This window comes from Gorilla gorilla, chromosome 4 (genome assembly GCF_029281585.2).
Source record: "Gorilla gorilla gorilla isolate KB3781 chromosome 4, NHGRI_mGorGor1-v2.1_pri, whole genome shotgun sequence".
NCBI lineage: Eukaryota > Metazoa > Chordata > Mammalia > Primates > Hominidae > Gorilla > Gorilla gorilla.
This window is the reverse complement of record NC_073228.2, coordinates 92,842,245-93,130,602: the sequence shown is the minus strand read 5'-3', so window position 1 is coordinate 93,130,602 and position 288,358 is coordinate 92,842,245. Positions and strand designations below refer to the sequence as shown.

The 288,358-nt window shown below is 36.1% G+C and overlaps 1 protein-coding gene and 1 long non-coding RNA gene across 35 annotated transcripts; one reads left to right on the top strand and one right to left on the bottom strand.

Annotated features, from left to right (window-relative positions):
• Window positions 1-57,062: 57,062 nt before the first annotated feature.
• LOC109026991 (uncharacterized) lies at window positions 57,063-116,714 on the bottom strand. 2 transcript variants are annotated; one of them, XR_008680010.2, is made up of 3 exons: window positions 116,593-116,714; window positions 94,805-94,866; window positions 57,063-59,227 (listed from the first exon to the last, which is right to left on the bottom strand). It is a non-coding gene; the product is annotated as an uncharacterized lncRNA (long non-coding RNA). The 2 variants fall into 2 exon arrangements; XR_008680009.2 differs by lacking the exon at window positions 116,593-116,714 and adding an exon at window positions 110,605-110,700.
• Window positions 110,616-281,138, top strand: MEF2C (myocyte enhancer factor 2C). 33 transcript variants are annotated; one of them, XM_031010715.3, is made up of 12 exons: window positions 110,715-111,039; window positions 112,487-112,583; window positions 176,147-176,339; window positions 195,282-195,485; window positions 238,710-238,853; window positions 248,004-248,190; window positions 250,943-250,990; window positions 267,510-267,682; window positions 269,174-269,197; window positions 270,055-270,184; window positions 270,766-270,901; window positions 276,555-281,138. In XM_031010715.3, exons 3-12 carry the CDS (start codon window positions 176,286-176,288, stop codon window positions 276,778-276,780), a joined length of 1,326 nt encoding a protein of 441 aa, XP_030866575.1. In that variant the 5' UTR covers window positions 110,715-111,039; window positions 112,487-112,583; window positions 176,147-176,285; the 3' UTR covers window positions 276,781-281,138. The 33 variants fall into 33 exon arrangements, with proteins under 33 accessions (XP_055243469.1, XP_055243478.1, XP_055243476.1 ...); XM_019027813.4 differs by having other exon boundaries at window positions 276,459-281,138; XM_019027812.4 differs by having other exon boundaries at window positions 176,144-176,339; window positions 276,459-281,138.
• Window positions 281,139-288,358: the final 7,220 nt, after the last annotated feature.

Here is a 288,358-nt window from a genome sequence, read left to right as displayed (position 1 = left end):
AAAATAATCTATATTCATTAAAGATATTTCTAAAATAATAAAAATGTAGAACAAAAAGTAAAATAAAAATACCATAGTCCCATCAATCCAAACACAATTGCACATTTCCATCCAGGATTTGAACCACACTTGTATTTGATAATTTTTAAATCAGTGTAGTCATATTACATATACATTCATACTCCTGTCTTTAACCTTACAACTGTACTGTCCACATAAAAGCTTCATTCTCACCTATGTTCATTTTCCTATTGCTATGTAAAAGATTACCAGAAACTTCATAGCCTAAAACAATACAAGACTCATCATCTCAAAGTGTTCTTGCTTGAAAGTCTGGACACGAATTAGCTGGGTCCTCTGCTCAGCATGTCACTAGGCTGACCTCAAGGTACTGGCAGGAGCTACAGTCACACCTTCAACACCAGGGTCCTCTTCCGAGCTCACTAGTTGCTTGCAGTTTAAATGATCAATAACCCTATTCTCTTGCTAGCTATTCGCTAGGGACTACACTCAGCTGCTAGAACCCGCCTTCAGGTCTTTGTCCTGCAACCTCTTGCATAGACCCTCTCACCACACAGAAACTTACTTCTTCCAGGACAGCAACCTACTTCTTCCAGGAGTATTTCTCTAGTGCTTCCAATCTTTCTGATCTCTATTAAGGGCTCACCTGACTAGTCAGTTTCACCCAGATTTATCTCTCTCTGATTCAGTCAAAGTGAAATGATTAGGGACCTTAACTACATCTGCAAAATCCCTTCTGCCATATAATATAACAAAATCACCAGAGTGATATTTCATCATATTCACTAGACCTGCTCATACTCAAGAAGGGGTTATGCACTGGAAGGAGGGAATCTTAGGGGCACCTTAGAATTCCGTCTACCAGAGCACCTTTTCTCAGGCTTCCCACAGAAGTGTTGCACTCTTGTAAAAAAAAAAAAAAAGTGAGTTGCTGAATAGCCGTGAGTACTTTCTTAATTCCTTTCATTTGCCACAACTGCTTTGACCTGTTAGCACTGTCTTATCACATTATCTGATTGGTCCAGTGCCATCTACATTCAGTGCCTGTCACTATTTTTAAAACTTCAGTGTTGGAGCCTTTTTCCTGCCACTTAAGTATAATAAATAGTTGTCACAAATGAAATTTGCACAAAAGCTGACTGTGTGATGTCAATAATAGGTATGGTTTTTGTAACAGTATTGTAGATTGATTCCTGAAATCTTAAATTTATCATTAGTGCACTCTATTCAGAGGGACTTAACTCTCTTGATATACATAGAAAATTTAAGCTTCAAAGCATTTTAGAAAATGACAGGCATCTGAAAGTCCCATTTTTATTCCGATGAAAATACTTTTTACCAAGAAGTTAAAATTTCCCACAAAATGTAAAGTGACAAAAAAAAAAGGTAAAAAGTGCTATTATTCTCAGTAAGACAACTCATAAGCATGTTGATTTAGGAAAATCTTCGAGCATTTACTCCAGCAATTTTAAGGTAAATTCGGTTTCCATAATGAAAGGAAAATACTTTGAGGAGTTTTCTGGGGTTTCTTTCAACTTGTTTGCTTCTTTGCCTATACAAATACTTTATGCCACTTTAAAGGGCAAACTATAAGAAATATTTATGTTTAGAGAAGAAATTCATCTGTAGAATTCGAATTTAATTTTAAAATCAGGTATACTATCCTATAAACAAAATCAATGATTACTCTAGGTACTTTTTGAAAATGAAAACAAATCAGTTCTGGTTTTCTCATCTGTTGCTTGAACACTGAAGCACAATTCATTGCGATTTTAAAGAGAAGTTGTATTATTTTAGATTTTATAAATCATAGTACAATAATTTATGGTTTAGAAAAGAACTATAGAGCTATGTAGCTATTTTCTTTTAAGAGTAGCAGTTGAAACAAACAATCAACTCACTTCATGCATGGAAGAAAATTCTCCAAACTATTCTCCTTAAACAAATCTTCAATCATCAGATAAATGACGTTTGTTTAAAGAGAAGTATTTCATACTTCCCCAATTCTTACTGATGAGTCTCTCATTCACAATTTAAAAATTTCTTGTGTCAACTAAATGCCTATAAATGGATTGACTTATTATAGTACATGGATTTACTGGATCAATTCAACCAAATGCCAATATTTCATTCCATCTGATTTTCAACACAGCATTTGATAAATACTTACAGAAAAATGCTCCTGTAGATAACATTTGTGGATTGATAAAGGTTGATTGATTAAGGGTATAAAAATGTAATCCTAACTTGGAAGTTTAATGTGCTAAGCAATCATTTCTAGACACTTTTTCGTTGTTCCAAGGGTGATTTCTAAAAAACATGTAATAAGTTTATTCTGGTCATTTGATAAAAATAATAATTTCAAAAAACTAGAGAGAAGGTAGAATTAGTAATAGAAAAGAAAGTTAATATTTAAACGTCCTTGCTCATTTTGTTTTATATTTTTTTAAATTAAAGTGAAGTTAACTTTAGTTCTGTATCTATCACTTTTGCTCCTGTTGGACAAAAACAGTTCTTCATGGTGTAATTTGAGAAGCACTGAGCACCTTCAACTGACCTTGCCTTGTTTCCTGGTAATTAAGACTTCAAGACTTTAGTTTAAAGGCCTTGACAACCACCATTTAAAAACAGAAGTTATCAGGCAGGGGTAATACATAAAGTCATCATTATATCAGATTAGTTATAAAAGATCAGTTGTGGCTTTCTAATGGGTCCATAGCAGAATAGGAGTTAGAGAAGTTGTGTTTGAAGTGGGTAAGGAAAAGACAAGTCATCTCCCCAAACACCCTGGGCATAATAATCATCCAGTGAATATCTGTTAAAATGAACTAACTTGAACAGACAGCACAAGACTTTAAGGCCAGGACACTGTCAGGGTAGAATGCTTGATAGCTGAATGTCAAAGGAAAGTTTTAGGCCCAGGAGAAAGGAGATGAACAGCTGGCAGAAACTGCAAAAATGGGTAAGGAGAGCACCCTTACCCATGTCTGAATATTTAAACGTAAGTAAGTGTGAGGAAATAGGAGATGTTGAAGAAGTTTCTCATATATCTAAGTAGCTTGTAAGTGTAATTTTCATGTCATTTAAGTACAGCAGAATAACAGGACTTCCTGGGTTTGTATCTTAAATTCAGGGAACAATGTAGCTATGATGGAAAATATAGCTTTTGGTTAGTAATTTGAACAACCAATAGCAAGTATAAGACCAAGTCAAATTTGTACTTTTAAGATTTACAATGTTATTTCCACACTGGCCAGAATTTGAATTCAAATCTGTAATAAGGTTCTTGTGTCAGAATGTATCTTTAATTTCACTTTTTGGTCAGTTAATCCAAGATTATGTAGATTCCAAAGTTTAATTTCATACTTATAACTATTATTATTTAATTTCTCTCAACAATGTAGCAATAAGTTTCTGCCAGTGAATTGGCAAAATCACAATTTTTCTTAATTTGTTGTGGGTTTTCTTTATTGTGGGGGGGATTTTTTGCTTCTCAAAAACTTTTCAACCCGGCTCTGTTTCTAAGAGCTCTGTGTCTTACTTTTTGTGGGAGGGAAGCAGCTTATTTACACAATGCAATAAGATCTGGGGATTTGTAACATGGGAAACTGAGTGATTGTTTTAATATTTCCACCAGCAGTTTTCAGAGGGTATGATAGTGCAACTGCATTTAATCAGAGGAACTTATCAAAGCAGCTCAAGATACAAATGCAGAGATGCTGCACATGAGGCACTGCTGCCTGTTGGTATCCAGGATATCCCAGAGTTCAATGGGAAGGTTCAGCAGAAGAGCTTCCCAGGAGAATCAGGGAATTCGGGATAATATCACAAGTATGCCTACCCCCTACTTCAGTGATTGATCATATTTCCTTGACTCAAGACATTTATTTTTCACAATTATGAATTCCAAAGTCAGGAAGCAGTTTTTAATCAACGTATACTTTTAATACGTCAATATTTCTTTTTCCCTTTTGAAAACTTATTATTTACTTGTAATTTGATTATTATTTAATCAATGGTGATTCTTAAACAATGAGCAGTCTTTTCAAATTGAGTAAATGAGCAAAATATTTCAATTGAAAATATAAGGCCGAACATAATAAAAGTAAAATCTGTTTTTTTACTGGTCCTTAAAGTGAACGAGTGTCTACCCTGGTATTGTAAAACCTTATCAAAGGAGAAAAAATAGAAAAAAAAACTGCATTATGATAGAGTAATCTTATCTATTAGACATATTAGACACTAGATCTATGTTTAAAAGCATGCGGAATGCTTCCCCAGCCTAAATTTAGTGTCCTTGTTGGGAAGAGAATTTACTTGTTATTTATAAGATCACGATGTGTGTGTGTGTATGTGTGTGTGTGTGTATGTGTTTGGTTTCTAACTAATTCAAAACACATTAGAGACCTTAAGTCCATATCTACAATATAACAATTACTCTTTTCATGAAAGATAAATGATTACATGTGGTTAAGACTAGAGATAGCAACAGGATTTTTTTCATTGAAAATTTGTAATTTGACCTGCTTTGACATATTAAGGAGAGCATTCCAATCTAAACTTTTTAAACTCATGAATCTATTAGATGTTCATAACTAGGACTGTAATTGGGTTGTTTGGTAATAGAAGAATTCAAAGATTTTCTAGAATATCTGGCTCATTCTACAGACAAGAAAAATGATGTCCAAAGAAGAGAGTCATTTCCTTTGCCCATAGTTGTCTAATCAGTGATAAAACCATGGGTAGATCCCAGTACTTCTGTTTTCTAATGCAGTGCTCTTCAGTAGAGAAGAAAAGACTACCTCCCTCCCAAAACATGATAGAACACTGTGGTTCTTGACTTTGCCAGAACCTACAAATCGAGCCCAGGTCTCAGAGGAGTTTTAAGAAAGGAGAGCTCAATTCTACCTCAATATTTCAAATTGAACTCCTCTGACCACTGTACATAGATAAAATGTCTGTATGGTCTTTGTAACAGATCTGGAAATACTGACATTAAAATATTATACTTTAACTAGTCAAGGATGTTTTAATAACTTAGAATCACATATCATTTTAAGAACTGTAAGAGTCCTATGCATTAACTTTATTTCATTCTCTAAGTTTAGTGGGGGGGAAGATGATGTCTAAGAAAGTAAAATGGCATATCACATGCTGGTCAGTGCAAGGCCAAGACTGGAACACCAATGTTCCAACTCTCAGTCCACTGCTTTTTCAAGACATTGCATAGCTACATCATAAATTATGTCCAAAAAAATGGAAAGATCCAAAGATAACATAAACTAAGACAGCTTTCTTATGAGAGATTTCTCTTTTTTTTCCAGTTTCTGTTGTTGTTGTTGATGTTGTATTATACTTTAAGTTCTAGGGTACATGTGCACAATGTGCAGGTTTGTTACATATGTATAGATGTGCCATGTTGGTGTGCTGCACCTGTTAACTCATCATTTACATTAGGTATATCTCCTAATGCTATCCCTCCCCTTCACCCCACCCCATAACAGGCCCCAGTGTGTGATGTTCCCCACCCTGTGTCCAAGTGTTCTCATTGTTCAATTCCCACCCATGAGTGAGAACATATGGTGTTTGATTTTCTGTCCTTGCAGTAGTTTGCTCAGAAGGATGGTTTCCAGCTTCATCCATGTCCCTACAAAGGACATGAACTCATCCTTTTTTATGGTGGCATAGTATTCCATGGTGTATATGTGCCACATTTTCTTAATCCAGTCTATCATTGGTGGACATTTGGGTTGGTTCCAAGTCTTTGCTATTGTGAATAGTGCCGCAATAAACATACGTGTGCATGTGTCTTTATAGCAGCATGATTTATGATCCTTTGGGTATATTCCCAGTAATGGGATGGCTTGGTCAAATGATATTTCTAGCTCTAGATCCTTGAGGAATTGCCACACTGTCTTCCACAATGGTTGAACTAGTTTACAGTCCCACAAACAGTGTAAAAGTGTTCTTATTTCTCCACATCCTCTCCAGCACCTGTTGTTTCCTGACTTTTTAATGACTGCCATTCTAACTGGTATGAGATGGTATCTCACTGTGGTTTTGATTTGCATTTCTCTGATGGCCAGTGATGATGAGCATTTTTTCATGTGTTTTTTGGCTGCATAAATGTCTTGAGAAGTGTCTGTTCATGTCCTTTGCCCACTTTTTGATGGGGTTGTTTGTTTTTTTTCTTGTAAATTTGTTTGAGTTCATTGTAGATTCTGGATATTAGCCCTTTGTCAGATGGGTAGATTGTAAAAATTTTCTCCCATTCTGTAGGTTGCCTGTTAATTCTGATGGTAGTTTCTTTTGCTGTGCAGAAGCTATTTAGTTTAATTAGATCCCATTTGTCAATTTTGGCTTTTATTGCCATTGCTTTTGGTGTTTTAGTCATGAAGTCCTTGCCCATGCCTATGGTCTGAATGGTATTGTCTAGCAGACCTCCAGCAAACTCCAACAGACCTGCAGCTGAGGGTCCTGACTGTTGGAAGGAAAACTAACAAACAGAAAGGACATCCACACTAATACCCCATCTGTACGTCACCATCATCAAAACCAAAGGTAGATAAAACCACAAAGATGGGGAGAAACCAGAGCAGAAAAGCTGAAAATCCTAAAAATCAGAGCACCTCTTCTCCTCCAAAGGAATACAGCTCCTCATCAGCAACCGAACAAAGCTGGACGGAAAATGACTTTGACGAGTTGAGAGAAGGCTTCAGAAGATCGGTAATAACAAACTTCTCTGAGCTAAAGGAGGATGTTTGAATCCATCACAAAGAAGCTAAAAACCTTGAAAAAAGATGAGACGAACGGCTAACTAGAATAAACAGTGTAGAGAAGTCCTTAAATGACCTGATGGAGCTGAAAACCATGGCACAAGAACTATGTGATGCATGCACAAGCTTCAGTAGCCGATTTGATCAAGTGGAAGAAAGGGTTATCAGTGATTGAAGATCCAATGAATGAAATGAAGCGAGAAGAGAAGTTTAGAGAAAAAAGAGTAAAAAGAAATGAACAAATCCTCCAAGAAATATGGGACTATGTGAAAAGACCAAATCTATGTCTGATTGGTGTACCTGAAAGTGACAGGGAGAATGGAACCAAGTTGGACAACACTCTTCAGGATATTATCCAGGAGAACTTCCCCAACCTAGCAAGGCAGGCCAACATTAAAATTCAGGAAATACAGAGAACATCACAAAGATACTCCTCCAGAAGAGCAACTCCAAGACACATAATTGTCAGATTTACCAAAGTAGAAATGAAGGAAAAAATGTTAAGGGCAGCCAGAGAGAAACGTCAGGTTACCCACAAAGGGAAGCCCATCAGACTAACAGCTGATCTCTCAGCAGAAACTCTACAAGCCAGAAGAGAGTGGGGGCCAATATTCAACATTCTTAAAGGAAAGAATTTTCAACCCATAATTTCATATCCAGCCAAACTAAGCTTCATAAGTGAAGGAGAAATAACATCTTTTACAGACAAACAAATGCTGAGAGATTTTGTCACCACCAGGCCTGCTTTACAAGAGCTCCTGAAGGAAGCACTAAACATGGAAAGGAACAACTGGTACCAGCCACTGCAAAAACATGCCAAATTGTAAAGACCATCAATGCTAGGAAGTAACTGCATCAACTAATGAGCAAAATAACCAACTAACATCATAATGACAGGAGCAAATTCACACATAACAATATTAACCTTAAGTGTAAATGGACTAAATGTTCCAATTAAAAGACACAGACTGGCAAATTGGATAAATAGTCAAGACTCATCAGTGTGCTGTATTCAGGAGACCTATCTTACATTCCAAGACACAAATAGGCTAAGAATAAAGGGATGGAGGAAGATCTACCAAGCAAATGGAAAACAAAAAAAAGCAGGTTTTGCAATCCTAGTCTCTCATAAAAAAGACTTTAAACCAACAAAGATCAAAAGAGACAAAGAAGGCCCTTACATAATTGTAAAGGGATCAATTCAACAAAAAGAGGTAACTATCCTGAATATATAGCACCCAATACAGGAGCAACCAAATTCATAAAGCAAGTCCTTAGAGACCTACAAAGAGACTTAGACTCCCACACAATAATAATGGTAGACTTTAACACCCCACTGCCAACATTAGACAGATCAACAAGACAGAAAGCTAACAAGGATATCCAGGAATTGAACTCAGCTCTGCACCAAGTGGACCTAATAGACATCTACAGAACTCTCCACCCCAAATCAATAGAATATACATTCTTCTCAGCACCACATCACACTAATTCCAAAATTGACCACATAGTTGGAAGTAAAATAGCACTCCTGAACAAATGTAAAAGAACAGAAATTATAACAAACTGTCTCTCAGACCACAGTGCAAACAAACTAGCACTCAGGATTAAGAAACTCACTCAAAACCACTCAACTACATGGAAACTGAACAACCTGCTCCTGAATGACTACTGGGTACATAACAAAATGAAGGCAGAAATAAAGATGTTCTTTGAAACCAATGAGAACAAAGCCACAACATACCAGAATCTCTGGGACACATTTAAAGCAGTATGTAGAGGGAAATTTATAGCACTAAATGCCTATAAGAGAAAGCAGGAAAGGTCTAAAATTGATATCCTAACATCACAAATAAAAGAACTAGAGAAGCAAGAGCAAGCACATTCAAAAGCTAGCAGAAGGCAAGAAATAATTAAAATCAGAGAAGAACTGAAGGAGATAGAGACACAAAAAAAACTTAAAAAAAATCAATGAATCCAGGAGCTGGATTTTTGAAAAGATTAACAAAATTGATAGACTTCTAGCAAGACTAATAAAGAAGAAAAGAGAGAAGAATCAAATAGATACAATAAAAAATGATAAAGGGGATATCATCACCAATCCCACAGAAATACAAACTACCATCAGAGAATCCTATAAACACCTCTACGCAAATAAACTAGAAAATCTAGAAGAAACGGATAAATTCCTCGACACATACACTCTCCCAAGACTAAACCAGGAAGAATTTAAATCCCTGACCAATAGACCAATAACAGGTTCTGAAATTGAGGCAATAATTAATAGCCTACCAACCGAAAAAGTCCAGGACCAGACAGATTCACAGCCTAATTTTACCAGAGGTACAAAAAGCAGCTGGTACCATTGTTTCTGAAACTATTCCAATCAATAGAAAAAGAGGGAATCCTCCCTAATTCATTTTATGAGGCCAACATCATCCTGATACCAAACCCTGGCAGAGACACAACAAAAAAAAGAGAATTTTAGACCAATATCCCTGATGAATATCGATGCAAAAATCCTCAGTAAAATACCGGCAAACCAAATCCAGCAGCATATCATAAAGCTTATCCACCACGATCAAGTTGGCATCATCCCTGGGACGCAAGGCTGGTTCAACATACGCAAAACAATAAACATAATCCATCATATAAACAGAACCAAAGACAAAAACCACATGATTATCTCAATAGATGCAGAAAAGTCCTTTGACAAAATTCAACAGCGCTTCATGCTAAAAACTCTCAATAAACTAGGTATTGATGGGATGTATCTCAAAATAATAAGAGCTATTTATGACAAACCCACAGCCAATATCATACTGAATGGGCAAAAACTGGAAGCATTCCCTTTGAAAACCGGCACAAGACAGGAGTGTCCTCTCTCACCACTCCCATTCAACATAGTGTTGGAAGTTCTGGCCAGAGCAATCAGGCAAGAGAAGGAAATAAAGGATATTCAATTGGGAAAAGAGGAAGTCAAATTGTCCTGTTTGCAGATGACATGATTGTATATTTAGAAAACCCCATCATCTCAGCCCAAAATCTCCTTAAGCTGATAAGCAACTTCAGCAAAGTCTTAGGATACAATATCAATGTGCAAAAATCACAAGCATTCCTATACACCAATAACAGACAAACAGAGAGCCAAATCGTGAGTGAACTCCCATTCACAATTGCTTCAAAGAGAATAAAATACCTAAGAATCCAACTTAGAAGGAATGTGAAGGACCTCTTCAAGGAGAACTACAAACCACTGCTCAACAAAATAAAAGAGGACACAAACAAATGGAAGAACATTCCATGCTCATGGATAGGAAGAATCAATATCATGAAAATGGCCATACTGTCCAAGGTAATTTATAGATTCAATGCCATCCCCAACAAGCTACCAAAGACTTTCTTAACAGAATTGGAAAAAATTACTTTAAAGTTCATGTGGAACCACAAAAGAGCCTGCATTGCCAAGACAATCCTAAGCCAAAATAACAAAGCTGGAGGCATCACACTACCTGACTTCAAACTATACTACAAGGCTGCAGTAACCAAAACAGCATGGTACTGGTACCAAAACAGAGATATAGGCCAATGGTACAGAATACAGCCCTCAGAAATAATACCACACATCTACAACCATCTCATCTTTGACAAACCTGACAAAAATAAGAAATGGAGAAGGGATTCCCTATTTAATAAATGGTGCTGGGGAAACTGGCTAGCCATATGTAGAAAACTGAAATTGGATCCCTTCCTTACACCTTATACAAAAATTAATTCAAGATGGATTAAAGACTTAAATGTTAGACCTAAACCATAAAAACCTCTATGAGAGATTTTTCAAGCAACATGACGACATAGGTGATCCTTGTCTTCAGCGCTGTCTAATTCTCTCTCCTCACCCCGTCAATAGTCCGTGTCCTCCCTCATGGCGTCACCCTTCTTGCCCTGCCAAAACACAGTTGCTCCTTGATTTACAATGAGGTTACACCCCGTAATCCCATGCTAAGTTGAAAATATCCTAAGTTACAAATGCATTTAATACATGTAAGCTAGCTCAGCCTAGCCCACGTTAAACGTGCTCAGAACACTTTCATTATCCTACCCTCGGCCAAAATCATCTAATGCAAAGCCTAGTTTATAACAAAGTGCCAAATAGGTCATGTAAGAGTATTGTAATGCATATTGCTAGCCTGGGAAAAGATCAAAATTCAAAATCCTAAGTATGGTTTCTACTAAATGCACATTGCTTTTGCACCATGGTAAAGTAAAAAACTTCTAAGTTGAACCATCCAAAGTTGGAGACCATCTGTATGCTCTTGGGAAGGCTTTTACGAGCTATCTTGTTTTTTATCCTTTATAGCAACTCTATTAGGTAGTCTTTAGTATTATTATAATAAATTTAGAGATGCAAAAGTGAAAAGTGCTGAAGGATTGAGTTACTTCACTACAGGTATACAGTTTATAAGTGGTAAGCACAGGTCCAATCCCACAGCTGTCTTGATTCAAGCACCTTTCTTTAAAGAGTGCTAATTCAGCATTGTGTTTAAATAATTATAGGTATATAATAAATGTGGTCTGCAGGAACATAAAAAAAGAAAGAATTAGAAGGGAGAGAAGGAGAAAAGTAAGAAAGGAGGAAGAAAGGAAAGGAGGGAGGGAGAGAGGGAAGGGAGAATTCCCTTTAGAAAAAAAAGTTTAAAAGAGTAGAAGATTATATGTAAGCATTATCTACCATATAACCATACAATATACAAGGTAGGGCAAAGATTAAGTAAAAAGGACATTTAGATAACAAATGAATCTGTTTTATCTGCATGTATGTATTCTTTACATTGTCTTTACACTTAACATATTTAATTTAAAGTTAATAAATGTTCGACTTAGGATATTTTCAACTTACCATGGGTTTATGGGATATAACCTCATTGTAAATCAAGATGCATCTGTATTTTTGTAGAGCAAGAAGGGCAAGTCCACGAGGCAGGACACTGACCATTAACATGGGTGAGGAGAGAGAATTAGACAGCCCTGAGAACAAGTATCACCTAAGACTGTAAGGTAGAAACCAGAAGTTCTTTTTAATTGTTAGCTGTTACACAACGCCTAGAAAACAGACTACAAAGGAAAAGCACAAAAATTCTTCAATATTTCAGAAAGAACATTATAATAATAATGGGTAGATTAAGAAGCAAATAGTTGAAAACTGGAAATCTCATGTTGTGTTACTGTTTTAAGCTTTTTCTATAAAAGTCAATTATGGCATACCAGTGAAGTTAAAGAGAGAGGGAAGTTGAAGCATTTCAATGTTCTAAACACGTAGCTAAATGTAACATATATGTATACACATAAGTTGTCCGAAAGTAACATCATTTCTGCCTGAGAATTTTCTCCAATGTCTCTGTGTATTTCCATCACAGTACAATACTACACGATAGTTTCTACAGAAAAATGCATGACACCACTTTCTCACTAGATTCCCCTTAAGTAATAAAACTAATGGACAAACTCTGTGTGGTATTAGGGGTGAGAAATGATGCCTAGTTATTAGTAGCCTAGAGCCTGACAGGACCCAAGGTTACCTAACACAGCTAGGCCAGAGGGAAGGGACAGGAAAAGTAGATGGTAGAGTTATGGTTCTAAAAGGTAGACAAAATGCTACTGGGGTGCACATGAGGAGGTAAACCATAAAAATCAAAGGAGGAAAGGAGCTAGAAGGATAACGACTAGAAGGCTTGGTGAAAATGGCATCGACGCCACACAACTGAGTCACAGCTGTCCTTCTATATAGGTCCAAGTGTGGAGTGCCTGATAGCTTAAAGAAATGACAATTTCCACATCATATTTCTCATTGAACATACTGTGGAGTCTAAGATGGCCCTCTCTACTGCATAGTCAGTGAGGCAACTCTTGGTGGCAAGCCCTGCCATACATCTGTGTTCAGCTTCAATTATCTTCTTGCTACTATTCATTTGTATCCAAACTCCATTCTTCGAAAACTTAACCATTTATTTGTTAGGATAAACATTGGGATTTCTAGAATTCTGAAATGAGGACGTATATTGTGTGCATTATAAGAATGAAGATATTTCAAAGAAAATATTTAAAGCATTATAATAAACTTCCACCTTAAAATCTCTAGTAACTTATTTTAACAATGGCTTTCATATCTTTTTCAGTTGTTATTTTGTTTAGTTAAAAAAACTATAACATTTTTCTTCTAATAAAATCAGGAAGTTTCTACTACTGCTGAAAATAAAAATATTTTACTCGAGCCTAATTTCCCTTTTCAATACACACCATAGACACAAAAAAAGCCACAAAGATCATTATTTTCTTGATGGCATCAATCCTATTTCAAAAAGGAAAGGAGATAAAGGGTGAAACTACTTCTCAGTATTCCCAAACCAGTTTGCTTTCAGATTTTGCATATTCAAGCAACGGTTGGCTGTTTTACTGATTTGAATAACCCAGCCAGGTACAAGAAGCTCTAACTTCTATGTTAGAATCCACATCTGCTTATGCTAGAATGAAAACCCATCTGAGAATCAATGAAGCACATGGAGAGGGTCTAATTAAATCCCTATGCCATTTCCTTTAAAACTGTCAAATTGAAATTGTAATCGTGTATTCATTCACCCCCAATGGTGCAGTGGTAATTTTAGAAGTGGGAATATTTAAGCAATAAGACCCAACAGGGTGTGTTTTGCTAGCATATCAACAAGACTGGATAGTTCTTAGGTAAGCAGCCAATAGTCTGAAAACAAAACCTTTCCTAATAACGGATAAATCACAAGACCCTTCTACAAGTGTACAACCACGCTAATGAAAAGACTGAATTCTGTATTGGGAATGAGTATTTGCAATAGATATAGTTATTAAATTATACCACAAAATTATCCTGAATACTCCATGAAAATAATATAAAGCTTTAGCACATTATATCAAAGTGACGATATGTTCAACAAATCAATAATCAAATTTCCAAGATTTGGCTTTCGGAGTCACCACAAAATTCCAAAAAACTTGTTATATCTGCAATTCTTTGTCATTTGCTTAATTTTGCTGTTGTCCTAAATGTTTCCCAACTACAATCAAATTGAAAAAGTGTGAGAGGAATATATGAACTGGTATTAGTCTGTTCTCATGCTGCTAATAAAGACATATTCGAGACTGAGTAATTTATAAAGGAAAAAAGTTTAATGTATTCACAGTTCCATGTGGCTGGGAGGCCTCACACTCATGGTGGAAGGCAAAGGAGAAGGGAAGCAAAGGCACGTCTTACATGGCAGAAGTCAAGAAGGCATGCACAGGGGAACTTCAATTTATTAAACCATCACCTCTCGTGAGACTTATTCATTATCACTGGAACAGCATGGGAAAAACCGCCCTCATGATTCAGTTACTTCCCACGAGGCCCTCCCATGACATGTGGGGATTATTACAATTCAAGGTAAGATTTGGGTGGGAACACAGGGGCAAACCATATCAGCGCTTCAATTTGATATTGGGCTACCCTTTTGCCTCATTTTAAAGGACAACATTACATTTGAGGATGAGTCTGTTTGGAACATGGATTGAAATATCTACATGCTCTTTATATATACTAAAAAGATATACGGCTAAGATACAATTGCCCTGGTTGCTTTTCCAGTATGTTTAAATAACAAATAGTGAAGAAAGGTAACCAAATAATATAGCTAATTCATTAGCTTCATGTGGACACATCCTGAGCTAGGATATCATGAGGGTATCTCCAGTCCTCAGGAGAAATATCTTTATGTTCTTGCTTCTGGGCTACAGTGTGGTTTATTCAATCTAAAGGCAATGTCAAAACAAAAACAAAAACAAAAACAAACAAACTTTTCTAGATTACATTGTTAAGGTTTTCCTTGATATACTTACTGATTGGACAATTCAGCAAAGCCAAGTAAAGAAGGCTAGCATGATAGCATTTTAATCACTTACATATTTTAAAAAACCTCTTTTTACTCACTTCCTCTCATTGTATATGCTCTCATCCTTCCCTACACCCAATTCCAAACATAAACACAAAACTGGCACTCTTTATGCCAGTTCCCTCTCTACACAAAAGCCTCTTAAAAAGCTCTCCTCAGTCAAACTAGGCCATAGTCCAAGGTCACGGTGTGCAAACACAGCAACCTCAGAGAAAATTAAGGGAGGTTCCATTGTCCTGTGTGTCCAGGGTGTTTTTTTGGGGAAGAGTTAAGACAAGCAAGGTTGACCATAAAAACAAATAAAACAAAACAATATTATTTCTGTATAAAGAACTATGGAAATCTGAGTAGAACTAGAGTTCACACAATGGAGAAAAATAACTTGATAATGGGAGGGCACTCTTGCTACCCTCCTCTCCCCTTTGCTTATACCCATTCAACTTTTGGTGCCTGGGGATGGGAAGTAGGGAGGGAGTAGACACTTGAGAGAATGGAAGAAGTTTACTGTTTTCATCAAATAAATTTACCTTCTCTGATCTCTATTTCATAAGATATGAAAAACACTCACACCATCAGTATAGAGAAGCATAATGCCAACTCACACATTATATTTTCTACCCTACATTAGCAACATATCCATATGCACAGCAAATAAGAGAGTTTAAAGATAAGTCAAAGAAAGATGAAACTCAAAAATTATTGGTAACTATTGGAAACCATCAGAATACCAGGAGAATCCATAAATTGCATATCTCCACAAGAAGTTAGATCTCTAACATCAGGATCTGTCACAGGGAGAACATACACAAAGTTATAACAAAATTCCAACATTAAACTCTTGTAAGAAGGAGCAGGAAATGTAAATGTCCTGGGACTTTTTAAGTGAAGGTCAACATTTGAATTACAGGGGATTGCTCTTCCGGCTCTTATTTTAACATATAAACACACACTTTCATACATACATAGTAGCACACACTAACACTTGTTTTTAAATATAATATGAATGTTTATCTTAAATCTGGACTTTTCAATAGTCCAAAGTTACTGCTGACCACAAAGTCTTCTCACAATAGGAAAACTCATAAATCATAGTTAAAATTAGGAAAACTACATTAAGTTTATGATCTTTCACATTCAACATGTTGTTTAAAATGTACATAAAATGATGTTCTTATTTAGAGCATTTCAGGCTTCTACTTCATCACAGATTGTGAAAATGAATGGGAAAACAGTAGAGCTGTGGAATAATCAGTGCGAATGTGCACATTTCCTAATCCAGTTTTCCTAAGTCTAAGCTCTTTATATCTTGACACCAAAGGTAAGCTTTGAACTTCTCCAGTTGAAATATTTCTTAAATTCTAATATAGAAAGATTTACATATACTCCCCATTGTTTCATTTGCTTAGAAAACAGATTGAAAGAACAATGATGCTGGATTTCAGATGTCTGCAGGAAATATTGCATGCATGACATATGTTTTCCCTGGGGATTTGACACACATTTGCTTTAATGTACTGGTGTGTTCCTCATTACCTTAGATGCTATATGCTAAAAAGAAGAGTGTTCCAGTTTTCAAGGAAAAGATAAAAAAATGATAAATTCCAAAGCTTTTCTCTCTAAAGGGCAATAATTTAGGGGTTAAACTTTCAAAGAAGAAAAATGCAAATGATCATGTTTCTAAATGCCCAACTCTTTAAAGATTATGTGTAAGCCTTCCATACATGTAAGTCTTTTTTGTTATTGAAGAATTTATCCAAAAAGAGAAAGAATATGCCTTTGAAAGTCAACAACTAAAAAAATAAGATCTGCATCTCTAAATAATGGAAGTCACCAATTTAAGATGTTTGAGGTATTAATCCTCTGGAAAACTATCTGGTCTCCAGAAGCAGTGGATTGTTAAACATTTTTTGATGGATGCCTTGGGGTTTTACCACAAACTGACACATAAAGTTCCACACTGAACACAGAATGCCACCATTCCACAGTACACCAGCTGCCTTATAACAATGTCTACATCTCTGTGTAATTGTCCTTAACTAAAAACATACAGAATATCCAAAACACTCTCATGATTCTCATTCAGTATCTGTTCAACCAATATGCAAATAAAGAAAATTGTCCCCCCAGGTCACTGAAATTAAAAAGCTATTGTAAAAGATACAAGACTCTCTGAAGAACACAATTCAGTACGATATCATGAGGAATAAAATATTTTACAAGTTGAAGATAATACATCATATGGGCATATGGGATAGAATCTTCTTTCCCACTTAATTGTCCTTTGCCTGAGATGACCACATCAAATGATCAGATGTTACTCTGTACCATGAGAACTTGATAGAGTTCTGAAATCAAATATCTCAAATCATTTCCTAAGTCCAGACAATGATAATAAACATTTCTGCAAGAGTTTAAGCCAGACTCATTAGTGAACATGAGTTGCCTCACATCAGCTGAAGGGAAAACTGTCTCCTGAAATTAAAGAGCAATTGATATCAACATTTGCTTCCTCCTGGCACAATCTTTAGTATCTTGGAATCTTGGACTCGTATATCCTGATGCACTTCAGTAAAACTGACTTTAAAATCCCCCACTCAGTGAATTGAAATAAATAAGTGTATCAATTGAGTAAATTGCAATCCATACATTTAATTAAACACCTTTCGCAATTTAAAGAATTTGAATTAATTTTGTATTTATTACAATGGCTTTTCTTATTAAAAATGAAAACACCAAGAGGGACAGAGTGAGCTAGGGATTGATGTTAGAAAGTCTACCAAAAAGATTAATAACTAATTTAAATGTCACCATCTCCCTGACAAATTGTGTGCTATTTTCAGGTTGACTTGAGAACTCCAACCTTGTTTGTTGGTGTTTAATTCTGAACATGAATTCTACAGTTTTATGAAAGACATAATATGTATGTATTTTACAGCTGAAACACCAACAGGATTGAAAACCAAAATCTTCTGTTTATCCCAAGGTTAGGTACAGTGCATTCAGCTACAGTACAAATGTAGAGTACATAAATGAGCTTGCCAATGACAGTCTTTATTACAGAATAATAATTCAATGTCCACCTTAGCTAGATACCAAGTAACAGAGATGGCTGACCCAATCTAGCTATTTGAAGCAAGTTATTATTAGCAAATATTTCTTCTGAAGCTGAAATTTAGTAATTTTTATGGTGTAGGCCACTTTTGGTTTAAATTTTGTAAAGTCCAGGAAACTACAAAAAAACTATTAAAGTGAGAGTTCTCTATTTATTAAATGAATAAAACAATAAATTGAAAAACAGATGGATAACTGAATGTATAGATGGATGGATAGAGGAATCTTTGCAAGACTGCAATTTACAAAATAGTTTTTGAACAAAAGATCAAAGTGACTTTCTTCTTTATCATAGCTGGTTTGAAAATGTACCAGTAGGTTGAAGACAGTGAGGGAGCAACTGGGAAAATTTTTCCTTAAGAGGCTGTAATGACACAACGTTTCATTTTCTGCATATCATAGCTATTACCGTGGAAGACAAACTGAAGAGGTTCCAAGAAAGAAAAAGTTGTCATGATTCTAGGTGTTAATTCTTCAGTCAAGAAGTTTACCCTCACAAGACTCCATATATATATATATAAATATATATATATATATAAATATATATATATATATATGTATGTATGTATGTATGTATATGTGTGTGTATATATATATGTGTGTGTGTGTGTGTATATATATATAGGTTTTTACAAAATGATTATTGTAAACTCCTCAGCTGCATATATGCATTGCATAAGAACAAGTAACTAGATCATGATAAGCTTGATTCTCCATACACCAGGATCGTTTCCTGTTGTAAATTAAGTACCAGTGGAAGTCAAATCAGCAGAGTATAATTTATTAAGCTACTGCTGTGTTAATGCAACTTCCAAAGGTGGCTGACTTACTACCTGGGATTTGATGAGCCACTAGAACCAGGTTCATTTTATTCAGATAAGGCTATTTCAAACCCAAAACTTCACAGCTGACTCTCAGAGAAAAAAAGTATCCACGAATTTAATTATGTTGGAAATCTATAAAATTCTAATTCATTCATTCGCCATTCATATTGACACATTGCTAGTGGTACAGGAAGTTATAGGATATATAATCCTGCTGTTTTTCAAAGATGTGTATGGCAGTATCGTGGGGAGGCATATTTTACTCAGGAATCCTTTCACCATTATGACACTACCCAATATGTTATGGCAATTGTAATACTTTGTAGACCAGTGGAAAATATATCTAAAAATAACTGTGCCATTTCTGAGCAAAAGCAGAAGTAATTGATGTTTCCTAGAAAAATGATCCCACCTGGCTTTGTAGAAGAGCAGCATGAGCATTTCAGTGACAGGTAGATCCAGAACAGAGCTTTGTCCTCAATATCATTCCGATTCTCTGAAACCCCAAAGCAAGGTTCATAGAGGTTCTTTAGAATGCTCTACTTGAAAGCCAGATTACACTATTTAAGTGGCCTATGGAGTTCTGTATTAAAGGCTCCCTGCTGCTCAGGCATTTTTCCCCATTATAATATATTGCTATAGATTTGACACTGGAAATGTTCTATCATTTAACTAATATGGCTCAAAAGGTTGTCATCAGGGACACCTCTAAATTATATCACTGCAAATAAACCTTGCTATGGAAGGATCGCTTATTTAGCAAAGACATTTTATGGCACATTAGCATGAAAATACTACTTCTGTCTTTCAAGTTCATCTGTAACATTGCTGCTGAGTAGAAAAAGCATTAGATGTGTACAAATACAAGTGACTTTGGCAGTAAGCTAATTTGTAAATGCATATTTGCAAACTTTAAGTGCACTGCTACGTCCTAACTTATACACTACATAACTCATAGATTTTTGCATAATAGAAAAAGACAAAAAAAAAACCCTTATTACTCAGCTTTTCCATTTAGCTCACAGGAAATTGGTAATCAACCACTAAATGTTCATCCCCTGCTGAATGTGGCCTGCAAAGCGGGTGAATGAAGCAATTCAAAGTAAGGCAGCATCCAGAGGAGAATGAAGCATTGGCTGCATGGGAAGAATGTTTGAAGGGATTATTTTTTACCCTTCCTCTGAAACCAACCAGCAGTGAACATGACGGTAAACACTAAAGCTGACATGAGAATGAAAGCATTTGCCAAGTATTTTCATATCTTCTTCATCTCAGTTGATTGTTCTTGCTTGCTGGATGCTGCAAAACATGTTAATAGCTTAGGTTTTAGTATCAGAGAAGCCTGGATTCAACATTGGTCTTAACATTATGTACTATGTCATCTTAGACAAGTTGTTTGACCTAAGACTCAATTTCCTCATATTTTAATTTTGTAAATTACTTATTTTTAATTATCATGGGTATACAATAGTTATACATTTATGGGGTACAGATAATGTTTTGATACAGGCATAAAATGTGCAATGATCAAACAGGGTAACTGGGGTATCCATCACCTTAAGCATTTATCATTTCCTTGTGTTAGGAACATTCTAATCCTACTCTTTTAGTTACTTTAAAATATACAAACAATGATTCTTACCTGTAGTCACCCTACTGTGCTACCAAATGCTAGCTCTTATGCATTCTATCTAACTGTATTCCTCATATATCTTCAGATGTGCATAACATACTGATCTTTCTAGTTAAAAGAAGTTAACAGCCTTTTGAGCTAGACAATACAGTTATTTTTACCCACATTCTGAACATAGGGAAATTAAGGTTGAATGAATGTAAGAGATTTATACAAGTTACATATGTAGACAATAGCAGCCTTGAGTATGTATTCCAAGATTTCTGGCTCCTAGCTTAAAGCTATTTTTATTCCAAAATACAGGATTCTCAATTTGCCTAGTTTTTGCTGTGTGTTCTGGCCTCAGTATTGTACATATGAGTTATTTTCATTTTTAACTCAAACAAATTTTTATTTGATCCAGGTATGTTAAAAAGTAAAGAAGAAAAAAAAAAAGTCAAACAGCTAGTTAGGTCAACCACGCCTCACATCTGTTATTTTGAAAGTCTGTTCCTGATTCTCCTAAAGTGTTTCCACTTTCCACAGATTCTTCCTCTGTTTTACTTCTGAACTCAAAACAAATGATCAGGCTTCTGCTTCTCTTTGGAATTCCAGCAGTGTTCTATGATGTTAGTAAATACATAATGAAGGAGGCCATTTGTAAATTTAAGTCATTCATGGATTGAATGTTGATTGGGCACTGGTTTAGTCACCATATGCTTACCATAAACTTTTTTTTCTATTTAATTAACATAATTATCTCAAAAAATATATTACAATAATAATGAGAGCAAAATGTATGTCTACAAATTAATTTATTCACTTTAAGTTAGAATTTATCCATGTTACCTAGCACAATATGCCATATTATTTAAATTATGCATTTATTTTCTTTATTCTTGGTCACCCCTCATTAGAAATAAACTGCAGGAATTTATAACTATTGTGGTCCCTACTGTATCCTCAATACCTAGAAAAATCACCTAGTATATTAACACTTAATAAGCACTTGTTAGATAAATGAATGAATGAATAATTCCTTCAACCAAATATATCCCTCTACCTTCTGGTACTCTTGTACTCTGATTTCCATCCATACCCCAGAAACCCCAGATGGAAGTATAAATTCCCATCTAATACCAGCCTAACAAGTTTGCACCATATCTTTTTTTTTTTTAAGTGAGATAGGGTCTCTCTCTGTCACCCAGGCTGTAGTGCAGTGTAACGAACACAGCTTGCTGAAGCCTCTACCTCCCAGGCTCACGTGATCCTCCTGCCTCAGGCTTCCATATAGCTGGGACCACAGGCAGGCACCACCACACCTGGCTAATTTTAAAATTTTTTGTAGAGACTGGATCTCACGGTGTTGCCCAGGCTGTTCCTTTCTCACCTATTTAAGTGAGATTCTCACCTATGTAAAGTACAATTTTCCCTTCTGTTTCCTGTATCATCAACTTATTATACTATCTACTAAATCCTTCCCATTCCCCTATGATAATGCATTAATATCTATCAACTTGAAAAAAAAAGTACTTTGACCTCATAGCACCCACCAAACATATCATGATTGTCTGCTTTCTTGACTTAAATCTCTTCTGAAAGAGTTGTCTCTACTTCCTGAATCCACTCCCTCCCTTACATACACCTCTAAAACTATAATTGCTCTTGTTAATGTAATCAGTGAGCTCCATGTTGTCAAAGCCAGTGGCCAACGTGATTTTGAAATATGTTCTTTACTTGACTCTTGAAATATCATTTACTGTCATTCTCCTCCTTTCAACTGTCACCTACTCATCTTGTAAACTTGAATCACTGGAATGCCCCACTCCTCAGATGTTAATGCTCTTTGCTTCCATTCTCTACTGACACCATCTAGGTAATTTCATCCAATACTACGGCTTTAAATACCATTTAAATGCTAAGGATTCAAATTTAATCATTATCACTAATGTACCTCTTTGACTCCAGGCTAATATATCCAATTGCATACTTAACATGTTTACCTGGATATCTGAAAGGCATTTCAAACTTAATATGCCCAAATCCAAACTTATGATTACTCCTTCACCACCCAAAACCAACACTTCCTCCAATCTACTTTGTTTGAGTAAATGGTATCTCCACAATTTCAGTTGTTTATGCCGGAAAACTCAGTATCCTCATAGGCTCCTCTCTCTTTCTGCTGTGGTTTAAATGTTTGTGTTCATGTTGAAACTGAATCCCCAATGCAAAAGTATTAGGAGGTAAGGTCTTTAGGAGATAATTAGACCACTAGAGCTCTGCTCTCATGAATGGAATTAGCAACCTTATAAAAGGGCTGGAGAGAACTAGCTAGGCCCTCTTTTGCCCTTCTGTCTTCCACTTGTGAAGACACAGCATTCACCCCTTCTACCATGTGAGAATGCAGCAAGTAGAACCTCACCAGACATGAATGTCAGCACCTTAATCTTATACTTCCCAGCCTCCAGAATTGTAAGAAATAAATTTCTGTTATTTGTAAATTGCTCAGTCTCAGGTATTTTGTCATAGCACCACAAATGGTCTAAGAGACTCTCATACCTCCAATTTAATTCACTGATAAATCCCATAAAGCTCTATCTTCAACATATATTCCTAACCAACTACTTCTTAACACTTCTAACACCCTAACTGAAAGCTTGATCATCTGTCACTATACTACTGCAATGCACTGCTAAACTAGTCTCCCTGTTTCTAACCATGCCCCTTTTACAGGTAACAGTATTTACACAGTATCTAGTAATCCTTATAAAACAGAAATAAAATCATGTCAAAATTTTGTTGACAGACATTCCTTGGCTTCCCATCACTCATAATGAAATCCAAAGCCTAACCACAGCATGCAGGACCCTAAATTACCTCCTTATGACCCACCCCACAGATTCTCTGATTTCATCTCCTATTATTCTCCTACAAATGCTGATGCAATAACAATGGATTCCTGGATATTCCTCAAGTATTCCAAGTACCCTCCTGCCTCTTGGCAATCATATTTTCCTCTGCCTAGAAGGGAGTCCCTCAAAATGTCCACATGGCTTGCTTTGTCACTTCTGTTCTCAAATGAGACACTAGGTGAGAAGCCTTCACTGAAGATGAAGGCTTCTCAGGTATATAGGTATACAGAGTGATGGGGGTAGTGTCTTATATTATATAGAGTGATATATAATATTTATATAATCATTCTATATGAAATAAGGCACTAGCCCCATCACTTTGTATACCCTTATTCTTCCTTCAGAACATTCATCACTAATTGATGTATATGATTTGTTCATTGTCTTTTTTCCTACCTTACAACATAAGTTCCAATAGAGCAGAAACATTATCTGTTGTGTTAATTGCTATATCCCAGTCCTAAGACAGTTTCTGGTACATGGTTGACACAGTAAATATCTAGTAAGTCAGTGAATGACCCCTCTTAATTATGAAAATTAAGAGTAGGAATAAACGACGGTCCCAGGAAATGTTATACTAGGTTCTATTAATAGGTCTGACTTAATGAGTCTGATTCTCACTGAATTCCTATAGCATTCAGGGTTCTACAGAGTGGTTCAACCAATTTGAATCAGGAGATGAGGGGCCTTCAGTGAGGAAAGCTACAAAGACTCCACCCTCTATTCCCCAAGATTTCAGGTTACAGAAACTGATCAGATAGACTAGGGTGACTCTGTACATCATCTCCTGGTCCAAAAGAACAGCAAGCCTGCAAGAGGGAACTCACCAGGAGGGCAAAGGGAGTCTGAGCTGGCAGCCCAGACTCAACATGAGAGTCTATGTGGTTAGGAAGCAAGGCTGATTCTGAAGCCAGACCCTCCGGACTGTGTTGTTCTTTGGGGAGCAGTGAATGCACAATGACTATACAATGACACTCTAATATCACTGCCCCAGTATGAGGCACCATGTTCAATGTCAAGGCTAGCAAAGAGAGGCATCTGGACCAGCTTTCGTTGAACTATGCAACACTAGCCTCTGGTAGAAGGAAATTAGGCTTTCAGTTTATTCTCTGCTTTGTGTTTGAAAGCAGAAAAAAACATTTTGGATTGAGTAACAAATATCAGAATTCTTAGACAACTCAAGAGAATAGTGTAGGGTAGAAAATGATGAACATGGTGGCCAAACACAGTAAGTTCCTGCTAATAATGGCAAATCAAGCCTTCACATTTTTTTCATCAAAAGAAGTATGACTATATTTGCATGCTGGGTTGCTGGAACAAATCAGATCACTTATATGAACATTTCACAAAATGTATTCCATGCACTATAAATAGAAATAACCTAAAAAAATTTCCACGGCCAAATGAAATAGGAAAACATAGACTTAAACAAATTTAAGCAGCTATACTGACTGGAAGACTTTTCAGAGAGGTAACGAGATAAAGTACAGCATTTTCCAAATTTATGAGATTAGGAAAACCTTCTTTACAAGGGAATTTCATGAGAGTAACACTCTGGGAAGCACACTTGAGAAAGGCTGTTAAGTCTAAACTATGTGGAATAAATGTATTTTGCAAGAAGTTTGATTAATGACTTGATTGAATACTAGTGTTTGGGCCAGTGAGATATGGTACCAGAATTCAGGCAAAATAATTTATTCAATGAAAAATATTTCATTTTAATTCTATACTTTTGAAAAAAAATATTTTTAAACTCCTAAAGATGGGAAATTTGGACGGGAATGAGCTACTACATGTGGCAGGCATAAGTTATTCGATTTATAGAGTCCCTCATTTCATTTTCACAAGAACTCTATCAGATATGTATTGTTCTCTCTACTTTTCATATGAAGGAAACAAAAACTCGAGCTATTTAAGTGACTTACCCAAAAAACTAATGGTAGAACTTCTTCTTCCTCTCAGACTTTTGGCTAAGATCAAATGTAAAAAAAACTAATGGTAAGGCCAGAGTTTGAGACCAGGCCATTCCAGTGCCAAAATCACAGGGACCCATCCTCCCTTCCTTTCTTCCTTCCTCCCTTTCTTCCTTTCTCCCTCCCTCCCTCCCATCCCACCTCCCTGTCTCTCTTTTTCCCTCTCTCCCTCTCTCCCTCCATCCTTCCTTTTCTCTTTCTTTCCTTCCTTCCATTCATTAATTCTTTTTTTTTTTCTTTTTTTGAGACAGAGTCTCGCTCTGTTGCCAGGCTGGAGCACAGCGGTGCGATCTTGGCTCACTGCAACCTCTGCCTCCTGGGTTCAAGCGATTCTCCTGCCTCAGCCTCCTGAGTAGCTGGGATTACAGGCACACACCATCACATCCAGCTAATTTGTTGTTGCTGTTGCTGTTGTTGTTAGTAGAGACGGGTTTTTGCCATGTTGGCCAGGATGGCCTCGATCTCCTGACTTCATGATCCGCCCGCCTCAGCCTCCCAAAGATCTGGGATTACAGGCTTGAGTCACCGCTCCCTTCCCTCCCCTCCCCTCCCCTCCCTTCCCCTTCCCCCTTCCTTTCTTTCTTTCATTCATTCTGGATTCTTTCTTTCTTTTTCATGATGCTTCCCTAAGATCCAAAATCAATCAAAAATCAGCATTCCCCCACCAAGGTTTAGTTTTCCGTTATGAAAGAAATACTCGAATTTGGAAATCAGCAACAATTTTGTGGGGCTCATGAAAAATGGGTTCCATTTAGAATTATAGTGATCCATTATTTTATATGGACCACCCTGCACTTCCTATATTCTCCCCAGGCTCTTTTTATTTCTTGAGAGAAAAAAAAATTGTTCTCTTAGAACAAAAGTTTCATTTAAGAGAATAATTAATTATTATTTAAAGGGCACTTCAAATGCCATTTCAAATCATACCCTATTTCCTTTCGTCCACAGCACTCCGCATGAATGTGAACTGATTCAATGGGAGACTTACTATTTTTACAATGGTCAATTTTTTTGCAGTCTATGTTTCAGTTAGTTGTGTGGTAAGAAAAAAAGCAAAGATTTTGTGTAGGTGTGCCCAGTTACCACTTGAGACCAGTATTTTGCATTCTCGTTTCTCCTTCACAACCACATAAAGAGTTATTCAAATTTGGGTGGTATCAAATAGCTTAATATACAAATTCAAACAAATCATTCAAAAGAAAAAAAGCAATTAATCTATTTTTGTCTTTACTTTCTCTCAATTGCCATTCAAACTGATTATGATTTTGTTATTTCATAATCAAATAGTCTTCTGCCTTAAATATAATTTTTCTCCCCCAAGTTGAGCTCTGAAGTACCATTGTTATAATAAATTACAACTGTAAGAGTTTGACTTCCTAATACTTACACTGTCTAGCAAATTGGGAAATTTAAATGTTTTGGAGATAAATGGTGGAATACCAATTTTGTGGATTCATTCTCTGGTAAATTCCAATTCTCACTTTATCATACAGCATTAATTCAGATCAAAGTTTCTACTGGGATTTTATACACAGAAAAAAATATGCATATATAAATCCACATATATATTCATTTGCAATCAGAAAAACACAATTTAAAACCCTGTTTGTCATAATCATGATAAAGACAACATGACCTCTTCCAGCCTTCTGCCCCCAGGTAACATTTTGAACCTCAATCTGGCAAGTAATTTTTAAACACAATTTAAACAATAATGAGACACCCTTCTTATCCATCTTATTACTGAATAACAATGTCAAATAATAGGTATCCTAAAAAACAAGAGTGTAAGTTGGCACAGCCACTTTGAAGAGTAACTTGGCAACATATAGTTAAATTTCAAATGGGAAACAGGCATATGCTATGATCTGGTGATTCCACTTCCTGGCAGTCTTAACTTGGGTTTCCGTAACAAAACACCATAGACTGGATGGGTTAAACAATAGACATTTATTTCTAATAGATCTGGAGACTAGGAAGTCCAAGATAAAGGTGCTGACGGATTAGGTTCTTAGTGAAAGCCTTCTTCCTGGTTTGGAGATGGCTGCCATCTCACTGTCTATTCATATAACCTCTTTGTGCAGAGACAGAAAAAAAGAGGGAGAAAAATTTTCATGTCTCCTCTTCTTCTTATAAGGGCACTAATAATATCACGGGGGGCCCACTCTCATGACCTCATCCAAACCTGATTACTTCCCAAAGACCCTACCTCCTAATACAGTCATGTTGGGGGTGAGGACTTCAACATGTGAATTTTTTTTTTTTTTTTTTTTGAGGCGGAGTTTTTCTCTTGTTGCCCAGGCTGGAGTGCAATGGTGCACTCTCGGCTCACTGCAACCTCCACCTCCCAGGTTCAAGTAATTCTCCTGCCTCAACCTCCCAAATAGCTGGGATTACAGGCATGCACCACCACACCTGGCTAATTTTGTATTTTTAGTAGAGACGGATTTCTCCATGTTGGTCAGGCTGGTCTCAAACTCCAGGCCTCAGGTGATCTGGCTGCCTAGGCCTCCCAAAGTGCTGGGATTATAGGCATGAGCCACCACGCCCAGCCTCAACGTGTGAATTTTAAGAGGACAAATTCGTTCAGCCCCTAACATTGATGGTGGACAGCTTTTGAGTGTGTGCGCATAGAAACACAAATATACAAATATGCATAATCCTTGAAATACTGTTGGTCCTACTAAAATAGGTTTAGTTATATATGGTTGAGTTCTTAGAAAATGATACTGAGGAGAAAGGAAGGTGAAAATGATAAATGTAGTAATGTAACTACTATAAACATTTTAAAACCGAAAGGTATAAAATATTTATGATACTTACGTGTATAAAAAATAAACATGAACAAGAAAGATGCACACCAAATTCATCATAGAGATTATATAGGTAAGGAAGTGTAGATTAGGATTAACATTGGTGGTTAACGGGAAATAAGTAAGACAAAATGTTAACAATTATTAGTTCTGGCCATAGATGTTCTATTATTCTATGTATTTTTCTGAAATATTTACATTTTTAAAATTAATTTTTAAAACAATTAAATTCTTAGAATCCTAGGTGCTTTATGATTAGTAACAAATTACTGGGCTGGGCACAATAGCTCACATCTGTAATCCCAGCATTTTGGGAGATCAGAGCAAGCTGAGCCCAGGAGTTGGAAACCACACTGGGCAATAAAGTGAGACCTTGTCTCCGCAAAAATCTTTTTAAAAACTAGCCAGGCATTGTGACACTCACCTGTGGTTTCAGCTCCTTGGGAGGCAAAGGCAGGAGGATCGCTTGAGCCCAGGAGTTCAAGGCTGTAGCGAGCTATGATGATGATGCCACTGCACTCCAGCCTGGGTGACAGAGAGAGACTCCAACTCAAAGACAAAACAAAACAAAACAAAATTACTGGCTAGACTGAGTTTGAAAATGGGGCAGAAGGTTGGAAAGGTCATGTTATCTTTATCATGATTATGACAAGAGGGGTTTTATTCGCAGAATAACCAGACTTGTTTAACAGGACTGATAATGATATACTGGATGTTCCAATGAAATATTTACCCAGTTTGGATGTTGAAAAGGCATTTATAAATATAGAAAACTTGTGAAAATTTATACTATAATATGCTAAGACCACTAGCTGGCATTAGTAATGTGTTACATGATTGCATTAATTGCAATCTGGATAACAAGTAGTATAATCACATCCAATACTGAGCAACCTAAAGAAGGATTATAGTATTACTGGAAGATGGAAAATATTGCTGTTATTCAAAGACAATGTAGATATGAATTCTAAACTAAACCATCAGTGGATTTAGTCATTGAGTTTCAAAACTAGTTTGAGATTAGGGATATTTTGCAGGAAAATATGCAGAATGAAGGAGGAAGTAGAGAAATAAATATGGATATATATGGAAGAGTTAAAGCACCTTTTCTCAAAACTCCAGCTAAGCTAATGGTAAATATTTTGAACCTATGCTTCTCAAGCAGCATATTTAGAGCATCTAATATAAGTTTTAGACACAGATGATGGTGGGCATTGGCATTTTATTGAGATGCATTATATAGTAAATCATTTTTTATTTGAGACTTGTATGTGCTAAGGACATGTCCTTGCCAAAACTGTGACTGCATTGGCTAAAGCCCCCATCATTTTTCACTTGATTAATGTCTCAGTTTATCTCCTTCCTCCAGTTTCTATCCCCTTTTAAACTCATTGTCCACTCTAACATCATATCTCAGATATAAAATTCTGATTATGTCATTTAACAGCCTGCAATGAGCTAGCCCTGTTGACTCGGAGACATTTCCTCTAAGAATAGTCAAGTAAAAAAAAGCAAGATGCAGAAAAATATGCAAAGTATTCTTTTGTAAAGCAAACAATGGCCAAAAAAACCCTATGTATATGGATATTGAATATATACATATACTGTATGCTGGAATATAATTATATAGCCAAGGAGAAAACAAAGAAAGGATATGAAATAAATGTTAACATGAGTTGGGGAAGGAAAGATGTGGGTAGAGAAGGGGGATAAGACAGGAAGGAGAGAGAAAAGTGGGAGGCAGGAGCCAATTAAAAAATGAAGAGGAAAAACAGTATGTATGATCATCTTTATATATTGATGTAAAATGTGTGTGATATTTTTATGTAAACACTTGAAAAGTAAAAAATAGTAATAATTATAATTTCCTATTGTCTGTAGGAAGTTTAAACTTTTTGGCTCTAAACAGTCGTTGCAGTTTCCCAATTATCTTGTAACTGCTGCAGCCTTATATACCAGCTACACTTTCTTCACAGTTCCCACACCACACCATCCTAACCTTCCCTATCCAACCCTTACACATCCCATTGTGCATCTGGGATGCCCTTTCCTCCTTTCTTCCTAGAGAAGTCCTATATCTTCATTCAAGAGCCTGTTCAAATGTCCTTTGCAAAGACTTTCTTAAACTCAGATACTCCATCTTCCATGTGCCCTGAGGTGTTTGCAGAACTTTCCATTGTGATGTTAAGTTGTATTGTGATTACTTTTGAAGATATTTCAGCATTTTATTCTCTCGCTAGATAGCTAGCTCCATGAGGAAAGGAATCATATGCTTAATTTTTGCACATGAAGCACCTGGAATAAACCAGCATTTAGGAGATGGTAAGGAATTTTTGTTGATTTTACTGATTTCTGTTTGATTTTACATTTTAAAATGATGCTCAGTATTGTTGTACATCAATATTGTGCTTATTGTACACCAAGGTTAAGCATTTACATCTCCAATAAACCAACTCATTTTATTCTAGTTTATGGCCATGATTTACAGATATCTTACACTTGTCTCTGTAACAAGGTATTAAGGAAAGATTCTTTCTATCTAAGTTTTGGGGGAGGTCCCCAAAATCAAAACTGAAACAATAGGTAGCAAGTTCTCCCACATTCTAAAATGAGGCAATGGACCTCCTAAACAAGACCTGAAAGGAAGTGGACTGAACTGCTTAGTGATTCAACATCTACTCAAGGGTCTGAAACAGTTGATATTGAGGAAACTGAAAGACATAAGAATTTCTCTGTAGAATGTTGTTGGAGGCTGTTGCTACTTTTCATCTCCCTCATCTGTAAGAGAGGCATCAAGAACACCTCACAGAGAGCTTAATGTTGATTCCCTAAAGCTTGGAGGACAGAGGAGACACGTGTTTAGTCTACCTTTGAGAAATTTCAGGCAAAAGACTCTATATCTGGAGTTGCCTACTTAGAGGCAATGCAAAGAGATACAGCTGTCCTTGGAGCCAGCTGCACTTCTACAGATAATAAAGCAGAGGTTGGTGTTTCCATGACCCAGTGTGGGCTCTTTAGATGACATCTGGGTAAGAGTTTCTTTTAAAAGGATTTTTTTTCTGAGGATGAGGCAACCTTGGCATAAAGAAGCTATGGGGTTCTAACTGATGTAGAAGCTGAGGAGCTATTGAAGCAAACAAACAAGAGAGAAAGAGACTAGATGGCTCTAGTGAGGGAATTTCTGCAGAACCCACAAGAGTGTCCCACATCAGCTGAGAGCATATTAGGTTGGTGCAAAAGTAATTGCGGTTTTTGACTTTAGTGACAAAAACTGCAATTCCTTTTGCACCAGCCTAATGCAACAAGGCAATGCAGACCACTGGCATCCCTGCCCTTGCCTCTCCTCCCTCTTTCTCCACCAAGGAACAGTGAAAAACCCAGAGCCAGTGGTTAGGGGAATGGCAGTGGAACCAACATGGGAAATGAAAGCTTTTAAATTTACAGGAACCTGAGATTACTGATTATTGCATGGACTAGTCATTTTAATTACCTAAATGGGGTTCTGACTATAAGTGACTAGAGTACTTCTTTTATCGTCCAAAAGGCAATGAAAAAGATATAGAACTTACCTAATATTTCAACTGTGGTAGGGAAAGAGTGAATCCATAAAGAGTTTGAGTTTATTATGCTCTAGCTGTTCATACTAGTTATGTATGCTATTTTATACAAGAATGGAATGAGAAATATATGTTAATTTGTATACATCTATTGCTACTACTGGAGGAAAAAATTCAAGTATATCCCTGGCTCAGAAAGAAATAATGAATCATTTTTATATTTAAGACTTACAGAGTAAATTGTCTATTTCATCACATATATGAAAACATAAAACAAATGTGAACAATAAGTCTTATTTATAAATCTCACAATTAAATTATTGTAGCATTTCCAACACAAAAAATATTATCTTCGTAAATAATTTTAAATAGCCATACAATAAGTTGCTCTCATCATGGTCCAACAGAGTAATAAAGAGTACACGTTTAAGAGATTTTTTGTCTTGCTATGGTAATTTACTGCATGTCAGGTATGATAGTAGGCAACAAGTGTGAAGAAACAAGTGTGAGGAAGACCACACCCTCGTTATAAGAAATTCACAGACTAGAAGAAAGACTAAGGCATAAAAAATGTCCACCACTGGGCTAGTAAAGGCCTCTGTCAGGTGACATCTAGACTGCTACTACCAACTATGCTTATTGCCTCCAGACTCACCCCCTCTCATCCATCTTCTACACTGATTACTAAACTAAAACTAATATGACCACGGCACCTGCTTGCATTGAAGGTGCTGCTGGCTTCTAGTAAACTTCAATACTAATTTCTAATACTTTAACCTGATAATCTGCTCTCTGCCTACTTCTCCATCCTTCCTTCTAAATATTCTCCCCTTGTTAACTTCATACTCCAGTACCTCAAACTATATCACATTGTTCCCCACCTCCTGAGCCCTTGCCCATGCTTTCCTTTCTCTCTGGCACCCTTCCTATCTCATCTGCCTGCAAAACTCCAGTCCATTCTTTGAAATCCTGCCAAGTTATTCGCTAAGATATTCATCTCTTCTGTAAGGTCTTTCTTGCCCATCCCTGTTTAGTGAACAACTCACATGCTTATTTATATAAATTCCATTTTCAGCCGTACTTCTATAATGGCGCATATGACATTGGTCTAAAATTACTTACTTTGAATCTTGTCTCTAACACCACACTCTGAGCACCTGGTACTGTGACTGGAACATTGTGGACAATGAACAAATGAAATAACTGAACCAACTCAAATTTGGATCAGTCGTATAATGATATGTACTGACCTTGATTAGGGGCCAGCACGGTGGCTTTATTGCCTAATGAACTAGGCTTTTCTTAGGACTCAAATGCAAAGTTGTTAAAAGGCCCTTCTAATTAACTCAAAAACAGATAAGGCAGTTTGAAGGAGAGCTGGCTGTGAATTTGGCTCCGAGTTTATGTACTAGAATCTAAGGGGTCCTGAGAGGTTCAAAGTGTCCAGGTCCTATGAGGAATTGGGGATTGGAAGACAAAATTAGCTAACACTACTGAGAAGACAAACAAGAAATCCCTGCAGCATGGCCGACAATCATCTGCACTTTGTTTATACCTTAGGATCCGTTTTTTTTTTCACATGGCTTCCATGTTCTTCTGTCTTCCCCCAAAGGCATACTCATGTTTAGAGAACCTGTAATAAAAATATTAGATAAACAATAACAAGGACTGCTTTTCACTTACTGGAAATTCACACAATTTATATAAATATATAAACATCCAGGAAGAATATTAACCAAATACTTTCCCCACTGAAATGAAATTACTTTCTTACTTGATTTTTTTTTTTTTTTCTGAGACAGGGTCTTGCTTTCTCACCCAGGCTGGAGTGCAGTGGCGCGATCTCTGGTCATTGCAACCTTTGCCTCCCAGACTACAGGTGCATGCCAGCATGCCCAGCTAATTTTTGTATTTGTAGTAGAGATGGGGTTTCACCATGTTGCCCAGGTTGGTCTCGAACTCCTGAGTTCAAGCAATTCACCTGCCTTGGCCTCCCAAAGTGCTGTGATAACAGGCCTGAGCCACCGCACCCAGCCTCAAACTTGATCATTTTTTTAAAAGCAAAAACTTAGACTATTTTCAGAATTTTTATTATTCCTAAATATAATTGAATGGAAAATATTTAAATTAATTTCTCCTTAGCACCACAATCACATCTTGATTCTTATATCCTAGTAATTAATGGTTCTTCACCTCCACCACTGTTACTACCACTAGTAGTTGGACACTCTTAGGATCTGCTTATCTATCCCAGAGATCAATTTTAGTTGGTTTATGTACACTAGACTCTCAGTTTTCAAGGCTTACATACACAACAAGAAATCTAGTCCAACTGGATATACTTTGTGATCTTGATTCTACATGCACCAAGAGACAAACTACTGAACAGCCCATTCCAAGCCAAGTCGTATGGTTTCTGACCATCCATTCACTCATTCAGCAAATATTTATTTAGTGAGTTTCTACTAAGGGTCAAGCACTGAACTACACATTGTAAACACTTAGATACAAAGAGCACCCATTGCATTCAGAGATGTCCCTGGTGAATTCACAATTACAAATCCCCAAGGTAAATGCTATGTTAAAAGATGCTGGAGGATGAGAGGGCTCCAGGGAAGATTCCCAAGGAAACTTCCCAGAAAAGGTCATGCTGAAATAAGTTTTCAAAGATGAGTAACTGGCCAAATAATGGAGAAGGGAATTCCAAGCAGCAGGAACCACAGATGCTACAGCATGAAAGCATCGGCCTGAAGGTGCTTTTAGAAAACTCCAGGCTTTAGATGCAGTTGGAGCCTGGGTGTACACAGGGGTAAACAGAGAAATGAAGCTGGACTAAAAGACAGGCCCTGATGGTCAACAGCCTCTTACGCCATGTCTAGATTTTTAAGCTAAAATTGATCGAGAGCCACTTTAGACATTTCAGCGAGTGGCTTCATCAGATTGGTGTTTCAGAAAAATCATTCTGGCCAAAGTGTAAATGACTCAGGGGAGCCAGAGGGTTACTACAGTAATTCAGGTGAGATAGGGAATACTAAAAAATGAATCTGTTGAGGAGAGAATATGATGAGGTCAGTGTTGGGGTAACCTGGGATAGCTGCTAGAAAATTGACTAGAGCACACTTCTTGGTTTATATGGTATACAGTTTACCCTTGCAGCCCTCAAAACAGCATGCATTTCAGTCTGGGCCACACACTCTCACTGCACGGTCTGCAGACGTAGTAAACTAGTCAACAGCACTCACTGTGAGCTGCTGCTAACTCTAGACTTGTAGTTTTGTAGTTTTGAAATTGTTGGCTATACTTGAATTTTCCACATTGCAAAATTTGCTTTTTGAATTTTACTCATTTTGATTTAGCCTTGAATCACAGCAAAACAAAACAAAAACAAACAAACAAACAAACAAAAAACCAACTGTGTTCTAGTTGTCTTGCTTACTGGGAAATCTAGTGGGAGAAAGAAAAAAAGCCAGAGAAATCCTTCCCCTTGTCTATGTTTATCGGCCAGCGCTCCACAGGGCATACCAAGAAGGTAAGAACAGGATGAGTGGTTGTCAATCTTCTCTTCTAGGGGTGCCCAAGAGTGGAGGACTGTGGTCCTTGGTGTTTTGGTTCAGTCTATTAACATATAGAAAATTAACAGGAAGCCACACAGCTTTGAAAAGTATGTTACAAAGTCCTTTGCCATAATTTCTTATAGGAAAATTATTTTGATAAGTGAATTTTTGGATTATTCATGTTTCCCTAATAATTATTCCATTTCATATGTCAAGGAGTTACTATATATGTGTGTGTCTGGAAATAAGGGAAAAGATCTAAGCTAGAGATATTCAATTACAACTCAATTTAAAAAAAAAAAGTAACGGACTTTTTTTCTTATTTTATTTTTTACTTTAAGTTCTAGGGTACATGTGCACAATGTGCAGGTTTGTTACATATGTATACATGTGCCATGTTGGTTTGCTGCACCCATTAACTCATCATTTACATTAGGTATTTCTCCTAATGCTATCCCTTCCCCCCTCCCCCCACCTCAAGACAGGCCCCCGTGTGTGATGTTCCCCACCCTGTGTCCAAGTTTTCTCATGGTTCAATTCCCACCTATGAGTGAGAACATGCGGTGTTTGGTTTTCTGTCCTTGTGATAGTTTGCTCAGGATGATGGTTTCTAGCTTCATGCATGCCCCTACAAAGGACATGAACTCACAGTAAAGGACATTTTTTATCCCATACTCTTTTCGCATGTGAAAGAAGAATTGTCTCTAACTCTATCTTAAAGGTGAACGACCAAAATAAATATATGGATGTGAGTATCAAATATTCCACATAATACACTTCAATAACTAAACAAGTATTTGTTTTTTTTTTAATTTAGTGATCAAAAGCCAGACTGTCAGTCTGACACATTTTCTGATGTGAACGGATATAAGAAGTTCAGCAATTCATACACTTTATAAATTTCATTATGTTTAAAATATGATTAACTCCAAAACTTCGATCTCCAACCAAAAGAAAATACTTCATGGAATCTTGAATTAACAGGCAACATTAAAGTGATAAGATTTTATAAGTCTAAGATTCTATTCAGAATAGTAAAAAATAAACTAATGAAACTATGTGAACTACTAGCTCATTAAAATTTTTATTTTAACTTATAAACATGTAGTATGCAAAAATTAAAGGTTATTTTTGATGATTTCAATTGGTACATTAAGAAAATGCTGAGTTATTGAGTATTATTCTATGTTCATAAAACCCCAAAGTGTAAATACATTTTATATCTTCATAAAAACACCTTATATAAAAGACCAATATGAAGTAACACAAGAAATCAGCACATTTTCTACCTCTTGATAGCAGTGACTAGAAATAGAATTCTTGAAAAAAAATACATAAAATAAAACTAGCTTCTTAGTTAGCAACTTTGGAGTTTTCTGGTCTGTTATGTGGTTGGACTACTGCTGGAGTGTCTGGGTTGGGTTTACCACCCATCTAGCGCTCAATCCACATGCCCAGTTTTGTGGGTGTCTTTCTGCTCTTATGTTTTTAAAGTCATGTTTGATTTTTCACTGACCTCCTGTTATGATGACCTTTGAAGCGAAAACATTACTATTCTCCCCATGAGCTATGTGTGATGTTGTAAATGTGATTTAAGTATTGGGCAGAGGGTTAAAAAAAAAAATCCGTGTAGGAAACCAAACAAATTTTGGGGAAAATGCAAAAATTTAAACCTCTGAGAATTTCCCAGGAGCCACACACTATTTCCACAGTTTGAAAAGAATGTAGTAAGAAGTTTTACAAAATGGAGACTATTGAAAATGAGTAACAGAAAGAAAAGGGAAATGTAATTCATTTGTTGAACAAAATAAAAGACAGTGTTTTGAAAACTACATTTAATAATGCCTAGACGTACTCCAAGTGGTACCACATGGCTTCTTAGGGCAACTAGGGTTTGGTCTCGCCTTAATGATGACATGTGGAATATTAAAGTCAGGAAAAGGCTCAGAAACCATGTAGGATTTCTTTGTTGTTGCTGTTGTTGTTGTTTGAGACAGTCTCACTCTGTCATCCAGGCTGGAGTGCAGTGGTGCGATCTTGGCTCACTAGAACCTCTGCCTCCCGGGTTCAAGCGATTCTCTTGCCTCAACCTCCTGAGTAGCTAGGATTACCAGTGTGAGCCACCACACCTGGCTAATTTTTCTATTTTTGTAGAGAGGGGGTTTCACCTGTTGGCCAGGGCTGGTCTCGAACTCCTGACCTCAAGTGATCTACCCACCTCGGCCTCTCAAAGTGCTAGGATTACAGGCATGAGCCACTGCGCCCAGCCAACCAAGTAGGATTTCTGATCTACTATCACCACATCCAACTTCAACCCAAGTAGTGCTGGGTATTTTACAGGTGGCCTCTGTTTGAACAAAGTGTTTCATTGCTTTAAGAAAAATTTGAAAATCATTAATTCAGTCTGGAATTCAGAAAGATAAATTCACTGCAAGTAACAATGCAGCAGATTTGAGAGTGGAACCTCCTTCGCCTGACTACTGGTCCAGGTTTTATTTCTCTACCTCATGGTAGCTCAAATGAATTCAGCCAACAAATATGGAAGAAACTGCCACAATCTAGCACGGTTAGGAAATAAGCCTAACTTTTCTCTTAGACACTACATTCTTTTGACCACTTAGAGTTTTGTTTTTATTTAAAACTCTGAGCCACATTTCTATTTTTTGTCTGTTTTTTTGTTTTTGTTTGCTTTGCTTGTTTTTTACTTTTTCTCTCTATTTTTTTTTTTCCTTTTTTTGAGACAAGGTTTTACTCTTTTGCACAGGCTGGAGTACAGCACTACAATCATAGTTCATCATAGCCTCAAACACCCGAGCTCAAAGTAACCTCTTGCCTCAACCCCCCAAGTACCTGGGACTACAGGCACGCACCACAGTATCCAGCTAATTTTTAATTTTTTTGTAGAGACAGGGTCTCACTCACTGTGTTGCCCAGGCTGGTCTCAAACTCCTGTGCTTGAGTGATCCTTCCAACTTGGGCTGTCTAAATATTAGGATTACAGGTGTGAGCCACCATGTCTGGCCCAGATTGCTATTTTTTATTTTGAGACTTAAAGCGGAGATGATTAGTTGCCAACATGATATTCTTCTTCTTTCTTCTTTATAAACAATTTACTCTTTCTTCTTTATGAACAGAACACGATGTAGCTAAGGGTTGCAGTATAATTAGCTAAAGACTATATTTCCCAGCCTCCCTTAAAGGTAGGGAGCCTATGACTAAGTTCTACCAATAAATGTAAGCAGAAGCTGTTGAGTGAGACTCATTCAGCTGGCACATGTATGTGCCCTTTTTCCCTCCCTTTTCTTTCTGCCTAAAATGGTCACATTTTGTACAGAACTTCCTTCGTCACAACTGTGGAGCAGAAATGTTGAAGGATCCTAAGGCACATTGAAGACAAGGAATAACACACCAGCGCTGGAACTTTAGGCTTTCCTTGGTTGGTTGCTGTTAATCAAATTCCTACTTGGTACACTTTGGGGCAAAGCCATATAGTGAAAATTCTTCAGTTACTACCATAGTTTAAAAGTAGCATAGTAACGATAGCCTAAATGTGTAAAGTCATTTCAAATGAAATTTATCATTCACTAGTAGTAACATAAGTTTGAATCTTCTATTACTGTTTTTAAAAGGATCTCAAATTCTGAATGTGACAGTAGGACCATAGTTTGATGTGTGGAAAAAAGGCTTTCCTGGGAAATTCCTCTGAAAACAAATCTTTGTGCAGTAAAACTGATTTTAATCAGAGTACATAAAGGGAATAGAACTGTACTATTCTCATGTTTTGATTTACAAATTATGTCTAGAAATAAAGTGTTATTGTTTCCCTGAAGATAATATCCATATATTAATACAAACAGTGTAAGGGTCTGTTATCTCAGGTTAATTAAATACGTAGTGGGGAAGACAAAGAGAAATGGGTTAAAGAGTAAAAATATACAATTAGATAGAAGAAATAAACTCAATGTTTGATATTAGAGTGATTATAGTTAAACAAAAATGTCTTGTACTCAGGAGACAGACACCCTAAATTCCTTAACTTGATCACTATGCATTACATACATGTAACAAAATTTCACATATGCCTTATAAATTTGTACAAATACAAATCACATAATATCAGAGCTCTGAAGAAACCTTGATGATGATGTAGCTCATCCTCTCATTTTTCTATGGAAAAGACAAAAAAAAATTAAAAGAGACTAGGGCTATATTTCTTAATGTTTCACTATTCACTGGGTTCTTTCTTAAATGAAGGAACTTAGTAGTGGAAGAAGAAAGTATTTCTTGTACTTATTTAAGAGTTCTCCCTGACTGACTTTTTATCTTGACATCCCTATCAACTAGCATGCCCTTCCTCCCCCTACTTTTAACTCCTCCTTTCCCTGACCTGGTAACTCAGCCTTTAAGATTCAGGCATACTTGTGTCTGTCCTAGCTACCCAAGAGGCTAAGGAGACAGGATCATATGAGCCCAGGAGTTTGAGGTTACAGTGAATTATGATCTCACCACTGCACTCCAAGATGGACAGCAGAGTGAGACGCTGTCTCTAAACAAACAAACAAACAGAAGACCCAGGCATGATCTCAACCAGAAAACTGTAAGCTGTCCCTGACTGCCCACCCCACAACACACCCATCCCCTAGCCAGGTGAGGAGCTTTTCCTCTTCATTGTCTGCACACTGTGCGTACACCATCTCACACTCCCTTCAGATCCTAACGATCTGGGTACACGTTTTCTTTCCCAAAAGAAAAGTGAACGCTCCAAGGGCAAGGACCAAACCTGTATCTCCCAGCATGCAGCATGGGATCTGACCACATATACTTTCCCTAATATTTATTTTTTAGAAAATGTATGCTAGTGAACCCTAGGGCAGTGAGGACAGATGCTGAATCAGTGGAATCTTACTCAGCTCTTTGGTGTAGTTTGAAACCCCTGCTCCTATTGACTTCCCTCTGACAGCCAAACATAATCTCAGGAGAACTGGCTCCAAAAAGCCATAAAGAGGTTTAGAAATACTAGAAAGCTGTCAACAACCCATTTTAATGTATGGTACAATTCAAAGTACAAGGTTTTGTCTTTTGGGAGGGTGTAAGAATTCAATTATAAGGATCAAATAAGAGCAGTTAAATAAACAGAACAGGCTCAATAAACTCATTTGTGCAAGTCTCTGGTCACTCAGGCTTGGTTTCCTAGAACACTGTAAAAGGTCCAGGTTTTTAAAGTAACAGGTTAATCTAGGTTTAAGAAAGGAACAACAGTGGAAAAAGCACTGATGTAAAGTGCAGTAGGAAATCCACTATTGGAGGAAGCATATTTCCTAGAGCAGAGAGGAGACAAACTAAAACATTCCAAATGATATTCTTTAGGTAACATATTAAATTTCTTCTTTACCACATCAACTATAATTCAGTCATTTTAGTTGAAGATATTTCTAAATGAGAGCTCTCTGGTAATCCCCCCCAGCCTTTTTAATGAATGCTCGTTTCCCATTCATCATATTTTAAATGATTCTATAAATAATGTTATGTTAAAAAACAGTTTTCTCTTCATAGCAGAGTACTAAATGAGGGTCCTATATAGAAGATCCTACAGAGTGAAATATTAGGAAATAACCGAATAATTGATATAGTCATTTTAATTGCTACCTTGTTATCTGTGACCTAGTTTGCTTAGCAGTTTTTATGGAGCCTGATTCTCTGATATACTGGAGAATGTCAGATTCAGAATGGATGTAAGAATATTTTGATTTCTCTTTCAGTTCTATTCGGTTGATAGTATTTCTGTAAAAACAAATCAGGCTAGTAAAACTCATTTTTAGTATTTTTCTAAACAGCAAGTTTATATTAAATTAGATTTAATAAAGAAGAAGAACTTTTTTTCTATAATTATGATTCCCTACAGAGTATATATATCAAGGCAAACAAGAGGGAAAGTAATCTTACATTTTCTTGGAACACTATTGCACCCAATCAAATAAAATGAACTTGAAGCCTACTCTTTTTTTTTTTTTTTTTAACAAACTAAAAGCAAGTGTGAGAACTTGTGGAGCCAGCATCAGGTTCCTTAGTTTTCTACTTTGTCTAGCAGATCTTCAGTCTTCAAACTCTTCTTTACAAACCTCATCTTTACAAGTCATCCCACTTAACCAATGCACAAAAAGGCATTCATTTACGATTACAAATGTTCTCGATGGCACAGACTCCATTCTCAGAACATGTAAAGGTCTAGATGAAAACGGTATAGAGTTGTGAAATAACTGTCATTTGAAGGTATGTAGAAAGGCTTCTTCATGAGTAACAATGAGAATAATAAATAGATGGCAAAGTAAGACAAAGACATATGACAGGGTGTTGTAAGACACATGCACAGGCACACTAAGATGCACATACATGACCATGGCATGACTACTGTGTAAGGATTCTCTATAGTCTGCTAGATCAGCCCCCTTACTCGACAGTTACTTCTTAATGATGACAGCTTATCTCTCCAGTGAGGATTAATATAGCCTGAGGTGTGGACTTGTTCCTCAACATTTTATTTCTTTGTGCCAAGGAGTCCATGTGTGCACCATGCATAAAAATGTATGAGATTATAATGATAAAATGAGAAATTGAGCTAGACCATCAGAGAGCTATACCAAACATCATAGACAAAGGGCATCATAAGAAACAAGCCATATAAAACTGTAATGTTGTTGTTTTGGGGTAATTCTGAGTAACTCATTTGTATATTGTTCACTTTTGTTTCTTTGGCTTGCCTGCTAAGAAAATGAGAGTCATCTTTGTCATTAAATTCACATCCAGCCTCATGGTGTGTTCTTTCTTCTCTGGTCTTCATTTTGGCTAAGTAACATCTTTTTAATAAATTTAAGTCATTTTTACTTACTTTATTGTATTTCTTTTGAGAACCATTTTTACACATTTTGATATAACACTAGCAGGAGAATAAAGAAAAGAAAGCAGGGGATGAGGTGGAAAGAGTGTGAGCCTGTATTCTGAGCTTTGGTGACCAGTTAGACCTAGATTAGGATCCCACTATCTTCTGGATTTTTCACTTTGGGCCTACATTTATTTAATTTGTGCAATTAAATTATTTATTTATTTAATTTATTTAACTTCTCTGAGCCTCAAATTCATCTAAAATGGAGGGATATTAGAACCAATCTCAATGGAGAAAATATGGTAAGAGATCAGCTAATCTTTCTTTCTTCCTTCCTGATATTCCCATCAATATATATTGTGAATGTGCATGTGTGTGTAAATATGTGTTATATATGAAACTGTGCATATATATAGATATACATATATTATATATAGATTATATGTACATACATACATACACACAACCTCTCCCTGCTCTCCACCCACAAAGTTCTGGGATCACAATCTTATTCAAAAAGTCTTCACTCACCAATTTCCAAAGAACTTCAAGGTAAGCAAAAACTAATCTATTCTTCACTACAAATGCTGTTTTGTTTTTTGTTAAAATTGTGATCTATGGAAGATATTGGAAACTAGTCTGTGAAATGAGCCATTTTATGAAAGCAGAGTTTCAGTAATCTCTATGTGTTAAATAGGAGGCTAAAAGAAATTCCTCCCTTTGGGTCCCCCACCCATCTCTGTGATTTACTCTGCCTGTCTGCTGCAACAATCATCGCCACGGTACACAGTGCTCACCACTGACCTATTGCAGACAGTTAATCAACAGCAGAGAGAGTAGCTTTCACAGTACAAGTAGTTACTTGTTCTCAACTTTTTAAAGTTCATAATTCAGTCTTACTGTCATTTCTTTCCTCTTGCCGGTGCTTTATGAAAGGTAAAGCTGAACAGAAAGAAAACCAGAGGCATTAACTGTTTGAAAGTTTAATGTGCTACCAAACCAGAATTAGACGTGATAATGAAATTTCCACAGTTGAAAGCAGACTTTGCTAACTGATGTATGTAGTGAGAAGGTGGTCACATAACCAATGAAAATAAAAACCGTGCTCATTTTTTATATTTCTCATTCATTTTTTTGTTTAAACTGGCCAAATGCCAAATTAGACTTCAGTTGGGATACTTTAAAAAGTGGATTTAGTAAAATTACACTTGTTTTGCTTAAGAAATATACATTCAATATTGACAGTAGAGATGTTGATCAAGTAACTTTATATCTAAAGACGTTCCAGAACAATGGTTTAGGATTTATGGAATAACTTTGCTAGCCTGTATTCAGCCATCGTGACTGGTCAGAAGAGCCATCCAAGTCACCAGAATCCTTTCCACGGAGCCACAGGATGGCTCACGCTACTCATGCCACTCCCCAGCCTGGTATTCAAGGCATGTCTAAATAGGATTCTGACTTACCCTTTCTAACTACTTCAATTTCTGCCTTGTGTGGTCAATATAATCAACATGGGTCATTTGTTCCCCAAATACAGCACATTCTTGTCTACCCCTTTGCCATTGCACATGCTTTTCTCTCCTCCTAACATTCTCAGCCATGGGGTCTCTTTGCCTCCCCTCGTCCAGGCATCCCCACCCACTGTGTCCCTCTTCCCAACACTTCCTCTCAGGGACCTCTTACTTACCTCCATCTTTTGAAATTCTATCCATTTAAAGTTCAGTTAAACTGCCCTTTTTTCAAGAAAGTATTCCTTTTTGTCCACCCCAAACTAAACTGATCTCTTTCTCTTCTCGATCCAGAATCACTTACTTTAACTCTTGTATATCACTTTCATAGTCTTTGGCATGCAGTAGGAGTTCATTTGCACTATGATAAGTGAATCAATGACTTATAGGCTATATTGCATTTTAATTTACCCCATAATCTTCTCCTCCTCCTTAGCTTATAACTTCCTAATGGTAAAGATGGGGTTAGTGGGAGGAGGTACTTATTAATATTTACAACCTTTACATTATCTAATAGTTCAATTGTACATAATCAAGACTTGATAAATATGTCTTGAATTGTATGATTAAACTGGGTCGGTCGGCTGGGCTTGGTTAGAAGCACCTCAGGATCGTGCCTGGATTTATCAGAAGCAGTGCTAGTGATGCAAAAGGTAATTTTCTTTGCTGAATCATAGCTGAATTTATATGACACTAAGCTTTGGAAGGTACCATTTTTCAAATTAAATATAAAAACAATAACCTTTCTGTGTGGAATGTTTTAAGTTCTCCTGGCTCCTTTTAGGCATGGGGACATCTCTGTAAGGTGTTGACCTAAATTTCTTCTGACCTAATTTCCTTGTTGCAAAAGGAATTCGGTGCAGCCAGCCCCCACTGCGGAAAGGTTTTGTTCTACATCACTGTCACATTTCAATGACAAATGGAATGAACTTTGTTAGTCCTTTTGAGATTTCAGAATAGCTCACGATATTCCCCTCTAATATCTAAGAGGATTTCAGTGATTTGTCCTGCCGGCTACAGAGTATAAAAGGGCCTCCCTCTGTCCCATGCATTCCCCCTGAGCAGCCGGGCATACCTCATGGAAGCACCAGACACTACTTGCAAACATTTTTTACTGCATAGTAGCTGAAGAGAAGGTTGCTGATGAAATAAAAAAGAATGAAAGTGGCAAAAATGATGCACTGGGCTCTTGATTCAAGCAAGAGAAATGTTTCTCGGCACTAACAAACTCAACTTTGGTTCTAGTTCTAAGTATTTTGAAATGAAACAAACCTCTACTCCTATGATCCGAAAAAATAATTTTCCTCCTAATGATACAGAGCAACAAAAAAGCCTGTTTTGCCCACTATATTGTGAGCATGTGTGTATAGTTGTAAGTACATGTGTTTGAGAAAGAAGAGGCTAATAAAAAGAAGTGGATTTAGTTCAAATAATTCAATAGCTATAAAAGTCGTAAGACAATAGACAGGAATATAATAAAAATTCTTTCCTTTCCATTTCTTAAGAAAAGACAAAACAGTCTTCTACAGAGAATAGCTTTGGTGCATTACTTTCTGGAAGAAGAGGGGTTCCCTACTAGATGGCTCCCAGGGCTTCCTTCTGTTGCTGTTATTAACCAATGACCACTATCTGAATCAGGTATTCTACAAGCAGTTTCAATGTGAGATCAACTGCTTTTCAGATTCAGAATTTTAATAATCATTTGAGCAATATGCTGTACCTTAAAATGCTTAAAATTACTGGAATTCTCTCATGTTTTATCATACAACATGTTACTCCATTATTTCCATTTGGAAGCAAGTCTCTTGGAAGGTCTTAAGGCACCACACCCTGCCAGTTGGTGATGTGGTCAGCAAAGTCGAGAGGAGGTCAAAGAAAGCAGCTGTCCCAGCAATTTAGCATGAACCTAAATGGTAGCATAAAGGAGAGTAAGAGGAGAGAAAAAGCTGACAAAAGAGAGCAAAACGGTCTGTTTCAAAAGAGTAAATAAAGATATAAGAAGATAGGCAATAGATAATTAAAAAGTACACGGTGAAAAAAGTTATTTCTAACAACAACAAAAAAAGAAGAAAAATAATCTGAAGAGGAAAGGGAATTTTAATCACCTTCCCCCAACCAAATGCTGAACATCTCTTGGGAAACTCCCCCAAAAGTCAAAAATCACAAGCAGAGTGAAAGATGCACCTAGATAAATAGTTTATATAAAAAGAAAGCAAGTCAAATTAGAGTCCTCAGCCAGCATATAGTCACTAAGCAATTACTAAGGACAGACACTGCCCGTATGCCAAGATAAATGATTACCCAAATGGGCAAACCCACTACTAATGTATTATTGCACTAAGATTGTGTTGTCCAAAGGCCAGAAGAACTGATTATTTAGAATTGCATTTCTTATAGCCCAGTGTGCAGTATTAACCCAAGTGCAGATAGATGACAGCAGACAGCACAGAGGAGGGAGGGAGGGAGAGACAGAGAGAGAGAGAGAGAGAGAGAGAGAGGATGTATATAAATGATGGGACTATAGTATTTGATTGGCTGGCTTGTGAGCAGAGGGGTTGATATATTACCTGGATGAAACAGAATACATTTTCTCTTGAGAGCACTTGCCGGCATCCCTAGATAGATCATCTACTGAAGGACAAAGAAAAAAATATATTTTGTGAAATCAAAGAAAATTATTATTTCCAGGAAGTTAGTTTTGGTGAAGGAATTTATTGTCATATTTCTGTGAGTTGCACAGGATCACAAGGATTTCTGAATGTGAAGCAAAATTTGAAAAGTTAAATGATCCAGTAAGACGTGGTCTCAGCAGATGCCATTACAAAATGGCCTAGGACAAGCTGTATATAAAGTAGAGACCTTGCCTGGGTGTTCTGCATCTCTTCCATTAGCTTCTCCTTCTGAGTAAGGACTTGGCATGACCCCTCCACTTTGATTCGTATATGATGCAGTAAAGCTTTTAATAACCAAGTAAATTGGTGACCTGAAAATGCATGTCAACACATATGTAAGCTCTGCGGTGAACTTTAAAGTCACTGCCTCTCATGCGGACTAACTTTTCATGATTGTGTAGTACAGGATCTATTCCAGGAACAAAGGAGACCCAGCTGTTGGGTTCTATTTACTTAGCATGGTGCTCTGGCACCATGACTCTCAGATCCTGCTGCAACACACACCTGCTGCTGCGGGAGGATCTTCCCTCTGTCAGACACATGGAAAGGAGAACAACTTCTAAAACCCATTTTTACATTACCAAGAACAAAGATGACAATGTAATGCAAAAGCCAGGTCAAATTTAGCTACTCATAAAATTGGTTGTGCCTGCCTCTGCTCAGGGGAAAGCCTTGCTGAATCTCCACCTTCAGAAGCTGCACTAGATTGAACAATCAGACTGAAAAACCCATCGTCCCACAAGGATTTGTGAAGTGTTGAGCGTCTAGCATATGGGTGTTCTGAATAAAAGGATTTTGCCAGGAGTTTTGAGATCAGAGATCCATGATTAATTTTGACTACTTGGATCAATAAAGATTGTTTTCCTTTGAAACAGAGCACCTATAAAATTATGTAACTTGAGGTATAGGAAAATCATTGCCGAATGAGCAGAGTACTTTGCTGCCCACAGAATCCATTTGGTAATAATTTCAGCATGAAGAGTAAGACCATTATTTTGATAGAACAAACACATTTAAAAGTCATGAAAGATTATATCAGTTAAAAATTATTTGCATAAAATACGTTTCAGCACAAACTCACTCAGGTGTAGTACCATTCACACTAGAAATGCAATTCAGTGTGAGCTGTTTCCTAAAGGAAAAGTACATGTGAGAATTTAGATTATTTTGTCTAGCACAGCTGCTGCTTGTACTGCAAAAGCAGAGATGCAGCTGATGACAAGGTAGAATGGAACTTGACACCTCCACTGGCATCCAGCCAAGAATACAGAATGTTTTAGCCAGTCTATGGCATGTGATCCATTTCTTAATTGTTGATAACATATAATTAGGACAATCTAAGCCTAGTTTAATGAATGCAATAAGTTAAACTGCAGTGCTTGACTATACTTGGATAGACTTTGTTAGTCTTGGAGCACAGAACTGCAGAGTAACATTTTATAAACAGTACAAAATGGAATCTTCCCTTTACAAACTATCAGCCTAGAATTATGGCCGACATCCTAACCCACAGTATAAATTCTATGCGCTGTATAAATGTCAACTGATATTCATGGCCAATGTGCCCAAAATAAATTTTCCCCTTGAAGATTTTAAAGGTAAGATTTATGTGAAGAAATTGGGCACATATTTAAAAATGACAGACTACACGTTCTGCTAATCAGTTATCAACCTGATTTATTTTGACAGACTTCTTTTTAAGATGATCAGAGCTCAGTCTAGTGTACTACATAGTTTTTTTAAAGGCAATGATTTTCTTGAAAATAATGAATTATTAACTTTTTATTAAAATAGATTCATTGCATTCATCTTTCCACACCCATATTACTTACCTGTAGGTTTTGTAAAAATATTGTCATTGTAGAGCATGAAAAGACCTTTACCAGGGCCATAAATAAATTCAGCTGAATTTTTCATATCTCTGGTAAGAGATTTATTTTTTCCAAAGGCAAGAAAAATCCTACCTAGGTATAAAAATAATACAAGAAATAAAAAAGTTTTGAGAAAAGGCATTTTAGATTTTTGACTGAAAAAAGAATTTTTAAGGGAAGCTCTATTTATCCACAACATGCATGCTTTCTCTGATTTTCTTTTTTTTTTCTTTTTTTTCTCGGCCTTTAAATTTGTTCCAATGTTATCAGAATTGATTTTTAGTCTCAGTCATCCCAGAGGAACTGTCTTGAGTGAAGCTCTTATCGGGGAACTGTAATGAAGAATCAGCTCGCAAAGCTGTTACTATGGTGCTCACATATCTGAAGAAATTTTTAGTGGAAATAAAATTCCAAAGCACTAAATTTAGAGGTATTTCGTTTCCTAGTAAGAGGTATAAAAATAGTACTACTAGATACAATTTAAATTCCAAGGGGGAGATATTTATTTCTGTACGATACTCAACCATGTACATTCTAGAAAGCCAGTTTCTTTCCACAAGCCTTGAGACAAATTAAAAATCATGTTAACTAATTCCCTCTTAGCCCCCCATCCCACCAAAGAATAATAGCTTTAAAAAAGGAGTTCTTTTCCATTTCCACATTTTCATTTTTGTGTTGCTTTTAAGAAGAAACTTTACAAAGTGAAGGCATAATTATTTGAAAAATGTATTCTTTTTCATATATTTAAGAAAAAAATTTTGACAATGATGTATTATAGTTTTAGATACTAAATTGTATATTATCTCCAGAGGGCAAAGGAGAGTTAAAGAACATCATTGGTGTCCTGGTATAGTTACTAGAAAGATCAGGTTTAAGCCATATTTTACATTAAAAGCAATAATTACTGTGGTGTGCATAAGTCAGCAAAATTCCCTTTTCCAAAAATGAAAATTTCCAGAAATCATGACAAAGTATAGTCCTGAAATTAAAATATTTCTAAGTATCATTTCATATCATATGTAAATATAATTTTAATAAGCCTCTGCCCACTATACAAATATGTACCAAATTCCTCAAGTCAAATTACACTTCAGAAGTGTTGCCTAAATTACTACTTGAAGAAGAAATTTTTAAATCATCTTAAAAATTTCACTTTTGCCATTAAGCCACCAGAAACAACAGAAAAAAAACCCTGTAATAATATTACATGGATGAGAATATTATACTACATCTACACTTCTAGGTTCATAAGAAAGAAGAGAGGAACTGGTATCTCTCAAGAAACAAAACTAAAGAAGTTACTGATGTATACTTTTGTATGAGTGATAAATACTCATATAATGATTGAAGGGGGGAAATAAAGAGTACAGCTACAAGCATTCCATCCATTATGTATAATTTTTATTGATATAAATATATATTTGAATTTTAAGACTTTTAAACATTAAGATTTGACAAGTGCAGTAAAGAGCAAGCTTCTCTATTTATGCTGTTCCATGCATACAGGAGAGAAGAGTTCATGTCATAATTGGCTTTGGTTTTATCTGTTCTTACAAAGTCAAACTGTCCTTAAATGAAATTATTCGCAAAAGCAATCCACAGCGCCATCCTCTACATTAAAATGCAAACCTCATGTTAACATGAATAAATGTGCCCATAATTTCGGAGAATATTTTAGGAGTTGTGGCCATTATATGTGTTTTATTTGTAATGTAAACTTGAAATTTGGGAGAAATTTTACCTTGTAATTAGAATAGAATACCAAGACTAAGATATATAATGCAATGCAACAGTTGATAATTCACTATTCTTTTACAAATATTTAATTCAATACTTCTGATTTTCAGTCTGTACCACGAAGGAAATATTTCTTCAAGTAAAGTAAATGCAGAACCTTCGTTAAAGAATTCACATGATTTTCTAGGTATACTCTTCATGTTACTGTAACTTAATTTTCACCTCTATCTGACCAGGCCCACTACAGATGGTGAAATAGAATGAGAAAAAATAAAGTAAAACAGAAGTGAATTTATTTTGCTATCACATAAAACAAAACTCTACACTGTAGCGTTCAAAAAATAAAAATTATTAAAGCTTTTTCTTCTGACAAAACACTTAGAAAACAATCTCTAAAACTGGCAGTTTAAAAACTCCTCAGGAACATTACACTGTAAAAGTCATGTTTTTTGTTAATTCGTTATTTGTTGATAAAAGAAGTGTTTGCCTGTTTTTGTCACTATGGCTGTAATTATTTCTCTTTTTTATAGGCTGTATACTAAATATAATCTACTAAGTTCTTATCAACCTTTTGCTTACAATAAAACTAGCTCTCCACCTTTTCTACTTGCTAGACAAAATTGATTAGAAAGTGATTGTCATGTTAATTTTACCAGAAGCTAGAAAGTGCAAACCGCACATTCAGCTACATAGATTTCTGGACTTTTAACTGTGTTTATGTAACTGTACCAGGAACAGTATTTTGCAAATAATAACCAGTGTATTTCATGACATTCCCTAAATCACATTTCTTTTTGGTCTAATCTTCAAGGCCAAGCCAGAAAACTTACTGCTTTAGGTCAGGAAAGAATAAGAATTTAGCTTGAAAGCAAGGCTTTGGGGAGAGTAAATGGATTTGCTAAATTCTTTCAGTACCTACTTAACATTTCAAAACTAAGCTAGAGGACTCAATCAGAATTCTCATTATAAAGAGAGGATGCCATCCACCTATGAACTCTCTAGGTCATGAGGCTTGCTGCTGTATATACAAGGGCTTGGTATAAAGTTAAAGGAGAACTAAGCCCATCCCTTCTGTTTCTGGGAGCTGAGAATGGTAGAGGATGGAAAGCAATCTGAGACTGCATTTCAATTTCCCTTTCTGGCTTTCTCTTTTCTTAGTAGTTGTGTGCTGGGAAGCTCAAGGGAAAAGCAGTCCCAAATTCCATACCTGACTCTAGAATGCAACCTTCTGGAGCTGCCCCTGCTGAGAACTCATCTCTTAACCTTGAGGAATGGCTTTCTAGACTCCTCTGAGTTTCAGTGTGGCCTGGATAGAAACTAGGAATTTCTACAAAACCCTGCATCTAAGCCCCAGGGGAACTGATGAGGCAGCTGAGGTGAGAACTGGCAGGCAAGGTGCTTCCATGGCAGAGGCTCAGTTTGGGCTTTCCACCAGGGAGCCACTTGAGAATAAAGCAGAGACAGATGTTCTGTAGCATCAACCAAAGCCAAGGGGAGGGAGAGTTGATCAACTTAACATAAAAGGTGCCTAGATCAGCTATGAGTCCCTGCAAGACAATAGACAAGGACAGCACCCCAAAAGCCAGAGGATCAACAGGTCTCTGCACCAAAGAATACCAGCTCTTCCCTACCACTCCTAGACTGTGAAAGCACCCAGACACCAACTTGAAGGGGTGCCTGGAAGTGGACAGAAGGCTGAGAAATCTGGGATACTAGGCACGTTTTCCAAAAGAGACAGCATTACCTAAAGGGATGCTTTTAATTATTGGATTGGACTGAATTTTAAAATGCATAGGACTCTATATTTATAAGAGAACCAGAATAGTTATAGACAAAATAATGGAGCTATTTTCCAGGCACATCCAAGTTGCTATATGAGTGAAGTTAATGTTACATAACCAACACAAAGAAGAAACTTTCTGCAGTAAAAATAATTCCTTCTCCAAACACATATTCTTATACACATGCAAGATCACAACATGATATCTGATGAGGAAAGAGGAGTAATTGTTTTTTACCTGAATTATCCATACTGGGCGACTTCATTAATTAAGGGAGCCAAATAGCTGCTTGGGTTTCCTTTTGGAGTTTGTCATCATGTCTGTATAAGTCAGAATTACCAGTTCAAAAAACAACAACAACAAAAACCCTGCTCTTTTAAAATTTACTCATCTGCAAAGAGGAATACTAATATCTCAAATGCTTATTTGGGGAATTAAATAAGACTATTCACGTAAAGTTAAGGGCTTTCTGTAAATTGGCTCGCACTATGTCTGGCACTTTATCTCTGTCCCCTGCTCCACCCCATCTTCATACCTTTTCTGAGATCAGTGAGGTTTGAATGTTCAGCATCAATGATATTCCACTTTCCATCACCATCATTTCCAATCCCTGATCACTGAGTTTCCAAGTCTTCTTTGTTGTTCACCTGAAAAAGTTCTTAAGCTTATCCCCTGATCTCCTTTCTCACTGTCATGACCTTCAGTCCAGATCTTATTTCTTCTCTCTTTGGCACCTGTAAGTGCCTTCTCACCAACCATCTGTCTCCAATCGATTCCTTCTTGTTTGCAAGCCACTGCTTGGCTCAGTTTGTCATTCCTTCTCCAACACCCTCTCTACTCTTTCCTTTCTCCTGTCTTTTTTCCCTCCCTTCATATCTTTCTTTTTCCTTTTTGTAATTTCCATAAAGAATATGAAGCTACTCAGAATGTTGAAATACATAGATAGCATGAATCAGTTGAAAGTAAATAAGAATAAAGATGAATAAAACAAAGCAAAGAGATAGCTATTAGAAGAATCTAAAATAGAACTTTCCCCAGCTAAGGTCTGAATTCAACTGAGTTTTAAGGCAGTTCAAATGGAAAGGGAGGTATTGTTTTTCATGTTCATTAACTCAAAACTGTAAAACAATTAACTTTACACTTAACATCCGTGTTTCAAAAATTAGAAATTAGTTATGGAATAAAAAGTTTTTCTTAGGATGTGCTGATAATTCTAATTATTTTTTAAGGTTCATGTATTAGTAATACTATAACATCTATAAATAAAAAATATTTCACAAATAATTTTCTTAGCATGATATTTAAGAAAATTAATGACTGATACACTGTAAAATCTATAAATGTAGATCTGAAAGTAACTCCTAATGAAGATCAATCTTCTGATTTCATTTGAAAAAGCAATAATAATAATGCCTGGCCTTTGGAGAATGCAGAAGTTATTGGTGTGGTTTTGCAAATATCTCATTTGATCTTAACAAGAAAACTAGGTTTCTGAAACGGTAGATGAATTGACCAGGATTACACATCTGGTAAACAGTAAGGTCGGAGCTTGAACACAGCTTCACTCAACTATTTTCACAGCCCAATCGGTGTCAATTGATCGATTAATTGAGAGTGATTAATTGCAAGCAGCTGAAGTCCGTGTCACTGGAAGTATATATATATATATATATATATATATATATATATATATAGAGAGAGAGAGAGAGAGAGAGAGAGAGAGAGAGAGAGAGAGAGAGAGAGAGAGATTGAGTCTCACACTGTCACCTGGGCTGGAGTGCAAACTGGAGGTATATTCTTCATTGCAGTCTCATTCAGGCCCATTTTGATATGTTATAGTGTCCTCATTCCCTTTTATCTACTACCCAAAGAGATAGCAGAAGTGATAAATGATAAAGAAGGAGAAGAGTGACTCATTGCATGCGTATAACATGTGTTTCAAAATTGGGCAGGTAAGATTTAAGCATATATTTCCAGGCCAGGCATGGTGGTTCACACCTGTAATCCTAGCACTTTTGGGGGGCCAAGGCAGGTGGATCGCTTGAGGCTAGGACTTCGAGTCCAGCCTGAGGAACATGACGAAACCGAGTCTGTAATAAAAATACAAAAATATGCCAGGCTTGGTGGCACGTGCCTGTAATCACAGCCACTAGGGAGGCAGAGGCAAGAGAATCCTTTGAACTCAGGAGACGCAGGTTGCAGTGAGCCGAGATGGTGCCACTGCAGTCCAGCCTGGGCAACACAGCAAGACTCTGTCTCAAAAAAACATATATATGTGTAGATATACACACACACACACACACACAAATATATATTATATATATTAAAAATATATATATATATAAGTATATATATACATATTTCCAGAGGGCTCTGAGAAAGAAGGTCCCTTAGTAGTTACCATGTGTCTATAGGATACGAACAAAAAGAAATAGGTAATCCTTGTGTCAGCTGCTGGAAGTCATCTTGCGACTGTGAAGGAGGCTCTGGAAGTCAGCGTGGAGAGACAGAAAACAACCATGTTTTCTTGACACAACAGAGCCACCTACACCACACCACCTTCCAGTTACGAGGCCCCTACATTCCCGTTAAGTCAGTTTGAATTGGGTTTTCTGCTACTTGCAACAAGCAGTATATGAACTGATATATGAGAGAAGAGTGGAGGTAAAAAGGAGGGTACTTTACACTTTCTTACATATTTCAGATTTATGTGTAAGGTCATGAACAAGATATTGGCATTTATTAACATTTGAATGTGTATGAGAACCTTTTGGATGACACAAGTTTGACTTACAAGATGTGGACACTGAAGTCTAAATGGTGCATCAGGGAAATGGCAAGTGCCTTTACAAGAGCTGAAGGAGGAAACAGAATAGTCCCCCTCGTTCCACACAACACAGTATACCAGTGGATATCCCCTCTGGTTTATAGGTGACAGAAAGAGGAAATACTGAGCAAAAATTACACTAGAAGGGAATGAATAAGTGGAACATCCTCTGAATCGGTCTCCTCTACTCACGAAGGAAAGAGGAAGTATTCCACCCGCACACTGGGCATTCTGTTTCTGTTTTGTAGGCTGTACCCTATCCCTCTCCCCACTGGAAGGCGATGGGGGAAAAGACTTTACCAAAGCACAAGACAGAATGACCCAGAGTGCAGTTTTGGAAGACCGCCAGCTCCCTAGCATTAATGTGGTCCCACTTAATTCCTCTGGGGTGGACACATGTAGATGTTTAGTGACAGCAAGCTATCACAGCAGCTGGCATACAAGGAACTGAAGTGGAGTCACTGCAAGTAGGATGGACAGAAGAAATGCTCTAGAAAATGCTCAAGTGTAACTGCAAGCAACGTTGCATTGCTTTGGAATGCGGGAAACCACAGGAGTAAACAGGCCAAGCTGGCATGCAACAGGCACAAATAAAGCAGGACTCCTTTTTTTTTCTTTTTTTTCCTGACCCAACAGAGAAGCCAGATCAAAGCTCTGGAGTGGTTGGCAATACTCTACAAAGTATTGATTCATTCTGTTAACAGCTGTTTATTGCATACCTACTATATATGTTGCACAATCTCCAATACCAGAGTATGACAATGAGGAAGACACAATTCCTTCCTTTGATGCACAGAAACCTGAAGCCACCAAGCTACGATGTGCAAAATATATATATAATTTCACTTTTTCCATAACATTTTATCTTCAATTTGAAGCTCCCATTCACATTGTAACAGAAAGAAGGTCTGCTTCTATCCCCCTTTCTCCTAGATTGCCTCTAATTTCCAAGGAGCTTAAAAAGTGCCAGGGACTGTGAAGGGAAGGTGAGAATGAGCAGTCCAGTCTTCATGTCGTCATCCGTCCTCACTGCTCTACGGCGAAGCTGCCATCACTTCTGCCCTGGTCTTGGTCCATCTTCTTCAGTGGAGAAGCAAGACTTCCCCAGGTCCTGCTCCATCTTAGAGACTGTTCCCTTCCTCCCTGGAAGTTCTCTGCTTCTTTATTATTCCAGGCATTGTCTGGGCCTTTTTGCAGACACCCACCAGCATCTAAGCCCTCTTCTTTCTTTCTCAACTTTCTTCTTCAGAGGCACAACAGAAATTGACCCGTTATGCTTTCAAATCTATTTTCTAAATTTGGACTTTAACTTTGAGTCACAAAACAAAGACATCAATTCCTTTATTGTCTTTTGTTTTCCTTTGCTGTCTCCTCCCTAATGTATTCTGGTTTCCTGAATGCAGAGGCGGGATAGAGGTTGTAAGAATATTAGGAGGACAGAAGCATTGGTTCATACCTCAAAAAACTTATTCCACTATAGTGGAGTTCTGTTCTCCTTTGGGAAGATGGGAAAATTTTCCTTGATGAGATAACATATAAGTGGGTCTTAGAAACGGATAGGTGTTTACCAAAAGAAGAAAGTAAAAGAGAATCAAAGGTCTGATAAATACTTCACTTGTAAACAAAGTTAACCCAACACTCATTTTAAATCACAAAATAGTATCAGATTTAAGAACAACATGCAGATTTCATAGAAAATGAGGTTTAAATATCATTACCTGAATAAAGTGTCTACCCTGACTAGAAAAATGAACCATCTGCCACTATATTTTATGTGGTTAAATGTCCATTTAAAGTTAACATCCCGTCATTCACTTTAAAAAACAGAAAAGCTTTATTTAAGAAAAATGTAACTTAAAGTAAGGCCCCAAAGCAGAGGTCAGATACAAAATTAAGAATTTTTCCCCCTTTCTTTCTGTGGCAAAAGCGTATTTTACTAATGACTTCCATTAAAATAATGGAGCAATGTAATATTTCTTTGTGTATGAAAAGAAATCTTTAACAACATTGACACTTTTGGATTAGAAGTTTTTAGATGCATTTTGCATAACTAATTTGACCAACTATATTGGCAAAGAAATGTGGAAACACAATAGGCAAAAGCAGTCTTTTAAAACCACCCATCAATGTTCAATTTCCTACCAGCAGTAATACAAATGTTATCAACACATGTGTAACCTCCCTTTACTACAGTGAGAGTTGTTTGGGTGTCCATGCACGGGAGAAAAGAATCCCAAGAACATACATCCCTCTTCCCAATTTACATTTTCAGTATCCTGAATTAAGCTTGCTCAATGAATCTGACAGGGAGTGCTACTGAAGTCTCAACTCCAAATAAATAGTTTAAAATAAAAAGTTGTATAAATATTAGTCTGTGCCAATGGTGCGGTTTGAGAGGGAGTGCTATAAACACAAAGTAAATTAAATGGGATCTACTTTTGTGGGGTAAAAGGCTACTTAGACTGGTTATTATAGAGAAAATTTTGTTGTGTGGTGCGACAGCACGTACCCATGTGGCTAACCTACAACTGGTAGAAGAAACAAATCCCACCCATACCTATGAGCGGTGCCACAGCCAGACCACAATTCCTATGAGGGATGATCTTAATTTGCTGAAAATGAAGGCCAGGCTCTGTTGCAGCTCATTAGCTGGTTACAGACACACTGCAAGAGAAGAAAGTGGAATTTAGTCGATGTTCCAACTTCTACATGTGCTGTGAATAAAACAGACTATTGTTTTTTTGATAAAGAAGTATTGTTTTGAATGTGCAGATTGGCTAAGTAAAGCCAGCAGAATTTTTTGGCCAAATATAGTCTCTTGCTCACTCCTAAAAATCCTAGCTTTCAAATTAGGAGCTGAAGTCATTGAAAAAAAAAAAAAGTTTACATTCCTGCAGCCTGCTGCAGCAAAGCCAAACAAATGTTTGGCTTAAAGCTCAGTTACATCTCTTTCATGAGCCTTTTTTTTAACATGGAAGTCTGAAAAATACCATTTCTTTTATCGAGTCATTTAATGCCAAGTGGGGTGTGTGTGTGTGTGTGTGTCTGTGTTTATGTGAGGACACGCACACTCAGCAACAGTACTATAGGGTCAGTGTAGTGGTTTTAAAGCATGTGGGTCATATTTGAACTTAAAGAAACCATGGTTTTACGGCTTCTGGCATAATTTAGGTCACAGTCACAAACTGTGATTTTTTTTTAAGCATCATTAACCACTGAATGGACAAGGAATGTGTTATTTTCAAGGAGTTTCTTTGGTGCCAGTTCAGGCAATAAAAACTTAAGGACAGGGTCAAACTGGGAGGGTAACTTTGTATGTAGTTGCCCTCCTGATGCACTTTTTTACCATAAAAATTGGATGCTTTTTGGCCTTCAGTCTCTAAGCCCAAAGTGGATAACATGAAATAACAGCATCAATTTGTTGGAGGCAGGCATCTTGATGGCCAATTTTTGTATAGTCAGTAGGACTAGTGATTTGGCACTCTGAAGAGTCCATTAAAGTGACAAAATTGCAGAACTGAATAAGCAGTGGTCTAGTATTTTTGGGTTCACAGATTCTCCTTCCAATATTCTTCATAGATCAGCCAAATTTTTGCTAGAATACAGTTGAGTTTTGTTATAATGATGACATTCATATTAAATAAATTCCCAGTCTGAGAGCAGAAAATGAAATGGTTTAAATCAAACCTCTTTCTGAGTCAGGGGCCACTGACTGACAGTGTGTGCCCAGACCTGGGGAAAGGGAAACAGAGGGAGCCATGTGAACACCACTCTCATCGCCCTCTCCCAGCTCACTACCAGTTTCGCATGCTGATTGGGTTATTTTGTTGGCAGGAGTAATTTGCTAGTGAGGGTTGATTTCCCAAATGCAAATGATCGGTGTGTTTGAGGCACGTCAAGAGGAGGAGAGCAGAGAGTAAGTCCTCCTGGCCATACTGTCACATGATGGGTGGCTGAGGGCCTCCTTAGGCCAATTCTAGTTCCCTTCTCAACCTTTAGACACTAAACAAACAAGTAAGTATTTTCATTACAGAAGACAGTTGTTATATGGAAGGAATAAAATGAAGCATTTACTCTAAAATATTATTTACACACTAAATTACTTTTCAGTGTATTATTAAAAACATTTTTATCACATTCCTGGAATTCTCAAGCTCTTCAGATGCCATTTGGGGTTTGTTGTTGTTGTTGTTTTGTAGTGGGATTGGCTTTAGCAGAATTTTACCTGCATAGGTTTACATACATAGCTTACATCATCAGTATAATAGTGAACACATTACCATCAGAGGAAGACCAGAAGAGATGTCTTTATTGTACATTTTCCCAGATATTCCAGATATCAATGCTTACACTTTTGAAGAGTGTTTTCATACAATACAATCAACCAAAGAATGTTTTTAATTTATATCAAAACCTCTGAAAATTAAATGTGGTGAGGCTATAAGAAGAACAAAGAAGGTCACCTTTTGAGAGAATGGATGAAGACTGCCTTCAGTTCTAAACACAGGATCACCTCATTAACGAGATGTGCCCCCAGACATGCATTTTCCAAATAAATATTTGTTGGGTACATAAACAAACACTTTAATTTTACCATTTTTATTTTAGTTTCTAAAATGTTTTATAAATGCCCTTGCCTCCTTAAAAATTGGTTTTAGAATGAAAATGTAATTATTTTGTCTTGTGTCATCACTGTGAATACCCACTGCTGTGTTATATAACCATGTGTCTTGTCTGCCCTTTAAGTTGGTTGCTTTCTCTTTCAGTTCCCGGTTCTCAGTTAAGATGTTTCTACTGCTATGCTGTGCCTGTGTCTAATAACATTTCGCATTCTTCCAATCTGTTCAAAAATAGAAAAAGATCTTTGTTAACAATTTATGCTAAATAATCATCAATATGACTGTGGATGAAAGGATATATAATTACAATTAGATAGGAGAAATAAGTTCAAGAGATCTATTGTACAGCATGGTGACTATAGTTAATGACGATAGATTACATTATTTAAAAATGAAAAGATGGTGAATGTTAAGTGTTCTCAGTACAAAAATGATAACTATGTGAGGTAACACATTTGTTAATTAGCTAGACTTAACTATCCCACAGTGTATGTATACTTCAAAACATCATGTTGTGGGCTGGGCACGGTGGCTCATGCCTGTAATCCCAGCACTTTGGGAGGCTGAGGCGGGTGGATCACAGGGTAAAGAGTTCAAGACCAGCCTGGGCAAGATAGTGAAACTCCATCTCTACTAAAAATACAAAAATTAGCCTGACGTGGTGGCAGGCACCTGTAATCCCAGCTACTCAGGAGGCTGAGGCAGAGAATTGCTTGAACCCAGGAGGTGGAGGTTGCAGTGAGCTGAGATCGCGCCACTGCACTTCAGCCTGGGTGACAGAGCAAGACTCCGTCTCAAAACAAACAAACAAACAAACAAACACACCCATCATGTTGTGCACAATAAATACATAATAAAAATTTTAAAAATAATAAATTTTCTAGAAGTTTTATAAGAGCACTTTCTGCCAAAGAGTTTAAATTGTCAGTATTCAGTATTCAGTACTACCAGATCAATATTCAAGTAAGTAAAGGACTATTGTAATCTACAAGTCCTGACCACCTCTAGGCTACTTCAAAAAGTCAAGGATTACATATTGCAACTAAAATTCTAGTTAATCACCAAATAAATTTCCCCTTGAAAAGCATTTAAGTTTTGAGACTAACTTATATCCTAAGCTTCTCAGATCTTACCTCATATTTGAACATAATCTGACAGTTTACAAATAACTTTCACATAATGTACCATTCCATTTTACCTGTATAACATGAGTATGTTTGACTTTTTCAGGTAACAAGGAATAGAAACATATTCTGGTTACTTTAAGTTACTGCAAGGCCTTACAGGAAAGTAAGGAAAACAAGCATCTGTAACACAAGCCTAATGAACATTAGAGATCATTCAGGGATGCAAAGATTGTTCAGAGGGCTGAGTCCTCATAGCCTGCTTACCCTGTTGTCACTTTTGCAGAAAGGACATGTCTCTGCCTTTGCTATGGCTTCACCATCATTCTCACCCATTTTCTTATTTTAGTACATTCTTAGTAATATTAAAAACTATCAAATAAAATTTTAAAAATATTTTTAAACATTTTGTTATTAAAACATATTTTTTAAAATGTAATTAAAATACTGCATTAAATATTAAAGTATCTTTAAACTAGAAAACTGTTACGAATATTTTCAGTACTGTATGAAAGATTAAATAGTGTATCCTTTAAATAACCCAAAACAAAGATGTCACCTGATTATTCCTACCTCTCACATACACACACAAAATGATTCACAGGTGAAAGTATTGAGCCTTTGAGTGTGAAACACTTCTGGCAAACCAAAGATAACTTTACCTATTCTCCCTAATGTTCCATGTATGATTGCTGTCCGATTAAAGATACATACATGAGATGATAAGACTTTTATTTGGTCTAGAGAAAGAGGAGCTGTTTAGTCATGGAGCTCAACTCTCACAACAGAATGTCAGTGTCTAGTCACCTTGCAGTCTTGACTGCAAACTGAGCACTCTCTTATTATTAAGTACTTTCACTTAGAAGAAACCACCTTTCATAGAAGACAGACTCAAAAAATCTCAACCAAAAAACAAAAACAAAATGAAAGACAGGGACATAAAAGTCAGCAAGAAACACTGAATATTCTTCGGGGGATGAGGAAATGTATAGCCTTCGTTTTACGATTCCCAGACCAAGTCTACTTTTGTAAAGCAATAGTCTTGGGATCTTGAGAAAACGAGCAACTCAAAAGGAAGTGTGGTGGAAATTTCCAAAACACAGAGAGTCTGTCTGGATAAAAACAGTGAAGACAGGCTTCTATATTTAATGACAGGGCCTGGGTTGCCTGTCTTCTGTGATCACTGGCTCTGTGTGGTACACTTTGGTAAGTTTATGATGGTGTAATCCCCTGATGAATGAAGCACTCCCTTCCCTTCAGTGCTGTTTATTCTTAGCTTATGCACACAAAGAGCAAAAAAAGTTGTCAACAACGTATCCAGTTTATACACTGAACACCCTACTAACAGCCAGCTGACTCAAGTGAACCAAGAAGTTCTTGTATCCTGAACGTCCTTCCTTCATTCATTCACACACACACAAATATTTACTCTGCACCTACTATGTGCCAGGCACAACAACAGAAGAGGTTAGTTGGGGAAAAGTGTAGAACAGGAACATGACAGTGGTAGAGAGAGGAGGAAAGAGGAAAAAATAGTTTGTTTGTATTAATAAAGGGGGAGACTGTTTTCCTGACATCCTGTAAAAATCTGTGACTCTCAGTCATATTTAAAAAGTGTTCATTTCTGATTTGAACCATAATATGCAGGGAGATGTCCCTGTGTTGGTTCGCCCTTTATTACTGCTCCTGAAATTCTCATAGGAGGTGAAAAATACATCTATACTAGTTCTCTAAAACAATTCAAAACTTAAGAATATGCAACTCCATATATTTCAAAAGCAGAGAATGAAGACAATAAAAAGACTTATTGTTTAAAAATTAGCCATTTGATAATTATAAAAATCTCTTGTGTCCATTTTACAATTGGAAAATAAACATATTAAAGTAAATATGATCATAGCACCTAAATTCTAATACCTCTGATGTAATAGCTTGGGAGAATAATTGGAGGAGAATGGAAGAAAAGAAATTTTAGCTGGAATTTGGAGTTGTGGATCATTCTATATCTTTAAAAATGAAGTTCTGCCCTTAGGGAAAAAAATTAGTGGTTCTGGCCTATAGCAGGCTGTTTCAATATCATTCTGTGCATTGGGACAACTGAAATAGCACTTTTTCAGAAATGTTTCAAGTCATGATTTCTAGAAGTCACCCCACTTATCATTATGTCAGAATATTTTTCTTCAGTCCATTAGAAGCAGGCTCTGCCTTTATGCTGCTTTCAAGGATTCCGAAAGTTCACTCAGAATTCCAGACTACAATAAAATTCAGCGCAATGTGAACCACTCAATGATATTGCCTTTCCTTATTGCCTTTCAGTTACACCATTCTAAATGCAATAAAGAAAAAGTTGTTCTGTATGGAACAGATAGAGAAATGAGTATCATTCCCCGAGTTGAAAAGTCACAGGCTGTAATACACTAACAGCTTAAAGGAGAATTTCTCATATCGATGGTTGGTTACGTGTGTTTGAACATCCGAGTAACCTGAAAAGCATATAAGATTGCCAATTTCAAATCACGATGGTTTTTATTTGGCATGCATTCCACAATAGGCAATAAAGCAGTGCCCCCGCCAGCTGCAAATGTATCTACCTGTTCTTCTGGAGAGCAAACCCAAACAGCACTGGGGTCATAGGAAAAGAGAGCTAGTGGCCACTCACACTGCGGAGCAGCCCTGGGAAAGTGCAGCGATTCTTTCTACATCGTGGCTTGACTCTCAACAACAGGTTGGAGCTATTCAGGAGACTGTAAACCCAGCAATGCCTTTCAGTGCTGCCAGTGGGGCCCCAAGTGATCTTGGGCAGTTTGCATAGAACCTTGACACAATCTGACCTGTCCCTCTGCGTGCATTAGCCTGAGGTAAGTTTCTTGACAGGAAGGCAGGTGCACAGGATGCAGCCTAGTTTTCTGCGTCTTTTGTGGACTCTCAAGCAAAGCAGGAGCTTGAGGATAGCAGCGCTGATCTTTGTAGGTGATATTAGATGCATTCCAAACATAAAAGCCAGATTTAAAATACTCATACTATATAATGGTTATTTTACATATGGTCATCTGTTTATTTGAAGATGAAAAGAGGCATTGTAGGACAACTCTGGCGTATAAATACCAGTAACCCCAGTCATTATTTTAAGTGTTTCCTTTACCTTCAAAGAAAAAAAAAAAAAGCTAAGCGAAAAATAAAAATAAAAAATAAAGCAACTCAAAGTGACATTTTAGGAGTAATTATACTCATATTTTGAAGTAACTTATCTTAAGATATGAATGATTCTTGTCCAGCTCACATCTTGTGTAGTTTTGTGTAGAATTCCCACTAACAATCCCTTTGCCCCCGTACTTAAAATAAACCCATCTATTCCTTCTCCCAGAAAGAAAATAACAAAATTCTCAATGGTTGCAGTGAAATTATCCCCTGTAACATGAGTGAGTCATCTCAGCCACTGCAGGCAAACTTGAAAACGTGTTCGTTGCTTTCTTTCTAGAGGACCTGCATTACTGCCATCAGACTGGAAAACATGCAGCTTTACTTCACTTTATGCACCAGACACTCTGAAGAAGTTTTCTTTAAAGTTAATGCTTGCATATAATTGACTTTCACCAAAGAGTTAAAGCTGCAGATGCACAGAAAGGAGTTTGTCTTAAAAACATTTTTAATTTCAGTTAAGAGTTTTAATATTTGCCTCAATGGGCATTTCTTGTGACTGTTTTTTCCTACAAAACTATTAACTCTGCAAAATAGCAAGCCTGATTCTGTGCACTTATTTAAAGCATACATATTATTAAAAAAAAGCACCCACATTTTCTCACATCTTTGCCAGTTGATCTTTAATATTTAAGAAGTCATACTGACTACCCCAATTTTACAGGTATTTAGTAAATGTTCATTTGTTGAAAAATCATTGTGAAGATTTTATTAATTAGAATTTACCAGTCTTACCAGTAATTTTACACAATATATTCATTTGTTAACAGTTTCTTTTTCTTTTCCATTCTACTCTATTACATTTTTAAGAGATGCAAGCTCCATAATTTCTATGTATGAGGTACCTATTTGGCGGATTGATTCCTTAAACTATATCCTTTTTATTTAAATCAATAAAAAGGTATAACAGAGTACCTATTATTTATGACACATTTTACTTCATGCCAGTGAAATGAATGATTTTTTATAAAGTTAATCCATTTTTGCTGAATTATTTTCAAAAACTTTTTCCAAAAATACATCTTAAATACTGATTTTTCATTTTTCTGAATGTATATTAGATGTCACATGCATTAGAGAAATTTTGAGTTACTCTAACATGAAAAAAATACCTACCAATATTAATGGAGTTCTTTAAAATTAAGAATCTCACATCTTTCCAGTTCGAGACAGTACATTTTCTGACACAGGTTTTCAGAAACACAACAGGAAACATTAGCGAGTGTATTACACATCCCTCTTAAAGGTGTCAGTGCTTCCCATTGTCTGTAAAAATCTAGAAATACAATAAAAAGAAAGCCAAGGAAATCTATGTACAATGCCATATGCTCAGCCAAAAATAATTAAATCTTAGACTCAGGCCAAAAAAAAAATTACCAAATGGTTATCTTGGTGGGATCAGCTCCCCCCATAAAGACTGCAACCAAACTGATGACCTCAGAGAGATAAGCTATCCCTTTGGCACCACTGCTCAAATGAGAAGCAGAACCAAACATCCTGAGACTTGTTTTAAACAAAAAAAAATATAAAATAAAGAATCAGAGGAACTGAAAGAAACTTTAGAGCTCATTGGTGATAAAATCACCTATTTTCATGGAATAAAATAAGAGCTGGAGAAATCATAACATTTAGGTATTATTTAGGTATTTTCATTGAAGACTACAAGCTCTGAAGACTCCAAAGAGCAAAAAGAATAATTTCAAACAGTTGACAAATAATGAAAATAATGTTTAATTCTCAAAGGGCCTTAAATTGGTCCTCAGTGATGGCCATATAGTCAGCATAGTTGCAACAGCCCTGGCAGTGGAAATTACTGGATCTTGGAGATGATGTTTGCCACCAAGATGAATGGCAGAGTTTTGTCAGTTACCCAATTCACTGAGACGGAGGAGAGAGATGGTGGGAAGCAGGCCTTCCCTCATGAACCTACACATCTTACTTATGAAGCCATGTGTTGTAATTTTATCTAAGCAAGAAGGAATGCACATAAAAGTGCTTGAATTGTACCATAAGAGCTTGATCTAAAACACAAGCATGGAATAGAGTAATAAATTATCACAAAGTGGAAAGCGGTAACACTAGTAGTTCAAAATTCATAGTCAGGAAAGCAATGCTATACACACTAAAGCCGCAGGAGCCCCAGACATACTCTTATCTTGGATAGCAGAGCAGTACAGAGACACACGCTCAACCCTGAAGAATTTTGTCTGTGGAAGGTAATGACAACCTGTGACAAAAGTAAAGAAAGTCACAATATGGCATTTTAGGGGAGAATCATTCACTGGGTAAGGGAAATTGTCTCCATTGCAGTTCATGGCCTAAAGGACAATGCTTCTGTGAAAATTCTACAGCTTTTGTGGTAATCTTTCCTGTTCCTCGAGCTTCCAAAGCCATTGTCAGTCTGGGAATTTCTTTGAAGATTTCTAATAATCCAGCTACAAAATCCAGAGTTTCTAAAAGTTATCACCTCAAATTTCCATAGTCAGGTTGTCAGAATTTGTCAGCAGTGGAAGATGCCAGATAGGAATGACTATGCCCTGAGACCTGGCACATCCAGCGGCCTGGCAGGGCAAGTATTGGAGGTGCCTACATTGCAGGTGAAGACTGGGCTTGTCTGGGAGCTCCACAGTGAACTAGTGAGAGCTCCAGGGATTCAGAAGCAGGAGTTTTTATATATATGTATAATGTACGTGTGTGTATGTGTGCGGGGAGATATTAGTGATGTCCCCAAATGCTAAATTCATATTTTTACCCTGTGTTTGGATCTTCATGTATGCTCACCTCTAAAGGTCACACTAAGAGTTTGAGAAATAGGATGGTATGTATTTAACAGAACAGATTCCAGGAAAAGAATCTTGAGAGAAGAAAGACAAAAGGGTCTCTCTTCAGACAAATAGTCTGATGGGGTAAAGAAAGAGGCAAGAAATGTCTGAAAGAATTTGGAGGTAAGGCCAGACGAGGTAGAAGTATACTGAAATAATCCCACAGTCTAAGCCTTTTGATCATTTTTAATAGTATTTTCTTGGACTTTCCAAAATTATATTATCAGCTATCATGTCTTGTTTCTTTCATTTGCCTGAATCTGTAATCTGTGATTGCAAATTTGAGTAATTTGCCCCTTTAATCTTCTAAAAACATAGAAACAAACAAACAAAAGCCTGTTAGAACTACATGTAGAATAAGAATAGGCTCTGTCTGGGTAGAAGAATAAAGGGCTCTTTTACCATTATTGATATTGTGAACTATTTTTCCTTTGCATTTTTAGGCTATTCTCATTACTTCTTGATTCCTAGCTATAGTGTCATGTTTGAAATTGACCACTTGTTATATGAGGTATTAGTATTTTAGGCTTTGTTGATAATTTTCTCTACAAACTTTAGTTCTGAATTGCATGGAATACTTTTAAATAAAAATGGTGGGCATATGGTTCTGCTACTTCTTTATAAATTGCAATGTACCCAAATTAGCTTTTCTATATGAAGTGTGATGCTAAAAGCAATGATTCTAGCCCCACAAACTAAACTGCACAAGAAGATAAATACATCATTTAAGGTAAATGAACCTTGTAAGGGCTATTGAATGTCAATGATATGCATGAAGAGCATTTCATTTGTAAATAGATTTCTCAACATGCCTGATACGAGAGATTCTGATGACAGGTGGACTCTCCATAATGATTGAAGCTGGGGCACAGATATTCTACAAAGTTACATCTCCTTTAACAAACATTTACATAGCACCCTATCATAAACCAGGCACTATGCAAGGTCCAAGGAATACACAAATGGATTCGATATAATCCCTATACTCAAAAGGCTCACAGCCTAGCTTGGAAGATAAGCATATCTTTAAATACTATACAGTGTAACACAGTATGCATAAATGCCAAAAACAGGGATAAAGTGAAAGATCTACTAATGTCCTTGGATGTTCAGGGAGTATTTCATCAAAGATATGTCATTTGAACCCTATCTTGAAAGATTTAGTACATGTTTCTAAGGCAGATAAAACTGAGATGATTTTCTGATGGAAGACATTCCAGCTATGGTCATAACATGATTAGTAGGTGGTAATTCATAACTTGGTACAGCTATGAAGAAATAGTATGGAAGAGTCTGAAAAGTAGGCAGTGCAAGAAGTCTTTATGTGCCACATTGAGAAATCTAGACTTTATCCTGTAGGTGACATCAGGCCCTTGTAGCTTCTTAATCATAACTGATAACCTTGTCAAAAGGATAAAATATTCAATTTTTCAATCTTCTGTTGTACTTGGTTACTTTCTACCTGCACTTCTTGTACAAGTCCTTACACATTACCATTTCCCAAAAATGCAGTCAGAGCAGAATGGCCCTGAACTTATTCTAGGAGATTCGGTCACTGGAGAGAAAGACTCTCCTGTCCACAGATTATTTATTTTAAACCTGATTTCATTGCCATACCCCGACTAGTACTTTGCAGCATAGCCAATTGATATAGAAACCAACCAACCAGTAAAATATTTCCCAACTCTAGGAATATTCAGTAAAAGAGATTTCATCTTGCACATCCCAGGAATATACAATAAAACTTTCATATAAGTATTTTTTGTAAGATTGATAACATCACTTTTGTCTCAGGAAATTCTCAGTATCATGAGAAAGTTCAAAAGCAAATGAGAAGCCTTCACACTCTCCAGTAAATTCAGTCACCTTGCAAATTGGAGTTTTACCATTTTGCAGAATAATAGGATAAAGAGAAGTACATTTATTTGAGCTATTAGATTGGTGCAAACGTAATTGCAGTTTTTACCATGGAAAGTAATGGCAAAAATAGCAATTACATTTGTACCAAACTAATAGTTACATAATGTATTTCTGATATTTCCTGGGAGTCCACGAAGAACAACCTATCCTCACTTCTTGAAAACTACTGTGTCAGGAGGTAAACTCAAAATGTTTATTAAAAAACATGATTATTGGGTATACTCAAGAAAAGAAATTTCTTTTTAAACTGTATACCCAAATAGTGGTTTTATTTTCCCCACACTCTTTGCCTTTGTCTATCAACTGATTAAACCAAAACCTTGGGAAGATATTGGTAGTGAGAAGATCTGAGCTCTAGACAGATTACAAACTTTTGGAATTAAAAACAAAATTAAAATTAAAAATAGGGCTAAGACCAGAACTTCACAAATGTCCTAAGTGGTACATTATTATCTTATTTCCAGTCTATAAGCTGTTATCAAGAGCAAAATGTCATTATCAATATAACCCTAAGGAAAGTTTACAAAATAAAAATTTGTGAAAATGAAAACTGGCAGCTAAAAAACAAAGCATATCCATGTTTTTCCCGTCTGCATGCTCTTATCTATTGATATACATTTTGATTTTCTGTATTTACTCTGACTCTTTTTTTATAAACCACTTATTTTTTTAATCAGTTGCTTAATAAGAGAGTCTAAACACTCTATGGGAAATTTTTCCTTTCTTCTCCCTTGGCTATGTAAAAATAAAGAAGCTAGCTGTGGCAAATGTTTCACAAGAATTTTTGTTTCCCAAAATGTTAAATGGAACGATGTTAATAAGACAGGAGTTAAAGGTTATCACAATTATATAGATTTTCATTTTTTATACTAGCAACGTTTTGCTAACTTTTCAAATTATGCGTTGTTACCTTGACCCATTTTTTAGATGCCTCAATGGATCTGAAAGGCAGTAATTTGAGACTTAAAATTTGAACATTCAATTGCAGTATTTTTAGTACAACATAAAGGTGTTCACAGGAAAATGTGAATCTAGATTAGACAATAAAGAGTTGTTTTATAAAAGCAACCACCTTTTCTAGTTCAATTCTCTTTTCATTCTGAACTTTTCCTAAAAGAATTTTTTATCTAATATTTTAAGATAATTACATGCTCATGGCCATTGGATTAATTTTTTTATTAGTAGGTTTTCAAATTGTGTTCTTCTGCTAGTTACAAAAATGAAAATATTTTAAAATTACATAAGCCAAATTAACTTTACTGTATAAATGTATACTTTAAAAATTATAATTTAAAGCACAAAGGCTTCTGACACCTTACATGGCATTCCAATTCCTACAAGAAATTGTTGAGATTCAGGAATCATGAACCATGCCTAAGTTCTTGGAAACTATGTGTCTGCTATGGTGGCTGTTGGCTCCTGTGAATGGAAAAAAGTGCCACAGAGAATTTCAACCAACTTGAAGCAACTGTTCCCAAGAATGTGGCTTAAGATTTTCAAAGACAAGTCAGACACTTAATGCATGCAGCTGTACTAGAAGGTGACCAAGAATAAGAATAGATGAATCAAATAACAAATGCATTACCACGAGGCTGGTTTGAATTGCCAGAACTAGCTTAAGTTTTGTATTTTTACCTGAAGAGCATCATATTTCAAAAGAAACAATTAAAAACTGATATAGACAGACGACAAATTTCTAAAATGAAAAATGGTCATTAAGATGGTAAATAAACTGATGTCCAAAAAAAAAAAAAGGAATCCGAGGTTATCAAAAGTTACCTTGACTATAGGAAATACCTAAATCTTGTATGTTCTTTTGAGGATAGCACATATGACAATTTTAAATCACACTGAAATTTAACTACAAAATTCTTCCAGAATAAATTAGCTTCCAAAAATCAAACATTTTTCAAAGAGCCTATAAAAAAAAAGATAAGTGTGAAGTGTAGGCCTTCTGTGGAATCATCAAAATCTCTTAGCTCTTTATTCTTTTTTCTAAAAAGTTTCTCTGCTGAAATATAATTTAGAGAACATGCAGAAAATAAATTTAGGATAGTCCAAACAAGTATGATGCCTGAAGCTCCAATAACAATTTAGAGACTATAAATGTTATTAAATTTCAACCCATCTTTTCCTGGTGAATGCAATTCATTATTTCCTAAGGAAATAAGTCTTGACCAATACCATTGTGAATTACTTCTATAAATTAAATACGCCACTTCTATAGAAAACTTTAGGTCAGCAGCAGATGTTGGTAAATTCCTACAGAAATGCATGCCCAGAGAATGTTTTTTTTTTTAAATGGCAGAAATCTGCTAGCTATTCCTGCCTTATCTGCAACAGCTGAGCAATCTTTCAGTGCCACGCGGAGACGGAAAACTTGGCTCAGATATAGCGTGGACAAGCTTGCCTTAATCACATTGCTCTTTTACATGTGCACAAGGACATCAACATTGACAGTACAGAGTAAAGCAGCCATTTGCTGAAAACAACTGTCAACGTTGTCAAGTTTTTGGAACCTCTTATAATGTGATTTGTATGACAAATCTTGTGGCATTTTGTTTGTCAGCAACAGTAGTGAATTTCCATGTATCTGGGAAGGCAGGAGAACAGTTCAGAAGTGAATTGGGATTCTTTACACAGACTGTATTAAAGGAAAACAGTGATTAATTTTAAAATCACAGATTTCAAATAGATCTAGAATTTTCAAAGTGGAATTTCATTTCAGATATCGCATAAATGTGTTTTACTCCTTGGGCTCAAACCTTGAAGAATTGCTAGAGTCGTTCAATTTTCCTTTGTTGATCTCTAAGTTTAGAAAACTGTTGTAAAAATATTAATATTTTCAGAGACTCGAATCTGTAGCAGTAATTAGTAGAGGGTGTTCTAAGAGACAACAGTAGGTTCATTCCTTTCTTTAAGAACTAGATGCTCATTGGCCATAAAGCTCATGAAATCAGTTGTAGTCAGTTATAACTAACCTAGTGCACATCAGTGTTATTGAACAATACATCTATTAGAAGACCATTATAGAGATCTCATGGTTCATTACTTTTTCAACATCATTCCTACTTATCCTTACTTCACGCTGTGTTTTTCATATAGCTACTCCTTAATGTGTTTCATTCATCTGTCCTCAGCCAAGGTCCTCCTTCATGTGGGTGGGATTAGCTTGGACATGCTTATATAATGGACCGTGAATGATCCCTCCTTGCACATGCCAAATTACCCTTGGATGCCTGACACCAGTATCCTAGCCCAGCCAAGAAAGTCTCAGGTTCTTCACATCTACACTAATTATTGTTCCTTTAAAAGAGATCCTTCAAAGTCTAATGAGAGAATATTTCTTTTTTATGCTTCCTTCCAAGTAAATATGTGTCAAGAACCCCAGAAAAGATATTCTCTCCTTCTGTTAGGATCCTTTTCCCCTCTGATCAAAGCTATGCTCAACATAATGTTTAGGACCACCCTTATAAATATTAGGTACTAAAAGATTTTTTTATGGAATGGAATTTTTAAAATGATAGATAAAACTGAGACACACTCTAATTGAAGGATTAATATTTTGTTTCAAACTCCATAATAACCAGTTCTCCCTCCTTTTTTTCTTCATTTTTCTGGAAAAATACTGAATGAGGTGCCTATAGTAGCAATAGAAGTATGATGTAAGCTACATAAGTAATTTCAACTTTTCTAGTAGCCATATTAAAAAGTAAATAGAGGCCGGGCACGGTGGCTCACACCTGTAATCCCCGCACTTGGGGAGGCCAAGGTGGGCAGATCTGCTGAGGTCAGGAGTTTGAGACCAGCCTGGTTAACATGATGAAACCCCATTTCTACTAAAAATACAAAAAATTAGCCGGGAATGGTGGCCCGTGCCTGTAATCCTGGCTACTCGGGAGGCTGAGGCAGGAGAATCGCTTGAACCCGGGAGGCAGAGGTTGCAGTGAGCTGAGAGCATGCCATTGCACTCCAGCTTGAGTAACAAGAGTGAAACTCCATCTCAAAAAAAAAAAATTAAATATAAAAAGAAACTAATTTCAGTAATACTTAACCCAATATATCCATAATATAATGTAATCAATATAAAAACTATTTATTAGATATTTTATATTCCTTTTTCTTTGTACTAAATATTTGAAATCTAGTGCATATATTACACTTACAAGACATCTCAGAACTAGGCACATTTCAAGTGCTCAATAGCACCATGGGGCTAGTGACTACCATATTGGACAGCAGAGTTCTAGAGACCTCAGTTCTAATACTACTTGGTCCACTAGGTTATGTGACTTTAGCTAAGTCTCTTTTTTACTGAGTCTTATTTTCCCCATCTATTAAAAAGACTTTAATAATTCCTGTCCTGGTTTATCTTTGAGTAATTTGTGAAGAGCACATAGAAAACTACACTTAAAAGTAGTTTAAAAATTAGTAAGTTTTCTGCAGTTTTTAATTTTTGTTGCTATTTCCTCTTTCCCAGAATTTCCTCACTTTCCTTAAAAAAAACCTCTGACTGCTATTTAAAATCATACATGGTAAGGTGTGCTGTGTTTTATGGTTTAAAAATCTACTGTCAAATGCTTCTAGTGCCAAATTTTTGCTCCTCTCAATAGCAACTTGCCTTCATAAAATCCTAAGCTTAGGATAATATCAATAGCCTGCCTTTTCTGTGATGGTCACTGTTTCTAAAAGACACTCACATTCTATAGTTTTGTTCTTTTCTCATCTTCCAGTTGTGTTTTGATAATTCTAGACTAGAGCTTAGCTGTGTGTCAAAGATATGTAGAGCTCTCTGTACCTACATTTATTTTAAACATCCAGTGTATTTCCTACTTATAAAAATACTAAGAATGGAAAACTATGTACAGTCATGAGCCACATAATAACGGTGGCCTCGTAAGATTATAATGGAGCTGAAAATTCTTATCACCTAGTGATATCGTAGCTATCGTAATGTTAGCACAACACATCACTCACGTGTTTGTGGTGATGCTGGTGTAAACACACCTACTGCACTGCCAGTCATATAAAAGTCTAGCACATGCAGTTATGTACAGTACATAATACTTGATAACGATAATGAATATGTTACTGGTTTATATATTTACTATACTATATTTTTATTGCTATTTTAGAGTGTACCCTTTCTATTTATATATAAAAAAGAAGTTAACTATAAAGCAGCCTCTGACAGGTTCATCAGGAGGTATTCCAAAAGAAGGCACTGTTATCGTAGGAGATGACAGCTCTGTACGTGTTACTGCCCCTGAAGACCTTCCAGTGGGACAGATGTGGAGATGAAAGACAGTGATATTGATGATCCTGACCCTGTGTAAGCCTAGGCTAATGTGAGTGTTTGTGTCTTAGTTTTTAACACAAGAATTTTAAAAGTAAAAATACAAATTTTAATAGGCAAAAAGTAGAGAATAAGGATATAAAGAAAAATATTTTTGCATAGCTGTACAATGTGCTTGTTTTAAGCTAAGTCTATCACAAGAGTCAAAAATTAAAAAATAAAAAGTTTATAAAGCAAAAAAATTATTGTTAAGCTAAGGTTAATTTATTATTAAGAAAAATATTTTTTATAAATGTAGAGTGGCCTAAGTTTACAGTGTTTCTAAAGTCTACAGTAGTGTACAGTAATGACCTAGATCTTCACATTCACTCACCACTCACTCACTGACTCACCCAGAGCAACTTCCAGTCCTGCAAGCTCTGTTTATGGTTAAGTGCCCTGCACATTAGAGTGGAAGCACAGCTTCTACTATAATTAAATTCTAATTGTTTCTAAAGTTTAGGAAGGATAAAATGGTTAATCTCCATGGTGACAAAAGGAAGCCAGGAAAATAAAGTGCACACTTGTATGAACTGTAAGGAAATAAAGTACCTTTTTAAAATCTTTTATACTGTATTTTTACTGTGTCTTTTCCATGTTTAGATATGTTTAGATACACAAATATTTACCGTTATGTTACAATTACCTACAGTACTCAGTACAGTCACTTGCTGTACAGGCTTATAGCCTAGGAGCAACAGGCTGTACCACACAGCCTGGGTGTGTAGTAGGCTGTACCATCAAGGTGTGTGTAAGTCCACTTTATGATGTTTGCACAGCATCAAAATACCTAATACTGCATTTCTTGGAATGTAACCCTGTTGTTAAGTGACAAATGACTATATAATTGTTGAACTTTCAATCGATTTATTTTCAGTACAACTTAAAGGTATTGACAGGAAAATGGATCTAGATTAGAAAATAGTTTTATGAACGCAACCACCTTTTCTTGTTCAAGCCTCTTTTCATTCTTAGTTTTTTCTGAAAGAACTTTTTAGCTAGTATTTTTAGTTAATCACTTGCTCATGAGTAGGAAACCCTGCCTTATACACTCACTGTCCTATTTCTTTAAATTCTGAAAACATCCTTGACATACAATAATTCTTACTGGCTTTTCTCCTCCTGATCATTTTAAACTCGTTACCATTCCTTTCCTCCTTTTCTCTTCCCCCCTCCGACAGTCTCTCTGTCACTCTCTCTCTCTTCTCTCTGCCTTCTCAATCTCTTCACCAACTGTGTTCTCAACAGTCACCACACTGTTTTTCGTTTTTGACCTTTTCTTGTGTATTCGCTTATATTCAGTATCTGGCAGGCTGGTAAGTTGGCTGCATCAAAGGAGCTTTGAACTTTTTGCTTGTTTGTTTACCAACAATAACTGTCCTATAAACTATAAGTATATAATTAAAATATATTGTAAATTCAACACATAAAATAGATTGTTATTTAAAAATCTTATAAATTAATCTAGCAGCATCTAGTAGTATCACTGGCTTCCCAAATCATCTACTATCCCAGCAAAACAGCAATCTATCTGAACAGTGATCTAAACGTTTTGAGGTTTTTCTTTAATGCTTTTGAATATGATCTTAATCACCATTTCCAGTGGTGTGTCTACATACCAGCTGCAGCCCTGCTGATTAGAGCATCAATACCAATTGATTTTCTAGCACATACTTGCAATATCTATTGTATCTCATTGAATACTATTGGTATTTAGCTGAAGCTAAGAGGGAAGAAAAAGATTTTGTGTACAGAACACATGGGTCCCAGAGAGTTTCATAATTCCCAGGAGAATATAAGAATCAGGTACTCGATGTCAGACTAAATGGTTTCTTATGGTTAATGTGTTTGGTGACCACAGCCTCAAATAATTCTCTTGCCCAGAGCCAGGGTTACTCAGCTGTATAATAACCTCTAAAGTCTCTCCTTTGAAAAAAGACTCAGGATTCATGACTTTAATTTTGCCACTGATAATATGAAAAGTATACTCTATATAGTACTGAGCAAGCATTCACTCTCAGCTTCCACTGTAATGAAATTCTAATTGTTTCTAAAGTTTAGGAAGGATAAAATGGTTAATCTCCATGATGACAAAAGGAAGCCAGGAAAATAAAGTGACACACTTGAATGAACTGTGAGGAAATAAAGTGCACAACATGCGATAATGCCATGACTCCGTGTTATTGCGCATTTCTGGGCTGAAAAGATATGACTTGATGGGTAATTTGTCATGCTGTGCAATAGAGAACAACAGTAAAGAGACTTCAGACAGAAGAAAATTACACAAATAGTAGGGTGGAAAGGTATAATTGAAGATGGCAAAAGATTGAAAGAAAGACATTTAAAATTACTGTACTGACCTACTAAATGCACTTGGGCGTGGAATCCTGGCCTCACAAGAAGAGGCATTACATGACTGCGGGCTGTGACACTACTGCAGAGTAATGCCAATCTCCCGAGCGCTCGGAGAAGAAAAACACAATGCACAGCCTGATGGAACAGTCTCAACCTGCTTTCTTAATGAGAGGAGCATGGGTTTCTGATGAACTTAGATATATAAGTTTCCTAAACTAATTCGTTTGCTTAAATTATGAATACATTTAATTTATTAAAAATATTTTGGGAGCTTAACTAATTCCTTAATTTTCTGAAGTCAATAAATCTGCATGTTATAAAACTGCAAAACAAATGGAATATCTTTTTAAATGGATTCACACAAAAAGAATGTGCTTTTCACATCCGGTTAAGTTTCTTCAGGATTGAAGAGTCCAAGAGATCAGTATGACATTGTGCAAAGCACGTTCATAACTCTGAGAAGCAGAAGACACAAGCGGTATCCCCACCTCTTCTGCAGGCTCATTAATCATGTACAGCTGTGGGCAAGTCCCTAAACCTCATGAAGCTCAAGTCCCCTTCTCTGCATAAGGAGAAACATGGACCAGATATTTTCTAACGATCTTTTCCAGTCCGTAATTCTATTTCAAACAGCAGATGCTCAAAAAAACCTTCTCCATAAATATTATTGCCATTTCCTTCCCAGGGATGTCCCAACCACGCATACTTTGTAATGGCTGAGGTCAATCACCTACTTTGTTCCCTTAAATTAAAGAAATGTGCCTCCTACCTATCATGTAAGATGATTGCATGGAAAACATAAAATTCTTTGAGATGCCAGTTAATTATAAAGTTCTTCCCATTTCTAACATATAATGAATAATCACAACTTATCTTTAAACATTTAATTCTTAATGACAATAAAGAACTTAGTATAGGAATATGACATTTCTTTATATAAAGGAAAATGCTATCCCTGATGATTATACTACATTAAAAAATGAAGTGGGAGTATTTTTGCAATTCTTATTACAGCTCTCATGACTCTATTGCCCCATAATTTCTTCCACAAAGCAGAAATCTTAGGTTATAATCTGTGTAATCCTCCATGAATTGCTCAAAAACTGTTTTCCAATGGGAAATATCTTGTGTATATTACTGGTAAGGTAAAAAATGGAAAATAATATATTTATAATAAATGAAAGAGTGATTTACATTTTTAAAAATAATCTTTAACTTGAGGAAAGTTAAGTGAGCTAAAAATAAAGTATTGATCAATATAACTCTTCTGTCTAGATGACACTGTAAGAAATACATTCAATTAAGAGGCTTCAAACTTGTAAGGGTAAAACAATTTTAAAAGATTAGAAAGACTGCTTAACATGGGCTTGTGATATACTGTGGGGAAATATTTAGATATGCCTTAGAGATTTTTAAAGGCCCAATAGGCAACCATGCTGTACTTAAACAAAAATCGGTACTTAAAATCAAAAAAGGTACTTAAAATCACAAAACTTACTTAAAATCTCAAAAGGTACTTAAAATCACAAAAGATACAAAGCGTACTTAAAATCACAAATAGAATTCTGTACTTAAAATCACAAATAGAATTCTGACTGAATTTCATCATGTGACATCATTATACTTTCTTTCACTATTATATTCTTTTTCTTCAAGTTAAACATTTTAGACTTTCAATATTTGTTATGTTTTATATTTGCAAATTATAATACTGATGATAATGAGCAGCAGGTACTATTATACAACTCTATCCAAAAATATCTTTTCATTAATTCATTTCAATATATGATGCTTAATTTAAAATTTCAAGTGGAAAATGCATGGTAGTGGAACCTAGCAAAATCTTGTCCCAACTCCCAGGGTCTGGTTATATTGGTACATCACATATAACAGAATAGACATAAAGTTAATTTCTGACTAATGTCAATAAAATAATCTATTATTTAATTTAAATTTACAAAAATCATAAAACTAGAAGAAATACCAGAAAGTCACCTAACCTGGGGCTTTATGCATATGAGATTAATCTTTCAAAGGATGTGGTGAGCAAACACTCAGTCCTTTAAGACACAAAGATTCATCCAACAAATAAGAGTTTTGATGACTGTTAAGGTCTCTTCCAGCTCTGGGATTGCAGATTGTATGAAAACACATAATTACGTTAAAGAAAATTCTATTCAAAACATTTGGTCATATCAGAGTCAAAAACTTCTCAGAATCCAGAATCCACAAGACTCAGTTTTAATGCCCACACTTTATGACTATTTTATGAGACATCTAATCAGGGCCATGAAAGCTATTATTCTTACCAGTGTAGGAATGAACAGATCCAAATGCCGTCAACTATTAAAATAATAATAAACCACTCACTCACTTACACATTTCATGAACACTTACTATCATCTACTATGTTCCAGGCACCGGGCCAGGCACCAGGTACAGAGGACAATTACACAGACATGACCCCTTTCAGGGTCTAGTAGAGAACAGAGAGTTGAATGAATAACAATGGAGTGTGGTGAGATGGGATAAGTCACATGAGCCCAGGAGTTCAAGTCTGCAGTGTGCTATGATCACATCACTGTGCTCTCATCTCTTAAAAAAAAAACTGGGATAAGTACAGGGAACTGTGAGACCATATAAAGGCTCTGTTAAACCTAAGGCAGATAAGGTGTAGCTGAGACCTAAAGAATGTGAGCAAGGGTAGCTGCTTTTACGCACCGTTGCCCTCTCATTTCTGCATCTTTGCATATAATGCCCTCTCTCCCTACAATGCCCTTCCAACCTCTGTCTTGATCATCCTCTTGGATTCAGTGTGGACAGAACCTCTTCAAGGAATCCTTCCCTTAATCTCCCACATGCACTAACTAGTCTGCAGTGAATGTCCTTCCCTCTTCTATGCTCACTGAACCAACACATAGCTGCATCCACCATTTCTGTAATTGCCTGTATAATCCTGATCTCTTGGGCTAATAAAATCCAAGAAGAGGTTTCTTTGAAGCTTCTGGGGAAGCTTTTGTAGCTCTTCTATAAAAGTCCCTTTCACTTGATAGCTTTCTTGCTATTAGCCACTGATGAAGCTGGTCCACAGAGAGGGCAAACAATGGAAGGAAAATGAAGCCCAAACTACTGGATTCAAATGACCCTGGATTCCACCACATCTCTGAACTTTCAGTGAAGTGAGCCAACATATATCTTTATTATTGAGGCCATTTGGATTTGTGTTTTCTGTTACCTGCAGGCAATGGCATAGTGACTGATAAAACAGTATGGATGGGAAGCACGCCTTTTTCCTCAGCATCTAACACACTATTTACCCCAAATAATGATTCAATAAATGTTTCACGAATAAATGAACTAGGGAATTTAATTAAAATATCAGATAACAATGAAACTATAAATTTTATTTCCAAATATAACTGAAACCAAATTGTTTTCAACCACAATTTTTAAAGGTGGATTAAAACTCTATTCAGAAAGCCTGACATTTTTAGAGGGTTTTGCATGTTGTAAAGAAAATAAAGCTTGACTATTTACAATAGCAAAGACTTGAAACTAACCCAAATGCCCATTAATGATAGACTGGATAAAGAAAATGTGGCACATATACACCATGGAATACTATGCAGTCATAAAAAAGAACGAGTTCATGTCCTTTGCAGGGACATGGATGAACCTGGAAGCCATCATTCTCAGCAAACTAAATCAGGAACAGAAAACCAAACACTGCATGTTCTCACTCATAAGTGGGAATTGAACAATGAGAACACATGGACACAGGTTGGGAAACATCACACACCAAGGCTTGTCAAGGGGTGAGGGGCAAGGGAAGGGAGAGCATTAGGACAAATACCTAATGCATGCAGGGCTTAAAACCTAGATGATGGGTTGATGGGTGAAGCAAACCACCATGGCATATATATACCTATGTAACAAACCTGCACGCTCTGCACATGTATCCCAGAACTTAAAGTAAATTAAAAAGAAAACTAAAAAAAGAAGTAAAACTTGTCCTGTGCTGTTCCAAACCTCCTCATTCACTGTCTTTCATCATGTCCCCACTACCTCCCTCATGCCAACAAGGAAGTCCCTCTCACTCTCTAGTGACTCAGTGTCTTCACATTTCTCTGCCCCTTCACTCTCAAAATCTGTTCTCCAGAAAGAGCTAGTCCACCTATTTACACTGAGTTCTAATGACCTGACTTAATCAAAGTATTGTCATTTCTAGGGATGTTTGAAAAATCCAAGCATTGTAATCTCTAATTATGCAACTATAGGTATCGGTAAGCGGTAATAAGGACACTTGTGGAGCTGATAGCCAATTGTGGCCATGAAACAGCAGAAAGAGATGGCTGGTTTCCCTGTACACAAGGGCAAAAACAGATAGTCTCATTAATGGTCAGACCAAGAATTTGACAAAGATTCATTCTTGTTGCATTCTATTAAGAGTAAATATTATACATCCAGTAATCAGTGAACCATGTCCACCAAGTGATAAGAAGTTCTGGCTGTAGACTTTAGCCCTAGGATAGGATTTAACACCATCTGTTCTGTATAACATTTAGAACTAACTTCATAATTATAATAAACATCTACATTAGAAATTCCTCTACCACCAAGCGCTATGAGCAAATTATAAATAAGATTTGATTTGCTCCAAAGATGAGCAACTCAGGATTCTTTGTTATAGACCCTAAACCCAGATAAAAATTAAGATCTCAAAAAAAAAAGAAAAAAAAAACAGATGTCCCTAGATAAATGTTCCAGTATACAACCAGTACAAACTGTCTGGCTAACTTTTTTTTTTTTTATGAAATCAGATATTCCAGAGCCACCTTTATCACCAAACATAAAAGCATCCCACTGCATACCTCAACAGAATTGCCTGCATATCCTTAATGTCTTTCCAAGCAATTTTATGCAGTCAGCACCCTATACATTAGGGAAGGAATGGATGTGTGCTCTACGGGTTCTTATAATAGCAATGAACCTTCATAATCAGACTCATTCCTTAATTTTGCTTACTTTTTCATGCAGCTGCATTAATACTACATTGTCAAAGACAAAGACGAACATGAGACATGAGATATGAGTTTTTAAAAAAAAAAGAGAGAAGAGCAGAAAAACAATACAGCTATCCAAGGAGCAAGTGCTGAGCTTGTGAAAAAACAGCTCCTATTTTATTAAATAATAGTGTTCCTGCAGGGATGTCTGAAGTACTCTGCAAGGCTAATTAGGACAGATCAATGTACACTTACCTCTCCAGAAGGCTGAAAGGTGTGTAGTGACTATGTGTCATTAAAAATTTACTTGACCATGGGCATCAGATGTCCATGAAAGAATGACCCTGGTGAGTGCTCTAAGTTTTCATTTTACTCATGTCATCCTCAGTGCATCATAAATGCCGTAGACACCATTACTATCACTGAGGTTCATAGCAGCTGATGTGCTGTATATGCTTGAGAGGGTGGTATCAATTAACTATATTATCTATAAAGCCATACTTGCAATTACTACCACTTCACAATTTATCATTAACGCATTTGGCAGATTTTTTTTCTCCAAAGTAACATTTATTTAAAGGTTAATCAAAATTCTTAGAACATCATTTATTATAATGTGATTTTTGATAATTGACTAAATCAATGGCTCTTAAGAACACCCTTGTCTCAGTCCCGCTCAGTATACACCACAGTGCCATTTGGGGAAAAGAAATACATATTAGAAATGTTCATTTCAGACCTCGTCATGGAAGATCATATATTAATGTAATCAGGTGGTACATTTACATGCTCATTAGTAATCCATCATTAGTCCAAATGCTCACTATTAGGAATAAATGTACAACGAGTTATTCAGAATACCCAGAAATAGTATTTCTTATTTAAACATTCAGGATAAGCTGACTGAAATAAGTGCACACCTTGAATTTGAACTTTCAAGGCACATCACTAAAGTCAATCAGTTATGTCAGGACACTCTTCTATAATAATCTCAATTATAAAATTCCTGCCTCTCCCTAACACAGGAGTTGGAGGGAGTTCCAATATCTGAATCTTTCTAATTCACTGTAACTGCAAAAAAATCTTGATGAAGTGTGTATTTAAATTTCATGCCTTAATACATAGCATGCCACTAAAACCACATTAGTTATGCTTTATGCTGCTTAATCATATGTCAAAATCTGTAAAATCTGTTCTTGCATACTAAGGTAATTTAACTGCAATTAATCAATTAAGAAAATAAATAAAATGTAATAAATGCCAAATAATGTAACTTCTTTTAAACAGACCACTATCTACACATTTATTCCCCAAATACTTATTAGCCGACACCATATAAGGAAAACATAATAAAAAGTAGACTTCACTGAGCCTTTCTCCCATTAGTAGCTTGCTCTAAACTTACAAATGTTTTAGAGAATTCTTTGGCATGATCTGACTTTCCAACTAAAATGTGAGCAACTTGAGGGTCAAACTTATCTTTTTTTGTCCCCTGTGCCCAACACAATGTGTTAATCATAATAGGTGTTCAGTTTGTTGAATGAAAGAATTGAATGATTCAAATATCATGAACTAAATTATTTTATCGTAATGTTTATGAACTACAACAATACTTATATTTTTTCTTCTGACAACTATATATTATACTTCATTGGCATTTAACTAAAAGTAGTAGTACACTCTTAGTTAACTTTTTCATTTTTTTCATAGAGTCAGTTAGGTTTCATAGAACCAGCAAGGTAGGTTGGTAGATATATTTGTTTGTATTTGTTCCTCTAAATGAAAATGGTGATTTTTTTTCAAATATGTAATTTAACAACTTGATGAACATAGTTGCGGACTAAGACTTGGGAGGCTAATTGTAAGTTATGAGTCCAGCTGGCAAGAATTTATTAAGCACCAACTGAATAAACCAAACTATGCTAGCAGCTAAAAATGTATGAAAGGATATATTAAAAAAGAAACCATGTCCTGCCTTCCAGACCTTAAATCAGAGAAGGTACATACATGTGCATTCAACAAACGTTACTGACTACGCTTTACACCATGCAAGGCACTAAAAGGGAGGAGGACAGCCAAGAAGTCTCAGTTCTCAACAAGAAGCTAAAAAAGAAATTAACAAGTAACTGCATGGCAAGCACAAAGTCATGACTATCACTGAAAAATTACAAACTGATTCCCTTTGAAGCCTCAGGAAAGAAAGCAGGTGAAATCATGGAAGTCTTAAGGAAGTAGGTGCCATTAAAAATAGTTCAAGAGAATTTCCCTGATTACATAAATTAGTGAATTCACTAGTGATGAGGGCATTGAAAGTAAAGGTCCAGAGGTTTTCAGAGTAAGTTACTCGCTTTCTTAAAAACAGCAATCTGTTTGTTCATCTCATCAAGTTAGTTTGGTGACATAAAAAAATTATAACTTCTGAATTAATGGCCATTCAGTATGAAGAACACTGAAGAAATTTCCTTTTAAGTTTCCTGATGGTAATTGTAGCTGAGGAATCTCAAGACTGCAAGTATCACAAGAATATTTTAACAATCAGGAGGTGCCCTCCTACCGTTGCACCACTTGCCCCATTGTGGAAGGCCACACTGCAATACAGTAGCCCCTGACCACATGTGGCTATTGAGTACTTGAAATGCAACTTTCTCAAACTGAGTTGTGCCATTGGTGTAAAATACACACTGCACTTCAAAGATTTATTTTATTTTTATTGAGACAGAGTCTCGCTCTGTTGCCCAGGCTGGAGTGCAGTGGCGCAATCTCGGCTCACTGCAACCTCCGCCTCCCAGGTTCAGGCGATCCCCCTGCCTCAGCCTCCTGACTAGCTGGGACTACAGGCACGTGCCACCACGCCTGGCTAATTTTTTTTTTTTTTTTGTATTTTTAGTAGAGACGGGGTTTCACTGTATTAGCCAGGATGGTCTTGGTCTCCTGACCTCGTGATCCTCCCGCCTTGGCCTCCCAAAGTGCTAGGATTACAGGCGTGAGCCACCGTGCCCAGCCCAAAGGCTTATTTTTTAAATAATGTAAAATACGTCCATAGTTTTATATCGATCACCTGTTGATATAATAAGATTTGGGGGTATACTGACTAGAATGCATATATTATTAAATTATTTTCACATGTATCTTTTTACTTTTTACTGTGGATACTAGGAAATTTAAAATTATATATGTGGCTCACATCATATTTCTCTTGGATTAGTGCATGTCTAAAGGCATTGTGAAGAAGAATAATTTTTTGAAGTGTATCATGCTAGAAAGGAAGGATGCACTGGCATTTTAATATGATTATTTGATATAAAAATAATGAGCTACTCAACACATGCTTCCCCATAGCTAGGAAAAACATAAACATTTCTCCTGATGAACTGGAATCTCCTGCCCCACTCTGATCTGATAGTAGGTGGCATCATTTCTATGCCTCTCTTTTTCCCCAACTGGCAGAAAGGTGAGCCTAAAATTCAAGTTATTCAACTGCAGGATCTTTGAGGGAGGTCCTGGTTTTCTGGTTTAGTTTTATCCTACGCCCTTTTATTACGTGCCTTTGTTTTAATCCTTATTTTAATGGTTTTATTATCATAAGTTACCAAGATAGCGTTTTGGAACCAAGAAGAGCTATGGAGAAACAAGAGAATGAATGAGACTCATACTATGGTGCAATCAGTGAGATGCCACCCTTCAGAGCTTGGAAAGACTCATTATGTCTGAGGCCCATCTCTCTGATACAGGTGTGAAGCACAAGCGATGTTTAGCAATACCAGCCAGGACACACATTTGGGATCACAAATATACAGCAGAAACTATTCACAGCTGACAACCACAGATCCATAAGACAGAAAGGCACCATATTCAAAGGGCAGAAAGAGCACTGAAGTCATGCAAGCAGCTGTAAGTAATAGGGTATCATATCAGGCAGAAGTAGCAGAGACTATTAGGAATACTTAGAAATCGGGCAGATGGTGGCCATCATCAGATCTGATTCTATTTCATGAAACACCACGGAGTGGAATTAGGGCATGGTGACAGCATCCAAAGATCCAAGGAAACTTAGCAGAGGCCTAGTCCCGTGTAGACAGAAGGGGACAATTTCCATATCTATAGAGCCACACTGGCCCCTAGGATATAATTCGGAATCATGGCTTCCCAGATCTAGTGAACTGCACAGATTCCAGCTCAGAATGAGCAATAATACGGGAGCCCAGCAGTAGTAGCAGGGCCACTATATGTACCCAATGAGGAAAAGAGAGTCAAAGGCTCCAAATATGCTTCCTATTGTTGTTGAGTTTGGTCCAGGGACTGATAGGTTTGCTGCAGGTGGGAGTAGATTCAGCACACTTTTGTTCAGGCAGAAGCAGAGCAGGGAAGGAAGATGTGGCAAATGCCTTCTCTTTATAAACTGGAGGGATTATAGTGGTGCCTATGCAACTCTTGTTCCAAAATCAACGCTTTAAGAATATTTAGGCAACTTTAAAAGAAATATTTCTTCTGAGCCTGGCCAACATAGTGAAACCCCGTCTCTACTAAAAATGCAAAAAAAAATTAGCCGGGCATGGTAGCGGGTGCCTGTAATCCCAGCTACTAGGGAGGCTGAGGCAAGGAGAATTGCTTGAACCTGGGAGGCGGAGGTTGCAGTGAGCCAAGATGATGCCATTGCACTCCAGCCCGGGTGACAGTGCGAGACTCTGTCCAAAAAAAAAAAAAAATTCCTCTTTGGTGGCTTTCCAAATCTATGGAAACCGTACTGCTTCCTGTTAATTCCTATTCCTCTCCAAAAATGCTTGTAATATTTTTAATATGGTTGTGTATATCCATTTTAGCACTGGTGCAATCTTAATTAAGGTTGTAGAAGAAGTATAGAATTTGTGGAACGTTGTGTAACTTTGAGAATCCTTATGACTACATTTTAAAGAAATAATTAACAACAAGGAATAACTAATAATTTTTTCAGCTATAGAGAGAGATATGAGAAGACGAGGACACAGGAAAGATCATGGCCATATAAAAATCAGGACCACAGAGTCACCACAAATTATCAGAAATATTCTAAGTCAAGTATACATAAACTTGACTATTTTCTTAGAGTGATTTTAAAAGATTTAGCACAAAAATGGGTTTCACTTCAGAGAATCAAAATCAATAAACATTTTAAATGAAAAGTAGTACACAACTGACTACAACAAAAAATGAGGAAAAGTCTTGGGATTGAATCAACCATAAATGACCTGTTAAATGTAAAGTACATTATGACTATATAAGCAAAATTAAAAAAAAAAGGCCCAAGACCCAATGAATTCATCAATTTTTTAAAAAGAAGCATGAGATCAAAGGTAGAAGTAAGTGGTGAATTTCACAAAGTAGACCTAGGCAATTTCAAATTGGCTGCTATACTCTTCAAGGTAAAGGACACAAACCAAAGGTACCTATATATACTTTTCATGATATTTATTTCAAGGAGACAGATCAAATTAAAAACTTCAAGAATGTTTTCTGCCTGGTAAATATTCCAGCAACCCACATAGGCACAGACTCAGACACTTAGTCCAATAGAACTCCAAAGAGGTTTTCCTGACACTGAGAAGAGGGGGTGAGTTTTGGGGGAAAAATTTTTAAAAATAAAGTACTTCCAGTCTATATATTGTAAACTCACCTATTCATGGATTTGTGAAATTTAGAAACAGCCTAATAAAAATTCTAGGACAACTGAGTTGTCACAATGTCACAAGAGCACAAATTCATATTGAGTGACTTTTCTAGTAATATGAACAAAACCAATATAAATTTCCCTCAACATATCAGAAATAATATATATTCTATTTAGTTCCAAGAAAGAAAAAAAACTTTTATAACTTGAGAAAACTCAAAATATATGACAATCTGTCACTAAATTAAAATAAGCTATAGTAATAAGTGACCATGTAAAAAACCCACTACAACTATGCGTTCATCTTCACGTACGAAGGCTATTTCTAAATGGGTCAGAGTAAAGCTTTGGCTGATACATGCTGATGGCAGAATAGGGCCAGAAATGAGCCAAAGCTGTGTGTATTCCAAAACTCATTGATATTTAAATCTGGAGTGGGTCTTTGTGCTTACATTTGAACATGTTGTGAGAACATGAGCCTCCTGTTGCTTTGTAGTAATACATGCTCATTCTTACAAAATGTTTGCCTTGTATGGTTAAGGTATTTTACTGAGGCTATAAAAGGAGGGCACATTACTTTGGTGGGGGGTAGAGGAGAATCAACACAACTATTTTGCTAGTGCACTACTGCTAATACATGTCCTGCAAATAGAAGCATGACCTGATGGGGAAGCTTTAAGAGACAAGAGTAGTAGAGACGTTGTCTTATGACTTGGGAGTGGGAACAAGGTATTCCCCCATAGGTATGTATTACTTCCCCTTTGCTGAAATAAGCGCAAGAAATAACTAATGGTTTTCTCTGCTATAGAGACAGAGATAGGAAAGGATACAAAAAAGACCATGGCCATAATAAAAATCAGGACTACACAGTCACCACAAATTACCAGAAGATGAGAGAAAAATACTCTGTCAACTATACTACTGACATACACTGGAATGTCTTCTTAGAAGAAATTTTAAAGGATTTAGTGAACAACCAGTTATTATTTCAGAAAATAAAAATTAATAAAAATTTTCAGTGAAAGGTAGTATACAATTGGCTATTATAATTGGCTGTTTAGTTCTTTGTACCCTCCACAAAATTGCAAGATATTTTTTAACTTTTTATTTTAAAGTAATTAAAATTTCACAAAAAACATGCAAAGAAATGGACGGGAAGGTCATGTGCACCCTTCATCCAGTCCTCATTCTCAATGTTAACATCTTGCAAAACTGCAATATTAAAACCAGGAAACTGACAATAGTACAATCCATGGAGCTTTTCATAGAATCCATAGATATTTCACCAGCTATACAAACAGTTATTTTTGTTTGTGTATGTGTGTATAGCTCTATGTCATTGTTATCACATGTGTAGCTTCAAGTAACCACTAGCACAATCAAGACACTTAACTGTACCATCACCATAAGACTCCCTAGTGCTACCACTTTATGCACACCCCACCCTCTCCCCTTCCCCTCCCTAACCCCTGGCTACCACTAATCTTTCTCCATAATGATCTTATTTCATGAAGGTTGTATAAATGAAATCATTCAGTAATGTATCTTTTTAAGACAGGTTTTTTTTTTTTCACTCAGCACAATTTCCTTGAGGTTCATCCAGGTTGTTACTCATAATAACAGTTTGTTAGTCTTTATTGCTGTAGTCTATAGCATGCTTATATCACAGTTTGTCCAACCATTCACCCATTGATGGGCATATGGGCATTTCCAGTTTGGTGCTATTACAGATAAAGTTGCTGTGAACATTCATGTTCAAATTTCTGTGTGAAAATTAAATTGCAACATTTTTAAGGGAATGAGTGGTGTTTTATTCACCATTGTATTCTCAGCACTTCATATGACACATAATAGGTAATCAAAAATGTCTGTTAAAGAAATGAATGAGTGAACCAAAAAATTGCCTCTAAGTGGCAGAAAATAAAAAAGGACTCATCTGTTGGGGGAAACCTAGTCGGGAGGAAATAGGCCAAGAAGAGGTCTTGAAGTGGCACTGGTAGTTTTAAGACTACAGCAGTGTTTCAGAAAGATTTCCGACACACGAACAAACACACATCAATCAGAATATTTTAAAATTTAATTTAAATATTGAGCTTCATATTAAGAAACTGTTTGGATTAACAAGCTATAGCTGACCTTTTTAAGAAACAACTGGGGAGACTTCCATTTCTAGCCAAGATGGACTGAAAGGGACTGGATGTGCCCTGCTTCCTGAAACAACCAAAAATAAACCCCGACAAAATATATGAAACAATGGTTGTCAAGACATGAGCTATCAGACCACAAAGGACGTTGATCCCTGAGGGAGGTGAATCCTATGCCGGCTCTGGCTTAAGCCCGTGAAGGTTTCTTAGCAGTGGCACAGGAAGGGCAACTAACTCAAGGGAGGCAAACTCCGTGAATCGAGGAAACAGAGCTAAAGATATGGGATAATAAAGTAGCTAGAGCTTACAGGACAGAGTTCAGGAGAGAGCAGATGCACAGACAACAATCTCTTGAAATCTGCAGAGAGTCTCAGAGATCTGGATATGTGCATGAGGAAGCTACCCAAGGCTGAGGAAAGAAGCATCGGAAATAATTATACGGGGAACAGTACCTGGCACCTTCCTAGGGCTGGAAATAGGCCTTTTCTCACCAGTCAGAATGGAAAATCTCTTAATTCATATGCAATTAGGTAGAACCTCAGTAGTGAGAAATGAGGTAGACTATGCACTGCTCTGGTCTCTCCTAGCTAACATTTTAATCCCAAAAAATTGAAAGCAAAAAGAGCCAAGTGAATCTATCTATATCTAGCTGGTGGCATAATCACACCAAAAGAAACAATTTTACATGACTTAAAACCTCAGTAATACATACATCTTTAAAGAGAAGAAGGGGGCTGTACACAGGGTGTACACAGGATGTGTACATCACTACTGATGGTAGTAGTCTTGGTATTATTATTCTGAGCCTGTTGTAAGTGTATTTGTAGCATAAGCAAATAAGTACGCTACTATCATTAAGAATTAAGATTGTAGGATGGTCAGCTGGGAAGAAAGGACATTGATATGATACAAGATTTATGTGACTAAATTAAAATCCTGTTGGCCTGTATATTAATAGGAAGTATTAGTGTGAGCTCCTGATGTATTTAATCTTAAAATTAAACACACACACGCACACTCTCACACACACACATACACACACTTTTTCTAGCTCTTTCCTTTGAAAGGGCCTAGATTAAGGACAAAGTCAGTAGCAATGAGCTCACTAATTTTAAGATTACGGTTTTCAAGTACTAGTTCCAAGACAAAAAAAAAAAAAAAAGAACTAAAATTTCTTGGATAATTGCCTGATTCCAGGTTTGGAAAGGAAATATTAAAGATGAGCCTGTTATATTTCGTCACACCAATTATCCTGGAAGCTCTCAAAAACTTGAGGTTCTTTCAAAAACACAGAGGAACCAACTGAGATAAACTTTGAGTAATCAGAGATGTGACAAACTGGGCATTCATAAGTATGATAACTGCAATAGCTTGAAGTGCATTAATGTTCATAATGAAATTTTTTAAACCATTGGTAAACTTTAGAGGATGTTAAGGAACCACACATTATATTAAGAACTGATAAAGGGAGAGAATAAAGCATCCATCCTGATTTTCTTATATAAATTGAAACTCTAACAAACTAGTTTATCTTTATAGAAGCATTCCACCCAATAAATAAACCAGAAATGACAATTATATTGCCATTTTTCAAGCTCTAAGGAATAAATAGATGTAGGCAATGATCAACAACACCTGTTAATGTCACAAAAACAGAAAGAGCCAGTAGTCTTGCCCCCCATCCCCTAAATGAATTTCATCCAGTTTCTAGAGTCTTCACTACCCATTAACAGGTAAGAAACAGGGCTGAGGAGCTCATTAAATGACTCTGCAGGAAAGCATCAGCAAATGCAGACTATGGAAAGCTCTACAGCACAAACAAGGAAACAAGAAACAAGGAAAAATAAACATAAACCTATAGATTAAGAGGAGACATATTAACCAATTACAATGTATGGACCTTATTTGTATCCTGCTTCAAACAGTAAAGAATACAAAACTTTAGGAGACAACCAGAAAATTTTGAATATTGGTTTTGTATATTTGAGAATAGTAAGAAAATGTTGACTTTTTAAGTGTGGTTAATTTTCTAGATGTGGTTCATTTTTAAGTTAAAAAAATCTTATCTTTTAAAGATACAGACTGAAATGTTACCAGATAAAATGATGTCATGTCTGGGATTCGCTTCAAAATAATTTAAGGTGGAAGTGGAAAGTGGAAACAACAATTATGAAACAACCTGGCCCATGAGATGATAGCTGTTGAAGGTAGGTATAGTTATACAAAATTTCATTACACTTTTCCCTCTACTTTTCTAATATATTCTGAATTTTCATAACAAAAAGTTAAATACACTTAAAAGTAGACAAATACATACTAATTTGAGGTGGTGGTTAAGGACTCAGAAGTTACAGTCCATGTGTCTGAATGAAAGTAGTTTCTCAAACATGCAGATATCAGAGATTTGTAGGATTCCTTCAATGGAGAACCATGTTTTCTCCACACAGAACACTGGTTTCTGAGCAAAAGTAGGCCCTCTTTCCGAAAACAGATCTGACAATATGAAAGTGGTTGGCTACTTAACTGAAGATACCAAAAGGAAAAAAAAAAAAAAAGGACACCAAAAAACTGGGCCTACAAGTGTGGTTGTTGGTTCTCCTTGTTTTTTTTTTTTTTTCAAATAAGGCTCGGTTTAGGAGCAGTCTAATAGAGCATGTGACTGCTATACTTCCAACAGTATCTTTGCAAATAAATACAACCCATACAATTCAATTGTCCATCCCACTTTTCCTGTTTGTTTATTGCTCTTCAACAGCAGTTTCACCTCATGCTTTTTAATTTTTTCATTCTGAGGCAAGGAAGAAGGATCTTTAGAGATGTTAAAAAAGTTTCCTGAAGTCAAGTAATTCATTAGAAAGTATGTTTTATCCAGAATCCTATTGTTTCTCTGCAGAAGGAACACTCAGTAGCTTGTCCAAGGTTCTGCCAAAGGAAGTCTCCTCTCTCTCGCTTATCTGAATCCTATCCTTCCAAAAGAACATGCCCAGGTCCAATAAATGGAGTTCCTAAAAGGACGGATGTCTCCCATTTAAAAAAATATTTCCCAGAGTCTCTAGGTTCAATGTCCTACAAATAATCAGCATTCAAGATATGAATTTACTAACTTTTAAAATCTATACAAATTTAAAATTTTCAATATTATTTTATACACAATTATCCTATCTATAATATTACTGTCTAGCATTATTATAAAAGTATCATCACAAATCCTAATGATCATTTCCACTAAACGTCTGAAAAGGTCATGGGAGATTTAAACTCTGATGTGTGCTTTGGAAGCAGAATCAGCTTTTGGAGAAACAAGGCTAGGGAGCACTTTTTGAGGCCGATTACATTTTTGGAATTATTTGCCAAGTTGTATTGCCAAGTTGCATTGCAGAACTTGTAAGAAAACTTTTTCCTTTTTTTATTTTTATTTTATTTATTTATTTATTTATTTTTTCAGATGGAGTTTCACTCTTGTTGCCCAGGCTGGAGTGCAATGGTGTGGTCTCAGCTCACTGGAACCTCCACCTCCCGGGTTCAAGCGATTCTCTTGCCTCAGCCTCCCAAGTAGCTAGGATTACAGGCGCCTGCCACCACGCCCGGCTAATTTTGTATTTTTAGTAGAGACAGGGTTTCACCATGTTGGTCAGGCTGGTCTTGAATCCTGACCTCAGATGATCCACTCACCTTGGCCTCCCAAAGTTCTGGGTTTACAGTCATGAGCCACAACACCCAGCCAATTATAACTAAACTTTTAAAAATATTTGTCCCCATAGTTAGAATTTTCATTAGTGTATTTATCTTTTTCATGTAGTCTTGTTTACAAAGGCCATTTTAAAAGTTGCTGTCCCAGGCTTATAAAGTAATTTTATAACGTCTTCCTATCGACCATATGAAAAGCATTCATCTCTGAGAAAGTATCATAAAGAAATTCTACTGTAATAATTCAAATATTAAAGTAAACATAAAAAATTATACTGTATGACAGAATACCAAAAGAAATAGAAAATCTCTGCAAGAGGGTATTTAATTTCTGATGAAAACAAAATAGTACTCTTTACAATTTGGCCTATCACAGGACAGTATTTCTCAAAATCCTGCTAAATTAATGTTGGAGCACACTTCTTCAGGCATTAATGATTTCAGTAATGGTCAATGGTAGTTGATACAGATAAGAAATAACTGATAGTGATATCAAATCTATACATATTTGACTCTCCCCACATTTCTAAGTGATCTAGAACAGAGCTAGGTTGTTTATATGGTAGCCACTAGTTACATGTGGGCTATTTATATTTAAATTAATTAAATGTAAATAAAATTCCAAATTAAGTTTCTCTGTTGCACTAGCCATGTTTCAAGTACTCAATAGCCACATATGGCTAGTGAGTACCATATTGGATGGTGCAGCTATGGAACATGTCCATTATCACAGAAAGTTCTACTAAACAAGGTTGGTCTACATTAGAGAGGTTACTACTGATGAATGGAAAATCTCAAATATATACATAAATGTGTGTGTGTGTGTATATATATATATATATATATACACATTTATTTCTATAGCAATTTTCCTTTTGTTATAGCAGGTTTCATTAAATATGTCAAATTTAAATTTTTTTCTGGAAAAATTTATATTTTAATGTAAACAGTTAAAATTGTGCCATGAGCATTGTACTATAGATTTTCATTTCCCTTGTATTACAAGGAGAATGAATTCAAAAGATTCCATTTTCTCAAAATAGTGAATTATAACATTACCTGGTCTTCCCCTTCAATTAGCATTTTCTTTCTTTATAAACATCTATTCTAAGCCCTCTCTGCTTCCAATTTTACTCAGCCAAAGCCCACTTTTATTATGCAGCAAGGAAATCCCACTTCTGGCCTCAAACTCCACTTTCAGTGGAGTTTGGTAGCACTTCCGGTCTCAAACTCCACACTTGTGAAGTTTGTGAGTTACATAAAAAATTAAATTCCTAGCCAGGTCTTCCTATTGGGTGAGGAGGCCCTTCCAAAGTTCCAGCGAATTCCTTAGTCTGACAACTTTTCTCAATTCAGAAAGATGTGTTTGGTAACATATATTAAAAGGCAGAAATATGCAAATGCATAAACAATAGAATTTGACATAATTATGTGATAAAGTGAAATGCTCCTGCAGTTAGTTATTGAACATGAAGGACCTCTCTAATTCTTCAGAGAAACTGTGAGATAATCTCTACCATTTATGCTTAGCAAGGAGCCATGCTGCAGAGGAAAAGTAGAAATACACACGAGTGACAAAAGCAAAAAAATATATATATGAAAAACTCTGAAACCACCCTCGATGAAAAGTAATATGTCTGTATTTAAAGAGTAGGTAAATCATATAGTGAATTTAGAAGGTAAAAAACGAGGTCTATAATTACATGAGTATATAGAAAATGTTAAGTGTTTTCATGAAAAGGTATATAAACAATAATGAATAATCATTTCACATTGAAAACAATTTAATTTTAAAAGGAGGTAGTACAAATAACAAAAAAAAAAGTCGAAGTATGGAAATAGTAGAAATTTCAAATATTTTAGGAATGTCTTTCTCCAGAGTAGCATGTTGTTTAGAAACTAAATTTCCACAGTAGATTTCATAGCTCCTGAACATGAATTAAAACTTTGATATTAGCTGCAGAAATGTACATTAGTTTGTGCGGAGGGGATAAAGAAAAAAATGTGCCAACCTCCCAACAATTTCCCCAAACAGATTTTTGCATCTTGGTCATTACACTTACTTTCAAGATTCTTTTCTTGGTTTAAACATGTAATCTTGTCTCTTTGCTCACCTGCTCACTCTTCAAGCAAGTCTACAGCCAAATAAATTGCCATACATGTTTACCAATAAACCATTATTTTCCAAGGAATTTTTTCTTAATTTTTAAAATTTAACAAGTTTAACTACAATTAATAAAGTACTCCCGGCACAAGGACTCTGAAACATTGTTTGGGTCTTGGAAGAGTTTGAAACTTCCAATTCATTAGGACTTTGAGTAGCTATTTTGTACCTAAGAATGAGAATTGATGGAGAGAGTGGTACTAAGCACATAATTTTATGAAATATGATGAAAACATGAGAGTTTTGTTATGACGCACGTAACAATAAAGAACCTGTTTCTTTTTAGCAGGCTCCTAAAAAGTACCTCCCTTATAATTATTAAATAAAAACACTCACTTATTCAGTACTCAGCTAGCTTTTAAGATCTGAATAACAGAAGTACACAGTGAGAGAGGTACTTACATGGTTTCCTTGGATACTGGATGATGCCATTCAGGTCTATGTTTTTATCTGAAAGTGGTGCCCTGTGGAGAAACGAGGCTTGGTGAGTGGCTGTTTATACATAGTAAGTAAATAGGAACTTTGTTTATTTTACAAAGCATTTTTTATTTTGACCCAGCTTTCCTTTTCTCATCACACCCAACTCCTGTAAACAGCAATAATATGGTGGAACAGGTACTCTGTACAACTCTTTTTAACTCCACTTAAGAAATCATAATTATTAAGGCAGAAGCTCAGAATGCTTTGGCTAAGGATGTTACTCCTTGGGCTGCTTTATATATCTTGACTATTTTATTTATGTCAGACATATTAATGAATATTGCCTGCCTCTCTATTTTCCTCAATAGGAATATTGCTCAAACCACTAATAAAGAAATTAGTCTAAAACATTCACATAAATGATAAATGTCCTTACCTTAACCAAAAGATAAGAGAACTCAAGCTTTAGCCAGTTTCTAAACATGAAGGGTTTCCATAGACCTTAGCTGCCATTTTACATGTTCCAGTGGCATCCTAGATTCCCAATAGTTTTAGTGCTATGAGCATACAATTTTGACATTCAGTCCCTCAGAACTACACACATTCTAATTTTGGTAGTATGAATAATCTCTCCTATGTGATAAGTTATTTAACCTTCTAATATTTCTTAGAATCGAAAAGAACAAATGAGCTGCAGCAAAGAATGGCAAATAACTTTTATGCTTAACACAATTCAATAACCTGAAATGAAGTAAGTATGTGCTATGTTTCCATTAAAAAGTTTCCAGCCACAATTAATTGAACGAAAACTTGTCTTGTTCCAAGATTATTCTTGGAAATGTAATTTTAAAATCTGCTTGAAATGAGGAAACTTACTTTTTTATACCATATGAAAGCAATTTCATTTTTTAGGAATGATTTTTGGATAGACTTCCGATTGGATATTTTCCATTGGAACTAGCAGCATAGGGGGTCGGGAGGGGGGAGGGGAGGGAAGCAATTCTGTGTTCTTTTGCCAGCACTGACAAAGGTCTGGTTGTCAGTGATACCTTTACAGCTAAATTTACTCCAGAGTGACAGAAACAGGTGCACCTCGGCCTGCCAGACACTTGTGCAGAGAGATCACGCATCTCACGGCTTGACGATCAAGGGGGCAAAGCCTCGGTCTTCATAGAAAAGGAGAGGAGGCAAACGCAGCCCAAACTGGGGGGTTTCTCTTCAAAGCCAGCTGGTCTGGCTTTATTCTACAGGAATTTTTTTACCTGTCAGGGTTTGGACAACAAAGCCCTCAGCAGGTGCTGACGGGTACAACTTCCTGGAGAAGCAGAAAGGCACTGGTGAGTTTCAATTGCCAAAATATATTTTTTAATCTCTAAAAGTTAATTTTGTTGTCTTGAAAGAGGCACCACTGAGGTACCTGTGTTCACAAAGTTGATGAGACCATTGGAATCAGAGCCAACTCACTCAACAGTGGGTTTGCCTTGTGTGAAAGTAAAGCTGTTACCATGTAACAATTCTTTAGTTTTTTTTTTTAGGTTTAAAAAAAGATTCTATTTTTAAATATTGGTCTCTTTCATTACTGTTTTCAATATTTGGAAGATGAAGAGTTAATTACATTTATAATATTACACGATTTAACACACATTTTAGTCTCCTTTTTATCTAATTCTGTCATAATCTTTTCTGAATGAAAAGTTATTTTCTAATAAATCTCCCAAATAAAAAGGTGTAATGGTACATACTATTTTCAAAAATTACATGTACTGGGTTTTTTAAAATGTGTGCATGCTACAAGAACATGATTAGAGAGAACATGCAATTAACTTTATTTTAATACATTTTTAAAACATACATTGCATGTATAATTAAATAATTTAAAATATATTGCATGTTTAATAATTAAATAAAAGTAAATTGTATTGTAGTAAATATTATTTAATAATTAAAAGTGGCAGTATTTTCTCATTACTTTACAAAGAGTGTCTTTTGAGAAAAATCTTTGAAATTAACAACCAAGAAGGTATTAAAGCATGTTTTTACATCACTGATTTCCAAAATTCGTATATTTATATATTTTTTATTTTTATTTTGTTAATTCAAAAGTTTAGGCAAAAATATTTTTTTCAGAATAGGACTTTAATTAATGCAAAACATGAAAAAATGAGACCACATGTTAGGACATATTTTTAAAAAGTGATTCTATTTCAGGGATTCATTCTTTTAACTATGCTTCACAGCATTTCTCTACAAACTGTTGTATTATAGTAAATTGAAAACATTTATTTAAGCAAGTAAGCAGCTCAAAGCTAGAGCCTATACATAGTAAACATATGAAACCATTTTAATAACCAAATTCCATATTCACAAGCAACATGGGCTAATGAATTTAAAAGAAACAACAGTATACATTGATGAAGAATGCTATAAATTATTATGGATAAAATCAATTTTCTGGGCTGTGGGGGGTAGAATTGGTGCTTAAGAAAGAAAAGACTCCTACCAATATAAATTACTAATACTATGAGGCAATTGTTTTATTCTGATGACCCCAGAAATAACTTTAAATCTACATCCTTAACACATGATTGTATAATGGAAAAAAAATAAGGTCTGACTTTTTTAATGACCACTGTACCTGAAATGATTTTTAAATCAGTGACGACATGGATATGCCACAAATGTATAACTAACATACTCTTTTAAACTGTTGTAATTACTGTTGAAAATTATGAAACATTTGTGGTTTAAAAAATTATCAGAAATACTCCACCCAAACAAAATAGCTAATATTTTAAAAACATAACGTTACCCACAAACATTTTAATGAACCCCTATTTTAAAACATTAAAACCCAAATATACTTTTTATTATAAATTGTTACATATATATTTCAAATGATTAAAACATTTAAAAATATATATGTATTTATTGCGATTTCAAGCTGCTACTTTCATATATATTTTGTCATGCTTCATTATGTTTCATTATATTGATTCAGACACCTGAGTAACTATAGTCGCTAAATTTTTAGAATAACTTCATTAGTCTCTTAAAGAATTAGTATGTATTTCATGCACTTGAAAATTTTACTTGTATTTTTCTAGTCTGTTAAATACTATATTCCTAAACAATCACAATATTTACTTTTAAAGATGATAGTTACTGCAAAACTGAACAACATGTGTTCTTATGTCAACTTCAGAATTGTATTTGTTAAGTTTTCACATGCATTACCATTGGCTATAATTATTACATTGTCATTAAGTATAAGCAAACCAAAAGCTTCTGCCAAACTATTGTTTATGACTCTGTCAATTATTTAAGTATAAATGAAGCTATTGGAAATAATATTAAATATAGCTCAAATATTTCAAAATAACTAAAATTTATCATTTTAGCTGTGCCTGAATTGTAGACTTAATCTAAAATCCCATTTTTTAAAATTTTCATTATGAGAGGCTGTAAATTCTTGTCCACCACGCAGCTATGTTTGTCCTTTCTAATAAATCTTCAACATTGTGTCACAAAAAAACCTATGCCAACTCCCTCAATGTATGGGAATGGTTTATTTTAATAAAATATTGGAGTTTAAAGTAGCATTGATTTACACCTGCTCTAAATATTTAACATTAAAACATATGCATTTTAAACATTATTTGCAAGTTATCTTCCTATCTTACAGATAGCTTATTTACAGTGGAGAAAAATTGTTTTCCTGTTTCAGAAAGACACTTGGAAAAACATGTTATTTAACCTTATATATTAATAGGGAAAATCTTGATTCTCCCAGTAGTTAACTTCAATTAATTATATTTTAAATATCAGCCTATTTAATTTCAGTGCAACAAAATTTCCAGCTAAAATGGTTTACTTGTAAGTATTTAAAGCAACAAAAATATTTTGGCAGCTTTATATGTATCTCCTCATTGACCAGCCACCTGACTGACAGCTGTCAACTGTCCATGTGCCAAATGTAACCCAGTAAAGATAAAAATTACATATTACTCATCCCTGTTGATAATACCTGGTGCCAGTAGGTTTTCAAATAGGAATAACTAGACTATAGATAAAAAACAAGTAAGTGGGGAATCATTTCTACTGCCTACCATTCCTCCTTTGTCATTAACTCATTTCCCTTTCTTTTTCTTATTGATCCCTTTTCCGTTGCTGGCCATATCTACAGAGTTATTTTCCTTAAAGGAACTTTCAGAATATGTTACAAGTCTGTGTCCATGAAAATACTGGGCAGCCAGGTAATGATGCCCACACATTTCTTTTAGTCATATTTTCTTTTGAGCTCATAAACTATTTCGGAGTTATGGGAAGAAAGCTTCAAAGCTTTCAGCTTCTCATTTTCAAAGAAGATGAAATCAAAGAACAAAAATGAAATTTACCAAAGGTCACCAAGGTGGTGACCTTTATGTAGATACAGACTTGGGTCTGTTTCCCAACTTAATATCCAGGGATTTTTTTTCTAATTAGACTTTAAGCATGTTGACTAGTAAACTATAAGTAACAATGATCACATGGAAAGTTAATGTGAATTATATTCCTTTGAAGAACCCTTTTCAGTCACCAAATTTAATACCTTGTTAGAGAAATACACATTTTTATCACAGCATATTAAAATGTAGTTCTAAAAAATACAAACACTATAAATGTACTAAAACATCTATGGTACAAAAGTTTTTTATTTGTCTTACCATTTAAATGGATTTCCAAACTGGAAATATTTATGAATGTATATGAAATAGCAGAAATAAAAAAAATTATCAAAGGTAATACATATATTTAGAAGATAAATGTAGAAATCAAAAATATAAGTTGGAATATAGGGTTTTTTTTAAGATTGGGAGTAATTAAAAATACAAAATATACTATCACATAAGTATATGTATGTATCAAGTGCATAATACATTATATAGTTCATATAACTGACTTAACAACTGACTAGCTTGTGTGTGTGTATATATAACTATCTTATATTAATTCCAAAATTATTAATTATGTTAGTAAATATGGTCTATTTATATAATTTGTTGATAATATTTGTGCAATATATTGATCTGGTCAAGGTCATAAAAATATTAATATTCAAGCCAAATATTTGTCTTCTGGATCTCCAGAAAAGAAACCGTTTAGTTGAAATCTACCACATTCTGAATTTATAAGAATTTATCTTAGTCCTGGGCTTTGGAACAGTACTTGCTTATAAGAAGTGTTAGCTTTAAAACCCAGACATGTAAATTAATAAGAAAAAGAGATGCGGTAAAGCTTAAAATATTGAGAAAAAATATGGAAGGAAATTGTGGCTAGGGTTCCCCTGCAAGGGATTGATCTAAAATAATCAACATTTTTATGACTAACAACACCATTTAGCAACTAAATTGTATATCTAAATTTGAAAATATATTTGCTTATTCCATTACATTTAGTCCAAATCAACATTAGTCATTAATCAACAAACCATTTAACAATATGTAATAACAGTATGCAAATCAATTGCAAGCAAAATAGTAAGTAGCATCCATTTCTAGCAATTTGAAAGATAGGCAAGTTTAATCATTGCCCTACATCCCAAAGGGGTTTTAGTGAAAATAAGTGACTTGTCCCGTATCTGCTTTTGAAGGATCATAAAGGCTTCCTCATTAGAGTTAAAGAGTGTTCTTCAAAGAGCACCAGAGCAGAAGTAGGAAGATTTGAGTTAGACTCTCTGTTTCACTGCAAAGTCATTTTGTGACTGGAAACAAGTCACTTAACCTCTGTGAGGCTAATGAATGGATGGGCCTTTTTGGCCATTTTGTACAAATCATAGGAAAGGAAGTTTTAGTTATCCAATGAAAGATATTTCCTCTGTTTCGTGTGAGGAAGTCTCAAAAGGAATCTGGAATATTATTGGTGGGTTCCTGTCTGCAATGACTGGGCCCCACCCTATCCCTATTGCTATAAGTAGCCCACCATGTAAGCATGCCAAGTAATTAAAATTGACACAGTATCTAGCCTGTGAAGTCAGTGGGGAAAACAAAATCACTTTGCAATATACTCCAGAGCAGCAGGCCTTATTTTTTCCACTTGGGGACCCTAGTAACATACAAAAAGTCTCATTCTCAAAATTATATTATGACACGAAGCTTTGAACTTTTCAGTATGCACTATAAGGCTGAATTGACAAAAAAGTACTGAATGGTCATTTAATATTTTTAATTTTATAGAATGAGAGGACAATTTTTAAACTTAGAAAGACATTCTCCACACACACTGCTGTAAGCCAGCATGATAATATATTTGTTTATGTCAAGAAAATGTTGGAACAAGAAACAGTGTTAAAAATATCTGAATCCTAGTACAATATGTCTGCTACATATAGGTATTTAGGTTATGTATGATGAATAAATGGATTGAAAGAATGGATAAATACAGCTGGGGAGTTCAATATTTTTAAGGAAAACTTGTAAACTAAAGCAATACTTTTGCAATAGTAATAATCATTTATTATTGCTATTTTTATGTTCATGAGGACAGAATTAAAACACGATTAATGTATTTTTTAAAAAATCTTAATACAAAAGAGGTTAAAGACCTAAGATATGGATCACTCTGTTGACAAGGTTGGCAAAGATGTGCAGGCCCTTTATGACTGCTTGGCAGATGGAGGTGATTACTGAGGTCACAAGGAACATCTGCATTGACCGAAAATCTCTTTACAGAGAAGCCACATTCCTCAAGTGACTATGACCAGTGCCAGTCCTATTTTCATGGAGTCTAGGCTCACAGCACCTGGCAGTCACTGAGGGATGAAAATGTTTGGGAGTCACTTATCACCAATGGTAGAGGTACCTGGATCTGAAGCCCATTTTACAGGTTTTGCAGAAGTATCAGGACCCAATGAACCGATTCCATCCAAGAAAAGATAATGGCTATCCCCTCAGTTAAGTAAAGATGAAGAATTGTACAGAAATTTGAGATAATTAGGTTTCCATATTGCTTAACTGGTTTTCTAATTTCAACAGGCAGAATATTTGTGGCATGTCTTTTTTCTTGTTTACAATTTTGAATCAAGATTCATCTTACTATCTTGAAAGGTTCTCATGACTTTAAAAGTTCCACAAAATTTGTTAACATTAGTGGAGAGAACAGGAGTGAATAACAAACGGAGAGAAAAAAAAATTATGGCATTAGAGGGACCTGTGGATCTTATGCTTCCCCTCACCTTAAGAGAGTAGCATGCAAATAAGTGCTATGGAAGAACCACCTGAGGAGCCTGTTACAATGCAGATTCCTGAGATTGCAGCTAAGTGGGCCTGAGGTGGGGCCCATGAATCTGCATTTTAACATGCACCTGGGTGATTCTGAGGCACTTTGGTTCTTTGAGCTAGACTGTTAACATCCTCACAAGGAGCCCTCTTTTGTGAGGAGGATCAGTTCTCCTGCTCTACAGTAACAAGAAAACTAACATTTAGTGATCCCAAGTCCCAAAAGATGAATGGGAGCATATGCACACAAGTATAGACTTTACCTTTTAAAATGTATTGTCTGCTATAATTAAACACTACTGTGTTGAGTAGTTCATTTATTTTAATTATCTTATGTAGACTGGAAAATAAGTGTCATCAAATACTAGTGAAAAGCCAGAAAAAAAATCATTCTCAAGTTTTTCTTAAGTTTAAGATGCTAAACAATACAGCTTGAAATGTGATAAAACGGCTTGAGCGAACTCTTCAGGGCAGTCATTCAAACAATACAGACAGTGCTTATTATGGAAAGTATGCGAGCATAGAGCATACACATTCACCAAGTTTTAGAATGCTCAATTAATCATCACTGACCTGCGGAGTTTAAGAGGTTATAGCCCACTGATAATGTGAGAGAAACCATAGGCTTTATTCTCCTGTGGGTAAGTTTATTTTGTGGCCACAGGCTACACAGACTAGAATCTCACGGCTACATAAGGATGAGATGAGACTGTGTGGATGCATGAACATAAATCCTTCACAAATAATATATAACCAACACAAGCACAGACCTTATTCATTGTAAGTTAATCATCATTGCAATCAAAGAGTAATTACAGTGATTAATAACAAAAAATAATCATAGAAGTTATTCTGACCATATTATCTATAACATGCATCATCAATTGTTTAGAAATAAGCTCCTTTAGTGAAGATATTTTATTTTTAAGTGATTCTGATAAATCAAAAAAGAATAATACCCTATGGTTCTGAAACAGAAAATGTAATTTTCCAACGCAAAGGAAAAATCCTGTTAATAACCAGTTGTGCGTGTGTGTGTGTGTATGTGCATAGCTTTACTGAGTTCACAACTGATACTAAAGAATTTACAACTGAAAATGAAGAGAGGAAGCAGAAAAGACGAAGGAAGGAAGGAAAGAATGAATGAACGAATGACAGATGGAAGGAAGAAAGGAAGTTAAATGGAATAGTTGGGAGGAAATCTGTTGGCTAGCTATTTAGCCTTTGCTAAAGGGGTCAAAAGGAATAAGAAAGTTGTAGAATGTTTCTTACTTTAGTAGTGTTCAAAATCTTTTACTTAGAATCTTATTTCTTCCTTTTGAATCTTGAGTGATGATTTTTAATACAAAATTGCATTCCATTTGATATGGATACTCTTTATTTAAGGATTTAAGACTACACTAAGTTGGGAAATATTTGTTTATGTACCCCATCTTTGCACATAGGAAGATGCTTTATCTGTGATTTAATAGAGGAGATAGAAGGCAGAATGAAATTTGCCCTCTGTCCCTAAACCTCTCCCCAACCCTTTCAAATTCTCTCTTTCATCCAACAAGCAGTACATATTCTCTTCAAAGAGTTCTTAAACCCTGTTCAAGACATTTCTGGATAAATAATCACTAATTACACCTCTGGTGGCTTTGGTGGGGCAGAAAGGAGAGCACACAGGGTAAGTCTGAGTGACAACATAGTCACTATGGTACAAGGGACACGCAGTGGCTGCCTGCCTCATATTGCAAAGAGGGAATAGAAAAAGAGACCAGGGGAACAGGTAATGCAATGTACAATTTTTTAAGTATATAAATTTTCAAGGAGTATCTTAATATTTTGCTGATAGAGAGTTCATCTTCCAATCCCAACATTTTCAAAAACAAAATTGCTTCCTCAAGTAAGGGCCAGGTTTCCCATTTGCTTGCATCCAAGGCTTAGATCTGTGTGGACAAACGAAGTGGCTGCTGGCGGGAGGGACCTGAGACATACTGAAAGTGCTCCCTAAAACACCACCTGACCAACACAGCAGGGTATCTGTGGAAGCATGGATACTCCTTTGGATTATGAATTCTTTTCAGAAAACTTTTGAAGAGAGGTTCATTTAAAGTGATTGCACAATGATACCGTGTCATGGATTAGGCGGCTGTAGTGGCCGGCTCCTCTGATAGAACATAGTTGGAAAGAATTCCGGGGACATAAAGGGGCGGCTGAGGGATGAAACGACTTTGTAGGTCGCATCAGTGGAAGGCCCAGAGGAGAAAGAAGCACTCGTGAAAGAGCTATTACTGATTGTAAAAATTGCTGCTGGGTGAGTGGAGCATGCCAAAGTGAAAGCAGGGCCTGCTGAAGGTGAGTATAGGGAAGAGAGTGATGTAAAGACAAACTTTCACAACATCACAACTGCGCATATGCTACACAGATAAGAGCCCTGATTAAAGAGAAGTTCACTGGGATCTAATAGGAAGCCACTAATTCAACATATTTATGCTCAGTTCCCTTAAATTTAAGATTATATAATGAATAAACAATTTAGAAGATGTCTGAGGTAACTAAAAAGTAAAATCTTGGAGCATTATTCTGGGCAAATGGGTATGTCATTACTTTCATAAGTCTGATGAAATCCAATAAGAATACCCCAAAAAAGTTTATCTAAAGACAATATTATATAGAACACTGACAAGGATAATATAGTTAGCAGTCCAACATGTAAGACTTCTCGATATAATACATATTAACTGAATAAACATACGACCATAAATATGTTTATATTTACTTTATATATCAAATACTTTACATAAAATAACTGTTTGGAAGCATGAAACTGACAGAAAAGAAAACATCTTTTAAAATATCATTACATAACTACAACACTGAGATGTTTTCCAGGAATATGGGGTATTTCTTGAAAGTGAAATGGCATATAATAGCTAACATTTATTGAGAATTTTCTATATGCGAGGCACTAAGTGGCCACAGAAGTACAATTTCATGTGCTTCTCTCAGCAAAATCATTATCATGGGTAGTTCCTGCCACCTTCCCCATTTTACAAGAAGGGCATTTAGAAAATTAAGGTCAAAACAGTTATTTAGTGTCTAAATGTGGATTCTGCTCCAGAGTTTCCTAGTTACCCTCCGCTGCCCATTTTATACTCTTTGAAAAGAACATTTCCCATGCTGTTTATACATGATCTATAACTATTAATTTAGTGAAAATGACTTTTTAAAAAATTACCAGACCTTTTACGAGTGTTACTTGTCAAAACTCTCCTTAAAGGCTATAAAATCATATCAAAAATACTTTGAAATTCCTTTTATATCTTCAATTAGTGTCAATTTATGAGACAAATATCAAATAATCTAATGCTTTATACTCAAATCTTAGTTTTCATCCTGTTTACTACATTTGGCTTGGATTTACTTTTGGAAAAAATTCATCCTTGATGATAAGGATTTGCCAACAATCAGGCCAGTTTTAAGACTGTGTAGCAAATCCCTGAGGAGATTTCTAAATAGACTTGAGCAAAGACAACATTACTGAAATAAATGAATAGTCTTCTAAAGTGTCTACCTTAAAGAGGATGACATGCATTTAGATATGTATTTCTGAAATATTTTCTGGTGGGACAAAAATATCTATTATATTATCACTATAAGTGAACAAACGTTATGAATACAAGGAAGCAGTATAGCATCATAGCTAAGGGTAGAGTATTGGAAACAAACACATTGGTTTTATGTCGTTTGGCACTTAGGAACTATGTGGCCCTGGGCAGGTCATGTCAGCACTCAGAGCTTTAGTGTGTAAAATCTGTAAAATGGGGACAATAATCGTACATGTCTAAAAGGTTGTTCTTTGAATAAAAGAAAATAAAGTTTATAAAGCAATTAATACAGAGTCTGACAAATAGTATGTGGCCATTAAATGTTAGGTACTTCAAACATTCATTTCGACCCACATTCTAATAAGATAGTATTGTTTTTGCATATATACTCCAGATATCATTGTATTATGACTAAGAACATTATTGATTTAAAAGATTTAACTACACATTTAGTATAAATGAATAAATAAGTAATAGTCCTTAGGAAATCTGGCCTTTTGTTTGAGTCTTAGACTCAATCAGTACTTTGGTGAAACAAACTGGTTTTAATCACTGACTTAAATTTAAAAGTTTTATTGAGTTTTACTTTTAATTCTCACCATATTACAAAATAATTTAGAAACTCCTCCCAGTGAAAATTAATTCTGTTTCTTCCTAAGAAATTAGAATATTGATATAATTATGTGCCTCCTTGTTCCAGAATTTCTATAAAATTACATATTGAAAGCATGTAGATCTATGCATGATCTTACCTTCTTGAAAACATCACATTTTCTATTATATTGCTTGGTTTAAAATTTAGGATTATAAATGAAATATTTTATAAATAATTTTGTAAGCTCCAGATAAGTAGAACATAGTCATTTAAAAAATTACCTAGAAATGGCTGGGTACAGTAGCTCAAGCCTGTAATCCCAGCACTTTGGGAGGCCAAAGTGGGCGGATTACCTCAGGTCAGGAGTTCAAGACCAACCTGGCCAACATGTTGAAACCCCATCTCTATGGGAGGCAGAGGTTGCAGTGAGCCAAGATCACACCACTGCACTCCAGCCTGGGCAACAGAGCAAGACTCCATAAAAAAAAAAAAAGAAAGAAAAAGAAAAAATACCTAGAAAGATAGAATAATGTACATTTTGCCATGCGGTAGCTCTTTTCCTTCTTTTCTAAACTCTTCTGTCTTAACTTGGGGTCTTCACTTAATAACTAGTGTTAGCGTGAATATCAGATATAAAATTTTTATTGACATTCTCTAAGTCTGTTTTTTTCTGTAATACATACTTAATCATAAAATCAGTATAAATCATAAACATCTCAGGTGGGACTTTATTAGAACCAAAAATGCAAAATGACTATGCTTCTGTTTTTCAAGAAATGGTACAGTCCCCTAACAAAGCTGTAGTGTTGATCATATGTCTAACAGAACTACTTCTAGGTCCTCTTGAACAGAACTCTCCATTAGGCATTCTGTGGGCTACCCCTTTCCAGCAGGCTTTTGCCCAACCCAGTTGCCATAGACGGCCATCAGACATTTGGAATGACATCAGGAGACAATCTGAGCGGACTCTGACCTAAAGAATTCAAGCTAGGGGGAGACTGAAGATATCAATGTCATCTTGGCTGACAACAGCATTCCAAAGGTCAACCAGGGTGAAAAGAGGATAGACTCTGAGTTTTCAGTGCCTTTTCAGCAACCAAGTGGCTAACAAGTATAATAAAGCATCCCCCGAAAAAAGAAAAAATATCCTAGATGCATGATGTCAGTGAAAGGGAAATAAGGCAACCTGTACACTTAAGTCATGGTATTTTAAAACATTTTACCTCTTCCAAGGTAAATCTCATCCTGAACCAATTCCCACCTCTCGGATGACCTACTTCTTTCTGCTGTGATAACCCCAGTATAGGTGAATAAAGAACTTAATGGTATAGAAGTGGAAATTCTTTGCATTAGATTAAGAATGGCTAATTTTTACTGCAGTTTGTCACTTTTCCAGCCCTGTGCTTTATGCTGAATAGCTCATTTAATCCTTATAACAAAGTTTTGAGGATAGCACATTTTGTTCCACATTTTACAAATGAGGAAACTGAGACAAAAGGAGATTTAAACCATATGCATAATCAAACAGTTACCATGTGATACAGCCAATTGGCTGTTGGCCACACAGCCTCTTCCAAGTCAGACCAGCCTTCTCAGTTGTCAGCCATGGAGAAGGTGAGGCCTTCTTCCATGTCTACAAGCACCTGAAGAAGTGAAACATTTTCTCTAAGGATACTGGATTTTAGGGAGAATGGGAAGAATGCTGAACCACACGCAAATGGTAAATTAAGAAGAGAAATAAAGACAATAATTCAAATAAAAATGTAAATCTACACTTTTAAAATAATTTATTGTTATTAATTTAAAATTATTTAATATTCATAAGTACTCTTATTTGGACACTTCGGGGATCCTTAACTAAGGGTTAAGTTAAAAGGTAACTACTATAAAAGAGCAGAATTAATACCAACAGTTCACTCCTAATTAACAATAAGATATATAGAATACAAACATGGCATTAAAAACAAAACAAACCCAAAAGACAGAACAAAACAAAACAATAAAACTAATAAGAAAGCTTATGCTTTGACTAAATCTTTATGATGTATTCTGTTGCCTTATATGTTTCAGATAGTGTAATTTGTAATAATGTTTTGTTTGGGCCGGGTGTGGTGGTTCACACCTGTAATCCCAGTACTTTGGGTGGCCAAGACAGGCAGATCACGAGGTCAGGAGATCGAGACCATCCTGGCTAACATGGTGAAACCCCATCTCTACTAAAAATACAAAAAAAGAAAATATTAGCTGGGCGTGGTGGTGGACGCCTGTAGTCCCAGCTACTCAGGAGGCTGAGGCAGGAGAATGGCATGAACCCAGGAGGTGGAGCTTTCAGTGAGCCAAGCCAAGATCGCACCACTGCACTCAAGCCTGGGAGACAGAGCGAGACTGCGTCTCAAAAAAAAAAAAAAAAAAAAAAAAAAAAAAAAAAGTTTGGTTTGTTATTAACATTTCTGAGCCAATTCCATCCTAGTTATATCATAATCAATGTCTCTGATATCTTTATCAAATTTGAGAAAGATTATGCTTTGCTAAAAATTTTCACCTTAGGTGACACCTTTCCTCCCTGACCTTAAGAATGCTTTTTAGCTCTTTAAGAGGATAATCCCATTTCCTCAGAATTTTTAAAGTAGAATGAAGCACAGTGTTATCCCAATTAGCCTCTTAGAAAAGGCATTATATGAATCTATGACACTACCAATAATACATTTTTAGTTTGGGAGATAGTATTATTCCCCATGCTCCTCATTCTTTGTTAAATGGAATTTCTTCCTGGAGGAATACTTAGCAGTATTTTTTCTTGTAAAAGGGTACTCTTGCCTAAAATTTTCAGTCAAGTTGACTTTCTGTAAGATGAATTTGCCTAGAAAGATGTCCTTGTCTGGCACAAAGTATACTGGACCCTGTTAGGGGACCTTATCTTCTTTCCAAATTTATGACATAACTTTGGGGGCATCACTTAACTTCTCTGGGCCTGATTTCTCTTGCCTATAAAAAAATTAGGTGTCTGGGTGAAGTGTTCCCCAAGGTCTCTTTCAGCAGGAAGATACTGAAAGTCTGACTTTAAAGCTTCTCACACTAGTGCCAAGTAACAGAAACTCCAAGAGTGTCCTAAAATGTGGCTGGTATCAGTCATAAAGTAATTTCTTTCTTTCTTTCTTTTTTTAACCAGCATTCATTTTGAACTCTATAGCAGTATTCTCCAGCAGAACTTTATGCAGTGATGGAAACGTTTGACATGTCGCTGTCCAGTAAGGGAGCCACTAGCCACATGTGGCTATTGAGGACTTGAAATATGGCCAGTGGAACTGAGGGACAGAATTTATTTTTATTTTATCTTATTTTAATTAATTTAAATAGCTACCATCTTGGTAGCCGCTAAATGTTTCAAGAACATGGTAACATAAACGTTTTTACACCTTCGATGTAATTGAGTATTCCACAATGCCAAACAGGTCAAAGAACAGCACAGATATCTGCATTTAGTGACAGCATTTTTGTAAGACATCCCAGAACCGTTCCCCTGTGTTAACAAATAAAGGGGGTACAAGGGGAAAGGAAGTTTTCTGTTTTGTCTTTAAAGTGTGTGTTTTATCCTGAATACCCTACTTCTTGCTTTACTTTGTGGCTTTTTCCTAGCCAAAACTCGCACACGCGTTAGCTTAATAGAGCTATGAGTTGGCTTTTGTTTTTTGAAATATAATTCCTTAGATGCTGAGAGCTCAGACTATAAAATCCAGTTTGGGGCCCGTGTTATTTCCTATTGGTCTGTCAGGTGAAAAACTCCGGCTGGCCAGAGTGGGACAGGGGCGGCGGCTAGACCTGCAGAGCCCCTCTTGCTCTCCCAGGTTTGCAAAATGGTTGGAGCGCTTCGGGCAGCCTGCGTCACCAGACGTGGACCGTGTGCCAGCGCTTTGTGCACTGTTAAAGGGTGGGTTCATTTTACTTGGCCCCTGGTATTTTCGTGGGTCGCTCTGAGCCCATCCCGAGCTCTTTTGGATCGCATTTCTCCAGCCCAGGATCCCAAAACCAGACCAGCAGGACAACTACCCCGGCACTGCCACCGCCCGTTTCCACAGTCCACCCACAGCCGTTGCGCCCTCCTCCATTCCCCAGAGCCCATCACGCACCCTCTTTACCAACAAACCACCGGACGCTTTTCCCCCAGCCGTGACTTCCACAACCCCCAACTAAATACAAGTCGGCACACCCCCTTTCTTCCCCGCGCCAAACCAGCGTGGCCGCCCACTCGTCGCACCCAGGTCGAGCAGGTCCAGCAGGTCCCCAGGAGGGCCCAGAGCCTGCCTCCTGCTCGCCCGTGGCGCACGCACGTGGCGCACTCACCCCCTACCAGCAGCCTCCGAGCTCTAGAAACACTCCAAGGAAGGAACCCCCGCCCCTTCAGCTCCGTCGGCCCGGGAGAAAAGTGGGGGGGGGGGGAGGGGGGGGGAAGCAGAGACGGGCAGAGAGAAGAGTATATAGGTGATGAGAGCAGTGTTGGAGGGGAGGATCGGCAATAATTGGATGGCGTTGCAGCTGTTGCGCCTCTGCTGAACGCCCAGCCAGAGCGGATTCACTTTTCACACAAATCAACCGGAGGGATTGTTGCTGCCTGCAATCAATAACTCAGCGGAGTGAGTTGCTCAAACTAGAGGCGTCCCTCGTCTGGGTCTTTGAGGGCCGTCCGGATTGAGTCCCAGCGCTCTGCTTTCCAAACAAAGAAGTGGGCACCAAAACGCAGGACGAGATTTTTAATCCCCACTTCCACCACGACCCCGGGTAAAGATTTTTTAAAATGAAAAAGCACACACATAGTAAGGTATCTAGAAGAAACAGTTAAAAGGGAAGTGTGAAAATCCATTCCTTGAATTGAAGGTTTCTGTGATATTTCAAGAAATGGGATAGAATCAATGTTCTGATGAACAACATTTAACAATTTTGTAAGTAAAGGTAAAGTCGCATTAAATTTATTCATGCATGTGGTTATTTTTGAATCAGCCACACACTTGCAAGCAAATTACTGATCAAGCCTTATTTGGACATACTGATTACAGGAAAAGGAAGAAATGTATCATAATTTGTAGTGTCGTTTAAAAAAAAAAAACCTTACCATACCTTTCAGATGTTATTTCATGAAGATTGCATTTCTATAAGGTGAATAGGCCCTGGGAGATGTGTATTATGATTCTCACTTAATAGACTGTAAAATGAAGCACAACTGGAAGAAAGAGAACTCACCAAATCACTTGATAGTGACTACAAGACCAAGTTTGGACTCACTCACTGTGGGCCTAAGCCTAAAAACCTAAACTCAACTAACACCCATAAAGTAAAACTGGCCAAAATTTTTCATTTCTCTTTGACTCTGAAGCAACTAAAAAATAAACCTCAGAGATGTCAACCCAAATATAGAGGCTTTATAAATGATTCTTCACTATGCAAAGTCCTCCTGCTATTACAAATGGGAAAAGAGATATTGACCATCCTGGTCTGATGTGTCTCAAGGCTGGTTCTCTTTCTGGGACTAGCCTCAGTCTGAAGCCAAGGAAAGGTTCATTTGTGTGCACAAAGTCATGGAAAGCTAGGCTAAAACAGAAATCAGAACACAGGAGCATTTGTCTGTGCTCAGTACAGTTAAACACTGCTTGGAAGAATAAGGTATTATTGGTAATAGAATTTATAAACCGTACTGAATACACATCACTAATCTCAAAGTATTTTAAATTGGCCTTTAGGCAATGCATAAAATAAGCCCTTTCAGTAACCTCAACTGCATCGCAAACATTTCCCGATTTGACAAATTGTGTTAGCTTCGGATATAATGGATTTGACCTTCTTCTGTAATTCTCTATCAGATATAAAACTGAAGGTACAGAAATACAGATAAACATAGAATCCTTAGATATGTGTAAACCTTGTCTTGAAATAACAAATCCTTTGTATATTGCAAATTGTCAATCACAGACATTCCACATGCTGTATATTCTTCTTGGGTTAATGCTGCACCTAGTGAATTTTTGAAATTTAGATATTTGGCACTATTTATATTAAAGATTATTATCACAATGCATGACAATTTCAGTTGTCTTATATTCAAAACACTTTGGTTTAAAATCAGAATATTGTTACTTCAGATTAGAAGTTTTAGAAATAAATCTATTTGAAAGTATTTTCATATCAGCATTAACAAAATACTATATACTGTTTTGCACTTCCACATTTGAAGGTGCCAAAGAAGAGTTGCAAACTGTGAAGTAACTTCTATGAAGAGATGAAGTAAAGAACGGAAGGCAAATGACTGTGGCAGTAAAGAAGTGTATGTGGTGAGTGCTCACATTTGTTTTTATCATTTACCACAGAGTTACCATAAAGGTAAAACTGCCAAACTCCTTTTAGGTATTTACAGAATAGACGTGTATAACAATAATAAAGAGTTAAATGACCACCATACACTTTATATTATAAGCAATGACATATCATTTTGCTTAAAGATCATGTCATCTTTCAGGGCCTACTTTTGCAAGTACTGTATCTTATAAAATTAATCTATTTCATGGGAAGTCCTGTGTATCATCAATACTATAATTAGACAAAGATTAAAATATGTAATGCTATTGGAATTTGTGTTTCACTGCTTTTTAGATTTTTCTAAACCACCATGTTCACTTATCATGTTTGTGTTAAAAGTATTCTGGCTGAGGAACAAATACTATACAGTTGAATAATCTTAAGGGGTACATTAATCTATAGCCTTTCTTCATCTCAGGGTGGGTTGCTGTGGCAACCGCCCCAGTTCACTTTAAAATAATTTTTAAAGCTCACTTCAAGAGCTACACCCAGCGTGGGCCAGGCTTAAAAGCAGGCAGACCCAGTGCACAGGGCTTTAGTGGACCGCTGCTTTAATGTAGGGAAGTAGTGAAGACAGGAGGTTGGAGTAACATGGTATGCAGCTCTGAACAGAAATTGCAATATTAGCTTTCCCTGGAGTTAAAATCCCGAGGAGCATGCTCTCTGTAACTTCTATGACACTTTAATTAAATATATTGCTAAACATAATTCTTTTGAGGGAAAAACAAGTGACTCTATATTTACATTAACAATAAAGCATTTACAACTTAATGTAGGAGAAATATTTGGTGATTAGAAAAAAAAAGCTGGTACAGTAGTACATGAATCCCAGACATAATTTTCTTTTAAAGGAATTGTCACCTATTATTTAACTGGATAGACCCTACCTTCCAATTGGTTTAAAGGGTAGAAACATTTTCTGTTTTCCAATGATAGAACTGGAATAGGTTACAGAACTCATTTAACACATAAGCGAACTGAAGCCTAGAAAGGACAAATCCCTTAGTAAGGCACAAATTTTGAACTAGATAGAGAATCCAGGTCTCCTGACACCTAGTACAAGCTCCTCCCTACATGAGAAAATAGTCTGATCCTAACCAAGTATCATTAGATGGCAAGGATCAGGATGATTTTAAAGAAAAAACAAAAACAAAAACAGAAACCAAAAGTCCAGAAGTATTTAAAGAATACAAAGCACACTCTGGATTAACTACTTTGTGGATTACTCATGAATAATTTTAAATCTCAGGTGATTTTCTATTGTATATTTCTTCATATCTCTTCTGCTTCAACTATAAAGGCTCATGGGAAGAAAACTAATGGTAATATTAACTTAGGTCACACATAATTAAGAAGCTAAATCTGCTGAGGGGAAAATCCTATATTTTAAAAGGCCAACTGTGATACATTCCAGATCCAAATTATTTTCAAATTATCCAGTGTGGGGTTATACTTATTTTTGAATGCTTGCAGTATCGTTGATAATTATGGGTTTATTATAATGGGTATTATTAAATAATTATTTAAAATATGAAAAGGTAAAATAAAATAATTTCTTTTTGAAAGAAAATCTAAAACTGAAGTGTACTGTGGTAAACAGAAATACCCTCTATAATTCATTAAAAACAGCAGGGCTGAAATTCATGTATTGGCTATGTGTTTGCTCATGTCAAATAGACTGTTGTAACTCACTGCATTAATTTTAGGCATTATGGCAATAAACTTAGATGGTCCTTCAAATGCTTTGCTTTTTCAGGACCTTTGTGAATCTTGAAGAAAATTAATTTTATTTTTACCACCATATATAGACATATCTTAGTATTCGAAATATCTTTGCCCTTTAAATTTTTGGATTTTCAGAGAAGTTGTACTTTGAATGGAAACCTGATACAGATGTTCTCTGCCATATTATTAAAATGAATTCATGGTAATGGCAAACTCAACATTTGAAAAACCGGCAAACAAAATACATTGTAAATACTAATCTGCAAGAAATACTACTATTTCAGATGGTTTTTGCTTTGTGACAGTTTGTGATGCATTCCTATAATAAAAGGGAGGGAATGGTCTTAGTTGTGCTGATAGTCACAATGATGAGCTGGAACTTGAAGATTGTTCAGATCTAGTTGTACTTGCCTATAAAATAAACCTTCCCCTTTCATGTGAAGCCTTGGGACCGTTGCCTAAATGTTGAGCCCACTCTTCTGAGAGAAGCTACTCACATCAAATACCTCCTACATTGAAGCAGGAGGCTTTTTGAACCATACTGTCCTCATATATTAAAATAGTCGTCTGGAGGCATATTGCTGAACTTAACAGGAAATACAACTAGTCATTGGGTTAAACGTAGTGCTAAAAGGAATTTTCTAAAGTGAGGAAATCTTTAGTTAGCTAGATATTTCAATATATTCCCATTGTCTAATCTCATACATTCCATGTTCTATGAATTTTCCCTTCTTGCTTTCACAATATTTTTTTAAAAAATAGTTTGGTTTAAACATTTTATGTTATCTATAATTCTACTGGCATGCAATCTTGTCTTTTCATGATTCTACACCAGTTGATGTATTTTATCTTTGGCTTTATTGGGCATGGTATATATTAACAGTTGGTTAGGGCGGGAGGTGCCCAATCTCTAGTAGCCTAAATATTAAAGCCTTTTTTTTTTGTAAGGAAAAGTGTTTATCATGCTTTAACCTTAACATAAGTATCCTCCCTTATCAGTCTCTATTTCTGCTTCCTGTGCAGCTGAAACTCTTCAGGATAAGTGAAGTCATCAGCTATCGGCTAGGGTAGCCTAATGCATTTGGGAAGTTGGTTTGGTTTACATGTTAATGACCTGGATGAAGTCCAGTAAGGTGTGGAAAAGATAGAGTGGGGGGAGGGGGGGGAACTCCGAGGAAGCTGCTTCCTCAGTAAATATTTCCAAACTGATTAGAAAGTTCATGGCCCCGCGATGAAGTCGAGATCTCAAATACTGGTAATTATTTTATTATTTCGTACATTACTAACATTAGAGAAACCTTTCGGCTCGCTTTCTAGCGCTCCAACCTCTCAGGGTGAAAACCGCGACTTCTGGGCGTGCAGGAAAAGCACGCTGGAATCGAGTGCTGCAGACATCCTGGACCGTGGTTTTTACGCGTGAGTAACCGAGGAGCGCACCGACCGGTGGAAGAGAGAAGTGGCTAACGCGTGTCCAAAAGGGGGAAAAGTCACAAGAGCAACTATTAGGGTCGCGCTCCTATTGGTCAGAGGAAAGATCCCGACTTTAGAAGGACTTTCCTGCTGGCTGGCTCGCAGCGTCCCCGGAGAGCAAGCGAGCGCGCCGCAGCGGGAGACTAGGTTCTCTCCGAGCGTCCTCCGCAGAGGCGCCGCGAGAGGAGCAGGGAGCCGCAGCTCGCCGTGTTGTCTTCATTTCGTGCAATAAAGAATTGTCATTAGGTTTGCGTATGGCATGTGCTATTACCCCACCGTAAAACTAAAATTAGCAAAATGTCAGGAATGGAAAGATTGATTCACCAAGATGCAATTATCATTTAAAAGTGCTTGATTGAGGTACTGATGTTCAGTGATTTATTCTGCATACCATATACATAATTAAAGTAGTGTAGTGGAGTAATTTATCAATCTAGTTGAGACTGGAGGGGTGAGGAGGGAGCTGCTGTATGTTTGTTTTATTAAAATGCTCCGAGGTCTAGTCCCGCCCCCCTTTTGCAAGAGTGAAACTGATGATTTCTCCAGCTCGCGAGGAAAGAGTCAACGGTTTGGGATTGTGGGGGAGAGAGAGACGGAGAGAAAAAGGCAGCGCGAAGCAAAGGCAAGGACAAAATTAAATAAAGGGGAAAAAAAAGGAGGCAAAAGACACTTCATCGGACGTGCTGCCTAGAACCCCAACCCTTCGTGCTCCGTCTTCCCTACCACCCCCGCCTCCCCTCCCAGTATCCTTCAATCCCCCCCGCCCCCACCACCCCCAGTCTTTTTTACGCGATGTTTCAAACGCTGTGAGCTGTTCTCCTTTTCCCATTCGTCTTCTGTCACTTCCTTCCTGGACGCAGTTTTCTGGACGAGTCTGGTTACTTTTAATCCGACCGGCCGCTGAGAGCCACTTTCTCCTCCTCCTCCTCCTCCTCCTTCTCTTCCTCCTCCTTCTTCCTCCTCCTCCTCCTCTTCGGAGCGGCCTCGGCGCGCGCGAATGCGCGGCCCCGCGCCCCCCCTCGCGCGCGCTCCTCTCGCGCGCGCACACACGCACACATCGTCTCCAGCTCTCTGCTCGCTCTGCTCGCAGTCACAGACACTTGAGCACACGCGTACACCCAGACATCTTCGGGCTGCTATTGGATTGACTTTGAAGGTTCTGTGTGGGTCGCCGTGGCTGCATGTTTGAATCAGGTGGAGAAGCACTTCAACGCTGGACGAAGTAAAGATTATTGTTGTTATTTTTTTTTTCTCTCTCTCTCTCTCTCTCTTAAGAAAGGAAAATATCCCAAGGACTAATCTGATCGGGTCTTCCTTCATGTAAGTACCCCTGATATTTCTCGAGGAAATAGAAAACCCGGGTATTGTCTCTAAAATCTGCATCAATATATTCCACGGCACTGTGTCTATCTATCCCTGTGCCTTTTTTGAAGGCTGAAGTTGAGGCTCGTTGTGCATTCTTTTTCGTTAGATTCCATGATTTCCTTGTTTGTTGCTAAAAGTAACTTTTTAGATAGTCGTATCCGTTTGCCATCAGCTATTGAAATCACTCCTGACTCGTTCTTGTCACACCAGTGTATTTAAAGTTTCATGAAGTTAGTTCACGTCATTAGCATGTTTGATATGGTGGAGCGTGTGGAGCCTGGTGGATTTTAATATTTCACAGCATATTCTGTGACCTTGAAGTAGATGCCTTAAGATTTAGCAGTTAGTTCACTGTGGAAAGATGCTCCCATGAGTTCCCCCAAAGACACTGATTTGCCCTGGGTTATGCTTCTGAGCCACTAATTCTTGGGATTAGTTTGAGCTAAAGCATGGCTGTCTGTCAGAGTATACCTTTGTGCATTTCCTTCCCTCACCAAAGTGCTGGCTTGACAGAGGGCTTCTTAATTGGTGTGGACAAAAAGTAATATCCCTGCCATGGTAGTCTACACATTTCACGATTCACGTTCGATTTCAGCATATGGATTGCTGTTCAGGTCAAGTCAAATACATAGCTGTTTAAAAGCAAGCAAGGTTAAGTCACTTAAATTGCCTTCTCTTTGGACTTGGAATGAAAGTTACCAAACTCGATGATAAAGTTTGTCACAAAGGAAGTATATATAGATGTGGCACATTGTTTATTTTATTATTAAATATTATGGAAGTATTTAAATTTAATGCTAATGTTACCTTCCTTCCCTGAACATGGCTATTGCTTTAAAGGAAATTTTATATCTGAATCACTTCTGACTATTCTAAGTCCAGTAGTTATCATTCTTTGGGGAAAGCCTTTTTTTGTCACATTTTAGGAATGCGTGTCTTTTGTATAAAATACTTTATATGTAAATGCTGACAGTAGAATAAGTAGAATTGGGCTCTCTGCCAGTTCCTTAACCGGTCCTCAGTGGAGAACTGCTTTGACACAAAGTGCGTTTTACTATTGTGAATCTGAAACTAACTCTAATAGTAACTGTCTTATGAAATGCTTGGGGACTGCATATAATTTCTAAGTGCTATAAAGGAAACTCCAGCCACCTCATTATACCAGTCCAAAAAAAAAAAAAAAGTGACCAGCCTACTTTCACTGGCACCTTGCAATGGAATTGTGGTTGCAGAGTAAAGATGTTTATGTGGAGTATAATAACTCCAATCCCTAGAGACTTGGTAGGACATGGAAATGTGACCACCTGTGAACCCCGTTTAACCTCGTATTGCATACCAATTTTAGCTTTAAATAGATCAACAATCTCTAATTTGAAACTAAAACATCTTATTTAATTTTAAAAAATAATGTCAGTTTTGGCTAGTCTTTAAAAACATTCAGCATGTACCAATATGGTATAAGCAGTATTTTTGTTTCTCCATCAATTTCAATTAAAGATAATGCAGTTAAAAAGCCATATTATTGTCTTCCAGTGTATGCATGAAATTAAGTTAAAAGAGGTAGTTCTAAAGCAAGACTCAGAACTTGATAGGTAAAATGAGATGTCCCTATCTAACATCCTATTTCAAGAGGAAAGAAATATTTTAAATCAAATATCTCATTCTATTTGTAGAAAAGTACATTTAGCTATGTATTCTGCTACTAACTCAATTCTAAAAGTTTTCATCAAAACAGTCTTTAAACATAACATTTGCTTAAAATTTGGTTCTCCCGTCAAGGAGACAGTAGGTGGCTGTTATCTTTACTTCAAATTTTACTAAATTTTATAAAAACCTACTATTTTTATTAATATAATTCACACAGCATTCGAATGTTTGACTTTTTTTCAGACTTCTTAGGAAAGGCAGCATTTTACTTCATTCATTAATTGCACCATTTACGTCCTGATTGCTGTGCATGTGGAATATATTGAAAGATAATATTAAAGTGTAAGTTTTATTAAATGTTAATTTGTTTTTTATTTCAATAACAAATGAGCAATTTATAATAAAAACAGTTTTCCACCTTTTCTGAGCTATTCATATTTTAAAAGTGTGCAATCACAGATATTAACTTTTCAAGAGAGAAGCACATTAATACTAGATAACTCCATGAAACTTAGATAACAAGAGGCACCTTGCCTCTTTTCTTCTTTGTAAACATGTTCATTTTGAAAAATTTGGGGGAAAAGATACCTGAAATTTTTTCCTTGGCCCTAACTTAACGGAATCAATAAATTCCATAACACTGCAAACGTATCTTTCTAATAAATACTTTATTGTATTTAAACTTCTTTTATAAAGAACAGCACTGAATAACTCATTAGCATATCTTAACATTATCTTTTAAAACTTTCTTCTGTTTATTGTAGTATATTTTGTGGTTTTATTTCTCAACTCTAAAGTGTGGTATAATTTGAGTCTATGAAATCTCAGAAAGTGACAAAAATTGGGAAATAGCTGTGCAGCAATACTTGTGCTACATAACAACAAAGACATAGTTATTAAACAGAGAATTCTGGCTTTGGGGACATGATTCGAAGCAACATAGAAGAATTTAATATGCAATTAATGGTCACAAGATGAACTGTTAAGAGATTATTAATAAAGTTACACTTCTTTTTCAAAAGCACATCCTCTGAGAAAATACCACACAAATTAATATCTAAAACTTATCAAAATACACGTATTCATTCTATACTAATGTGGTGATTGCCTAAACACGATGAAATGATTTAATCACTGTTGTTCCATCAGTATGCTGCATGTGGAAAGACAAGTAATTAAGATCCCCGTCCTTAGCACTGTACCTTAATCTTATAGGCGCGTGGACTGTCTTGCATTCAGTAAAGCTTGACTGTTCACCGAGATCTGTCACCTTTAGGAAATCAAACCAGATTACAGAGGTGATTCACAAAACCAGGAACAACAGAGTCTATGCACGTTACAAAAGGCAGATTATATAGTTCACGTGTTATTTTGATAGGTCAAAGATAAAAGCTGATTGTTGAGGAATGGCAAGACACTCAATTTCAAATGATTGCTTAGATAAGTATACTTTGACCCTGTTGCTTCATCATTATGATCCATTCAAACAATGGAAAATTCAGTTTTCAAATGACAGGCTTTCAGTAGTGAAGTAAGAGAAAACATGTCCTTTTTTATGTATGTCTTCATTGTGTAAATTTTAAGTTCCATCATTTCTTTATGAACAAACATTAAATTGTCTGCTTACATGAAGCAGGTATTGTAAGGCTTAAATGCATTAGACATTTTCAGAGGCGTTATAAAGAGCACGAAACAGAATTTGCCAGAAATAAAACATACACTCATGTTATTGAGTAATTCAGCAGAAAATGCATAATAGTCAATATCCATTGTTATTCTGTTACCAAATATATTCTACATAAAAATGTGTAATTACATAGTTATGAATCCATATATCTGAAACATATCTTCATAAAAGTTCATTGGTCAAATTTTATGTATATATATATAATATATATATTTCATGGATGTTATATAAAGATCATTCTTTACAACAGAATATGATGTTTTGAGAGTTTATTTCAGAGAATAAAGTTTTGGTTTACATAATAACATTTTGAAAATCTTAACTTCTTACACACCCAACTTTACAGTAATTTTTTGCTTCTTCTAAAATTGAAGTCCTTTTTTACCCAACTGATGCCTCCTAGTGTTTCACACAATAAAACACTAATGAGTCACCCATAAATGTAAACATTGCATTTTCATTGCCTACATCATCTGTGATACATAAAATTAATATTTATGTGTTTAATTTTCTGTGCACTATTATAATAAGATAGAAAATTTTAGTGAATGAGATGTTTCATCTGAGTGGATTTGTGGCACGCACTTGCAGGTTTTCTTTGACCATCACAATATCTTACTAAGTTTTAACAAGTTTATTACCTTCAGTTCCAGTTATATATTCACTCTTTATATTCACTCTTATTTCAAGTGAGAAACATAGGTAAATAACAAAGCTTTCCTTTTGTAGGCCTGGGAATTATATAGTTGGGTTCATTCTGAAATGCCTGATAAATTGCACAAGGACTATCCATTTCATTTAAACACTAAAATATCTTAAAAGAGATATAATTTTTTTGCCTGCTGTGTCTTTACACTTGAAAATTTCTTTGTAAAAGTGGAATAAAGAAAAAGACAATTTAGAAAAGATAAAATCAAAGATAAATGTAAAATTTTCTATAAATATGGAGTATATTACTTTATTAGAAAATAACAACAAAAGAAAAACTTGCCTTGGAAGGAAACATATTATTCTACATAAAGGGAAGTCGTGTTAGAACACAGTATCCAATGACCAGCAGCTTGCCTTAATGAGGTAGAAGTTAGTGGGTGCCAACTTTGGTGTGAGTTTTCTGCCATTAGGATGGTAAGCGTAGACCTGTGATATTTTTGCATGTTTGTGATTTCAAACAGCTCTCTGATTCTACTTCCTAAGTTTCTAAATGTTTTTTCTCTAATATACTTATGAAAGAAAGGGGTCATTCCTGTAATGGGTCTTAAATTGAAAGGAGGCCGTCAAAAACTTGTAACATTCATGGGCCTCTTCCTGAGGTGTCATACAACATACATGTACACAAAAACATTCATGAGTTTCTTCTACTAACACAAACATTCTGTAGCATCCAAGTGTAGACATTAGATTGAACTTCATTTCTGGTATCTGTATATGTGTCATTTAGTTCTCCTGACTCAAAATACACAGTGTATTAACAATATTTGACTATCACTTAAGATTTTCTAATTTAGTCAATAATACAGTGCTATTACAATTGTTGGACACGTTTCAAAGAATGTAAGGGGGTGTGTTCCTTTCGTTCAAGGAAGCAAACATGTAGAAAGGGGTGGACCTTTCCCACAAGAGCCACATTTCTTCCCTTGGAGAATTGAAGCAAATATGCAGTACGTAAGTGAATAGCAGCATGAGAAAGAAAATAATTTGCAATGATCTCCTATAGTTAGTGAGCAAAGAAAATTGTCAGTTTTTTTTAAAGTAGCTCTTATTGACAACCTATCTTACACTGAATACTGAAAAAAAGTCTATGAAAGTTTTATAATTTCAGTATGTTTTAACATTCATGCGTGAAATAACTGTAAAGTACACTGTAATAATTTTGGTCTTGCTCAAATCAAGAATTTTTTAGTAACCATGTTATTTTACAGACAATATTGAGGCATAACAAAATAAAGGGTGCTGGAAGCATTCATTCCTTACCCCTCTCTTTTAAGAATACGAAGATGGCATTGATGTTCTTTTGTTATTTTTGTCTGTGTAAGAAAAATAATTAAAGAATGTTCTATGACAAAGAATACCATTGTAAAAATAAGATTATAGAAAAGGTTATTTAATATACTATTATCTCACATCTCCTTGATACTATTTTAATGTTTACTGCAAAAAATCATATTCCTATTAAATATGGAAATTAGGTGATACATGTTATACAAATTCATGGTTTAGTTTTAGGTGATATGAGTAACATTTATTTGTCATCACCATAATTCATTTGCTGTACATTGTCATTTTATTGTACAAGTTAAATCTTGGTATATATTTTTAAAATACAGCCAATGTAAACAAAGTTCAAAGTACATGAAGAGAATCTTTTGAGGGCATTGAAAAGGAAATTGACGACATTACAAGCAATAAAAACAGTAAACCTATTACAGGCAGATTTCTTCAGGAATCATTACTCTTAAATAATGCAGACATTATAAAGACTTTATTAATTCTTAATGCTGTAAATTTGAAATGAATGGAGCAAGGTTGTTCCTCCTGCAAGTGGTTGGGATTCATGTAGCATGACAGTGCAAGTCCTCAAGCAGTTGATTTAAATTAAGTACCCAAAACTTGTTTTTAGAGGCTGGAGGAACTGACTGATCTTTGAATCAGTCCCTTTTGAGAACCTGCTTTTTCCAAATAGCATCATGAGCGTGGTGGTCTGGTTTTCCTCTTCTATCTTGTTGTCATAGATAAGATGCACATGAAGAATTCATATAAATTGCTCTCAGATACTATGGATTCCTAGCATATTGGATTAAAAAAGAGGTGGATATGGTCCTTTGATAGAATGTGAAGTGTTTTTTAAAAAATAGCCAAGAACTATGCCCGTCTTTTTTTCACACCTGTGATTCTTTCAGCAAGTTAGAAGGATAGCAAGAGAATGTGCATCCTTCCCCAAACCCCGAAGACAGGCAGCTTTGGCTTAAATATGCTTATTTATTTTCAGAATTAGAAAATAAATACATTAATGTAAATATGTTGAGACAGACAAAGAAATTTGTCTGCTACTTAATAAACACGCGATTTATACTTTTTGTCTTCTAATTAATTGTCGACCCTGAATAAGGTGGTACAACTAAGGCATATTATGGAAAACTGGCATTGTTGCTTAATGTAACATGAGGGATTGGAATTTCTTTAAAGTAATTTTAAGATATGATTATTTAGCAGAAATATTCACTGGAGTATTTTACTTTTAGAAATTATGGTCACACAAGGAAGCCTTTATAGGACCGACTACCTAATTGCAGTCAAAGATGTCTTGAATGAATGAACACACACACAGAGAAGAACACACATTTTAAGAATATAGTGGTCCTATATTTTTAAAAATTTTGCCACATTTTTTATATCTGAACAGAACGTATGTGTCTAAGCAGATGTTTTAAGTTATATCCTTCATGTAGGTGAGTCTGTAAATGTACCATTTAACTTAAATGGCTTTGTGGGAAGGTAGTTTGAGGAGTTTAAAAAGGAAAAAAAAAAAAACCTCCAGTTACTACAGTTTCAGCTCTTTCTTTTTAAAAAACAGTAATTACACTCAGGATAAAGAAAGAAAAATAAACTCTTTTAATTCTTTGTAACATCCACAGTTTTTCAGGTAGAGCTCTGGTATATTTTTATTCCTGAATATGCAGGGCAGGTACTGGCAGCAGAGCTACAAAATGAAAACTTCCTGGCTGCAGACCAGATACTGTGCACAGTGCCACATCATAAACTTCCCCTCTTCTGTCTCGGAGTGATTTCAGCCCTAACTAATGTCCTTTATTTCCCCCTACATAGGGTAAGGAACAGAGGGCCTTCTTCCTGGGAAATAGGGGAAATACCTTTGGGAAAGGAAAAGCATAATGTTTCCCTTCTTTAACTTGAAAATTCTGCCTCTTAAATTACTAAGACATTAACTGCAAAGTGGATTCAGTATGTTTCCTTTTTATTCCCATATAGCAGTTTAGAATACATAAAACAATAGGTGTGAGATAGAAAATGAGACCTCTTCCCCACCCCCTACCTCCAGCACACCCAGACCCAATCAGATATCTGTACTTTTTGTTTCGAAAAGAAAAATATAATGGGTTCTTTTCAATGAAGCTTGTGCATTATATTCCAGATATGTTAGATCATTTTGTGATGCAAATTAGCATTGAGGTTTTTTGTACTTATCTCGGGAAATAGCAACGTTCCACCACAATGTGTGGTGCTGCAAAAATTTGTATTGATAAACACCCACACTTTAAATGATTATTAGGTCAAAATAGAAAGTACAGGGGGAGAAAATGTGAGCTTTTAGTTTTCAGATTTGTTTTATGCTTTTCATTTGAAAGGTACAGTGTAAGTACTGTGTATAATACCATGCAAAATAAATTGACTTCTAAATATCTGCACTAATATTCCTTGTATCTGAAACTATAGTCTAAAAGCTTGTACTTCTCCTTAAAAAATAAAGTAAAAATTTGTTAAGAAGCAGGCTTTAATTACCCAGTTACATTTTCAACTGTTACCCATGTGATTTTTTAAAAATCCTATTAAAAAATAATTTCTAGCTGCCATGGCTCCTTTCAGTCAGTAGAATTCTCATTTGTATGAGGTGCAATCAGATTATTGCCAGCACACCTTTCTAAAACTAGCCTTCTTCTTTAGAAATGTATTAAATGGGAGCCTTCAGGAGAAAGTGTTACCACTTAATAAATATTTGTTCTAATTTTATTTTTAAACTAAATTATTGATTTAACAGTATATGAATAGTGTATAAATGTTAGTTTAGTCGTTAACCCACTACACTAATTATTAATTGCCTGTATGAAATTTACCAAATTAGACCAACAGTTAAGTGTAATTTAATTTTATTTCTCTTGAAACTTAAATAGATAAGAATGATAATTTTAATTATGTTTAAATATCAAGCATTTATTTTTCTGTGAATGCACATGTTCCCGATAAATTGTTAAGAAGTTGATACAACATAGATCTTAAAAAATGTATAAGGCAGCTTATAAGAATATGATAACAATGGCATATTCCTACACCTGGCACTTTTTCAAGGCCCATTAGCAAGGGAGGAAAAAAATGTTAAACTTTGTTTTGTAAATGCTAATATATATATAAGTCAATACTTTCTGACATTTATTTGTTAGAAAATTACACATATTTAAAAATTCAAATTAAAACTATGCTTCTATTTAGGCTATTGTAAGAGATTTCTTTATTTTCTTGGAAATTCTCTGGAACAGTAGGGTCATTTGAATCATACCCGTTGGTATTGTCAGATACATTGTAAAGTTTCAACTATTGAACATATGTATGGAATGGAAATTTTAAAATAGAAAATTAGCTATCTTGCCATTTAAGTATGATAAAACTATACCCGATTAAAACGTTGACTCTATTAGAGGTTCGCCTAGTAGGTAATTCTCTGGTCAAGAATTTGGGAAATTTTAAACTCTGTTAACCATTAAAACAATTACTTGTTTAAGGTACCGGATTTTCATCCATATTTGAGGAGCCTTATTAAGTTGTTGGGTGGTCTTTTAGTAAAGGTTTATGTGGTTTAAAAAGTAAATCTTTTCACCCTTCTATTACAGTTAACATTAATATCTTTAAAAGGTACTGTATAAATCCAGACCTAATTTATTCTGGATGATTTTTCTTAACTAAATGAAGTCTAACAAATTTGTCTGTTTTTAAGTGAATCTTTTTTTTTATTTCTAGTATTTATTGGAAGTCCACTTAGACTCTATATAGGTTAGAAGTTAAAGTAAATAATTTTGACTATTTTTTTCTTTCATTTCATGTTTGAATATTTCCCCCCTTACATAAACCAAAAAAAAAAAATCCGTGACGACGTTGATAGATTTGCAGAAGGCTGAGTAGGATACTCAGTACCCATTATTTGTTTCCCTATGACTCTTGGGTTGAAATGAATCGGCAATATCCCTTCCAAGACTGTTTGATCTTGCTTGGTTTAGAGTGAGCGCTATGTGATTTTTTCCCTCCGCTTCTCTCATTTTATAGCTTCAAAAAAATCAGAGAATTTTTGACTTCAGTGTTTTTTCCTTCCGTTTTCATTGTTTTTGGATTCTCTCCTGTCTGAGCTTCCTTCTTGCTTCAAAGTATTTGGTATCGTGAAAGCAAGTGCACTTTTAACTTGTTTTGACTACACATGGGCGACAGAATTGTTTTAGATGCTAACTTACCTCCTTACACTTGAGAAACTGATGTGGTTCATCACAGCCCAATGCCATGTCTTGAAACAACTGCGGACACTGATCTTGAAATAGCCAGGGCTATAGGATCATGTCTTTGTAAAGAACAACAGCAGCTTTAGAGTCACTGGATGGTATATTCGTTGCAAACATGAACAGCTTCATGAACTCCCAGGAAGTGGTACAGTTATTGGACAAGTTCAACCACATTATGCATTTTAGGTTGCTCTATGAAGTAAGTGTTAGACCAGAACTCCCAACGGTGTGAGTGTGTGTGTGTGTGTGTGTGTACGGTGTGGGGAGCATTGGTGTGGGAGAGCAGAGAGAGATAAAAAGCATGAAAGGATGAAGATACACTCTCGAGAGAGAAGATTGTTTAAACAAGCATAAAGAGTTTGGAGACCCCATTTCCACACTTAATATCATTTCTTTGATTCTACATATTATGCTATTAGACAAACATGTCCATAAACAATAAAGAATAATGATTAAGAACAATGACCAAAACTGGGTTCAAAAGCCAGCCTCCCATTTACTGATTAGTGGTTTTAGGCAGGTGTTTTAATGGCCAGAAAGCCCCAGTACCAGGATCTGTAAAATGGGAGTTATAAAATCACCCACCTCTTAAAGTCTTCTAAGGATTTACTAGGATAATACATATAAAACCTTAATGCAGATACATAGTAAATGATCAGTAAATATTAAATTATTATCATAGCATTGTACTATATTTTAGTCATTTTAAGTTTCTGCTAATGATCATTTAAAAATTTTTTGTGGGATGGCTATTAAAAATTATTTTTCAATAATACTTTCAGTCCATTAAATTTGGGTCACATTCAGAGCAAGTATCTAATTCTTACACAGTCGTGGGTCAATTCTAATGATTGCTAAGTTCAATATACTTCTTTCTCCAAGAAAATCAAAACCTTTCACAGATTTGATGTTATTAAATAAATATATTATTTTTAGAACCAGAAATGGAACCAAAGAAACAAAATAATACCATCCATGAATTTTAAAAGTCATTTACTCAAAGTTCTGAATTGCAGGTAGATTATTCCTTAGTCTTAATGAAAGTTCAGTTTGGAGAAAGTGTTTCATGTACAGTTATTAGATGATTTTATTGGTGAAACCAGCCTCGCCAAGAGTTCTATGTGTTTTTCTTAGTATTATCCACTTTTGTATACATTAATAACCTTTTTTTATTTTTCTTATTAGACAACTTTGATTATTTGTAGAGATGGAATTAATTTATGATGAATGTGTGTTCTTTTAGTCTTTATATTCCTTCACAAGAACTCTTGCATATAATAGGTACTCTATAGATATTTGTTGAATAAATGAATGAATTGTATTTTCCCATAAAGATGAAATGCATTTTTTATTTGAAAAGAAAATATAACCAGCAAATGGTACCCTTATTATCCTATTTCTCTCTAGATTTGAGGGCTTATTCATTATGACCACAGCTTATCAACTTTGAGATGATGAATAAGTGAACTTGTCTTAATTTGGGTATTTTCATTTATGTAAGAAAAAAACATAAAGTATAGAAAATGCAGAATTGTACCTGAGGATTATACCTTCTGATAATGCAGACAAATTTAGGTAAAATGTAGATTTTAAAATGTGAGTATTACTGGTGTCAGGGAACCCCTTTTGTTCAGCTTTTCTGTTCACATGGTTTCTCAAAAAAATTCATATTTTGGATGTCAGGTAATATTGATGAGACATGCCCAGTTTATACAACCTGGCTAGTTGCAACCACTTGAAATTGTTATCATGCTTTTGAAGAATGCCCCTTTAGTGTGCACCTTGCATTTCAGCTTCCTTTTCTAACTCTGTTTTAATGCCTGGATAAAGAGTGCTCAGCACAAGGAATACTTGCAGAGTGGACTTCCCTATGGTAAAACAGCATGGACAGCTCCCAACACTGCAATCAAGGATGCCTCCAAAAGCTTTAATTTAAAAATAATAATAATAATAATAAGTCTGCATGAAGATGATGGAGCCCTCTAAGGCACATGGGCTTAGAGAATTATTCCCATCTGCAACCCCCTCCCCCTACTTAGTAGCCCTTTCCAGGGTTATGATTACTGGAAAATGGCTGTTAATCACCAGAATTTTTTTTGACTGCAGCTGCTTCAGTCAGACTACTAATCTATTAACTTCATCTTCAGTTTAAAATTTGCATTGTATACTGTATAGAATAAATTTTCATTGTAATCAGAGCATCCGAGAAAACTTCTTGATATGATTTATAGAAGCACATTTGTTTTTATGTATGGACCTCTCTACCGCTATTGAGCCAACTGTTTAAACAATACTGTGGTTGATCAGCATAAAATAAAATATTGTAGCACTCTTGAGTGCAAGCAACATTTACAATAGTCACATTTGCAGAATATTTGAATTGTGGCATCTTTGGCACTTGTCAATACAATACCCACATAATTCAAAAACTTACCCCAGATATTTAAAATTTGACTTGAACCCGCAAGGGTTTTTATAAGTTTAGTGTTTTTGTACCAGGCTGTGGTAGAGTGGTTTGGCCTCTTTTTCTACCCTAATGCTTATTACATTGCCATAATTTGAAGAAATAACCCAAAACCTGAGTCAATATTTAGTGCTGAGAGAGGACAAAACAGCTCTAATTTACAAAGAACTCCTTTAAAACACATTTTTATATGTAAAATTGACAGGCTAAAAGAGGTGGTTGGATGATGTTCATCATGTTGGAAAGAATGTTTCAATTAAAGTTGAACACTTTCTCTTCCAGGTCTTTTTTTCTCCATTTTTTATTTGCTGTGCCAAGGTATCCATGTGCGTTTTTCCACTGTCATCTGGCTCATTCCCAGCAGATGCACACAATCTGTTCTGCTGTCACTAACAGGGTTCGGTTTATGAAAAGAATGTGTCAGAACATGCCACTATAGTCACTTTTACAGGTTTTTTTAAAGAGTAACTGAGAATATATGCATTGCCCTAGTTTTATTGTGCTCAGCCCTTAAGAGATTTCTAAGAAACTTTTATATTCATAAACCAAAAGCTTTCTTCCAAACATATTTTTGACCAAATATTTACTTTCCATTAAAAATAAAATTTTAACAGTTCACAAACATCTTTAATTATGAAATGTATTATATTAAAATTTGAGTAAATTTTTATAGGATTGTTTAAAATAAACCAAAGATTTTTAGATAAAATTATTAAATTTCCAATTATGAAATTTACTGCATAATCCTTCAATACATATCTTCCCTCATACTAAAAGCAAACCTACCTTCCTACTCAAGTCAAAGCATTGTTTAAAAAATGTATTGTAATAGAATACTTAGGATATGGCCATAAGTACCAGTTATTTGATCTGATATATAGTACTGATTTCCCCAAGTGTTTGACACCACTAAGTTAAACCCAAAGTAGTTAAACTACCAAAACTTTCTTAGCCCATATAGAGACGCATAATACACTATCCTTTCACAAAATAATGTGACATTTTATTTTTGTAAGCATGCATGTTTTAAAAGCATACTAGATAATTAGTTATGAAATTAATTTTTGTTCGTTAAGATTTCTCTATTTCTATTGACTGTTCTTAATAAAAAATCAGTTTTTGTTGTCTTCATAAAAAATAATTTTTCTGGTACTATGTGAATTAAAAAAATTTGAGCAATGGAAGTTGCATTCATTTCTGAATTAATAAGTGTAGTAAGTTAACAGAATTTGAAATGTCAAGTATGTGTAGTAAGTATGGACTGCATATGCAGATAGATAATGGACATATTTACATGTTGTGTACAGTTCATGGTATTTAAATACCTCCCAGAATTGAAGGCTTTAAAAAGGTACTTAAGTGCTAGCTTTAGCATTTTAAAATAATTTTTGACTTGGAGAACAATACAAAGTTCAGGAAAATTAAACTTTTTTTAATAAGTTATAGTTCACATGCACTAAAAATGCAGATTAAGAAAATATTTTAAGGAATGACAATTTGTACAAATGAAGCTATATGTATATATATATATGAAAACTAGTTTTAGATTTCTGCCTAGGAAAAAATTACAAAATACATTTAAGGCATAACGTGATTATGAAACTGATATATTGTCACATAGACAAATCCAGCAATATAAATTAAGACCGTTGTGAAACAACTTTGCCATTATAGCAAGATAATAATTTACAGTTAGAACTCACTGGCACTGTTGTCATATCATATAGATTAATTGCTAAATTATCTTTCTAGAGTTCTATCATGTGCTTGTTAATAGTAAGTTTTCTTAATTCGTAAAGAAAAAGGAATCCTTGTTTTATATCAAATATTATAATGTATACGTGCCTATTGTAAGTTGATTTTGTAGTGTTTTTTGACGATGTGAACATAACACATAGATTTAAGATGAATCATAAAGAACAATTCTGGAGTTCACTTTTTACTGCCAACATTTTAATTTATCTGTAATCTTACACATCAGATAACTCGACTTTTTATCTAACCTGCAGGTAATTTCATTGCTTTGTTTTGGGTAATTCGGAATATTTGCTCTTGGCATAAAAGGCCAAGAATCATAGGTGGTGAACTGATAAGAATGTTCTAGTTGAATCATGTGGGTTGTCATAGCCTCTCTCTCTTCTCCTTAAAGTACCGGTGGTAGAGGTGGAGGAAAGTGTTACAAGAAAGTAGACAGCCTCACTAACTAACTATGCCAGTATTGGGTGGGGAGTGTCACACGGACTTGGAGAACAAGCAGAATCATTTATTTTGCTGCAATTTGAATATATGTGACATCCTTTCAAGACAAAACTCCAGAGGCAAACTTAGTTATACTTATCCTGATTTACTAATCCTTAAAATCTTCTATCACTCAAAGTGTAAATATCATCCCAAATTTCACTGGGGGAAAAGCTTACGCCTCTTAGCAGTATTCACCGAAACTGAATATTTGCAGTTGTGTTTTGCCTTGTGAAATGCTTGTAAATACCAGATCTTCTAAAAAGGTAGGCTTTTTTATTTAGTAATGCTTCATAAAGAAGTAATCAGATATTCTCCCCCCAGCTTTATTTTTTAAAGTTAAAGGAAGAGTAGTTCTGAAACGTGAAATTTTCCTGGTTCTCCAGGATATGAACCGTGGGTCCATTTTTATCTCAAAAATACTTTTTAAAGTTTTGCCAGTTGTCTTGATTTCCAACACAGGGGGTACCACCCTCCTTTGTGGTTGGGAGGTAATTCTTTCTTTGCGTTTGCTTAGTCATAGGTCTTTTTGGAGCAAAGACAGATTATTTTTGTGACACTGTCCCCAAAATATATATTATTCATAGACTAAGAAACCCATCAAAGAGTCTCGCTGCACGCGTAATGATAGGTTGGACTGCAGTGACCAGAAGGCTCTCCACTCAGCTTTCTTTAGGGAATTTAAAGACAGTTGTATCCTTTTTCCATCTGCATCGACATATGTTGACCAGTTGGTTTTCAATTCTTGCTGGCTTGGTGGTTGAAAGTAGGACTGATCTTCTATAAATATAATTGATACTTTCAACTATGACTTAGGAATTCCACTTTTACTTTCTTCAGCGTCACTACTCAAAATATCTCTAATAATTTTAATAACTTTTATGATATGTGTGTAAAAGCTTATATTAATTCGAAAGAATTAATAATTATAATAAGACAATAAAAACCACAGCTAACATTTTTTTGAGAGCATACCATATACTTGAGCACTATTCTATAGGCCTGAAGTTTTATATGCATTAATTCATTTATTCCTCAAAACTTAATGAGGTAGGTGCAGTTACTATCCCGATTATATAGATGAAGAAACTGAGGTAAAAATTTACAAAGTAACTTGTCCAAAGTTACCCACTTAATGGCAGACCTAGAATCTCAACCCAGATAGTCTCAAGTCCACTCTCTTCTTATTAAGCCAAAATCTCACATACATGATCTTATCTGTTAGATAAGAAGAAGGAAAGAGTCAATTATTGAGTCTTAATTTTGCCTGGCATCTTAGGGAAAAATATTCAGTAACCTTGGAATGACAATATAACTAAGTTTGTGTAAACATGTTTGTATTGTTTTTAAAAAGAAGTGAATTAATTCTTGGCCTGTGATATATACTTCCACATTGTAGATGTGAAGTGAGAAAAACATATATTATCAACTGCTTGATAAATCTTTTCACAGGCAATGTCTTACTATTTGTGAAAATATGTTTTTCCAGCTACGATATTAGCTTTAATTGAAATGGGAAAATCTCGTTTTATGTCATCACTGTCTAGTGACCACTTCGCTATTCATTTCTTGAGCTGTTTTAATTTTTAACCTTCATTTGCAAGAATCATAGTAATTTATATGGTTTTAATTTAAAAATGTGAGATGTATAACAGAGCCTATAAATGAATATTAAATGGATTTCAGGAGTTATTCAGTAAATTTAATTAGTGCAGATGGATATTCTAGAGAATTCAACTTCAAGAACACCTTTAAACTTTTTCCTTGTAGTTAAAAAAGGAAAACAACAAAACCTTAAAACCAGAGTTAGATGTGAAATAACTACTGACGAGTTAGGACAAGGTCATATTATATTTGAAAACTAAGAAATATTATATCAAGTTTATTCATCAAGTGCATAGCTTTTAGCTTTTAACTGAATTTTTCTGGGTTCAGTAAAAGACCTTTTGAAAAAGGAAAAGGATCATTTTTAGAATTTTTACCATGAGAAACAATATGAACTTTCTTTATTCTAATAAACAGTTGCCTTGTTTTTTCATAAAAGTATTGCCGTACTGTTGACTAGAAGTGAGGACAGAGAGGCTGGCCAGAGGTCAAATGGGACTCAGATATTTCTGAATTACCAAATATACAAGCTTTGGACTTCAAAATTAATAGCTACCATGTCTTTAATGTCATGGATTTCTTGCCAAATTTCCACAGTTCATATTAGTAACTACATTTGCTTCCGCTTTGTTTCACTGTTGAAGAGAATGAAATGCTTGTTTGGATTACCATGCAAGCATGCAAATAATCTATGCTTTCTGTATTTAAAAATTCGTCTATTTGAAATGTGACTTGGGCCGGGCGCGGTGGCTCACTCCTGTAATCCCAGCACTTTGGGAGGCCGAGGCCGGCGGATCACGAGGTCAGGAGATCGAGACCATCCTGGCTAACACGGTGAAACCCCGTCTCTACTAAAAAATACAAAAAATTAGCCGGGCGTGGTTGCGGGCGCCTGTAGCCCCAGCTACTCCAGAGGCTGAGGCAGGAGAATGGCGTGAACCCAGGAGGCGGAGCTTGCAGTGAGCCGAGATAGAGTCACTGCACTCCAGCCTGGGCTACAGAGCAAGACTCCATCTCAAAAGAAAAAAAAAAAAAGAAAAGAAAAAGAAATGTGACTTAAAGATTTGGGGATTCAATGTGTTATTTGGAATTAATTGATTTCAGTGATAAACAGCCTTCCTGTCACTTACGATGCCCATTGGTGGGGAAGTTTTGTGTGCTTTATGCAATATTAAGTCCCATTGGTAACACTCTGTTCATTCTTCTCTTTCCAGCAAAACCACTGAGGCCAGTTATATCTACTTCCTAATGTGATTTTGACTAAAGTTGTTTGAATTCTGTCTCTTTGGAATCTTCTAACTGTAAAGCACGCTCTAAGACTCCATAAAACACCATATTTATATTAATATCCATTTGAGTTGTAAATATGCAGGAAATAATTATTCAGTGTAAAGGCCTGGGTTACTCTAAGACTTAGGAGGAAGTTATAGCTGTTGGCTAATTCTATAAAAGATAATTGCATAAACTTATTAGTAATATTCCTTGAAGAAGATTGTGATGTAGCTAATACTGCACTTCAAAAGCCTTTTTAAAAAATTTAATCATCCAAAGACTAAAATCAACTAAGTTTCTCACATGCGGAATTCGTTAGAAAACTATGGGCTGTAACCGATCTTTGGTATATGCCAAGTGACAAGGTCATAGGTATAAAACATTGGATTTCCTTTGAACAGTTAGCTTAGATAAGTGGTTCTGAATCCTTGGCTGTAAGGAGAATTATTTTAAAATATTGATGTTAGGTGGGCACAGTGGCTCTTGCCTGTAATCCTAACTACTCGGGACACTGAGGCTACAGAATCACTTGAGATCAGGAGTTTGAGACCAGCCTGGGCAACATAGTGAGATCCAGTCTCTAAATTTTTTTTTAAATGGCCAGGCATGGTGGCTCATGCCTGTAACCCCAGCACTTTGGGAGGCAGGTGGATCATCTGAGGTCAGGAGTTCGAGGCCAGCCTGGCCAACCTGGAGAAACCCCGTCTGTACTAAAAATACAAAAATTTGCTGTGCGTGCTGCTGGGCACCTGTAATCCCAACTACTCAGGAGGCTGAGGCAGGAGAATCGCTTGAACCTGGGAGGCGGAGGTTGCAGTCAGCCGAGATTGCGCCATTGCACGCCAGCCTAGGCAACAGAGCGAAACTCCATCTCAAAAAAAAAAAAAAAGAAAAAAATTTGAAAAAACAAGCGTGATGGTGTGGCATATGCCTGTTGTCCTACTTGGGAAACTGAGGCTGGAGGATCTCTTGAGCCAGGACTTCAAGGCTCTGCTGAGCTATAGTAGTGCCACTGCACTCCAATCTGGTGACAGAGTAAGGCCTGGTCTCTAATGTATAAATATACATGTATATAATTTATGTATTTATGTATATTTATAATATGTATATTTATATTTATGTATATTTATAAATATGTAAATACACATATTACAAATATACATATATATACACACATACACCAATGCCCAAGTTCCACTCCCAGATTCAGATTAAATTGGCCTGCCATCCAGGTATTGCAGTTTCTCCGAGCTGCCTGGGAGCTCCTAATGTAAAGCTTGGGTTGAGAACCACTAGTTAAAAGAAGATAAATGTGAATTTTTATTTTTAAATAACATATAATAACTGTATATATTGATAGGGTACATGTGATATTTCCACACATGTATACGTTATAGCATGATCAAATAAGGCTAATTAACATAACTATCACCTCAAATATTTATCATTTCTTTGTGTGGAGAACATTGAATACACAGTGAAATACTATTCAGCTTTAAAAAAAAACAAAACAAAAAAAAAAACAAAAAAAGAAAACATGGCTGGGCATGGTGGCTCAGGCCTGTAATCCCATAATCCCAGCACTTTGGGAGGCCAAGGCTGGAAGATCACCTGAGGTCAGGAGTTTGAAACCAGCCTGGCCAACATGGTGAAACCTCGTCTCTACTAAAAATACAAAATAAAGCCAGGCGTGGTGGTGCATCCCTGTAATCCCTGCCACTCAGGAGGCTGAGGCAGGAGAATCACTTGAACCCGGGAGGCAGAGGTTGCAGTGAGCCGAGATGGTGCTATTGCACTCCAACCTGAGAGACAGAGCGAGGCTCTCTCAAAAAAAAAAAAAAAAAAAAGGAAAGTCTGTCATTTGCAACATGAATGAACCTAGAAGACATTACGTTAAGTGAAATAAGTCAGGCACAGAGAGACAAATACTGTGTGATCTCATTTGTATGTGTAGCGTTAAAAGCTGAATTTACAGAAGTAGAGAGTAGAAAGGCAGTTTCCAGAAATGGAGGCAGGAGTGGATGGGGAAAGGGGAGACAAGACATAGGTCAACAGGTACAAAATTTCCGTGAGACGGGAGGAGGAATAAGTTCTGGTATTCTGTTGCACAGTGTGTTGACTGTAGTTAATAATAATGTATTGTATATTTCAAAATAGTGAATCTTGAACTTGGGCATACAAATCCATGCATTCTTACAGTTTCAGAAACAAATAAACCTATAAATTGAAAACTACCTTTGGCTCTGCCAATAAAATGTCTACTGCTATTGCCCAACGCTTCTCCTTGGACATCAACTGTATAAATTTATTAACTCATCAGTCAACTTTTCACTAAGTGTTTCATGGGAGTGTTTCATTAGGGATACAAAAGTGAGAGATGGAAACTCTGTTGTTGAGGAATTCAGTCTGATGAGGGAGTTGAATATGCAAAGTGCAATTATAAATGTAATGTGATAAACACTATACTGCAGGTATGTTGAAAATGAGGTAAACGCTTAATTGATAGAATGTTCAGCTCTTTTGGGAGATGACTGGTTAGGTCAATCTTCAGTCAAGGATGCCTAAGGTGAGTCTTACATGATGAGTCAAATCCTGGCAGTACTCCAGAAAAAGAAGTTTTGGGGGCTAGTCTGCCCTCTGAAAACATAGCAGACTTTCATATGTTTTTCGTATAGCCTGCCATATTCTCAACTTTGCTTTCTCATTTAGAAAAGCTGTGCAGGCCTTGCCCAGAACTTTAGATTCTGTGGAAATTGGGGGCACCAAATGAAGCCGTGAAGATGGTACCAGAAGTAGGAAGTGCCAACCTAATCTTCTTTCCATTCTCTGGTATGCCATAGAAACCTCACTGTTGCAGATCTCAAGGTAACTGGGAGGACATACTCCTCCTCAGCGCCCACTCCTGCCCTATTTCCTAGACACAGCTGAAAGGAAGGATGGCCTGATCCAGGTCCTCCCCTGCAACCCCTGTTTTGACAAGGGATATGGGACAAGTTATGAATAAGAGAAAAGGGCCAAACGGGGAGCTACCCAAGAATACTTTATATAGTGGAGATTCAACTTATATCTCTTACAAAGTAATTTTTAAAAAACTTTAAAGGTTATTTCTCGGGTTTTTTTTTTCCTTCTTGTTCTAAAAGAGTAAAACTAAAGAAAGACAAGTACTTGAGGGATGTCATACCAGTAGGAAAACATCTTGTATATTTTAAAAGAACTTCGGGTACTCTAATAGAAGGGGATAAATCTGTAAACATAGCAAACCATGATCTTATAAGACACGTAGAATACGAGAAACTGAGCTTGTCCCTCCTATGTTGCCAAACAAACATACACATGTATCTCTCTGTGTGTGTGTGTTTGTGTATGTGTTTTTGTGTGTATGACAGAAGTCAGAAAAGGCAAGACATGACAGGAAAATAAAAATACTAGTTCCACAAATACTATAGAAAAAGATTGTTTTATTATTTCGTAGGAAGCCTTAACCATAAAATGAACCACATAAAGTTTTATGTAAAGAGCAGGGATTAGATAATGATCTCAGTTATATAATGGAACAAGATTCCAAGTCTGTAAACCTTTTGGTCGCAGCTGCTAGATAACGTTACCTTCACAAACCAGGTACTTAATGAAAAAAGACCAGTTTCATGTGGAGGGAGGTGGAAGAACTGGGTTGCACTGCTTACTAATACCATTTCCCAGTGACTGAGGTACAGAAATAAATTAGTTATGAAAGACTGAGGTAGAGAAATAAATTAGTTATGAAAGACTGAGAACTTTGGTCTAATGGGTTGACTTTTTTGGAAGTCACAAAATGTAGTGAATTTGATCTCAAACAGATAATACATTAACATCATACATGCAATTAGAAAATTATCACCTTGAGTAAATTAAGTATACAGCATTGAATTTAATTAGCATAATATTAGAGATTTGCAAGTCAGTAAATATCACAAGGTGAAATTTATATTTTTAAATACAACTAGAAACCCTCCAAAGAGTCAATATGATCCAGATAAAAATGATTACTTTTCAAGCCCTTGAAAGTTCCTAATACTGGTTCTGCAGAAAAGGGGCATATTTATCAGGACTGTTGTCTCAGAAAGGCAAAGCTTTCTGTGATTTTAACTTGTAAATCTATTAAGAGTCAGGTTGTCCAGATGAATTTTTTTTTTCTCTCACTTCGTGCAGTAGCTGAGAAACTCTCTCAGGTGAATTAGCTCAGAACTGGATAGACTGGTAAATTTCAAGAACATACCACATCCAAGGGAGATAATGCAACAACATACCTGTGTTGCAGTGGTTATGTTTCTAAGAGTTTTAATATGATTCATTTCAGATCTGGCTTCACATTGGAATCTCCTGGAGAGTTTTTAACAAGTAACAATGCCAGGGAACCTGGTCCAACAATCCTGATTTCATTGGTCTGGGATGGGTCTGGGTATCAGTGTTTTTAAAAAGTGTTTGAAGTGATTGAAATGTATAGTCAGCATTAAGAACTACTGTTAGTGGAACATTCAAAATCTCTACAACTTTGAAACATCTTTGAACACTAGGGTGAAGCAAATACAGAACATTGGTGTTACTTCCATTCTACCTGTAGAATTGAGAAGAAAATAAATTAATTTCTTAAGTTATCACAGGAAAATTTTCTATAGAATCCTGCTTTTTTTCATCTATGAGACCAGCCGCATCATTCCAGTTTCTAAATTATCGGCATTTCTAAAGATGAAGTAACAGGGGAAGTGATGAACTTTATAAATAGACTCCCTAAAATATTTGGCATGAGGGGTCAAGATGTAGGCGAAGCTGGAAAAAGACTTTAGTTTGGGTATTAGCCAGAGGCCAACAGTTGTTAAATTCTCTAAATTTCCTTAAGAAAGGAAAGAGAATCCCTTGAAGAACATTTTTTTTTTCTTCAATGTGTAGTCAGTGAAACCCAGAGGGGGAAAAATGTACCTTTCAAGCCAGAATTAGGTCATGCCAACCACAGCAAATTGGAAGCTCTACTTAAACTGTAGTCTTGCAGGATTGCTGTGTATCATCTTAATGTCATGCATGTGGTGGGGCCAACACTTCCAGATCATAGCTGCTAGGCTCTGCTGAGCGGGGCAGCTCTGCTGGATGAGTCTGACCACCCCATTGGGCTGCATTTGGCACACAGACATAACCTAAGACTGTCTGAAAGGTAAGCCCTGGAATATGGCCTTTTTTAAAGTGAAAAAAATTACAATTTCTAAAAACAAAATATTTCATTTTGTTTTATGATTTTAGAGGGGGGAAATAGAGAATGGACAAATCCACCATTATGACCAGCAGGCACAGCTTCCTGGCAATTGAGACAAGGTTGCCAAAAACCTACCTTACCATAAAAAAAAAAAAAGCATACAAATAGTTGCGTGCATTTATTCACCTGTCCACATTAGAAGTAGCAGGATTGCCCCCTTACCAGCCTTAGAGAAGTAGAAGAAAATTAGAAGGCACTTCATTCATTTCTTTGGCACTTTCCATAATTATTAGAATGTGGAACCTACTGTAAAAATGGAACATATTGCCATTATGTAAAAGAAACTGTTGTCCTTTCCTACCTGTGAAACAGGGTTACATAGGCATTTCCAGTCATTATTAGAATGCTGAATTGGCCATAAAAATGTAACATATTTCCATTACCTAAAGGAAATTTATACTCTTTCCTACTTAGAGAAAGCATTTAATAAAATGATTAGACCTGTATGGTTTAAGAAACTTTATCATGAATTGCCCTATCGAACTTTATGAAGCTGTTTAAAGAAAATATTAGTATCTGCTACAGTATCCAATGTGTTTGTTCTGTTTAAAAAGAAAATAAACTAAAATATATTTTTGTTGAACACTTCTGAATTGACTCCCACAAAAAAATAAAGCCTCAAATTTGTTGATTTGTTCATAAATGAGCAAATATTTTTGCAGACTTGTAGCCATTAGCTTTACATCTGTCATGTCTGCAGCGTTTTTGCTCGTTGAGCGCAACTTCCCAATGTGTAATTAGATCAATCTAATTTTCAAATTATTGGCTTCTTTTAGGATGAGGTTGTAGCAGTTATATAACATTCTGTCAGGTATGAACTAAAATAGGATACTGAAAACATTAATGCTTTCCTCTTACTATAGAACACCGTCATCTTCAGTTAATTAATACAGGAACTTTCATATGTGAAACAGCATTCTCCTTGATTTTCCTTGCATGCTGGTTCTACATTTTTGATAACACAGGAAATAAAAAGCCTAATCTGTGCTACATGAGGATTCTTGAAATACTTCACAAAGGAGAAAACACTTGAGCGGGATCTTAACAGAAGAGCTTGAATGTGCCTTGTCACTGGGTGTCTTGCTTTTGAGTACAGACTCTAACATACCATTATGTTCCCAGGAATACTGTCACACTGCAGCTTATGAATAATTTGCATCCCAAAATTCTGTTTTAAAGTTAATGTTGGAAAATCCAGAATTTATTTTTTCATGGAAAGAGTTTTTTAAATGCTTGTTAGTTTCTCACATGAACCCACAAATACCTAGTGTACACTTTTAATAAAAATTTTAAAAATAGTAAGAAGCCATATGGATGTTGTAATACAAATAACAATTATATACTTCAAGTTTGCCATAACCAGTAATGCTTAATCAAAGCACTCTGACGAGACAGGCAGAATTTTTGTGGAAACAATGAAAACAATTTCGAGATGTGAAAAATATAATCCACCATACATAGGCCTCAGAATGGTTTGCAGTGCTCCTTCAAAATACACGTCTCACTACTACCTTCCTGGGGAGAACTTTGAACATGATATTGAAATAATTAGAATGTGAAGTTTGAGGATTACTGCTTAAAGATTCAAGTATTCTTAGTTTATGTTTTTTTAAAAAATAGCGTTTTTTATTCCTTAATGCAGATGTATAATAAGCATCACTCTAAATGTTTATTAGTTGTCTTTAGCTGACATGCGGAACACATGAGAAGGAGATTTCTCCAAGGAGTAACTAACTGATCCAGGATTAGGAAACTGACAAGGATGTGTGCATGTAAGTGAGGGCCAGAGAAGGTCTGCACACAATGAGGATAAGGACACAGGTGGGTGGGTCCCAGAATCCATACCCTTATCAAATGCACTTTGCTCCCTTCTTTGTCTTCTAGTTAACTCTTACTGGGCTGCCTCCTCCTGACACCCCAGGTGGGCTTTAAGTTTTGTTGCTTATGGTCACCAACTATAAATGCAGCCAAGGCCCATGATTAACTTGCTAAATTAATGAGCAAATGAATTCTTCGCTCCCTTTATTCCAATCTCTATGGAGTCTTGCTTCTTTAAGGGTCCCCTGAAATGACTGGAAAAGTACCTTGAATATATTGTAGGTGAATATTACACATGAATTCCTATATGAGAGACAGGAAAAAAGATTGGTGAGGCTTGAATGTAGAGGTTGGTCTCGAGGTGATAGGCATATGTAGGAGTGTGGAGGGAAGATTGAGGAAGATCCTGTTTTTGCAAGGAGGAAAGATGTATGCATTGAATTGATTTGAAGTACATATTCACAAGTTGGATTTCATTATCAAGAAATGCCTCAATTTGTCAAAATTAAATTAATAGGAAGAAAATACTTTGCTGAATATTCTTATGAGTCCAAAAGCAATACTGCATGTATTTAATTCACAGAGTTTTTGTTGTTGCTGTTTTATTAATTTCATTGTTTTTAAAATCGTGCTTTGAGATTTTTCTCTGTGTCCTCTAGACTTGGACCATAATTTAAGCACACATTCAGCTACTTTACAGGAAATCTGAAGAAAGGAAGTGTATTAGTTTGTTCTTACGCTGCTATGAAGAAATAGCCAACACTGGATAATTTATAATGAAAAGAGATTTAATTAATGCACAATTTCAACATGGCTGGGGAGGCCTCAGGAAACTTAGAATTGTGGCAGAAGGCACCCCTTCACAGGGTGGCAGGAGAGGGAATAAGTTTTGAGCGAAGGAGTAAGCCCCTTATAAAAACATCAGATCTCATGAGAACTCACTATCAGGAGAACGGTATGGGGGAACTACCCCCATGATTTAATTATCTCCACTTGGTCTCTCCCATTACATGTGGGGATTATGGGACCTATAATTCGAGGTAAGACTTGGGTGGGGACACAGCCAAACCATATCATTTCTCCCCTGGCCCCTCCCAAATCTCATATTCTCACATTTCAAAATGCAATTATGCCTTTCCAACAGTCCCCCAAAGTCTTAGCTCATTCTAATATTAACCCAAAAGTCGAAGTCCAAAGTCTCATCTGAGACAAGGCAAGTCCCTTGCACCTATCAAAAGCATGTTAGTTCCACCTATCAAAATCAAAAGCATGTTAGTTAGTTCCTAGATACAATGGGAGTACAGGCATTGGGAAAATACACCCATTCAAACTGGGAGAAATTAGCCAAAACAAAGGGGCTACAGGCCCCAAGCAAGCCCAAAATCCAGTAGGACAGTCATTAAGCCTTAAAGTTCCAGAATGATCACCTTTGACTCTATGTCTCACATCAAGGTCATGCTGATGCAAAAGGTGGGCTCCCATGGCCTTGGACAGCTCTGGCCCTGTGGCTTTGCAGGGTATAGCCCCCCAGCCCCCCAATCCTGGCTGCTTTCTCGGGCTGGCGTTGAGTGTCTGTGGCTTTTCCAGGTGCATGGTGCAAGATGTCAGTGGATCTACCATTCTGGGATCTGGAGGATGATGGCCCTCTTCTCACAGCTCCACTAGGAATTGCCCCAGTGGAAACACAGATGTCAGGGCTCTGACCACATATTTCCCTTCTGCATTGCCCTAGCAGCTCCATGAGGGTTCCACCCCTGAAACAAACTTCTGCCTAGACATCCAGGCATTTCTATACATCCTCTGAAATCTGGGTAGAGATTCCCAAACCTCACTTCCTGACTTCTGTGTACCCATAGGCCCAACACCACGTGTAAGCCACCAGGCTTGGAGCTTGAACCCTCTGAAGCAACAGCCTGAGCTGTTCCCTCAGGCTGTTTTAGCCACAGCTGGGACACAGGGCACCAAGTCCCAAGACTGCACAAAGCAGCAATATCTTGGGCCTGGCCCACAAAACCTTTTTTTCCTCCTAGGCCTCTGGGCGTGTGATAGGAAGGGCTGCCATGAAGGTCTCTGACATGCCCTGGAGACATTTTTCCCATTTTCTTGGTGATTAACATTTGGCTTCTTGTTACTGATGCAAATTTCTGCAGCTGGCTTGAATTTCTCCTCAAAAAATGGGTTTTTCTTTTCCATCTCATTGTCAGGCTGCAAATTTTCTGAACTTTTATGCTGTGTTTCCCTTTTAAACATAAGTTCCAATTTCAAACCACATCTTTGTGAATGCATAAAACTCAATGATTTTAAGAGCAGCCAAGTCACCTCTTGAACACTTTGCTGCTTAGAAAATTATTCCACCAAATAACCTAAATCATCTCTCTCAAGTTCAAAGTTCCACAGATCTCTAGGTCAGAGGCAAAATTCCTCCAGTCTCTTTGCTAAAACATGGCAGGAGTTACCTTTACACCAGTTCCCAACAAGTTTCTCATCTCCATCTGAGACCACCTCAGCCTGGACTTCATTGTCCATATCACTATCAGTATTTTGGTCAAAGCCATTCAACAAGTCTCTAGGAAGTTTCAAATTTTCCCAAATCTGTCTTCTTCAGAGCCCTCCAAACTGTTCCAACCTCTGCCTGTTACCCAGTTCCAAAGTTGCTTTCACATTTTCAGGCATCTTTACAGCAGTGTCCCACTCTCTGCAGTACCAGTTTACTGTATTAGTCTGTTCTCACAGCGCTATGAGGAAATACCTGAGACTGGGTAATTTATAAAGAAAAGAAGTTTAATTGACTCACAGTTCCACAAGGCTGTAGAAGTCTCAGGAAACTTACAATCATGGCAGAAGGCACCTCTTCACAGGGCAGCAGGAAAGAGAATGAGTGCCAAGTGAATGGGGAAGCCACTTACAAAACCATCAGATCTCATGAGAACTCACTTACTATCAGGAGAACAGTATGGGAGAAACCTCCCCTATGATTCAGTTATCTCCACCTGGTCCCTCCCATGACACATGGAGATTATGGGAACAATTCAAGATGAGATTTGGGTGGGGACACAGCCAAACTGTATCAGAAAGGGAATAAAAATCATGCAACATGAAGATCATTGTTTTATTCACTGGCTTTTAGATTATCCAACTAACTAGTTTATTCTTTTGTATCAGAAAAATAATCAGTGAACAGTTAAGGAAAAAATATCCAAAATCATTAAAAGAAGTATATCATCTTATTACTGTATGTTGTGCTATTCAAAAAAAGTAATGATGCTTTTCTAAAAATGGAAGTAATTTGTATTATAGATAAAAATATTTTCAAATTATTTAAGAAAATAAACTTGAATATGGATATTTAAGTGCTTCCTATATATTCTATATAGCACTTAGCAAAACTCTTTCAAATCCCAACATTTAATAACAGCTGTTTAAAAATGAACTATAAAGCTGAGGAAAAGTTCCAAAGCTTCTTTTTAAATTTATGTCTCTTCTTCAGGATTCTGCAGCAAGGACAGCACGGGGTCCAGCACCCTTTCTGTGTACTTCCTGCCATGCTTGTCTCCCTTATTGTGCATAGAACCACTTTGAGTAGTAAACCACACATAAGCTGTTCTAGAATGGGTCAAGCCATTCACATAAATACTAAAATTAGAATGAATCTCAGTTCTCGGAAACACAAGACCCTAAAGACTCTACTGAGGCAGTTGCGATTCATTGCAGTCCTTTTTTCGTATCACAGTAGAAAAATATCAACTTTTGTGACTTCAGTAAACATGATTCTCAAGGTCTGCATGAAATGATACGTGCACATAGCACTGTAAAATGGAAATAATGTACAAATGTAAATTATTCTCAACCCAAGTTAGATTGTAAACTCCTTGAGCTTGGAGACTGCACCTTACTCATCTTTGTTTTCTCTATGGTCTGTATGAGTCTGTTACACATAATAGATGTTCCATCTTTGTTCAATTAATTTGAAGCAAGTGAATGAAGGGTAATAATTATCCTAATTCAGGTGAGAGAGATCTAGGAAAAGTAGTTGATGAAGTATTTCCACCATGAGGCTTTTCCCAATGGTGTTATCTTTCCCACGTCTGACTTTCAGAGAACTTTTTGAGTGTCTCTTTTATGGTGTTTACTAATTTCTACATTGTACTAAAGTTAATTTTTAAAGTATCTTTCCAAGTTTGATAAAATGTAGGCTCTTTTGTGTGCAGAGATTGTTTTATTCACCTTTCTATTCAGGATATACTTCCTGATTGATTTCTAATCTCTCAACTAACAAATTATTTTTTGCACCACATCTGCTATACTACCTGACTGGCTGAAGGATGTTGATCATAACTACTCTATAAACCCATGGCAGTAGTATCTATTTATTGTATCCTAATACATATTTCACAGAGAAGAAAACTGAGATTTAGAAGTCTCGTAGATTAAAGCTTTGGTCTCACCAAAAATATGGTTCTTATATAGCTGCAAAAAGCTGCTCTCAATGGTCTTTAATTCATTTTACATGCAGGTAATAGATAAAGAATGCTTCCACCTCTTTCCTAAATTATACTTTTACAGTTCTTCCTCAGATTTTGCCCCCATGTAAAAATTAGGAATGATTGTGGTTCTTGCTTGTGTCACGAGTGAGGTCATGAAATAACAATAATGTTGTCGCTGATAAAACAATGTTGAAAGACACATTTATGATTTATTAGGAGACATAGTGCATCTTATTATCCTTGTTTGAAGTTTAAGCTTTATCCAAAGCATTCATGTAAATTGTTTTATTTTGTGATGAGCATCTGACCATGTGGATCACTTATTCCTGTAAATATCTGAAGATTCAAGTACATTGGAAAGGGTTTATATCTTTTATAAATTCATTACGTGGACATCTAATAAAAGCTAAATCATGCCTTTATCTTTTCCATTGCTGTTTAATATCAGATGATGATGGGAATAAGAAAATCAAAATGATATTCAAATCACTAAGTTTTACTTTTCACCAGCAGTCTTTATGATATATTTGTTTTAATAATATTGTTGCCTAAAATGATTGTCATTTTTATTTTGCATAGATTTCATTTTTGCAGGCAGTTTACCATTATCTGTATCCATTTAATTATAGTGACTTTGTACTGTTTCAACTTACTAAATGTCTAGGCATTATGGAGCTAACAGAACGTTTCTTCTTAATGGTCCTAATGGAAGCTACCTGGCTACCCTGTGTACACAGCTGTTTGGTAATCAACTCTTGTTTAAACGTATGCAAGTCCAGCCTAGAAGATCTCACTACTCATTGCACACTCAGCTAGAACTACATTCTTTTTCTTTACTTTTTTTTTTAAAAACAAATGAACAAAAAAATCCAAAACAGATGGAGTCTCACCATCGCTCAGGCTGGAGTACAATGGTGCTATCCTAGCTCACTGCAGCCTTGAACTTCTAGGCTCAAGTGATCCTCGCACCTCAGCGTCCTGAGTAGCTGGGACTACAGGCACAGGCCACCACGCCCAATTAATTTTTTTCAGTTTTACAGAGACAGTGTCTTGCTGTGTTGCCCAGGCTTGTCTTGAACTTGTGGATTCAAGCAATCCTCTAACCTTGGTCTCCCAAAGAGCTGGGATTACCAACGTGAGCCTCTGTGTCTGGCTAGAACTACATTCTTTTTTTTTTTTTTGAGACAGAGTCTTGCCCTGTCGCCCAGGCTGGAGTGCAGTGGCGCTATTTCAGCTCACTGCAACCGCCACCTCTCAGGTTCCAGTGATTCTTCTGCCTCAGCCTCCCAAGTAGCTGGGATTACAAGTGTGCACCATCGTGCCCAGCTCATTTTTGTATTTTGTATTTTAGTATTTGTATTTTTAGTTTCTCCTAAAAATACAAAAACGGTGAAACGAGGTTTCACCATGTTGGCCAGGCTGGTCTCAAACTCCTGACCTCAGGTTATCTGCCAACCTTGGCCTGCCAAAGTGTTGGGATTACAGGTGTGAGCCACCGTGCCCAGCTAGAACTACATTCTTAAAAGCAGCACATGCACCATTTTAATTATCGCTTGGAAAAATAAAATAATTAAAATAAAAATCTTTGCTAAGGAAAGTTTTATTGCTGTACAGTATACTTATTTCAAGTGATGGTTAATACAACCAGAATCCAGTGTTCAAATAAATAGAGAGACCGCTACTCTGAATGGTCTTTTTTGGGCACTAAGTTTAGAGTGCGATTCTGACTACCTTTTCTCATCATGTTTTATGAATTTTCTTCATCTCAACTTTACCCCACCACTGGTGCTTTTAGGTGTGTGCTTTTCTAACATTTTTTAGAAGAAATAGCTTTAAAATTAACTTTTTAATTATATAGAAAATATTTAAAGTATTTAGTTTAAGGATGTGTTTTTTAATATTATAAATCTTTTCTGTTACTAACCAATGTTGAACATACAGTTCGACATACAGTTCTAAAATTCTTTTAATCATGTTATGATGTCTATAATGATGGCAGTAAGTTATTTTTTGTCACTATAGTGCTTAGGAATGTATATGACTGCCAAATACAATTACTTTTGGTCATTCGAATTTTCACTTGTCATTATGGAAATGTTGCAAACAAAAATACAAATAGTTTGATAAATTGCTTATATTCTAGATATATAAAGTACTTATTGATTGAGTCTGATTGTATTGATTGCATTATAAAGTTTCAAGTAATAATCATCTTGGTACATTTTAGTACAATTAGAATACTTTAATCTCTTTGGGATGCTGAAAATACATTTTATAATTTCCAGTACTTGCAATAAATATTACAACCTATTCACACAAATATAAATGCATGAAACTATTTTAATTTTAAAATATAAAATAAGGAGTTGTACATGACCAAATACTGAATTTTTAAACCTTAATTAAGTTAGCCGACTTATCATCGAGAATGTGAAATTATTACGAATAGTAGCGTATAGAATGTTAGCAAGCAGAAGCTAAAAGCTAGTAGAAAAATTAGCCAGATCCTAGCAGATAGGCTGTTTATATTGAGTGGGTTTAGTAAGTCTGCATCCAATACTTGTACAGGTTGATTGACATCAAAATGGAAGACAAAGTGAAGTCATGGCATTATTCAAAAATGAAGTAAAGTAGCCACGTTTTCTACTAAAATACAATTGACCCTTGAACAATGTGGAGGTTAGGGTTGCTGACCCCCCATGCAGTTGAAGATTTGTATATAACTTTTGGCTCTCCAAAAGCTTAACTACTAGTAGCCTACTGTTGACTGGAAGCCCTACCAATAACACAAACAGTCAATTAACACATACTTTGTGTGTTATATGTATTATATACTGCATTCTTTTTTTTTTTTTTGTGAGATGGAGTCGCACTCTGTCACCAGGCTGGAGTGCAGTTGCGCGATCTCGGCTCACTGCAACCTCCGCCTCCCGGGTTCAAGTGATTCTTCTGCCTCAGCCTCCTGAGTAGCTGGGACCACAGGTGCAAGCCACCATGCCCAGCTAACTTTTCTATTTTTAGTAGAGATGGGGTTTCACCACGTTGGACAGGAATATACTGCATTCTTACAAGAAACTAGGCTAGGGAAAAGAAAATGTTATAAATGTTCTTAAGAAAATCATAGAAAAGAGAAAATATTAAGTTAAAGTGGATCATCATTAAGGTCTTCATCCTCATCTTTACATTGAGTAGGCTGATGAAGAAGACGAAGAGAGGGGTTGGTCTTGCTGTCTCGGGTGGTAGAGATGGAAGAAAATTCATGTGTAAGTGGACTCTCTCAGTTCTAACCTGTGGGTGTTGTTCAAGGGTCAACTGTACATATATCTTCTTTCTTAAATAATTATATGTATGTGTGTGTGCATATATATGTGTGTGTGTGTATGTGTATATGTGTGTGCGTGTGTGTGTGTGTGTCATAGAGATCACCAAAATCGGAGTGTGTACACAGATCTGGAGGTTACAATTACTGCTCCATGTTGAAGTGAAAGGCATTCTGGGCATCATAGTGGCACTGAAGGTCCTCTTCAACTCTGAATCCTCCATACCCTCATCTACTTTGGCAGTTCCCACTCAGATGCTGCATTCTTAAGGCAATCAAAATAGCCATTATTTTTCATTAAAATGTTGGACTCTTTTTAGTGTAATAGTTACAAAGCAGATGCTGGAGACAGACCCTGTAACTTCAAACCCTAGATCTACCTCTTACCATGGGCAAAAGAAGTCCTCTTTGCCTCCATTTCATCTGTAAAATGGGCATTTTACTACAAAGCATATTTCTGGAGATTAGATGAACTAATATATGTAAAATGAATAGAATAGTGCATGACACAAAACAAGAATTAACAATCATTATCCTTTTTAAGCTTTTACAGTCAAGAAATTTTGCTTTGAGGACAAAAAACCAAACACTGCATGTTCTCACTCATAGGGGGAAGTTGAACAATAAAAGCACATGGACACAGGAAGGGGATCATCACACACCGGGGCCTGTTGTGGGGTTGGGGGAGGGGGGAGGGATAGACTTAGGAGATATACCTAATGTTAAATGACGAGTTAATGGGTGCAGCACACCAACAGGGCACATGTATACATATGTAACTAACCTGCAAGTTATGCACATGTACCCTAAAACTTAAAGTATAATAAACAAAAAAAAAAAATTTTGCTTTGAAGGATTTTTGGTTTTTGCCTTTTGAGAGGAAGATCTAGGAAATAGATTTTATAATTACCACATAATCCTACATTATCCTACAAGCTACCCTAAAGTCATTAAATATGACTTTATTTTGTCATTTATCTCTTCGGTGTTTTTTTAAAAAATTATTGGAGTGAAATGTTAATGGTTTCAATTCAAATTATTAAAAATGGATCTAGAGTATACTGGATTTGCTAATTTCTGGAAGTTTCTGCATTTCGAAATATTGATTAACGATACATAATTTCTTAAGGCAACTTGCAGATTCATTTGCCTGAAACAGAGAAAACAAAACTTTAATAATGGCCAATCATGAATGTGATTGATATAAAGTTAAACACTTAAGACACAGATTAAATAGAATAAATATGTTCAAACTTTTATTGTAGATTTTTAAATTGAGTCTTAGATAACACTGCATGTTAGTCAAATATCACACTCATTCTCTGTATATATATTATGTGCATATGACCTTATTATTTATTTTTAACAAATAAGTTTTGCAATCTTTGCAGGACAAAGAAGAGATATTTCCCATAGAATTCAACAGATTATCCAAAATCATGTGTGCTGGCTCTTAGATATGTGAATTTTAAGGGTTAAGCAGTTGGAGCATGTGGATTTATGAATGCTTTTTATTTTCAAATTAAATTATTTAGAAACAAGTAAATTAAAAATACTTTAAAATATTTTAAAGTATTTGGCACAAGAATTTTTTTTTTTTTTTTTGAGACAAAGTCTCACTCTGTTGCCCAATCTGGAGTGCACTGGCGCGATCTCGGCTCACTGCAACCTCTGCCTCCCGGGTTCAAGCGATTCTCCTGCGTCATCCTCCTGAGTAGCTGGGATTACAGGCAGGCGCCACCATGCCCGGCTAATTTTTGTATTTTTAGTGGAGACGGGGTTTCACCATGTTGGTCAGGCTGGTCTCGAACTCCTGACCTTGTGATCCACCTGCCTCGGCATCCCAAAGTGCTGGGATGACATGCGTTAGCCACCATGCCTGGCTCACAATAATATTATTTTAAGAAGTATTTTCCAATATTGAAGAATTTTTGTGTCATCCAAGAACACATACTACTTACTTCTACATCGCCCGTTAAGAACTCTAAATACCTTATTCATTAGTATAGAAAATCTTTTAACTCTTTCACAGAGAAGAATGACATAGGTAAACGGAATTTGTATCCCCAAGAGTGTCAATTTTTTTACCAAAATCCAAACTCAATTTTCATCAGTGTGCCCATTTTTACAATGTGCTTACCCCAGTTGCAAATCACTAGTTAACAGTGTGGAGTGAGAAGTTATACTACTGAAGATTTCAAAATGTGCCTCAGCTTATCTACCTTATTATGACTATATTAATTATAAGAATTAAATAATATGCATAAAGCACTTAGCATATTGCCTATTATCATTACTATGTAGAGAGATAGAAATGTGTGAAAATGGGAGTTTTTACCTTAAGGACATAATTTTTCATCCGCGTAAGATTACCCAATATTCTATAAAATAAGAGATGTTACATAACTAGAAAGTTGTAGCCATTCAACCATTTTTCTGGGGCTAGCTTTATTATCCTCTACTAAAATGGTTTTGGCCACTATAACTTTGGTCTTTCAAATACAGATCATTATTAAGTTTTTAAATCCAGCAGATTCTCTCCACAACGTCTTTCTGCTCTTTACCTTGGAGGAGTTTTTTAAATGGCAAATTATTCTATATCGTCTTTTTAAAAGTTATGACAATTAAAGATTTAAAATCTCAGCTAAAATATTATATATGGATTTTAATTACATTTTATGCCCAATTGCTAGTTGTAAGCATAGTTGTAAGCGTGCTGAATGAAGTTTATTTGCACTTTGTGTATTGCCACTTTTTAGTTATGTACTTTATAAGTGGAATTTATTTGACTCTAACTTTTGTAATTTAGATAATCATTATTTGTGTTCAAATTCAAATGTGAGGAACTCCTTTGTAATGCATTTGTGATCCAAGTCATTACCAAAAATTGTGTAAATATAAATGAGATAAACAAAATAGAAATGGTGGTCTCATATGAAAGGTATAGATTGGTGTCTGATGTTGTATCCTAATTTTATGTACCAGATTCACATGTTAAAATTCTATCTAGAGGTCCTGGGATTATTCTCTCTCCCTTTTTTTTTAACATATGTTTTATAGTCAAGTTACTAAGTGAAAAAAAAAGAAAAGAAAAGTGGTAATAGAGGAAGTTGGCACAGAGAATTGTCGCTGTACTCAGCTCTTTTTATCTTTTTCTAAATATAGTCTTAAAATATTGTCCAGGTCAGCTGATGTAAGCAGGGAAGTGCTTCTTCATGTCTTCTTTCTTTCCCAGTCATTTCAATAATGTTTTGGTGAATTAAAGTATGTAAGTGAAACGAAGAAATCAGTGCTGAGTTCTGATAGCAAATTGAAAATTGAAATTGCTGAATTTCCAGATATTATAATAGATTGCCAATCTCAAAACTAGGACTACATTGGTATTCTAGGGCTAAAGTGATAAATTTTTAATAGAGATGTCTCCTACGAGCAAGTCTTATTATAACATACTAGAATATCATTTATTCTTTCAGGGTGTGATTTATTCTATTTAAATATAAGTCCTGTAAAGAAAATGTGTTAATCTGTTTTTACTCTAAGTACATAAATATGACTGCTACTCTCTAGTCAGTAGATGTATTCAAAAGCCAATATGTCTGCACTCACATTTCTTCTGTAAATGATGAATAATGTTGATAAATGAAAATTACAAATCCGCAACAGAGCTTAACTATTGAATACTAAATCATTCTGTTGCTAACTCCATGTTCCAGTGACATTTTTATATAAAAAGACGTCATTCCTGCATTTAAAAAATATTTTGTGCTTTTGCAGCAATATAAGCAAATGTGCATTTGAAAGAAAATTCACAATGCAGCCACAAATAATTCCCTTTAAGATTCAAGGTGCCATTTCAAAAATGGTTCAATTTTCAAAGTAGAATATTTAAAACCTCTTTCCTGCCAGACTATATCCATTCCACGTGTTTGGTACAATTAAAATAGAAGAGTTGGTGGAATGAAACTCTTCCATCTATATTTTGGAAAAACATATTCACTCACCTCAGTTTGTCAGTGTGCATTTAGAGGCTGGTCATTATGCAGTAGAAAAAAGAAGGCAGCTCCAACTCATGTGACTGACATACTGAATATGGCCATTAATACAACTTGACAGTGACCTTGGCGGCATTACAGGTAATCTCCTTGCAGTGATAAACTATGTTTGAATGATATTTCTACCATATTGAGCACAAAGAGATTTCTCCTTGGAACTTTACTGCTTAATTTTCTTTTATGCTAACAAAAACATTACAGAGTGATTTTTGTAATGATTTTCTTTTTCCTTTTGCTCTCTGAAATGACGGTTTACTACATGGTATTGCTGCTGTCATTTTTCTGTCATTATAGGGAAATGCCATATATTTGTAGCACTTTCGTAAAGTGTTGAAGTAGGCCAGGCATGGTGGCTCACGCCTGTAATCCCATCACTTTGGGAGGCAGAGGTGGGTGGATCATCTGAGGTCAGGACTTCAAGACCAGCCTGATCAACATGGTGAAACCCTATCTCCACTAAAAATACAAAAATTAGCCTGGCGTGGTGGCGGGCGCCCGTAGTCCCAGCTACCAGGAGGCTAAGGCAAGGAGAATCGCATGAACCCAGGAGGTGGAGGTTGCAGTGGGCTGAGATTGCGCCACCGCACTCCAGCCTGGGCAACAGAGCTAGAATGCATCTCAAAAAAAAAAAAAAAAAAAAAAAAAAACTTGAAGTATATTTTATTTTTATTATAGGAGTAAATATGTAATTGAATGTTATACCACTTTTAACAAAGTTCTAATAAGCTGAAAGTACATATCAAGAAGATATAGGCTGAAAATTCAATGTTAAGAAAAATCTTTTATTATGTATTTTATAAAAATTATCAGCACCAAAATTAGCTGGGTGTGGTGGTGTGCACCTGTAGTCTCAGCTACTTGGGAGGCTGAGGCAGGAGAATCACTTGAACCCAGGAGGTGGAGGTTGCAGTGAGCTGTACTCCAGCCTGGCGACAGAGCGAGACTCCATCTCAAAAAAAAAAAAAGTTTTCTGCACCATAAGTTAGTGCTATTACCATTTAAAATTTATTTAGATTAGGTAAGATAAAAATGTGTATTTTTATCACCAACTTCTGAGATGTTCACCATAGAAGACTCATATGCATTATTGCTTGTTTCCTACTTTAGATAAGCTTATCACACAGGAAGGGAACTGTGATGCATAAGATTCAGGTAAATGAATGGAAAAGATCATGACAAATAATAAAAGTGTACTCTTCCTCCAAACTTCTACTGCTGTTGTAATCTCAGATTTAGTGGTATGTCAATACTGAAATGACTACAAAAAAGAAGTTTCACATAATGAAAGTTTGGCTTATTAAAAAGCACTTAAGTAGGTCGTAATTTCTTACTTACAGTTGCTTCTACGTCATATTTCAATGCAGGAAATGAACAGTGACTATAAAGGAAGAGTTTTTTCCATAATGTGGATCCATTTAAAAACTTTTCCTTCCTGAATTGTTTCTGGGGTCTTTTGGCAATTTGAAGCAGCTGTTGACAACAGCAATTATAGGCACCATTGACACGGGAGGATATGACAGTTGCAGTTCAGTGTTCGTTATTTGTAATGTTCATTCTGGCTTCAACTTTTACATGCAGTTCAAATTAATTAACATGGAATTAAAACAGGTTCACTGGTCATTGACGTTTTTTAGTATCCTATCTATTGTAAAGTATTAAAAAGTTGCTTACAATCAATGGGTAATTTTAAATGCACAAGGTGAACTATTTTCATACACAGAACTCTTAAGAATCATTTGATAAGAAGGGCATATAAATTTATTAGATAAGACATGTTCAATAAATTGCAGAACATGGCATTTCTCACCAATTCCTCTATAAATTTAACCTTTAGCAGCACATTTTTCCAATTCATTGTAAAGTTAATCTATATAGTCAGAGTTCCTAATTATGTTTACATTACTGACATACACCAAATGGAAAATTAGAGATATCTTATCCCTAGTTATAAGTTGTAAGTAAATACTTGCTGGTATACTATAACACTATTTAAAATCTTAACCATCAGGAAAAGAGTTGTTTTTGGAATGACTTTAAATAGAAGTGCATTAAGAAATATAATTTGAATCAGAGAAAAAGTTAGATTTACGTAGTATTTTTGGTGTACGGTGTTAAAACTACAAATGGCAGTATATTTTCCCAGTTTTCAAAGAATGGTAAAAAAAACCAAGCAGAAACAAAACAAAAACCCTTCTCTAATCTAATAAGAAGTAAACTTCGAGGTGTATTTTTAGATAAAAGCTCTGATCGTGGTTGTACTTGAATTTGATATATGTATGTCACTGTCAACTGATTTCGGACTTTGACATATAAAATTTTAAAACAACATGATAAAAATATTTCCTTAGGACTTTTCAAGAACTTGGACTCTGGAGTCAGCCTCCCTTATCTCAAAACCCAATTTTGTTGCTTACTTGCAGTATAGAGTTGGACAAGTTGTGCATTTTTTCAATGCCTTGATTTCCTCAACAGAAATATAATATGAAGTATAATCATGAGATTACGAATTTGCCTGAGATTAAGGTCCAATTGAAATATAGAAATAAAATGCCTGGGGCATGCTCATTAAATGTTACCACTTTTACTAGGATGATTTAAAATTGTTTCGCAGGGGTGCGATGGCTCATGCCTGTAATCCCAGCACTTTGGGAAGCCCAGGCGGGTGGATCACGAGGTCAGGAGATCAAGATCATCATGGCCAACATGGTGAAACCCCGTCTCTACTAAAAATACAAAAAAATTATCCAGGCGTGGTGGTGCGCACCTGTAGTCCCAGTTACTCAGGAGGCTGAGGCAGGAGAATCGCTTGAACCCGGGAGGCAGAGGTTGCAGTGAGCCGAGATGGCACCACTGCACTCCAGCCTGGATGACAGGGCAGCAAGACTCCGTCTCAAAAAAAAAAAAAAAAAAAAAAAAAGCTTCACAGGAACAAACAAACACAAATTAAGACGTCGTTGCCAATTTTCAAATTTATTTCTTCAGATTTTTTTCTTCTGTGTTTCCAACTTGAAATAGAATCTGTTAACATGATAATTTTCTGGATTAGAGAAAGTCATAGATATTTGTTTCAATAGATCATAGCTAATAAAAATTTTAATTAGAAATAGAAGAAACATATATATTACATAGTTAACACTTCTCACTTTGTTGTGGAGAAATTGAGTCTTAGAAAAAATGAATAAGGTATAAAACTTGAATTTCAGACACATGAAAGATGCAGTTTAAATGTAATTGTGTAACATAAATTGTCTGCCTAATAATTGGTCTGCCTCATTTTTGCAATGTCTCAATAGAATTCCAAAGATAGATTGATTTTTTTAGCTTAATTTCAACAGTTTGTTGGTTCACCTTTGAGGGTTTTTTTGGGGGGGAACCAAATTTAAATAACACACAAACAATATTTTATGTGATGTAACATGTCTATCCATCTCACATGGATAATGAAGTAAGATACCCAAATAGAAATAGAAATGCTTTTTTTTTTTACCATAGAATTAAAAAAAAAAAAGCAAGCAAAATACACAGATAACTAGAGAGATTTTTATAAAGCCCTTCATTCCTCCCAAAAAATGAGATAGGAAAAACGTTAGGGTTGACAAGATACCACCCCCTAAATATCAGGATGTTCCAAAATAACTCCGTCTTTTGTAGCTCCCAATCAGTAGCCACTGATGATCTCTGTCCGTCATACCCTCCTTCTCCTTCTAGAGCAGGACTGAAGGAGGGGCAGTATGTTTCTCTGGGGAGATGGTTGTGGTCAGCATCATCATGTGCCCTCTCCAGTCCAGACATTTCACTGTTCCAGAATAGTACCCACGCTTAATTTCAAGGATTCTGGAAAAGAAAAAGTTGTTTTTCTTCACAAATTATTGAGATCCTAACCCAGAATATCATATTTTTAAAGAAGATTATTATTATTTAGATTCTCATAAGCACATGAAAAATGTATCTAGGAAGTTGACATACTGGCAGACATCTAGCTACACATAAGAGGGGTTTTCTCCTTTATCTCACCTTTTTCCTACTGCGAATTTTTTCAACATACTTAATGAAAGTTAAAATTATGACAAAGAAACTATCACAGTATTTCCCATTTCTTTATTTACTGTAACTTTGTGGCTGTTAAATGAATGAATTCTCAGGAAATTTTTTTTCACTGTATAGTTTCTCTTTTTTTTTTCCATATTGTTGACGTTTGTAATGGCACTGTTTCTAATCCACTATCTTTTATTATATGTTAGAGAGTCATTGATTACTTGCTTTCATCCTCATATAATAGAAATATCTAAATATTACAGTCACAGATTCCACAGACATGTAATATCAGAAAACATGAAAGTGAGTTAGCTTTCTTGTTTGACTAGATTTTTTTTCTTTCAGTAAAGCTAGGAAAATATTATTAATTAATTAGTTTAGTTTTCATCAAACCTGGTGATTGGCCGGATTCTTAATATTGTAGCACCCAAATACAGGTAGGAATTAAAGATCTGAAGAAGTCAACAATAGGAAAGATGAATTTTAATGGATCAGATTTCAAAGAACTTGTAAATATTACAAGATATTTCTTATAAAATATACTATGTAGCATAGAGGATTGCACAAATGGTCAAAGAACACTTCATCAGAAATCACAAGCTTTAAAAAGGAGTATCTGGTTGACTAAAGAAAGATCTGTATGAGGAATGGAAATCTGAATGTATTATGAGAATAGGAGAAATTTCAAATAGTATAAAAATTAAAGTTCTAAGAAATAAGGCTTAAAGTTGGATAAGGAGAATCAAAATTAAAAGACGATTTTTATGAATTTGTTTAACCAAAAGTGACAACAAAAGATAAAATAAAACGTAGCCCATTTTTAATGTGCCATCAGGAGTGTGTACGTTCCACCAGGGCATGAATTTTTGTCTGTTTTATTCCCTGACATATTACATAGAATAGTGCCTTGAACATAGTAGTGACTCAGAAAAAAATTGTTGGGTGAAGGAATAAATGAAATGCTTCTTTGCTTTATTTTTCACCTTTATTATGCAGCGAAATGAACACATGCTTGTAGCCATGTACATGAAATGTAATACAAGTATGTATGACTTATGGAATCCATTGATACTAAGAAACAAAACAAATTTCATGGAACTCCTCCTGGAAAGGTTTGACTAAAGCCTAGGATCATTTTTTTTTTCTTTTCTTCTTTTTTTCTTTTCTTTTTTTTTTTTTTTTTCTTGAGACAAAGTTTTATTCCATCATCCAGGCTGAGGTGCAGTTGTGCAACCACATCTCACTGCAGCCTGAAACTCCTGGGCTCCAACGATCCTCTGATCTCAGCTTCCTGAGTAGCTGGTACTCCAGGCATGCGCCACCACACCCACTTAATTTTTAAATTTTTTGTAGAGGCAGGGTCTCACCATGTTGCCCAGGCTGGTCTCGAACTGGGCTCAAGTGATCCACCTGCCTCAGCCTCCCAAAGTGCAGGGAGTGCAGGTGTGAGCCACAGTGCCCGGCCCTAAGATCATTTCAGTAGCAGGAACTATTTTAACATAATGGCATTACGGGGCCACAGGCTGTTAGTCTTAAGAATTTTTGAGTAAAGACTAGGAGTTAACTATCACACTGATAACATTTCTTAAATGAAGGATGACGCTGGGAACCACAATTAGTAACTCTCTTATTTGCAGACTTAAAAATGTACAAGGAAATATTGCCATAAAATCCATGTGTTATTTATCTTTAAAAGTTCAGGGCGTGAGTATTAAGCAACATAGCATCATATAAGAACTGGTGCTATGAGAATATTTTCATCTTTGTTAATAAAGTGTGAAGGAAAAAGGATAGGTATAATTTCAACTTTCTAAGGCTTTTGATTTTCTTCCATATGACATCCTCATCCATAAATTGGCAAAATATCATCTAAACCACACACAGATTTTAATGGTAGCTAAAGGAATACTGAATTAAATAATTTAGTCATTACATTTTAAATGCTAACAAATCCTGTATAAAGAGTGCTTGAGGTCTGGCCCTTGAAAGATAGGAATTCAGCATAACCTTGGTAAACTAGAGAAGTGGTCAGAAGTCTTGAAGCCAAGGATAAAAAAAAACAAACTCTCTAAATACAAAATGTGGAAGAGTTGGCTAGAAACAGATCTGGCAAGGGAAAAATTACAAAATTGAAATAAGTGAAAAGGTAAACATTTACTTTAAAATTCATGCAGAGTGTGGATAAATAAAAATATTTATTTGATAAGAATATACAACAAAAGCACTTTTCAAGGACTATGTATATTTTTGGACTCCAGAGATCTAGGCAAATCTGATGTGAAATGATGAGCTGCAAAGATGGCAAAAAAATAAAAACCAAAGTAAGGAAAGATTAAAAGAACAGACATAAAACAATACACAATATTGAAGTGTATGACATGAGGACTTGATCACCAAATGTTGTTCTCTGTACAAAGGACAGAACAAGAGGAGTGGACATAAAGTATTCTGTGAGGGATTAGCTATAAGTAAGAATTTCCTGAGAGTGAGAGTTGTGAAACATCAAAATAGGATACTGAGGAAGGTTATGTTGCTCCTTTTCCGGAAGGCCTTAAAAATAGGAGAGGTGGAATCTTTGTGAAATAATTTGGGTATGGTATTATCTGAAGGAGGGAAAAATGATATGACCTTGCATAACTCTTGCCAATATTAATATCCGGTGTTTCTACTCTTACCTTAGATGAATGGAAAATACAAATATGTATTTCTAACCAAAAGAAAAGATTTTTTTCTCTTTTTTGACATGGCAAAATTTATCATTTTCATAACGATTAATTTTAAGGCAGTTGAAATTTCCAAGTCCATTGTGGAATTCTCCATAGTAAATTTAGTGAAACACAAAATATTCATATTAACTAATTTATTTCAAAGGGACTTGGTAGAGGTTTTGTTATGCTTATTGTTTTTCTATTTCATACGATACAAAAGACAAATACTCTTATATAATTTTGAAAGTTAGAATCCTCAGGATTGTGACCAAATAATAATTTGGTATGTGAACTAGTTACTTGATGGAAATGTCCGCTTTTTTAGCATATAAGAGTAATATGCACACTCTTTCCTTTTCAGAACACTTATTACTGGACCCACAAACATACCTGAGGGACACGGACATAAAAATTATCCTAGAGGTGTCTTCACTTTGAAAGGCAGCATTTGCCAACAGATTCTTTCTTACTGAATTACAAATCTCAGAGATTTCCTGTTTACCAGAAGTCCTCTTGGAGTGCATGGGAGATAGAAGCAGCCATTTTGAGCATTCGCTTTGCACCATCAACTGCCTAGCATCTGAAATTGAACTCAGTCTTACATAGGTAGGTAGGTAGAGATAGATAGATAGATAGATAGATAGATAGATAGATAGATAGATAGATAGATAGACAGACAGATAGAGATATATAATGTGGCGTTGTTGCCTTATGGAGTTTTTGAATGGTTCTGACCTGTTCTCATCAACTACTACAATAACATATATAATTACGTAAGTGAATATAGATGTACTATATATGTACAAATATAGGTACATGGTGTTCTGCCTATGAAAGTAGGAAAAAAGTCTGACAAATGCTGAATATATATATACACACACGATTACTTCCTCATGCTGTAGGCTCTGATAGAGCAAGGCTACACAATACATTGTGAAAAAACTGTCATGTTAACTTCTGTAATGCACCAAAATGTGCAGTATTTTCCAACAATTATAAATATATTGCCAATTATGTCAGCTGTTCTTATACAATTAGTATATTTTATTAGGTGTGTGTCTTATAAAGTTGATAGCCATAAAATTCCTTCTAAAATAATGTACCTAAAGAGCTTGAATTGCACAATTAAACTCAGAGCTCTAAAACACAAAGTATTCCGAAGAAGTAGGTAACTGTATAAAATTTTGAAGTGGAAACTTCCCTGTAAATAGAAGGATTTGTAGTAGACCATAATTTGAGGAGATAAGGAGAAGAAAGAGAAAGAGCATAACAAGAAGGAAGAAGAGGAGTGGCAAGGGGAGGAGGGTAAGGATAATGGCCAGGGTCATACCAGAGCTGGTTAGGTGTGTTTTAGAAACCTACTCAAGGTACTTTGAAGGAAAGCAAAATGACTGCTTCAAGCTTTGGGGATGAGATATCGGTGTAATTCTCATCTGTAATTCTCAGATGAGAATTCTGTGTAATTCTTAACTTCATCATAAGTGAAATTGACTCTCCTAACCCATTATCAGGAAGACAACTCTTTTGGGTTTCTTTTTCCGGGAATTGTGAAGAATATATACTGATTTATACAGTATACATTTACCTGGTTTTCCTTGTGAACACATTCATTTGTAGAAAGTAGAAAAAAAAAAAAAAACCAAAAACAGCTGCTGATGATCATCCAGTAAATTATAATAGTAAAGACAAATATCTAACTTATATTCTATTCCCCTGCTGGCACAGGGAAGTAAACTCATTTTTGCCATCAAGAATAAGAAAATGTGAGATGAGTTGAAGAACACTCATTTTAAAAATAATTTGTAGATTCCACCAACTCCTGAACATCACATTTTCTACATAGAATTTTAAGTTTTAAGTACTCCCTTGAATATTACTTAGCAGCATAGAGAAGTAACAGAGTATGTGATTCAACTCTCTGAGTGTGAGACTGGATTGATATATTGATCCAATATTGGTATATTGATATATTTATATTGATTATAGCTCTAACACTAGCTGTGTGACCTTGGGTAAGTTACTTAACCACTCTGTCCTCCAGCCTTCTTTTCTGTAAAATGGAAATTGTAATAGTGCCTTCCTCATAGGCTGTTTTGAGGATTAGAGTTAATACATGTAAAGCTTTTAATACCTTAGTATTTTCCTAGCTATTATGTATTTATTAAACTTCTAAATGTGATTAGTGGTCCAAAGTGCATAATGAAACCTTGGTCTTAACTGTTTATATTGCTTGAGGCTGAGGTGAACATATCCTTCAATATTTTAAAATGTGGAAGAAAACAGTTCTATTTATCCAAACAATAACTTGTCAATTTATTGTTTCTGTAGGATGATACTTCTGTGAGAATCATTCCAACCCTCATTTTTGTTTTGTTTTGTTTTGTTTCCTCCTTTATTGAATGCATACCATTTAGGAACTTGAAAGGGGTCTTAGAGACTGAACTCGGCTCCCTTTTTATGTCTGAGGATAATGAGACTTAAAGAAGTTGACTGGCCCAAAGATATGCAGCTAGTGAACCCAACTGAGAGTCTGACTCCAAATGGAGCTTTCTTTCCACTGTGCAGTATTGCTTTGCGCTTAGTGCTTTGCGGTTTGGAAACAAATTGCACTCTTTAACGGCAAAATAATTTATTAATACTTTTACTTCAAGTGAACAGCAATTTTCTGCACCTGATCTTATGTTTGCACATTTTTTGTAAAACTGAAAAAAAAAAAAGTTTTCAATTGTTTTATCATGTCTTCAGCAATACTACTGTATTTTCCTTGTGCCAAGCACTGAGCCAAGTATTGGTCTGAAGTATTTCAGCACTGCAGTGTATTCATTGGTCAATGGGAAGAAGCTTGTTATTTTCTTTAAAGCTAGCATTTCCAAGGGATATCTGAAATATATTGGGAAATAGTCCAGATTATGACATTCAGCATGTAGAAGAATATGAAAAGCCTATAACAAATAAATCAGTTTTCCAAATATATTTGATTTGATTTCCTGACTTTTTTTTTTTTTTTTTTTTTTTTTTGAGAAACAGCTTGTTAAAATCTTAGGAACCAGTAATCTCTGGAATCCACTTTGGGGAATGCTAATTTAGGCACTTTGGGATCTCTAAGGAAAGGAAAGTCGTGAGCTTGCCTCCACCCGAGAGTGCTTTCTTTTAGAGTCTAGGTTTGAGAGAATCAGGCTAAAATAGGATCCATTTTAGTAACTTCTGATCTATAGTACATGATCTTTTTTACAGGGGAAGCACTGTAATACTTTCCGTTTAGTGTTATCTGCCGAGGATGACTTGGGCTATCCTTGAAAACAGCCTGGGACAGAATGTGTAGACATGCTGAGATAAGGAGCCTCCTGCTAGGCCTTCGGCCTAGAAACTGTCTCAGCTCACTCTGGCCCAGGGCAACATCCCTCTGCAGCGTGCCTGTCCTTGCCCTGCCTGGATTGTATGGAGGAAACATTTTGCTCGTCTGAGAACACCTCTATTCCTAGCTCTTTGACAGTTTCACTTTCCATATCCCCTCAGTTCCAAACATGTGGAAAAAGAGATAAAGAAAGGTGATGAAATGAAAAACTGGAGTGGGGAATGCTACAAGTAGAGAGGAGAAACTCATATTTCCATGTCTGGTTTGTATGCAGTCATGACTGGGTTTTGGAGGGTGAAGCAAATGTATCCCAGAGGTCATCCTACTAGATAGACAGGGAGGGAGGTGAGAATGCAATTTTAGATATTGGTTAGCACTGAGAAGAAAATCAAATGCAATTTTTTGTTATAATATCTATACCATGATACATTTAGAAAAAAATATAGTTTTTATTTTTAAAAAACTTTCAGATTTATGTTTCTTTTGTAGGGCATTTGATTGATTGTGAATGAAAATCGATAAGTGTTCATTTAGGCTTCATGGTAAATTATATAACTTACCCTATTTTAAAACTGATAAATTATGTTCACCAAACAGGAAATTAGAAGAAATGGTTTGGAATAGAGAATCAAATTTATTTATAACTTCCTCCAAACAAGAGGAGAGAGAATTGAAAATATATACCCCTAATTCCTTAAGGCATAGGAAATTTTGACCTCTTTCCTTAAAATACTATCATTTGTCATTAGACATTTCTGTTTCACAACCTTAAAAATTAAAGTGGGAGCCTGTTGTCCTTTAATTTTCTATTTATTAGAATTTATAATCCTTCCTTTTTTTTTTTTAAGATGGAGTTTCTCTCTTGTTGCCCAGGCTGGAGTGCAATGGTGCAACCTCAGCTCATTGCAACCTCTGCTTCCCAGGTTAAAGTGATTCTCCTGTCTCAGCCTCCCGAGCAGCTGGAATTACAGGCACCCACCACCACACCTAGCTAACTTTTTGTATTTTTAGTAGAGACGGGATTTCACCATGTAGGCTAGGCTGGTCTCGAACTCCTGAACTCAGGTGATCCACATGCCTCAGCCTCTCAAAGTGCTGGGATTACAGGCGTGAGCCACTGCGCCAGGCCTGTATTTTTTTCTTAAAAACACTTTCATTTAAAATACTAGATAATTCAATTTGTCTATTCACTCCAAGTTGGAAATTAATCTGTTGGGCTTGAGGCTACACAGCTTAATCTATAGGTGGGGATGTCCAAAGATACATGAATATTTCCAATACTGTGAGACACTGGGATTTTCAAATATTGCTGACATCTTAATCAAAGCTCTGCTGATTACTTGGGAGTTGGGTCCTTTGAGAGATGAAATCAATCAACCTAGCCCACTGACAAGTTACATTAGTACGGTTGTAAGATTGTTTTTTTCTCAAATTTTAAAAATTGTGATTTTTATATAATTCTATATTTTACACTTGCAGAAATTTTGCATTGTGTTTATCAGATTCTTCATGGTGTTATCCATAGTTAGCACTGTGAAATGAAAAGAGCTGTTTCAGCCAGTGGCCATTGCCATCATGAAATACTCACATTTCAAGGGAAGAGGGATGCTTTTGGACTCAACTGATGTCAATTTAGAAACATTTTGCATTATGCTATATTCCTAGAGCTTCAAAGTATTTATAATTTTTATAAAATTATATAATATCAAAGTGAAGGAAGCAAGTTTACACAATTAGTGTATGAAATTGAGTTGTATCCATCTGAATTTTTACAAATGAGTGTGGTTTTGTCTTTTATTTGAGCTTCACAACCTCATAATAGAATGTGTATGTTGTTACTATTCCCACTCTATAGAGAAAGAGACTGGGGTTTAGAAAACTATGACTTGGCCAGGCTTGTACCACCAGTGACAGGCACAGTGACGGAGTATTCATCCTCCAAATAATGTCTGACTCCATCGTGGATTAGGGCTTTCCTCAAACGTCATCTCCTCAAATAACCCCTCCCTATAAATCAGCCCAATAGATAGCCACCTCTGCCCTTCTCCACTTCATCACCCCTTGGTCCATTCCACTGCGATATTTTCTCTATAGCACTTCTGTATTTAAAATCATCATATTGGTGCACTTGTGTTGCCCTTTTTCCCCTTAGAACGTAAGCTTCATGAAGACTGAGACCTTCTGTTTTGTTTTCAGTGGTGTCCCTGGCACATAGCATCATGCTTGACAACTTCATGTCTCTGTGACTAATGATTGAATTTTGTCATTGATATCTGTGATATTACGCATCATGATTTTTGGCTCATGGTATACCCCATTACAGTGATTTAGCCAGGGTTTGATTCCCATGTACTCTAACCTGAAATCTACAATCAGAATACACCAAGTATGTTACATGTAATTGGTCTGCTCCAAAGCTGTGGCAGGTAGCGTGGACTGCATCCTGTTAGAGGACCTGAACTCCATGTGTGTGCCTTAATCTCATTTCTGACATTTAACTGTCACCCTTCCTGCCCACCACCCTGAGAGAAGTTCTGAAGTATTCGAACAGTGTGTTACACAGCCCCAGCATGTTTTACAGTGAGCCAGGGCAGTCATGGAGAGGTCTCTTGTTCTGGAGTTTTGCACAGATAAAGGGAGGATATAGTTTTGAGAGGAATGCTATAACTACAAAGTGCATCCTGAAGGCCATTTAGCTCACAATGAAGGTCTGTGTTTTAAAATAGCACTATAACAAAGTAACTACAGAGTTTTGGCAAGGGCTTCAACTATTTATAGAACTAAGTAAGGCATAGTAAATAGTGCCACAGTACCCAGTTCTCCCTTGCCATAACCCCAAACTTATAAGAAGCACTATAATTATATTTTTCTACTTAAAAAAAATCGTAGTAGCCATTATCAGTTTAACCATACGGAAGCTCAGGCTGAGATTTCTTTTTTAAATGCATAGTTTTGATTTTCAGCAGCTGCACTGGGTCTTTAATCATATATTATCTTTATGAAGCCTTTTTCTAACATATGTTAATTGGCTGTTTTCTGTGACAAATTATGAGCTCTTACTTTGATGAGGTTCAATTGCAATCATGTTGGAGTCGAGTACGTAGAGTTTCCACCCCTGCTGGCTCCTCAAACCACTACAAACATCCGCACGTCACTACAGTGCTGAGTAATGGCAGGATTTGGGCTGGCTGATTTCTCTACAGATTTTTTTTTTCCACAGGATATTTTCAGCTTCTTTGTACTAAATCTGTTGCAGGGTTTGCCCTTTTTAGCAGAAGCATGCTCTAAAATTAACATCAAATCTTATTGGAGATTACTATAATACATGAGAAATATTTCATAATTCAACATCCAGCGTCTGTTCTGCTTTGCTAAAATTTTAGTACATTTATTACACATTTTTAAAAGTCAGTCAGTTGTAAGGCTGGTAAGTATTTTCTAGATCATCAGCATTTCGTAACAAATATTTTGAATTTTCTTCTTTTGAGAGGGATACAGTTATTAAGTGAATAGATGATCAGGTATATATTTAATTATCATAAAGAAAATGCACATAATGTTTTTCCTGGCATTACCAAATATATCACTATGTTAAAAATTCCATTGTATTTTCATTTTTCTTTGCAGTTACATCTGTTGGTCGAGTCATAAGAACAATTACATGTCCCATCAAGGCTAATGTCCTATAAGATGCATAGCATGTATTTCAATTCTCTAACAGTTTTTAATGTATGATTAGGATGAACAGATATGTTCTAATCCATCTGCTCTGAGAACTGTGACAGCCTGCCTCAAGTACCAGCAGATGATCAGTGATAGCCATAATTAGAATAGATATAAAAATACAGTGTATTTGTTTATATTCACAAGAAAGTAGGGTAATTGATTAAAGCCTTCAGAACCTGTGTCAGACACCAGTCATAGTGGGATTAAATTAACTGTTTCTGCTTTGACATCAAAATATTCTAGGTAAACTGCTGCAGTTGTTCAAAATCTAAATCTATGGATCAAATCTTCATACAGGTATTAGACTTTAGAATCAGATGAGCCAGATGTGAATAGGAGCTACTCCTCCTCATGAGGCTGTTTTTAATCAGTCATTTCCCTGGAGTAGCACACAATCAATGAGCTCTAAATCCTGAGGCTACCTGCGCTTGTAGGAAGGCCTGGGAACATCATTACAGAACTTACAATTGAGCACATGTGAAAAAATTAGAGCAGAAATTAAGGGTAAGAAAGGTTAACTTCAGAAGTCTTACTTTGGTACTGCTTTTTTAGAGGGAGGTAAAGAGATAATTTCAAATGTTAAAAAAAAATAGAATATTAAGCCCAACTTCTAAATGCAGAGAATTTCTATTAAAAGATCATTATAAGCAAGCCAAATAAAAGTTATTATTGATTTATGTTAGCCAGAACTGTTTAAACACGTGTATTATTTCGAGAATGTACATGTGGGTCCATTTCAGGATGAGTAAATAAATGTAAAGATTCTTTTTCGCTAGTACCTCTGCATCTGTATAGAATGGCTTCAGAAGTCCTATGTGATACTTTGGTGTGCAGTCAATTGACACACTGTGTCTGGAGCTAATGTACATAAGGAAATTTAGTTCCACTTGATAAGACACATGCTTAACTGGCTTTAAGAAAATAAACCAAGGTAAAGAACAATGTGTGAGTGAAACAGAGAACTTGGCACTTGACTGTATGGAAGCCCATGAGCCATGTGGTTTAATTGGGGCCAGTTGGGATCATTTAATGATTGCTGTCAGAAGATCAGATTTAATTCTCCTTATAAGAAGACCACAGTGGGATAGAGTTAAACAAATTGTCATCAGAGGTTTCAGATGAACAAAGCCTTAATTAGGTTGATTAGGATGCTGTAAAAGAGATGAAGAGAAATAGAAAAATTGATGAATCACTGAGTTCCATGTTGAGCCACATATAATAGCAATATCATATATATTTTGAGAGATAGTATTATAGCATTTTGAACATCACATATTTGAGCATGTAAAGTTTCTGTGTAAACCTTCTAAATGTGAAGGTTTAGAGATAAAAATAAATGACATTCCACTTAAATAACAGATGATTTATCTAGCATTTTCTCTTTAATGTACAACAAAAACATTGGCAGGGGGACAATGGTATTTCTTCCCATTTCAAGGTCATCTTTAAATGTTAAGTAAATTGGAAAATAAATAATGAAAGAAGCAAATTATTTTCAAGGACATAATTTTCAATCATTTAACATAATATTTGAATGCAGAGTAAAATAAAGCTTTTACTGAGAACGTCCTTTTAGGCATTCACACCATGATCTTAATAATATTGTGATTATTTACTGGTGACAATACTCAAGACAACTCAGGTGTCTTAAAATGTACTCTTATTGTTTTATTTACACATTTCGACAGACTAAAATGTGTTTTTCCATGTGCTGTGCACACATGTGCACACATGCACAAATGTATCAGTAAGACTGAAATATGTGTTCAACACTTATAGGCATATGAGAATATTTTTAGAGTATTTCCATTTTAATCGTGAAATATGATATATTAAAGATGAAGAATATAACGAACATAATTTTTTTCTAACAGGGTCATGAGATGCCTGGGAATTTAGATGTTTTTATCATAATAACATGAAAATCTATAATAGCAACATCTCCAACTTCTAGCCTAGCTTGCTTTACAGACTATTTTGTTTGACTGAGGTTGATGTTGTATAGTGCTTAACTTGCTTTGTTCAATAACAGCAACAAAAATCCAGCTGCATGTGCTTACTGAGAGGTTAGAGCTGGGGAACAGAACACAATCTGTGATGTTAAATTGTAGCTCTTGCTTTGTCATAAGACAGTGCAGGCTTTACCTTTGTGGTGAGCCCTACCACATCACTCAGAGGCCTTTGAAAGAAAACATGGTGGCTGCACTGTTGTGAAAAATTAGAAAAACAAAGACATGATAGAACCCTGAATTAATTACCTAATATGATGTGGAAAGACTAAAAGCTGTGGTAGGGTTGGATAGCACAAGGTTCTTCACATATTTAGACCATTTGGAGTTTATTTTGGCATGGGAATAGAGAATGCTGTTTTAGCTGCAGTGTGAAAAAAGTGTCCAAGGCAAAATAGACCATGGGTAACTATGACAGGGAGACTGTGCTTCCCTCACAGTTATTAAATTGTTTATAATGCAATACAATTGTATAAAGGTATGTGTCTCCTAAATTCTGGAACTGTGTAAATAAAATGATTTATGTCAGGGATAATGGCAGGTTAGGCCCACTTATTAAATTAATTGCAGGGGTTTTGAAAACGAGTTCCTTTTTAGCCTTATTATATTTCTGACATACATTTCATCTCTTTTTGTCCTTGGGGAAAGATATTAAAGTAGGACTAGAAGCATTAATGTAGAGTTTTCAGCGGCCGTGGTCATTGGGAAAATTGATATATTTCCCTAGTTATTTCCACTTTTGCAGCCTGAAGCTCTTCCGTAGCTGATATGTAAGAGAAACTTCTTAATTTTTTTAACACTGTAAATTTATTCTTCATTTGGTGATTATTGTTACAGTATAAATGAGGCATTATCTGTTAGAATTGCTAATCATTAGCTTTGGAAAGTGAGATCTTCATGGTAAATGTAAGGACTACACTATTCACTTGATAGCATTACTATATGATAGGACTTTCACTTTATGCCTTCAAACGGAAGCAATCATACGAGCAGTAGGCCATGTTCCCAGCACTATTGTGTACCCAGGATTCACATATAGAACCACATGTTATGATCATAACCATCCTACAAATGAAGATTTTTTTCCCAGTTATGGGTAGGGCAAGGAAACAACAGTTCCAAGGGATTAAATAATCAGTCTGGAGTCACACAGCGTCCAAGTACCAAGCTAGAATTCTAACCCTGTTTTTTCTGACCCCAAAATCCGTTTAACTTCCAATTCTCAGTATCAATTATTCTAATTCCACATAGGAGATGCTATATAAATGTGGCGAAGTATTGAGTGAGGTTATCAATCTGCTTCTATATAAGCAAAAATAGTAAAATATTTTTAGTAGTAGTCATTAAAAGTAGAAGCTGAAGAAAAGAAAATACATCAGTTGAGAGATACACATCTTAACTGATTGTCAGTCAACTAATAGTCATTAGCTCTTTCTATATGTTTGACACTAGGGTATATATTGTGGATAAAACGGTGAAACAAACAAATATAACATGTTGAGGAAGACAAGCAAACATACAGTTTCAATTGTTGCAAGTGCTGCAAAGGAGAAGAAGGACTCAGTGCTTAGATCTTATGAGAGGGAAATTCGATGTCATCAGGAGGGCGTGGAGTACTTCCTGAGGAGGTGAAACTGAAGCTGAGACAGAAGGGAGGAGAAGTTAAGGAGGTACAAAAGGAAAGGAGGAACATCCAGGCAGAAAGAATTGCCTAGTACACAAAGGCCTAGTGGCAGGAAGGAGCATGGCAGATGTGAGGAAATGGAAAAGATGGTCAACATTATTTGTATACGTGGTACTATGTTACTGAGACTTGAAGATGGTTTGAAATTCATATTGATACTAAATTGGAATAAATTAGGAAAATAAATTGGCATATGGCATGATGGTATTTATCTAGTGGAAAAAGAATAGCTGTTCTTTTATTACCCTTAGAAGAATGAGTCTTGGGTATGTGATTTGGAAATAAACTCAGATTGCACTCATAGCTAAGGTAATGGTATATTTATAAAATACACGGTAAGCTTAGAGAGAAATGGAGCAACTTTCAAGGCCAAAGAAATACTCCTCAACTCAAGACATCACGCAGTCGAGCATCAATAGTAGTAATTTGGTTATACCTTTTGAAGTTCAGAATAGCTCCTAATGGAAAAAAAGTAAAAGTTCTGCCTGTTCCTTTTAACCAAAAATAATTGCATGCTTCATACATTTTATCAAACAAATCACAAAATAGAAACCTAAATGTAACTAGATGTAACATATTGAGCAAAGTTTTCCACTTAAAAAGATAATGAATCATTTAATTATTTGATTTAGCAATACTAGGTTTGCAGCAACTGGGCTTATGATCATTTTTGCCCCTTAACGATGTATCCAGCTTGTATTTATTTAACAGTATTATTTAGTGTTGTGTGATAGAGTGTGCTCAGTTTTCAGCTTTGAGTTTTTACAAAACATTATTTGAGGATGCTAGTGTTAGTGAAAATGTAAGTCAATCAAAAAGATCTGCTAATATGAATCAAAGAAAACCGGAATTTTTTTTTGAAAATTGACATCACATATTTCAATGTTTTACCATTATTCATAGGCTGTTTTTATTTAAGTGACTGCATTGTACTTATTGCAGCAAAATACATGCTTTGCAAAGATAAGTTTAGCAGAAGAGAATTAATTTCTTCCCACATCTTTTAATGTGGTGTGGCAGTTTCACTCTAAGATCAAAACACATAACTGAAGGTTATGTTTAACTTCTAAATCAAAGTGTTGTGGGAAGATGATTGAAATCTGATGATGACTCAGATACGCTTGATATGTGGTTTTCTTCCTACAGAAACCTTATGTAGAATGCCATTTCCATGTTAGAAAGAACCTAATAGTGAGGAGATTAAACAGTTTCACTATAGATGCAGAGTTTGTGTTATTCACTTTGGTTCCTAGTTTGAATTTTTTTAAAGAACCTCGAGAGACTCAATAACCATAAGAATCTTTTCCCCCTCAGTATATCTTTTTTTTTTTTTAATGTGGGAGCAAACAAATGATTAGTATATTTTACCAGCATGCATTGATTTTTTTTTTTGCCGGTTTTCATAATTCTTTTTTTTAACCAAAAGTTTTAATGTATCTATTTTGGTTCTTTGCTTGCATATTTTTCATTTGCCTCCAAGGGTAAATTCCAATTATATGACTGCATTAACTGTGTATGATGACTTTTGTAAGGCCTGGTAAACAATAATTGAGATATATCTGCTATTTCAATGAAGTCAATGTGTTTGTTTTCTTATTTTCATTTCTTAAAGCAATCATAATAAAGCACTAACCTAGAGCTGACATGAATTTTTCTCAGGTGTTTTAAAGATGGAAATTAAAAATCACGCCCCAGGTCTGAATTGTCCTCATTGTCCCTTATCTGAACCTCTCCAAGGCCTCTGTGTGTGGGGTGTGCAGCACAGCACACTCAGACGGTTCTGCTCAGAGAAGGAAGTGGAGAGTTTTGGTTCCCATTTTACACTTCTGGAACAGTTTAGGGAAGGAAGCACCTTTACACCTTTTATTGTTCGTGGTTGCTGACATCATATCCTTCCCTGACCAGTCTGTGTGCGTGTTTCCTGCCATTCTGTCAAAATTCTTCTGTGCTACTGGGAGAGATTTGTAGGAGGGAAGGAGGGAGGAAGAGGGCAAGAAAGAGTGAGGGAGGGAGGAGGGAAATGGAGGGGGGAGGTATGTGTCACTCAAGGGAACTTGTTTGTAAATGAGATAGCCCAGTGGGAGAATGATCTTTAGCATCTGTCCAGAAGAAATTCTTCTCGACTTGGGTCTCAAACCACTTTGCGTTCATCTGCCTGCTTATGCCAAACTCAAAATGAGCAGAAGCCTGCCATAATGAAGTTCCCCTTTTTAGTAAGCAGCCTCATTTTAGTTTTCTTTTATCTGGGTTGGCATTTTTTCTTTAGAAAAAAAAAATGCAGAAGACTGTAACTCTATAGAGTGTAACTATAGTAGAGCATTTCTTCTTCTTTTTTTTTAAATTAGTGATTATTTATATGTAGCTCTGTCATTTTCTAAGAATGCTTCTTTCCTGTGGAAAAAAAGTAGTGGCAAGGCTGTTGGAATTATTTTAAGCTTATGGTTGATTGTACGTAATGAAAGTTCTCAGCATAACTTGAAATTTTACTACATGTAGGCTAGCTATTATATTCCTTTTTCATATACACACAAAACAGTTTTACAGATTACTAAAGTTAAATAATCTCTTTCTTCGCCTCTCTAGGCTTCCTACAAATTGATACTTGAAACTGACCTTATAATATAGTTTTTGCATAAAAATTAGGTTAGAGAAAATGTTGGGCTAAGAAAACAATGCGTGAGCTATTTCCTAATTCTTTAAATTTTTAGTGACAGCCTTGAAATGTGGTGACCCATAATCAAATGTTCTAAACCACGTTTCATGATAGACTTTACTTCATGACCAGTTACTTAGTGTCATCATCACCACATTTTACTCCGCACGTATACTTCATACTAAATTTTGCATTTTAGAAATGTTCTGAAGGCAATACCTCAAGAAATATTTATTTATACAGAAAACAAAAGTTTAGTTCTATTGAAATTTAAACTTGCTTCTCTCTACATTGCTTTGCATATTTCAAAAAAGAAAATATATTCAATGGCATTTTTATCAACCACTTATATATACATAGATACATACACACATTCTCTTTGGCAAAATTTTTTTCCAGCATGTTTTAAGAATTTTTTTTTTTAAAGTCCTTGCTCTGCTCTTTTTAAAAATGGTCTCATTCAAAGTTGTGAAATATGGGGTGATGATATGGAGGAACTCTCCTAAGTTTGGTTCATCAGGAACTCTGTCTTTCTGAGACTTTTCTCCAAGGATGTTTTGCTGCTTGTTTGGTTATTTGTATTTTGAAATCAGGATCTGTAGATGTTCTTGTCTCTTCTGCCTTATCACCACACTCTAATCTGCTCACCCTGACCTTCCACCTTGAAGTGAATAAGCGCTTAGGCAGGTATAGTCCTGTAAGCCGATAGTGCCACCGGCCTCAGCTAAATGAAAGGAAAGGAAATTGTCCTATATGCATTTGCTGTGTATTCATGGATTGGCTTTCTGTGATAGAGAAAGCTTGTTTGTATCTTTGGGGTCTTAAACGTGCATGGGAAATACCATTCTAACACACTGCTTGCTTCTAAGGTAAGACTATAGGAAACACAGGAAAGTTGCCCCATTGAGTGACATTTAAGACTTTTTCTAAAAATAGACGGACAGTGTCTAGCAACATCGAATATATGATGCAATTATGCTTTGTGGGTTTTTCATATTTTAATGTGATTTCAATATGTTATAACTATTTTTATATGTATTTGTCAAATGTGTGTTATTTCTATAACTCTTTAAAATTTTGAACCACCTCCAACATTTAAAATTACAGCTGGAGCAATAGTTTTTGATGAGCACTGTGTGGTCATAATGTTACTCAACATACATATTATGAGAGGCAGAACTGAGCTGCAGTTTAGTAGAGAGGCGTGGGGCAAAAGAGAATGGATAGTCTTAGTATTTAAGCAGCACTTAATCCACCAGAACTAATTATATCATAATAGCTTCTGCAATTAAATAATCACCAAAAACTAAAAAAAAATACCCAAGGTGATAAAGAATTTAGAAATTAAATTAAAGAAATCAGAAGACAGCTAATGGTCAGACCGAATGTGTAACAGCCTTCCTGTTCCAAGAACTTTGAATTGGAGCCAAACAATCTATTAAATAGCCAGGACATTGGCTTAGCATTACATAATACATGTGGGAATTTATCAGGTCCGTTGTCAGACACCAGCTAAAATAAACAGGGAAATTCTGAGCAGTGTGTAAAGTTGTTGCATTCATTGACCTAAAACGAAGTAGAATAATTGGAGCTGTTGCTTGAAAAAACCATTGTGGAATGCTTTCTTGTTAACTTTCACATTTCAGAGCAATTAACTTCCGTTGTGTTCAAATATTTTCAGATGTAATTTAAAACCAAGTAAAGTATGTACTTTTAATATTCTGGGTTTCTTGGGCTTATCTCATGTTATTGATGATCATTTCTCTAATTTTAATTCATGACCCAGAGATCTCCAGTATGTAATGTGAAGCTTCTGCAATTTTGTATCTTACTCCACAAAGACATGATATGTCTGTTTCTAAATATTTAAATTTAAAGGAAGGATGGCTTGTTATAAAAAATATGGTTATAAATTGAAGAATAATCTTAATTTTGCACCATTTATTTTCTGTCAATGCTTATCTTTTTTGATTCTTGTTATCTAAGATGTAGTTTAAGGGCTTTCAAAAAGAAAAGATCTCACTGCTGATAGATGCTTGTAATCTAAGATTAAATATTCCATATTATTTTTACGGTGTTCTCACAGCAATAATTTTTTTAAAGTAAGATTAAAGGATTTAGATTTAAATTAGTTGACATTTACATATATCAAATAGCACTTTCATAATCGTCCATCCTGTTTGCATAACGAGGGACGTTATCACCTCTGCTGTCAAAACAGGAGATTGTTTTCCCTTCAGAAATGAATTAGCTGCCCTACTTAGCATACACAGGTACATAAAGGTTCATTAACTCTCTGATTTAGGTAATTTTTCATAACAGAGGGGTGAAATTGTCACCTAATTTCATTAAAAAGATTAGGAAACTTTTTACAAAAAAAATACATTTCAAGTGTTAGTCTTTAAAAAAGCATAGTTTGCATCATTTAAATGACTTGTTAAATTACTTATGAGATCATTTTAATTGTTAAAAAATAAAACATTCCTATCTGATCTGCTCCTGTCTGTGATATACCATATATTTTTAACAAAAAAGTTATTTTTATTCATTTTATTGCTTTAGCTCCATATAGTTTATTTCCTTGATAAAATTAGAATATGATAGTTCTTATGAAACTGACTTGCTGTTAGAGTGGTATTTAATTTTTCTTTTTTGTTCAGCAGGAACGAATGCAGGAATTTGGGAACTGAGCTGTGCAAGTGCTGAAGAAGGAGATTTGTTTGGAGGAAACAGGAAAGAGAAAGAAAAGGAAGGAAAAAATACATAATTTCAGGGACGAGAGAGAGAAGAAAAACGGGGACTATGGGGAGAAAAAAGATTCAGATTACGAGGATTATGGATGAACGTAACAGACAGGTGAGTGGAGTAAACATTTTTGTATCATTATTTATTAATTATATTTTCTCCACATATGTTAAGGGTACAGAAAATATCTTGAATCTGTAAATATCTATTAAGAGAAGTTTGGGTTAATTAAATGTGGCCAGTTAAAGTGCTGATAGTCTCTTATATATAAAGGAGAAAAAAATCACTTTATCTGTCAGAAACATAGTTTACACATTTGTGATTATTCACTTTTTACTTCAACACGAATTTGAAATGGGAAGTGTAGTTGTGTGACATGAATAGCTTGATAATTAGGAGTTAATCAGCATAACATTGCTACATTGCACACATCATCAAACAGAGATATTCTTATATTCGTGGGAACTAGACCTTTTGTGGTCATTCACTTAAAGGTTTATAATATAGGATAAATATCCTGTATGAAAATGGTTTTTATTTTATTCATAGTAAATGAGATTTTGAAACACATCCAAACATTTTAACATTGTGCTGACAACAACAACAAAGAAAACACCCACACAAGATATTAATAACTTAAAACATATAGGCAAGGACTATCGGTTAATTCATACCATTTTAAATCTGAATTTGATAAACATAGAGGCAGATGGTGTTATAATTTTTTTCTAGAATGCCAATGATAATGTCTGTGTGATACAATTAATCTGTTGTGAAGACTTTACACATTCAAATGCTCAATTCGGCATTAAAGGCTTGTATATCATGAATGCCTGCAATTTGACTCTATTTTTCTTCACACTTGGGGAGAGTGGATTTAGTTAGGCTATGTAAGGACAGCTGGGTAGTTTGTATAATGTTAAATATCAAATAATGGTCCTGGGAGAAATTATAGTACTGCTGGGTCCTAACCATCTCATATGGATCATGGAACCTGCAGAGAAGACGTTTCTGGACTGTGGAAGAGAAGAGTGTTTTGCCTACTTTTCGGTTACACTGAAGAAGGCTACACAGTAGCCCTGGGGACAACCACCAGACTGTAATTTCCCCACAAATGTAGACACTCATGTCCTCTATTGTCCTGTTTTGTCTTCTTGGACATACAAATAGGACTAGAACTGATTGATTCATTTTTTTAAATGTAATGTTGTTTCATGTGTAAACTATAATGAATAGGAATTATTTCTTGCATCAAAGTCAGTATGCCATTAAAAAGTAGAGAAACTTTTAGGTTTTCAAGTTTATACTCCTCTAAATTATTATATATTTTCAGGTACACACAACTTGAACTATTTTTGGCTGCATGCTTAGCTAGAGGGTGAATACTACTAAGATTTATGGTGGATTCCTTTAGTGTTTTCATGCACATCGTTTCTTGCTGTGGATCAAGCCAAAGAGCAATAATTGTGTCAATAGAAAACCGCTATTTTTTAATTGGCCTATAGCTTGAAATTGAAATTAAGACTGAAATATTGAATGTCATGTAACACTGTTTGGACCTTGTTATTTGGACCAGAACCTATTTTGAGTGTAGTCAACAACATATGAATTAGTATTTGCACTTTATTACCAATACCAGATAATTTTTAGGTTTATGATATTCATTATATCTTCTTTTGATTGCAAAGTTAGAAGAAAATTTTTGCAGGTTGAATTCATGAGCTTTTATTATGCTTTATTAGAAAAAACAGGGATACAAGATTTTTTAATTTCTATTTTTAATTATTATGGGTACATAATAGTTGTATATAATATGGAATACATGTGATGTTTTGATACAGGTATACAATGTGCAGTGATCAAAATCAGGGTAATTGAGGTATACCTACCTCAAGCATTTATCATTTCTTTGTATTAGGAACATTCCAATTCTACTCTTTTAATTACTTTCAAATATATGATAAATTCTTGTTAGCTGTAGTCACCCTATGTACTACCAAATTCTAGATCTTATTCATTTTACCTATTTTTGTATCCATTAAACATCCCCACTTTACCCCTCCCCACTCCATGCCCAGCTACCCTTCCCAGCCTATAGTAACCATCAGTCTACTCTCTATCTCAGTGAGTTCAATTTTTTTAAAAAAAAGGTTTAGCTCCCACACGAGTGAGAACATGCAAAATGTGTCCTTCTGTGCCTGGCTTATTTCACTTAACATAATGTCCTCCAGTTAGTTTCACTCATATTGTAACAAATGACAGGATTTCTAGGGATACAAGAATTTTAAAGCCGGCAGTGGTAGTTCATGCCTGTAATCCCAACACTTTGAGAGGCAGATCACTGGAGCCCAGGAGTTCAAGACCAGCCTGGGCAACATAAGGAGATGCAATCTCTTATTTTAAAAAGTTAAAAAAAAAAATTAACTGGGTGTGGTAGTGGCATGCACCTGTGTTCCCAACCACTTGGGGACCACTAGGACCCGAGATGTCAAAACTGCAGTGAGCCGTGATCATGTTACTACTACACTTCAACCTGGGCAACAGAGTGAGACCCTGTCTCAAAAAAACAAAAAACAAACAAACAAACAAAAAAAGAATCTTAATGTCGTACTTTTGAGCTAATAATTGAATATCTTTTCTTTATTTATATATAGTTGCAGCTACAGTGGCTGTTACCCTCATCCAGGTTAGAAGTCATAATAACTTTAGAAGAAGAAAACTTATTTAAATTCAGCTTAGTTTGACTTATCATTTTTTTAAATTCTGAAGACAGATTTCTTGATTTTATTCTTTAGAATTTAGGGTATATTTATTCTTTTCTCCAGTCTTTAGATACAGTAGGCCTGTTAAGTTCAATACTTTTAAACAGAATTAGTAAAATTGAAATCCACCATGTTTTAATATATATTTCAGTGATTATTTTAGAGGCTATTGACAATTTCAAACATCTTACATATAAATGCTTGTCTTGTGCACCTCTCACCTACTATGAGAGCAGTTTTAAGAGTCATTTGGGAAAGAGCCTAAATTATGTAGGTCACTTCTAATAAACAAAACCAGCAAATCCGAAACAGCATATCATACTGCGTAGAGGCACCCGTAACCTGGGCTTTCTTTCAACTGTGTATTCACATGTTGCAAAGAAAAATGTTAGCTGCTTTGCCCTCTTTGAAGCTGCCCCACTGTAGACTGTCCAGTAGAACCTCACGCAATGGCACACTGTCATCTTTTCTTAAAAGTTGTCAAAGACTGCTCTGCCATTGCACTTGTTTGTTTAGCTATACACAGAACAAGGTATGTTTTTTCCAGAAAAAGAAATACTGACTTCAGGTGTGAAATGAAATATTACAGCACTGATGTGATAAGTTGTATATCATTAAGAAATAAAACTGTTGTGAAATAGAATGGCTGTTTAAATTGAATTTTACCTTTACTTTAGCTGTCTTTCATAATGGAAGTAGGGAACAGCTCAAATTCAGAAATATCAATACATAAAATAGTTTAGGTGAGAATAAAAATTGACAGCTCCAATTCAGAAACATCAATACATAAAATAGTTTAGGTGAGAATAAAAATTGACAGCTTTTTTATTTAAAAAAAATTTTTGGCATTTCCAAGTTTACAAAAACTATTTCTTTCTTAGTTTCAAGCTTAGACAACATGGATTTCTTAAGCAAGTATGTAAAAATAACATTATGAATTGTTAATTTATCTTACAGAAATTTTCAGACAACCTAATAAAAGTAGTTACCAATTATGTGTCAAGAACTATATATATATATATAATTACAATTAATTTTTATTAATAAGTCCCATTTTATGGCTGAATAATTCATTTATCTGTGAAATCAACAAATATTACTAGACTGCAGTGTACCTAACACTAAGTATTCAGTGGTGAACAAGAATCTCATCCAGCTTATCCTCTGCTTTAGGGGGTCAGCGAGCTTTCCTGTAAAGGACCACATAGCAAATATTTTTAGCCTTGTGAGCCATGTAGTTTTTGTCTCAACTACTCAGCTCTGCCCTAGTAGTCTGAAAGCCGTATGCAGTATGTAAATGAACCTATGTGGCTGTGCTCCAATAAAGCTTTACTGACAAAAGCAGGGTGTTTGGATTTCACTTGTAGGCTACAGTTTATGGACCCCTGATTGAGTTAAACAGACATGAAATATAAAAATATATAACAAAAATTTCACTTATATGTGCTATGAAAGAATAATAGGAGGTACTTTATTTACATCAGGGTTGGAGAAAGGCCTGAGGAAGTGCTAAAAGATGAGCTAAAAGATGATTCAGAGTTAGGCAGGTGACAGCATTCCAGAAGCAGTATTTGCAAAGTTCCTTAAGAGAGGAAAGAGCTTGACTGAGGAGCTGAAGGAAGATCAGTGGGACTTAAGCCTGGTGTATGACTGTAGAGAAATGAGAGAAAAGATTGGATGTTAGACAGGACCCAGATATTGCAAAGCTTTGAAGGTCCTGTTAAGTTCTAAATAACTGGCTCAAGATTGTACAGTTAAAACTGGGAAGTGACCAAGATCTGAGCCCGGATCTCTCATATTCAACACGAAACAAATTATGCTTTTTAAAATTATGTCATGATGCATCTAGTGTAATATAATAACTAAGAGCATGGTTTTGTGTCATTACTTTTCCCAATTATATTATACTGCATCCAGTATAATCAAGTGGCTAAGAGGCATAGTTTTTAGAGACACACAAACTTCGTTCTTGTCCCAGTTCTGCCATTTACTAGCGATATGACCCTCTAGCAAGTTACTTAGACCCTCTGAGCTTCAGCAGTACCCTCATCACTAGAGTGAGGATGAAAAAAAGTTAGTACCTTTCTCATTAGGTCTTTAAGATAATTAAATGAAGCAATAAATGTAAAGCACCCACCACATAATAAGTGCTCAATAAATTTACCTATTAGCTATTCCTATTAAGACTCAGGCTCTTTGAACCATTAGCTATTATAGTTAATGTGATTTCTATCAAAACAACTCTTGTACTGTGTAGCACAATAAAGAATGTTACCTAAACCTTCATTTCATGAGGGTTTTATCTTAAAAGGGTATTGAGGAGATGGATGGAAAAGTGGAACAGGTAGAGCGGGAGCACAAAGGAGCCTTCAGAAGCCGACAGGGGGCTAGAGAATGATACCAGAGCAGGAGTGAGCTGATGCAGAGAGGATAGTTTGTGGACAGGAAGGAAAAATCACACAGGACGTTTGCAGAGGATTTATGACAAGGATGGGGAGAAGTCGTTTCCTAAATGTTATGCTTGTGGGACCTATTTTCAAATATATGTTACTGACCAAATTATTTTTAACTACTCCTCACCATTTTTATCACTACCAGCTTCCAGCTTATGCTAACACTACCGTTTCGGTCTCTCCGTCGGCATTTTTTTTTTACCCTTGAAATACCTCCATCAGTTAGGCAGTCTTACCCTCTTTCACATGGTACCAATTTTTTAATCATGCTCCTGAAACAGATTTTTTTCTGTGACACTTTTATTGTATTTTACAGTAACATATATATGCAAAGGTTTAAAAAATTCAACAACAAACTGGTTTTTATGAACAGATGGTTTTGGGGGTGCTTGTTTCATTTCTTTTGTCTTTAAATTTTTTTAAATTAACAAATAATTGTACATATTCATAGGGTGCACAGTGATGTTTTAATATGTATAATGTATAGTGATCAAATCAGAGTAGTTAGCATATCCATCATCTCAAACATTTATCATTTCTTTGTCTTGGAAACCTCCAATATCCTCCTTCTAGCTATTTCAAACTGTAAAATACATTAACTGTAGTCATCCTTTGGTGGGATAGAACACTTGAATGCATTTGTCTTATTTAGCTGTAATTTTGGGTCCTTTACCAGTTTTTAAATGAATATTGTCCTTATATGACTCTTTCTACAAACAATATATTTAGAAATCTGTTATATTAGGAAGAAAGATATATAAAAATTAGGCATGCTTAGCCTAAACCTATTTACTTGTATGTTTGTATTTGAAAATTTCAGCTTTCCTACTTTGAAAGGATAGGAGAGGTAAGCCCAAATTTATTTGTGCAACTTGTTATAAAAAGACATTTAAATGTTTGTCAGATAACACAGTTAGGGCTTAAAATAGTAAGTTAAGGAAGAAATATATTTAAATGCTTTAAGTTTTCTTTTCTTTCATCAGATCTGGCACACTAATAGTTTTTGCCAGCAAACAAAACTTCATGTAATTATCAGTGCAATAACTGGAGCACAAATTAAAGACAATTAGCAACATTCTCCTGTTAATAGAACAGGAGAATCCCCTTATGACTAAAAGAATTCAGAGTTCATAGCTGTTACATTTTCTAACTTTCCCTCTTCTTATGTCCCCATCTCAGTCTCTTCATATGAATTATAAATTATATAAGATGAACTAAGAAAAAAGCTGGAAAAATGTGTTCAGTGTAGATGCAGCTTCTGACAGTTTCTACATACTGATGTGTTTTCAAACTAAATCTGGTCTATTCGACACTAAACTGAAAAATAAAAAGAGATGTATAGATTCCCTCAAGTGACTCTTTAAAAAGAAAAAATTTTACTCCTTACTTTTTCCTGGTTTTCACCAAGTTAATTACAGTTCTAAATTTGGGAGTTACATCTTAATAACCTAATAGAAAATTTGTTGAAAGAGAGATACATTCACTCTTTAAATGTGAGTAACTGGATAAATGAGAAATACAAATTAATTGCTTCAAAAAAATAATTTTTCAGTGAATTCCAAACCATAAGTTGGAGAATAGATGGAAGATGCAGTCTCCACTGCTAAATGAACTTTTTTTGGCCACCTCCACAAACAGAATTTCCAGACTTGTGAGTTTTTCTTTAAATACTATAGAAGAATTATATTTGTTAATCAAGAAGTATCTGGAATCTCTTTCAGACCTAGTGAAAAAAAGCTCAATCAGTGAAAAATTATTGATTTTCCTATCTTTTAATCCAAAATAAGCCTGCGAATACCTCATAATAATGATGATGATGATTGTTTTTTCTTAGTATCATTTCTTAACAGCTGCCTGCCTCCCCAACACTTGTATTAAAAATTATACTAAACTTATTTCATATAAATAAAATAAGGGTGTGTCATAGTAATATTTTAGGACATCATACCCATCAGAATTGAATTATAGGGTCTATTGCCGCATATTGGGGATGCCTTCTTAAAAGCTCCTCATGCATATAAGTTAAATCATTCTTTTATTAATCTTAAAATTACCAAGGGAAAAGTTTTTATTCAAAGATTTGGAATTGCTGGTGATTGAAGAGTTGAAAAAGAAAACCAGAAGGGAAAATGACCTAAATAATACTTGTAAGAGTTTCCAAATTAAAAAAAAAAAAAAAAAAAAAAAAAAAAAAAAAAAAAAAAAAAAAGCAGTAGGCAGAATGCTCAGATGTATGTTTAACAGCTGTGGCCTCAGGCCATTCATTTCCATTTTATCCCTTAGCAATTTGAAAACAATTCACAAATAGTCTCCCCACCATGTAGTAGGATCACAGCAACAGTGTGCCACACATATTACTATTTATCCTGTTCGGTGCATGATATTTTATATTTATGTCAGCTAGATCTACTCCTTTACTGCCAGAAAGATATTGCTCCAACTCCCGTCAATCTCATTCATTCACTTTCCTTTGGTAGGAAATCTGAGAGAGGCCAACATTTTCATAAGGAAAAGAATAATTGTCACTTGTAGAATTCTGTCACTCTTTGAACTTGAGGGCCTCAAGGGTTTTTATTGTTTCCAGTTCTAATTTGTATATCTCATATAATTTCTACTTAAAACTGTAATTTAAAAAGAATCTGATGCTTTTATTTATTGTATCTCATTTTGTGAAGAAAGTTGATACTGAATGGCCCCTTTCACCTCTGGGAATGCATGCACACACCACTCTGTCTGCTACAAGTCACCTTTAGCTTTGCAAATGCACAAACTGTGTGACATTGTATTACTGAGAAACCAACACTAAAAATATTAACATTATAAATAGACCACATAAACCGAGAAGTTTCTTCCAAACTGTAGATTAAAAGACATGATGCTAATTGTTTCAAAAGCCATGTCCTCTGCAGTCTGCACTTCTTTAACACTTAGTTCAAAATGAAACTACTTCAAAAATTATTAGGGTATTTTTAAAGTTTGCATCCCAATGTATTCTTGTTGAAGGTAGTTTGGAAGCTTTTATTTTTTCTGAGGATAATGGCTTTGGCAAAAATTTAAAAAAATTAAGTAAATGACATCATTAAGGAAAAAAATTAAAAATTCATAATATGTAATGTGTATTTGTGTTTCTTTTGAAATATGTTGGACCATTAATAAGAATTAGAGAACCAGTCTAAGTGTTTGGAAATTTGACTTTTAATTTTAAATTGGAACAGTTTAACTAAAGAAATCACTAACATTTAAATAACATTTCAACAAATGTAACTGTTTGGAAACTATAACGGAGACAGCCTTCTGTCTTGCAAGGATTGATTTGGAAGGCCCTGGGGGAGAAAATATTGGAGTTAGGAGGTAAAACCTAAGCTATTGTGGAAAGGAAGAAGTTACACTCTTCCTGTTATGACAGGAAAATGTAGACAAATGTGCTTCCTGAGCATTTGCTCAGCAGGGAATGAAGTATCCTTTGACCTTTCCCTTAGGTACATTTGGCTTTGTTGAACTAGTAAACATGTTTTTGCCCCCAAAATATTAATCTGATTTATTTGATTCTTCTCAGATTCAAATTACATTTCTTATGTAGATGAGATACAGAGAAACAAAGGTATTTATTTTATGACTGCATCTACAAATTGGATTTAGAATGAAAATTAGCCCTTTAACAAACCAGGCAGACTTGAGCAGCCCATATAAAAAATGTGAAGCCTGCTGTGTTAGTCTTCTCTTTTCAAAAGGCAAAACATTCCTAGGCCTTAAAATGGGCCACAGTAAAATCTCTTAATTCCTGATCAAGTTAACAATTTTCGGTCATCCTTCTTCCTTTTCCTCATGCAGACAAATGCATCAGAATTCAGCTGTCACAAATTTTAAAACTCAAACTTTTATGAGTTTGTTAATAAACACTCGTTTCATTAATGTGCATTCGATTATTTAATTTAGATCTAACTGTGATTTATTATTTTCCCTCCAATGCATAAGATTTGGAGTTTTATTTTGGGATTTGGGATGTTGACTTAGGGTGAGGGGTTGGTAGAGTTCTAAATTCCACACTCTAAGCCCCTTATTTTAATCCTTTTATCGTGTTCAGAATTTTAGGAACTACTGCTTGAAAATCCTTTGGAAATACTACTATATTTCAGCGAAACGGAGGCTCAATTTGCTTGAGGCTAACGAGGACAATAGTCCCCTTTGCAGCAGAACACACTGCTGTCTCATCCTCGCAAGTTATGCTGGAGGGTTACAAGCACGTGGTAGCAGTCTGCTTAAAAGAGTCCCTCGCTGCTCTTTAAAGAGCCTTTCATTTATGATGGCAGGCCCCGTCATTGTATAAAGGAACGCTTGTCTAGAACACAAGTCTGCAGAGGCACTGCTTCCTCCCACCGAGAGTAATCATCGGGCCTAAAGCTCGCAAGCCTTTCTAATGACAGACTGAATTAAACAAAATAAAACTGAAGAAGAATACTTTAGAACATTTGTGCCATTACTTACTGTCAGGAACAAGGGAGGTGGAGAAAGAGCATTTAGGAGGGCATTTCCCTTTTTCCCAATTAAAGATTGTCGTTGCAGACTCTTGACTCCAGCCCTAACCCTTTAAACACATAGGAAGACCTGTGGCTCCTGGATTACAGAGTGTATTGTATCTGTGAACTGTCCATCTGTCACTCATTAGTCATTCTGTTTCCTCAACTGGGAGGAAACTGAGAGATTATCTAGGTGGGGGGATGAGGCAGAGTAGCCGACCTGAAATATTTTCACAGAATGAGGGTTATATTTATCATGACTCTTATTTGGAGGGAAAAAAAATGATCAAACCTCAAACCTTTGAAAATAGAATTAGCTGGGTATACGAATCCCAAACACATCCTAAAACAAAGAAACTACTTTTTATGAGTTAAAGAATGGTGAAAATAAAAAAATAAAAAATTATCCATTCATTGAGCACTGTAAGGTTCAATTAAGATTAGGCTAAAAATATTGTGTTTGGTGGAAAGAAGTATTTGGGACCCATAAATGAGATTTTTGTTGCTTCCCTTAGTGATATGTCTGAGGCAATTTGCAGTTGGGCCTCAATTATTATTATAGATGTGAGTAGCTGCTGTTTCTAAAGGTCCTTTTCTTTCAGAACTCTTTCCTGTAAGGTGCAAGAACAACCACAGTTAAAATGGCAGGAAAGTTCTTCTGAGGTGACTTTATGAATGGGGCTGGGCCTGGGAGGGTGAGGGAGGGGGCAGGCGTGTGGAGTGGAGAAAGATTATGAAATGCCCTTTCCATTTCACAGTAGTCAAACTAATTTCCCTACCCTGTAGGAAATGATACAGGACTCCTTCTCTGTTTTTAGAACTTGTTATTTACATTGCCTGTGTAAATCAGAGGCCCACCTTTTTTTATTCTAGCTGTAAGCAGACCTGTATTTACTACCAACCAAAATTCTTCCCATTTTCTGAAATTAAAATAAACATCCATAAATATAGAACTAGTTTGTGCCCACTAGTGCATGCATGTGGTTCTCAGCGGCTGTAGTGGGAATGGCCGGAGCGTCTGAGGGCAGAGTTGGCTGCAGAGTCTATACAGAAGTAGCTTTGATTTACTGTCAGAACCTAGAAACCAACTTGCTCTCAATTTAGTGTTCTTAGTATTATTTTTTGACTTTAACCTAGAAAGCAGTCCTTACTTTAATTAAAATGTTATGCATTACTGTATTTGCACTTATCAGAATTTCTGATGGTTCTTAATGTAACATTACAAATGATAGTGCCTGCACACTGCTCAATAAACGGTTGACTGGATCCATATTGAGCTGAACTTCAGCCCCTAAAATCCATAGTTATCTAAAAGAGGGAAGGAACACTAACTAACAGAAAGAAAGATGCATTTTGTGTGAAGAGGGTTGGTTTTCTAGTCCATCCAGGAACAAGTTTGGGGACCTTGGATAAGGCTATTCATGTCTTCGTTTACGGTATTCATCTGAAAAATAGGGATGATAAACTGTGCTAAAGAATAAGTTCAAAGAGATACTGTCTAATGTAGGGAGATAATTTATTATAAAATCGTTGAACTTCTTAGAAAAAATTATCAAATAAGCAACAATGTTATCTAAAAAATAATATAAGAAATCTGATACGCTTCACTTGCACCAACCAACCCACACACAAAATTTGACCAAGTCCAGTTTTTTCTCCTGATTAATTTTACCAAATGTAAGTTTTTACTGTAAGTTAAAATGACAAAAAAATAAAATAAAACAAGTATGTGAAATTTCCCTCTCTCGGTAGCAAACTTCTTGTTAACGTAGTCTGAGCATCCATAGAAATTTATTTTCAGCTATTCATTTTGGATTACAAAAAACACTATAATTCCTCTGTCCATATATCTATTCATTCTATCAACATTTATTTATTTAGCCAAGTATTATTATTGGTTGTCAGGTTACAAGAATGAGCAAAAGATGGCCCAGGTACTCGAGAAAAACTAGGATATAGCTGAGAGAGACACTCCAATCTAGACCTAAGTAAATAATGGTAACACAAGCTGACAGGTCCTAGGAGACCAGTCTTTTACAGTATGTTTCAAGGAGCGACTAAGCCTGGTGCATCAGAGAAGATACTACTTGCTTTGTAAAGTGTCTCACAGTTAACAAGTTATTTACACTGGTATTATATCCCTTACTTGACCTTTCATAAAACTCTATATGATGCCTATTATTATCTCCACTTTCCAGGTGAGGAAACTGGGGTCTGGTAAGTTAAGCAATTTTACGCAAGGGCACACAGCTCATAAAAGGCAGAGCTGGGACTTGATTTTCAATTTTTATGTTTTTCTTTCTACATTGTACTGCCCAAGTCATGATGCATGTATCCTGTTTCTTTAAAATTTCTTTAATAATGTGAATTTGCTGTTTTATCAATCTGGATAATTATTTTTCTGTGCATTTTCAGTACATCATTTAATGTTGTCTACTCAAATTCTTTACAGTCTTTTGTGTCTCGTCTAGCTACAAAAAAAGTTATTTTATTTCTTGAAATATGGAAATTAGAGGCGATAATGTATGGGTGGGATTGAGTAACTAAAACATAGGAGATTCTGTAGGTTGCATGCTTGGTGAACCATATTGCCATTTGCTCTTAACTCAAAGCCCTATGATACTTAGGCATAGATTAAGAACATCTGAAAATTAGAATAAATATTTTAAAGGTCTCTAGTCCAACTTCCTGCTTAATTCAGGAATCCCTTCTACACCTTCTTTGATATGCAGCTCTATGTGAACATATTCAGAAATGAGCTGCTTCCTGCTTGGTGGGACTAGGTCCACTCTTAGGCAGTTCTCATCACTAGATTTTCCCTTGTTTTGAATCTCTTTCTAATTTTCAACAATGCTTACTAATTTTGCCTCTTCGCATGGGCATATGCTTCAGACCTTAGAAAATGTTTAGCATTTCACTTTTAATTCTATTTTTTCTGAGTTATACATTCCAGATTCTTTCAATGGTTCCTCATGCCAGATTGTTCTCAGACCCTACATCAGTCTGTTTACCATCCTGTAGATGCTCTAATTTTGTCAGTGCTTTCTTAAAATGTCACCCTCAGAACTGAATATGCTACCAAAGATGGTTCTGACAAACAAAAAGATCAGTAGGATAATTAATTACCACTATAGAACGCTAAAACTTTAGATCCTTTCCCAAAATTCCTTAATTATCCCCAACCTGAGCTTTTGTAATTGTTTTTTAAAAATATGAATGTGGACTTTAAAATTACCTTCATTTCATTCATCTTGATTGTGACCCAGCTTTCTAAAGGCTGTAGAAGGCGCTATGGATATAGACTCTTACCACCTACTGGGTTTGCTCAAGCACCCAGATTTACGTTGCATGCAGATCTGATAAGCCTGCCTTCCTATATACCCATCTAAACCAATGACAAAAATGTCTCCTGGGATGGGAAATGTACTGAATTCTATGGCACTTTACTAGAGACTTTTTGATAAACTTAACATTGATCAATTAAGTCAGCCTCATTAATTATAGTTCATCAGCCATATTTAAATCAGCTAAATTACTACCATCCAGTCTCAAATTGTGCATGAGGATTTCATCACTTTTCCAAATGCTTATTCTTTGAAAATCTGAACTCATCAGAAAGTTCAGTACATTTCTGCTGAACAAACTCAGTCATCCTGAACCCATGGATCCTCCCCATTCTTTCTGTATCCTGTGATTGTAAAATTAAATTTTTATCTTCAGACTTTTTTATCTTTCATCTTTTTTATCCAGGCAAGGGATAAAAAAGAAAAAAACTTTTCTCTGAACTTTTTGAAGTATATTTTTCTTGAAGTCTACAGCATATTTACATATATATTTTTCTCCAGACATAATTTACCTTCTTTATTATAAATTCCAAGATAGTGTAATTACTTTATCTTAAGATTTGTGTCACTAATAAGCTAAACATTGTAGTAACATAAAGGTATATGTGTCCAAAATCTCTATTTTTGAGAGATTAAATTATTTAAAAGGCAAATAAAAAAGTATCTACTCTAACATAAAATTATACCGAAACATTCAGACTTCAAAATGGAGTATTTCCATTCCATAATCCACTCGTTCAGCAAAGGTTCATTGAGTGGCCACTGGTCAGAGTCTGTGAGAGGCCTGAGGGATGGTCTTTGGGGAATTCAAATCTGGCAGAAGGGAAAACTCATATACAACCAACTTTGTAATACTGGAGTAAGTCTCATAATAAAGATTTGTAAAAAGTGCTGGAGGACTACAATGAGAAAGGAATGAGTTTTATCTGAATGTGACAAGGAAAGCATCAAAGAAAGAAGTTGGCATTTAAACTAACCCTTACAGCACGATGGGTGCATCCAGTGGCCAGGTGGAAAAGGAGAGATGGGAGTAATACCACAATCAGCTTTCACCAAGTCAAGATTAGAAATAACCAGTAAGGTAGATTTCATTTCGTACTCCTCTTGACTGAATTTACATCTACTATTATTTTTCTAGCTCAGTCCAGAGAAAAAGTTGGTCTGAAAACAAAAACTGAATTCACCCAACTCTAAATAAAAATACGAATTCAGATTATTAGACATGACTGAAAATATAACTCTGTTGTCCAAGTCATGCATTTTGTTCCAAATAAAGAAAATTCCTTTTAAACGTTATGGAATTAAATGACTTTTTTTTTGTCCAGCCACAAGGAACTGATATGAACAAGGGAGATATTATTTTATGTAATGGAAGCCACAGTACCTAGCACAAATGCCTGACATAGAGAATATTCAATAAATATTGCTTAGCATAATGTTTGACATGCGGAAAATGCTCCATAAAACTTGGCCAAATTATTTTTATATTTTTTGTGAATAGACTTTCTTAAATTTTTAGTAACTGATTTGTATGGTGCTGTATTTAATGAATGTTTCTTTTCTCAATTTCAACTTCTAATTTCTGTTTTTCCTTCGCACCTAATAGGTTCTAGAGCCATTATCAACATAAGATGTATGGTATCTGTCCTTATTCTAGGATTTAAAAGTCAGGGCCACTATAAAACTTAACATACCATCATCACATTTGGGGCTATTTAAAGATTCAAAAATATAAAGAAAAAACATAAAATAAAAAACATACAGAGTAGTTCTGCTTTCTATGCTATATCACACATTAAGTCTCTTTAATTTGATAACATGTTGACTTATGTAAATACTGGAAAAGAGGGACTCTTTGCCTAACTACTGTAAAAACCTCTTTCTGCCTCACCTAAGGTTCCAAACATGTTATTTAAAAAGAAATATGGACTTGTCCCCATTACAAACTATTATCAAGTTAAGAAAAAATGTAATCATCACAAGGCATTATTTAAGTATAAAAGCGCAGAATTGAAATCTTTGTCATTGAGTGGCATATTTTAAATGAAGAGTAATATTCCAGATCTCTTTAGAAAGCCTAATGCTTAAAAATAATTTTATCTAACTATGAACAATGAGAAAAAGCATTATAAAATACATTTTGAGTATGCTATGAAGAATATGAACATAATGCAGAATTAAATTTAGAGCAATTAAGAGTAGATTTTGAAGATATTTTCTTACGTGCTTTAATACAGTCATCATTTCAGTTTGCAGTTTTAAATTGCAGAAGAAGCTATATGCACTGACTTCTTTGACGGGTATTATTAAATAAGTATGCATTATCCAGCAGCCTATTTGGTTACACAAAAATTGAGGAGCACTAAAAGTAAACACAACTAGTGGCATTAATGATATTTCTGTACTGAAATGTACTTTGATTATGAGTGTTGCAACGTGCAAAATTCTGAGGTCTGAGTACAACAGAAACCATACTGTATTGAGACATTCCACATATAGCTTGTGGTCATGAAGTCTGATTAAAAGTGGTTTTAGATATATGAAAGTAGTCTAGGCCAGTGCCTTCTGTATTGAATGTATTCTGTAGCCTATTTCACTAAGTAAAATGCCAATATGCAGGTACATTTTCATATCAAAATTGGATCTAAAAGAAATATTAAAAGACATTTAGTGCAGCCCTGTGTAATTAATGATTGTTTCTTTATTCATTCCAAAAAGATGGTTTTCAGCCCATCCTTAATATCAATTATGACTCATCTGCATAAAACAGAATAAAAGTTTCTAAAGTAGTATGATAATCAGATATGAAAATAAAACACTAGCTATATTTTTTCAGAAGTAGTTTAGAAAGACAATCAATAAAGATGAAATAGAAGGTGAAAAACACTGACAATTACAAGAAAGAAGAATTATCCAAGTTGAAATGTAAATAACGTAACTGAGTAAATATTGACTAGTTGATATGGGCTAGTAAATATCTAAATGCCTTATTTTCCAAACGATGGTCACTACAGCTTTATCTTTCTATCAGTCATAATAACATCCTCAAATAGCCATAACTGGTAGACTCTTCAAGTCACCAAGACAAGTATATTTTGCTAGTTCTTCTTTTTTGGTTAAGTCAACTAAGAAATTTGGGGGAACTAATATTTATTGAGCACCTACTCTAAGCATTATACTCAATACTATACACACATTATTGGATACAATCCTCACAACAGCCTTAAGAGTAGGTATAAATCTCTGTTTTACAAATGTGAAAAATCAAACTCAAAGAACTTTATTTAAAGTGAGGCGAGGCACGGTGGCTTATGCCTGTAATCCTAGCACTTTGAAAGACTTAAGCGGGAGGATCGCTTGAGCTCAGAAGTTTGAGAACAGCCTGGGTAACATAGGGAAACCTCGTTTCTAGTAAAAATAAATAAAAACAAAGATAAAGCCAGAACATGTTGGTGCACGCCTGTAGTCCCAGCTACTCCGGAGATTGAGGCGGGAGGATGGTTTGACCCTGCAAAGTGGAGGCTGCAGTTAGCTATACTAGTACCACTACACTCCAGCCTAGGAGACGGGGAGACCCTGTCTCAAAAAACAAACAAACAAAAAAGAAGTTGTTAAGTGAATTCCGCATGACTAGCAAATTCGGCATTCAAATTCAGAGTTCTCTAAATACAAACCCTATGTTCTTTGATTTCTACCATACTACCTTCAATGTCAATATGATAAAATAATATAATTATTATTAAGTAAGGAATACATGTATTGTTAAAAAATTTTGCATATGAGTTGTTAAAAAATTTCATGGGAAAATTTATCACATATATAACATACATCAATTGTATCTTTCTGAAAATTTCACATAGTAGCTTCCCCCATCAATTTTTATACCATGGATTTTTACCACGTGCCCACACATGTCTACTGGTCTAAGCACTGGGGATAAAGTAGTGAGCAAAATAAAAACGGCATATGCCCTTGTGGAGCATGCGCTGTAGGGGAAGAGAGGTTAAACAGATCACACAGGAAAATATACACAGTTTTGTATATTTTATTTTGTATATTTTGTATACAAAATATATTTTGCATATTTTGGTATATATTTGGTATATTTTTGTGTATATTTTGTATATTTGAAAATATAAAATGTGATTGTAACATGAAGGAAAAATAAAAGGTGATAAGTAAAACAATAATTAACAAAATGTGGAGGAATGAGGAGACTGGGAGGTCAGGCTTTCTGTCTGCTAGTCCACAGTCCTTGTCAACATAAATCTATTTAGTTGTGGGGGAGGGTGGGGAGTGGGAGAAGGAGGCAGGCCGGGATTCAGAGTTCTCTCTGAGGTTTCTAGTTTGGATGACTGAGTTTATGGTGAGATGGGGATTCCAAAAGGGGCAGCAGATTCTAGACTGAAGATAAGGAGGTTGAACTTTGGAGGGTTTGAGAATCCAGGATGTTTAGACAGGTGTGGAAATGGAGGACATGCATTGGGTGTCTGGAGACAAAGAGAAAGATGAAGGGTAGGAATATGCAATTAGGAATTACACACAAATCTGTGATAAAATGAGCTGGCCTCTATACAAGGTGGGTTGGATTTGAAGGTATGAAAAAAGTTTAAATGATTCATTCTGAAAACAATAGCTTAATTAAGTAAATTAGCTTTTCCCAGAATATGTGCCTCAAAAACCTAGTTCTGAAGAGTGATAGTAAGTGCTCCTCAAAATAAATAAATATGCAAAGAAACAAACGATATGTCAGCAATAGGTTCGAAAAGCAAGTTAAACAAAGTTTAAAAGGTTTCATAGCCTTTCATATACCAATGTGCCTCTTTTTCCAAACATATTAGGCCATTGAACTTTTTTCTTAAGGAGTATTTTATAGGAACAGTACTCTACAGAATGAATACCTGTTGGGAAACACTGGACCATATAAAGGTTTATAAGAGACTCCGTCTCAAAAAAAAAAAAAAGAATGTTCACGCCTTTTCAGTAGCCAGACTGGAGCAACAAGCTGAAGTTCAATTAAAAGAGAGTTGAAATTGGGAAGAGTGAAATATATTTTTGCATTTGGTAGGATTGGCATGTAGGAAGTTTTCAAAGCCAGGGAGAGGGAGCTGTTGTAGGCAGCTCATCAGGAAAAAGACAGTAGGAAGAGTGAGGCTTTGCAGTTTGAGTTGAATTGAGGAAGGAATGATTCCAGGCAGGGAGATCATCGAGGACAGGAAGCTGCTAGGCTGTCCGAAATTGAAGTGATAAGGACATGAGTGATAGAGTTGCCTGGGAAATAGTGTGAACCTGAGAAACATTTTGAGGAAAGGAATTATGGGTCTTGGTAATAGATTAGATTAAAAGAAGAAAATGGTGGCATTAACAATACAGTTTCTGGCCTGAGAGAAGAAGAAAGATACACAGAAGAATGAAACCAAAACCCTAAGCATATGATGGACTTCCCAATGCCCTGTTGGGTTTCTAGAAAACAGAATACAACATTGTCTGAGATCACAGTCATATCCCTTCAAGTGTTTTCAATTAAATGACATGAGACTAGACAATTTTAAGACTTGTTTGAACACAGATCTAAAATGCTAAGTTCATAATGTCATGTCCACTCTTCAAATAGTCAAAAGCAAGCTCCAAACTAATTATTAATTCGGAAATATGTTAACCATGCTGAAATTAATTTTTTTTAAATCTTAACTTGCTCAAAGAAACATGACCAGTTCCCTGGTCACCTTCATTAAAATACCCTACATTAAGTCTTGCATTTAGAGTCTCACATTCAACAGCAAGCTAGAAATCACACATTTTCAAATGATAAGCAGAAATTAATATTAGATTTATTTGCTTTCTTTCTGAATGTGTTAGTGCCCAGGGCTCTGACAACTACACACCATTGTTTTGTGAAGGAAAAGAAAAAAGAAAAGAAAAAACCACACATGCATGAATATTTTTAAAAAAATCTTGGCTGCTTTCTTTTTTCTAGGTGACATTTACAAAGAGGAAATTTGGGTTGATGAAGAAGGCTTATGAGCTGAGCGTGCTGTGTGACTGTGAGATTGCGCTGATCATCTTCAACAGCACCAACAAGCTGTTCCAGTATGCCAGCACCGACATGGACAAAGTGCTTCTCAAGTACACGGAGTACAACGAGCCGCATGAGAGCCGGACAAACTCAGACATCGTGGAGGTGAGAGAGCATGCGTGGTGAGCCCCAAGCCTCCGCAAGCAGGGGTGTTTGGACCTCCCCCTGCCACACACACATACACACATCATGTTCTTTTTCCTAAAATGTTCATAGTCCCATATATAGACCCAAGATTATTATCTATCGCAACTCTTACTCCACCTTTTCTCTCCCCCTCATAAGTTAGAGTGATGTGATGATAGAGACCATGTAAGATCTGGTCTTTGCTAGAAATCAAGTACCAGTGTCAAACTATTTGCTTCATCTTTGGCAAGTGGTCATTGTCCACAGCTGTGTATCAGGACACCATGGTTGGGAACTCTTGCCAGGGAATAGCTCATCCATATTTTAGACACTTCTAATCATTTATTTTAGGTATATAATAGTTTCCCGGCATCATCAAAGTAAAAATGTATTTAAAAATGAATTCACCCCAACCTTACACTTTCAGTTTTTCGATTTATGTCTCTTCTTTGTAATTCATTATTCTGAATGCTTTTTTGCTTGAATAGTAAAGGCAATTATTCTCCTAGAAATGTTTTTTCCTAAAAATTGTATCATTATATATATCAATGAAAACTGTTAATATACATGGAATCAGAAATCAGACGAAAATGAATTTCTAAATGTTAGCTCAGTGTTTAATCAATGTCAGATTTAAAAAATTGTTTTATTGTGCCAAAAATAAATAAGCATGATGCTGAAAGTCAAAAATGTTTTAGATGTGTTAGCATAAGTAACATACCATACAGTTTTGGCTGGAACATTTTAAACCCTTTCAGCATCGATCCTATTTAAATACTTTGTAGTACCCTTCATGAGCAATGATTAAGACTACAAAACAAAGAAGGAAGAGGTATAATAAGGATGGTTCCCATCTGCCTATTTTCTTAATCTATTTGTCTACTCTGACTTCCCTAGATTGTGCCTGCTTTCTCAGAATGAAAAGAAAATTAGTAAGTGTTTCAAAAGTATGTACTCAAGAGTCAGTTTGCCAGAGTACACGTCATTCTTGCCATTGCTTAGACTGGTTCCACATTGTAAAAAAATGTGCTAATCCTGATCAAATGAATATGCCTCCCACATCCATCTCCCTTTTACCTGTTACAATTGTCTAAGACTAATTCTCATTTCTTTGTTTTTATTTGAAAGTTTTTCAAAAGTATTGAGCTGATTATTATATTCTATTTTTGCCTAACGAGGCCAAGGAAATAATTTCAGAGAAACAAAAGTGAATGATAAATAGACGTAGGGTGATATGTGCTTAAAATACTATGCATTATTTTAGTTTTTCATTGATAATTTGAATTGTGTGCTTGCCTTGATCTTGAAATTGAGGATCACTGATAAAATTTACCTATGCATTTCAGATAGTTTTTTATTTGCATTTAAATATGAAAGTACAAAAATATGAAGGTGAACACTGCTTGTGTGTGTGCACTAATACATATGTAAAATAAATTCAGAAAACAAAACAACTATTTACTAAAAACTCCATCTCATTACTAAAACCATTATAACAAAAGTCAGGGTAACAAAAGAATTTGAGTTGGAATTTATCATTACACTGGAACTGCTAGTCCTTAATGTCATGAGAAATGCTGTAGATCCATAATGAGCCAATTGGAAAATATGTTGACTTCTAAAATTTGCTTTCTTAAAGGAGTTTAAAACCTAGAACATTCATCTTCTGAGGGTTTTTCTTAGGAATATATTATATGACTTGAAGGCAACTTAAAACTTCATATATTGGCCAGGTGCGGTGGCTCACGCCTATAATGCCAACACTTTGGGAGGCCTAGGTGGGCAGATTGCCTGAGCTCAGGAGTTTGAGAGCAGCCTGGGTAACATGGCAAAACTCCGTCTCTGCAAAAAAAATACAAAAATTAGCCAGGCATGGTGGCACACATGTGTGGTCCCAGCTACCTGGGGGCCTGAAGGGGGAAGATGGCTTGAGCTTGAGAGGTCAAGGCCTCAGTGAGCCTAGATTGTGCCTCTGCACTCCAGCCTGAGTGACAGAGCAAGACCCTGTCTGTTTAACAACAACAACAAAAAACCCACTTTATATAATGTATGAAAACTTCATGTTTTTTGATAGGTGGATATTTGAAAGTCAGACTTCCTTAAATGCCACAAAAACAGCACTGGGTTAAGAGTCATTGTTTTTCATTTGAATCCTTGTCTTGCACTTTTGTGCAGTGTGGCGAGTTGGGTACCTCTCTGGGCTGAAGTTTTCTCATCTCAAAAATGAAGGCGTTGGATTTAAAAGTGCTTTTGCAAGATTATAATTTTTAAAAAAGCAATACTTGTAAAACAGGAGTAAAGAACCAGTTCCATTTTCTTGTTAACATCAATAGATTAAATCTCTGAATCTCTCAAAAAGACACTTCGAGGCTTTTGGGCCAAATCTAGAGATTGGATGGCTCAATTATTTGGATGAACATAACATGTAAGTCTAACACATTGTGGGTCCGCCCTGTTCAACTCCCTGAATTATGCATTCTTCACATATTTGGCTTTTCCACATTTTAGTAATAACAGAGATCGTGGAAAAAGAAGTAAGATGGGACCACTAAGCTTGATAAAATTTACATCATCTTCACATGGAATATTTTTCAAAGTGCTGCATCACTGAAATTAGGATACTTGAGACACTTGGTGAAGAGGGGATCTGGATTGGAAGTTGCATTTATAAAAAGTTCCCCAAGTAGGCCGGGCGCGGTGACTCACACCTGTAATCCCAGTACTTTGGGAGGCCAAGGCAGGCGCATCATGAGGTCAGGAGATCAAGATCATCGGGGCTAACATGGTGAAACCCCATCTCTACTAAAAATCCAAAAAATTAGCCGAGCGTGGTGGAGGGCGCCTGTAGTCCCAGTTACTCGAGAGGCAGGAGAATGGCCTGAACCCGGGAGGCAGAGCTTGCAGCAAGCCGAGATCGCGCCACTGCACTCCGGCTCAGGTGACAGAGCGAGACTCCGTCTCAAAAAAAAAAAAAAAAAAAGTTCCCAAGTAATTCTTAGACACACTAAATTTGAAAACCTCTGCAGCACTAGTACATAAATTGTGCTCGAGGCAAAGACCTATGATACATCAGGGATTTGAATTCGTTCTTAGAATGGATCTACCATAAAGTCGAAAGTTAAGATTGTTTACTGCTCCTGGGTAAAATTTTAAATCCTATTTATTTTAATTTAATGGAATACATTTAACTGAATAAGTTTAATGAGGAGCATAATATGTTTCATGAAGGGTCATTAGTTTTATGTTTCCCATTTGGATCATTACCTCTCTTCCTTAACCCTCTAGAAACAGTTTACTCACAAGAAGAAAAGGTATCGGGAGAGATAGAAATAATATAATTTCCAGCCTTTACACAGAAATACAAATTTCTGGGCCATACCAGAGTAGTGCTACAGGGTCACAGGAAATTGTGCAGTGCGTGGGTGTTGAAAAAGATTCCTTCTTTTAGCAAAAAAGCTCTGCGTAATTATCATGTCTTTGCTTGATAATTAGCACTACTCCAACAATGGCACAAAGACTCACAAAGGCTTAACAGACAGACTGAGATCAGTTTTTTTATGATTATATTATAATGCAGCTTGAATATCTGTTTAGACACAATATATAAATATGCCAGATTTAGTAAATGTGTTAAATTTTTAATCCATTGGTTAAAAAAACCAAAAACAGTTATTGTATTAAAAGCACTTCCTTTGAAGGAAGTCCATTTTACTTAACTCTGTGACAAGTGTAGTGGGATATTTACCCAAAAAGCTAGCTTGTCAGACTGTTGAAATTCAGTTTGGATGGCATTAAGGAACTGCCCCCTTCACTGCTTGTTCACTAGCTCCACTCCTCGTTCTCTTAGCTGTCTAAGACAGCAAACCCTACCAGTTTATGTTGGGCTCTGTTCCTGGAAGAAGATGTGGTTGTTGAGTACTTCAGGATGATCTGAAGATGCAGATCCCACAGGACATGCTTACAGCTCATTGCTTCATTTAGCAATGATTTAGCAAGCTCCACTCATGCTCAGCACTGTGCAAGAGACTCTGAAACAGCAGGAGACAGGCATTCTTGTTAAGGATGTAAAACATATATGCAAAAAAATCAGCTTGGGAACAATTGGACGGCAAAGGAACAAAAACCTCATTAATGCAGTATAAGCTGCTGAAATGAAGGTGTAGGCTAAACAATTCAACAGAACTCATTCAGCCAGGTCATGTGTTTTTCCAGAGCATTCCAGGTGATCCTTGGAGTGACAGGACTCCCAGACAGGTTACCTCCATATCCAGCACATTTTGTAACCACAAAATCCTTATGGGAGTATCACTTAGCACCCAGCCAGGAAGGAATCTCTCATCCCCTCAGTGAACTCAGTGATTCTAATGAGCTACTCATTCAGTCTGGGCCCACAGTCCAGTGATTAAGTGTGGAAGGGGAATAAAACACAAGGCCCTTTGCTGCTCTCTAGGAAATTCAGAGATGGATGTAACTCCTGCAGAAGAAACCTTTGATTCACAACTGTCTCAATAGAGGAATATTGGTTTTTCTTTTTAGAGGAAGAACATATGTGTCTCTGTGTGTGTGTGTGTGTGTGTGTGTGTGTGTGTGTGTGTATGAGAGAGAGAGAGAGAAGGAAAGGGGCATAGGGAGATGGAGAGAAGATGAGAGATGAGAGATTATATTTACCTGATATTTTATTATTTTGGAAATTTTATTTGCTGTCACCTGAATCCTGACTTCTGTTTTGATTTAGAGACATCTAAGAACAGTTGCTGCAGAAAAATGTTTTCTGCACAGTAATAATTAAGGCCTAAATTGGGATGGGAAAAACCTTAAAATAGTTTATAACTTGTATAGCTTCACAATGGTGATGAAAGTTATCAACGAGCTAAGTGCTCTTACATAGTTTAGTGAAAATACTGAATACAATTTTTGTTGAAAAGCAAATGCAGCAAATAGCGAAATTGGACTTCTTTACAAACTCAGTATCACAAAATTTGGAAATGGATGTAAATGTGAAAATATGTCTACTTTACTTGACCATTCATTATATCTAATTAGCTTCTAATTTTATACTTATAAAAATATAGATGTAAAGCCACTGTAGCCAGACTGCCTCTCTAGATTCCTCCTCTCTGGGCAGAGCATCTCTGAAAGAAAGGAAGCAGCCCCAGTCAGGGGCTTATAGATAAAACTCCCATCTCCCTGGGACAGAGCATCTAGGGGAAGGGGCAGCTGTGGGAGCAGCTTCAGCAGACTTAAATGTTCTGGCCTGCTGGCTCTAAAGAGCAGCGGATCTCCCAGCACAGTACTCGAGCTCTGCTGAGGGACAGACTGCTTCCTCAAGTGGGTCCCTGACCCCCCGTGCCTCCTGACTAGGAGACACTTCCCAGCAGGGGTCGACAGACACCTCATACGAGAGAGCTCCGGCTGGCAACTGGTGGGTGCCACTCTGGGACGAAGCTTCCAGAGGGAGGAACAGGCAGCAATCTTTGCTGTTCTCCAGCCTCTGCTGGTGTTAACCCAGGCAAACAGGGTCTGAAGTGGACCTCCAGCAAACTCCAGCAGACCTGCAGCAGAGGTGCCTGACTGTTAAAAGGAAAACTAACAAACAGAAAGGAATAGCATCAACATCAACAAAAAGGATGTCCACACCAAAACCCCATCCAAAGGTCACCAGCATCAAAGACCAAAGGTAGATAAATCCATGAAGATGAGGAAAAACCAGTGCAAAAAGGCTGAAAATTCCAAAAACCAGAATGCCTCTTCTCCTCCAAAGGATCACAACTCCTCTCCAGCAAGGGAACATAACTGGATGGAGAATGAGTTTGACAAATTGACAGAAATAGGCTTCAGAAGGTGGGTAATAACAAACTCCTCCGAGCTAAAGGAGCATGTTCTAACTCAATGCAAGGAAGCTAAGAAACTTGAAAAAATGTTAAGGGAATTGCTAACTAGAATAACCAGTTTAGAGAAGAACGTAAATGACCTGATAGAACTGAAAAACACAGCACAAGAACTTTGTTAAGCATACACAAGTATCAATACCCAAATTGGTCAAGTGGAAGAAAGGATATAAGAGATTGAAAATCAAATTTAATGAAATAAAGCATGAAGACAAGATTAGAGAGAAAAGAATGAAAAGGAATGAACAAAGCCTCCAAGAAATATGGGGCTATGTGGAAAGACCAAACCTACATTTGATTGGTGTACCTAAAAGTGACGGGGAGAATGGAACCAAGTTGGAAAACACTTCAGTATATTATCCAGGAGAACTTCCCCAACCTAGCAAGACAGGCCAACATTCAAATTCAGTAAATACAGAGAACACCACAAGATACTCCTCAAAAAGAGCAACCCCAAGACACAATCAGATTCACCAAGGTTGGAATGAAGGAAAAAATATTAAGGGCAGCCAGAGAGAAAGGTCGAGCTACCCACAAAGGGAAGCCCATCAGACTAACAGCAGATCTCTCGGCAGAAACCCTACAAGCCAGAAGAGAATGGGGGCCAATATTCAACATTCTTAAAGAAAAGAATTTTCAACCCAGAATTTCATATCCAGCCAAACTAAGCTTCATAAGTGAAGGAGAAATAAAATCCTTTACAGACAAGCGAATACTGAGAGATTTTGTCACCACTAGGCCTGCCTTACAAGGGCTCCTAAAGGAAGCACTAAATATGGAAAGGAAAAACTGGTAACAGCCACTGCGAAAACATATCAAATTGTAAAGACCATTGATACTATGAAGAAACTGCATCAACTAACGGGCAAAATAACCAGCTGGCATGATAATGACAGGATCAACTTCACACATAACAATATTAACCTTAAATGTAAATGGGCTAAATGCCCCAATTAAAAGACACAGACTGGCAAATTGGATAAAGAGTCAAGACCCATCTGTGTGCTGTATTCAGGAGACCCGTGTCACGTACAAAGACACACATAGGCTCAAAATAAAGGGATGGATGAATATTTACCAAGCAAATGGAAAGCAAAAAAAAAAAAAAAAAAAGCAAGGGTTGCAATCCTAGTCTGTGATAAAACAGACTTTAAACCAACAAAGATCAAAAAAGACTCAAGAAGGGCATTACATAATGGTAAAGGGATCAATGCAACAAGAAGAGCTAACTATCTTAAAATATATAGGCACCAAATACAGGACCACCCAGATTCATAAAGCAAGTCCTTAAAGACCTACAAAGAGACTTAGATTCCCACACAATAATAGTCGGAGACTTTAACACCCCACTGTCAATATTAGACAGAACAACGAGACAGAAAATTAACAAGGATATTCAGGACTTGAACTCAGCTCTGGACCAAGCTGACTTAATAGACATCTACAGAACTCTCTACCCCAGATCAACAGACTTCAGCATTCTTCTCAGCACCATATCACACTTACTCTAAAACTGGCATAATTGGAAGTAAAACACTCTTCAGCAAATGCAAAAGAATGGAAATCATAACAAACAGTCTCCCAGACCACAATGCAATCAAATTAGAACTCAGGATTAAAAAACTCACTCAAAACCACACAACTACAGGGAACCTGAAGAACCTGCTCCTGAATGACTACTGGGTAAATAATGAAATTAAGGCAGAAATAAGTAAGTTCTTTGAAACCAATGAGAACAAAGACATAGTGTACCAGAATCTCAGAGACACAACTAAAGCAGTGTTTAGAGGAGGTGAATTTATAGCACTGAATGCCTACAGGACAAAGTGAGAAAGATCTAAAATTGACACCCTAACATCACAATTAAAAGAACTAGAGAAGCAAGAACAAACAAAAGCTAGCAGAAGACAAGAAATAACTAAGAGCCGAACTGAAGGAGATAGAGACACGAAAAACCCTTCAAAAAATCAGTGAATCTAGGAGCTGATTTTTTGAAAAGATTAGCAAAATAGACTGCTGGCCAGACTAATAAAAAAGAAAAGAGAGAAGAATCAGATGCAGTAAAAAATGATAAAGAAGGTATTACCACTGGTCACACAGAAATACAAACTACCATTAGAGAATACTATAAACACCTCTATGCAAATAAACTAGAAAATCTAAAAGAAAGAAATAAATTCCTGGACACACACAGCCTCCCAAGACAAAACCAGGAAGAAATCAAGTACTGAATAGACCAATAACAAGTGCTGAAATTGAGGCAGTAATTAATAGGCTACCAACCAAAAGAAGTCCAGGACCAGATGGATTCATAGCTGAATTCTACCAGAGGTACAAAGAGGAGCTGGTACCATTCCTTCTGAAACTATTCCAAATAATAAAAAAAGAGGGACTCCTCCCTAACCCATTTTATGAGGCCAGCATCATCCTGATGCCAAAACCAGGCAGAGACACAACAAAAAAAGAAAATTTCAGACCAATATCCCTGATGAACATCGATGCAAAAATCCTCAATAAAATACTGGCAAACCGAATCCAGCAGCACATCAAAAGCTTATCCACCATGATCAAGTCAGCTTCATCCCTGGGATGCAAGGCTGGATCAACATACACCAATCAAAAAACGTAATCCATCACATAAACAGAAACAATGACAAAAACCACACCATTATCTCAATAGATGCAGAAAAGGGCGTCGATAAAATTCAACACTCCTTCATGCTAAAAACTCGCAATAAACTAGGTATTGATGGAATGTATCTCAAAATAATAAGAGCTATTTATGACAAACGCACAGCCAATATCATACTGAGTGGGCAAAAGCTGTAAGCATTCCCTTTGAAAACTGCACGAGACAGGGAGGCCCTCTCTCACCACTCCTATTCAACATAGTATTGGAAGTTCTGGCCTGGGCAATCAGGCAAGAGAAAGAAATAAAGGGTATTTAAATAGGAAAAGAAGAAGTCAACTTGCCTCTGTTTGCAGGTGACATGATTGCATATTTAGAAAACCCCATTGTCTCAGCCCAAAATCTCCTTAAGCTGATAAGCAAATTCAGCAAAGTCTCAGGATACAAAATGAATGTGCAAAAATCACAAGCAATCCTATACACCAATAACAGATAAACAGAGAAATCATGAGTGAACTCCCATTCATAATTGCTACAAAGATAATAAAATACCTAGGATTACAACTTACAAGGGATGTGAAGGACCTCTTCAAGGAGAACTGCACACCACTGCCCAAAGAAATAAGAGAGGACACAAACAAATGGAAAAACATTCCATGCTCACGGATAGGAAGAATCTATATCGTGAAAATGGCCATACTGCCCAAAGTAATTTATAGATTCAATGCTATCCCCATCAAGCTACCATTGACTTTCTTCATAGAATTAGAAAAAACTACTTTAAATTTCATATGGAACCAAAAAAGAGCCCGTATAGCCAAGACAATGCTAAGCAAAAAGACCAAAGCTGAAGGCATCACACTACCTGACTTCAAACTATACTACAAGGCTACAGCAACCAAAACAGCATAATACTGGTACCAAAACAGTTATACAGACCAATGGAACAGAACAGAGGCCTCAGAAATAATGCCGCACATCTGCAACTATCTGATCTTTGACAAACCTGACAAAAACAAGTAATGGAGAAAAGATTCCCTATTTAATAAATGGTGTTGGGAAAACTGGCTAGCCATATGTAAAAAGCTGAAACTGGACCCCTTCCTTACACCTTATACAAAAAAATAACTGTAGATGAATTAAAGACTTAAACGTAAGGCCTAAAACCATACAAACCCTGGAAGAAAACCTAGGCAATACCATTCAGGCCATAGGCATGGGCAAAGACTTCATGACTAAAACACCAAAAGCAATGGCAACAAAAGCCAAAATTGACAAATGGGACCTAATTAAACTAAAGAGCTTCTGCACAGCAAAAGAAACGATCATCAGAGTGAACAGGCAACCTAAAGAATGGAAGAAAATTTGTGCAATCTATCCATCTGACAAAGGGCTAATATCCAGAATCTATAAGGAGCTTAAACAGATTTACAGGAAAAAAACAACCCCATCAAAAAGTGGGCGAAGGATATGAACAGACAGCTCTCAAAAGAAGACGTTCATGCAACCAACAAGCATATGAAAAAAAGCTAATCATCACTGGTCATTAGAGAAATGCAAATCAAAACCACAATGAGATAACATCTCACACCAGTTAGAATGGTGATCATTAAAAAGTCAGGAAACAACAGATGCTGGAAAGGGTGTGGAGAAATAGGAATGCTTTTACACTGTTGCTAGTAGTGTAAATTAGTTCAACCATTGTGGAAGACAGTGTGGTGATTCCTCAAGGATCTAGAACCAGAAATACCATTTGACACCAGCAATCTCATTACTGGGCATATAACCAAAGGATTATAAATCATTCTACTATAAAACGCATGCACACCTATGTTTATTGCAGCACTATTCACAATAGCAAAGACTTGGAACCAACCCAAATGTCCATCAATGATAGACTGGATAAAGAAAATGTGGCACATATACGCCATGGAATACTATGCAGCCATAAAAAAGGATGAGTTCATGTCCTTTGCAGGGACCTGGGTGAAGCTGGAAACCATCATTCTCAGCAAACTAACACAGGAACAGAAAACCAAACACCACATGTGCTCACTCATAAGTGGGAGCTGAACAATGAGAACACATGGACTCAGGGAGGGGAATATCACACAGCAGGGCCTGTCGTGGGGTGGGGGCCTAGGGGAGGGATAGCATTAGGAGGAATACCTAATGTAGATGACGGTTTTATGGGTGCAGCAAACCACCATGGCACGTGTATACCTATGTAACAAGTCTGCATGTTCTGCACACGTATCCCAAAACTTAAAGTAAATAAATATATATGTACAAAATTATTTTTATGTGCTATATAGATACATATTATACAAGTATACTTTTCTTAAGAGAAAAAAAACAGATTCACTTACCTAATCATTTGCAGATTTTCCTTCTTTCAGTCATTGATTGAACAAAAATGTGTTGAATTCCTGCTCTGTGTTATATGCTATGAAATGCCTGGAGACACAGATGTAACCAAGGTCCCTCAAGGACTCTCAGTCCTTAAGTTGGCTCACAAGGCCATGCATGATCTGATCCATGTATTTCTCTTACTCTTCAGCCTCACTTTTTGCAATTTCCCTGCCATTAACCTGCCCTTACAACCCCCATCCTATACTCGAGCCACATCGTACATACGTACATTCTTCAATCTCTCCAAGTTCTGTTTTGTCTTAAAATTCCTTACTGGATCTCTACTTGGCTGTTACTTATCCTTCACTCAAGTCAGGTCCCAATTACACTTTGGAAAGTCATCCTTGAAGCCCCCGTAACTTAGGTTAGGTGCTTCCCCTGTATTACAGTCATCATGTGTTCTATCTTTCCCATCAGAGCACTGTTGAAGTTGTTATCCAATTGCCTGTCCCACACTAGATTCTAAACTCCCAAAGGGCAAGGGACTGTACACGTTTTGCTCACCATCATATTCCCAGTGCTTAACATGAGGTCTAGAGAATGTTACCTCCTCAGAATATATTTATAGAATAAACAAACAGGAAAGACAGACATATAATCAAGTGATTATCATGTGGCATAACGTTGCACATTTAAAGTATGAAAAAATGTTTTTACAGTTCCAATGAAACAACTCATTAAATTTTGATAGAGTTTATCAAAGCACGATTTAAAAACACTCAAGTAATCTAGGTCCATACTCTCCAATATAGTAGCCAATAGGCTCATGAGACTATTTACATTTAAATGAGTTAAAATTAAATAAAATGTCCAATTCAGTTCCTCAGTTGCATTAGTCATGTTTCAAGCATTCAGTAGTCATGTGTGGCTAGTGGCTACTGAATTAAACAGGGAAGATATAAAACAGAATGCATTGATCATCACAGAAAGCTCTATGAGACAGCACTGGTCTAGACTGAAATATGAAGAGGGAGATATTTAAACAAATTGTGTTTTCAAATTAATACCAAAATTAATTCTTCAATATAAAATTTGAGGAGTCACTTCGGAAGTGAATAACTGTGTACCTTGTGATTTTGGAATTCAGAGCATAAATGTTCACTTCGAGAGACTCTGATCTGGAACTAAACACTCACCATAAAACTAAAAGCACACTTTACCCCTAACCTATAACCACAGAGTCAATCAGTAAACTTATGATCTGGTCAGAAAGCACTTGCAAGTTGTCCAGGCTGACAGGGAACATTAACTGTGTGAGCTGGGTGAAGTATACTGTATTTTTTTTTTAACTTGAAGCTTGTGAATGGAAAGATGATAGTTCTGTCTTATTACTATTTTTAATTTACTTGAAGCAACATTGGACCAGTATTTACCTATATAATTAGCAAATTAATTTCTCCAGAAAAGTATTTTTCATTATAAAAAAGTTTAGAGAAATAGTATTCTTGAGATACATTACAAATCCTTCTTAGATTTACTATAAAACATAATTGATATAGATCTTACTGCTAGTGACTAAGTAAGCCTACCCTCCCCTCTGTTAAGCCAAGCATATAATTGCTTTTCAATACATGGTATTGAAAAATTAACAAAGTATTAGTATTTTCCATAAAGATTTAAACCTTCTATGTTGTGGCTTCTGAGGGAAAAGGGGAAAAAGATTTTATTTAAAAAGTTTTTTATTTTCCTGAATTTTAATATAATTTTGTTTATATATCTTTAAAAGACTTTTATTAATACCTGTAAATAATATTTTTATTTGTTCCCCAAAGTCTTAAAGAAGAAATGAGTCTAAAATTTTTTAAATGTATTCATATTTCTCATAACTATACCACGATGATTTGTATAGATCAAATTTGAAGAGCCATTTCTTTTTTAAAAATAATCTTCTTGCTTAATTTACATGTTTTGTAAACACGAAGAGCTGCTTCACATCTCATTTATTAAGAAAATAATCATCGTTGAACAAATAGTAATGTGAGGCAATAAAACTGAACTTCCTCTAGTCTCTGTTATTACACAGCTCTAATAGTTTGCAAGCATTAGTATGAACACAGTGAGCAGATAATTACTTAATAATAGTAGAAGCAGAAAAGACAGGGTTCAAAATATAGACTTTTATCAGTAATATAATTTATCAATATTAATCATTACCATTTTGTCATCATTATTATTTTACATGAACCTTCCTGAACTAGAGCAAACCAAAGATCTCATGTGATCTCTCTTCACCTGACTCCCACCATACCTGGAAATGAAAAGAGAAAAATATATAGCCTGGATGATAATTGTCAATTTTTAATGATATTTACAAATTTCATGGCATATGGAACTTGGTGGTAAGCAGCATATTTGAACCAAATGTTACATTCTAGCCATTGATATCATCTAAGTAAAACTAACATTGGCTCTAAAAGGTGCCGAATAAGAATCAAAGTGTAGAATATTCTTACTTCCTCAGGAAAAGTTACTGAATATATAGTCATGAAATATTCAAAAGTAAAGTTCTAAGAATGATTCTGAGGCTTGCGTAGAAGCAGAATTCTAAGATGATGGCTCTTTTCATTAAGGAGTGTTTATTATTTTAATTTCTTCACCCCACTGTTGGTTTTGGGGGATTTGTTTTTGTTTTGTCTAATTACAAATCCCTCTCCTTTCCCTGAAGGGTATGACGAAGCTTTGTTCATCTCTGTACCTCCAGCTGCCAGCTCAATGCCTAGCATATTGTGGACATTCAATATATATCAACTTACTGATGATCATTAGCATAAATAAAAATTTTAAACATACAATTTTTTCTTTGGTGAGATCCGATGTGTTCTAATAATAAAAGTGAGACTCTTTCAAGTCAGCTAGAGTGAGTAAATGTTGTTTTGCATCAAAAATAAATAAATAATTAAATTACAAGGCACAGGAAACCAAGTAGAAGTATTGCTTGTGGTGCTGGTGGAAAGGAAAGGACTTCCAGACCAAGGTACAGTATTTTGATCACTGGAGAAGAGAGAAGAAACCTGTTAGTGCTTTGGCCAGTATTGGGTCAAATGAAATGCCTGTGGCCCGGTCTGAATCACCAGAGTATCTTGCTCAAATGCTGATTCTAACTCAGTGGGTATGGGGAAGGGCCCAGGATCCCTTTATTTCTGACCAGGTGATGCTGATGCTGCTGGAGTAGAAAGGATCTAGATTTCCTTTTCCAAACATGTATTTCCTTCTGCATGGAATTTGAAAGTGTGTCTGTAGACTATTTCCTCTTTGTAATTTTATGGAGGGTTAGAATCATGCTATAAAACAGGTTCTTACAACTGAAATTCAGTGAAACTAATTCTTGAAAGGAAGTGTCTTAGGTTTTTCTGGAAGTGTGGTACATTCATAAAAGGCACATCACTACCCGGTGAGGTGGGACTCTGGCACATTTCACTCCTTAGTGGGTGCCCATCACTTTGTACTGGCTGCCTGGAGCACACAGTTAAGGAATATGCTGAGTCCAAGTCCAGACATTCAGGAAGTGTGATGTGATTGGTTAGGGGCATGTGCCTTGGGTGCAGAGAGATAGTAGTACTCATAACTTTTTCATTATTTTCTTGGTCAAAATAATCAATAGGACATTCTGGGAAAAGACTTAATCAAAGTCAGTCATTAAAAGGACTGTAATTAGGTAAATGCTGCATATGTGTACAACAGATTAAGTAAATAGATTATATTATTGGAAATATACCCCATTTTATAGCTATTTGGCATATTATCCAGTCATGTCTCAATGGTATTTAGTGTATTCTGCACTACTCTGAAATTTAACCACCTGGAAGAAGTTATGAATAAGGAAAAAAATTCTCTGTCAATTATTTCTAAAGGTCATAGAGTTAATGACTAGCTAGAAGGTTAATTAGATTCTGAAAACCTCTTCATATCAATTAAATCTCTTATCTTTATGTTTTAGTAAATAAACTGAATAACTATTTAGAGCTACTGTTCTAGGGTAAGAAACGTTGTAAACAGTAAAACTACACAATGGGTGTTTGGGTTTTTTCCTCACATTAAAAAAAAAAAAAGTTATAGCAGGCATGGTGGCTCACACCTGTAATCCCAGCACTTTGGGAGGCTGAGACAGGAGGATTACTTGAGCCTAGGAGTTCAAGACCAGCCTGGGCAACATACAGAGACTACAACTCTACAAAAATAAAAATAAATTAGCTGGATGTGGTGGTGCATACCTGTACTCCTAGCTACACAGGAGACTGAGGTCAGAGAATCACCTGAGCATGAGAGGTTGAGGCTCCAGTGAGCTGTGATCATGCCACTGTACCCCAGCCTGAGTGACAGAGCAAGACTCTATCTCAAAAAAAATGTATTACAAAAAAGTAGATATATGAATTAATAATAGTAACTTATTTTAATAATAGTAACTTATTTTATAATTTCTGAATTACTTTATTTTTCAAAAATAAAAGTGTGCATATTAGTATTTAATCATAAACAAGTTTCATCACTATGATGTCAAGGAGGAAACCATTTCATAGAAAAATAGACCAAAGTTACCCTATGCATGAGCTACTACTAATCTAAAGCCAACTTCACTCTCAGTTATTTCAATAGGACATAAGTTTATTGATTGACTCTGTGGTTAGTTCCAGAAACCCAACCCCTTTCAAAGTTACTGTACACATTTGTAAATAAATGGTATATTTAGCACCTATACTATGACAATTATAAACTCATTTGTGTCATGTAAATTTTCTTTGGATAATATAACCAGACTTCAGATCAAAAGACATAGATCTGCATTAATCTGTAAGGTAGCCTAGCCACATGTGGCTATATAAATATAAATATAATTTAAATTACATAAAATTAAAAGTTCAGTTTTTCAGTCTCACTATCCACATTTCAAGCAAGATGTGACTAGTGGCTCCCAAATATAATTGTCCATTATGAAAGAAACCCTCTGTTGGACAGTAAATGACGAAACTGGTGAATCTAGTGCTCTCTTTCATTCAAATAACTGGCATGGGCTGGGCGAGGTGGCTCATGCCTGTAATCCCAGCACTTTGGGAGGCCGAGGCAGGTGGATCATTTGAAGTCAGGAGTTCAAGACCAGCCTGGCTTACATGGTGAAACCTCGTCTCTACTAAAAATACAAAAAAAAAAAAAAAAATTAGCCAGGCATGATGGCACACGCTTGTAATCCCAGCTACTCAGGAGGATGAAGCAGGAGAATTGCTTGAGCCCGGGAGGTGGAGGTTGCAGCAAACTGAGATTGTGCCACTACACTCCAGCACTCCAGCCTGGGTGACAGAGCGAGACACCGTCTCAAAATAAATAAACAAACAAACAAACAAACAAACAAACTGGCATGATGGTTAATAGATACAGCCCAATAAAGGATACGTAAACTGGAGAGGTTGCACCTGGCTACTTCACCTTCCATTCCTGCAGCAGGCATTTATGACATGCCCACTGTGCGTCAGTCAGGACCTGAGCCAGGGCAGAGAAATCCAACCAGGAAAGTTGAATCACTCAGTCGGCATTTACTCCAAGGAACAGAATATTTGTTAAAGTCTATGTGATTTTGTGGAGAAAGACGAGAAAATGGAGGGATCACTGAAGCTGGAATTGCCCTGAGGAAGAAGAGAAAATGGAAAAGGCACAGGAAAAATGAGTAGTAGGGACGTAGAAATAAGCTAGGTCCCTTGTGAACTTTTCCAACAGGAAAGAAAAGATCATGCGTGCACACGGTTTCTTCTGATTTTTCTTAATTAGTATGTGCGGAATTTTATCTTCATCCAGCCTTCATGATTGGTTTTCCTTAACTGTAGTTGTTCTGAATTAATTTCATGTGGGGGAAAAATAAAGCTACATAGTGATTTTTGTAAAGAATATTGTTGAAGCATGGTTATGAGAGTTCATCTTTTAAATTTTACTTCTAGGATATAGGACTTTAAAAGCTCCACAAATTTGAAGGAAAGATGGAGACTAAAAATTCAGTTCCAGTTACAGCAACATCACACACTCTCATTCTCTAACGGAGGGCGAGTTATGTAACCTTGCTGGGCTTTAGGTTCCTCCTGAGTTAATGCTGTCTACCCTGAGCTCCTTACGGGGCTGTCATGAGGATTGCAGGTTATAACAGCTGTCAGAGCCCATTGTCAACCCTTAAGTTTTAAAAAATTAGTTTTATTTTCAAAGTCAAGAGAAAAAGTTCAGAGAAGAAAAAATGCTAACCAAAAGAGAGAGAAGACACAAATTCTTAATTTACGATTGCATAGTTTATGCTAATAAGTGTATTATTTATAAATAAATATTGAATGATTATATAAATAACTGTAGCATTTTACATAAATTAAGAAGATCTAACAAAGGTCAACGAATTGATTTTTTTTCTTTTCCACAAGTATTTATTAAGTGTATGTGCAAAGTATGGTGTTCACGGCCCTTCAGGGCCAGTAGCAGTCCATGGTGGACAGAATATACACAGTATTTGTTCTCTCATTCAGTAGGTATTGATGGACATGAAGATCATTTGCTAAGCATTCTGCCAGTTACTGGTGATGCATCTGTGATTATGATACCCAATTATCTGAACCATAATAAGATATAGACAAAGTACAGTGGGCTAACAGAGGAGAAGGAAAGCAGTTACAACTGTGAGCACCTGAAAAATCTTACTGTAGATTTCAGATGAAGGCATGGCCTTGAATAAGTAGAATAATTTGATATGCTAAGCCAATCTGAGAACGTTTTTCCCATTTAAACTAAAAGTGAGACTAATAAATGCAGTGATATATGGACATTAAATGCATATATGTATATATATACACACATATATGTAGTATGTATATGTATCAGCCTTTTTTGTTTTCTGTTGGCACTGGATTTTTTAATGTATGGTTTTTCTATAAACAGATGGTTATAATTTCTAGAGAAATTCCTTAGAACACAAATGTTAGAAAAATGCAGTGAATTTCATTGCCTTTAAGCTTAATAAAAGGTTCAACCTTAAAGTTGCATCCCACATCCTTAGTTTAACTTTACAGATGAGATTTTTTTTCCTCTCTCTAAATTCTAAAACATGATACATCTGGCTGAGAGGCTGGAAAATTGTTACATGCCTGTGCAACATTCTTACAACCTAATCAGTTCTTCAACTTTTCTCGCAGTTTAATCATTGGAGAATGTTCTTTGTTTTTGTAGTCACTGTTTCACATAGTAACAGCTTGTTGTATTTTGGTCTGTTTGCCAGAGGGTAGGTTTATTTTTAAAACCCTGAACTCTGAATTTTTCTTTATTTTTCCAAGATTGAAAGCAGCTGAAATGCCTGGAGTTACAGGTTGAAGGCTGCTTCACAATATGTGGAGGAAGCTTCTTTCCCTCCTCCCTTTGTGTGTGTGTGTGTTTTTTTTAATTTTTCGCTAACAAATGTCTTCTAACTGGTAGTTGTCTAAAAATAGAAAACTGCTTAACTAAAAATAGCCTGGCTCTCAGTCGTGCCAAGGAAAATGGAGAGGAATAGGCGTGGAATAGAAGGCTGAGTAATCCAGTTCTATTCATTCAGAGAAACCTTTGAGAATGCGGGCGATGATAAAGTGCCCTCAAAAAACCACAGGCCCGACTCTCTCTTCAGACTTCTAGGTGCCAATAAACATTTTAGCCCCAGGATACTTTTTTTTTTTTCCTCATAGGTTGTAAACATTTTCTGAAAGACAAGGCTTTGTTTCAGGGAACCTGACAAACTGCCATAAATAACTAACTTTCCTAAGGTCTTAAAAATTCATATTTGTAAGATGTATTTTAAAAGAGAATCTTAAATGAAAGTATTGTAAAATAATGTACGTCGTGTAATAATTAACAGAGGAAACTCTGTTATAATAAAAACCACTAACTGCTTGCAATTAAACTCAAAACTTTAAGGAGTTTCACAGCAAGAGAATTATTCCTGTGACTCATTGTAGCTTAAGAGAGCAGCTGACTCATTTTAGTTTAGCTCCCTGAGACATGAAATTCTCTTGTTCAGTCTGTATCCCCTTAACATGCCAACATTTAGTCTCTTTCTTACAATTATTATTTTCACTCAAGCAAATTTTTACTTTTAATCTTTAAAATGATGTAGAAACTACTTTGAAAAATAGCATTTCTGGAATAGGATGGCTTTTAGTTTCAACAAATGAAATTCTGAGTAAGTCATAAAAAAATACGTGTGTGTGTGTGTGTGTGTGTGTATGCCAGTTTTGCAATGGGAATGCTTTTTTTTTCTATTTTGTTTTGCTTAAGTAATCTGTAAACCAGGTCAAACATAGCAACAGGGTGTGGAAATGTCAGCACAGTTCATAGGGTTATACGAGTCTGAGCATTGTTATGTTCAGTTCCTGTAATGCTGCTGGTGATAAGACTCTTGAGACAAAAGACGATAATTGATGGAAAGAGGCTTAAATCATTGCTAGAAGAATCAAGGTCCTTGTATCTGTGTACATCGACTCTTCTGGTCTCCTTCCGTCTTGTAAAGCATTTTGTCGTCTTGCATGTTGGCCCCCTACTGCTCTTTGTAATGGATGCAGACCACAAGTGATTCCTTTATGCAGCATACAGGGTGTAATTGTGTCTGTGTGGTGTATTAGTAATTACCAAGCTGAATTCCCATATTGTATCTTTACTGCAGGCATGGAAAAATAGGACATACAACCCTGCGAAACCATTTTCAACCTAGATAGTGAGCCACTTAGAGCTGTATTCCAGGGACAAAGCCTTTTACATGAATACTTTTTAAACAAAATTTTCATTGTTGAGTCATTTGTACCATGCAGGATAAATTCAGTTTGGGAAATTATTACCTTTGATATTATATTATTCATTTCTGACTCTTCAGCAAAGTCTGTAATATGGAAAATATTGGCTCTTTTTAACTGCTGAAATAAAAAATATTTTTAGATGTAATAGTCATATGAGCTATGGTAACTATGCTAGGCTATCATACGGAAAGAGTACTACGTGAATTACTACATATAATAGATTCTGTAACATTTATAAACATGAAATAATATAGTTATTTTAGTAGCATTTTATCTTACAGATATTTTATACATAATTTATCAATATTGGCTCAAGCATTGTTAAACTTCAGAAAAAGCTGACAAAAAATTTTGTTACAGTAAACAGATATAAATTATTAATTTCTTTGCTATAAAATTTGCATCCATCCTTTATGTATTATGTAGCTGATATTGATTTGACTACCTCCAAATCATTGTGGATTTGAAATGTCTACAGTATTATCTGTAATAGAAGCCAAAATAATGCAAGCAGCTTGGCTTAAACAAAAGAAAGTATGCTTATTCTATGCATCAAATGCTTATAATGACAGTTAAGAAATATTAAATAGAAGTGCAAAGAAATTAATACAGCAATTTCATTATCAATTTTCAATGCAGTTAGACTTATATTGCAAATTATTCATTAAAGCATTCAAGATTTTTGTTATATTTTTACCTTCATTTCTGAAAGTGGCCTTCCAGTATGTATATCTTAAAAATTTGCTTCCACTTTTATATGTAGATTTTGTTTTATTCAAGCAATAATTATTAAATACTTAGGATATACAGAACTTTATATTGATGCCAGGAGAAATACAAGTTTGGAAGACATTGTCTGTAACCTCACAAAACTTACAGTCCAATTAAGGTAGAAAATATGTGTGGGAATCAACTGGACAAAACAACATAATGAGAACTATGGGGTATTTAGAGGGAGGCAACATAGCACAGTGTTGAGGAGCATCAGTTCTGGAGATAGACTGCCTGAGTTCTATATGTCCTTGGGCAAATTACTTAGACTGTCTGTTTTATTTTTTATTTTATTTTTTTTGAAATGGAGTTTCACTCTTGTTGCCCAGGCTGGAGTGCAATGGCGTGATCTCAGCTCACCGCAACCTCCACCTCCCGGGTTCAAGCAATTCTTCCTCAGCCTCCCGAGTAGCTAGGATTACAGGCATGTGCCACCACGCCCAGCCAAATTTTTTTTGTATTTTTAGTAGAGACAGGGTTTCTCCATGTTGGTCAGGCTGGTCTTGAACTCTCGACTTGAGGTGATCCACCAGCCTTGGCCTCCCAAAGTGTTGGGATTACAGGTGTGAACCACCGCACCCGGCCAACTGTCTGTTTCTTAATCCCATCATCTGTAAATAAAGGTTAATAATACTACCTTCTGCTTAGCTGTTATGAGAATTAAATGGATAAACATTTATAAAATGCTTAGAACAGGGTCTGACACTTGGTAAGGTTTACAATAATGATAATGACGACAATGATGGCAGCGCCGCTCCTGATACCATGTCATCAAGCAATAAGTGGTAGACAGAAGTTTAAAAGGTCAGGACAGGCAGCCATGATTGGTAGTCCTTTTTAGGCTCAAACAAGTCAAATTCAGAAAGATGGATATCAATTGATGAAAAAGATGTGGGCAAACTTTCAAAAAACCAAGTATGCAAAGAGTCACAAGAAAAAAGAAACAAGGGCATGAAAAGTATTAGCTTGATATGAAGAGAATATTCACATAAAGAAAAAGATATAAGAAAGATGGCAATGAAAATGGGAAGAAGAGACAGGGAAATCAAGCACTCTAAATATTTGATGTGGAATTAGATGTGATACAATTGGCATCAGAAAGACACTCCGTGGTCTCGAGCAGTAAATTAGCATAATGACAATTCTTGAGAGAGGTTCCGCTGGAAAAGACAGAAACAGTTGTGAAAAGTGGAAGTGCCAAAATATTTTACGTTTTGTAAGTATGTATATGTGTGTGTGCTAAAAAGCCTGAAAGCTTTCACCAAACTTATATTTTTATTTCATAGGACAAGTTGCTTCAGAAATATGCGTATAATTTTAGTTTGCACTAATAAGGTGCACATGCATTTCTGTGACTGAGGACTATTTATCACATACAGTGTGTTAAGAAAGCAAATTATAGAGGCCTCAGGAGGTTTTTTGTTGTGTTTGTTGTTGTTTTCGTTTTGCCTTTTTTTATTTTTTATTTTTTTGAGATGATTTCATGCCCATTGCCCAGGCTTCAATGCAGTGGCACAGCCTTGGCTTACTGCAACCTCCAACTCCTGGGCTCAAGTGATTATCCTGCCTCAGCCTCCCAAGTGGCTGGGACCACAGGCACATACCACCACACCCAACGAATTTTTGTATTTTTTGTAGAGACAGGATTTTGCCATGTTGCCCAGGCTGTTCGAATTCCTGGGCTCAAGTGATCCTCCCACCTCAGCCTCTCAAGTGCTTGGATTACAGGAGTGAGCCACTGTGCCTGGCCTAGGAGGTTTATTTTAAACTATATAAGCTTCTTTACAGTAAATTGAAACATAAATCAAAATCTATAAATTTAGAAGTTCCTAATGAAGTAGTGCACTTTTTAATTTTTAGACAGAGTCTCACTAGGTTGCCTGGGCTCTTCTCAAACTCCTGGGATCAAAAGATCCTCCTTCCTCTGAACATGTGCAGTTTTTTTTGTTGTTGTTGTTGTTTGTTTTTTGTTTTGTTTTTTTTTTTTTTTTGACAGAGTCTCACTCTGTTGCCCAGGCTGGAGTACAATGGCACGATCTCGGCTCACTGCAACCTCCACCTCCTGGGCTCAAGCAATTCTCCTGCCTCAGTCTCCCGAGTAGCTGGGACTACAGGCATGTGCCACCACACCTGGCTAATTTTTGTATTTTTAGTAGATACGGGGTTTCACCATGTTGGCCAGGCTGGGTCTTGAACTCCTGACCTCAAGTGGTCCGCCTGCCTCGGCTTCCCAAAGTGCTGAGATTACAGGTGTGAGCCACCACACCCAGCCAGGACATGTGCACTTTTAATGATCACCTAAACAGGTCAGGATTCTGAATACAATACTGTCAAATATGAAAACTCTCCCCTTACACTTTCACATCCATATAATAAAAGCCCTGCCCTTTCATTAAAAAAGACAGTGTGGTGCTGGAGGAGGGACAGACACACATTTTAGCATCAGACAAACCTGGTTTCTGCCACTTTCATAAACTCTGTGATCTTGCGCAACATTCTGAATTTCCACCAAGCTTCAGCTTCTGAAGCAGTAAAACAGGGATAATAAAACTCACTTTTGGTCTTCCTGTAAGAATTAACTTATGTACATATATAGCCATTAGCACATGATGCTCATACCACTGGTATTTATTTTCCTGCTGTTCTTTTTTGCATATGTAAATTAAGGCAAAAATTTTAAACTTTCACTTGTATATACACACGCATACTTTGGACACTGAAATCTTCAGTGTATTTGGTGCTTACATTTAAATAAAATGTCACATTTTATAAATTATATAATGTATGTATATTTCTTGTGTAATAACGTGATGAAATTCTTCAGAAATAAGGTCCTCACTACACAGATTTTTAAACTAGGGAAAGGGTAGAAAAAGGAAAAAAACTAGGAGTCAAAAGTAATTCTATTAAGTCCAGTCAAAACAGAGTTAAAAAAAAAAAAAATAAGTGGAACTCTGCCAAATAGAGGGGCTTGCCCAGGTTCTCTTAGTGAACTCTGGTAGATAGCATTAGGATATAATTTATTTCCTGGTGTCCCCTTTGAACTACTTTGTATCCAAGAAGAGGAGTTAGACAGTGAAAGAGAAAGTGAGAGAATGAGAGAGATGTAGGGAGAAAGAGAAGGGGGTAGGTTGATTGAGATTTCAAGACAATGGAAGTAATTAGCAAGGGTAACACAAATGTCCCTATGCTGCCAGTTTATCTTCTGACACAAAAATAAATAATTGATTTCATTAAAGTATTAGTCAACAATGCATAGTGTGATGATATTGTTAACAGTGAAATATATATGTTGTGCATTGCTTCTAGGGTGAAACTTTAAGTATCTTTGCCCTGGCTCCCGCAGTATTTTCATGGCAGTGAGGATACATACTCTTGGAAATGAGCCAGGAACACTCTAATGTATTACACATGTGGCTTAATACCAGGTGAACAGGTATTTTAAATATTCTAATCACATACCCACAACGTATATCGCTACTGGGAAAAGGATATCATTTTTAACCACTGGTGTTTGTTCTGAGCCATACCTTTTTCATACTCTGAAGATTTTCAAGACGAACTGTGATTTGGGGAGGGATGGCCATCGCAGTCAACTTTAACTGATAGGAGGTACAACAAATTTATAGTTCTGAACTCTGCACCTGGAGTCTGGCTACTGAAATCAAACCACTTGCTGACCAGCATAAAAATAAATAGGAAAATATTTCAGTGTTTTCCACAATTGCGTTTGTACAAATACAAGAGATTTTATTTATATTAAAGAAAACTGTAGTTTTTCGTTTGTTTTTTCTTTTTCTTTTTTTTCTTTTTTCGAGATGGATTCTCACTCTATCATCCAGGCTAGAGTGCAATGATGCAATGTCGGCTCACTGCAACCTCCACCTCTTAAGTTCAAACGATTCTCCTGCCTCAGCCTCCCAAGTAGCTGGGATTACAGGCTCCTGCCACCATGCCCAGCTAATTTTTTTGTATTTTTAGTAAAGAGGGGGTTTCACCATCTTGGCCAGGCTGGTCTCAAACTCCTGACCTCAAGTGACCCACCCGCCTTGGCCTCCCAAAGGGCTGGGATTACAGACGTGAGACATGAGACACTGTGCCTGGCCTGCAAATTCTTATATTATGATTAGGGGGAAAAATTTGTTTTCCATTAGAAACCACCATTAAGTTTGCAAGCATTGTAACATGAAAAAAACAAACAAACAACAACAAAAAAAAACCTCACTTTGCTGAGGCCTAAATTTCTATATTGAAATATTACTTTCTGGGGGAAAAAGAATAAAATCTACCCAAAAGTACATCTAACGAGAAATAATTCTGAAGATTCTTTCAAATGTTCTGCTTCATGCTGTACACACACACACACACACACACACACACACACAAACCTACATATATTCACATATACATGCAGTTAATGTGAGACTGGCAGTTTCCAGCACAAAATACATAGCTCCCATTTCACTGTGTACAAGTTCCTGTGTCAGATCAACAAAACTTTCATTGATTTCTGTCTATCTGCTTGGCTTCGACAATAATGTAATGCAATCGGGGAGGGAGAGTTTCTAACTTCTCCCAGCCACCTGCCTTAACCTAATGCTTCATTCATCTCGGTATAGACTGAATTCCTTTGACGATTAGTCGATAGTGTACATTATCTCATGGAAGCAGACTTTGAACTATGTTTTGCTTCCTTTTAATGGTACTGTTTCCCCTCATCTTTTAACAGTGATCTTTTAAAAAGAAGTGTGATTCTGTTCAGAATGATGGTGATGGCTGTTTGAGACATTTTAAAACTATTAGGTGGTTAACATGTGGTTAATATTATTTATTCAACAGAAAATGGACTTTAAGCGCATGTGAAAAGCAAAGCATCATAATTGTAAACTTCTTTTAAAAGTTATACAACTTTATTTAGTTTCAATTTTCCAAAAGTCCAGTTTCCCATCTGAGAGACATGGGTATTGGCCCGGCTGTGGGAAACCTCCAGAGAAAACAGGGGAGCTCCGCTACTGCGGAAGCAGAGTCAGTGACTGTGGGTGGCATTTTCTCCGCTGAGTCAGGTCCTGCCAGCCCTACCCCAGGCTTCTACCAACAGTGCAGATTTTCTGGCAAGATGCAAAACCCAAGTCTTTGTGGTTCTTGAAGCTCTTCTGCAGTTTCTCCTTTTCCTTGGTACTTTGGGAAATTTTCACTTTAGAAGATCACATCTTGCTGTGTCTTCCTTGTAACTGTTGAAAAAATTGGGAAGTTTAAGTCATTTATTTTATTTTTCCTCTCATCTGGCCTATAAAGTAACTTGGTGTTATGTGCATGTTTTTCAACAAACAGGAAAGGGAAGAGATTATATACCCATGATTTTGAAAATAATTTTTATACAGCATACAGGATTTCTCGATGATCCCTCGCTTTGCCCAGGGAGAAACAATAGTTTCTCCATAAAAGCATACATTTTTCTCTTTTCCCCAATCTATTCCCTCAACCCAAGAGAAAATGTAGTCTTGTAGTTACCAGTGTTTGCATCCCCCATCTGCTCAAGCAAATTGAAGAGAAGAGGCAAGTGGTTGGCTTCTGCATCTGAAGAACATAGGTGCCAAAATAATAAAGTAGACCTTTTTGTTAGTCACAGAGACTTGAGATTCTTGCTAGTATTACTCTAATCACTGTCATAAACCTGTGCTTCATTTTATGCAGATAGGTACAGTCTGTATATTATTGGGAAGGACTTCCTTCCTAGGCTTAGGAATGTTAGGAGTTGAAAAATTTAGCAGCCGGGCGTGGTGGCTCACGCTTGTAATCCCAGCACTTTGAGAGGCTGATGCAGGTGGATCACAAGGTCAGGAGATCGAGACCATCCTGGCTAACACGGTGAAACTCCGTCTCTACTAAAAATACAAAAACAAAATTAGCCAAGCGTTGTGGCGGGCATCTGTAGTCCCAGCTTAGCCAGGCGTGGTGGCGGGCATCTGTAGTCCCAGCTACTCAGGAGGCTGAGGTGGGAGAATGGCGTGAACCTGGGAGGTGGAGCTTGCAGTGAGCCAAGATTGTGCCACAGCACTCCAGCCTGGGTGGCAAAGGGAGACTCCATCTCAAAAAAAAAAAAAAAAAAAAAGAAAGAAAAGAAAAATTTAGCACGCTTTCTTTTCCTTGGGGCTTCAACAACCTACACTTCATTTTAACTAGATAGATAGTACCTACATATTGGTGAAGGGCCTTCCCATCTATTCTAGATAGTACCTACATATTGGTGAAGGGCCTTCCCATCTATTCAGTTGATATTATAGCAAAATAGTAGGAAAAACATTTTAGATAATATTTTTTATCAGAAAATGAATTCCGTTACAAACACATCCCTTTATGAAAAAATAAGATTTGTCAGTCATTTCACCAATTTCAGCTGAGAGTAAGTGTTCAAAGGATACACAGATACACAGGCATGGTTTAGGCAGTCCTTATTGTTAAACAACCTTGCAGATGCAGAATAATTCGATAGCTAAGAGAGAAAATTCTGGAGCTCATTCATGGGTTCATAGACTTGGTTCCACCACTCACTAACTTTGTAAACTTCAGCAAGTTCTTGAACCACTGTGTGCCTCTTTTTTTCATCTGTAGATTGGCAGTCATTATGGAAGAGTAGCTTGTGAGGATTAAAAAAAGACCCATGCAAAGCCACGGGCTCAGTCCCTGGCACATGTACATGCTTGGTAAATGGTAGGTGTTATTGCTGAGGAATGGATTCAATTAAAATATTAAGAAAATTAATATTTTGATAGTGATGGAAGACTGGTTTAATTTCCTCTTCATGCCATAGAAGAGGAAATGTTGTTTTTATAATTACCTAATGAAGAATCTGGAAGAAATGATTTTGCACATGATACCCTTAAGCTCACCACTGAACTAACAAAATCACTGAGATTTCATAAGTTATGGAAATTGAAATACCTAATTTAAAAAGTCAAGTTTGCAGTACATTTCCACGGATAATGCCTGAAGTTATTGAAGCCATCATAACTACAAAATCAGGCAGCCAGGAGGCCAGGTCTACAGAGTCTGTTCAGAGAAGGCTGTCTGGGGCCACAGGACAGAGTGCGCCGTGGGGCTGGCAGCATCCACTTGGCCTTGTTGAGTTAGACAACAGGTGCCGAGCCACTGCCAGGTGTGGATATCAGGATGAACAAAATTGCTGATGGCCTGTCATAAAGCTTTATGTTAGATCATAAAGTGCTGAGCCCATATGATGAGAGACGAGTTCACATAGCAAGGGATCACATGAAGTGTTTACTTGATTATTTTCCCCTCCCTGTCTTTCACACGATCTTCAAATTCTCTTTTTCACTCATTTTCTTTCCTTCCCTCTCTCCCTCCCTCCCTTTCTTTCCTCTCCCCTTCCAGTATTTTTCTATCTATTTATAACCTCTGTCTCTCGTTCTTGGTATTCTTATTTTTAAACATTTTCTAAGTAGAATGACGGTTACTGGAGGCCGGAAGGGGTTGAGGTTACCAGAGGCTGGAAGAGGTTGATGAGGGCGGGAATGAGGAGTTGTTGATCAAAGGGTACAAAGTTTCAGATAGACAGGGGGAATAGATTTTGAGAGCTACTGCACAGCAGGGTGGCTATGGTCAATAATAATGTATTTATATTTCAAAATAACAGAATAAATTTCAAATGTCTCACCATAAAAAATAAGAGAGGTGATAGATATGTTAATTAGTTAGATTTAATCATGCCACATTGTATACACATAACAAAATGGCACATTATACCATATAAATGTATACAAATATTGTTTGTCAATTTAAAATAATATTACTAATAATTTTTTTTAATTATGGGGAAAAGTTCATCATAACAGTTAACAAATTGATTAATGAAATTTATCTTAACAATTTTATGAACACCAAATGATCATCAAAATAAAAGTAGAAGAGGCATTTGATAAAATTCAGTTTCTATTAATAAAAATTCTTAATGGACTAGGAATAGAAATTTCCTTAAGTTTATGAAATATATCAACAAAAAGCGTTCATAGTAAGTGTATAATGGTGAAACATTTGGCTCATTCCTTTTAAAGTTATAAATGAGATAAATATGCTCCCATCTCTGCTTTAAGTCATACTGAGGGCCTAGTCAATGGAACAAAATGAGATAAAAAAATAAAATGTATATAAATCACACACACAAAAATCCTCTCTATACCCTTCCATTTTTCAGTTCTCAATGTCACTCTAGCTTTTATAGCATCATGTGAAATCCAAGGTGACAATGCACACCTAAGAATATTATCATCTGCATAATATATGCACTCATGGGAAATGAGATTTTGTGAACTAATAATTGGTCCATGATTCTGGACTGTCGATTCATATATGGATAGCATTCAGAGAATAAGGAAAATAAATTGAGATGAGTTTGATTTTAATTATTAGTTAATTTAATTTGGAAACATAAATTTTGAAAAAAAACCTGATAAAATAATAAAGTAACTTAGTCTATATAGGCCTTGATTAGCATGCAGTATCAATAATAGTACACTTTGCAAAATATTTCTTATGAATTATATTTTATTTGTAAGTATTTAACCTAGAAAGAAGGATCTATTTGCCATAATGCAATGTATGTTAGGAATTTTCAGATTGTATTTATTCATGACTTGTGTCCTCTCCGAGCAATTACACTCAATTCATAATTGCCTACACTAGTGAAAAAGGATCCTTCACATTAATACCATAAAACAGCAGGAACTGCAATGTGAGTCCAGGCACAGCAACCCCCAATAACAAATGAGCCAGGAAACTAGCAGGCAAGTCCCAGTGGAAAGTTGAGCAGAGGACCCTAACTCTGAAATGCTACTGGCACTTTTGATGTCGGTCCTAGAAATACTCTGATTATTTTTCTGGTACTAGCTGGAAATAATTATATTGTTAGGTAAGCAAATAAAGGTCCTCCAATTAGCAAACTTGAAATTTACATTAAATTATGAAATTCCCAGGGCCCAGTACTCTGCCAGGTACTAAGGATACCCCGATACAAGGCACAGACCTGCCCTCAAGGAGCGCAGCCTTGTGTGGAACAGAGACAGGCACACAGTGGCATTGCAGCATGCAGAACTACGACAGGACTGCAGGAAAGACGAGTTTAAATAAAGCCACTGGAATGATGTCAGTGTGTTTGCAGCAGAAGCCTTGAGAAACTGCCTCAGAATTTTGAAGCACATTTATTTTTAAGCACCTGAAGCTCTTATCAAACAGTCCTATCAAACTTTCTTTCATCAGACACCTACCCAAGTCAACTGAACGTAAAATCCACCACTTATTATAAATTCACGTATTAGGTGAGTGGTAATGAGATAACAGCTACAGAGGATAAATGGATTCAATTCTCTCCATCTCTACAAGTAATCTATAATGTGACAGGAGAGATAAGAGGTAGAAACTTACTTTGGGAGGCCGAGGCGGGCAGATCACGAGGTCAGGAGATCGAGACCATGCTGGCTAACACGGTGAAACCCCGTCTCTACTAAAAATACAAAAAATTAACCGGGCGTGGTGGCGGGCGCCTGTAGTCCCAGCTACTCGGGAAGCTGAGGCAGGAGAATGGCCTGAACCTGGGAGGCGGAGCTTGCAGTGAGCCGAGATCGCCCCACTGCACTCCAGCCTGGGCGACAGAGCGAGAAAAAAAAAAAAAAAAAAAAAAAAGAGGTAGAAACTTATTTGCAGAAAAGAAACAATTATTTGCATTTTAAGTTTACTGCTGTGAGTTTTGGAGATTTAGTCTGTGAGACTTTCTTAATGCATGATGTAGTTGTGGGTAGATAGAGGTTTGTTCTCTGACCAATTGACAACATCCTGTAACTCTAACAACTTCTACCTCCAGGTCAACTGTTGAACCTGCAAGGAGCCTTTTCCCCAGATCTCTGACTTCCAGTCGGCCTTTCTGCCTCTTGTTCACTAGAGAGTACATCCTGGTTTCCTGTCCTTATGCCAAGTCTGATGAAACCCCAGGATGTCTGTCTGCTGGCTTAACTGGCCCTGGATCAGCAACTGTCCCCTGACCAGCAACCATCTACCCATTATACCTTTCACTGCCTCTGTTAAGCAGAAGGTTTCCCAGCATATGAACCAATACAGTGAAAACACTAATATTGCATTAGCCAAGTCCCAGGAGAGATTTGACATTGAAAGGGACAAGTAATATACAAGTAAGACTAGAGACCAAGACTACTCACCTTTTACAGACCTGGCAAACCTGACTAAAAGGCGAGAGAGGTTTGGTTTTCAAGGGGGAACATTTGGATTCCTAGCCACTAGCTTTTGCTTAGTCTGCCTGAGCCTCTCCATTGTATATCATCAGGCTGTCCTTACCATTATTCCCCTGTAGGACACCTATCCAGAAAAGTTAACCAATTTGTAGCAACATTCTACTGTCAGATATCCTACTAGTTGCCAGGGATGGAAAGTCGTCAGGAGACTTCCTGTCTGCAAGAATCTTATAATCTAGAAAATGATATAAAAGCAGAAAACAGATAGCAACAATATGAAATAACTGTTCGTTACATAGTTCTAAGGAAGAATAAAAGAGACATTAATTCTATTAACTCTCTCTTCCACGTGATTTTTTCCTTTTATAATTTAAGTTTATGTACGAGGATGGGGGATGGTGGGGTTAAGGGGTAGATGTTGCTAAGGGTAGAATCAGTGTATATGTACAGTATGTATACAAACCTAATAAGTGCCCTCTATGTGTTTTCAGATTTCATTGTAATTCCATTTTAAATAAGAACTTCTGTTGCTACAGCCTTGAATTCCATTATTCTTTCATCGACAATAACAATATTTATTAAGTGTCATCCATGTGCTGGGAACATTCAAGATGCTGTGGATACAGAGGTGAAAAAGACAAAGATTCTGCTCTCATAGAACTTTGTTCTAACACACTGAAACTCTTCTCTCCCCAGGCAGCCACAAGCGGCTGTGACTTACGTATTGTGTTCCCACAATCCCAGTGACGCTCTGCACTCCTGATACTTCACTTTTCTCTAACATATCAGAACAATATGGGTATTGAGCAATATGTGTTAACAGTTGTCAATGGCAGTCTCTGGGATGGCATATCACAAGCTCAGGCAAAACCCTCAATTAGCATCTAAGTGTGTTCTTCACAGGGCATATTAACTGGGGAGATAGACTGTAAGAGACCCTCCCTGCTCATTGCTGTCAGATCACTATAGAATAACCAAAACCAAAGTGAAAATTTTCAAGAGTGAATGACTTATAGCCACTCCTTGAAGAGCAGGCTGGTTTATTAGGAAGAGGGAGAAATCAATTTTAAAAAGATTTGAATGTCAGGTATTATGTGGGAAGAAGTTGAGGATACCATAAATGAAATCTGTGTTCACAATCCAGAATTGGTCCTTGAAAAATCTCTCTGCCCGCTATTTAAGAAATTGAAGAATAGAAATAACTTGCAGTATTTTTGGTGCTGTCCCAAATTGAAAACTGTTATTGGTGATGTTGGTCCTGTGACTTAAGACATGAAAACCATAACATAGAGAATGTTCCCCATCAGGACAAGGGCCAGCCCAGGAGAAAAGTGGGCCAGGGTCAAGCCCATCAGATGTCTTTACCTCTCTTAAGCCTGGCTGTCAACTGAACGTAAAATCCACCACTTTAGGTTGGGAGACAAGGAATTAAAGGAAACAGCTCAATCTTTATCTTGGGAGTTCCTGACTGTCTCAGAAATGAGGAATTTGATATCTTAAGTTCTCAGGTATGATCAAAATAGTCATGACATAAGTCAATCAGTTGCCAACCTCAAGACTTTATTTTGCAATGCCTTATGGAAAGTTCTGTGTATACTCTGCTTTTCTGATAAGCTGGTAATAAACTGGAGATCCCAACTGACAGATATTCTGTAAAGTAGTACATCAAGGGTAATGTCCTTGTTTCGGAGGGGAGACGTAGAAATAGAGAAAAGAATGCACAAAGGTGTCTATTGCAGTAAGTTTTGTTCTCAACATGTTTGTGTCTTCCTGGTGGTAACAGAGCAGCAGCAGCCACAGATGGCTTGGAAGCCCATCATGCCCCAGACTCTGAGCAGGTCTAAACACAGAGAAATCCCACCATTTGTGAACCAGTTACAATAGTCCATGTCACCTCCTCCATTCCCTCAGCTCCCACAGGGATGTCCTGTGCCGCAATCTTGAAGTCATTCCAGATATTGCTTTAACCTACCAGAACCTGTACTCCTTACATTTTGAGGTAATAATCTTATTAAAACAAATAAATAGTACTGTCACTCTACAAGACCACCCAACTCATTTCAATTAGTGTCTGTCACTGTTAGAAAGTATGACTGTCAAGTTTGTTTGCTTATTCATTTATCCAGTGAACCATAACTGAGAATCTTGGTTGAGCCCACACATATTACCCAAGCCCTGTGTTAGGGACCAGAGATACCCATTTTTCACAGAACTCACTACCTGATGGTGAAGCAGACATGTTAAAAAATGAATTACAGTATAACATACCACATATAAAAAAACAAAGAGGTTAAGGACTATACAGGTACAGAAAAGGGAGTTCCTGAGTGCCTTCTACAAGCGTTAGGAAAAAGCTTCACCAAGTAAGTGAGGGCATTAGGTAATAGGGTGTCCTAGGACAATTAAGGTTTGTGTAACTGAGAGGAGGAGTAAATAAGGATATTCTAGCAAGGATGGAATGGCGTATATCAAAGCAGTGTTTCTAAAGGATTGAGCTGACTTGCCAAATGACATGAAATTTCCCCCTTGGCCAAAACCCAGCGATATAGTTTGGCTGTATCCTGACCCAAATCTCACCTTGAATTGTTACAGTCCCCACATGTCATGGGAGGGACCCAGTAGGAAGTAATTAAATCTTGGGGATGGATCTTTCCCATGCTGGTCTCATGATAGTGAATAAGTCTTATGAGATGTGATGGTTTTATAAATGGGGGTTCCCCCGCACAAGCTCTCTTGCCTGCCGCCACGTAGGACATGCCTTTGCTTCTCCTCTGCCTTCTGCTATGATTCTGAGGCCTCCCCAGCCATGGGAAACTGTGAGGCCATTAAACCTATTTTTCTTTATAAATTACTCAGTCTTGGTATGTCTTTATTAGCAGTGTGAGAACGAGCTAATACACACAGTATGCTGGAGAAAAGAGGAAATGAGCCTAGAGGCAGGTGGAGGGTTTGCAAGGAGAACAGCCATCCAATTAGATGTGCATTTTAATTAGACCCTGCCAGAAGTATGAAGGAAGATTGACTGGAAGGTGGGAGTCCAAAAACAAACAGACAAAGCACAGAAGACCAAATAGAAAGAATAATGATAGGTGAGTCAAGAAATTATGGAATCAAGGGTGATTTCTGAGTTTTCAGCTTGAACAAGTACGTTGTGACATTTGCTAGGAAGAGAAAGATGGGAGAGAAATGGATGAAGGAGTAGGCTGGAATCCAGAAAATAAATGGGAAAAGAAATGATATAGTAGAAGACATCGTGGGAAATCCTGTAGAAATGAGGAAATGTGGTGACTCAAAAGATAGCTCAGAAGTGACTGGTGAATGCAAAGATGTAGGATATAAGCTACTCGCATTTCAAATGACTAATCACGCATAGACTCAAATTGAATAAAAAGGCATTTACAACTAGGAAATAAAAATAATGATTTGACTTATTTTGATGACCCAGGATAACATCTACATCTTTTGTTAAAATAAGTCATTAATGGTTTATAAAAGATGCTCCAACATGTTATTTGTAAAGCATCAGTGCCTCAAGATACAGCCTTCTTGTCCCTGTAACCAACCCATTTGCAAGTAAAATGCCATAGTCTAAAATGTTTAGTATGTGAAGTTACAATTATTATACATTTTATACTTTCAAAAAACCTGCTGTCTGATCTTTATTAATTTACTCCTTTCCTCTCTCAACCTTTGTTTAATTTATAGTTCTGTCTTGTCTTTTCCTTCCTCATTTAAGAAATCACTAACATTGCCCATTCTTCAAAACAACCTACAACTTGATTCTTTGCATTCCAGCCTTTCTTTTCTTAACTTGCATTATAAAGATTATTAGGATAGGCTGGACACAGTGGCCCATGCCCATAATCCTAGCACTTTAGGAGGCTTAGGTGGGTGGATTACATGAGGTCAAGAGTTCAAGACCAGCCTGGACAACATTGTGAGACCCCATCTCTACCAAAAAATACAAAAATTAGCCAGAATTGATGGCACACACCTGTAATTCCAGCTACTTGGGAGACTGAAGTGGGAAGATCACTTGAACCCAGGAGGCAGAGGTTGCAGTGAGCTGAGATCATGCCACTGCACTGCAGCCTGGGTGACAGAGCAAGACTCTGTCTAACAACAACAACTATAGCTATAGATATAGATATATAGGATTAACTGCATATACTATCATGCATTTCAATTATTATATATTAAATGTTCTCTCTTTAGTATTTCACTTCACATCTCTGCTGGATTGAGGATCTCAGGGAGTGTTTTACAGCTAACGTGTGCCAGACTTCCCCATCTCAGTCCCATTCTAGGCCAACTCATGATGCATGCCCTGTCCGGGTTCCAATAGAGGTTTGGCGGAAGAATCCTTACAAACACCAAATCCTTGATCTGTCCTGAGGAAGCCTGAATCATCTGATTGGCCCCAGAATCACCCTGATTTTCCATGAATTCCCTCAGGCAAATGTTGGCCCAGAATAAGACCAATGTAAAAGCCCAGGAGAATAGTGGAGCAGTAGACTAGCATCCAAGAATGGGGGAAAATGATGAACTTTGCCCAAGAATTTGAAAGCATGCTTAATTCAGATTTATAGTATCTGACTCACATTCACAAATTTCCCTGTGCTCTTTCCTACAAAGGTTTTGTTTTTCCTTTTCTAACCTTTACCTTCTGCCTAAAATATCACTCCCTTTTTTCTCTTTCCATGCTGAAAATTCTGTGCCCTCTTTCAGCTACACTTGATCACTGAGATTATATGCTTATGACTTTCCGGCATTAAAGATTTCATTGACTGCTCAGTTTTTCTGAGGGTGTCTATTTAGACTAGTACCCCTAAATTTTAAGTGTTCAATAATGTAAAATTTGTGAGTTATAATGTTTCGTACATAATACAAATCACACCTACATTGCACTGCTTTCTAACTTAAAAACTGTACATTTCAAAAAGTAGTAAATTTGGGAGTTATTAAGAGGGAATAAAAACATTGAGTTTTAACGTACTGTGAAATGGTAGTAATAAATGGAAAAAAAAAAAGATTGCAGTTGCAAAATACTGCACTGAGACTAATCTTCCTCCCTCTAACATTTGAACATTCTTTTCTGTTCTGTTCATCTATTCATTTCAGTTTGTCATGAATGCTGCAAATATCTAGTAAGTTCTGACCACTTGCCAGGCCTTGTGCTAAGTTCTGGTGATACGAGATGACAAATAAACTATTCCTAACCTCTAGTAGCTCATAGTAGCAGGAAGAAAAACACATACATAAACAAATCATCTTTATCAAATGTCCAGAAAAATCATCTTAGCATCCAGAGGACCACTGGCAGCACCTGACATATAGTAGCAGTTAGTAAATATGTATCAAGGGGTCTGGACCCTACTACAGCCTTTGCCTCCAGCCAGCCAGACAGCCTTGGTCAAGTCAAGAAACCTCCACATACATTAACACTGAAGTGGAAATGTGTGTTCCATTCATTCATCTAGCATTTATTGAGCAACTACAGTAGGTCAGACTGCTCTCTGGTGAAACTCCAAAGTGAATAAAGCAAAGTGCTTTGTTAAGGACCTCTCAATCTAGCAGAGGGAAAAAAGCACATAAAGGATCAATAATGTGTGATTAAGACTATAATGGGAAAATGTGTAGAATAAAATGAGTGCTTGAATGAAGGAGAAACTGATTCAGCCTGAGCGATCAGAAAGTCTAAAGAGAGGAGACAATGTGTCAGCTGCTCTTTGAAGGAGGAACAGATACGGGTGGGCTCACTCCTGAAGGAGAGCCCAGCTTGAGAAGGGATGCAGAAGGAAAGGCATGCAGCGTTTGCACCATTATTCCTCACCGGCTGTGGGCATGAGGAAGGGCCAGATGATGCTTGGCGGTCTCATCCAGACTAGAGTATCAATAATTAGCACCATTTGAATGTTTATGTCAAATAATTTGTGGCCCTTAAGACAGAGTTGGTGGATGTTTCCTTGTGTTCAATACATGAAAAGGCTTTCAAATCTTTAATTAGTGTGTCTTTTATTTCCATTACTTGAAGATGAAAATGATTCAGTCAAAAAAATTTCAGCTCCAATATTAAGATTATCTTTTGAGGAAGCATATAAAAATAAAAACAATGACAATATCCAACCCCATCCACCCCTTCCCCAGTAGAAGTTGATATCTGGCTAGAATGAGCATTAATAAATAACCTAGAGAAATACAGTATTGTACGGTTTTATATTTTCAACTTTTTATTAAAATTTTTACCACAAGTGAATAATTTTTGTTAAAATCTAACTTTTTGTACTCTGTATTGGATATGATTTGCTTGCCTAATTAAAGTCTACCTGCTGATTATACTAGATTTAATATATTAATGTGTCTTTTCATTTCTAGAATAAGAACAAAGAAAAGGGACTATGGTACTACAGGGAGAGATAGTATAGACAATGCTTACAGTTTTATTAAAACCTGTGGAGAAATTTCTTGGCATCTAATCTTCCCTCAGCCTAAGGCAAAAACCATACAATATTATAAGTCAGGTCAGAGCTTTTTAGTTTTAAATTTGGCTGCTTTCCTAACACATAAGCGTACAAAACAGTATCTGGCACATAGTAGGTTTTCAATAATCGTTTGCCGAATAAATTTTAAATGAAGTAAGGCACTGGGCATGGTCCTCAAAGCACCTCTCTGTAGATACTAAAGGGTCAGGAAACAGCAGCAGCATGAGTACCAGCACACCAATATGGAAACACTTTTAGGAAATATTCTTAGAAACTCCATTTATAGGCAGTATTCATTTCAACTGCACTTCCTATTCCTACATGAATTTACTACTTTCTAAAGATTATTCAGCTTGTTAAGAGTAGATACTTATCTTCATAAAGCTGTGAACGACAAGCAAAAAAATGATTCAGGATCAGAAGAAAGGAAACTACCTTTTCTAAGTTGATGCTTTTTTTCTTGGTTTTTGTGTGAACATGACATTGATGCAACTAATAGTAATAATTCCTGCATGTGTTCTTGACACATCAACCCTCTGAAGTAAAGATCACACTACCTATGCAACAAAGTGTGATTACTTGGATTTTTAACAAAGGTTAATAGGAGTAATTTGGGGGTTTCTCCAGGTTTCTCTGCCTGTAGAATGGGCAGGCACAGGAAAAGGATGATGATGAAAATATACATTCTCGAGGATTGAGACTGCAGACATGTAAAGAAATTGAGTGGTTGAAAGCTTTTAGTCTGTGATGGTGGTTCTTTGAAAAAAAGCTGAATTTTACTTAAATAGCATTAATATAAAAATACAGCTTCATATAATTGAAAAAGGTCAATAATTTACTTATTTCTTTTTACTAACGAGATAATTTTTGAAAGAATAAAAGGAAAAAACTTTTTTAAATAACAAAATAGTATTTAAGAAGGGAAAAATCAGTTTTAATCACTGCATAAGAAAAGGATTTTCTAGTTGATAACGTAATGCCTAAAACAAGAAATGAGAGCTCCATATAGCATTCTTTTTCATTTATATTCCTTTCAGTAACGAAATAGAATCTGTTCCCCTAATGAAATTCTATTTCATTAGAATTTTTGAAGCACCTGTCACCTATCATCATCAGTTTGTACGTATTTCAAGTTTTTCCGATGAGCAAATGGAATAATGCAGGGTCCATATGTCCACATGTCTGGGAGGAAAGATTCCACGTGGTTTTTGGATTACCTGTCTGGACTCTTTCTCCCATTTATTGCTTGGAATATGTCACCTTCTGTCAATGTAATTACTCCTGTAGGAAACGGCTGTTCTCAGCTCACAGTTTGACAATCGCTGTCTTGTGAAAATATCCCAGAAGCCTCTGTAGTTGATGGATCTACCTCAACAGTGTCACTCTGACGTGGAAAGCTGACTTCAGTATACAGGCTTGCTCAAGATTTACTTGAGTTCTCTGAGGAAAGAGTTTCTTCAGATACATAAGGAGAGAAGCTGGTGGTTTTAGGAGATCTCTTGCCTTATCTTGACATACATGAATAAATCTTTTCAAAACGTAGTCAGTCAGCTGAGAGACAGTATATACATCTAGGACTTCCAGCCCCTGTAAAAGAATAACAATTGAAGTACCTACATTACCTGACCAGTGACACTTGTAAAAGATCAGAGAAGCTTTCAAAGGCCAACAGCAGAGATTTTGATTTTGCTAGAAAAGGGCCCGAAGGAATAATGCTTATTTATCCATTTAGTCAGCCCTTATTTATCCATTTAGTCGTTCATATCGACTATTCATTACTGTGATAAAGACGGACTTGGCTGAATCTAACAGAAATTCTTTTGTTATCATTAAACAGCTGTAGATTTTTAATATAATAAAGATAAAACTGCTCTTATAGTTCCACATTCACACTATGATATTCAAGTTTGTGCCATCACTTCCATTTTCAGAGCTTTATAATTCCACCATAATCATTTGTTCTTGGCAGAAATGTGTTATACAAGCACTCAGCTGAGGATAATATTTTTGAACATTTTTTTCAATGTTCTTTCTGGTTATGTGATTATGGGAATTTGGAACTCAATATTAATTTGCTCTTCAGCTTTGTGTTTGTATATCTCAAAATGCTCTTTTTTAAATAACACAATTTAACTTGAATCATTACTTAGATTCGGGTGATATTCATAGCAAGATAATGCAGTCAGATACAAGAAGAATGTATTGGGAGAAAATGAGCCACGTTTTTCCTTCTCCTCATCACTGCCATTTCCTTTGTGACTCCATGCCACCTGCCTTGTTTGTTTAATAGTTTATATAATTCTTCAGGTACAAAGTGAGCCACTGACCTAATTTTTTTTTTCATTCATAAACTGATGTGTTTTGTTGACCAATATGCATTCCAACTCTTGACTAAAATTTGACATCTAAGAAAATCAATATTTTAGCTCTATTTTCATACTTGAAATTTTCCCTCAGCCTAATTTTTTTAAATTTCTACTTCTTTTTTTTTTTTTTTTTTTTTTTTGAGATGGAGTCTCACTCTGTTGCCCAGGCTGAAGTGCAGTGGTGTGATCTCGGCTCACTGCAACCTCTGGCTCCCGGGTTCAAGTGATTTTCCTGTGTCAGCCTCCCAAGTAGCTGCGATTACAGGTGCGCGCCACCATGCCTGGCTAATTTTTTGTATTTTTGGTAGAGACAGGTTTCACCATGCTGGCCAGGCTTGGCTCAAACTCCTGACCTCGTGATCTGCCTGCCTCGGCCTCCCAAAGTGCTGGGATTACAGGCGAGAGCCACCACGCCTAGACAATTTCTACTTCATTTATTTCAGTGTCCAGTGTACTACTATAGTTACATATGAGTGAGAGACATCAAGTCTGCACTCATCACTTCACACGGGTGGGAAAACGGGCAGGGGAAAGTCAGGCCCCACACTGTCTGCAGGCAGGAGGCAAATACTCGTTGACTGACCTTGGGCCATCATGCTTGGCCATATGGGTTTGAGACCTGGCATAGGTTTACCTAATCTCTTCATGGAAGACTTGTGAGAGATAATGGGTTAATATTTGTGGAGATCTTTCAACAAAGTGTAATTGATGTTTGAATTTTTATAAACCAAACACAATATCTACCCCCTGAAAGCTTTGTGAGAATATTTAGCACACATGTATGTGCCAGATGGATTGTAATGACAGTTGATAGGCCTCTCCTCACCCTTGCGTTCTGTTGTCAGAAATCTGCATATCAAAACAACTATAATTTTTACAATAAGATTTATTGGTTAAAAGATTTGGGTGCACACTGAAAAATCTATTGCCTGGATAAGACTATAAATTAACATTATGGAAGGCTTTAAATTAAAGGTTTATATAAGAAAATTATTGGCAGGGTGCCATGGCTCATGCCTGTAATCCCAGCATTTTGGGAAGCTGAGGCAGGAGCATCCCTTGAGTCTAGGAGTTCAAGAGCAGCCTGGACAACATAATGAGACCCTGATTCTACAAAAATAATTTTTAACCAGGTGTGGTGGTGCACACCTGTAGTACCAACTGCCCAGGAGGCTGAGTTGGAAGGATTGCCTGGGCCTACAATGTGGAGCCTGCAGTAAGCTGTGACCACGCCACACTGCATTCCAGCCTGGGCAACAGAGCAAGACTGACTCAAAAAAGAAAAAAAGAAAGAATATTTTTAACATGTCTTATAGATAACTTTTGAAAAATATCAAATAATATTTTCTTGATCTGACGTATTTTTCTCTATACAAATGAATTCTAATGAAAAATATGTGGAATATAATGCAAAAACACTCAGAAAGTATTCTTAAAAGCTCAAAGATATGCAGAGATCAAAGCAGAAACACATCATAATACAATAGTTATCAGCCAGAAGAATGTTTTTGTGGTTGAGATAATAAGAAAAGAGTATGAAGCACAGGAAGTTAAGTTAGTAAATAAAATTATTATTCTAATGTATTGTGATGTTCTTTATAGTATTACTGTAGAAAGTCTCTAAAAGTACTTGTTATGAGTGAAAAATGATGCCTGTAGATCCAAGATAAGGGGACAGGTGGCCCCACCAATTATAAATTCCCCAAGATTGTAAATGTATATTTTATCATGCTGTGTCAAAATATTCATTTTAATATTCAAACATTTTACCACATAATAAGCTGTAACCATATGTTTATTTGTTATATTATACCACTATAACATTAATAAATATTTACAGAGCCACTGTGTATCCCAGATATATTAGAAATCATAGCTTTCTTGATTTTTTATTTTAAGTGAAAATATTCAGTGCCTCAGAAACTAATTTTAAATAGTGTTACATTTGTTACACATTGATAAGAGCCAAGGAGTTTAGATTTTTAAGACTGACACCCCCCTTTTTAACTCATGTTGTTTTATTTATTTTCCCCAATTGCATGAATTAAAGATGGGGTGTTATCTCAGCTTTGAATTCCTTAGCTTGATGTCGCAGCTTTTGCTTTATTTGTATGTGAATTCTGTCTTTAATAAAGATGAGCTCTGCTGAACTTTCCATTAATGAGAGACACTTAGGTATGCATCTCTTTATAACGGATCTTGGTGGTACCAGGAAAATTCAGAAATGTTGCTAGTCTATTAATAATTAACATGACAAACTGTATGATTAATCAGAAGTTTTATGATCTCTAAAAACATAACATTATCTCTGTAAATCGAATTGTATACAATTAAGTTGACAACCATTAGTAAAAAAAAAAAAAAAAAAAAAAAGGCAGGCCAGGTTGTGGTGGCTCAGCCTGTAATCCCAGCACTTTGGGAGGCTGAGGCAGGCAGATCACATGAGGCAAGGAATTTGAGACCAACCTGGCCAACATGGAGAAACCCATTCCCTACTAAATATACAGAAATTAGCTGGGCATGGTGATGTACCCAGCCACTCAGGAGGCTGAGGCAGGAGAATCACTTGAACCCAGAAGGCAGAGGTTGTAGTGAGCCGAGATCACTCCACTGTACTCCAGCCTGGGCGACAGAACAAGATCCTGTCTCAAATTTAAAAAACCAAGTAAAACTGAAGACTCCTAACTTATACTTTTTCTGTTACAATGTTACATTAGTATTTATTCTTCTGTGACAGCTGAGACTAGACCAGACCCACATCCAGGAGACAGGAGGTTCAAGATGAGGCACTGACTTTTTACTTTCATGTGTCAGTCTCAGGGTGATTCCTACTCAGCTGAAAAACTAGGAGGAACCCTTGCTAGTTTGGTAGTTATTGACTTGGTTACCTGTTTTCAGTGTTCTTCGTCTTCCTTACTCAGCTCAGCTGTTTTCACTTTTCTTTCCACCTGTGTTTAGGAAGAGACCTTCTCAGTATTATAAATTTTGATCAGATTTTCACATATATAGAACCCTAACAAACAAAAGTAGTTCTCCATATAAGCACAGCGTCTGAGCATTCTTCACCGATGCTTGGTGGGGATATTAGCTGTGTTCTCTTACACCCTTTAGCTGTCAAGTACATCAGAAGTGGAGGCTGTGGGGACAGGACACCACTAATGCCAGCCATTAGTTTAAATTCACACTTGGATCTGTTTCCAACATTTCTGCTTTTGTCATCATCACAGGTTCGGAAATCATTGTGTAACGTCCTGATTTCTGATTTTTCTGTGGGAAGAGAGTGTTGCAATTTGCCACCTTAATTGTATTCTGCTGTAATTGTCTCTCACTAGATATTTGAAGCACGTAAGAATTCTGTATCATGAAACTTGAGTCCTTATACCCTCTGTTCATTGACTGAATTTAGTTGCAAGAGGAATCTTTCGCTTTTATTTTTTTAAACTGCTGATGAGCACTCGATTGAAATGACTCAGCTTTCATCTGTGGTTTCTCTTCCCTAATAGAATAAAGCATATGTAATAACCTGAAATACTGGACAGCTTGAACTTCTTTAATGCCCCTGAATGTCTCTTACAGCCTTTGTCTAGGTTTGAACTTTCCAAATTATGTATTTCAGACGTTGAGAAAGAAGGGCCTTAATGGCTGTGACAGCCCAGACCCCGATGCGGACGATTCCGTAGGTCACAGCCCTGAGTCTGAGGACAAGTACAGGAAAATTAACGAAGATATTGATCTAATGATCAGCAGGCAAAGATTGTGTGTAAGTACTCAGAACACCCTTCATTTTTTTTACTCTTGATATTTCTCTGAACCTGGCAGGCATTGAACAAGAAAGAAAACAAAGGCTGTGAAAGCCCCGATCCCGACTCCTCTTATGCACTCACCCCACGCACTGAAGAAAAATACAAAAAAATTAATGAAGAATTTGATAATATGATCAAGAGTCATAAAATTCCTGTAAGTACCAAAGGTAGATGGCTGGTCTGCTGATAACTGCTGCAGTAACATACCTTAACCCTCTCAGTGATGGCTTTCTCTAAGACTCTTCGGAAAGTCAAACAGATAAATAGCCATCTCATCCCATGGGCAGCTCATTTAGAAAGCAAACCCTAAAGGATGCTGAGATTATGTAATCTAACAGAGTTGCCATCGAAAAGTTCATTCTGAGGTAGAACAGTTCACAGCAGGAAGAGAAAGATTTGGGACACACCCTAAATTTACCCAATCTTTTAAACACACAGTCCATGCAAATCACAATACACGAGTAAAACACTGGAACCTCCTTCCAAGCAAGTTTGAGAATTGCTATAAAATACATAGATTATACATTGTTTGCTAAGAGCAGATACACAAGTGGGTCAGCAATTCTTTCATGTAAACTGACAATCATCACCTAAATAAAAGCTGATTTCTGAATAAAACTTCAGCCCCTCTCCCTATACATGAAATTCAACAACAGCACTGAAGGGTTAAAGCTAATGCTCGCTGCAGGGAACAGACTGCATGAAACCTAATGGTAAGATTTCAACATGTTTGTGTGCTGGGGTGATTTTAAAGCTTTATCAGAATATTATCCGCTTTGCCACCAACATTTTCCATGCTTTAACATTTGGCTAATTTTTGTTTTAACCAAATGAAAAAAATTCTAACAGTCAATCATATGCCTTGCCAGATATTTAAGAGAAATAACTGCATGTATTATTTTGTTGTCCACATATATAGGAGGAAAGTACATACTTTTTATTAGATTCTGTCATCAATCAAATAATGTTAATTTTGTGGCTTAAAGGGGTGAAACCCAAGGCTCACATACCTTCTGAATAACTAATGTTAGTGTCTGAACCTTAATTGTATACAAGCTCCTCAGTAGGCCATCAGTTCCTTTTGAAAAAAGTTCATTTTTTGTAAGTTAGCAAAACAGCCTAAACCTGAGAAATGAGAGAGACTGAAGTGAAAATATGTTTTGGTGATTACAAGTGCAGATACGTGGGGACAAAGCTCGAGGCCAAATTCACAACTGCACTCACAAGATAAATTAATACTTTACCATAGTAGCTGCACACTCAAACCTGAATTGAATTAAATTGAACACTTTAAAACTTATTTACAAAATGTGTGCATATTAAAATTTCTATCCTTATAAATACCTATCTGCTTCTTTTGTTAAATGAAATGTCAGCAGTAGAACTTTTGTTGAATCAGAATTATTAATACACTGTAATATGAAGGAAAGCTAAGTGCTGTAAATTCTTCAGGGTTTCATAAAACTGACTATTATATGCACACATTCATAGTGGGCACTTTATGAAATGGAGTATTTAGTATTATATGTAGCCATGCATACTTGTTATGTCCGGAATTATTAAATAATAAAATATCCATTGGTATTTTATTTTGCCTAGAAGAAAAAAAGAAGCGGCTCATTTGGGCCAATTTTTATTTTTATTTATTTATTTTTATTTTTGAGACGGAGTTTCACTCTTGTTGCCCAGGCTGGAGTGCAATGGCACGATCTCCGCTCACCGCAACCTCTGCTTCCCGGGTTCAAGCAATTCTCCTGCCTCAGCCTCCCGAATAGCTAGGATTACAAGCATGTGCCACCACGCCCGGCTAATTTTGTATTTTTAGTAGAGATGGAATTTCTCCATGTTGGTCAGGCTGGTCTCAAACTCCTGACCTTAGGTGATCCACCCGCCTGGGCCTCCCAAGGTGCTGGGATTACAGGCGTGAGCCACTGCGCCAAGCCATTTGGGCCAATTTTTAGTTCTTATGGTCTGAGTTTCTCTTGCTATATAATACATTGGTGTGGAGCAGCTGTGCACTAAGCTTTGTAAGTGTAGGATGTTAAGGCAGAGTACCTTAGGTGTGTCAGACAGTAAGAATCCCCTGCACAGTTGGAATGAAGACAGATATATGCAGTACTGCTGATCACTCAATGGAAGCGATCATATAGGTGGAGTTTTAACCCCTAAAGTTCTGGAAGAATGCACATTGGATCTTTTTTCTCATACTTTAGGGAGAGAGACATGCAATACACACCTGGATTCCCTCACAGGATTTCAGCCTGTTACGTAAAGAGTTCAAAATCAAGATACGTGATTTCTTAAGGGGTGCAGTGGTGTGTGGTAGGGGCTGAAAAACCACATTAGAGTTTACGGGCAGAGCTGTGAGAAGGAGCCACCCAGCTCCGAGCTATGCCACAGAGTCTCCATCTCTTTAGTAAGTGCTTCAGTCTTCACGATGAAAAGCCCAGTTTTTGCACATCGCTCTGAGTTGCTGGAAGTCAATTTTGTTGAAAGTTTCCACAGCTGCTAAAACATTTACAGCAGGGCAAGGACACTCTGCCCTTTGTATGTAGAGAGTGTCTCCACCTCTTTAAAAACATTACAAGACTGTTTTTCTATTTCGAAGACCCAGTTTGAAGAGTTTCCCTTTTAAAACAGAAAATTTAATATTGCAGTCACCTGTTGGTATACTGTAATTTATGCCCATATTCCTCAATTACATAAAATAATTCATGGGTGATTTGGAACTGTGTCGAGCAGCATTTCCTCATGCTGGGTTCGCCATGGTTCATGCTGGGCTTCACAGCAAGAGAAAACACCTCCGTCTGAGGAACGAGCAGAAGTTAGGAAAGGGGCTGAATGAATGAGAGGCGGGTGCAAGTTGATTGAGAGTAAAAGGGAAGGGAGAAAGTGGAAAGAAACAGTATATATTTTCTTCAAAATAATGGGCTATGAAGAGAGAGAAATAATGTTGTATGTAGGATCAAGGGAGGAGTTAAAATGAAAGCGCTTGAGATTATTTACATGCAGAGGAGAAGTGCTTGGAGGAAGGAAAAGATTGAGCATACAGGTACAATGGAGACAGAATGGCAAAGCCTCTCAAGGAAGGGAAGGAGGATGGGACCTAAACAAGAAGGTGTTACAGATGGAGCCAGGTGTAGCTAAGGTGGTAGCTGGGTAGAATTACACTGAGTAGGTGACCATATAATGACCTCTATTTTATTTTTATTTTTATTTTTTATTTTTTGAGACGGGGTCTCACCCCGTGCCTCAGGATGGAGTGCAATGGCGTGATCCTGGCTCCCCTCAACCTCCACCTCCCAGGTTCAAGTGATTCTCCTGCCTTAGCCTCCCAAGTAGCTAGGACTACAGGTGCCTGCCACCAGGTCTGGCTAGTTTTTGTATTTTTAGTAGAGATGGAGTTTCACCATGTTGGCCAGGCTGTTCTGGAACTCCTGACCTCAAGTGATCCGCCCGCCTCGGCCTCCCAAAGTGCTGGTATCACAGGTGTGAGCCTCCACGCCTGGCTATTTTGTTTTTTAATGTATTTAGTTTAGCTTCTGTAGTTAATTAGGGAAGGAGGAAGCAGGTGATTGAAAAAGGACCGAGAAGTTAGACATCATGAGGAATAGGAGATGGAGAGGGAATGAACAAGTCCATGATAGACTTGTCAGGCAGCCTTGAGGGAATTTAGATAACCAGCGTTGGTACTCACAAGTCATCAGAGTTGTATGATTTTTTTTTTCCTCTACTACAGCCCAGCAGCTGGTAATGGTTAATCAAAATTTAAAGGTGTCATTAGTGGCAAAAAAAGGGTGGGGGGAAGATTCAGTTCAATCACTCACATTAAATAAAAGAGGGCCCATTAACTAAAAATATTTTACTTTAACTATTTTATTTGATTTTTTTATTGGACTTTTCCTTGTGGTAAGTTTGGGAAAATAGTGGGTTTTGGATGAGAGTTCAGATATTTTTCCGATTATGACTCACTACAGTAACCATGATCACTTTGTTCAGGGATAGAAACTAAAAGTTTTTTAGCTGTCATGTCTGTGTCCTTCAAAGCTGGGACCGGCTTCATGGGCCCTCGACTTGGCCCTGTTCTCATAGGGCTGCACTTGGTTAAATACTCTGCTGTCACTGTCTTGAAGTTCTTAATACTTCTTTAAAAAGGGCCCCCACATTTTCATTTTGCACTGGGCCCTGCAAATTACATAGCCAGTTCTGCTGACAGCATTTCATTTAATCACCCCAAATTCTCTCTTTCTTCCTATCTTGAGTGTTTGTAAAAGTTGGAGCCTGGCCCTGAAGTCTTTGCAAGTTTGGTGTTTTTAACTACTTTTTGGCTTTCATTTTTTAGACAAAAAAAAAATTGTTTAAATGTAGATGCTTTCAAGTTTCCTAATTTTGAAAAGTCAAGGAGAAAAATAATAATGCCAATTTCTTGGAAATATTTTTATGTGATTATAGCATTTGCATTCCCTGAAATGTTTAGAGCAGCTTCATCTCTTCATGGATACAACCATTTCATGCCTTAGATAAGGAAATCAAGGTCAAGGGAGATTAAATGACCTGCCTGGTTAAATGGCAATTTATTACATAACCTGGACTGTAACTGAGATTCCTGATAGAAAGGCTAGTGTTTATTCTGATTTTCTAAAATATCTTCTCAGTGTGCTCATTTTTAAGCTTATAATTTGCTTTCAAAATTGTTATAGATAGTTCCTTTAACTCAGAAACAGAAAATCTAATACCGTATGTTCTCACTTAGAAGTGGGAGCTAAACAGTGGGTACACATGGACATAAAGATGGAAATAATAGACACTGGGGACTCCAAAAGCGGGGAAGGTAGCAGGGCGGGGTGAAGTTTGAAAAATTAGCTCTTAGGTACAATGTTCACTATTTGGGTAATGGGTACACTAGAAATCCAGTCCCCACCAGTATGCAGTATATCCATGTAACAAACATGCACATGTATCTAAAATAAAATTAAATTTTAAAAAATTATTATAGGTAGTTGTTGATACAGATAAGGAAACAAAGCAAAAGATTAATAGAATACAAATGATTTTGGTATATTTTATGAATTTTGAAATTTTCAACTATACTCTGATACCATAATTATATTTGACTGCTTAGCCAATCACAAAGTAGTTTTATAATAATCATTATCATCCAGTTGTTTCTGATCCAGAATTCTAGAAACTGAAGAATTAATTCTTGGGGATAATAGTCAGAGGAAGGAAGGAGTAGAATGACTTTCACTGACCTGCTTGTTTGGATGGTTCTGAACTCATTTCATAATTATTAATAATCCTCTTTATTTTGGATGTGCATATAATCACCCAAGGGTGAGGGGATATGGGCTTTGCTCTCTAATGAGACACAACCAACATTCTATAGCATATTCAGGGAAGATATAGTTTTATAGCAGATCCTTAGATACCTAGTAACAGTTAAACATTTATAAGTAGGAACAGTGAATTCAAATTAAAACATTTGTAGCCCAGAGACGGCTTTAAATACCAACTCTAAGCAAATATGGAAAAGGGGAGTCTTTAAGATTTATTTTTTCCTAAAACCTGAGACACTCCAGTGTAGATACTCACCCACATTTCATGAGAACCCATTTAGTTTATTATTTACATGGTCCAAAGATAATAAACTGCTAATATATAGCCCTTATTCACTTAACAGAATGATTTCTGACTACAGCATTTTATTTCTATCCAAAAACTTATACTGTGTTGCATAGTGTTTGGTAGCAAAAGCAACAGACTCAGTCACTAGTTAGATGACTTTGGGTCACTTACTTAAACTTACCAATTTGAAAAGGAAAGAGTTATATCTATGGTCAAGGGATGTTTAAAAGGTTAAATCATATCATGTATGTCAACTATACAGCACAGTGCCTGCTCAATAAGTAATATACAGTAAATAGAAGCTTTACTTTTGTGTCAGTAGAGTGTCTTCCTAAAAATTCTCCTTTGAAGAAAAATATTAAGTTTGTATAATAAGAAGTAGAGTAGGCTCTGCATTGCCTCACAGCAAAAGGGCACTATTTAACCAACATCATAAATGATTTTATAACCAAGGAGAAAGAAGAGCAGGAGAAAGAGATCAGGATATGGGCAAGGGGCAGGACAAATTGCAGGATTAAATAGGGTGGTCAGCGTGGGCTTCCAAGAGAAGGCCAGATTTTGAGCAGAGACTTGAAGGAGGTGATGCAGTTCGTCATGGAAATGAGGCAGGGAGGCAGAAGGTGTTAGGCGATGAGATAACGGAGGTTGGCAAAAGCTAGAACTTAATAGGGCCTGTGGACCCTTGGAAGAAAAAAATTCTCATCTTGAGTTTTTATTCTAAGATGAGAGCCCTCACAGGTTTTGAGCAGAGGAGTGTTGGCATGACTTAAGCTTTTAAAGGGTCAATCTAATTTCTGGTTTGAAAATACAAAGGATGGCAAGGACTGGAGCAGGTAAATCTGTTAGGACGTGACTGCAGTTATCTAGGCAAGAGATGGCACTGCTTGAGCCAGTGTAATAGTCACACCCTCCAGTCATTTTGATACCCAGAGATAGTCCAACAGATTTCCAAAATGCTCCCTAAGGAGACAGTGCCACCCCTGTAGAGTACCAGTGTTCTAGATCTAGAGAGTTACTATTATGGCCCAAGGTTGCAGCAGGAAACAGATGGCAAACTCTAAAGGGTAATTGAAGAGAGTTTGTTAAAAGGACTGTTTACAGATGGGTAGAGTTAAGGGAAACCTGAGAGAATAATGAAGTACATTAGGGCTTGCAACCTAGAAGCTGTTCCTATCTCTAGACCTGAAAGAGTTAAGTGGAGGGGAAAAGTACCAGATCACAGCAAGATCTATGTGTATAGGAGAGAACAACTCAAAAAGAGATGGGGTCTTCGCTAGAGAAACGCAGCCTCAGCCAGCCTGTGGCCCAGCAAGGATGATGCCACTATAAAAAAATACCCTGACTTCGCTCCCCTCCTGCTCTCTGTGCTGTTGCTGGTGCCTCCCCCACTGACCAGTTGGAAGCTAGAGGGCAGGAGAGCCTGGTTGATGCAGTCTGGAGGGTCAGCTCCTGGGCACACAGTACAGTGAAGGGGCTAGAGGGTGGGTCTGGATGGAGCAAGTGGAGAATATACCTAGTAGAATCACTTTACTTTGTTTTCTTGGGTATGCTAGAGCAATCCTTATTTGGCCTTTTAATGAAGAAATACAATATTTTATTCATGCTATAGACTTTGACTTTACAGCATATGCTGATTTTTTGTTGTTAAAAGGGGGCTGGACATGTAAGGCTAAATTCATTATTTGATGTCTTATCAAACATTTATATTCCATTATGTCATGATGTTTATCCAAAAATTATTTCCCGTTTACTGTAGATAAAGCCTAATAAAGACTGACCATATTACTTATATCACTTGAACATTTTTATTTCCCTCTAAAACAATGACAGATTGGGCCAGATGCGGTAGCTCACACCTGTAATCCCAGTACTTTGGGAGGCCGAGGTGGGCGGATCACCTGAGCTCAGGAGTTCAAGACCAGCCTGGGCAACATGGCAAAACCCCATCTCTACTAAAAATACAAAAAAATAGCTGGGTGTGGTGGCACATGCCAACCACTACTTGGGAGGCAGAGGCAGGAGAATCACTTGAACCAGAGAGGCAGAGGTTGCAGTGAGCAGAGATGGCACCACTGCACTCCAGCCTAAGCAACAGAGTGAGACTCTGTCTAAAAATAATAATATAATCATAAAAGTAAATATGAAATAAAATACAAATGAAAAATCAAAGATGTGTGAAAGAAAAGAGTTTTGAATGTAAAGCATTTGCTGTTGTCAAGATTGACATGTCCAGAACATGGAAGAAAAGAAAAATGGGAAATAAATAATAAGGGAGCATAAACATAAACAAAGAAAAGTATTGTGATCATCACCAAGATAAACAGAGAAATATTACACAGAAAGATGTATGATGCAGGCCAGCCAACCAAACAGTAACAGAAAGTGGATGTTAGCACTAAGGGCAAACAATAGTAAAAACAAAATGGGACCAAAAAAACCAACCAACTGAGCCTCATGCACATATGCATTTAAATTTGCACAATAACTTATTGAGAACCCCCAAGGGAATGCCTTAATGCCTTCTATAAATCCTATTCCATATATATGTCCATTTTATATTAAGAATGCCATATGCTTTGATACTATATGAGTTCTCTGGCATTATATTCAAAGAGTATTTTTACTTGTAATGCTTAAAAAAAAAGTAGCTACAATTATGTTCCTATGTTCATCTAGTTAGTACAGCAGAAACACAAACATGATTTTGCTTAAATTGACAAAATAATTACTCAAAAATAAATCATTGAAACCTGGATTAATCTAATTAGACATCCACACAGCTTCAGTTCACTAAATATTTGCCAACTTTCACAACTGAGATACAGGTCTTGCCATTTGTCAGTGGTGGTACATACCAAAATATGAAGCATAGTGTTTTCTGAATTACCACTTCAAAATGTGAATTATTGAATGATACATGCTCTGTTGAATCTTGTATGTTAAAATGCCTATTATCTTTAGAGTTACTTTTAAAACATAGACTTTAAAAAATGATAATTAAGGTATATGTGCTATGCACATGCTTGAAGATGATTTTCTATCATTAAACTTCTACATAAATATGCTTCAATAAGCAATTAAATCAAAGGCTTCGGTTTGCATTTTAATCCTTTTTCTCTGTGAAGTCATCACAATCAGGCACCTTTGATCTTGCAGTCATTTCTGGCACCAGATTCAGATATCAGAAATGAAAAATTACTACTTAATAGAATGGAATCCAAAGACAATGGAGTCTAATGAAATGGGGCTTTGTTTTAAACAAAAGTGAAACGTTTTTTAATGGTTGCAAAGAAGGAGTTCTAAGCACATTTAAGAAATCAATTTATGATCTGAACGTCTTGAGAGCTCTTCTTAATGGTCTTCTAGACACAAAGTAGTTTGGAATGTAGAATTTTTCTTGGAAAAATAAGGGCTGTCTGTCTTGAAGAGCTTCTGTTATTAATTCTTTTCTTTTACCTATGTTTTGTTTTCTGTTCCTGCAGGCTGTTCCACCTCCCAACTTCGAGATGCCAGTCTCCATCCCAGTGTCCAGCCACAACAGTTTGGTGTACAGCAACCCTGTCAGCTCACTGGGAAACCCCAACCTATTGCCACTGGCTCACCCTTCTCTGCAGAGGAATAGTATGTCTCCTGGTGTAACACATCGACCTCCAAGTGCAGGTAACACAGGTATGTCCTCATAAGGATGTAATGCTAACAAATAGTTGGAAGGAACCATTTTCGGCAAAGCCAACACTGCTTTATCTACGAGATGTTTTCTGGTTTTCCACTTACTCTCCTTCATGGCTTACCATCCACCCCCAAGCTAGGTCTCCTGCATGATAGAGCCTAAATTCTTTAGTATGTTTTTCGAAATCTTTCATAATCTGCCGTTTATCTTTTTCATTCTGTCACTTATCTCCTCCTGTGGCTATATTTTAACCACATACTCTCAAACAGGATGTCAGATATCCTTTCTCCACACTTTTACTTCTACTCGTCCTCCCTGCCTAAAATGCCATTTTCCCTCTTCCTCCTGGCCAAGCTACCACTTCTGTGAAACCTTCCCCTGTGTTCTGTGATAGTATTTATCCCACTTAGTTATTTATTATTTGGGTCTTTTTTTTTATTTATACAGTAACTTATCCCACAAAGGACTTAGGCAGAAAGGAAATATGATAAGATAGCATCATTTGTAAGACATGTGAAATAAAAACAAAGCTGAGTCAGAAATGAAGTTAATTAAACACATGTACACCTGCCCCAAATTTGTCTCTGCACTTTTACTTGCTGTTGTTCAATTCACAGTGTCCAAGAGAAAAATAAATTATTGCTCAAAAAAAGTTCATCCATTCTTAGTACTTAGAACAATCAGAATACATTATGATGAATTGTATTTAATATATGTCTATTTTGATACTGGATTTAAAGAACATTTAAGGGAAGAATGTTCTCTTGATTTGCTAAACTAACAGTAGGAACCAAGTCAATGCGTATTGAATATAACAAAATTATTCCTTTATATTTCCAGAAGCAGCATCAAAAATAATTGTATTTCTAAGTCACATACAGCAAACCATTATATATTTGCATTTCATATTTTTAAAAGTACTCTATAGGAAATTTTTAATGTATCCTACATACACATAGCTGTATGAAAATAGTTTATTCATGGAGGAATTTTCCTGTAGAATACCTATATATCTGCCTTACAATTAAAACCAAACATGTATTACTATTTTTGTTACAGAAGCTTTATATAGAAAATACAATTAAATTCATCCAAATAAAAAATTTTAATCTTGAGTCTGGGAAATGTATACAAAGGACTTCATTGAGCCATTCTCTTGACTTTTGAATATATTTGAAAATTTTCGTATGAATTTTCAGTAACCACATGTATTCCTTTCAGATCATACTAGAATGCAGTTCACTTTCCTATTTGATAAACTCATGCTCATTTTTTTGAATTTGATACGGTATTTCCAAAATATTATCTGATTGGAAATAATGAACATTTGCTTAAACTGTAACGAAGGCCAGATGCAGCGGGTCACGCCTGTAATCTCAACACTTTAGGAGGCTGAGGTGGGAGGATTGCTTGAGCCCAGGAATTCAAGACCAGCCTGGGCAACATAGAGAAACCCCATCTCTACAAACATTCTTTTTTTAAATTAACTAGGTACAGTGGCTTGTGTATGTGGTCCCGGCTACTCGAGAGGCTGCGGTGGGAGGACCACTTGAGCCTGGGAGGTTGAGGCTGCAGTGAGCCATATTCCTGCCACTATACTCCAGCCCGGGCAACAGAGCAAGTGCTGTCTCAAAAAAAAAAAAAAAAAATCGTGTGTATATATGTATATATATAAACAAACATTTTCTTTTAATTCCAAAACCTGAACCAACTAATAATTACAGAGTATCACTTAGAGGCAATTAGAAAATCTAGATGATATTCTCACTATTATTCTTTTGGCTGAATGTTGTTTTTTTCAAAACTAAAAGTAATTTTTTTTTTTTTTTTTTTTTTTTTTGAGACGGAGTCTCGCTGTGTCGCCCAGGCTGGAGTGCAGTGGCACCATCTCGGCTCACTGCAAGCTCTGCCTCCTGGGTTCACGCCATTCTCCTGCCTCAGCCTCCCGACTAGCTGGGACCACAGGCACCCGCCACCACGCCCGGCTAATTTTTTGTATTTTTAGTAGAGACAGGGTGTCACCGTGTTAGCCAGGATGGTCTCTATCTCCTGACCTCGTGATCCGCCCACCTCGGCCTCCCAAAGTGCCGGGATTACAGGCATGAGCCACCGCGCCAGGCCCAAAACTAAAAGTAATTTTTATATTCAATACCTTATTGAAACATCTTGACTCTCATAAATAAACATTGCCAAATTTTAACATACTTTCTAAAGTTAGCAATGAATAAGCATATGTTTCTTTATTTGTGGCCGGTGAAAAATTTGTTATATTGTGTCAGTCAATAAGATTTGAGTAGTAAATGTGGGTAGATTCATGAAATGATCAAATTTCTGGACAATTAACATTGCACAAATTAATGGCATAAAACATATTTACAAAGAACTAAACATCAAATGTGAGGTCATCTGAGCATATAGTAGACCTTACTCTTTCTTTCACTTTCTATAAAACATCTGCTTAGGGAAAACCTAGACTTAGAAATAATAAAAATGCAGAGACCAAAGACTGGATTTTTTTAAATGTAACTTTCTTAGAAAAAAGATTCTGCAAAATGTCAGTGATTGAATGTATTTTTAACGTTTGAGCACAGCATGGCACAATAAAACAAATGTCAGCCATCTGACTTGGGTTGTACTTTACAAGTTTATGACTATTGCAAGAGGACAAAATACTGAGGTTGCTGAAGGTAAAGTGTTTTGTTCTGTGGGCCTTTAGCCTTTCTCGTTTTGATCTTCCTCTTTAATCCATAGGTGGTCTGATGGGTGGAGACCTCACATCTGGTGCAGGCACCAGTGCAGGTAAGCCCAGACTCCATACTGCAGTATGTATCATTATTCTGAGTTCTTCTACTAGGTGATTTGCAGGACAAAGTCTTTTGAACAAATAAAGTTAAGAGATCTGTGAGAGGCATGGAAAAATGACACCAAGAATTTTTAAAGCACTTTTCTGAAGCAGGAGTGGTTAAATAGTAACTTAGAAGAAAACTATTTATTAACTAGAACCTTCCTTAATAAAGCTTCAACTGGTCAGCAGAGAATTAAGGGCTCTGATCCAATCAACTTAATCCTGGATACCATCCTTGGACACAAGAGTACCTTTAGCAAACCATACTTTTTGTGTTCTCTGTTAATCATTTCACATTAAATGTGAATCATTTTCCAGCCAAAGAAGTATTGAACTTCTGTGCATTTCTAAAGAAGAGTACATAAAGAAAAGGAGGGGTTAAGATTTTAATCATTCAACAATACTGTTAATAAAATAAAATCACATTGGCATTAAAATGAGCTCTTAGACAACATGAATATAATGCATCCCAAAAAGACCCTAAAATATATTTCAGCTAAGAACTTCTTACACTGTGACCAATAATTGTCTCAGTCACATTTCTCCAGGTTTCCGTGTTAATTTGTAATAGTGAGATTATTGAGATATCGATGTCATTTTCAATGCAGAGGCAAGATAGCACAATACTTTCAAATGCCAACTGCAGTTCACTATTGGCATAACAAGTAACCATGGTAATTTCTGCAGCTGGAACATGCTATACATTTAAAATAGTAGGAGGCAGGCATGAATGACACAAGGTTATGTTTGAAATGTCAAAAAAAATAAAGTTTATTGAAATAGCCATGGATAGCCTAATTAAAATATTTTGCCAGGGTCAAGTAGAATAGCCTGCTAATTATAAGAAAGAAGATAAAGAAAATTGGTTTACAAATACATTTTTATAAATATATCTATTTGAGGGTAGAGTTTCTCTGTTCTGATGCTGGCTCTTCACTAATTCACTGAATAATGAAGAAAAAGTATTAGACCTACACAGTGATTAGCAAACAAGATGAATAACACTAGCTTCCTATTTTATATATCTTTTGAAAATTAGGTCGAGTCAAATTAGTGTGTAAACTCACGTAGTATTTTGCTGGACATGGAAATGAAATTTTTTCCCTCAAAAAATACTTTGTGGTTTGTAGCCTCAAAATGAGAACCAGATCAAATCCAGACCAATGTTTCTTGGATCCAAGTCTCTGCCAAACACTATGATTAGAAAGAATGGCGAGGACTGAGAATTGGGTGGTCACAAAGACCAAGATATAATATAAGAAAAATGGTTTAGATGTTATGATGTTTTACCCAATATCTCACTGCACCGATTTGCTTGCCATTATGGAAACAGCTAGTAGTGGTTCTGAAAGTCATTAAAAGTAGTAAAAAAAAAAAAAAAAAATGTGGAGGAAAACATGGCCTACTCAACTTTGATGGAAGTGGCTTGTTACTGCTTAATAGCTAGAATGCTTTGGAATCCTATATTGAAAATAAAAAGTGTTTGGTTGTTCAATTATTCTGTCATTGTCAATTCCCAGACAGTTGGCTAAGTTTAATGATCCTCTAGGGATAGAGAAGACTCTCAATCCTGTAGGCATAAAAGTTTGACACATGTAGGATATAGTAACATTGAACTAACAAAATCTTACGCACTTAGCAAATTCATCCTCTTACCTCAGGACCTCTACCATAGGTATGAGAATCTTCTAATTCAGAAATAGAAGAAAACCAAAAGAAAGATACTGAATTACTCCACCCTGGTGATAATAAATATTATATCTTGATTGCATATTATAGCTACGAGCATGTAGTTTTCACAGTTTCTATATAGCTGTGAAAGTGTTACCCATATTTTAAAAATAGAGGAAGAAGCCCTTTCTAACTCTGGTCCCAAGGAACACCTGTTGCAGATGCCACTTAGTCTCAAGCTTAGCTGTCATGTCCTACTCATAAACTCAGCCATCTTCCCCTTCTTTCTCATGCCAACCAGTATCATATGTCAGGCTGAATATATCTGTGCTGATGTCAGAGAATCACATAACACCAGAGGAAAACAAGGCCAGCCAGAATGTTGCTACATTTTCAGAGAAGAAAACCAAAGCAAAAAGGCCAAAATATAGCTTCCAAATTTTGCATATTGTCATTGAAATTCAAGGTTTCAGATAAAGTTTGAAACTCTTGAGGCCAAGTGGCGAGACTGCAATTACGTTACTTTTTAGCAGCTGCAGTTTTTTTCTAAATCAAGTCATCTCACTTTGTAAAAAAAAAAAAAAAAAAAAGTGAGAGGGAGGGAGAGTCTCATGAGGTAAGGAAGTAAATTGAACATTTATTTTGTGCCTATAAATACTAAAAGACCAAAAAGGTAAGCATACTTTTTTTCAGCTCAGTTTTATCATAAAGTGTAGCATCTTTCCCATCCAGTGCCTGAGCCATCCTTTTCTCATCATACCATCATCCAGTAAGTTTCTAGAACATCCTAATTCATCTCCCTGCTTTATATTGCATCCTGCTCCAGTCTCCCCAGGACTGCTTGTTCTTTCTTAAAACCTTAAGCTAACTGTAGGTCATCATTCACATGCCAAAAATCCAGCCATGGCTTCTCTTTCAAAATTAACCGTGAATATCTTATCCCTGGGCCCATTCCTACTCTCCAGCCTTAACCTTCTTCCCTTCTGCCACTGCTATCAAGAACCTGGCCCTCCAGCTCTACTAACAGTAGACATTTAAACTGCTCTTACTGTGCACTCTACAAAAAGTATCATTCTCATAATAGTCGTTTAAAGTAAGTGTTCACATTATGCCCTTTCTACAGATTAGGAAACTGAGGCACAGGGAAATTAAGTAATTGCCCAAGGAAGAGCCCAGGTAGTCAGGTCCCATACTGTGTGTTCATATGTGTGTGTTTTGAGACAGTGTCTTGCTCTGTCACCCAGGTTGGGTGCAGTGGCGTGATCTAGGCTCACTGCAGCCTCAATCTCCTGGTCTCAAGCAGTCCACCTCCCTCAGCCTACTGAGTAGCTGGGACCACAGGCATGCACCACCATGCCTGGCTAATTTTTTAATTTTTTTTCCTTATAGAGATGGGGTCTTGCTATGGTTTTCAGGCTGGTCTTGAACTCCTGGATTCAAGCAATCCTCTCTCCTTGGCTTCCCAAAGTGCTAGGATTACAGGCGTGAGCCTCTGCACCCGGCCTCAGTGTGTGCTCTTAATTGCTACACTGTGCCGCCACTTGGCAATGTCACGGCCGCTTACTCTTACCTATGCAATCCTAGCACGCCTTTCCTTCTTCTGCTTCATGCTATTGAGCACTCTTTGTCATCCCACAGAATTCAGTTCAGCCATTTGAGAAAAGCCTTTCCTGACTCTAACAGACAAGTTATGCACCTCTTTCCTGTGCTTACATAGTAGCCTGTACCAACATTACATTTCTCATTGCATTATGATTGCAACATCTGGGCACATCTCTCTAGGACGCTCAGCTCTGTGGAGGCAAACTCTTTCTTATTCAGTTTGTATGCCCAGTTTAACACATAAGTGTTAGCACACAGCAGATACTTGGTAAATGTTTGTTAGCTGAGTAAGGGAAAAATAGATCTTCTAGCCATGAAGTTTTAATAGTGTTGATGTAAACCAGAAGGAACATTTCAAATAAATTATGTAATTTTCAATAAAAAAAGATATACCCTTGATCTGTAACTCACAAAAATAATGTATTCTTCTGAAACAGTATACAACGAATGTTTAATTAACCATTTGATTAAATGGCTGAGTACCCTGGGCCAATAAAGCAAAGTTTCATTAACTCCTCTAATATTCTTAACGGAAAACCTGAAGAGCTGACACATAGTAGTAAATGAAATGTGGGTTGGTATCTCAGACCATCACAAATCACCTCTTAATACAACTTCTTATCATCACTTAACTTGAAATACTTTCAAAGATGAAGACAAAGGGTAATAAAGAAGTAGCAGGATGGAGTTGTACTCTTGGTATAAGAGAAATATACAGCAAGTCATTATAATACATTAGTTAGTAACAGTGACTTTTCTAAGGTTTCAGTTGATGGTTATTCATCCACTACTTAATTCTTTCCTCTCAACAACCTAAATGAAAAGTCACTGCTTTTAAAATAACATTTTGTCATAACTCTATAAAACTTTTTTTTTTGAGACGGAGTCTTGTTCTGTCACCCAGGCTGGAGTGCAGTGGTGTGATCTCAGCTCACTGCAACCTCCGCCTCCTGGGTTCAAGCAACTCTCCTGCCTCAGCCTCCCGAGTAGCTGGGACTATACAGGTGCACGCTGCCATGCCCAGCTAATATTTTGTATTTTAGTAGAGATGGGGTTTCACCCGTTGTCCAGGCTGGTCACAAACTCCTGAGCTCAGGCAGTCCGCCCATCTCGGCCTCCCAAAGTGCTGGGATTACAGGCGTGAGCCACCATGCCTGACCACATTAAAGCTTTTAACATGCTAATCTGAGTGGTTATTGATGACGGTAAGATCAAGTTCGGTTGTTTTGTAGTCATTAGATTTAATGGAAATAACGATTAGCAGAGCAATGCCTTGTGTTGGATTATTCACTATCCCGTTAGTATCCTTTGTTTTCACTTTGATAATACGATTGCCTTTTATTGAGTAGAAAGGACCAGTATGCTCAAGGAGTTATTGATTCATAGTTGAGATCTAAAAAAGAAAGAGAAAAAAGAAACGAAAAACCTTTAGGAATTCCTTTGAACATTTAAGATAATTTTACAATCTACATAGCTATTTGACAGTAAGGCAAAGGAGATTTATGTATATTGGTTAATAATTTTAATTGGCATTTATTATAAATTAGATATAATTTTATATAAAAAGAAACTAACATCTGTTTTCTTATTTTGATTGTTAATTGTTTACTATTTTATGCATTTGGTTATCAAGCATTGTCACTTCTGGAATGCTTAATTTATGTCAGCTAAATACGTGGAGAGTTGATGGTGGCAGTGTACTGCCGTGGATAAATATTGAGCAGTGAATAAGAGATCTGGTTTCCAGACTCTGGAAAGACTCCATCTAGCAAGACCTTAGGTCATGACTCAGCACCTTTGAACTTAGTACTTACTCAGATTGGAGATAAGAAACAAATATTTTTACAATCCGTTTACACGCAATGTTTTATGATAATATAATCATAAAATTTTGCTTATGTTTTTGTAATTCATCTAGCATTGAAAAAGAAAACACTTAGCATATTACAAAATAGAACTAAGTGGAAAGAGGAAAGGTCAGACAATGCTTAATTTTTCTGTACCAGTACCATTGTTTTGCAAGTATTTGTTTTCAAGAATACTTATCAAAAATTTCTTGGCTGACTTTCTTATTGGCCAGAAAGACTTCTCCGCAATTCTTACTTAGTGACTTAAAATATCAGTGAAGTGGTTAAAAATTTAGCTTAAAAAATTGGCTTTAACAAGTTTGCATTTTTTGTTGCCCAGGAAAACATAACTTAAGATTGCAATATTCAAGAAAGGGAGAAAGATACTTAATTACCCTCAAATAAGAAAACTAATTGTTAGTATAAAGATACAATTTTTATATTATTTTTAAAGTATTATTAAGCAGCAAATGAAAAAAATCTAGGTTAATAGTTGGGTTCTGTTTTGAAAGTATTGTTCCATTAGTTTGAATTGTTCTGAATTAAAAATTCTGAATTCATTTGCAGTTTTACCTTGGGAGTTCACCCAAAACATAAGTAAATAACTAACGGCATTGCTTTATTATTATTATTTATGAAATTAAGTAACAATGATATTTTTAACCCAAACCAAGTTTATCAAGATTAAAGGAAAAAAAAAAAAACCTAGTCCTCAAATTAGATAGCTACAGCATGTGGTATGCAGCTACTGCCAAGAAAATCAGTGTTCACTTTCCATGTACAAAACCAAGCAAATTATAGATAAACCATTACCTTGATACCATTCTCTAGGGGCTCATGTTGAAGTGGGAAAGGCAGGTCAAAGACAAGACAAATGAAAAATGTTACAGGTTAAGTCAGGATGTTGTAAAATATGCCTTCAACCCCTTTGGTTTGACTTCATTCTTAAGGAGTTTGATTTCCAGAGGGAAAAAAGAAAATTTTAGGTTATAACTTCCTAGAGAGTGTTTTAGCAGATTTTAGAGCCCTTTGTTTATCCTGATTTCTGACTTCACAAATTGTATCCTTTTTATCCTCTATCCTTCTATATATACACAGTAAAGTACTGTGAAGATTGGTTTCTTTACTCATATCCCATTGATTTAACCTAATAGTGTGAAGGATAATAAAACCTTGGTTGTTTTTAATATTAAATTCAAGCAGTTAATATTTCCCCCTGAAATACTAGTTTTATTCAGAATTTGTCTTTTTTTCTCAAAGCAGTCTTTTCTCTTTATACACCTATTAGGTTCCTCTTCCCTATCTTTGGCATCACGATAAGATTTTATTTGGAGATAACACAGAAAGGAAAGCTTTTTTCATAATCATCAGTGATGTGACATTGTGCATCAGTAGAGAGCAGATGCTGAAGGGGGGATTTGGTTAAAAACCCCCTCTTTTGGAAATCAGTTTTTTACTTACCAGGGACTTTCTCACTCGGTGCTTCAAGGCTGTCAGCCAAGAGTATAATCTGCTGTTTTTAGACAAACCTTTGCCAATCACTTAAATTTTGCAGTTACACTTACATAGTATGTTTCAGTTGAATTTCAATCCAAAGAATATTTAGTCATGATACAGTATCATATTTGAAAGATCATTAGCTATGTTAAACTTAAGTATTATACCAAGAACCTTGGATAAACAGTTTAAATTTATAACCAACTGATACGTCCAAAAGGTGCTAAGTATTCACTGTGTTTATTTATTGCTCCATTTCAATTGTTTTAACTGAACTCAATATTTAAGTTTATCTATTTTACTAGACATTATGCCTTCTTTTTACAATTTCTTGACCTTAGAGTCCACCCACCACCTCCAGTTATTATAAAGAACCGATTATGTTGTATTTAAAGTATAAGGAGGAAAAAGCCCTGCTATACTAATATAGAACATTATAATATAGTAGTAAGAGAAAACTAAATCTATGGCCAGTTTACATATTCAAACATTATAACATTAATTTACATAACAATCAAGAAAACTGAATCTTTAGTTGGCTCTAATATTAAGCAACTCAGTGAAAACCGTAAAACCATGGACCAAAATTTTTGCCCAAGGAGTAGTTTGGGAAAAGATTCCAGAGGCAGATATTCAAAAAAATAAAACAACCAAGGAAAGTATGTGATACACAAATTATTTTAGGGATGGCACTATTGCCCTTGAAAAGTCTGTTAAACTCCTCTTTTTCGGGATTGTTGTAAAAATTAAATGAGATAACTGATGCAAGGGGTCTAGCACAGTTTCTGCCCCAGAGTAAGTGCTTGTTAATAAATGTGAGCTATGGTTATAATCATCTACATTCTTGATTTTCTGGCCTTTCTGGTTATAATGTTTAGCTTAATGCAGTTCCAGTAGTATTTATGAAATGTGTGGTGAAGGGAGCACACCAGTAGGCTTCACAGAGATGTCCAGCACAGGGCTCCTGTCCTCAAGGGTGGAAGTAAAGCAGATGTATTAATAAATCTGAAGCAGAATGTGAGAGCAGTACAGTACAGTGCAACACATTTCACTTTGAACGTTATGAACTTCTGATGTGTTCGCAGCAGTTGTGTAAATGTTAAAACCACAAGTAATTATTCTTTCTCTTCTGTCATGCTCTCTCTAATTTATACTGTCTCAATATTTTTATTTATAAAAATGACTGAAAGAATGAGCGATTGTGTCAATAATGAAGACACCCCCTCATTTTTAGCAAAGAGACAGCCCCAAAATCTCAAGAAGTGAACAATTAAATGAGTCATAAATCTATCATTCATAGTTAAATGGAATTTTTTAAAGATAGTGTGATTCAATAGCATTTTTATGGTGCAATTAAAAACTATCCCTTCAGTAAATCAGTACCCAAAGGAGAATGATATTTGGGTTTTTTTTTTTTTGTACTGGAAACATCAGATTGTCAATTTCTTCCTTATTTGCAAATACAAGGATGCATGCTAAATCTCAGACATCTGGCTTTTGTAATGTAGTGGTAGCAACCTGCATTTTGGATTCAAATCAAAGCCTCTTCCTTGCTGACAGGGTGATCTCAGTCAAGTAACGGAAGCTTCTTAAGCCTCAGTTTCCTCATCTGTCAAAAGCTGGGATGGTGATGCCTAAATCCGCATTACAGTTAGGACAAATGAGAAAATGTTTGCCAACACAAACCTACCTGATGGACTTTCAATCTTTGGAAAAACAACTTAGTAATAAGTAAAAATTCTTTACCTGTCCCTCACAATCCAGAGCTTACACAGTATGTGCTGTACGTTAAAAGCTCATTGTCTCATTGACAGACTGTTAATTTCACACACACACACACACACACACACACACACACACACACACACACACACACGCAAAATCGCTGAACAAAACACAGCCCAAGAAACATCAAGGACAAATAGGCTAGATATGAAATTCCTGAATCTCTGGTCCAGCATCAGGTGACATGGTCAAAGAGAAGAGACAGTTCTCTTTTTAGAACGTCTGATGCCCCTGAACTGGTATGGCCAAGAATAGTTCTTGGCTTTGGTATAGTCTTGGGGTATTTCTCTAAGAATATACCACAGAATGCACTGAGGTTTCACAGAAGTTTCTTCATAGTTTAACATTATGCATTATTATATAATTTCCCTAAGAAACCCCCAGAAAAAGTGGAGCCTTTATTTTGTGTGTAAGAATCCCTAATTAGGAGTCTTTAGCAAGATAAGAATCAGAAATCTGATTTGCCCCCATTCTACATTAAGCATATTGAAATTTTCATCATTCCCAGATTTCTGACCCCTGAATGTTTTGTGGTTGCCTTTTCTCTTAGAGCTATTCAATGTAAAAGATATTTTTTTCTCAAAAAAATAAAAATAAAAACAAAACTGATTTTGATACACAACAGCTGAATAACTCACAGTTCCTAGCATATGTAACAAGGTTTCAGGCATTCAGTCTAGAACTGCAGTCTAGAAGATCATATTTTTCCACTAATTTTTTTTTCAACTGTCACTTCCAGTAGAGTAGGGGATTGTATGAGCAAGTTTATGATACACAATTTAATTTTCTATAAAAAGATGTATGTTCATTTGAGGCACAAAACAATATCCTGATATTGGAAACTAACTTTTAATCTTAAAACTTTAAAAACTAAAATATAAAATTAATTGATGATAGTGAGCATTATTATGTATGTGACATTTCCTGTCTAACAACCCAGTATGCTGTAACTGTTTTCAAAATTGCTTTATTTTTTTTTACAGTGAGTAAAACATTTTGTTGAAGTAAAAGCAGCAAATTGATACTTCAGAGGTCCAGCTATGTGTTCAGCTTAATGTTTTCCTGTGGCAATTTGCTTCAAATCCCTCAAAATCAGATACTATTAACAAATTACTAAGCAAAATTATTTTTATACATTTATATATTAGAAGTTATTTCCCGGGTAACAACTAATCGCGGATACTAAAAAATACTGGACATTTCACTGTAACATTGGGTGTTTCTGATAGAAGCTGGTCTCTTAAATTGACAGTAAGTAAGTAAGCATCGTTACCATTTAAGTATATTACAGGGGAGAAGATTATTGACTAAAATATTACAAAATCTATTTTTAAAAGCATATTTAATCATCCACTCAAAATAGCACACTAAAAGTTAAAGCAGCTACTCTGGTGTTCAGTGTAGCTAAACCCAGTATTTCCTACTTGTAAATATTTATTTATCCAGAAAGAGACCAGAAATATGGTTTGAACATCACCATTCTGTGCCTCTTTATGAGAATTCAGTGTCTTCTGAACCAGAACTACTATTTACTATGCCCAAGTTGACCTTACAACATGTCCCTCAAACTTGCACATCACCTCTGGCTTAGGACAACCTTGACTGTCCTGTCCCTAGTTGTGTCCTCTCTTCATTTGTATCCCCATAATTTGCAAATGAGACTCGACATAGAAAGGCTTTCACTATCTCAGAGCATGACTGGTTCTGAAGGAGCAGTGTAGTGTTGTACTTCAGGGCATGGACTCTGGACATACTGCTTGGATTCAAATCATAGCTCCACCAGTTGATAGCTGTTTGACATTGAGCAAATTCCTGGGCCTCTCTTTTCTTCAGTCTTCTCATTTCTCATTTTTCATAGGGATACTATTAGTATCCCACAGGGTTGTTCTTGTGAAGATTAAAAGTGCTTTATATCCATGTACAATATCTAGCACTTACATAGCAGTTACAAGTGCCTGGTACTCTTCTGAGCAGTTAATGTGTATGCTTAATGTTGTGTTGTTGGTAAATAATACTATACACTGTGTTAGCGATTGCTAATATTGTTGGATGGTAAGATTGTCAGTGACTGCCTCAGATGAGTACCTGAGAGCCTCTCATTCAGATTACTTTCATGCTTCTCTCACACTAGGGAAATACTTCTATTGAGAAAACTAAGGCTCAGTAGGGTTGAGAGAACTCTTAACAGAAACATTTTGAGTAGAACCTAGATTCCTCTGCCTTATCTTTTTTTGTCCCCAACTCCTGGCTGCCTGTAAACCTTTCTCTCTGTGCTGCCTCATTCAGGCATAATTTCTCATGTATTCTAGAGCAAGGCATTCTAACTAGCTTCTCTAACAGCAGTCCAACCCCCTTTTGTCTCTCCTTTCCACTGCCATCATCGTTCCTTTCCTAACACAAATTTAATAAAGCTAACAACTAAGAAGCTATCTTAGGCACTCATTTTCTAGAGTATAAAGTTTGGTAAAAGTTTAGTATAAAGCCTACAGTGTAAAGTTAACATAATCTTAGAGGTTCATGTTAGCCAAGCCTTCTTTTTCAACTTCGGAAAACTTTCTGCTCTTCAAGACCTGTTGTTTCATCTTCAGAGGAATGCCCCTCCTTCTAAACTCCGAGATCTCTCTGTCCTGCATTCCTTCTCTCCACAAAGCCTCTCTCTGAACCATCTGATAAATTCCTATTCACTCTTAATAGCCACCCTGCCACCATTCTTTTTCCTAGGATATCATGCAGCTTATCTTTTGGTTAAAAGTTCTGTATGTGTAAATTAGTATTGAGATTTACCTTGATATAACAACAACCTGTGGCAACAAATACTCGTCAGTGTGGAAGAAAATATCAGAGACTTCAACTTTTCATTTTCATTAGGGAAAATGTCTGACGTGTTTAATTCTACCACTTGCAGTTAGCTAAGGTAATGTGCTGTGAAATGATTAACAGGTGCAACAGGTAGAAAAGAAGCTTTAATTAACTCTCTGTAAACAAATCTAGTAGGTGGGCACTTACATGATTTCCTGGCTTTCATATTATATGGTAGATAAGCAGTTTGTCTCAATAATGTACTTGGTCATCAGTTTGCAATCATTATCTAAAATATAAAATTTTCTCGAGTAGCATAAAGAGACCCTTGATGTTTCAATTTAACAAGTCACTCATTACATTTTCAGTTCTCACCTCATTGTCCCTCAATAACTTACCTTTTAGTGCCTTTCCTGAATAATTCTTAATTTTTCTAGCATATTCTATATATCTATTTTTTAAGCACCTGAAACATATAAAGAACTAGTACTCTGTATTATCACTGCCACTAATTGCAGCAGAGGGGAGTGAATTCAGTGTGGGCTGAAGTTGTCTGAAAGGCATCATGAAAGAGGTGGAACTTTAGTTGATCCTTAAAAGATAAATTTGAATTAAACAGGAGAGCCAATACTGCCAGTTATTGAACTGCTAGAGCAAAGATTTGCATATATTCCGAGGACCATAAGGCGGGCTGTGACCATTGGAAATTAGGTTTCATAGATAGAGTGTGTCAACTGTAGACAGTTCTGAGAGCCAGGCAGGGCACTGACTCAACTGTGTTAAGCACTCATGTTTGAAAAAGGAACATGATGGAAGTAGCAGTTCAGAAAGACTTCCTTGAGTGGGTTGGTTAGCATCACACAAATGCACAAAAGTTTGCATACAGCTTTAAGGAACTCCTCTGAAGGCCTGAAACTCCTCTTAAGGGCTGGTGAAGAACCCCTCAACTAGAGACCAGAGGCCCAGATGGAGAGTTGCTGAAATATTTATTCAAATGGTGATGAAAGCCAAAGCTAAGATGGTGGCAGTGGAAGTAGAGACAGGCATTTTTGAAGAAAAATGAATAAGATTTGGTATCTCATTGGATATGGAGATGGAAGAAGGAGAGGGGATAATGGAAGATGACAGTTTGGTAGATTAAAAAATGGTTATGCCAATGGCAGAACTAGCCATGGTCCATAGTGACTAATTCTGTTTATGCTTATTAGTCTTATATGCTTGTATTCATAATTGAAAGTCCTAGAAAAGAAAAAGAAACAAGTGAAGAAAACTCAAAATGCCTAAACATCCAAATAAAAGAAAGTTTCAGAACTTTGAGCTCAAAGAGAGCTACATGTTCAAGTGAGCTCTGTGAGACAAGGCAAAATGCCTTCCTCATAATATCTTAAGCCAGGAATATGTTCTTTGAATTTACAACTTCTTAAAATAGGAGTCAATAAAAAAAAAATGCAGCAAGTGTTTGCAAGTTAACTGGGGAGAAAAATGTTTTTCTCCTAACACCACATTCAAGTTCTATGTATTGACACTAACTTTAATATGAGTATATACAAACTTGTAACCAGAAGAGGTAGATTCTCTAATCCTTTGTGTAAGTTAACTCATATATGCTTAAATTTGTTATTTTTATGTAAAACAATATTTTTAATCAAATGAAACTATAAAACAAACTGACTCTAAAGTTGGTCTGTACTTCATTTTCTTATAATCTATAATCAGGAAATCCATTCACTCCTGCTTTATAATTTTTGTGCCTTTAAGTGGTCAGAGGAATGTGACATCTGCATACAGTCACGTCTAAATTGATAATTGTCCAGGCAGAGGGTAATTTTAAAACATAGCATGAAAAAAGGTTGAATCCGTATATTAGAAGGTTGTTGAGAGGTGGTGTTTCCCACCTCCCGGACCCCTGAATTTAAATGCGACCATTCTCTTTGGTGAATTTATCTTAAGGTGGGACAACAGGCTCAACACAGGCCGCAGCGTTCTGAGTGAGGAGGAGGCTGCGGTTTCCCAGCCGGTTTAAATGCAGGCTCTTCTTAGCAGTAAACCACACGCATGTATTCATCATTGATTTTCAAATCATAGGTTTCTATATCACTGGTTTAGGATCCACAGTCTTGCATTCCTGAATCTATATTATGCCCAAAGAATAACAATTTGGTGGCTGGAAACAGAAATGGTTATTATACGGCTCCAAAATGCTAGCTGGCACAATATGCTAAAAACAGCAGAAATTCACTAGCAAAAAGCAGAATTTATTTGTTCTTAAAAATAACTTGATGCTCTAAAAATATGAATTTAAGAAGTGTCATCATGGTTCAAAATATTTTACATTTCAATATGTAAACACCTTAAAATATGTGACTAATCTTCTAAAATGGCGTAATTTCCAAATAACAGGAAATATTCCAAGAGAAAAATAGAAGGCTTTTAAAATCAATTTTTTTAGTTTTGAGGTATTTATTGAATGAAAAGCTACAATGTATGTTTACTTTTTTTTCCCCTACTGCTGCCCTGAATCACTGTTTAAAATGTGGGCAAAAAGACATAGGCTTTGTTGGAATTTCTCAGAGAGTTTACTGTAGAAAATGCTAAAAAAAAAAAAAAAAAAAAAAAACTTTTCTCAAGGCCTCCGTGAAGCATTTCCATTTTCGCACACTGGCCCAGTGCTTGTCATATCACAGGACAACACATTTCACGAAGCGGTTTTACTTCCTTTTAGCAAAATAACTCCTCCATGCAAACCAGTATCGGCATCTACCGAGCTGGGGTTTTAGTTTCTTCTGATCTATTCAAGCTTCATTGCACTGCTTAACAGACTTTTTTCTCCCCCTTCTTTTGAAATTACCCAGCTAATTTTCCATTTGATTGTTTATATAAACCAGATCTCACACAGGCTTAATAGATAAGTGACATATGTCTTCAGTGTGTCCATCTGACCTTCAGCTGACAGCAAAGTATAGAGCAGAATTGACCTTGATGTTCTTATTCTCTTTTTATCCCGTAGAATCTATTAATTCAAACTAAGTTCATAACATATTCACAATAATGATTCAGGATGACATATTAAATATAAAACTCCTCTAAGCACTCCATTTTGTCAAGCATTTTTTTTTAAGTGAACATACTCTCTTTTGTTTGTTTTTTTCTTCTAGTGAGAGAAAGTAAATGCATTGTTTTATGTAACAGCTTTTGCCATGGAATACTGTTCGAATTTACTGTAAAGAAAATTTTGGGGTTTGTCATATTTATCTAGCTTTAGAGAATTTGGCTAATTTTCCAGAAGTTTTCTTATAGAAGGGAATTGGTATTCAGATTCAACCAACATTTCTTAAGTGACTCCTGTCACTTAACACACGTTTTGGGGATGTCCAGTTTGCTTTATTTTTGTTTTTTTGCCCCAGGAACTGGGATAATTTTATTCATAATCCAATTGACAGACTTAATCTTGTAGTTATTTGTTATATATTCAGCCTGTTTATTCATGCATAAAATGAGACAGGTAAATGAATGGGATATGAAGAACAAATCTGCTTTATACAGTGTGCCTCAAATATATTTTGCTTCTAAAGATGTTCCCATAAATATCTCCTGAAATATACCTTTGCTCTGCCTTCCCAGTTCCTCGTGGCCTCTATCTCAGGCCATCAAAGTAGTCTCCAGACTGGTCCACACTAGCAGGCCCTACTAATTCCTGAGTATACCAATGCCAGTAGATCTTTCTGACCACTTAGAGGTCTGTGTCATACCTCTACTCTGAAACTTTCATTTCCACCTTATAAACCCAAGGCCTTTTAGCCTGGAATCTGAGATCTCCACAGCCCAACCCCTGCATCCCTCCAGAGCCTCTGACACCCCTCTCTTTTCACGGGTCCCCTTCTAAACAGGTTCCTCTCAGTGCCCCTTACCATGCTCTTTAAACTCCTACCTCAGCCCTTTCTGCCCAGTCACAAGCCTAGCATATCTTCCTATGGCCTTTCTTTAAGGCCCTCATCAACTCCTGCCTCTTCCGTGAATCTTTTATTGGATCACCTCTTCTCTCCCGGGAACTCAATAACACTTAATCTGGATTACTCTGCAGGCACCTCACCCTACGCTGCCTTGTATTGGTCTTTTTGTTTTCCATGAGTATGTATTGGATTACCACAAAGAGATTTCAGAGCTTTTCAAGCCTGGGGCCTTGTCTTTGCATCCTCACTGGGTAGCACACAATCTCACTCATGCAGGGGTAATAGATACTTGTGTTTTGTAATGATGGCAATAACAATGAGGTTTAACTGTCTCCTTTAGAAAGCTTCAGAAAACAACTGTCTAGTTTCTAGCAAGGATTGTTGAATCAGGTAGCTGAGTTCTCTTATTCTCCCTTCAGAGGCAGTGGAGGAAATCAGCAGATGTCTTTCTGAGTCCACTGTCATGCCAGCTCTGCTGGCATTTGTAATCAACTCCTCCCTAGCTCTCTTGGTCGTATTTTGAAATATGAAAAACGCAGACCTTGGGATACCCACTTTTCTGTTAGTAGGATACTGAACATCAGAGACCTAAGAAAACCCTTTCAGTCTTCCAGTTCAATGGCTATTCCTGTGCCTTGGTGAATCAGCACTTTAGCGGAGGCATCATCACTTCATTTCAGCTCCAGGGAAGGAGTCTTGCTTTCTGAAGTTCTGTGTGAGGAGGAAAGCAAGGGTTGTACACTGAACTTAGTAAGGAGGGCAAAGCAGATGGAAGAAAAACCATAGAGAGAATTCACTCAGAGAAAAGCGGAACTGAACAGCGAAATGTGTAAGCGGCTTCCCCTCCTCCTGCATGTCCTAGAAATTACAGTCTTGCTGGTATGCCCTTTCTTCATTTAAGGACACACAGACACACAAAATAAAACCCAAACCAGTGAACTGAAAGAGTGAGTCACGCCAGCCAGGCCTCCGCCAAGCTAGTCAATTAAAGTGCAAGACCAGTTCTGTGCTTTTCTTAGACCCTGAACTACTGTCTGACTTTCTTCCTGAATATTTTTGATAGGAAAAAAAGTATATGCTGACTTCTGAGCAAGTTGATGTATATTGGCTCTCTTCTCATAAAAAGTTTTTAATCTTCCTTCAGAGGACTATTGAATAATTAATTGGGTTACTTGTCCCATGGAGGTCAAATCAGTCATCCTATGGTTTTGCAATGTATGTCTTACCATTAAGCTTTTGTTTTTATTCTCATGTTGTGTATTCTTCGGAAACATATTTGACCTAGATTTCTTCCTAAATGCTTTACTGTTTTTTGTTAACAGGGAACGGGTATGGCAATCCCCGAAACTCACCAGGTCTGCTGGTCTCACCTGGTAACTTGAACAAGAATATGCAAGCAAAATCTCCTCCCCCAATGAATTTAGGAATGAATAACCGTAAACCAGATCTCCGAGTTCTTATTCCACCAGGCAGCAAGAATACGATGCCATCAGTGGTAATACAAAACTACATTTTAAATAAATATTGATAATGTTTTGTATATGTTTTGCTGTTTTTATATTTGTCTAACTTGATGAATTACTTAACATTCTCCCAGAAAATTAACACACCAGTGCCATTGTGACAGAGCCTTGTTTGTATTTAGCTATTATTTCTGGTAACTGGTTTGCATTTCCCTTTTCCGTGTAAAAAAGAAAAAAAATCTGGTGAACTTCACTAGGCTGATGTTCTAGGATAAGAAAAACATTTTCTTTTAAGGCTTTCAATTTATAGTTGGAAAAAAATCAGACACTACCATCGGTCAATCTCTACGTCCCATAAGCAGAGTAATAATAGGTAATGAGGTACTTCATAACATAGTATTTTTACAATATTTATGTCCTCAACATGCTGATAGTGAGAAAATACATTCCACAATTTCTAAATGAACTTTCTCCTGTTAATTAGCAAATTCTTTCTTAGATGTATTGCAATGATTATATCTAATACATCGCATGCCTGCACACTGCCTCAATTCATCTTTCCATACATGTACTTCATGAAAATAGCTATCTCTCAAAAGCAAATTAAAATCCCAGGCATTTTAGGAACAAAGGTTATATTTTACATCAAAAAAGAATTGTAGCACCTCTAAGAAAGATAAATAAATAAGAAATTTTAAATAGAGATTATATCCCCAGACCCTGGCATTTTTCTTTCTTCTGGGTCTGCATGCCTAAGATGAAGATAATGTTATGGGACCAAATTCAACAACAAAGAGACTTACATCAGTGTTCTACAAATGAGCTTTGCTTAAGAGCAAGAACGTTTAAAACCAAGATTCCATAGACAAATTTAGATCATTCTGCAAACACATTTATTTTTTTTTTCTTTCTCTGCTCTGTGGCAAGCTTCAGGGTAAAACAGTCCTGTGAGCTGATTAGTTTATTATGGCACAGTGCAGATTAATTTTGAATATCAACCAAAAACATCACATAATATGCAACATTCCCTTCAGAAAAAAACTGGGTCTAATAAATATAACCTCCTACAGGGCTACAGCCAAGCAGTGTGGGCCGTGCATGGCAGGCCATCTCTATCAACAGATTTATTCCAGGTCCCTTAAAACTGATGCTGTCCCAGGGAATCTGTGATGGGTCAGTTAGGTCCCTCTCTGGCAGCCAGGTGTGTAGCTCCTCTTCCTCCAGCAAGTGAGGTTTCAAAGCACAGTCTTTTTTTTTCCTTCAAAATGAAGTGATGAAATAATGAACATTGAGACACTGACCTGGGCTGAAAACCGCGTAGATTGTCTTCACATTTGAGACAAACAGCTCATTAAGGGAAACAAAGAATGTCTTTGTAAGGAGTTATCTTTGGAGTCTGGGTTTTAAAACTGTTTAAACTGTTGTGTCTATCGGAAGATGCTTTTCCTTTTGTTGAAAAGATTTTGCCCAATTATAAATATTTACGGACACTAATTAATAAAACTCCTTCCGCATGCTCTCAGTCTGAGGATGTCGACCTGCTTTTGGTAAGTGGTGAGAGCGCTTCCCTCAAATGGCATGGGCAAAGCTACTTTTAGGTAGAGGTGGTAGCTTTGATAAAATTGGAAGATATTGGAAGTTACCACAGTATGTCAACATTGATTATGTTTAAATACCATTAATGTCTGGCATCACTCACAGGTGAAAAGAATGTCAGGTGTTTTTTTTTTGTTTCAATATTTTTTCTGTTTTCAATATTTTAGGACAATTTATAGTAAAACTTAAACAAAAATATTATTTCGTTACATAAAATATTTCTTCTTCTGGGAATTAAAGTCTCATGATTTTAAGTTTATGTGGTGGATCTTTTATCTCTTTACTGTAATGAGTTAAATATTCGCATTAGCTGCTTTGCCATCTAGTTTGAGGGAAGTTTAGAAGAATCTGAACAAAGTGGTCACAGCACCACCTGCTGGTCAAAATATAACATGAGCCCCTACTCATTTGCTCTCCGCTGTGTGTAGAACTGAACATAAAAACTACCATGGTTGATTTTAATTTTTTTTAATTTGCATTTGAATAAAAACTGAAACAATAGAAGTACAGTATACATATTTCATCAGTTTTCAACATAGTCTGTTTTTACCCATAATAAAGCTATGGTACTTGTTACTAGTTCAGTTGCCTAGGAGATACTGATGTAATGGGTTACTATGGCAACAGCTGGTCTCTTGAAGGATTGTAAATGATAGGGTTGGCAGAGTTCACAGAGACACATGTTAAATGATTAATTTCATGAGATTTGTACCAAGTTATCTCTTTATGTGCAAAACTAATACTGAAATCTAATATTTTTAACTTTTAAAAAAATTCATCAGTAATGTCTTTTTATTTACTTTAAAAGAATCAAAGGATAAATAACTCCCAGTCGGCTCAGTCATTGGCTACCCCAGTGGTTTCCGTAGCAACTCCTACTTTACCAGGACAAGGAATGGGAGGATATCCATCAGCCATTTCAACAACATATGGTACCGGTGAGTAGCTTTGTCATGTGCAATTAGTACACTAAATACTTTTTATTGAAAAGCAAGATGAAAAAGTTATCTTTTACTCTATTAGGAAGCTTTATTTAGGGCCTGCGCTGTCCGCAGCACTGCAACATTACCCATTCTTTACTAAGACAAAGTGAATATCCACATTTTTCTTTCTTAACTGACTGAAAGTTTTATTTATGCAACCTGAGTTCAAAATAGAAACACACTTTCAAGAAAATTGAGCTGTTTCTTTGATGTAATAAAAAGCTCACTTTCTCAGGATTGTTTAACATTTCTACATCATCAAATATGTACATACCTTTATACTAGATTGTAGTTCTAATAAACTAGAATTGCGGACTATGCTACTTCAGAGCATTTGTGGAATACTTATTTTTGGTTTATAGTATATTCCTTTTAAATTAGAATTATCGCTGATGCTTTATCTCCCCTCCCCTCAAAATTAAAAATATATATAATAACGATAATCCTAATAGAATATTCTGGAAATTGAAAATGTTTATTCTATTTACCATTTGATAATTTCTAAATTTAATATTTTCCCTTGTTTTATTCTTTAGAGTACTCTCTGAGTAGTGCAGACCTGTCATCTCTGTCTGGGTTTAACACCGCCAGCGCTCTTCACCTTGGTTCAGTAACTGGCTGGCAACAGCAACACCTACATAACATGCCACCATCTGCCCTCAGTCAATTGGGGTAAGCAATATTATTTTTTATAATATAATTTTAGAATGCATTTTGAAAAACAAATGACAGTCTCTAAATATGTGCTTTAATATCCCATTAACGGGTATAAAATTCTACTTTATTGAAATCCAAGTGTAATTTTCAGATCAATACTTTTCAAGTAGCTTAAATCTTATATACCTGTTTTTTAAGAGGACAGCGAGCTCTGTAATAATGAGGTAAATTATTTCCTTATTGTTTTAGGCTACATTGGTTTCCACTTCTATCAGTGATATAATTTTTATTTAGTTTTCACACAGTTCATTTGGGACATAAGAAGGCATTTATAGTACAAGCTTAGATATTTGAGAATTTTTCTTTTTTCACATAAACCATATAGTTTATGCTACTGTTAACCTAATACACATAGGAACAACTAGTCAATTGATACACAGGCTTCATGTATTTATAATGTACTGATAGTATAGTTGTATACTTATAGATATTTTAAGAAATATATGTATATAATACTAACTAGTACATATAATACTAATTACCTAAATTTGGACATAAAAATACTTTTTGTTTTATGTAGTCAGAGGATGTATCTTTCTGCCCCCTTGTGGTAGTTTTCAGATATGTCTTTATCATAGAAATGACTCCTGTCATTTATCTATGGAAACGTTCAAACCTTTAAAAAGCTCTGAATTCACAATTCACACTATTTCATATAAAACAAATCTTTTTTTAAAAAAGCTTAAAACATTAACTGAAAGCCTGACTGTAAATTTAATAAGTCCAAAATTGCAATTAATCTTCAAAAGAAAATACCAGGAGGATATAAAATATTTAAAGATAACAAGCTTTTATATTTTAAAAATATTCTGTCTGCCTAGCCCACTTTTACTTTTCTGCTTAGCCATTTGTTATCGTTAATCGCTTAGCTGTATTAGTTAACTAGTTATATATCCATATGTGTAAGGAGACAGTGAGAATAAAACACTGATTAGTATAAAAGTCACTGATTTATACCACAACTTTGTGTCTCTTATGTTTGCTGGTGCCCTCTCTCCCCTCACCCACTAGCTTTCACATGATAGTGATTTAGCATATATTAGTGATCTGATTATGAAATATTCACCCGTACACTGTTTGCTTATGTTCATCCTACCGGCTAATCACTGTCATTGAAAATCTAACCTTTCATTTAAATAGTAAGAAAAATTCACGTGATACTGTTGGTCAGCTTTCTTGAAAGATAGTTAACTTTGAAAATACATTACATATTGATCAGCGCAGAGTTTTATCTTTTTAGGACACTTAAATTTTCTCTGGAATGTTAACTATTCAAGTAGACATTAACTGTGGGAACTTCTTCAGGTAATTATCACCAAGCACATAATTCCATCCAGGCAACTAAAAAACATGTACATGTATACATATTTTGTACAAAATATCTACTGCTATGGCTTAGCAGGGAATCCACTGAACATGATTCGTGTCAAAAATAAACATAACTGCTTATTTCCCATTTTTTCGCAAAATTCATCCATTATAGGGCTAGATTTCCCTAAAAGTTATCAATGTCAAAAGCCATATTATTTTCTCTGAATGTGGCTTTTTTTTGTTTTCAATAGTACCTGATAATTTATATTTTTACATATAAACATATTTATTTACATATTTTAACTGTACTACAATTTTAAAACTCTTTTCTATTACAAAGGAAGAATCTAATTCTCTGCTGCCTCTAATAGAGGTTTCAGAAAATGAGAAAGGAGGGACAGCCTTAGACAGAAAGGAACTGAATTACAACAGCCAAAGATTAAGCATTTTGTTCAGCTCCCGGTTCCTTTCAACACTTAATTTCGTTGTGCTTAATTTGACTCTTAGTTTTCTCTGTGAGTTTTAATTGCACTTAATCACTTCCCTTACCCCTCAAATCAATGGAATGACCCTTCCAGTCCTTCCACTGTTGGCCCTTCTCTCTCTCTGCTTCACACACACTCTTTCTCTCCCTCTCACAATCACACACAGAGTAGCTTTTTGAAAGGAGGTTCCTTCACATGGACTACCTCATATTCACACGATTAAATGTTAAACTGTTTTTTTTTAAAAACCCCAAGCTGCAATACTTATGTAAAGTAATTCACATGAGCATCCTTAATTCTTTACAGTGTAAATCAATTTAAAAAGAATTGATACATTTTCCAGGCCAAAGTTGTCGCAGAGATTTGTGTTGCGGGCTCACATTCTTTTGGCTAGAGACAATGTTCATAGCAGAGTGGAATATATTTCAGCTCCACCAAAGTACATATTCCCAGCAGCCCAAGATGGTTACCACAATTCTTTCTCAAAATTGCAAAACCATAAACAGAGTTCTTCATATTTTGTCCATGGAAAAAAAGTTCATTTTGTCCTTTGGAGCTTTAAGTCTTCAAAGCTATACTTTTAAAACCTAGTATCTGATTTTATCTAACCAAGCTAAGTAAGCAACACAAATTGATTTGCTATAGGGAGGAGGATGGCTGACAGAGGAACTTGCCATCAAGAGTTAATGAAAGTCCTTTGAATACTAATATTTGATTTAGTGTAACAGTAAGTTTTAGTGTTTTTCTAAACCACCACCTATAAAAAGGGCAACCTGTTTTCTGGAAGCATTTCCATACGTCATCTTTGTTGATGTGGGTGTTCAGTACATACTGAGAGAGATAACTCTGAGTAGAGATGACTTATAAAAGGTTAGGTTAAATATAGTTTGATAGTCTAATTTCCAGGCGGAGGCAGTAAAAATTTTGAATAAAACTATCCAGTCATGTTTGATTTCTGAACAATTATGGGAAAGGGTAGGAGTTTTCCCAATTCAAAAGCATCTGTAATAGATGAAAATTTGCATAGAGGACTTGATATGGGTAACTTGCATATCTGGCTTCTATCTCCCCACCCACCTCTTTATCACCCACCCACACATATGCAGTATTTCACAATTATCCAGGTCTATAACTATTCGTGTCTATATTTTGTTCTCAAGTAGACCAACATGCTTATATCTGAACCTAGCATATATGCAGTTAAGTTATTTTAATGCTACTTTTTTCTTTTCAAGAAAATACTTCTTTGTTAACAGAGACTAGCCATTCTATTTTATATCCTATGTCACAGTATAATGAAGCTGAATCTAAGATATCACTTGCATTTTACTACTGTGGATTTAGTCCCCAGAACTACTCAAAATGTTTCATGTATGTTTTCAGTGTCAAATGAAATTCCACCAAAAGATAAATTTAAGCTAGTCTGTTTGTAGAAAGGGATAACCAATAATTGTTACATCTTTCATGGGGAAGATACACAGCTAAACCTATACAGGCCAGTTAACATAGGGAGATGACGCAAAGAGGTGAATAATGCAGCTTCCAAAAACTGTATTAAAGAAACAGAATTTTGGTTATATTACTTTTCCCTTACCTTGTCTAGATTAACTGCTTAGACTGTCCAACTCACCAATTTTTTCTTCTAATTTTCTATGTCACCCTCCCTGTGAAGACATAATCTATATGTCAAAGAGCAAGCAAAAGTATTTATTGATATATCACTTTTTATTTTCAGGCTCCTAATTCATATTCATTATTAAACAGTTGTGTGATTCATAGCAGAAGCATTTAATTAAATTTTAGTGAAATAGTCTTTCTTAGAGCCAGGAAAATTCTTTATTCCAGAAATCAAAAGACGATTTCCTCAAACATCAAAATGAATCACTAAGTAACTTTGAACCAAGATAAAATAGTCTACCATTATGAATCCTTTTGAAATACAGGTGTTCCCTCTCACCATTTTAACAAGGCTTATTTAATTAAAACTTTTGGAAAATTAGTAAACTGATAGACTATAAAATAATAAGCTACAAATAAATAGCTCCAAATATAAACAGGTGTTTGAAAATTATATACAGTCAGTGTAGTTTCTTGATATAAATGCTAACACTGCTTTGATTATATAAGATCATAAAAGCTAGAGAAAGAAACGCTTATTAAGGAAACAAATAATTCTCCTTTATATTATTCTCTACATTAGCTCATCTATTTATTAATAGGAGAAGGAAAGTAATTCTTTGCCAGTAGGTGGTGCTTTTGTACAAAACATCACTCAAAGATAAACTCGTTTCTGACTAATTTTATATCACTATACATCTTGAGTTTGCATCTCCCTAAAAGCCAGCCCCAAGTTACTTCACTTTTTTTCTGAAATATATACTTTTTATCTCACTGCTCATGATGACATTGTTAGTGCCAACTAATTCTCTCCACTGGAAAGCAGCGTAATTACATACATTAGTAAGTAGGCTTGCTTTCCTTTGTTTAAAATGGGTGTGTCTGTATGGATAATTCTTCACTTGGATTCTTCCTCAGTAAAAGAGAGTACCATGCTCTTTTGACAATATAGTCAAGTAATCCTGACTCTAGCTGTGGAAGTCAGTGTAATTAGTGTAAGAAGAGTAAAAGCATCTTAAAATTGATGCCAGCAATGCCACTATGGTTTATCCTGATCAAAGTCATTGTGATTGCTAATCTACACTTAAGGGCTTAATGCTTTTTTCCTCTAGAATTCCAAGTTTCTAAATTTTCCCAGATTTTGGAAAAAGGAAAAATTATTCTCTCTGGGAATATATGAGGATTAAGGATTATAAACACAGTAAAATCACACTACATCCTTCTTGGCAACAAGCTTTCCTTAGGCAACACCAGATTCATCAACTAATGCCAATGATACATAAGAGGAGTGGTAGCCTAAGAACCGCATCAGGGAGTGACTAACATTAATAAAATTGAGGTCATTGTGGAACACAAAGTATTTTCATCTCATGTAACTGCAAAAGGATGAAGAAAGGCAAATTATCAGTTTTAATGGAGTAGAAAGTCTTAAGTGTTTGAAAACCAACGTTTAAACTTTCTGCAGATAATTTTCAATTTCCCTCCCCCTTTCCCTTTTTTCCACCTCCAAAGCTTTTTACCAGATACAGTTATTGTGCAGCATTTGAGTTCTAGTCATTTAAAATTTAACTCCCTTCACTTTCTCTGAAGACTATGTAATTCCATCTGTATGTGCTTATTAATTGGAGGCAAATATTTATATTGATAATAAACTTTTAAAAATAATATTCAAACACAAGCATTAGTAAATCAAGGAAGTCTAATTCCAGAGCTAAACACTGTATCTAAATGCTTAGAAATTTAATTTTTAGAACTGGTCTAGGGATAGAGTCCATGAACACAGAAAATGCTTTTTCCATTGTGTCTTAAACCTTTCTGAAATGGTAACCTATATGTTTAGGGAGCCTCTCGGAGACTAGAGATATAATTCATGAGGCCTGGACCAGTTAAATACTGTAATTACTACCGGGCAAATCAACAAAGTCATCCTAAATCGCCCTGAGAAGGCGATGCCCTTATGTGCTTCCATGCACGTTCTCTTCACTCTGGGCATGCTCTGGTGTCTATGCGAGTCTTTAAGCTGATGTTTGATGTAATTGTGAGTTCCTGGGGCCTCCAGGCCTCCTTCATCTGTAACTGGGTTTCCTTTCCTCCTACAGAGCTTGCACTAGCACTCATTTATCTCAGAGTTCAAATCTCTCCCTGCCTTCTACTCAAAGCCTCAACATCAAGTCAGAACCTGTTTCTCCTCCTAGAGACCGTACCACCACCCCTTCGAGATACCCACAACACACGCGCCACGAGGCGGGGAGATCTCCTGTTGACAGCTTGAGCAGCTGTAGCAGTTCGTACGACGGGAGCGACCGAGAGGATCACCGGAACGAATTCCACTCCCCCATTGGACTCACCAGACCTTCGCCGGACGAAAGGGAAAGTCCCTCAGTCAAGCGCATGCGACTTTCTGAAGGATGGGCAACATGATCAGATTATTACTCACTAGTTTTTTTTTTTTCTTGCAGTGTGTGTGTGTGCTATACCTTAATGGGGAAGGGGGGTCGATATGCATTATATGTGCCGTGTGTGGAAAAAAAAAAAGTCAGGTACTCTGTTTTGTAAAAGTACTTTTAAATTGCCTCAGTGATACAGTATAAAGATAAACAGAAATGCTGAGATAAGCTTAGCACTTGAGTTGTACAACAGAACACTTGTACAAAATAGATTTTAAGGCTAACTTCTTTTCACTGTTGTGCTCCTTTGCAAAATGTATGTTACAATAGATAGTGTCATGTTGCAGGTTCAACGTTATTTACATGTAAATAGACAAAAGGAAACATTTGCCAAAAGCGGCAGATCTTTACTGAAAGAGAGAGCAGCTGTTATGCAACATATAGAAAAATGTATAGATGCTTGGACAGACCCGGTAATGGGTGGCCATTGGTAAATGTTAGGAACACACCAGGTCACCTGACATCCCAAGAATGCTCACAAACCTGCAGGCATATCATTGGCGTATGGCACTCATTAAAAAGGATCAAAGACCATTAAAAGAGGACCATACCTATTTAAAAAAATGTGGAGTTGGAGGGCTAACGTATTTAATTAAATAAATAAATAAATCTGGGTCTGCATCTCTTATTAAATAAAAATATAAAAATATGTACATTACATTTTGCTTATTTTCATATAAAAGGTAAGACAGAGTTTGCAAAGCATTTGTGGCTTTTTGTAGTTTACTTAAGCCAAAATGTGTTTTTTTCCCCTTGATAGCTTCGCTAATATTTTAAACAGTCCTGTAAAAAACCAAAAAGGACTTTTTGTATAGAAAGCACTACCCTAAGCCATGAAGAACTCCATGCTTTGCTAACCAAGATAACTGTTTTCTCTTTGTAGAAGTTTTGTTTTTGAAATGTGTATTTCTAATTATATAAAATATTAAGAATCTTTTAAAAAAATCTGTGAAATTAACATGCTTGTGTATAGCTTTCTAATATATATAATATTATGGTAATAGCAGAAGTTTTGTTATCTTAATAGCGGGAGGGGGGTATATTTGTGCAGTTGCACATTTGAGTAACTATTTTCTTTCTGTTTTCTTTTACTCTGCTTACATTTTATAAGTTTAAGGTCAGCTGTCAAAAGGATAACCTGTGGGGTTAGAACATATCACATTGCAACACCCTAAATTGTTTTTAATACATTAGCAATCTATTGGGTCAACTGACATCCATTGTATATACTAGTTTCTTTCATGCTATTTTTATTTTGTTTTTTGCATTTTTATCAAATGCAGGGCCCCTTTCTGATCTCACCATTTCACCATGCATCTTGGAATTCAGTAAGTGCATATCCTAACTTGCCCATATTCTAAATCATCTGGTTGGTTTTCAGCCTAGAATTTGATACGCTTTTTAGAAATATGCCCAGAATAGAAAAGCTATGTTGGGGCACATGTCCTGCAAATATGGCCCTAGAAACAAGTGATATGGAATTTACTTGGTGAATAAGTTATAAATTCCCACAGAAGAAAAATGTGAAAGACTGGGTGCTAGACAAGAAGGAAGCAGGTAAAGGGATAGTTGCTTTGTCATCCGTTTTTAATTATTTTAACTGACCCTTGACAATCTTGTCAGCAATATAGGACTGTTGAACAATCCCGGTGTGTCAGGACCCCCAAATGTCACTTCTGCATAAAGCATGTATGTCATCTATTTTTTCTTCAATAAAGAGATTTAATAGCCATTTCAAGAAATCCCATAAAGAACCTCTCTATGTCCCTTTTTTTAATTTAAAAAAATGACTCTTGTCTAATATTCGTCTATAAGGGATTAATTTTCAGACCCTTTAATAAGTGAGTGCCATAAGAAAGTCAATATATATTGTTTAAAAGATATTTCAGTCTAGGAAAGATTTTCCTTCTCTTGGAATGTGAAGATCTGTCGATTCATCTCCAATCATATGCATTGACATACACAGCAAAGAAGATATAGGCAGTAATATCAACACTGCTATATCATGTGTAGGACATTTCTTATCCATTTTTTCTCTTTTACTTGCATAGTTGCTATGTGTTTCTCATTGTAAAAGGCTGCCGCTGGGTGGCAGAAGCCAAGAGACCTTATTAACTAGGCTATATTTTTCTTAACTTGATCTGAAATCCACAATTAGACCACAATGCACCTTTGGTTGTATCCATAAAGGATGCTAGCCTGCCTTGTACTAATGTTTTATATACTAAAAAAAAAAAAAATCTATCAACCATTTCATATATATCCCACTACTCAAGGTATCCATGGAACATGAAAGAATAACATTTATGCAGAGGAAAAACAAAAACATCCCTGAAAATATACACACTCATACACACACACGCACAGGGGAAAAAAATAAGAAAATCATTTTCCTCACCATAGACTTGATCACATCCTTACAACCCATCCTTCTAACTTGATGTGTATAAAATATGCAAACATGTCACAAATGTTCTTTGTCATTTCAAAATACTTTAGTATATCAATATCAGTAGATACCAGTGGGTGGGAAAGGGTCATTACATGAAAATATGAAGAAATAGCCATATTAGTTTTTTAACCTGCAATTTGCCTCAGCAACAAAGAAAAAGTGAATTTTTAATGCTGAAGATAAAGTAAGCTAAAGTACCAGCAGAAGCCTTGGCTATTTATAGCAGTTCTCACAATAGTTTTATAAGAACATGAAGAGAACAGAATCACTTGAAAATGGATGCCAGTCATCTCTTGTTCCCACTACTGAATTCTTATAAAGTGGTGGCAAGATAGCGAAGGGATAATCTGAGAATTTTTTAGAGATGATTTAATGAGAAGAAGCACAATTTTGATTGTGATGAGTCACTTTCTGTAAACAATCTTGGTCTATCTTTACCCTTATACCTTATCTGTAATTTACCATTATTGTATTTGCAAAGCTAGTATGGTTTTTAATCACAGTAAATCCTTTGTATTCCAGACTTTAGGGCAGAGCCCTGAGGGAGTATTATTTTACATAACCCGTCCTAGAGTAACATTTTAGGCAACATTCTTCATTGCAAGTGAAAGATCCATAAGTGGCATTTTACACGACTGCGAGTATTGTTATATCTAATCCTATTTTAAAAGATTTTTGGTAATATGAAGCTTGAATACTGGTAACAGTGATGCAATATACGCAAGCTGCACAACCTGTATATTGTATGCATTGCTGCGTGGAGGCTGTTTATTTCAACCTTTTTAAAAATTGTGTTTTTTAGTAAAATGGCTTATTTTTTCCCAAAGGTGGAATTTAGCATTTTGTAATGATGAATATAAAAATACCTGTCATCCCCAGATCATTTAAAAGTTAACTAAAGTGAGAATGAAAAAACAAAATTCCAAGACACTTTTTAAAAGAATGTCTGCCCTCACACACTTTTATGGATTTGTTTTTCTTACATACCCATCTTTTAACTTAGAGATAGCATTTTTTGCCCTCTTTATTTTGTTGTTTGTTTCTCCAGAGAGTAAACGCTTTGTAGTTCTTTCTTTAAAAAACATTTTTTTTAAAGAAGAAGCCACTTGAACCCTCAATAAAGGCTGTTGCCTAAGCATGGCATACTTCATCTGTTCTCATTTGTGCCATCTGCCGTGATGTCGTCACTTTTATGGCGTTAATTTCCTGCCACTACAGATCTTTTGAAGATTGCTGGAATACTGGTGTCTGTTAGAATGCTTCAGACTACAGATGTAATTAAAGGCTTTTCTTAATATGTTTTAACCAAAGATGTGGAGCAATCCAAGCCACATATCTTCTACATCAAATTTTTCCATTTTGGTTATTTTCATAATCTGGTATTGCATTTTGCCTTCCCTGTTCATACCTCAAATTGATTCATACCTCAGTTTAATTCAGAGAGGTCAGTTAAGTGACGGATTCTGTTGTGGTTTGAATGCAGTACCAGTGTTCTCTTCGAGCAAAGTAGACCTGGGTCACTGTAGGCATAGGACTTGGATTGCTTCAGATGGTTTGCTGTATCATTTTTCTTCTTTTTCTTTTCCTGGGGACTTGTTTCCATTAAATGAGAGTAATTAAAATCGCTTGTAAATGAGGGCATACAAGCATTTGCAACAAATATTCAAATAGAGGCTCACAGCGGCATAAGCTGGACTTTGTCGCCACTAGATGACAAGATGTTATAACTAAGTTAAACCACATCTGTGTATCTCAAGGGACTTAATTCAGCTGTCTGTAGTGAATAAAAGTGGGAAATTTTCAAAAGTTTCTCCTGCTGGAAATAAGGTATAATTTGTATTTTGCAGACAATTCAGTAAAGTTACTGGCTTTCTTAGTGATGCAGTGTCCGTGGTGCATTTTTTTAAATTAATGTTTTGCTGTTTAAATTTATTCAATTTTATTGTGTTTTTTACAAAGCAGCTTATGCCACAAGCACAAATGAGCTTTCTCAGTTTTCAACTCAAAATATTATATGAAAAGATGGATATGTGTGTTTGTGTGGGAGGGGTGTGAATTGGATAACAGTTCTTAGGGTATTACAGAATTCAGCCAGTGGTGGAAGTTTAAGGTTCTTATTGAATGGTTCAACTTCTTTATCAAAGAAGTTCCATGAAGATCTTTGATAACCTGTTTAAATGTACAGAATTTTTCAAAAGCCACTGTGAAAAGCAGTACCGTAAGTTATTTTTTAACTAAAATCTGTAGAAAGTGTTTCCAAAAGCAGTTCCTTTTTTCTTCATCAAAGTAATTTCTAAAAGTTGAAAACATAGGCTTATAAATCTGAATAAATTAGTGAATTCATACATTTTAGAGACTATCAAATATATCCATTATTAACATTCAATAATAATCTCTAAAGGGGAATGTCCTTAAAAAGATTGATACAAAGATTAATTTAAAAACTGAAAAGGAAAACAAGACACCACCAGTTAGCCAGCTGGAGAACTTGGACTTTTGCATTAGTAGTGATATCTGCTCCAAAAAGAATGCAGTTCGAGGAAATGTTGCATATGGCTTCAAAATAGCAGTGCTTTCTGCTTTGTTCTCTTGTATTCATTTTCAGCAAACATGTATTAAGCAATTATTATATGTAACTCATGTGGTGATTCCAGGATGAATGAAGTTGTAGCCCTTTCTCTTAGGAAACTTATAAACTAATAGGAGATAAAAGGCATTCTCAGGGAAGTCTACAAAGTGCTATGAGGGAGCCACTTTGGCCATCCTGGGGCGGGGCGGAGCAGACCAGAGGCTCAGAGCATGGACACTTCCTCATCCACCCAGCAGAAGCCTTTCACTTGATTTTGAAGGTGGGCAGGATTGAGAAAGGCCCAGAAGGGGATGAGTTCAAAGCTGTTTGTGGGCATGTGACCACCCCTGCAGTCACATATGGCCCTAGCTTGTGTTTCGTTTAGTGTTCTGCTATCATTATCCTGATAATATCCTGATAATAAAATTATCCTTAATAATTTTATATTTGAGTTTGAATGTTGTAAGCAAAGTCCTGTAGGACAATAGAGCATGTGCCTGAACAGAAGAGATACACAGTAAAAGTGAACTGTTTTATATTTTAGTACCTTTAACAGAGAGAACCTTTTATTTCACTTTTTCAACAAGGACTTCCACATTTTCATTCTGCACTGGGCCCTGGAATCATGACACCATCCCTGGATGTGGGCATTTCACAAGGAAGAAATAGTAGATACAAAGGTACAGAGATGGGAAAGCAAGAGACAAACTTGCAGGAATTGTGGGCCTTTCTATTGACGTAAAGTGTAGCCGTGTGTAGGGGAGCAGTGAGACAAGACTGGAAGAGTTAGTTTGCCTCTGATTATACAATCGCAAATTTAAAAGAGTTAGGTTTAAGCAAGTAATTGAAAGATCTAGGAGAGCGAAAATTGTCAGAATTCAGTAAATGGTTAGATTAATGGTAGGAGTGGTGATAGATAAGGAATTGTTAAAGTTTACAGTTTTAGGCTTAAATGATTAGGATCCTAGTAATGTCCAAATTGGAAATTGAGAGGTCACTGCTTTGTGAGGAAGGTAGTCACTTCAGTTTTCAGTATGTTGAGTTAGAATATGAGAATGTTGTAAATAAGGACTTAAACTCAGGATTCAGTTAATGCTGGCCTGATTTGGATGTGTGGGTGTTTTTTTTTTTTTTTCCAATTATGTTTGAAAGTCTGGATTAAATAGAGATACTGAATTTGGCAAGGGAACCCTGTTCAGAACAGAGCATCTGAATTTTCATCTTGTGATTTGAGAAAACCCTTTTTCCATTTTGTTTGCATATTTCTATGGCATCTTTCCTATGTGTTATCCTTGCAGACTGACTTCTAAACAAGATCCAGTGATGAAGGAGTAAAGCCAAGTTCACTTCCCTACTGTGCATATCCCTTGGATTCCAATTGTCCGAATTGCCTGAAAGCAAATATCTCCATCACCAGAAATGAGGCTGCTCTTTAACCTCTCCCGTCCTAAGCATGGCCTCCTTCCTGGGAACTTTTGTTAAGAGTTAGAATTAGGAAAACATGGGAAAATGGTCATTGTTTCTGGCCTTAAAGTAGTTTCTGATCTTACCAATAACCTTGGCTGCCAAATCATCAGCTCCATCTCTTACCCAGTCTGGATTGCTTCAGACTGGAGGAAGAACTTCCAGCCCTCATATACCCATGTTTAGTAGCCAACTTCTAGAAAGGATGCTCATCCTTTGAATCTGGCAACTCAGTACAAGGACCAGACTGAAATGGGAGGAAACATGAACTACTAGTGGGACAATTCTGCATGGAATAGAAAGTAGTTAGGAGAGCACTTTGCTCAAACACTCCAGGGCCAGAAATGTACGGGCCTTGTTAGTTTCCTTGACACGCTCCACCAAGGGAGAGCCAATGCCTGGGAGGTTGCAATGGTAGGGGTAACCTGAGGAAACAGACTTTGAAGTTGGCCTGTGAGTGGGGGCAAGACACTAACAGTTCCTTCACTACAATGGACTTGACCTACATGATCTTATTTAACCTACTTGATGACACTGTGACAAGGGTGCAGTTTTTTTGAGAGGTCTTGGTTAATAAACCAACAATGCCCCTTACAAGCTAAGTAACATTTGTCAACTTATTTATTCCCTCTAAGCACTGATTTTCTCCAAGTCACAGAGTTTATCACTAACTCAGAGGGTTGCTGAGGCTCCATTAAGACTTGATAGGTGCTAATCACTAAAAAGATTGGGAGCCCTACTCTCCCACAAGTTACTCAAAGTAAACACAAGGCTACTCTGTAAAATAATGGTAAAAGAAGTCAACAAAGTTCTGATTTTTCCTATGATGACCACAGTATGCTATTTTATTTCTTTAGGAATATCACGTTCCCAAAAGATAATTTGGTAGGATCCTACTTTACTAATGCTCAAAGCACATACTCCACTTACAGAGAAAGCCGAGCTGTGCAGGTATTCATCCCAAAGCTTCACACTACTAGTGCTAAATATATCAAAACACAGGCTTTTCTAGAAGTGATAGTTACAGAAACAATTACTTTCTTCAAACATTTATTCCAGAAATATTCTACATGATATACTCGTTTATTTTTACAAATGAGAGAGCCCTGTTTGGAAATGCAAACCTATGTGTATGCAAAAGCTTATATGTGTAATATTCATGATTAAAGTCTTAGGGAAGGTACCTTTCCCTACAGGAGTGCTTAAGTACATTGTGGTACATCCTCCCAATTGAATCCTATGTAACCATTTTTTGAAAAACACAAAACAAACTAAAGCCTCTATGTACTGATACGGAAAACTCCAGAACATATCATTAGGTAAAAAGCAATAACAGAGCAGTGTATAGAGTAAGCTACCTTTCAGGTAAGAAAAGGAGGAGACCAAAACAATAAGTTTTCTTAAATTTGCATAAAGAAACCCTAGAAGAACACACAAAGAAATGAAAATACAGCCGGGCATGGTGGCTCACGCCTGTAATCCCAGCACTTTGGGAGGCCAAGGCAGGTGAATCACCTGAGCTCAGGAGTTTGAGACCAGCCTGTCCAACATGGGGAAACCCCGTCTCCACTAAAAATTAAAAAAAAACACAATTGGCTGGTGTGGTGGCATGCCTGTAATCTGAGCTACTCGGGAGGCTGAGGCAGGAGAATTGCCTGAACCCAGGAGGCAGAGGTTGCAGTGAGCCGAGATTATGCCACCACACTCCAGCCTGGGTGACAGAGCGAGACTCCATCTAAAAAAAATTAAAAATAAAAAACTTAAAAAAAAAAAAGAAATGAAGAAAGTAGTTACCAACATGGCAAGGGGTTGGGGAAAGAGGTGAATGAGAGGAAAGATTTAACAACACATACTTTTAAATATTGTTTTTATTTTTGAGCTATATGATATACCACTTATTTTTTTTAAGATTTTAGTTTGAAAAAAAGGCTTCCCCCCAAAAGCAAATGCCACACACTGAATAGATTTACAGGGAACTCTCCTCTAATGAAGCAGCCTTTGGAAAGAAAACGCCAGTGTGTAGAGCAAACCTCAGGACTGATAGGCTCGCCTCTAGGATTCTCCAGGCACAGATGGCCTCAGCTGTCAGTTCTGGATGACACGACCACAACCTTAAGGTTAGCAGTTTGCTTCTCTATTGACTACACTAACTGGCCAAAGAGCCTTACTCAAGCAAGCAGTTTTCTATAATTAAATCACAAATATGAATTTAGAATTCATCCTATAAGGTTTAATTTACTCTGCCTAGTTAATAATCAGTTTATCCTATCAGCCATCTAATATTAAGACTATAAATCTAGAGATCTTGGCTGAATTTCTGTTGCTTCCTTGCTCATTGCCATTGTAACCTGCTCCCCTATGACCAACCCAGCTATAGTATTAGAACACAGAAAGCATGTCATCCTTACCAACTCCTGTGTCCGTAACAATCAGCTGAAATTGCATGGAGACTATGTTACTTTTTGGTACTTTCAAATTCATCAGCTAAATTTCCAAGTAAGATTTGGGAGGCTGAAAATAATATTTTTCACTGTTTTCCATCTTTTCATTCTTCCCATTTACTATCCTGGTTTCTGTGCTTTGCATGTGAAAAAAATTATTTGAGCAAATCAAAAAACATTTTCTTTACTTCAGAGTTCTACTGGCAATAAAAGAATAATGCTTTCCCTCATGAACATGTACAATTGTTATTTATCAATTGAAATAATTTTGTTTCAAAAATAAAGAATAATACTTTCTGGCCAGAAGTGATAGCTTACACCCTGTAATCCCCATGGTTTGGGAGGCTGAGGTGAGCAGATCACTTGAGCCCAGGAGTTTAAGACCAGCCTGAACAACATAGTGAGACCCCTGTCCTACAAAAAAATTTAAAAATTAGCCTGTCATGGTGGTGCACACCTATAGTCATAGCTATTCTGGAGGCTGAGGCAAAAGGGTCACTGGAGCCCAGGAGTTAAAGGTTATAGTGAGCTATGATTGCACTATTGCACTCCAGCCTGGGGGACACAGCAAGACCCTGTAGCTGTAAGAGAGGGAGAGAGAGAATAATAGTTTCTTCTATCTCTCTCCTGAATCCCCCAACCAGTAATGATATTTGTCCTTTGAGTTTAGTGACTACGAAAGAACTCAGAAAAATGATTTTTGTCTTCTAAGCAATGTGTCCTCTCCAGAGTCCACTTTAAATGTACTGACAATACAAAGACATACACAACAGCCCTTCCTCACCTACCTTGATAAAGCCCAGTTTTCTTCCTGCCTTTTTAATAATGCATTTTGTAGACTCTGAGAATAGAAGAGAGAGTTCCTATGAAATATAAAATCAAGAAACAGGAGACATGATACATTGAACTTCTGTATTTTAAAAATTATGTATGACTAGTTATTAGATAAACCAGAATGTAACTAATTTCAGTGATAATCGTGATAACAATTATTAAAATTCACTCATTAAAATTTATGTGAGGATTATGCTGCATGAAAGAATCTGGGCACAAAAGAGAACAAACTGTATAATTGCATTTATATACAGTTCAAGAACAGACAAAACTAATCTATGCTGATAGAAATGAGAACAGTAGTTGCCTGTTGGTGGCGGTGGGAACTGACTAGAAGGGGGCACCAAGGGACTTACTTCAGTGACAGAAAAGTTATATATCTTGACTGGGATCATTTGTTAAAATTCACCTAGTGTACATTTAAGATCTGTGTATTTCACTCTGTGTAAATTTTACCCGAATTTTAAAATACTTATATGAAGATAAATCTCAAATTCAGAATATTATGTAAGAAATAGTAGTAGGGAGGCCAAGCACGGTGGCTCACGCATGTAATCCCAGCACTTTGGGAGGTCGAGGTGGGCGGATCACGAGGTCAAGAGATCGAGACCATCCTGGCGAACATGGTGAAACCCCATCTCTACTAAAAATACAAAAATTAGCCGGGCATGTGGCATGCACCTGTAGTCCCAGCTACTCGGGAGCCTGAGGCAGGAGAATTGCTTGAATCCGGGAGGTGGAGGCTGCAGTGAGCCAAGATCAAGCCACTGCACTCCAGCCTGCCAATAGAGCGAGACTCTGTCTCAAAAAAAAAAAAAAAAAGAAAGAAAAAGAAAAGAAAAGAAAAAGAAAAAGAAATAGTAGTAGGAGTTACCACTCTAAGGTATCTCCTGTTGAAGTATATGAGGGCCTGCTTCAATACAGATAATCATTATGCTTCCATTGAGCCCTGATTCAAATCAAGATAAACTACTCAAAGCATATTAGTTCTCTTAAATACTTTGAACATACTCCACTATAACATTTGTTGTACTGGTATATTACCATAGATAAAGGGAGGTAAATTTCAGCTCAATCCTGATCAACTTAACACAAACGCTAAAGTAGTAGCAGTAATCTAACATAATTACATCGAGACTGATCATGTAATGTAACAATACACATCACATAAATTGACTACTTCAAGGATGAAGATATTATTTATTGCAGAATATTAAATGGCTTGATTATTTTGCTATCTGGGGTCTTATACCATACTCTTACTCTTGCTCAACGTAATGTTAAACCTCAGAAGATAAAAAAGAATAAGAAAGCTAAAATTCTTATATTTTGTCTCTAGACTGTCCAAAATGAGGCTTCATTAATTTTCACCCCAGGGAAAGTATTTGAAGCTTCAATATATGTAGTACCAAGAGTGACAGTCAATGCAACCGGTAATATTAAAGCACCTTCCTATAAAATTGATCATTCAGCCATTCATCTTTGAGGGTTAAATAAAGGACAATGCAAATAAAAATAAAAGGCCCGGGTGCATTTTGAGGTGCACTTAGTGAAATTAAGTGCAAGGCCTATCTGCTTAAGTCCTCTGAAGCTAGCAGTGGAATTTCATGAGTGTATGAATTTCAGAGAAAAGTACATATGATCAATAGAAAAAAATGCTTAAATGGGAGGAGGGCAGTAGACATTGCAATATTCCCTTAATTATTAAGAAAAAAAGATGTCAAACATTAAAACAAAGATTTTTCATAAAGCATTAGAAACTATTTGTTGTTAATGCATTTGATCAAATATG

Coding starts and splice junctions, on each gene's coding strand:
- MEF2C (XM_055387508.2), top strand. CDS start 176,286: ATGGGGAGAAAAAAGATTCAGATTACGAGGATTATGGATGAACGTAAC. Junction 195,486..238,709: donor CAAACTCAGACATCGTGGAG/GTGAGAGAGCAT, acceptor TATGTATTTCAG/ACGTTGAGAAAGAAGGGCCT. Junction 270,902..276,458: donor TCTGCCCTCAGTCAATTGGG/GTAAGCAATATT, acceptor TTCCTCCTACAG/AGCTTGCACTAGCACTCATT.